Source organism: Phoxinus phoxinus, assembly GCF_949152265.1.
Source record: "Phoxinus phoxinus genome assembly, chromosome: 7".
NCBI classification, from domain to species: domain Eukaryota; kingdom Metazoa; phylum Chordata; class Actinopteri; order Cypriniformes; family Leuciscidae; genus Phoxinus; species Phoxinus phoxinus.
In genome coordinates this window covers 12680738-12961751 of record NC_136882.1, presented here as the reverse complement: position 1 = coordinate 12961751, position 281014 = coordinate 12680738, and the positions used below count along the sequence as shown (strand labels likewise).

At 39.7% G+C, this 281014-nt stretch overlaps 13 protein-coding genes across 45 annotated transcripts; 6 read left to right on the top strand and 7 right to left on the bottom strand.

Annotated features, from left to right (window-relative positions):
* Positions 1-13222: 13222 nt before the first annotated feature.
* LOC307002010 (uncharacterized protein) lies at positions 13223-16147 on the top strand. Its single transcript, XM_079619220.1, has 5 exons — positions 13223-13385; positions 13582-13884; positions 14007-14121; positions 14391-14442; positions 14555-16147. Exons 1-5 carry the CDS (start codon positions 13316-13318, stop codon positions 14645-14647), a joined length of 633 nt encoding a protein of 210 aa, XP_079475346.1. The 5' UTR covers positions 13223-13315; the 3' UTR covers positions 14648-16147.
* A 22952-nt stretch (positions 16148-39099) lies between these two features.
* Positions 39100-64883, top strand: LOC307001384 (nectin-3). Its single transcript, XM_079617816.1, has 9 exons — positions 39100-39417; positions 53239-53580; positions 54706-55008; positions 59061-59166; positions 60014-60156; positions 60585-60675; positions 61458-61500; positions 63367-63414; positions 63523-64883. The coding sequence occupies exons 1-8, from the start codon at positions 39369-39371 to the stop codon at positions 63373-63375; spliced, it is 1086 nt and encodes a 361-aa protein (XP_079473942.1). The 5' UTR covers positions 39100-39368; the 3' UTR covers positions 63376-63414; positions 63523-64883.
* A 34492-nt stretch (positions 64884-99375) lies between these two features.
* pdxka (pyridoxal (pyridoxine, vitamin B6) kinase a) lies at positions 99376-118893 on the bottom strand. Its single transcript, XM_079618157.1, has 11 exons — positions 118579-118893; positions 118321-118375; positions 107703-107807; positions 106973-107056; positions 105136-105170; positions 104879-104964; positions 104652-104697; positions 103788-103899; positions 102441-102577; positions 100284-100350; positions 99376-100126 (listed from the first exon to the last, which is right to left on the bottom strand). The coding sequence occupies exons 1-11, from the start codon at positions 118657-118659 to the stop codon at positions 100014-100016; spliced, it is 921 nt and encodes a 306-aa protein (XP_079474283.1). The 5' UTR covers positions 118660-118893; the 3' UTR covers positions 99376-100013.
* Positions 118894-119964: 1071 nt separating this feature from the next.
* On the top strand, positions 119965-125374 carry LOC307001841 (fibroblast growth factor 4B-like). Of its 8 annotated transcripts, none has more exons than XM_079618836.1 (5): positions 119965-120155; positions 121597-121700; positions 123748-123877; positions 124054-124157; positions 124350-125374. In XM_079618836.1, exons 2-5 carry the CDS (start codon positions 121680-121682, stop codon positions 124536-124538), a joined length of 444 nt encoding a protein of 147 aa, XP_079474962.1. In that variant the 5' UTR covers positions 119965-120155; positions 121597-121679; the 3' UTR covers positions 124539-125374. The 8 variants fall into 8 exon arrangements, with proteins under 8 accessions (XP_079474962.1, XP_079474960.1, XP_079474958.1 ...); XM_079618834.1 differs by having other exon boundaries at positions 123748-123882; XM_079618832.1 differs by having other exon boundaries at positions 120813-121700; positions 123748-123882.
* Positions 125375-127844: 2470 nt separating this feature from the next.
* LOC307001313 (uncharacterized protein) lies at positions 127845-132286 on the bottom strand. Of its 2 annotated transcripts, XR_013798203.1 has the most exons (3): positions 131848-132286; positions 128763-131237; positions 127845-127899 (listed from the first exon to the last, which is right to left on the bottom strand). XR_013798203.1 is itself a non-coding variant. In XM_079617631.1 (2 exons), the coding sequence occupies exons 1-2, from the start codon at positions 132058-132060 to the stop codon at positions 130176-130178; spliced, it is 1275 nt and encodes a 424-aa protein (XP_079473757.1). In that variant the 5' UTR covers positions 132061-132286; the 3' UTR covers positions 127845-130175. The 2 variants fall into 2 exon arrangements, 1 of the variants encoding a protein (XP_079473757.1); XM_079617631.1 differs by having other exon boundaries at positions 127845-131237.
* Positions 132287-143492: 11206 nt separating this feature from the next.
* Positions 143493-165657, top strand: tmprss3a (transmembrane serine protease 3a). Of its 2 annotated transcripts, XM_079619330.1 has the most exons (14): positions 143493-143620; positions 143742-143906; positions 145526-145775; positions 146174-146296; positions 150568-150681; positions 150768-150891; positions 151752-151880; positions 153759-153805; positions 155253-155418; positions 155502-155671; positions 155888-155983; positions 163209-163351; positions 164535-164687; positions 164906-165657. In XM_079619330.1, exons 2-14 carry the CDS (start codon positions 143802-143804, stop codon positions 164948-164950), a joined length of 1665 nt encoding a protein of 554 aa, XP_079475456.1. In that variant the 5' UTR covers positions 143493-143620; positions 143742-143801; the 3' UTR covers positions 164951-165657. The 2 variants fall into 2 exon arrangements, with proteins under 2 accessions (XP_079475456.1, XP_079475455.1); XM_079619329.1 differs by lacking the exons at positions 155253-155418; positions 155502-155671.
* On the bottom strand, positions 164902-182272 carry pknox1.1 (pbx/knotted 1 homeobox 1.1). Of its 3 annotated transcripts, none has more exons than XM_079619332.1 (11): positions 182093-182272; positions 179354-179465; positions 175528-175658; positions 173478-173649; positions 173211-173381; positions 172989-173103; positions 169314-169411; positions 169101-169229; positions 168932-169008; positions 167250-167410; positions 164902-166564 (listed from the first exon to the last, which is right to left on the bottom strand). In XM_079619332.1, the coding sequence occupies exons 2-11, from the start codon at positions 179405-179407 to the stop codon at positions 166374-166376; spliced, it is 1299 nt and encodes a 432-aa protein (XP_079475458.1). In that variant the 5' UTR covers positions 179408-179465; positions 182093-182272; the 3' UTR covers positions 164902-166373. The 3 variants fall into 3 exon arrangements, with proteins under 3 accessions (XP_079475458.1, XP_079475459.1, XP_079475457.1); XM_079619333.1 differs by having other exon boundaries at positions 169101-169217; positions 182093-182199; XM_079619331.1 differs by lacking the exon at positions 182093-182272 and adding an exon at positions 179554-180407.
* A 477-nt stretch (positions 182273-182749) lies between these two features.
* Positions 182750-194475, bottom strand: ndufv3 (NADH:ubiquinone oxidoreductase subunit V3). Of its 4 annotated transcripts, none has more exons than XM_079619327.1 (5): positions 194363-194475; positions 191573-191690; positions 187643-187747; positions 186692-187561; positions 182750-183054 (listed from the first exon to the last, which is right to left on the bottom strand). In XM_079619327.1, exons 1-5 carry the CDS (start codon positions 194405-194407, stop codon positions 182900-182902), a joined length of 1293 nt encoding a protein of 430 aa, XP_079475453.1. In that variant the 5' UTR covers positions 194408-194475; the 3' UTR covers positions 182750-182899. The 4 variants fall into 4 exon arrangements, with proteins under 4 accessions (XP_079475453.1, XP_079475454.1, XP_079475451.1 ...); XM_079619328.1 differs by having other exon boundaries at positions 191579-191690; XM_079619325.1 differs by having other exon boundaries at positions 186692-187747.
* Positions 194476-195868: 1393 nt separating this feature from the next.
* LOC307001377 (uncharacterized protein) lies at positions 195869-207185 on the bottom strand. 2 transcript variants are annotated; one of them, XM_079617787.1, is made up of 8 exons: positions 206802-207007; positions 206430-206490; positions 205672-205768; positions 201966-202678; positions 201662-201839; positions 196745-196808; positions 196516-196637; positions 195952-196275 (listed from the first exon to the last, which is right to left on the bottom strand). In XM_079617787.1, the coding sequence occupies exons 2-8, from the start codon at positions 206472-206474 to the stop codon at positions 196247-196249; spliced, it is 1248 nt and encodes a 415-aa protein (XP_079473913.1). In that variant the 5' UTR covers positions 206475-206490; positions 206802-207007; the 3' UTR covers positions 195952-196246. The 2 variants fall into 2 exon arrangements, with proteins under 2 accessions (XP_079473912.1, XP_079473913.1); XM_079617786.1 differs by having other exon boundaries at positions 195869-196275; positions 201662-202678; positions 206802-207185.
* wdr4 (WD repeat domain 4) lies at positions 206975-214071 on the top strand. Of its 2 annotated transcripts, none has more exons than XM_079617803.1 (11): positions 206975-207348; positions 209044-209112; positions 209200-209346; positions 210139-210295; positions 210972-211084; positions 211169-211229; positions 211339-211440; positions 212691-212755; positions 212900-213086; positions 213166-213238; positions 213525-214071. In XM_079617803.1, exons 1-11 carry the CDS (start codon positions 207266-207268, stop codon positions 213710-213712), a joined length of 1245 nt encoding a protein of 414 aa, XP_079473929.1. In that variant the 5' UTR covers positions 206975-207265; the 3' UTR covers positions 213713-214071. The 2 variants fall into 2 exon arrangements, with proteins under 2 accessions (XP_079473929.1, XP_079473930.1); XM_079617804.1 differs by lacking the exon at positions 206975-207348 and adding an exon at positions 209863-209968.
* pde9aa (phosphodiesterase 9aa) lies at positions 214064-235860 on the bottom strand. Of its 6 annotated transcripts, none has more exons than XM_079617781.1 (19): positions 235629-235860; positions 231237-231307; positions 231043-231120; positions 230347-230390; positions 227958-228012; positions 227736-227806; positions 223682-223766; positions 222177-222237; positions 220589-220663; positions 220323-220409; positions 219304-219408; positions 218811-218893; positions 217304-217460; positions 217090-217203; positions 216906-217010; positions 214817-214945; positions 214600-214695; positions 214460-214515; positions 214064-214181 (listed from the first exon to the last, which is right to left on the bottom strand). In XM_079617781.1, exons 1-18 carry the CDS (start codon positions 235689-235691, stop codon positions 214465-214467), a joined length of 1530 nt encoding a protein of 509 aa, XP_079473907.1. In that variant the 5' UTR covers positions 235692-235860; the 3' UTR covers positions 214064-214181; positions 214460-214464. The 6 variants fall into 6 exon arrangements, with proteins under 6 accessions (XP_079473907.1, XP_079473906.1, XP_079473908.1 ...); XM_079617780.1 differs by lacking the exon at positions 220589-220663 and adding an exon at positions 220758-220832 and having other exon boundaries at positions 235629-235775; XM_079617782.1 differs by lacking the exon at positions 220589-220663 and adding an exon at positions 220758-220832 and having other exon boundaries at positions 222177-222234; positions 235629-235775.
* A 3509-nt stretch (positions 235861-239369) lies between these two features.
* Positions 239370-259746, bottom strand: slc37a1 (solute carrier family 37 member 1). 2 transcript variants are annotated; one of them, XM_079617778.1, is made up of 20 exons: positions 259627-259746; positions 258907-259153; positions 257227-257308; positions 256029-256131; positions 255858-255936; positions 253082-253217; positions 252176-252252; positions 251802-251968; positions 251645-251697; positions 248094-248171; positions 247876-248004; positions 247702-247792; positions 246992-247054; positions 246587-246672; positions 246418-246466; positions 243866-243939; positions 243683-243761; positions 243485-243582; positions 241563-241627; positions 239370-241447 (listed from the first exon to the last, which is right to left on the bottom strand). In XM_079617778.1, the coding sequence occupies exons 2-20, from the start codon at positions 258960-258962 to the stop codon at positions 241432-241434; spliced, it is 1581 nt and encodes a 526-aa protein (XP_079473904.1). In that variant the 5' UTR covers positions 258963-259153; positions 259627-259746; the 3' UTR covers positions 239370-241431. The 2 variants fall into 2 exon arrangements, with proteins under 2 accessions (XP_079473904.1, XP_079473905.1); XM_079617779.1 differs by having other exon boundaries at positions 248094-248168.
* LOC307001383 (uncharacterized protein) lies at positions 259710-270612 on the top strand. Of its 11 annotated transcripts, none has more exons than XM_079617813.1 (11): positions 259771-260059; positions 260145-260230; positions 261204-261451; positions 262149-262251; positions 264525-264598; positions 264789-264986; positions 265083-265220; positions 266215-266304; positions 266417-266560; positions 268233-268316; positions 270411-270612. In XM_079617813.1, exons 3-11 carry the CDS (start codon positions 261212-261214, stop codon positions 270480-270482), a joined length of 1143 nt encoding a protein of 380 aa, XP_079473939.1. In that variant the 5' UTR covers positions 259771-260059; positions 260145-260230; positions 261204-261211; the 3' UTR covers positions 270483-270612. The 11 variants fall into 11 exon arrangements, with proteins under 11 accessions (XP_079473932.1, XP_079473939.1, XP_079473933.1 ...); XM_079617808.1 differs by lacking the exon at positions 270411-270612 and adding an exon at positions 261089-261130 and having other exon boundaries at positions 259966-260059; positions 268233-269120; XM_079617810.1 differs by lacking the exon at positions 270411-270612 and adding an exon at positions 261089-261130 and having other exon boundaries at positions 259981-260063; positions 268233-269120.
* Positions 270613-281014: the final 10402 nt, after the last annotated feature.

Here is a 281014-nt window from a genome sequence, read left to right as displayed (position 1 = left end):
CAAGCCGCGCTTTATCCTTGGAGGACCGATAAGTACTAAGATCTGAATATTGTTTGCATACATGCACCTGCACCGAGATTGAACATTAATTGTAAAGCGAACTAAGCACGAGTGTCGCGCTGCTTGGGAGAGCGTGTATTGCGTGATTCATTGAACTCCTGTCTTTCTCTTCTGAGTGTGGGTGAGGAAGTGCTGATTCCCCGTGCTAGTGACAGAGTACCCTGACCGCCTCGCTACTGGGTGTGACCTGATCCAGCTCGACATTGGAGCTGGCGATCGTGGGGTGAGTGTTGGCCTTAATTCACCGAGTGTGGTTATGCAGTGCCTGAAGTGGAGAGTTTACACGACGATTGCTTGAAGTGGGGTGATAGAGTGGATTGAAAGTTTCATTACCTTAATTCGCCGTACACTCACCGTTCCGAAAGCCTACCACTGTCTTAAATTAACAACCCGGAGCCCAGTGAGAATATTTATTGTTATAACTTGGAGAGTTGTGCATGTTGTGTTGAATCACCCTGTTGTACAGAGGACGGATTCCTCTGCTGAGACTTCCTGTAACGCCTGTGGAGGAAGAAGGGGACCTTAGCAGCATCTTTCATCGGTTCCACCGAAGCCTCCCTCTCAGCCGTAAGCCCCCACCAACGAATAAAGAGTACGTACCTGTCTTGATCACTCCTTTGTCCTATAGACAACTGATCCCTCTGCTGAGACTTCCTGTAACGCCTGTGGAGGAAAAAGGGAACGTTAGCAGCATTCTGTCATCGGTTCCACCGGAGCCTCCCTCTCAGCCGTAAGCCCCCACCAACGAACAAAGAGTACGCACCTGTCTTGATCATTCCCTTTGTCCTATAGACAACGGATCCTTCTGCTGAGACTCCCTGTGACTCCTGTGGAGGAAGAAAGGGGACATTAGCAGCATCTTTCATCGGTTCCACCGAAGCCTCCCTCTCAGTCGTAAGCCCCTCCTACCTGCTTGGAGTATACCTACCTTCCTGGTAGAAGGTCCCGCCCGGGCCAACAGCCCGTCTGCACAGTTCTACGTCCCTCCGGCCCCTCGACAGAATCCAGTTCTACTGGAACCTCGGGAAAGTATTACTTACCGGAATACGCACCCACCTAGGAGGACCGTTGATCGGCTCCTCATCTTGCGACACGGCCCGTGCGGCCCGAAGAGTACTCCACGCCTTCCTGGGTGTCCAGGGCCCGGTCCCGTCCTGGTGGGGGGAACACAGAAGAAACTCTTGAGACTTTCCTTTTAGACTGATTTTACTTAATAAAACTTGTTCCACTTTTATCCCTTTGTCGGTCTGGTTCCTTCTGGTACGCTCCTCGGGGTGGTCCTGGGTTTCAGGGGAGGGTGCAGCCTGGTTTGGCCCCCCCGACCTGTGACATACACATAGATAATGAAAAAGATGCTTTGGGATTGGCATTTAAAGACATTGTAAACTCAATTGGAGTTAGACAACACGTGTCAGGACCTACTCATTGCCGTAATCATACTCTAGATATAATATTATCACTTGGAATAGATGTTGATGCCGTTGAAATACTGCAGCAGAGCGATGACATCTCAATCCTTATCTAGTCTCATGTAAATTACATGTAGCCAAGGCTGCAAAGCCGACTCCTTGTTATAAATATGTTAGACCTATAACTTCTGCCACTAAAGATTGCTTTATCAATAATCTTCCTAATCAGTTTCATCATCTCAGCATCCCGGATAGCTTAGAAGAACTTGATATTGCAACAGAAACTTTTAACTCTCTCTTTTCCAGCACTTTAGACAGTTGCTCCGTTGCGCTTAAAGAAGATTAAAGAAAAGTCCAACGCTGTGGTACAACGAGCACACTCAGGCCCTTAAGAGAGCAGCCAGAAAAATGGAGCGCAACTGGAAGAAAATAAAACTAGGTATTTCGGATTTCATGGAAGGAGAGCTCGATTGCCTACAGAGAGGCTTTAAAAATGTCTCTGGTTACGTATGTAACCTTTGTTATGAGGTTGGTAGGATGAACCCAATCGCAGGCAGCAGATAACTCAAACAGGGGTTTATTAAAGACAAAAACAGAAAACAAAACCCACGAGGGGGCAACAAAGAGGCAATACAAACAAGGGAAATCTAACTAGATAACACGTGGAAAAACTAGACTATTAACAAACAGCAAATACAAGATCAAGACTAGTGATGTGACATTTGAACCGAGAAGTTGGAGCTTGTGTCGAGAAAAAATGGGCGTGCCAGATGAAGCCGCGATTCGAGGCTTGTGTTGTTAACGAGAAAATCACGTGACTCGTGACAAACGAGGCCTCGGTTTGTGTGGATACGTCATCGGTTCGTTCTGAGTGTCGCTTCCAGATAAAGGGGGTTCGAAACTCGCGCCACCTTGTGGGTGTTGGCAGGAGTAGAAGAAGCATGTGTAGTAGTGTCAGAGTAAGAGCGTTAGCTCTCATTGTCATTATTGTGTCATATATGTGCTAGGGCTGTATGTTATTGAATATATTATATCAGGTTAGAATAGTTATAGTAAATTGTTATTATTAATTATAGTAGCTATATTATAGGGAGTAGCTATATTAATAATATATTAATTAGATAAGATTATTTGGATTGGATTTTTGGATCTGGACTGGACTGCTTTTTGATTCGGATTGCCCTTTTTTATGTGTTTGCTTGTTGTTACTTTTCCTGGTAATGGAGCCAGCAAGGAAGAGGAAGTCCTCCCCTGTCTGGGCTCAACAGAAGCATCAGTATCCTCATTTATTCCCGCTGGCACTGGCATTTTTATGTTCCCCTGAATCCTCTGTTCCTTGTGAAAGGATATTTTCCAAGGCTGGAGAGGTTTTGTCCAAGAAGAGGAATTGTCTAACCCCAACACACTTGAAAAAAATCTGTTTCTCAATAAAAATCAATGGTAAGCCTACCTTCACCCACCCCAAACTGTAAACTCCTCTATATCCACAGTCCTAACACTGTACTAAAACTTTAACCATTCACGGCACAAAACCTCCCAGAAACAATTCTTAACTTTTCCCACCCCAGACTATTCTGTTGCAGTTTACTTTATTACACTCCCTCCAACATAAGCACTGCACTCGTTTCACTTTTGTTGTTCATACTGGCACTATCCAAACAATTTATGAATAATTAATGAATTGTGTGTGTGACAGTTGTTTTTGCACAAGTAAATTCAGTCAAAGAAAGATACATATTGTATTTTATACCCAGGCAATGGACAAATGTCTGCTCATGTACTTTTATTATTGCAAACGAAAGGTTACAGATATTACAGTGAGAAGAAAATACATAAATAAATGAAATGGGGGATCGGGATACGGACATCATAAGTCTGCTCAGGTCATTGGTTCAGAATTACTTAATTTGTCTGCTATATCATTACACAGTAGCTAGGTGTCACTAGTGAGCAATAATGAATGAAGCTTCAAGTAATGAACCTTTGGGTGAAGCAATGGGCTGCGAGGTCTCAGTGGTTCAGGAAGCCTCATTTTGCCATCACTAATCAAGACGTTCTTCTAAGACAAGGTACTCACAGGTAAACACTCACAAAATGTGACACATCAAACAATGAACCGGCACAGGACAGCAAACACATGGGGATTATATATGGAACACTAATGACGAAGACAGGTGTAACTGACTAGACAATAATCACAAGACGAGGATAACAAGGGGGCGGGGTTACGTAAAAAGACAACACAAGCACATGGCCCAAACAGGCCATGTGCTTGCACACAAAACATGGGTCTGTCATGATCCTGCCTCAAGACTAGAAAAAATCAAGGACATGAGGGCAGAATCATGACAACCTTAGTTCCCTGAGAGGGAACGAAACGAGGAAGACGCCAGAGATTGGGATAAATGGCTAGAACCCCTCTTGTTCGCTGTACGGGAGGTCCCCCAAGCCTCCACGGAGTTTTCCCCCTTTGAGTTTCTCTATGGACGTCAGCCCCGAGGGGTGTTGGACGTCCTTAGGGAGACTTGGGAGACCTTCAACTAGCAAAAACTAAATTCAGTATGTCCTGGACCTGAGAACAAAACTGCACACTTTGGGGCGGCTATCAATGGAGAATTTGTTACAGGCCCAGGACAAACAGAGTCGGCTGGACAACAGGGGGGCTAGACTTTGTTAATTTGCACCGGGAGATAAAGTGCTTGTATTACTCCCTACTTCTAGTTCGAAATTACTCGCAAAGTGGCAAGTAAGTGGCAAGTGGCACCTCAAATTTACCAACTCAACCTTCTTAAAAAATGGTCTGAGGTGGAATCAGTGATGCTGGGGATAATGGCGCCACCAGGGGGACTCCTGGCCACCCCACTGGCCAGTATAAATTTTAGTAGCATCAGTTATGCATTTCATCCCTAATGCACAGCCAAGGCAGGCAAGCCGCTCTAGACCTTCGATCGCACACAGTAACCCTCCCCTCCCCCGCCCCTCCGTACATGCCGCTGTTGCGCGCTCAGACAGCAACAGCTCGGTGCGTGCCCGTCGGTCAACAATTTCAAAAGAAGTTAAGAAAGAAGACGAAGACTACCGTTAAGCAAATAAGTCAAAATATTATTTAGTAAAAGAAGACGGGGAATTATGTGTCGTGACATGTGCTTTTTAAGTGCCAAATGGTTACAGTATACTGTTACATCAGCTTTTTGACGTGTCTTTGACACGTTTTGACAAGAGTTACCTAGCTAACGTCGTTAGCTGGTGCATGTAGGCTATATGTGTAACGGAGTTTAAATAATGCTGTTAAATTCATGCATTAATTGGGAAAACTCGACATTGGCTGTTGCGTCACTCGCATTTGTGTGCGTGATATTGCGGGCGAGCAACGTCACCACCAACAGAGTCTCACATCTCTCGCTGCTGGTAAGTCGCATCAATAACAGCTGCGTCATAAAAACAGAGTTTAGATTGTTTTCAAGTGCAAGGTTGGACTTTATAAACTACACACAAGTTTACTTCATGTGTCTGTTAGTTCCTAGTTCTGTCAGTCGAGTCATATGTGTTATTTGCAATGATGAAATGGAGTGTGTGTATGTATTAACCTGCTTGTGAACTCTGTTTATTTCATTTAAGAAATTCATACAACGTGATGCACTGTCCGTTAAAGGGTTAGTTCACCCAAAAATGAAAATAATGTCATTAATGACCCTCATGTCGTTCTAAGCCCGTAAGACCTCCGTTCATCTTCGGAACACAGTTTAAGATATTTTAGATTTAGTCCGAGAGCTTTCTGTCCGTCCATTGAAAATGTATATACAGTATACTGTCCATGTCCATAAAGGTAAAAAAAACATCATCAAAGTAGTCCATGTGACATCAGTGGGTTAGTTAGAAGTTTTTGAAGCATCGAAAATACTTTTTGGTCCAAAAATAACTCAAAATAAGACTTTATTCAGCATTGTATTCTCTCCTGGGTCTGTTGTCAATCTGCGTTCAGGACTCCGCAGTGACGCTGCTGACGTAAGACGCTGATGACGTGTTATCTGGTGCGCCCGAGCTTCGTTTACAGTTTGAGGGAGACGCACGCTATATTCAAGCTATTCTACATTGTTTGCGTGGATATAATTTTTTTAATGGTGCGTAAATGTGCATGTCGCGGATGAGACACTTTTACAGCGTGCGTTTCCCTCGGTCTATAAATGAAGCTCGGGCGCACCAGATAACACGTCATCAGCGTCTTATGCCATCAGCGTAACTGTGAACGATTGACAACAGACCCGGGAGGGAATACAATGCTGAATAAAGTCTTATTTTGTGTTATTTTTGGACCAAAAAGTATTTTCGATGCTTCAAAAACTTCTAACTAACCCACTGATGTCACATGGACTACTTTGATGATGTTTTTATTACCTTTATGGACATGGACAGTATACTGTATATACAGTTTCAATGGACGGACAGAAAGCTCTCGGACTAAATCTAAAATATCTTAAACTGTGTTCCGAAGATGAACGGAGGTCTTACGGGCTTAGAACGACATGAGCGTGAGTCATTAATGACATTATTTTCATTTTTGGGTGAACTAACCCTTTAAATATAACACAATAAACCAAAGTATATCAGTAGGAGTTTCCTTAAGTCTTTCTGATAGTTTTCTACAGGCCGGTTTACTACAACAGTAGAATAAAATTCTGAAATTATGGTTTATAGTTTTGTTGTGCCACCCCAAGATTTTAAGTGGCCCCATCTGGCCACCCCTATGAAAAATTTCTGGAGGCGCCACTGGCTGGCGATGGTGGTGAGCGGAGAGGAGGATCTCGGTTCAGAAGCGAGCCTAAAAACTCAATCTCTCGCCCTGGCCCCTGGTGGAGACCACCTCTCACCCTCCCAGCTCACTGATGTAAAAAAATTACAAGCAGAATTTGCTGATGTGTTTTCGCCCCTGCCTGGTCGGACTGACCTCATTCAGCACCACGTTGAGACAGAGCCGGGCGTGGTAGTACGCAGTATCGCTTGCCGGAGCACAAAAAAAAAGTGGTTCAGATCGAATTAGAGGCAATGCTAGACATGGGAGTAATAGAAGAGTCCAACAGTGACTGGGCAAGCCCGATAGTTTTAGTGCCTAAAACTGACGTTGAGAAGGGCTGGGCTCATGGCCAACCCGAAGAAGTGTGCAGTTGGGCGTGTGGAAGTTAGATATCTGGGCTTCCACTTGGGTCATAGACAGGTGCGTCCCCAAATTGACAAGACAGCAGCAGTTGCGACTTGTCCAAGACCCAAGACCAAAAAGGAGGTTAGACAGTTCCTGGGGCTGGCGGGATATTACAGGAGGTTTGTACCTAACTATTCGGACTTTGCCAACACGCTGACTGATCTAACTAAAAAGGAAATACCAGATACTGTTCAGTGGACGGAGCAGTGTCAGCAGGCTTTTACTCAGATAAAGGCTGCTCGGTGTGGTGGACCGATCTTGCATGCTCCTGACTTTTCTCTGCCTTTTATTCTGCAGACCGATGTGTCGAACAGAGGGTTGGGCGCGGTCCTATCCCAGGAACAAGAGGGTGAAGAGTGGCCGGTGCTGTACATCAGTCGTAAGCTCTCCAAGAGAGAGACGATGTACAGGACCATAGAGAAGGAGTGTTTGGCCATCAGATTGGCCTTTCTCACCCTCCGCTATTATCTCTTGGGACGGGAGTTCACCCACTGCTCGGACCACGCTCCCCTACAGTGGCTCCACCGCATGAAGGATACCAACGCGCGGATCACCCGTTGGTATCTAGCTTTACAGCCTTTTAAATTCTAGGTGATCCACAGGCCGGGTGCACAGATGGCTGTGGCCGACTTCCTCTCCAGGAGGAGGGGATGGGAGGCTGCAGGTCGGATGGCTCCCCTGCTTTACTGAGTCGGGCGGTGGGGGTATGTGGCGAGGGGGGGGGGGGGGGGGCGTGGTTTTGCGAGAGACCGGATATAAACCAGCGCGAACGAGAGAGAGAGAGAGAGAGAGAGAGAGAGAGAGAGAGAGAGAGAGAGAGAGAGAGAGAGAGAGAGAGTTGGACTGGGACCTCGTGTGCTGCTGCCGTCTGAGAAGAGATCGTCAAAAGAGACTTTGAAGTATTGTTTTGTTTATGCTGTGCTTGGGGACGGTGAACGCGCTGTTCGCACACCTTTTGATTGTTTTGATTTGTTTCTGGAAAAAAACGAGAGTCTCAGTCATGCCGACCTCTGTCTTCTTCCTTCCTTACATCCGCAATATTGAACCTCATCACAATGTTTAATAGGGAGCCAATGCAGTGTTGACAGAACCGGACTAATATGGTCATACTTCCTGGTTCTGGTAAAAACTTGAGCTGCTGCGTTTTGAACTAGCTGTAGTTTGTTTATTAAGCGTGTCGAGCAACCACCCAGTAACCACCCAGTAACCCATTACAATAATCTAGCCTTGAGGTCATGAACGCATGAACTAATTGTTCCGCATTTGTCATTGAGAGCATATGACATAATTTAGATATATTTTAAGATGAAAAAATGCTGTTTTACAGGTACTAGACACGTGAAAAGAAAGATTGGTATCAAAGAGCACACCCAGGTTCCTAACCGACGACGAAGACTTAACAGAGCAGCCATCAAGTGTTAGACAGTATTCTAGGTTATTACGTGAGGAAGCTTTTTGTCTAATAATTAGAATCTCTGTTTTTTCAGCATTAAGAAGTAGGAAATTACTAGTCATCCAGTTTTTTTTTTTCAGCTATGCATGCCGTTCATTTTGTGAATATAGTGCTTTAAACATCAGATTGCTTTAAAGCATGCAGCTTTACAGTATTAAACATGTCTGTTTTATCATGTCACTTTCAATTGGAATTACAACTTCAATTTCTGCTATAAGGAAACTCTCCAGTATGTTCATGTTTTTACCCGGGTTTGACTTTGATGGAATGAACAGAAGAAAATTAACCAGAGGACAGTTACATTTCCAAGAAGGCAGAGCACATCTACCTATTAATATGCATAGGACACCACTTAATAATTGCGAATAATAAAATGTTTAAATAAAATATTGTGTCCTGAATATTTGTAATATGCAGATAGCCCTTTGTAAAAACAATAAGGCAGTGCTATATTATGAATATAGTCACTCCACTGTGAGTCATGCCAAACAACTCCCTTCAGCCGTGACAATATTCACAAAATAGTTTATTTCTCGTGTTTGGTGCAAATCTAGATGCCCTCATGTCAGTTTATACATGAGGGCATATAAAAGCACTCTTCTCAGGATGTATGTGGGTACTGTCATGAACACCACACCCTGGGCAGTTTCTGCAAGGGTTTCTTATTACAGCGTACTTTAACCCACATCTTCTGCAGATTCTGATGACAATACAGATAGCATTTTTCAGATGTACAGTTCTAGTCTGTATTAATGTATAACAGTTAAATGCTATTTAATTTGCAGATAAAACTTCTGCTAACCAGAGAATGTAAAGTGTAGTTACTTTTATAGTACACTAGTACTAGTACTTCTATTACTAAACATAGTGCACTTTTTTTAGTGAGTACAACAACCCTCCTTGACACTTTATTTCTGAATTCTGAAAAATATTGTTGTAACAGTGTAATTTTTTTATTTTTTTTTACAATATAGGCCTACTTTAATATTATAAACCTTTATATTATTATATGCACATACCATTATATAATTTAACCTGTTATGATGTTTTTTTGTACTGTAAGTCTTCAAGGATGCAAAGGCACATGTCACTTCTGCCTTGTGGTTGAGGTGTAGTTTCCAGTAACTTCTTAGTATAGAACAAATATAGGCCAGTGCTGTCAATCTTGTTCCATACATTATTTGAATTTCTTTTTGTTCACAAGCAGTCCAGTGAATGAATTATTTTATGTTATTATTGATTATTTTATACATTTTGTGATCACACAAACATATAAACCAGTAGTTTAACAGCAACTTCAAAATTAGTTTAAACTCCATTAAATCCTTCAACCGAGTTTTGCATAGCCACCTGACCATTGACTAAAGGGCAAAATATCTACTCCACATTGCAGCTTATTCAGACCAAGATTGGCTCACTTAGACAGGAAGAGAGAGACAGAGTGTCTGACACATAAGACAATCAAACAGTCTAGTATAAATACAATCCATTGTTGAATAGCCTTTACACGAATAGGATCAGAATCTCAGAGCCAATCAGAATAGAGTTTAGATTGAGAAATTGTGTGTGACATGCATCAGATCAGTAAAATAACTGTGGGTGCTTTTGGTGTGTGGTTACTCGTGCCTCTAGTGTTTATGTTCATCTTTGTCTATTTGCACTTTCCACTTTTGCTGTGTCATTCCAATATTTTGGATCATGTGAAACAGTCATCCTTTCATCATAATCTCTCAGTGCTATTTAGGCCTAATAAAGACACTTCCTGTTTCTCTCTGCGGTTTTAGGTCAGAAGCTTTGTGATTTCAGGATGATAACTGGCATGACCTTTTCCATGCAGCAAATGTCACATTTTTTTTTTTTTTACACCCTCCTACTCTTCGAGATAATATTTACTTCATGAACATAGGTCTATAGTTTCAGTCTCAGACGACATGCCCACAGACCCCACAAGTCTGTTGACTGTCTGCCCCAAAAATGCCAAATACTGTCTGAAAGTTTAATGTTCCAGCCTGTTTGTCTGGCTTCTATACGATTTCCAGCTGTTTGGGTACACATGGAAACAAAGTTGTTTTCCAATGTCTTTTGAGGAAGAACTAATCACTGGTTTTGCTAAAGTTTGCCAGGTTTAGTGTCATCAAATCTTTGAAAGACATTCATAATTTTGTTAGAGGCACTTATCAACTAAACTAATTCTTGGCAATCTGTGTATTCTGCTTTACTCCTGTTTGTGAAATATATCCTTATTACTTTTGAAGGAAGAGGATCTCACAAAGTTTCTATTAATTTCCTGTTTTCTGTGCAACTGATTGTGAAACGACATAATATCACATTCTAATAATGTGATATTATGATAAATCCACCCCTAAATGGTACATCAAAACAAACTGTGATTGGTCGCTTTATATATCAGTCAGACGGACTCTTCAGGTGTAAGTGGGAGCAAACTGTATGCTGTTAGTCAAAAATATGGCTTCTTCACTCAGTTGTATTATTGAAAAATATCATATTTTTCAACCAAAATTACCAAACCAAATTATTTGAATGTATGTAGGCTACTTCAGTTAACATAACATAACATAACATAACATAGCATAACATAGCATAACATAACATAACATAACATAACATAACATAACATAACATGTTGACTTTAAAATGTAACTGTCCAGAAAATGGTATTCATAGTCATTTAAAGGAGAACTCCGGCGCAAAATGAACCTTTGGTCTAATTACACATTGTTACCTAGTCAACCGTTATCTGAGATTTGTTTTCATGATTATCGAATGTAAATAGTTTTATCTCTAAAAACAGTTTAGCCTATAACGCTAGTATAACGCTAGTATATAGGGCATTGAGTAATGACAAATAAAAACCGCTTGTTAATACCACTAACAAGGCTCAAAATAGCCCCACACTAACACAGCAGCATAATGAGGGTCCCTACCTTCAAACCGAAGCATTGAGAACTTTGACAGTGTCCAGACAGTTTAATAAGAAGATATTTTATACATACAGTCAACTTCGCGTATACAGGCAGAAGCCATCTTTGAAAAACAGTCTCTATCAGTCGATCTACGAACGCCGATCCAAGTGCGCTGAACTGTGTAGAATCTCATATGGTCCAGCGCATTTGGATCAGCTTTCGTAGATCGATGATCAGATGGCTTCTGCCTGTATACGCGAAGTTGACTGGGCTATTTTGAGCCTTGTTAGTGGTATTAACAAGCGATTTTTATTTGTCATTACTCAATGCCCTATATACTAGCGTTATACTAGCGTTATAGGCTAAACTGTTTTTAGAGATAAAACTATTTACATTTGATAATCATGAAAACAAATCTCAGATAATGGTTGACTAGGTAACAATGTGTAATTAGACCAAAGGTTCATTTTGCGCCGGAGATCTCCTTTAAGTGTTGTTGTTTTTATTAGCTTGTTGAAAATGTGTTAAATGATGACCTCACTGCAGCTTGTGTCAAATCACAATAGCAAGCAACATTAAATCCACCATCAGAAAAAGTTACACTTTATCTTCCCTAATAAAGTGTTTAATTAAGCAGGTCATTGATCAAATAAATGTACAGAAACCTAAAAGTTGAAATGACACTGTTTGATCGGGCCAGCAAATTCATCAACACATTTAAATGATTCATTACTCAACGTACTGAATAATCTTTTACTGCACTTATGATGATGATGATGATGGTGATGATGACGCATTGTGCTGTTTAAAAATACCATGTTGTAGTGGTTTTTGGTCTATTTGCTTCATACCTACTTCTTCTATGACGCTAACCAAGGCGGAAAAACGATACAACGGACTGTGCACATGTTCTTTCAACTGCTTTGACCAGTGGAATTTATTCACCACATCATTTACATACAAACCTGATCTTTCCATTCTCACACAAAAGATTATATAATAAAATATCACAGGTCATGCTATATTGTCAGGACAGTCACGGCTAAAGGGGTGTTCTTAAGCAAAAGTGCTTTATTGCTTTTTTTCACATTTATTTATTTTCATTGTAATGTTATAGCCTATTGCTAAGCAAATTCATCAAGTGACATATATATCCAATGGACAATATAGTTAATGATAAAATGTTGCTATGCAGAAAACATAACTATATGGGAGCCGCACAGTGATATGGCTGAAGAGGTGTTTTGCATCAACATCCAGAACTGGAAACGTCCATTTTATAATTAGTTTCAAACTGGTGATCTCTGTATTCTTATATCCCTTTTTCATTTTCAGTCTCATTGAAGAAGTCCAGTCAAAACGGTGAGCAAAGGTCATCATTAAGTAAGTGTTTCAACTGTGCTTAAAGCTTTTCAAACTAGAGTAAAGTTCTTGTGTGAAAGAAGCATAAAAATAGACAGCTGCACATGTTTTAGCATCAGTTCACAAATGTGTTCTGGTACAGAGGGTCCTAGAATACAGGAAGTGTGTGGGTTATGAGGCTTGTCTCTCAACTCATCAAAGAGGCTGTTGTAATGCACACTACTGAGTTTAGTGTCTGAATTTAAAGAAAATATTAGTCCTGCCTCTACATTAATTAATGAATTCAAAATAATTGAGCATATGAATTTTGGGTGCATTTACACCATGCAGGCCAGATATAAATGAAGGCTAATTTATGCCTTAATAGCAATGACAAATTATAATAAAAATAGTTTTTAGAAAGATGACATTACCTGCACGCACGCTGGTGTAACATGTTAAACTCCATCTAAAACATTTTAAACAGCATTAAAAACTTTTCTTTTTTTTTAAATGATACATGTTGCTTTCATGGTCTCATATTTGAGAAACATGGAATATATGTAATTTATTATTGTCATTGTATATTTTTTATAGATTTTAACATAAAATCTTATGTTGGTAAAAAAAAAAAGACCACATCTTAAGTCAACTCATGCAGTATTTTTCAAATATAATGTCAGAAATATACAATTCTGAATATTGTTTTGGATGATCCTTGTGTTGTCTCAAGAGTAGCTGTTATAATCTTAAGCATCTTAAGCTGTTTCACGTTCTGATCATCACGTTGCTCTCTTGAGCTCAGCGGTTCTCGGCGGTGTCCCACTCTCATGTAACCACTTCCCCTCGTTCCTGTCTGCAGACTCTCACAGTTGATCAGAAGTGCTTGAAATGTTGAAGGGAGAGTGAGAGCTTCATACCCTCTGCGATCATGGAGGTCTTTCAAACCAGAATCCTGCATCTAAATATATGGGTCATTATTTATTTACTGACTTATGCAGGTATGTTGTAACATTGTTGTTGTGATTGTTTGTTTGGTTTTGGTGTTGTGTGATGTCCTTGTGTGTGTTTGCGTTGATAAGGAATTGAGCAACGTGTGTCTTATGAGCTTTTGGATGCATGTGTTCACACTTGTTTTACCTTCTGATGCAGTAACTGTAAATCTGAATTAATTGTGATTTTCTGTAATTTCATCAGATTATTCAAATCAAGAGCAAAGGATTCGGCAGCACATCAACAAAACAGTGTTTGTGGGGGAAACAGTTACACTTCACTGCAACAAAACCCCATTTGATGACCATTTAACGTGGAAAATGAACAGCTCTGTTATTTTTAGTCACGACTCCTTCAGTAACATAAGTATGAGAAACTTCAGCTCAAACAGGATTCACATCAACCCAGCAGTTCCAAGAGAATTACAAATACATCAAATACAAGCGTCTGATGCAGGAAACTACACCTGTTCTCCAGCAGAAATAGGATGGACATTAACAATAACAGGTTATTCAATGATTTCATTTATTGTTTCTTCAAAAACAATTGCATTTATTTTGAATAAATATAAGTATGTTTGTAAGTATGGTCGACTGATATCATGTGTGTTTGACTCTTTTGTGTGTCAGAAAACAGACCAGCGTCACTCAAACAAATGCCGCTCTACATCATCATCATCATAATCTCATGTTCTGGAGTTATTATGGTCTTTCTGATAATCAGCATCAGCATCTGCATTCACAGGTGAGAGACATTAACACACTATAAACTGATGAGATCGTTTATTGGTTTTAGATTTCATGTATGATGAAGTGACAGTGACCTTTTCATAAATAGTCAATATTTGACACCAGTATGTATATATTTATTTCATTAATGCATCATCTCTGCTAATTTTAGAGATAGAAAAGACGATGAGTAAAGATATGCAAATCTCAATATTTGTTGTGGTAATATTAAACCTTTGTCAAATGTGAGAACAACACATGTGATACTGTAAGTTATGTTTACAGGAGATGGAAAAACAGCAAAGATTTAAGTCGCAGAGAAACAGGACAGGACTTTGTGAGTTTTTTCCCCCATCACTTAAATATTGAATAAGTTGTAAATGGTCCTTTTCATAAAAACTGAATTTTCTTATCTATTAGTAATGATTTAATTTCTCATTTCACTTTAGTCACAGGCACCAGCCAGAGGGAGGATACAGACTCAAACCAGTCAGTACTTTGAGAGATACAACTCGGTGTATGGACAAATATTTTATTCCTAGTCAGGAAATCTTATGCATCCACTGAGAAAAAAAAACTAATATAGATTTGCATTTGTTTATTTCAAATATCTCAGAGTTTTCTTTTTTTTTAACCCAAAATAGTTTGTTGTTGGGCAATTTTGACTACACACATGCAATTGAATGTATATTTAATTCATACTTGCGCCAGAGAGCACTCTCGTGCAGAAAGACAAGTGAGACTCATAAAGTCATAAAACTTATGATATAAAGGCATTCCGATATGGCTGTAGCAGAATACAACACAGATACACATGTTTTGACTGATGAAACAGGAAGACAATAAATGGTTTATCTGTGTTCTTCTAGACATCTCAGGTATTTTCATAAAAATAAAGTATATTTATAATGCAATGCTAAACAACATACTGTAGCCATACTGCATAGAATACTATAAAACATTATATAATTTCTCTGCCTCATTCTATGATATGAAGGCACTTCAGATCACAAAAGGATGTTTTAATCTCGAAGGAAGTTACACACCTCAGGCCGACGATATGAATTGAGTTTGGAATAAAAGCATGTCATTAAATGTTCGCTTTTGTAGGCCTTTCTATCTAGGCTGATTCAAACTTCTACAGTTCTGTAGTAATACAAATAAGTAAAACATGATGTCTGTTTTATGTTACAGTATATTGAAAAAAGTATATATTGAGGTTTCCGTAAATACCTGTTGTACGTAATGAAACAAAGACAGCTACTGTGGTTAAACCAAAATCATATATTAATTGCAATGCTCCCAAATAAATGAATTGTTAATGTAAATAATGTTATTTTGTGTACATTGAACTCATTTCTAAATGTGAATTATTTTATTGTAAAGCATATTTTGGATGATTGTAGCCTATATGCCTAATGTAAAACCATGATTATTTTTTTTTTATAAAATAAGCCATTCTGTCAGACAATGCATTGGTGAAATAAATCCAGTCTATGGGAGAAAGCATTACAACCAAAATGCAGTGGTGGAATGTAACGAAGTATTTGTACTTCGTTACTGTACTTAAGTAAATTTTTATGTAGCCTATACTTTACTTAAGTAAAAAAAATAATGCATACTTATACTTTTACTACATTATTAAAATGCGTGTCGTTACATCCTTCCGAATCTCTTGCATAAAATGTTTTTGGTCGACTGACGTTTTGGCGTTGCTGGCCAATGCACGTTGAAACAGATCGGAGATCTGATTGATCAAAGAACTCACGCGCTCAGCGCGCGTTTTGAAACAACACAACACATTGCTTGCATGTTTTAAGAGAAGCACTCACCCTTGTCAAATTTAGTTTGGTGCTTATTTTTTTCTCATTCTAATGTGTTATATTATTAGCCTAATGCTTTTGGATTTTCTGTAATCAATGGAGTATAAGCCTCAAATGCAGTTTTAGCTACATTTTCCCCATGCAGGCCAAGGTAAAGGACTAAAGCAACTGTTGTTGAGCAGAATAAACTGGTCATACAAATTTGATTCAAGTGTTCAGAATAACACTCACCTGTGTGCTTTTGAGTTTTTTTTTTTACTGCTCTTAATAGTATAGTAAAAATAAAATAAATTGTATGTCATAATTGGCTTAGTAATTAATATTTAATGAGTAATAAGTAAATAACCAGATTTTTACAGTGTGTCAGTATTGCAGAGAGCTTGCACAACAACCCTTTCCAGTACACAATAGATATTGTTTGTGATTATTACAATTGAACAGCCCAGACATTGAGACAACTGATTGTACTTTTACTTAAAAAAATACTTTAAAGTAAATTTAAAAGTATGTACTTATGACTTTTACTTAAGTAAGATGTTGATGTAGTAATTATACTTTTACTTAAGTATATATTTTGCAGGGTAATTGTACTTTTACTTAAGTACTAAACTTGAGTACTTCCTCCACCACTGCCAAAATGTTACTGATTATGAGCGTTAGGCTACATAAAAGACATGAAAAGACACGTTTCCCATGTGCCTGTGTGTTTCACATGTCTTTTGCACATGTGAAATTCATAATTTTTCTGTACAGTGCCCACTTGACTACATGATGACAGCCGCAGTATAATAAGATTTATGTTTGTAAATGTATTAAAGCACGATCACTAGCATTAAGGACTAAGTCACGCAAAAATCATGATGCACACACGCTGCCTATTTCACGTACGAAACCTGATTCACATGCGCGAAAAATATATAGGCTATAGGCCTATACATTTTTTTTTATAAATGTTTTGTCTTTTTGCGTTAAATATTAATGAGACTGATCTGACTCCAGCTAGAGAATACCCATAATGCACTGTGAGAGTAGCGCGCTGAATGGACTCCCGCGTCTCGCCAGGAGATGGCGCCGCAGCGCAATCAATCATCCATCCACTTTCCAAATTGCGCTGGTTCAGCGTAATATCATACAGGTATAAAATCCTTTTTAATTGATTTTTAAATCGTTTAATTACGGGTTATGTATGCTAGTTTTCATAGCAGAGTTCAGGATAAATATTTTCATTACTGGAGCTGCCAGTTTGCAACATTTCAATTAATCATTAAAACCTGTTAACGTTCAGCCAGAGCGAGGTCGCACTGAAGCGTTTTTTTTTTAATAGTTCAAGTTACTATCAGATTTAATGTTATTACCTTGACAAACTATACATCATTAAAAAGATACAAGTCTCACGTTTACAGTATTTGACCACTATTGTATTCTGAGAAACTTATAGTGACAGTTATGTCCGTGTCTAGGACAACTGAGCGCGTCTAGCACATCGGACGCGCGCTTTCTCAGTTTATGGCCAGCAATAAAAACGCTGAATGGCGCCGCCGGTGTGTGTACACTCATAGACAATAATGTGTTCGAATTTTATATACGAGGCGCTGCACGACGCGGCGCTTCTCGTCTGAACGTTACGTTTTGAGTGGATGAATGATGAGCGTGAGACGCCGAAATGCCAATAAGATTCTGAAATGGAAAGTTTACTTTTAAAAAGTTGCCAAATGGTTCAATTGACAAGACCAAAGTGATCTGTGTGTTTTGTCGTTGTGAACTGAGCTATCATCGCAGCACGTAGTCGCAGCAGTCTGAACTTGATGGCCAAGCACACACACAGCTGATGCGTTTCTATAACGTTACCTCGTCAGTATTTCTTTCACCCTTTTATTGATGGACAGTGTTACATTGTGTGAGAGATTATTTGCTCCAAGTGAGAATGTTAGTGTGGAATTGAACACAGTATATGCCAATGTTTTTTTCAATAAAAAAAAACATTTGCACAAAGCAAGCCGATCCACTTTTCCATGTTGATAAGAGCATTAAAATGAGAAAAAATAATGGGACAAAAAGAAATCAAGTGACATTTAGAATTGATAAAAATGTGCGATTAATCGCGAGTTAACTATGACATTAATGCGATTAATCGCGATTAAATATTTTAATCGTTTGACAGCCCTATTTTTTATGAATTTTTCTAAATAGGAATGCTTACTGAAATGTTTCTTTATTTAAGAAAGGCATTTGATACAGTTTCAAATGTGAAGTGAGAACTATGAAAGAAATTAGGGGTTGAAACAGCGTGAATAGCCAGTCGTTAGCCATTATAATGCAGACAAAAGAAAAGCATATTTATGGCCATAAGCAGGCTGGAGAGGTGTGAATGTGAGCAGGAGAGACTGACACTGAATGGGGCTCGTTTGCACCACAAAACAATAGATACAATAGACTGAATAGATGCTTATAGATGACAATAAACACAAGTTTGCATTTTAGAGTCTAATCAAAAAAAGTCACATGACAGGATCTTGAAAAACATTTAACTAAATACAGAGTTTTAGACTTATCACCTTCAAATTTTAAATATAACATGGTCAGACATGTGGCTTTAGCTGGAGTGCAATTCTAGATTGCTACAGTGCCAACTTCAATTTAATTTTCATGAAGATGTTTTATAAAAATACATTTCTAATAACTTACACAACTTTGAAGCTTTTTTTTTCATTATGACAATAATTTATTCTACATTTCCAATAAAGTGCCAGGTGTCAGCTTTCAAATGAGACCATACTTATGCTTTTAGTACAAAGGGTTCATGGACTGTATCTGTTTTAGTTTGGGTATGACATTTCTGGGGATTTTTCAAAAGTGGCGTTGCAGGTTAACAGGTATGCACAAACTACGCAAAAGCGACTGCCCTTCCCACACACTCAGTGTCCGAATTCACTCACTCGTTTTCATCAACTCCTTCAAATGGACTATATTAGTGGAGTAATGTAAAGAATAGGCCTAATGAATGAGCTTATACGGAAGTCACATATAGATTTAAATATATTAGTAATAAATACATTTCCATGTATTTAAATGTAGCCTATTAAATCTAAATAGAAGAAAATAGATATTTTACTTGTATGTAAATATGTTAAAAATATATTTAAATATTAGATTTTTGGCCATTTTTAATATTTTTCACATATATTAAGCATATATGCAGAAATATACATATATTTTTTATCGCAAATATTTAAATATAGGCCCTACTTATTTTTTTAATATGTAAATAATGTTTATCTATGTAAATACATTAATTTTCAATATGTGCATATCATAATTTCTAATATTTGTTAATATATTAGTTATCTGTAAATGTATTTTGAAACATTTTAAAATATTTAATGAATGCCCCATAGCATGCCTGTCTCCATATGTAAATATTTCCATATATATACAACACAAAAATAATGTGTAATATTTATTTATGTTAACAAAAAGTAAAAGTACAGAGCATATAAATTAACTGCACAATAACAAAATGCATATAAGTATAGCAAAAAATTAAATAATAAACACTAATTTAGACTTTTTAGAAATGTGAAAATAAGACAAAGCTTTAATATAAACTTGTTTAATATAGATTTGCAACAGGCCCATGTCTCTTTTCTTTTATCGAGGGTATGCACTCACGCTACTTTCCTGCTGGGACACGCCACCTCAGTTCGACTGAGTGGCAAAACATCCTTAAGCATTACTGCCTTTAATAAGGGAAATTACAAAAACGGGAGTAAAACAAGCAACACAAATTGTTAAATGCATTTGCACTTGACACTTATACAACTTACCAAAAAGACTGTAAAAATGACTTTATTAACATAATAGGTGTTTATGTGACAGGCTCAGATACAGGGTGCTTCTGTAAAGTTTCAGCTTTAAATGTGTATGAAGGAACAACTAGAAAGAGTGCATGATGGTCTTGAATGAGACATCAGAGGTATATTGCAGCCTAATGAATTTTAAAAAGTTTTTATGTAAAACACAATTTACTAAAATAGCTTACCGTGAAATGCTTCACAAACAAATCTATTTGTCTAAAACAAAAACTAAAGTTTGACACATTTAGTACAACATATTTAATGTAGCCTACATGCATTTAATTGCCAACATTGAAACAGCAATTGAAGTTAAAAAATATGTGACCTTACCCTAAGTGCAATGATTATATAACATAGGGATAGTATTTGGCAGTTTTGTATAATGTCCATGTTGGTGTCATCGGAAGTCAAGCGAGGCTGAATCCAATAAATCCATGGAACTGGCACAATATCTAATAAAATTGGTATGGGCATACCGAGATAAAAACAGGAAATCAAAAGAAGAAAGATTAGCATAGCTGCGAGCTACACAATTAATCATTAAAAGATCACAATCTTGATTGACACACCCACACGGTCTTATTTTTAAATGACACTGATTCAGTTAGGTCTATTACACCGGTACACATCACAAAATGTTGCTTGCTTAACTATTTGGTATAGGCCTAATCACAATCAGATTTTTTCTAGATCCCTTAGTATTTCTTATTTTTCCCCATTACTCAGAGAACAGACACAGTCTCTATAGAATAGGATACCACAGTATCATTTAAGTGAGAAGAACATAAGCCATCATAACAATAATTTATATCCATAATAAAAGTTAGGGTAAGATTTTTCCTCTTTGAAAGAAGTCTAATGTTCACCATGCAAGAAGACTGTATTTATTTGATCAAAAATAAAGTAAAAACAGTAATATTGTGAAATATTATTACACTTTGAAATACTTAGTTTCAATTAATGTAATTTATTCCTGTTTTGGTAAAGCTTCTGAATTTTCAGCATCATGGATCAAGGATCATGTGACACTGGAGACTGGAGTAATGGTGCTGAAAATTCAGCTTTGATCACAGGAATGAAGTACTTTTTAAAATATATTAAATAGAAAATATTTTAAAATTGCATTAATTGTACATTATTTTACTGTATTTTTAAATAAATGCAGCCGCCGTGGTGGCCATAAGAGACATCTTTCAAAAATATTTAAAATCTTACTGACACAAAACGGTTGTGAGGTTTTACTTATCTTTTGTCATATGGTTCGGAGATGTTCTTCGACAGGAGGTCGGCTCCAACTCTGCTGCACGGCCATCAGGATCAGCATCCAAGAATCTAGGAACATGAAAAGTCTGTCACAGAATATTTAGTATGCAATGTCAGGTTTATTAGAAATAAACAAACTAGAGCATAGGTGAAATCCAGAAAAGATAAAGAACAATATTCAGAATATATAACAAAAATCTTGAAATCACCGAATTTACATTATAGGCGTAGGCTACTTATTTCGTATTCCAAATACAATTTAATTTATATTTGGATGTCAAAACCTTCTTAAAATCCATACTAAATAAAACGCCGGTGTGGTGAAGTGCTGTGCTGAGTCCGAGCTGAGGAGATGAGTCCCAGCCATAGATATAATGAACACAGACCCCTATTGGCCGCTTTGGAACGTTGCTGCGATCCGTCAACGAGTCCGCCATTTTTGTCAGGGCAAGACCGCTCTGTAAACAAACACAAGAACTGCAGCTTTTCTGGACAATAAGCATAATAACGTTTAGATTTCTCAACCGATTTCAATGGTTTATGATCTGCTTTGAGTTCAAAAAAGGTTCCGTCTCCAATTATTAAGAATTTTGATAGTTAGTGCTTGAAAATTACTATTCATTGTAATTAGGAATTGTGAAAATTCACGTCAAGCATTTAGTTTTGTTTTTCTGTGTTAATAACTGTTGAGACATCCCTAATGTAATATAATTTAATGTAAATGATATATGCATAATGTATTTTATTGTGGAAATGACTTTTTCTGTCTTAAACACCATAATTAGCTTTTTCTCTTGTTCCTTTAGCTTTTTCTCTTGAATCACGTCATAGGATGGATGCCACAGGTCAATTTCAAATTAATGTGAAGATAATTTGCAGCTCAAAACCTTATTTATCTGAAGTATTAATCTTAAGGCTCTTTTCATTTATATAATTTATTTATAGGCCTAGTTTTCCTCCTAACCTTATTGCCGTTTAAAACACGTTTGTTTTATTATTCATACCTAACCAATAAATGTATTTATAGAAATATTATAATAGTGAAAAGTGTAATAAATTAAGATTAAAAAATGTGTTTTATTGGGGTCCAATTTTTTTTTTACTTTAGACTTTATTGTAATTGTACTTATAGGGGGGCACAACCTAACACTTTTTGACTTTCTCAGTTTGTGTAAATCTGCTTGGGTTTCAGAGTATGTTTTTTCCCCATATTAATTTCCCACATGTCTAGTACAATTATGTGGTTTTGTTTCATTAGTGTATACTTGAAATGTGACAACATGCCCCATAGGTGTTGTAACATGTAAAAGGCACATTGTGACCATATAACAGCTTAAAATATAATCCTAATAAAAAAATATATATACAAGACAAACTACAATATTTTGAAAATAAAATAGACTTAACTTTTTCATATAAAATAATGGCATTTTTTAATAATGAAAAATAAAGTAGGCCTAAGTTTTGAGTTGACAACAAACACATCACAAAACAGCAATTAAATAAAAAAATAGTGTGTGTGTGTGTGTGTGTGTGTGTGTGTGTGTGTGTGTGTGTGTGTGTGTGTGTGTGTGTGTGTGTGTGTGTGTGTGTGTGTGTGTTTACTGTCAGTACACCATAGAATGAACTAAATGCATTTATTTATATTCAAATGGATGGAAACCAGAAAGATTTTCATGGAAACCTGATAGGCTTAAAAAATTATTTATCCTGTGGCTTCCTCTAGTGGGAAACATTAATATCACAGCTTGAACCCCTAATTATAAGATAGTCCTTATGGATCCAGTACAACATCTTGAGTATATTGAGTATGATATAGAAGTAATGTAACAACTCAATAAAATAGTATATAACATAAATTGTAAAATAATATAGTTAGTCAAATAAAAATACTAAATAAAATAGGGAGTTGTGAATAGAACAATATTATAAAGTATAAGTTGTATAATAATAGTCAGAAGAGGTGCCGTCTCTTCCAATTAGGGAAATATATAAATGAGCCGATTAGATGACAAGCAATCAAAACAACTGCAGAGATGAGTAGGTTTAGCTCAATCTGTCAGTCCTCTAATCACTGCATTGCACTGAAGACTCACTTTACATTTACATTAGTTCATAATATAAACTATAATATAAGCTCAGACTAGCCTACCTCAGGATAGTATAATAATCATGTGATTTTTATATTATAGCTTATAAAGTCTCATTTTCATAACTAAATACTGTTATCGCTAGCCATTAATAGTTTGACTTTGGTGGCCAACTAGCAGTCAACATAATGTTATAATGAACAAATACGACCAAAAACAACTGTTCAGTCTTACTTGTGAAATGTAATTCCCCGAGATTTGGTTTAGATCGTGCAACGGTTTGTCAAACCTCAAAATAGTCAGGCACCTTTTCTTTAGTCTACTTATAAGAGTTACGGCAAGTTGCCCGGAGAAATATGGCGGCACTGTTGACGTACGATCCAACCCCATACTGTCTATGGATCCAACTATGTATTATACATCTATGGGTCTGGGTAGGGTTGCATCAGCCTGTCGTAAGTTCTTTCTTAAATTGGAACGTAAAGTCCACACTAGAGGCTTAACTACCAGAGACGGCTCTGGTAACTACTAGCCAGAAGTGCTGTGCTGAGTCCAGCGAAGTGATAAGTCCCAGACGGGTCTCAGACCATAGACAGTATATAAGAGGTCTCAGACAGTTTAGGACCCAAGCAATCCGATTGGTTCACGTTTTATGGGTAATCGCTTTAGTGCCTGCTACAAATCAGACAAAATCACTTTATTATACAAGTCGTAGCCTTATGTCTTTTAACTTAATATGTTTTATGTACTAGTATATAATCGAAGCTATACAGCTATATTGTAAAATTAAACATGTCTTCTTCTTTGTGTTTCTTAGTAGCATAGCTGTCCGAATTCACCCTATTTACTTTGTCAGCGGATATTACTAGTCTTGTGGTGAACAATTAATCTGTGCAAGTTAATACACAGAAAAAAATTGTTTGCCGTGGTTATCTTTAATCAAAGTCTGAAAAGTTACTTCCGGGTCTGGAATGGTTATTTTTCTGATGACATAGGCTTGACGGCTTGGGTTGGTTAAACGCTTAACCACTCCCCTCAAACCGTTACTCTGCTATGAGCAGAGATGGAGAGGAGGAGCGCTGAAGTAAAACCCTGCCCTCTGTTCAATATTCCCTTTCACTTGGAAATGCACAACACTTGAGAAAAGTCGTTTGCAACTTCCGGTTCACGCGGACTTTAACATAGTCTCTCCAGCGTGTCCTAGGTCTTCCCCGGGGTCTCCTCCCGGTGGGACGTGCCCGGAACACCTTCCCGGGAAGGCGTCCAGGAGGCATCCGAAACAGATGCCCAAGCCACCTCAGCTGACCCCTCTCGATGTGGAGGAGCAGCGGCTCTACTCTGAGCTCCTCCCGAGTGACCGAGCTCCTCACCCTATCTCTAAGGGATCGCCCAGCCACCCTGCGGAGAAAGCTAATTTTGGCCGCCTGTATCCGGGATCTTGTTCTTCCGGTCATGACCCAAAGCTCATGACCATAGGTGAGAGTAGGAACGTAGATTGACCGGTAAATCGAGAGTTTCGCCTTGCGACTCAGCTCTTTCTTCACCACGACAGACCGTTCCATCCTTCCATCACTCGTGAACAAGACCCCAAGATACTTAAACTCCTCCACTTGAGGCAGGAACTCTCCACCAACCTGAAGTGGGCAGGCTACCCTTTTCCGACTGAGGACCATGGCCTCGGATTTGGAGGTGCTGATTCAAATTCCAGCCGCTTCACACTCGGCTGCAAACCGTCCCAGTGCATGCTGAAGGTCCTGGTTTGAAGGGGCCAGCACGACAACATCATCCGCAAAGAGCAGAGACGAAATCGTGTGGTCCCCAAACCCGACACCCTCCGGCCCCTGGCTGCGCCTAGAAATTCTGTCCATAAAAATTATGAACAGAACTGGCGACAAAGGGCAGCCCTGCCGGAGTTCAACATGCACCTGGAACAAGTCTGACTTACTGCCGGCAATGCGAACCAAGCTCCTGCTGCTGTCGTATAGGGACCGGACAGCCCTTAGTAAAGGACCCCATACTCCCGGAGCACCCTCCACAGGACACCACGAGGGACACAGTCGAATGCCTTCTCCAAATCTACAAAGCACATGTGGATTAGTTGGGCAAACTCCCATGAACCTTCCAGCACCCTGTAGAGGGTATAAAGCTGGTCCAGTGTTCCACGACCGAGACGAAAACCGCACTGTTCCTCCTGAATCCGAGGTTCTACTATCGGCCGTATTCTCCTCTCCAGTACCTTGGCATAGACTTTCCCGGGGAGGCTGAGAAGTGTGATCCCCCTGTAGTTGGAACACACCCTCCGGTCTCCCTTCTTAAAAAGAGGGACCACCACCCCGGCCTGCCATCCCAGAGGTACTGTCCCCGACCACCACGCGATGCTGCAGAGACGTGTCAGCCAAGACAGCCCCGCAACATCCAGAGACTTGAGGTACTCAGGGCAGATCTCATCCACCCCCGGTGCCTTGCCACCGAGGAGTTTTTTGACTACCTCGGTGACTTCAGCTTGGGTGATGGATGAATCCACCTCTGGGCCCTCAGCCTCTGCTTCCTCAATAGAAGACGTGACGGCGGGATTGAGGAGATCCTCGAAGTATTCCTTCCACCGTCCGACGACATCCCCAGTTGAGGTCAACAGCTGCCCACCTCCACTGTAAACAGCGTTGGTGGGGCACTGCTTCCCTCTCCTGAGGCGCCGGACAGTTTGCCAGAATCTCTTCGAGGCCAGCCGATAGTCCTTCTCCATGGCCTCAGCAAACTCCTTCCAGGCCCGAGTTTTTGCCTCCAAAACCAGCCGGGCTGCACTCCGCTTGGCATGCCGGTACCTGCCAGCTGCCTCAGGAGTCCCACAAGCCAACCAGGCCCGATAGGACTCCTTCTTCAGCTTGACGGCATCCCTTACTACCGGTGTCCACCACCGGGTTCGGGGATTGCCGCCTCGACAGGCACCGGAGACCTTACGGCCACAGCTCCGAGAGGCTGCTTCGACAATGGAGGTGGAGAACATGGTCCACTCGGACTCAATATCTCCAGCCTCCCTCGGGATCCGGTCGAAGTTCCGCCGGAGGTGGGAGTTGAAGATCTCTCTGACAGGAGACTCGACCAAACGTTCCCAGCAGACCCTTACAGTACACTTGGGTCTGCCGAGTCTGTCCAGCTTCCTCCCCTGCCATCGGATCCAACTCACCACCAGGTGGTGATCAGTTGACAGCTCCGCCCCTCTCTTCACCCGAGGAGCTCAGATGAAACGACCACAAAGTCGTTCATCGACCTACGGCCTAGGGTGTCCTGGTGCCACATGCACTGATGGACACCCTTATGCTTGAACATGGTGTTCGTTATGGACAAACTGTAACTGTCACAGAAGTCCAACTCACCGCTGAACCCGAGCGGTGTTCTATACATTTAAAAAATCTTTAAAAAACAAATCCTAGTTTACAATGCCCTGAAACTGTGCAGGTGACACAGTGAGAAGGTATACTCTCCATCTGAGTTTAAATTGGGCTGTGTAAACTAGGATTTTTTTTAATGATTTTCTGAATGTAAAGCCAAAATTGTGTATTTATGAATTTTGGAGGGCACTTATTTTGTAATACAACATCAGAATGCCCTGAAACTGTGCAGGTGACACGGCGAGAAGGTGTACTCTCCATCTGAGTTGAAATTGGGCTGTGTACACTAGGATTTGTTTTTTAAAGATTTTTTGAATGTATAGACACAACAGCGTATTTATAAATTTTTGAGGGCACTTATTTTGTAATACAACATCAGAATGCCCTGAAACTGTGCAGGTGACACAGTGGGAAGGTGTACTCTCCATCTGAGGTGAAATTGGGCTGTGTAAACTAGGATTTTTTTTTTAATTATTTTCTGAATGTAAAGCCAAAACCGCGTATTTATGAATTTTGGAGAGCTCTTATTTTGTAATACAACATCAGAATGCCCTGAAACTGTGCAGGTGACACGGTGAGAAGGTGTACTCTCCATCTGAGGTGAAATTGGGCTGTGTAAACTAGGATTTTTCTTTTAATGATTTTCTGAATGTATAGACACAACAGCGTATTTATGAATTTTGGAGGGTTTAGGAGCCATACATTGGGTTTGATTAGTCTTTTGTGATATTTCTTCTTTCCTTCTATACTGTTGTGTATGTGCACGTGCGGTGTGACGTCATTGGTAACTATGGCACCGTGAGGGGGTGTGGTGAGTATATATTAGCGTGTATGTTCACCTGTGTGACATGGCGGGTTGTATGGATTATGGCTGCAGGGTGAGCATGGGGAGAAACTTTCTGTTGACCGTCACCAACGTCACCAACGTCACCATCACCAACGTTAATTAACGCACTGTCTGAGGTATCTTTGCACGGTTTATGAAATACATCAATCAACGTAAGTGTTTATGTTTTCTAAGCTTGTGAAAGAGAGCAATAAAGACATTCCATCATGTGCAATGATTTAGCGTGACGCGTCTTCAGTGTAAACCCTCATGTCTCAGCCTGCTGCGGCGTTTGTTTGGACTTTGAGATATTATACGCCGCAATAGAGGGCTCTTATTTTGTAATACAACATCAGAATGCCCTGAAACTGTGCAGGTGACACGGTGAGAAGGTGTACTCTCCATCTGAGGTGAAATTGGGCTGTGTAAACTAGGATTTTTTTTTAAATGATTTTCTGAATGTATAGACAGTATATAATTATTTTAAGATAGATAGATATATAGATATATAGATATATAGATAGATAGATAGATAGATAGATAGATAGATAGATAGATAGATAGATAGATAGTGTGATGTCCTTACATTAAACCCTCCACTAGATGGCACTCAAGCTCTTTAGGTAAAATATACATGTGAAGTAAGAGAGAGAAGAGGGAGAGTAAATGCTGAACATGTGCTCGCATGTTATCATGCTTGTGCAGAAGTTATTAAAGAGTTTCCTAAAAGAATTCGACTTGCTTGTGCTTCTTGTCATGAAGACATCACAAATTTGGCGACGAGGACGATTTTTTTCACAAGATTTCCTGAGGATGGCATCAGTAAGTGCTCCGTTTCCCAGTCCATTTTTGTCTTGTCCCGGTGAGCCCGCTATACCGCTTGTAACATGGCTGAGAATGTTTGAGAATTACATGCTCGTCATCAATGCTACTGGAGATTCCTGGCCAGAAGCCAGAAAACGGGCTTTACTTCTTCACTGCCTCGGAACTGAAGGTCAGAGACTATTTTATACATTGCCCGATACCGGTGACAATCTTGCAGCTGCTGTTAAAGCTTTGGGGGAGCATTTCATTCCAAAACGAAATGTGGTCGTGGAAAGACATGCCTTCAGGAAACGAGTGCAGAGGACAGATGAAACGGTACTGCAATATATTGCTGCATTGAGAGATTTGGCGACTACTTGCGAATTTAATGAGAATCTTGATGATATGCTGCGTGACCAGCTAGTAGAAAATATTGCTAACCCTCGCATTCGTGAAAGATTATTAATGGAATCTAAATTGACACTAGAGACTGCAATTACAATTTCCACGCAGCTAGAGGCCGCTGATGTACAGGCAAAATCTATGGTTACAAGCAGTTCTGCTCCAGTACAAGCCGTACATGCCACTCCTGCGACTGGACGACAGCATCCTAAGGCCAAATTCAAAGCACGTATCTCATCAAAAGCTCACTCTGCTTCTTCAGCTCGGACATGCTTCCGCTGTGGCTCCACTGGACATCTTGCAAACACACAGAACTGCCCTGCTGCATCTGCTAAATGTAAAAATTGTAATAAGACTGGACATTTCGCACGAGTCTGCCGTTCTGCTCCTACTCGCTCAGTGCATTCAGTTGAACTACCAGAGGTTTGTATTCTCTATCTACCTGGAACATCTGATCGTTTGATGTGTGATGTGACTATAAATGCTACGTCTGCTGTTACACCTGTGTCTCTTCAACTCAAAGTCGACTCTGGTTCATCAGTGTCCATTCTGCCAAAACAATTGTATGAGCAGCACTTTCGCACTGTGCCGTTACAAGCTCCATCTGCCCGTTTATTCACTTACTTGCAAGAGCCAATTTCAGTGCTTGGATGTTTACCTGCAACTGTGTCTAAATATGGCCTTACCTGTCCTGCACATTTCTTCATTGTTGACAATGGCACAGCTTTGTTAGGCATGGACCTGATTAAGGGACTCCAGCTTCGATTCGATGGAAACACTGTGCTGCCGCCGCAACAATCCGCTTCAGTTTGTGCCCTCTCCACTCCTCCATCACAGCGGACTGCATTGGGCTGTGTAAAAAATTTTACACACAAGGTTAACATTTCTGACTCTGTACCTCCTGTCAGACACAAATTGCGTCGCTTACCTTTTTCTGTCAGAGATGCTGTTTCCGCCGAACTGGAACGACTCTTGCATGCTGGTGTAATTGAAAGAATTGACTCCTCTCCATGGGTTTCACCAATTGTTGTGGTCCAAAAGAAAACGGGGGATCCGCATGTGTGTGGATCTGCGAGGGCCCAAAAAGGCAGTTATAGTAGACAGCTACCCATTGCCACACATGGAGGAGATGATGACATTACTGCAAGGTGCAACTGTGTTTTCAACTATAGACTTGGAAAGTGCATATCATCAGGTACCTCTTCATGACGACAGCCGGGACCTAACTGCATTCATTACACACGAGGGCCTCTTCAGGTTCCGCAGGGTACCTTATGGTTTGGCATCTGCTCCATCTGCATTCCAAAAGATGATGGTTGTCATTCTAAAAGGAGAATGTTGCAAACTATCTAGATGACATTATCGTGTGGGGACGCTCGGTACAGGAGCATGATAAAGCGCTAGAGAATGTGCTGCAACGTCTCAAAGATGCTGGGTTGGTGTTGAATGAGTCCAAATGTCAATTCAGAAAGCAGAGCTTGAAGTTCTTAGGAAACATGGTGACATTACAGGGTATTCAGCTGGATCAGGAACATCTATCTGCAATAATCAATGCACCTGCGCCATTGGATGCTGTTCAGTTACGTTCTCTGCTGGGTCTCCTCTCATGGTACAACAAATTTATTCCTAATTTCGCTTCCATAGTGATGCCTCTGCGTGCGTGTCTGAGAGATGAGAGTGGATTTCACCGGTCCGATGAAGCTCAACAAAGCTTAGCTGAAGTCAAAAAGCTACTTGTAAACAGTCCTGCTCTTTCACTATTTGACCCGGGGCTGCCAGTGGTCATTTCTACTGATGCGTCTGGTTACGGACTAGGTGCTGTCTTCGTACAAATAAGCACTGATGGTCAAGAACGTACTGTCGCTTTCGCATCCAGAACACTCACCCCAGCTGAACAAAAATACTCCACTGTCGAAAAGGAGGCTCTGGCGTGCGTTTGGGCAGTGGAGAAGTGGAGGACATACTTGTGGGGTCGCAGATTTACTCTGCGGACTGACCATCAAGCCTTGACGACGCTGCTGACCACAAAAGGGACTGATAGAGCTGGCATGCGCATAGCTCAGTGGGCTGCTCGGTTGCTCTGTTTTAATTACACTGTTGAGTATCGTGCTGGATCTCAAAATTACACTGCAGACTGTTTGTCCCGCTTGCTCCTGCCTCTGACTGCAGATGCTGAGTCAGATACAGAGCCCGAATTTGTTGCATTACTGTCCACTGGTCCGACTGCCATATCTCAGGATGAATTCGCTGCTTGTCCTGAACTCTCTGCACTTCGCACACAAATTGTCCGTGGCTGGCCTCCATCTCCTGCTGCTCTGGATCCTGTTCTACGCCCATGTTACAAACTGAGACATGAGTTCAGTGTGTAAGCTGATTTTGTTTTTAGAGGGTCTCGACTGGTGGTACCTGGAGAACTGCGTGAGTCATTGATCCGCATTGCACATGAGGGCCATCAGGGGATTGTCAGAACAAAGCAACGCCTGCGTGAAATGTATTGGTGGCCCAGAATGGACACACGTGTGGAAGAAAAGATTACTGCCTGTCAGTTATGTCTTTCTCTGGCAAAAACCTCTGCTGTGCCTCTCCAGCCTGTTCCTTTACCATCTGCACCTTGGGAAAAATTAGCAATAGACATTGTGGGCCCTTTTGAGACTGCTGTCTGGGACTGTCGATACGCTCTGACACTCACTGGCTACTATAGTAAATGGCCCGAGGTAGCCTTTACTGCATCTATTGCAACAAAACAGGTGACTGCTTTTCTTACCTCCGTCTTCAGTAGACATGGCAACCCGACCACTCTGGTGAGTGATAATGGGCCTCAGTTTACTTCACCAGAGTTCGCTGCTTTCCTGAAAGACAGAGACATTAAGCACATTCGCACATCAGTGTATCATCCGGCTGCAAATGGAGCTATTGAACGCTTCCACAGAGTTCTGAAAAGTACAATTCAATCTGCAATCCTACTATCAGCGCCATGGAAAGCAACAGTGACTGACTTCCTGCAGATCTATCGTGCTACACCTCATGCTGTGACAGGTGTTTCCCCCTTCGAATTGCTTCATGGGAGGAAAATGCGTACCCGCCTCAATGTCCTGAAACCCTCACCTTCTGGTCATGAACCTGAACAACTGCAGAAGCGTGTTTCAGCACGTCAGGATGTCATAAATCTCGCTTTGATAACAAGCATCGAGTGCGTCATTCTTCTTTCCGAAAAGGGGATAAAGTGCGCATAAAAAAGTCAGTACATGTGCCAAAAGGACACCCAAAATTCACTCCTCCAGTTGAGGTTAGAGAAAAAGTTGGCCCTTACACTTACCTCTTAGACGATGGGAAGAAGTGGCATGCATCGTGTCTCGCATCTGTGTCGACTAATGCAATGGATAATAGACTGACCACAAATGCAGAAAACGTACTCGGTTACTAACGTAACCTCGGTTCTCTCTAGGAGAGGGAACGAGTACTGCGTCGAAGAACGCTACGGGAAAGATATTTCTTTGTCGAGATTGAAGCCAAAAATTAATCCTTAATTTTGTAATATTGTAAAACGCTTTTCTGAAGCATACAACCTAGGCGGAGCAATACAGCTCACCCATTGGCTGCTCTGCCAGAAAAGCACAGCCTATGCGAGGCCAGGACGCTGACCAATGAGGACGCTTCGCGCCCTTCTGCGTCACCTCCCGCCCAAACAGGCGTGGCCTAGGCCTATAAATACGAGCATAGCTGTCTAACACGCCGATTTTCGTCAATGAAGCGACGCAGCGTGGACACGCACGGCATGAGACGCAGTACTCGTTCCCTCTCCTAGAGAGAACCGAGGTTACGTTAGTAACCGAGTACGTTCTCTTACGTAGAGTTCTCTCGTACTGCGTCGAAGAACGCTACGGGAACCCTATGCAAACCGCCGTGCGTGTTCTTGGATCGACACAGACACCTAAGGGCGCGCGCGCCCTGGTATACAAGCGCCTACCCCAAGAAGTATAGGGAGAGCGGCTAAAATAGCATCATCCCTTATAGTAGTGCCTCTTAAGGCATAATAGCATATATATGTAAATATAGATATATATGAAGGGTAATAGCATGCTCATGGGACACATTGTCAGTGAGTGATGCTTAAACATTGAAGTGACCTGGGCCGCAGCGCGGGGCAGGAACACTTATACATATTAGACATTGAAGTGACCTGGGCCGCAGCGCGGGGCAGGAGCACTTGTACATATTACCATTGGAGTGACCTGGGCCGCAGTGCGGGGCAGGAACACTTATACATAGTCTTCTAGACCGAGAGCAGTTTAGCCTGCAACGCAGGAACCTCTAGGTTATAGAACCTAATAAATGTAGACGGGGAGGCCCAGCCTGCCGCCATACAGATATCATGTAACGAGATTCCGCTATACCAAGCCCATGAAGAGGCCATGCCTCTCGTGGAATGTGCTCTGATGCCCAAAGGGCATTCCAAGCCTCTAGATGCGTAGGCTAGCGCAATGGCGTCCACTACCCATCGAGACAGACTCTGTTTCGTTGCGGCTCGTCCCTTGGAGCGCCCGCTGAACGAAACGAAGAGCTGCTCCGTCTGTCGAAAAACAGCGGAGCGGGACACGTAAGCTCTTAATGCCCTGACCGGGCATAGGGAGCTATTTCCGTCCTCTGAGGCCGGCAGGGCCGACAGGGAGATGACCTGAGCCCTGAACGGTGTGTTGAGGGACTTAGGCACGTACCCATGCTTCGGTTTCAATACGACTATAGAGTCGTTTGGCCCGAACTCCATACAAGAAGCTCTCACTGAGAGCGCTTGCAAGTCTCCCACACGCTTCACTGAAGCGAGAGCCAAAAGAAACACGGTCTTGAGAGACAGGTGTTTCATGTCAACTGAGTGAATAGGCTCGAAAGGGGCCCCTTTCATAGCGTTCAACACTGTAGAAAGGTCCCAAACGGGGACTGAAGGAGGCCTTGGAGGGTTTAACCTCCTGGCGCCTCTCAGGAAGCGGACCACCAGGTCGTTCCTGCCTAGTGAACGGCCAAGCGTTGGATTAACGAACGCTGATATGGCGGCCACATAGACTTTGAGCGTGGATGGGGTTCTTCCCTTATCCAATAGCTCTTGCAAGAAGGAGAGAATCTCCGGTTCTCCACACTGAAGTGGTGACAGACCTTGATCTGAACACCATCCAGAGAACACCGACCATTTGGAAGCGTAGAGCCGTCTAGTAGACGGAGCCCTAGCTTGTTCGATCGTGTCTAACACTCCTCTTGGGAGGTTAGCGGGTACCCGTTTATGGCCCATACGTGTAGGGACCAAAGCTCGGGGTGAGGATGCAGAATCGAGCCCTTGGCCTGTGAGAGGAGGTCTCTCCTCACTGGAATCGGCCACGGGGCAGTACTTTTCAGTCGCATCAAAGCTGGGAACCAGGTCTGATTCGTCCAGAATGGAGCAACTAGCAGTACTGAGCATCCGCTCTCCTTGATACGCTCCAGCACTTGAGGCAGGAGTGAGACAGGAGGAAAAGCATAGAGCGGGCGGCGGGGCCAGACTCTGGCCAGCGCGTTCGCGCTCTTCGAAAAGAATTCTGGGCAATGAGCGTTTTCCTGGTTTGCAAACAGGTCTATTTCCGCTCTGCCGAACGTTTTCCACAGCAGACGCACTGTCTGTGTGTGTAGGGACCACTCTCCCGTGGGAACATTGTTCCGTGAGAGTCTGTCCGGGCCTACGTTCAAGTGGCCTGGCACGTGCATTGCTCTTAACGAGCGCAGGTTGTGCTGGGCCCACACCAGTATGCGTTCCGCTAACCTGAATAGGTTCCGGGATCTCACGCCACCCTGGCGGTTTATGTAGGCTACTACCGACATGTTGTCCGAGCGGACCAGGACGTGGTGTCCTTTTATCCGGGGACAGAAGCGCCTCAGCGCAAAGTCCACTGCCATCATTTCCAGGCAGTTTATGTGGGGTAGTTCGGCTCGCTCTGACCACTGGCCAAAGAGCGGACTGCCGTCGAGCAGTGCTCCCCAGCCTGAGGTGGACGCGTCCGTGGACACCACCTTCAGGCTCGAGGAAGTCCCCAGGCTTACACCTGACCGGTACCAGTCTGACGCTCTCCATGGTGTCAGGGCTGAAATGCATTCCTGAGTGACCTTGAGGCGATAACGACCGTGTAGCCATGCTCGGCGCGGTACGCGCGCTCTCAACCAGAACTGTAGTGGGCGCATGCGCAGCAGGCCCAACTGCAGCACTGTTGAGGCTGAGGCCATGAGGCCCAGCATTTTCTGAAATCTCCTGAGTGGCACTATGTGGCCGCTGAGGAAGGATTTCGCCATTTGCAGGGTATTTCGCCTGCGCTGTGATGACAGCTGTGCTGTCATAGACAGTGAGTTCAGATCCAGTCCCAAAAAGGAGATCCTTTGACTGGGAAACAGTGAACTTTTCTCCCAATTGACTCTCAGACCTAAGCGCTCGAGGTGATCGAGTATTAGTGTCTTGTGGAGAGCGAGTTCTGACGGCGATTGAGCCAGAATCAGCCAATCGTCCAAATAGTTCAGAATTCGAACGCCCCGGAGTCTCAGGGGTGCCAGCGCCGCGTCCATGCACACTGTAAATGTACGAGGTGCTAGGGATAGGCCGAATGGCAGGACTGTGTACTGATATGCCCGGCCCTCGAAGGCGAATCTCAAAAATCGCCTGTGACGTGACGCAATTTGTATGTGAAAATACGCGTCTTTCAGATCTATTGCCATAAACCAGTCTCCTCGGTGAATTTGCGCGAGGATACTTCTGGTCGTGAGCATTCTGAACTTCCGCTTTGCAAGCGTTTTGTTCAGACGCCTTAGATCTAAAATGGGTCTGAGACCCCCGTCTTTCTTCGGTACCAGGAAATATCTGCTGTACAGACCCCCTTCGCTCTGAGCTTGAGATAAAGGCTCTATGGCCCCTTTGCTCAATAGCTTCGCTATTTCGGCTCGAAGTAGATGTGCTACTTCTGTTTTTACCGTGGTTTCGACTTTTCCCGTGAACGGGGAGGGCGTCGAAAAAACTGTAGCGAATAGCCTCTTTTTATAGTCTCTAGCACCCATTCTGAAACCCCGGGTAGTCCTTCCCATGCATCTGCACGTGTGACTAGGGGTTGAATGTAATCTGGGCTCTGGTCGCGAAATGGCGGCGACACGAGAGCAACCATGTGCTGTGACATGGACGCCGTGGCGTCTGAGGCGGGGGACATGTTTAACACAGTATGCGTCCCGCGCGCGCTCGACTCTCTGAGTTGAGAGAGAGCACGCGGGGCGAGCCTTACGGGGCTCGTTATGCTTGTGAATAAACGTGGGCGCTTGGTGGCGGGCACATTTATAACACCGGGGACACTGTGTTTGTGTACTGACTGACCGTTCGTTAGTTTCGTTTTTACAGAAACCGCGGAACGTGCAGTGTGTAGTGGTTGTGGGCACTGGACAGTGGGCACGCTCACTACACGTAAAGCACAATCGGTGTGAGCCGATTTTATGTGTGCAACCCCTGTGTTGAACGGGGCTGTGCTTGTGTGAATGAATGGGCACTGGGTGGGCATTGCAGTTACACACATTACACCATCGGCCTTGGCCGGAACACCAGAAATTAAACTCTTTTTTAGATTTATCTGGGTCGCCGTGAAAACGGCGTTTGTGTGCAGGCAAACGGGCTTTACGGCCGGTTTGTTGGCTGCTGAGTACACTGGTACAAACGCGGAACTTAGGGCTGTACAAGCGGGAATCTTTGGTGGAAGTCCGGCCGCAGCGGGACCCGAACACCGTCTTTTTCCTAGCAGGGCTAGGATGGCGCCGAGGCCTCGGGCTTGATTGAAATCTTGGGCCGAGGACCACGCGGTGGCGGGCGGCGTCCGGCGGAGCGAGACCGTGGTCTCTCTCGGGCCTGTTGCTGCTGGGCCGGTGCGGCGGGCGCGGGGCGCTGCTGAGTTCGGGCAGGCGGCTGTTTAGGGCGGCCTGTTGCGGAACTGGAGCGCTTTGGCAGGAAATGTCTCATGGCCTGCGAAGTTTTCTGTACCTCGGCGAATCGGTCCGCGAAGTCCTTCATGGAGGATCCGAAGAGGCCAGTCGGTGAAATGGGGGCGTCGAGAAACGCAGAGCGCTCGGATTCCGCCATTTCAGAGAGAGTAAGCCATAAATGTCTCTCGGAAACAGTAGCTGTGGCCATAATCCTGCCGATGGCGTGTGCGGCGGACTTTGTAGCGCGAAGAGCTAGGTCTGTGGCGCTACGCAAGTCCGGAACACTGATCGCGCCCGGGCCTTCCTCGTCTAGCTTGCAGAGGAGGTTGGCCTGGTGGATTTGGAGCACCGCCATGGTGTGCAGCGCCGATGCAGCTTGTCCGGCGGCGGAATACACGCGACCGTTCAGAGCTGACGACGTGCGGCAAGCTTTGGATGGTAGGACTCCCTTAGCCCGCCGTCCAGCAGAGGGTGGGCAAAGGTGAGTCGCTACCGCCTCCTCGACCGGAGGGAGAGCGTGGTAGCCTCTGTCTCGAGCACCGTCCACTACGGAGAATGCTGGCGAGGCAGAAGTACGTACTCTGGCTGAAAATGGCGCCTTCCACGATTTCGCTACCTCTTCGTGAAGCTCAGGAAGAAACGGTGCGTGTCTGGAGGGGGGCGCAGCGCGGTCTCCAGAGAGGAAGCGTCCATCTAGCCGGTTGAGTGCAGGTTGTTCGGGCGTCGACCAATCGAGGCCGAGGCTTGACACGGCCTGTGTGAGCAGACGCATCAGTTCTGCCTCGATGCTGATCTTCCCTCCTCTGCGCTCTCGAACAGCGGGGGAGGGGAGGTCCACGGAGCTCGCCCAACCCTCGCTCTCCGAAGCGAGAAGCGAACAGCAATCAACATCTCCCTCTGATACAGCTTGCTGGTCGTCTTCCATAACGGACAAAGCGGCGGGCTGCGGCTGTTGTCCGTCGGTGAGCGACTCAAGCGAAACGTTGAGAGGAGCTAGCGGCGGCAGCGGCGAGCTCCTCGTGGAGGGAGGTTCCGGGACCCGCTGAGCACGGCGCTTTTTACGGCGCGGCGCTACAGGGGGCGGTTGAGCAGCTTCGGCGAAAGATGCAAGGCGAGTCCGCAGAGTCGCGATTGGCATCATGTCGCAGTGATGGCAGCCGCCATCACCGAGAGCGATAGCTGCATGTTCCTCGCCCAAGCAGGAAACACATAATTCGTGGTGGTCCCCGTCGATGAGCGCGGCTCGGCAGGAGCCGCAGGAAAAGCGAGACATCTTTAGAAAGACGCTCGTGCTCTTTTTGTGAGGAAAAAGCGTGTGACGCGGTAGGCGAACACACACACAAAACACACACAAAACTGAAAGGATATATCCACGCCGGAGAAGCGCAGCAGGGAACGGCGGCTGAAGGCGGCGATGACCAGCGGCTTCAGGTAAGGGCTCGTCCTGCTGAGGTGCTTGTATCCAAACGGCTGTGGCGGCTCGAATCAATCCAGCGATGCGTGCAGCTTCGTTGAATTTAAGAAAATCGGCGTGTTAGACAGCTATGCTCGTATTTATAGGCCTAGGCCACGCCTGTTTGGGCGGGAGGTGACGCAGAAGGGCGCGAAGCGTCCTCATTGGTCAGCGTCCTGGCCTCGCATAGGCTGTGCTTTTCTGGCAGAGCAGCCAATGGGTGAGCTGTATTGCTCCGCCTAGGTTGTATGCTTCAGAAAAGCGTTTTACAATATTACAAAATTAAGGATTAATTTTTGGCTTCAATCTCGACAAAGAAATATCTTTCCCGTAGCGTTCTTCGACGCAGTACGAGAGAACTCTACGTAAGAGAACCTGATTCCCTCTCAAGTTCCACTGTCTGGAAATTCAGAGTCTTCTGATGCTTGTTCACGTGAGACACGTCAAAGACGTGAGCCAGGTTGGCTAAAGGACTATGTTTATTAGTCACAGAAACTGACATGGACTTTTGCACACATTGCACACGCATAAGTACTGAATAGCAGTTGAGCAGTTTGTTCATATTGTTTTTAAATGCTCCTTTGTATTCATGTAATGTGTTGCTTAGTGTATTCTTATACCTGTGAAATTGTTGATATATTAAGGATTTGATGTTCTTTATTTCGATTTCATGTCAATTGTTGCCTACAGAAATAATTCATTTAACTAAGAGGGGGAAATGTGATGTCCTTACATTAAACCCTCCACTAGATGGCACTCAAGCTCCTTAGGTAAAATATACATGTGAAGTAAGAGAGAGAAGAGGGAGAGTAAATGCTGAATGTTATCCTGCTTGTGCAGAAGTTATTAAAGAGTTTCCTGAGAGAATTCGACTTGCTTGTGCTTCTTGTCATGAAGACATAACAGATAGATTATGGATAGGCTAGATGATTATAGAGATAATTATAAATAGGCTAGATAGATAGATAATTATAGATAGATAGATACATAATTATAAATAGATAGACGATTATAGATAGATAATTATATACAGACAGACAGAAAGAAATAATAAATTAATGTGAAATAGCCTTCGCCGTTAGATCAATTGTTTTCAATCCAGATGACGGTCTTACCGTAATAGCTAGTGTATGCGCGAACAGCGGGTAGATTGCAGTGCACTTCGGGGTGGCCGCTGGCTTGACCGCAGTGAATAACTTGAACACATCATCCTATAAGGCTACGTCTTCGTCAATCTTCGATAGAAAACGAATTAAACAATGGATTTTAAAGGCAAACGCATCTGAAATAAAAGGATGGAAGATTTATAAGGAATGAAGGGTATTTGGAGTAGGCTATGTATGGGTCGATGGACTGTCTAAAAACAACGAAATGCCCCCTTTCTTTCCTGCGACATGATGCTTTATTTTATTGTATTTTCAATCATCAACGCAAGAACTTCAGGTGAGTAGGCTGCATAAATGGTTATCAATGTGCTGTTTTCTAGGTTATATGATGACAGAGAAGACATAGCCTACGTCAGCTGACACGCACAAATGAACCCTTTGTTGTGAAGCGTTGATCATTTGTTATTGGATAGAAGTGATTTGTGAATTATTTTTAGGATATTGATTATTTAATTATTTTTCAATTTGTTAAGCGAAGATTTGATTAGATGGATTAGATTTGTACTGTAATAAAGACCGTTTTCCATTATTCATCATAACCTGGTGGAAACATTTAATCTTAGCTTTAACATTTAATGTTAACCTTCAATTAAAAATATAGGCCTGTATTATTCATTTGCATTAAATGGTATTTGACTGGGATTGTGTTATGACTTACTTTCGTTTAGTTATTCAAAGAAATTACACACATTTATATGGTATATTTAATTGTCATAAATTATGATAAATTAGAGTATTCTCAGTTACACATTTAAAAACAAAACATAAATAAATTATATCAGATCAGGTAGAGGTAGGCCTACATTTTATTTGCCCAGTTTTCAATCAAAACAGCCAGTCACATGTTTTTTCTGTTGCTCTAGAAAGTGTAATCAACCTCAACAATAGAAGAAAAATAACAATATTTGTATTATTGTATTGGTGATTTGAAATGTTGCTGAATTGTAAGCTCAATCAACAATTTAGATTTTGGACTTCCATCCTCAATAGAAAGGAGCTGTGAGTATTGCATACATGCATACAGTTTATTCTTACACATTTTGTTCATCGTGATAATCTTCACAATTTTGAATTTTGAAGCATAAATTCAATCATCAGAAGTAAAAAGTTAATCATAGACTATAAACGAACTACACAAAGGTCACATAACTTCAACATTACCATTACTAAGCTTCTGACAACTTTTTCAGACTTTGTTTAAAAATGTTTTCCCTGAAAGTTTGTTTGCAAGAGTGTGATTATAAACACAACAAGGCTTTGAAAGCGGACTGAGTAGATGAGTTTTCCTGGTTGGCGTTGGAAAACTTTTTATGACGTTTAATGTACTGGACAACCTCTGTAGTTCCATTTAACCACTTGTTAGCAAGACAATTAAAACATAACTTTGTTAAAAAAAATATATATATATTATAGCATAAAACATAAACATTTCTTAAGCTTGTGTTCACTAGAGACCTTATTTCAGGTATTTAACCTAAAAACATTTTTAAAAAACAAAGAGCATAGAACAATTTCCGAACAACTGTTTTTTTAAAGGGGTGGTATAATGCCCTTTTTACAAGATGTAAATTAAATCTGATGTCCCCAGAGTGTGTATGTGAAGGTTTAGCTCAAAATATCCCACAGATATTTTTATAGTCAAGTCAAGTCAAGTCATCTTTATTTATATAGCGCTTTTTACAATACAGATTGTATCAAAGCAGCTTCACAGTGATAACATGAAAATAATACAAAAAAAACAATTTCATCATCATCCACCTTTAAGGCAGATCTATAATATTGTTGAATATTAAATGTCCCCAACTAAGCAAGCCAGAAGGTAAGGCAACAGCGGCAAGGAACCAAAACTCCATCAGGTGACAGAATGGAGAAAAAAACCTTGGGAGAACCCAGGCTCAGTCGGGGGCCAGTTCTCCTCTGGCCAATGAGTGAACAGTGTATGAAGTTCAGAATGAATCAGAGTATTTGTCCAGTTCCGGTTGGTTGAAGTCGGAGTGGAGAGGAGGAGAGACTGGTTGACACTTCAGGTCAGCGGCGTCGTCGTCGTGTCCTGGCGCTGGTCCTTCATCAGATCTGGATACGGCCTGGTTCCGGTGGACAGCAGTAAACCTCGGGATAGACAGAGAGACTAATATTAGCGTAGACGCCATCCTGCTTATGATGTACCAAGTACATCAGGATTTACGGGAAGTGTTCCCGGTCCCGGCTGTTCTAAACTATGCAGCCTAATTATATAAGTCTATAATGTGTTATGTGTATGCTAGGCCGAAGAGATGTGTTTTTAGTCTAGATTTGAACTGACAGAGTGTGTCTGCTTCCCGGACAATGGTAGGAAGACTGTTCCAAAGTTTTGGTGCTAAGTAGGAAAAGGATCTACCGCCAGCAGTCGATTTTGATATTCTAGGTATTATTAACTGGCCGGAATTTTGAGATCGCAGTAGACGTGAAGGACTATACTAAGTTAAGAGCTCGCTCAAGTACTGCGGAGCTAAACCATTTAGTGCTTTGTAAGTGATCAGCAATATTTTAAAATTTATACGATGTTTAATAGGCAGCCAATGCAGTGTTGACAGAACGGGGCTAATATGGTCATACTTCCTGGTTCTAGTAAGAACTCGAGCTGCTGCGTTTTGAACTAGCTGTAGTTTGTTTATTATAAAGCATGTTAAAGTTGTCACTTTTTGAGGGTGAGCAAAAACGCACCGTTTTTTGTGCCTGTCCCTTTAAATGCAAATGAGCTGCTGCACGTGTGTCCTTTTACCTCACACAGACATGCACTGAAAATTTCAAAAACTTTTAGCCTTTTATGTTCAAACCGGACAAAGATTGAGACTCAAAAATAAGTGACAATATGTAGACAACATTTCTGAAATGGTTAGTTGATGAATTTATGTAGCTTGATGTGTAGTTATCTTCTAGTCATTGATTAGCATATTCTGTCTTGGTAATCTATAAATCGTGTTCCGGGGGCGGGGTTTATGTAAATTTTAGGGTTGGTGATGTCACTAACCCGGAAGGAATGTCGTGTAGTCCCTACCAGCTGTTAAGCCGCGAAGTCGGAGCTGAAGAAGAAGCCAGCGTCTATCAATGAACAAGAGAAATTGAACATGGCTGAGTCAATCCCCAAGAGGAGGACGAGGATTAGGGCGAGGGAATACCATCGTGTTTATTCCAAGACACGGCTTCTTCTTCAGCTCCAACTTCGCGTGCAGCCGTGCACGAGCGCAAAACCTCACAACACCCACCCCCTGTCGGTGATTGGTTGGAACACTATTTATTTTGGTTTTGAATGGTTGGTGAAACCAAGTGTTTTTGTGTGCAGATCTCAGAGCCTAGGCTGCCTACAGAGACACGTTTTTTTGACGGCCTGCTTATGGGGCGGGCAGCTAGCGGATCGTTAGGAAAGATTAGATGAATGTGATCATTCATGTTTGGGCCTTTTTGGGGCCTGAAATCGCTGATACAACCTTTAAAAAGCTATTTCTTTAAAATAAAATATCTAATTTTGCTTTGAACTTTGAGCGTTGTAACTTTGCAGATGTTGTTTATGTTCAAACAGCAACATTACACACTAACTAAAGTTGGAAAGTGAAATCATAATCAACCACCCCTTTAACAAAGTTCAGGAGGAACACATTCAAATGATCTATCCAATCAGCACGAGAGGAGGCCTATATGTAGCCTGTCATGTTTTGTTTTGGTTTTATTTCATGTCTTAATTTGCAGTCTGTCACAGTCATGTTTTCTGTCATGTCATGTGATTCCCTGGCCCTCACATTATCCTGCCATGTGCTCCCCTTGTCAGGTTTCCTTTGTTCTCATTGGTTCTTAGTGTTCATTGCTTTCAGGTGTGTCTTGTTAGTCATTAGTCCTTGTGTGTATTTAAGCCAGGGGTAGGCAAGTTTGGTCCTACCCCGGATTTCCACCGGCTGCGGATCGGCTCCGCTGCGTGTCGGCTCCGTGCTCCGCTGTCCTTCAATACCCACCAGGTCCGGATTTGTTGCAGAACGGCTGCGGCCGAGGACCCACGAGATCTCGCTAATTCACGTGTGGTCGCGCGATATGTAGTTTCGATTAACAGAAACACCAAACCAGGAACAGTTTTCCGCCATGATCATCATATTTTCCGCCAAATATGATCCGCCATGATCACGGTGTATTTTATTTTGAAAATTAAACTGATGTTTTCTTTTCTTTTGGTTTGTTCTGTTTTTTTGCTCGACTTCCTGTCCTGCGCACTCTGCCCTGTAGTGCTGCGGAGCTCTCCGGCATCCGGCAAAAATAGAAGCTCTGCGTATCTGCTCCGGAGGGCTGCGGATCGCCGCAGTCGGAACGCAGCCGTTCCGCAGTCAGTGAAAATACACACATTGACTTTAAAGGACAAGTTCGTATTTTACACTTAAAGCCCTGTTTACAGATCGTATCTGATGAAATAGAACGGTTAAGATTAAAATTTGGACAGATGCTGCTGTCCCGAGAATTTGAGTTTTATTTCGCTTCCCCTCCCCCACCCCCACAATGGCAGTCTATGTGCACTGGAAGATTCCTTCCTAAAAACACATTAAACTTTCGTTTACAAAGACGTGAAACTCACCGAGTGGTCAGGGGTGTTCACTGATATGATCCCAAAAAAAATCGCTGAAAAAGATGCATTCCAACTGTTTTTATCGTAGTTTTTGTCTAACTCCATTGACTTGTATTGAATGTGCTGTGTGAGGTACGGTATTACTCTGCCGCTTCTTCTTCTGCTTCTGGGCTGGAGTGTCTATTATTCAAGCTCTCAACGGAAGAATCGCGGGTGTGACGCGTTTGGCAAAATAGGTCCACAAAAGCGAAATAAACCTAAAATTCTCACGACAGCAGCATGTGTCCAAATTTTAATCTTAACTGTTCTATTTCATCAGATACGATCTGTAAACAGGGCTTTAAGTGTAAAATACCGAACTTGTCCTTTAATGGAAACCTATTGACTCCGCCGCCGTTCTGGAGCGGATCCGCAGCCGTTCCGCAGTTGGTGGAAATTAGGGGCTAGAGAGCCGCTGTCCTGCAGAGTTTAGCTCCAACACTGAAAAAAACCTCACCTGGCTATAGCCTTAGTAATCCTGAAGACATTGATTAGCTTGTTCAGGTGTGTTTGATTAGGGTTGGAACCACTGATCTATATAATGACATACAATGTCATTCTATATAGATCAGTGGTTGGAACTAAATTTTGCAGGACAGCGGCTCAAAATGACCGAACTTGCCTACCCCTGATTTAAGCCCTCAGGTTTGCCATGTGTCTTTGTCAAGTATTGTGTTTCTTGTAACCACTGTTGGTAAGGTCATGTTTGGTAAGGTCACTAAAGGTACGGTCACTACAAGGTACCACGGTTGGTAAGGTCACGGTCACTATAAGGTACCACGGTTTAGGGATGGGCAAATGAAGCCTCATGAAGCACTGAGGCTTTCCCCTGAATGTTTCGGGAAAAGATTTGAAGCATCAAGAGTGTCGAAAACAGCGCCATCTTGTGGCAGGTCAAGTTTATACCAGCCATGTTTATGAGCAGTTGAGATAGCATTCTATACGCCTGTTGTTTGTCCTTAAAGCTTGTTAGTCAACATTATAGAGCTGAACAACACAAGGGCACTAGACCTCTGCCAAAAGTGTGTTTGCATGTTCAGCAATTAGTATATAAAGCTTACAAAATGTTTAACATTAACTAGCGATAAGACCCAGAATCTGCCCTACCTACATTTACAGTCAGGAGCCGCTACTGCATGTATGAGAAAATAAAGTGCACAAAGATCCACAAAGAGTGATGCAGAATAAATGATTAATGATGCATTTGATAATCGGCGAGAACAATAATACAAAACAACAAATCAGAAACGTTAAAATTAGACCAAGAACAGAGGAAAACCGAGGGCTTAAATGCACAGAGAATAATAATCAATGGAACAGGGAACCTAAACAAAACAATTAAATTAAACTTGACACGACTGACAATGGTCAAATATACACACAATTATGTCAAAATGCCCATTGTGTGGAGTATTCATGAAAACACAGTCACGCAGACTGTTTCTTATGGCAAGAGGATAGAGCCTCGGATTGCCTACAGTATACCAAAGAAGACAGTCGTGTACTTTTTACGTGAGAGGAGGGTACGTCGCCACCACAGATGTGACACTAGACCACAGAAGCGTGAGTCTAACATTGTTGATAAGTACATCCGTGTGCCGATTTATGTTTCTGCCAGTGGGTGCCCAGTGCCCACACTCCATTTTCCCTCATTAAGATCAAAGATGTTCATAAATGATTGTATATCAAGAGCAGGGGCACGTTTGTGTGCATTTTTGTTAGTGATTTGATTTCGCTGGAAAGAATAGAGAGTTTTCACAATGGTATTTAGTGATAGATTGACTCGCTTGTCTGAAGACTGTGCACTAGCCACAAGAGAACATTCCGCCACTGATAACCGCGGCAACACTCCGCATGATTTAAAAAGCAACACATCCAGCGCCAGATCGCTTATTATTTAACTCAAATTAGTGTCAACTGGATGTTGCATTATATCCGTCCAGCGAGATGTTTCAAAAGGAAATAAATTAGATTTTTAGATTTTCCTAATTTGATGTCGAGAAAGAGTTATATGCAGAATGTAAAGTCAAATAAGGACACTGAGGTGAAGTAGGTTGAAATCATAGTCTTGAGCTTAATATTTTATGAAATAATTGGCTATGACAAAATACTCAAATAAGTTGACGTATATACCTCATAGTAGGGATGGCGAAAACAAAAAAATTTCTTGACAGACCACCGAGCCTCATTAGCCGGTTGAAACCGGTTAACCGATTAGTTTAAAATATGCTACGCTATTTGAAATAATAGCAATTTCGCAACTCTGTCGCTCTGCCTCCCGCTCACACACACACACACCCCGGCGCCGCCCTCCCGCTCACACACTGCCCCGGCCGCGTTTGCGGGACTCATGTTTCGCGCTGTAGGGGATTTTAAAAAAAGTGACGTGAGTGGAAGGGCCGCGCCGGGGCAGTGTGTGTGTGTGAGCGGGAGGGCGGCGCCCTTCCACTCACGTCACTTTTTTAAAATCCCCTACAGCGCGAAACATGAGTCCCGCAAACGCGGCGCCGAGGAGCTTGTATGTAATCGGAGGACAAATGGCTCCTTAGTTTCGAAATGGTTTGGGTACAAGGTGATCGCGTTGAAAATAAAGGCGTTTGTCTAGCGTTAGTAGCTCATTTGAAACATTGCCGCGACTCATAAATGACAGCTCCAAAGAGGCTTGCGGGTGTCGTGTTTTCAGGTGATACATCATAGATGATGTGCTACTACTGTTCACACAAGTTGCAACTTACATTTGTCATTCTTTTTGGTGAAATGGTCCCACACACTACTTTTCTTTGCACGCTTCATCCTGTCGTCTGCCCTGGCTCTAACCTCGAGTGTGTTAGCCTGTAGCCTTTACTTTTCGCAAACCTTGTGAGCGCGCGAACCCAAATGCTGTGACCTCACGCCAAATGTTTTTATTGGTTTATTAAGTACAAACAGGCGAGTTATGAAAAATTGAGTGAGGGATTTGTTCACTTCACACAAAAAGATCTTGGAATGAGATGGCTAACTGTAGTAGCGTTTAGTCCACTGTCTATAATAGCCTAATTTAGAGATCACTTTTTTTTTTTACCGACTACCGAAAACTTTGATCGGTTAACGTTGATACGGTCAACCATCGGTCAAACGGTCATCGGTTAACATCCCTACCTCATTTTGTAACATGGTTTCTCTTTTTGTTGCATCCAAGCGAAAAAAGAAGGCCTTGCCGTCATCTTTGAAATGCCTCTAAAAAAAACACAAAAGTTATCAAACATAAAACAAACTTATTATGCACGATTGCCATTTGTTGGAAAATAACTAAAAAAGCAATAGTGATAAAACATCTAATGCAACCAAAGTTATTTTAAGGTAACTTGTTCAGATTACATGTAATTTTATACATTTCTGATATACGCCACTGTCACGTCACCGCAGGTATATACTCTCACTCGCCATGACGTCTATTGTCAGCTTAGCAGTCTCTGGCTGCGTTCGAAACCATCTGCTTCCCTACTATATAACAGGGAAAAAGCAGTTGGCAAGCGAATATGTACGAATCATTTGTATTCTTAAAAGAGTAGGCAAGAATTACCTGGGTGATGTACTAATTCTCGTGAGATTCGGATGTGCATTGTTGTGTTACAAATTTACTAAAGGTTTAATTTAGGTTCCAATATAAACGTATACATTTTAGTAGACAGAAGGAAGCATTTCCCTGTTTCAGGCAGGGAAGACTAGCATCATGTGCTAATAATTTGGTTATCCTCTGTTCAGGCAGGGAAGATTAGCGTAAAGTGCTAGTCATTTTTGTTATCCTTGGCTCTGCCAAGGAAAGTTAACAATAGTTAATCTGTGTTAACAAGTGTACCCTCTGTTGATCAGAGAAGTTTTAGTGTTTTTGATTGTGTGGTAACAAAGAAACTCACAAAATGTTTAGAAAAAATGCTAGACTGATCCCCACAACCAAAAAAAGGGTCCTTTGTGGTCAGATAGCGAATTCAAATCTTTGTTAGGAGTACAAATTAACCTAATAGTCACTGAGAAAGTTAGACAAGAACTAACGCAGAAATATGAGATACATCCAGACAAGACTTGGTCGGTAGATGAGTGTAAAAAGGTACTAGGAGCAAGTATTCGCAATAACAATGTGAATGGCATTATCTGTTGCCACAGAGAATTGGGTTTAGCACTAGCTACACAACAGTCTCAGCGTAACTCAGAGCTAGAGAAACAGATCAAAGAGCTCCGTGCTAGAGTATCCTCTTTGACTAACAAAATTGAACTGCAACAAAGCTGCAGCAAAAACTGATGTGGAAGTAAGTCAGCCTGATAACAATTATCCTGACTTACAAGCTTTCTTTGAAACAGATGTAGCCATCCAATCAGTAACTGATGAGACTGTAAATTCAGTAAGAGTATGTGGCGCTAGGAGAAGATCTCAGGGAATTGAGGGAACTGAAAGTGTTCCTCCCAACTCTTCTGTTGTCCAAATGCAAACTTTGCCAAAGCACTAGGACCTAAATTCAACAGTTTTGAGTCTGATGTTACTTCTGAACTACAACAAGCCAGTAAAGGTGATTTGAGAGAAGGTGTTTTGAAAATTCTAAAGAATATCATGGGACCATGAGAAAGAGTGTAGGAAGAAGTTGCAAGATAGTAAAATAAATACTATGCATAATTCTGCTCCTTCTCAGCCCACCTACAACCCTGAAGTAGTTCCGCCAGTGTCCACTGAAACTTTAGGATAGCTCGCTCAGGCTCTTCTACGAGCACAACAAGAACAGGAAAACAACTAATTGTTGGGGCTGTGAGTGGCTACCTTTCCCCTGTAATCCATCACAATGACAAAATATTTTTTGTGAAAGGTAGCATACAAGAGAAAGAGATTGACTTTTTGCTTGATACAGGTACAGAAATGACAGTAATTCCTACAAAATTGGCTAAAGGTTTAAACATCCCGTACAAGAAAACCAAACTTTGTTTAACTGGTGTAATAGGCGAAGATTCTGTTTTGTATGAAACCCCGCCCATAGAGGTACAATTTGGCCCGAAAACTCTGACTAGGTATGCCACAGTATTCCAGGTATGCTTTTTGGGTAGTTCATGATTTTGGTGTAATTTGGCAAAGCAGACAGTTTCTAACTTCTGCTGGATCCCCGATTAAGCATGCTGGATTAGTGAAAGATCTAATTTTTGCCATGAAACGTCCAAAGAAATTAGCGGTGGTCAAAGTGAAAGCACATCTCACAACTAATACTACGGAAGCTAAAGGTAATGCTCTTGCTGATGTAGCGGCTAAACAGACTTGTTTCTATGCAACTGTACAAGTGTCTTCAGGTAGTACAGCACAGAAGACAATTCTGCCTCCTGAATCAATCATTGATCTGTACAAAGACGTTCCTCTATATGAAGCATGGACATGGTTAGACAAAGGAGCCACTGTGGATTCATCCGGCTGCTGGACCAAAGGGGGGAAGTATGTCGCTCCCGAATCACTGTTGCCATATTTGGCTCAACAAATACACAATTTGGGTCACAGTGGTCCAGCAACGATGAATCAAAGGTTCTCAAATCAATGGTGGAATCCAAAATTCAGAAACGTAGCCACTGAAACAGTCAAGAGATGTGTTACATGTCAGAAAAATAATGATGTGCCAGTTCTACAGCAGCAACAGATACCCCAGCTCCACCAGGACCATTTTCTCACCTACAAAATTACATATCGTTGCCTCCTTGTAAGGGAAAAACTGATGTTTTGGTAGTAATAGACAAGTTCTCAAGATGGGAAGAACTTATACAACAGGGCGTGCTACAGCTGCACATACTGCTAAATGTCTTGTCACTGATTTCATTCCCAGATGGGGATTACCAGATTGCATTGACTCAGATCAAGGTACACACTTCACAGGACAGCAGGAATCCCATGGGTGGCACACCCCATCTCTCTCCACATCTACAACATTCAGCTTCTACCACAAACAAAGAAGATGGCTGCATTCCAGGACTCACTTGTGCACAAACATGGTGGTCAAGAACTCTTGGAGCATTAATCCCGTTTTATGGTGTAATGCAGGCTCTTGATCAAGTCAGAAGCGATTTCTGTACAGAAATTGGCTAATGATACGGCTTTGGCCCTGGGTAACATCACGGTCACTCTCGCTTCGCACAAGATAATGATCTTAAAGAACAGAGTGGCCTTGGATTACATTCTTGCAAAACAAGGGGGAGCCTGCACCATTATCGGTCCTGCACCAGGTTAATGGATCCAACAGAGAACTTGAAAAAAATCCAACAAGATATTCTTGATCTTTCAGCAAAATTACACCAGATGACTGAAGATAATTCTTCATGGTTCGGAAACTTGTTAGGCAACAAATGACAGTTCCAACCAGAAAAGACTATTACCCGTAAGAACTTCACGGACCCTAACTGCATGTTTTTTTTTTCTGTGTCAGCATGCAATTACAGAAAATCAACAAAGAGCATGTGCTATGTGCCTGTAACGATCACAGGTTACAAGAATTAACTTTTAAGTGTCTAAATTTGTATTTTGGGAGAGTTATTAGAACTCTCAAAGGGGGAACTGCGTGTTACAAATTTATTAAAGGTTTAATTTAGGTTCCAATATAAACTTAGAAATTTTAGTAGACAGAAGGTAGCATTTGAGGCATAAGAGATTCAAAGCAGATTAAGTCAAGCAATTCAGGTGTCTGACATTAGCTTTTGTCTATATGCACTTCCTGACCATTAAGCTCAAGATACAGCTGTGCCTTTGTCTCTATGATAATGTTAAGGTTTGAGCAATCTAGTCAGGCTGATTGGATTAGCATCAATGTTCTGAATAACTGTTATGCTGATGAGATTAGAGCCGCGGAAAGTTTGGTAACGAGCTAACGCCTACCTCATTTGCATGCTTTGTTCAGAGTCTTTTCCTCTATGTAATCCCTCCCCGCTTTGAAAAGTATAAACACTACAATGTACAATGCCTTAGTTGAGATTTCGATGACTACAGCGCTGTGAGTCTTGATGACTGCAGCTACCAAAAGGCATTCAGAATCTGGGTGCGGATATGCTTTCTCGAGACAACACTCCCCTAGGCGAGTGGTCTCTAAACCCTCAGAAAAGTCGACCTTTTTGCCTCAAGAAATAACATTCACTGTGCAGTATTCTTTTCGAAGAACCGGGATCCGCTGGCCCATTCTTGGCCTTCCTAGTGGCCCTTCTCTGTAAAACCAGACCATGGTTCCCAGAACTAGTTCAGATGGTGGACAAAGTCCCATGACCTGTCCCACTGAGGAAAGATCTCCTCACACAGGCGAACGGGACGATCTGACACCCCCTTATGGCTTATGGGCCCTACACGTGTGGCTCCTCAACGGGTACCCCGGGACCTCCATGAAAAGGTCCTGAACACAATTTCTGAGGCTAGAGCCCTGTCTACCAGTCACCTCTACGCCTTGAAGTGGTCAGTGTTCTCCGGCTGGTGCTCGGATAGACACTTTGAACTCCAGTCATGTGAGGTATCAGTGATACTCTCCTTCCTACAGGAGCTGCTGGACGCGGGTCGTTCCCCGTCTACGCTCAAAGTATATGTGGCAGCATAGCAGCTCATCATGCTCTGGTGGCTGGCCAATCACTGGGAAGGAACGACTTGGTCGTGCGGTTTCTGAAGGGAGCGAGGAGGATGAATCCTTCCAGACTTCCCTCTATACCGTCTTGGGACCTCTCCATGGTCCTTAGGGCCCTGAGGTGTCCGCCATTTGAACCGCTTAAGTCGGTTGACCTCAAACCACTTTCGCTAAAGACTGCTCTCCTGATGGCACTGGCATCTATCAAGAGAGTGGGAGATATGCAGGCGCTCTCTGTGAGCTCCTCCTGTTTGGAGTTTGGTATAGGTGACTCCAAAGTCACTCTGAAACCCAAGCACGGCTATGTGCTCAAGGTGCTCTCTACACCGTTTAGAGCACAAGTGATTACACTGTTGGCTCTTCCCCCTTCCGATGCTAATTTACTTTGCCTCGTTAGGGCTCTAAAGGTCTATTTGGAGCGCTCCGCTCCAAACTTATATATCCCTAAAAGGGAGAAACTGCTCTAATTTCCCACTATTCTCTGTTCTCGTGCATCAGGCAGTGTATCTATTGGATCTAAATAATTTGGAAGTCAAGCTGGTTAATGTTATGGAGAATATAACAATGTAATACGTTCGTAATGGCTTCTTGGTACCAATCACAATTCATATTGTACACTAAAATGTGCACGTTCTGTAGCATTGCTTAAAATGTACTTTGCTTCAACCAGAAGAATGAAATGGCATATAATAATAATAATAAATAACCACTTTCCCCTTAGTATTGTAAATCATGTATGAGCACATGTATGTTAAAGGGGTGATAAAATGCCATTTTCACAAGATGTAAAATTAATATCTGATGTCCCTAGAGTGTGTGTGTGAAGTTTTAGCACAAAATATCCCACAGATATTGTTATAAAGCATGTTAAAGTTGTCACTTTTACATGCTGCTGCTGCTCCTGACACAGAGGGCGGGGTTTCAAGAGCTCGTGTGTGTTAGCAGCTGCGATTACCTCACGCAGACACACTAAAATGACAGAAATTGTTCTGTCTTTAATGTTAAAAACGGAGTCAGACAAAGATGGAGAGACTCAAGAAGAAGTGACAAGATGTAGAATGCAACAGGACGTCTCTGAATGGTTAGTTGATGAATTTATATTGCTGATGTGGAGTTAACTATCTTCAATTAGGATATTCTGTCATGATAATCTATAAATCACTCCTATAGGAACTGTTGTGAGATGCACACAGAGAGACTTTCTATTGCATGTGAAAAGATGGATGCTAACATTTGAGCTGACTCACAAATAAAACAAACATTTGACTCTTATACAACAACTTTTCCTCTTCTCAACATGGACTGCGTGTTCCCGGGGGCGGGGTTTCTGTACATTTTAGGGTTGCTGATGTCACTAACCCTGGAGGAATGTAGTGTAGTCCCTACCAGCCGTTTGTTGTAGTCCTTTTCTTTAAACTTTGAGCGTTGTAACTTTGCAGATTTTGTTTATGCTCAAACAGCAACATTACACACTAACTAAAGTTAGAAAACTGAAATCATACTTTACCACCCCTTTAACATCATAAAAATATATATTTTAGGGTTTTATTACACCTTAAATTAATTTTATCTGCAGGACTGAACGAGTGTCTGTGGCTGTTAATGAGCTCACCCCAAAAAAATAATTATGTCATCATTTACTCACCCTCATGTCATTACAAACCTGTATGACTATTTATTTTGTAGAACATCATTTTTTTTTTTTTGACATTTGTTCAAAATATAAGTCAAGAGTAACCAAAACTTGTTCTGCAGATAAATAAAGGTTCTCTTGAGTCAGGCATTGCCAACGGCTCTGCTTCATGCTACTTGCCTGAACTGAACATCTGATTGTTTGCTAATTCATGTACTTTGTGCATTTTTTTTTCTGTTAAAGGTGTAAAGGTTATTGGTCATGATACAACAGGCATTTATGGAGAGACTGCCACTTTGTTGTGTCAGCTGACTGAGACTGATGATAGAATAACTCGTATTATATGGAAGAAAAAGACAAGAGAAAACCCTGAAGAGAAGCCCTTCTTTGCCATTCGGCCAGATGACACAACTGAACAACAAAATGGATTGGGGGACAGAGTACAATTCATTGGAAATAGTGCAGAGAAAAATGGATCAATTCAGCTGCTCAGAATGAGGCTTCTAGATGAAGGGATTTACACATGCGTCTTCAACTTATATCCTAGCGGGACATTTGAGACGGACATCAACGCCACAGTTTTTGGTATGATGGATTGTTAATATTTTTCTCTGATTTACAGCAATGACATGTATGCATATCTCTGTGTTTTGATTACCAAACAACTCAATTATTTAAAATATGTCATGCTTACATAACAGACTTATGGCCCTGATATACCTCAAGCAAAATCAAAGAACGAACTGATATGACGAAATTTCGAACAAAATCAGGTGAAACGGAGTTCATTTGGAGTTTGTTTTAGGAGTTAATGCCCCAGTATTCTTTAAGCGAAATCGAAGAACGAACTGATATGATGTCCTTACGAACAAAATCAGGCCGAAATAATGTTCGTTAGGAGTTTGTTTGGGGAGTTAAGTCCCTAATATACTTTATGCGAAATCGAATTAACTTAAGTGACTTTCCGAAAAAGTTCACTACGGCTGGTAAACTTGTAGGCCTACCATCATTTGCCCGTAGCAAATAAGTAATGGTGTGCGCTGCTCTGCCTTCTTTCACATGGAAAATCTTTTCCGCTTTATTTCTCCATTCAGTCCGTCGAGGTCAGATGTCCGCGAGTGAAAACATGAACACACTGCTTTATTGTAGAAAATGAAGTTGTTCTTCTGATGAAAAAAAAGACACTCATATACGTTTTTTCTCGTTTGAGACGGTAAAGCTGCTTGATTTTACGTAATCGATCGAATAAAGTGCATTAATATTAATTCATGTGATGTGACTATATTAGAGTGCCGAATTGCAGAGCTTGTGCAAACATATCCACATTGCTAAGATCAGATACTTTTCTTATGCTTTATTAAAATGCGTGCGGTTTTCTCAATTTTATCGTATTCATTTTTGCTATTGAGAGGAAAGCACACAGCACATATTTACATATTCATCTAAACGCTCTCAGCAGTGGTTGGCATGAGATGTTCAAAAACAGTATGGTCACATTACCCCTAAGCGAAGAACGGAAAATAACTTTGCTGTGAATATATCGGGGCCTTTCTTCTATGTGCTAGAAAAATTTGTTACATTTATATTTCACATGCTTTTAGTAGTTATGAGAAGACCAAGAGCAGACTAAGCTATTTTAGTCCGTTTTTATTAGTTTGTTTTTACAGTTGACTGATTGAATGATTATATTTTTCTCTATTTCAAATGTAGCCCGTCCGGAGGTTAATGTGAAAGGCGAAGCACCTGTTACTGGTCATTTAGAGGCTACTCTGTCATCATGCTTTGCCTCTAATGCTTGGCCTGCAGCAGCAGTGACGTGGAGATTAGGAGATCTGGAAAACTCTCTGAAGACAGAAACCAACCATACAATTCACCCCAATAGGACTATTACTGTTGTGTCCTACCTACTTGGTGTCCCATTCAAACATTTCAACAAAAAGAACGTCCAGTGCGTGGTGAAGCACAACACACTAAGAGAAGACCTCGTAATAAACTACACAATAAACATTCATTGTAAGTATTCATTCATTCGTTGTAGTATCAACCAACAGCTTGCATGACTGAATAGGGGATGCCGATAATCATAAAGACATGAGAGAACATATTTTTGCTTTCTTCATGGCACAGAAAATAAGAGTATACTAATGGATGTAATGAAGAAATGATGCATTAACATGAACTTACTGTATATTTCAGTAAATAAGTCTTTAGTGAGTTCAGAAAGGCATTTGTCAGACGGGTTCAGATTGGCAAACTCCTACGTTTGAGTCTTTTTGAACGATTCTATGAAAGAACTGTTGTGGCAAATTCTTTCAAACAAACATCATCACTGAGTAAGGGACACTCTGAGTCCAAATTAAAGTTTATAAAGTATTTATTTCCCTTGCAAGAGAGATCTTCGTCACCAATACACATAAGCGAGTCAGTGAGGAGAGATAAGGAGCAAGCAGTGCCTGTCTGTTTTATATCTTATTCCACCCAAGGCCTTGCTTCTTCCCCTCCCCTAAGGGAGAGATATCAGTTTGTCTTCCTTATTCTTCCACTGGCCCTGGAGAGGTAAATGCCCCCTTAACCCTTTAGGCTATAAAGTACAAATGCACTCAAGATGACCCCTTGACCAAACCTGCTTGTCCATACCTCCACTGACTCCCCAACACAGTAAATTACCACACAAAGGCCCCCTCTCACTGCAAGTGAGAAAACAGATGAGGCCATCCTTAGGAATCACTGAATACAGAGTAATACTGAAAATTTCCATTACATCTCCTCTCTGTTTATCATTCTCTGATAACTTGATTAATCAAACATTTGTAATAATAGTAATAATAATGGTAATAATAAATGCAAGTTCAAGTCATTACATCACATCATAAAAATCACCCTCCTTGAACCTGTGAAAAAAGTTTAGAATGAAGAAGCATAAGGCTGTTTTTTGTGGAGGAAAGCCCCATAATTTTGCAAGCAAGTAAACATATTTACTAATGCCGGGCTAAACCGCAGTCACACTAGTAAGGAAAAAGATTATAGCACAGTAGGAAAATAAACATATAAAATTCAAATCATAAAATTGTAATAGGAAAAATAGGAAAATCCCTCAGTTTCAAAACCCTGTCCATGTACGCCATCTCGTAACACGGATGGCTGCTGCTTTTGACCCTCTTTACATATCAATCGTTCCCAGAAAGAAAAAAAAGGAAAACATTTTAACTCAATTAACACGTTTCACTGTAACTTCCGCTACTGGTGTCATCATATTGTTGTTCATCAACATCATCATCGTTCGGATAGACTGTCATTTTCACCAATTGAACAGACATTCCCACTTTAACCAGTTTCTGCACTAAGATTTTTACCCCTTGTATAAAACACGGAATGCATAACAAAATCAGTAATATTATAACTAAAATTGGCAACACAGTTTGAATTAACCAAAATCCCCAGCCGTCCCCCAGATGCATAATCCAGGTGAGCCAGTTTTCATTCACTGGTTCAGGCTCCTGCACTGCCCTTCTCATGTGCTCAATCACATCTGTTATGTTGTCACTGTAGTCTGGAATATTGAAACAACAAGACACACCTAGCATTTTACAAACCCCTCCTCGTTCTGCTGTAATCAAATCTAAGGCTAAACGATTCTGGATAACTGCCTCTCTTAAATGTCTCATCTCATCATTTATCATGTTTATAGCATTTTCAGTAGCATTTGCTATTGCTAGTACAGACCATGCTAACCCATTTACCTTGTTTATCGTTACATACCCACACTGCTGCTGGTGAAGTCTCATACAGTTTACCAAATGGACATGTGAAACTAATTTCTTTGCCGTTGAGTGTCGCTGTGCAATTGTTCACTGTCCCGCCTTTCATGTTGATTCTGACCCTGCAGTCAGACCATCCTGTTGTGAAAAGTCTCTGTGCATCTGAACAAACGCACACATCACCTTTCTCGTGTGTTACTCTAAGTGGTGGGATTGCTATATCAGTGTTGTTATATCGTCGAATGTTGTCACAGCTGTCCTCAGGTTGTTTCGTCGGTGTCTCTCCTTTCTCCAGCTCAGCTGCTGCTAAAAGCACATCAGTCATTTGCTGTGGAATTAGACACTTTGTTACATTAGCTGTTGCTACAGTCAGTTGGACAGCCTTCCACGCGTGTGACATTTGCAAACAAAGCCAGCAGCTCGTCGTTATCTCAGAATCTTCTCTCTGCAACATAGCCAGAGCACAGGCTTTGTTACCTTGACACTTCATCATGGCTTTCTGCACTTCAGGATTTCCCTGACCCTTTCCCATGTCTCCGTTCTCCATCCATGCCAGCTCGTCCCTTGCTTCTCGTTCGACCTCAGGTGTTACAAAAGGTTTTAAAGTTGGGACTGCCTCATTTACAATAATGTCAATTTCTTCATACCAGTCCTTTCCCTCTAAGTCTAGTCCACAGTAGTACTTGCCTTGGTCTGACAGTCTTACTTGTGTTAGCTCAACCATCATCCCGTACCTGTTGTTGCTTAGTCTGTGTTTTGCAAATACCTGGAATCTTTTATCTTTGCCCCACTTGTAGTTGGCGGCGTATGCTTTCACGTCACCCCACTTGCATGGGTATTCGCAGAAATAGAAGCCTGCGTAGTCCTCGCTGCGTCCCTCACAGCCTGGACAGTTCGTTTGATAGGGGTTGCAACTGAAACTCACATTTGATCCTTCTTGAACTGTCACCGTGCTCCCCTCGAGACCCCTCGCTGGTTCCACCGCTTCGAATGCGTCTCTCCTAGCACGTTGTCGAGTTGTGTCGTTCCTCTCTGTTGTCTCGGTCCTGTTGGTTTAATCTCCTGTTGGTAACACTTTCAAACCTGCTGTGAAGTGCAGTATTAGCAAGCAAATTGTCACTGACAACACAGTCATTATGCATGTGGTCTTAAACAGGCCACACATTCCTGGCACTCTGAATGGATGCCACGGTCTCGTGCGCTCCATGTTCTCAGTTACTCCGATCAAAAGTTCAGCTGTATGATCAGAAAGTGTTAGAGAAATACAGTCCTTAAAGCACCAAAAGTCTTATCTGTTCTGTTGTCACCGGTTTTCAGCCGGATTTCGTTTGCAGTCTGGCGCTAAGAATTTTTTTTTTTTTTATCTTGTTTGTTTTTCAGTCTGTACCTTTTCACACCACACAATTGTTTTTCTCTGTCTTCAGGCTTTGTTGTGTCTTTTGCATGGCCTTGCTCTTGTGCAGATAATGGTACTTGCTGTTCAAACTGGATCTTGACGTTTATTGTCGTTGAACCTCCTCCTGCGATTGCTCCGCCTCCGCAATGGGCGGCACCTTCCTGCAATGGTTTGCGTGGACCCACGTGGCCCTCTCCGCGACCTTCACCGCCGTGTGCGTCACCAGAAGCACCTGGAAAGGTCCAAGCCACCTTTTCGCCTTCCAGCTCTTTCTCCTGTGATCACGAATCACCACGAAATCGCCAGGCCTGACCTCGTGTAAGAACGTCTCAGCAACTTTCCACTGGGTAGCTTTCACCTGCACAGAAATATTTGATAACAGACAAGACATTTCCTTGCAGTAATTCAACATGTCACTCTCACACACATCCGTTGATGGCACTCGTTGCTTACCCCCTTCTATGCCCATGAATGGTGGTCTGCCAAACAAAATTTCAAATGGGCTCAGGTTTGTTTTCACTCTTTTTCTCATTCTCATGTACATCAGTACAATTGGTAGGGCCTTAACCCAAGACAGACCCTACAGAACCAACTCATAAGAGTCATTTGTGAATCAGACTACACATGTTGTGATGGTTTTGTTTTGCGTGTGCTGTGCGGCCATGAGGAACATTACTTGTTCATTTAAGTTGAGAACTTATATTTTCACACATTTCTGACATGGCATGAAGGCATCACTATTTTCGAAACTTTGCACTTATTCCTACTCTGCAACCCACAGCTTAAAAATGATGGCTTAGATTGCCATGTTTCTACTTGTGAACGCTAAAGGTTTCAGTTTTACTTAAAGTAAATACTGTTTATGGATATATACTGTATAGTTATTTTTGCTACCTAATTTCTATTCCTAGATCCTCCAGAGTCAGTGCTTATAATTCCTGACAGTCCAACAAATGCTAAAGAATTCAAATGTACAGGGGACAGTAACCCAGAACCAACCATCTACACCTGGACTAGGTAATATAAAACTGCACTCAGTTCTATATTTTGACTGGAGAAGCCTTGATTCCTTTTATTCTCATTTGTATTGTATTTGAGCACTGAATTTTGCATTTCCTCTTTTATCTATTTCCTTTGACTTTACAGGGATATCAGACAGATAATTAGCAAGAAGGTAATACGTTATTGATACAAAGGCATGTTGACAAGTAGTCACTAAACAACTTTATCGTAGTGGCAGTTGTTCTCTAAGCTAACCATTTTTTTAACGCCTGCACAAAGCTGACAAGTAGCTTTTGCATATGGCTAAACTGCCAAGTTCACAGGTTCTAGAATTTGACTACTATATTGGAATTTCTTATAAAATGGCTTAGTGAGCAAGAAAAAACATTGGACGGGACAGGATTTAATCCATCAGTTGTTGATTGGATGGTGAAAAGTGAGCACTGCATACGGGAATGGAGGCAGATCTGAGTGTGATTGACTGCAACATGGATCTGTATATCAGACATCAAGTGAGTCATATCACAAGGAGAGCAAGTTATACAATTTTGATTAAAGATTACAAGGTAAAAAAAAAATTTATTCACGTGTGAATCATTTACAATAAAACCAATAACATGCATTAAGAAAATACATTTAGATTTCATGTCAACTTTGTTGTTTTTGAGCATCTACTAACCAGGTGCAAAGATCATAGGCTTGATGCATGAAGGTATTTGTAGGTTTCAGAGAGAGAGGAAGGTTGAGGAGCTCTAAAAGGTTGCTGGGGTGTTTGTGTGCAATTGCTAGTTTTCCAGATGTTATTCAACCTTGTTTTACCAGAACATTTTCAGTGATCTTTCATATCTCTCTATTTTAACAGAGTGAATAAAAGTACTCCATATTTTAAAGGCAACAAGCTTCCCTTCCCAAACCTGTCCCCTGACTTTAATGGCTTATACATCTGTACTGTTTCTAACCAGTATGGAAGCTCAGCGGGTTCGCTGTATGTGAATGTTCATACCGGTGAGTCTATTTTAGTTTTTTATAGGTTATGCTACACGTTGTTTTTTATTCTTGAAATTCTTATCCAATGAAAAGTTGTGTGCTGCACACGATGATAAACTGAATGGCTAAATTTCAATTAAGGGAGCAAACAGAACATTTATGCATTTGGCAGCAAAAATATAATTATGCATGCTACAATTTATCAGATACAAAAAGATTAAAAGTCTACATTATGTGAAAATTCGAAACTGCTATATTGTTTTAACTGTATATCCCTGTATCGTATTCATCTCAATTCTGGACATGGCAATCAGGATAAATCTAATCTGTGATAACCCATGTCTGTATAAATGGATATAGTCTTTGTCCGCCTTTTAAGAATAACAGTAACGTTGTAGAAGTTTGAACCTGACGTTGTTTCACTTATCTCCACCGTTCTTTACTAGAATCCAGCACCGTCTGTTGGGGTCTGTTTGGTTTTTACAACATCTTTGCTCTTCTCGGTGCTGTTGGATTTGTGATATACAAAAAAAAGCCGTGAGTTTAAACACCTCATTTGTCTCAGTGTGACGTAAGGATTTGGAGATTTTGTATTTACAATTTTTTGTTTGTTTTGGTTATATTTTAATATTGCCCAACAATAATAAATTATGTCCAAACAGCATGAATTAACACTTTTTCTAGTTATAAGCTATTTTTTAAACACTATCACAGCCAATCATATTATATTTAATTTTTAATGTGCAGTTACGAGAAGTAGAATTATAAACCACTGAGATTGGTCATAAGTCTGGTCATAAGCATGATGCTCCAGAAATAGAAACCAAGTGATCAACAATAAAACTGAAAGTTAAAATGCAGCAATGTTAAAATTATTGTGTTTATAAATATACATTTCAGTTTGTTTGTTTTTTCATGAAAATGTATTTAAAAAAACATTGCTTAAATCACAATTTTATGTTTGTGGAAAGACAGAATAATAGTGCATAATCGTGATCAGTCTGTGAAGGGTCCGTAATTTATAACCTCTATATGGTTTATAATGCACTTGTCTCCATAATCAATCAACTGATTGAGGTCATCAGCTCATTAGTTAAGACCTGAAATGGGTGTGTTATGTATATTGTTTATGTTATGTATATTTTGATTAGTCACCTGATTTGTACCATTTTTTTCCAATAAAAAAAAAATGGGTGTGTTAGGGATGTTCAAAATGTGCAGTGTTAGAGGCTCCAGGATCAGGTTATAAACATTACAACAGACTGTACCAACATTTGGTCGATCTAGTGCTGCCATGTTAAATTTATCTTCATTTTTAGGGAATGGCTTCCAGTATCAATGCGTTCCAATGATGAACCACAGGTGTGTTTTTTGTTGTTGTTGTTGTTGTTGTTGTTTCAAAATAGCCTACCACTGTAAAAAAAAAATTCATGATTTGTTATCACAACTTTTTATCTTTTGTCAAATCAACTTCGATAACTAATGTGTAAAGATAACATACTATTTTGAGTTTGTTTATTAAACCATTCTTCTTCATTATATTAACTCAAAATTTTAATTACAACGAACTCAAAATTTTAAGGCAACAAGGTAACTTGCTTTTTTAAGTTAAACCAACATTTTTTTTTTTCATTGCACATTTTATGTACTTTTTCTTATATTGATATAGTGTACTGTCTCTAAAGTTTGGGTTTGGTAAGCTGTATTTAGAAAAAGTCTCTTAAGGCCCCGTATACTTCAAGCGAAATCGGAGAATAAACTGATGCGACGTTATTTTGAACAAAATCAGGCCAAAACGAACTTCGTTTGGAGTTCGTTTTAGGCGTTCGAAACAGATTGGCAAAGTGAAACTTTCCAGAAAAGTTCACTACGGGTGGTAAACTTGGACTACCATTTGCTAATTTTCTTATGCTTTATTTAAAAAAATGTGTTGTGTGTTTATAACACATATTTACATATTCATCTAAACGCCTCTCTCAGCAGTGTGGACAGCGTCGGATGTTAAGATTATACCGCTGGTCCCATAATATTTTGAACTTTGTTTTACTCCTAAGCGAAGAACAAACAATAACTTCACCGTGAGTATATCGGAGTATTTATGCTCACCAATGCTACATTTATTTGATAAAAAAGTTCAATTGTAATATTACTATTTAAAATAATTGTTCGCTATTTGAATATATTTTAAAGGGGTGGTTGATTATGATTTCACTTTTTTAACTTTAGTTAGTGTGTGATGTTGCTGTTTGAGCATAAACAACATCTGTAAAGTTACAACGCTCAAAGTTCAAAGCAAAGGGAGATATTTGCTTTTAAAGAAATTGCTTTTTAAGGCCTACAACAAACATCTGGTAGGAACTACACGACATTCCTCCTAAAATTGACATAAACCTCACCCCCTGAACACGATTTATAGATTATCAAGACAGAATATGCTAATCAATGACTAGAAGATAAAGCTACATAAATTCATCAAATAACAAGTCAGAAATGTCCTGTTGCTTTCTACATGTTGTCACTTCTTTTTGAGTCTCTCCATCATTGTCTGAATCCGGTTTGAACATAAAAGGCTAAAAGGTTGTGAAATTTTCAGTGCATGTCTCTGTGAGGTAAAATGACACAAGCTCTTGAAGCTCCGCCCTCTGTGCCGGGAGAAGCCGCTCATTTGCATTTAAAGGGACAGACACAAAACGGTGCGTTTTTGCTCACCCTCAAAAATCTGTGGGGTATTTTGAGCTCAAACTTCACATACACACTCTGGGGACATCAGAGACTTATTTTACATCTTGTGAAAAGGGCATTATACCACCCTTTTAAAATGTAATTTATCCCTGTGATGCGGTCATTTATCCGCCTTTAGTGTCACATGATCCTTCTGAAATCATTCTAATATGCCAATCTGGTGCTTAAAAAGCATTCATTATTATCAATGTTGACAGTTGTGATGCTTAATATTTTTCTGGAAACTGTAATACATTTTCTTTCGGGATTCTGAACAGAAAGCTCAAAAGAACAGCATTTATTTGAAATAAAAAAAATGTAACATTATAAATGTCTTTACATTTACTTCTGATCAATTTAATGCATTACAAGATTATGCATTATATGCAGAATACAATTTTTAATTTCTTTAAAAAAAAAAAATTTTACCCAAACTTTTGAACTGTAGTGTAGTTTACATTTTATTTATGGTCATATGGGCTAAATTTGTCTAAACTTTTCCTATAGGACCTCTAATCATGACAGGAGGATGGCTGTGATGATGAGAATGAACAGGTTGGTGATCTTTTATCATTTGTCATATTTATAACAAATATGTTTGCCCATAGATGTAAATCAGTAACTGTGTTATGTTTGTTTGTATTTTGTTTTGTGATTTCACAGGAATGGAGTGCTTTCACATTAGAGACGGTGACAGATATGTGTGGGTCAGCTCTCCCACGAACCAGATGTTCTGAAACACTAGGGGCCCTATCTTGCACCCAGCGCAATTGACTTTGAACACCGACGCATGTATCATTCCTATTTTGCACCCGCGCACAGCGGACTTTTCCCTCCACAGACGCACGTCGGTAAATTAGGGAATGAACTTGCGCTCGCGGGGGCGGTTCAGCAAAAAGAGGAGGCGTGTTCCGGCGCAAAACTTCCCTGGTGCTATTTTCCAGTTTTAGAAAGCAATTGCGCCACTGACCAGGAAAAAAACAGTCTAAAGACAGTGGCGCGTTAGTGATATGGTATTTTAAGGGCGCGTGCTTGGCCATAATGTAGCGTGTTAACGCGCATCCACTTTGATTCTCTAATAATTATAAACAGACGCAGCAGTTTTCATTTTTGCAAATCATACATTATTACAAGGAAAAATATTAACACACGAGGGAAATCATTGTTGTGTCCGTGAAGATGTGAAAAAGATCTATCTAGATTTGTTTGTAAAAATCTAGATTAGGCTACACATTTACCCAAATTATACGCCTGTTTAACCGAAGCTAATTTGGGTGGGTTTCTCCCATCATCCCCAATGTCACTTCTCTGTGTTTTACGGCCCTGACGAGAACATCAGTCTCCTCGGCTGTGAACTGCTCCTGGCGTGCGCTGGCAAATCCGCTGTTATAATAGCAATCCGCCATGGTCCCCAGAGTGTGTGTGTGAAGTTTTAACACAAAATACCCCACAGATATTTTTATATAGCATGTTAAAGTTGTCACTTTTTGAGAGTTTGCAAAAACACACTGTTTTGTGCCTAGACCTTTAAATGCAAATGAGCTCCTGCAGAGGGCGGGGTTTCAAGAGCTCATGTGTGTCTGGTGTGCAGTGTTGCCAACTTAGCGCCTTTGTCGCTATATTTAGCGAGTATTCAGACCCCTCTAGCGACACAGTTTCAAAAAAGCAACTAGCGACAAATCTAACGACTTTTTCTGGTGTTATGTGTGACTTTTAAAAACTCTGACATGAAAGCACATATCGTTCATACTCTTCTCAACGAGCAGCGGGTGCTGCCTGTGGGTCTCACCCGCGTCCCAAAGCACTCACAGGCGGAGCTGCAGTCAGAGCTACATTTCTCCATAATGTAGTTTGACCATTTTAAGTTAATTTCTTTCTTGTGATTATTACTTAATACTCACTATCACAGAGCTTTAGTTCATCTGGTTCCCGAACTCTCTCAATTCAGATAATTTCCCACATAGGCCTATAAAAATATTTAGTCATTCACTAGGCCTATATCATAGCTATTCATATTGTCTGACAAAAAAATATATAGTAAATGAGAACAGCTTTATTTTACATTCGGCTATATTATATAATATATTATTATATAATATAATATAGCCGAATAAATACAGTATGTGAGCATTCATTTAGAGAGAAACACATTAGGCAAGCAGAACGCAAGTCACTGCGATGACGTCATGAATATGCTAATTGACGCATGACGTCATCTAGCGACATTTAGCGACTTTTAGGGAAGGCGTTAGCTACTTTCCTTTGAAAATAGTTGGCAACACTGCTGGTGTGTGATAGCGGCTGCTATTACCTCACGCAGACACACTAAAATGACAGACACTGTTCTGCCTTTAATGTTAAAACGGAGTCAGACAAAGATGGAGAGACTCCATCCTGAAGAAGTGACAAAGAATGCAACAGGACGTCTCTGAATGGTTAGTTGATGACTTTATGTTGCTGATGTGGAGTTAACTATCTAAAGTTAGAAAAGTGAAATCATACTCATACCACCCCCCTTTAAGGTATCAGATTAAGATGAAAGTGGTGTGCAGGAAAGTACCTTACTTTCAATATGAAGGTTTAGTGATATTATATTTCAAGCTGCAAAAGCCCATTTTGAAACCATGTACCATTTTTTTAAGCATTATGTACAGCTTTCCCTTCTCCTGATGTGTTCAGAGCTTGACTCTTATTGTGGTGTCTGCGGTTTTAGCAGCTGACTAATAGACATATGGCCTTCCCATTGGCCTTTACCAAACAAAAATAAAACATTCCCCAATTAACAATAATATTTACAACAAGATATACACTGTATCGTACCTACCATAATGCTTCAATGCTAACTACTCCAAACTAACTAAACTAAATGAAACTGAACGAAATTAAATAAAAGATCTCCCTCCGAATCGAACAGCACAAGTTTGGAGGCTGATGCTCCCTTTGTTTGCTGACACATGAAATGCGGCCGTTCACTCCATGGACCAGAGAACTCTAGGACTCAGGTAGAGTTAAACAGCAAAGAAGTGTTAGTGTGCACCCTTCTGTACATTCAAACTTTAATAACTGTTAACTTGTCCTGTGTTTGTTTCTTATACTAAGGGGATTTAAATAAAGTAACAAACCATGTTAAATTAAACTTCAAAATAACCTATTTAAATCATGGTAGAGTTAAATATGTGAGGTGAGCTACGCACCCGTCACAGTGAGCTGGAGTTAAATGTCTTTTTGGTCACTTTTAGACAGAAAATCTAAAGAAAATGATACAAATACAGAAAGATAATACAAATATAATTTCACTCAGCAAGCTTATCACTCGAAGCAAATATCCATCCCCTCTTAAATGTCCGTGCCAGCGAGCGCGTTGGGCCGTTAGTGAAAGTGGCCCATACAGGTGCTGGTCATATAATTAGAATATCGTCAAAAAGTTGATTTATTTCAAGAATTCAACTTGACAGGTGAAACTAATATACTATATAGACTGAGTGAGATATTTAGATATCAAGCCTTTATTTGTTATCATTTTTATGATTATGGCTTACAGCTTATGAAACCCACAAAATCAAAATCCCAGAAAATTAGAATATTACATGAAATCACACAGTAATTACTCAGTAATACCATGGTCATTGAACCAGGTTTTGGTTCTTTTGGCAGTGTGGGCAGGTGCAAATCCTGCTGGAAAATGAAGGAAGCATGAAGTCCTGGTAGTCAGCTGCATTGACTTTAAATGCAGAAGAGCTGAAGGCCACTATCAGAGCAACCTGAGCTCTCATAACACCTGAGCAGTGCCACAGACTGGCCGACTCCATTCCACGCCGCATTGCTGCAGTAATCCAGGCATAAGGAGCCCCAACTAAGTATTGAGTGCTGTACGTGCTCATACTTTTCATGTTCATACTTTTCAGTTGGCCAGCATTTTGCAAAATCCTTTTTGTATTGGTCTTAAGTAGGCCTACTATTCTAATTTTCTGAGATACTGAATTTGGGATTTTCATTAGTTGTCAGTTATAATCATGAAAATTAAAAGAAATAAACATTTGAAATAGTCTGTGTGTAATGAATGAATATAATATACAAGTTTCACTTTTTTTTAACGGAATTACTGAATTAAATCAACTTTTTCATGATATTCTAATTATATGACCAGCACCTGTATATAGCCTATCTAACGGCAGATGAAGTAAAACCGTAAATCTTCATTATGAGTCTTAATCAAAAATACAGTGCATGTTCACAACAACGTTTTAAATAAATTAAATAATTTGTTTTAATTCTGATATAAACATTTAGATGAAATATCCCATTCTCATTAATGGAGTTAAACACTTAAACTACATGAAATCATTACTGAGAAGTTACAAAATGTATATTCAATAAATAAATATATTTGTTGTGGATGCAATGCACTTTTCCTCTGGCATGTTGTATTTTAATGTTTTCACTACAGAGATAATTGCTTATCATGATAATAGCAGATTGTCTGAGAAGATAGTTTCGTGCAAATAATGAATAATATGAATAATAATATGCAAATGATATGCAGATGAGGATATGCATAGTAAAACTAGGCGTTGCAAGCTCCATATATGGTTATTTCGGAGAGGAGACGCATGTGCGCACAATCTTCCGCTGACTGGGATTTATAAAGTGAATTCTGCGCAGGTTCTGGTGTACGAACGGTTTTATAAGTCTGAATCATTTTTTGCGTACGCCATTTTTGGCTTTGGCCGCACGTACACTTTTAGTAAAGATCCTACGCACAGTTTTATAAATGAGACCCCAGGTCTGCTTGTTAGGCGGTGGAAGATTTGGCAGATGGCAAACTGCTGAAAGTTTGCTTGATCACACACCACGTCTAGACATATGTGCTGTTATTTAATACCGGTGAGTGAACCATCAGCACAAAAGGCAGGAAAGGAAATCCTATATCAACGGATGTCTGTTAAACCTGAAAGAGCAGGGGGATCGGGGTGTGGTTTAGGGTTGGGCTAACGGTTAACACAGGCAGATGTTGGCTTTGGCCTACAGCCCAAACTGTCTAACTGTAGTTCCAAGACATTAGGTGTGAATGAGAGGATGTAAAAATGCTATTCTGCACTGAATTACTTAATGATAATGTAAAAATATTTAATTCAATTTTCTCTATTTAAAAATGTTGACTCAACCATGTAACTAATTTATTTTGTATTTTTTAAGTATTTGCTTAAAGCTGCAGTCCTTAACTTTTGGCGCTCCAGCGGTTAATAAACATGCGTATTTGCTTAAAGCTGCAGTAACTTTTGGTGCTCCAGCGGTTAATAAACATGCGTCTTGTGGAAGAACATTGTAGCCACAGCTCCTTCTCTCGGTTTATATTTATGACGAGTCACGCAGGCACGGGGATACTCCGCAGCAGTATGACCCGAACCAGTCTAAAAGAGTCTGAATAGTCTGAAATAGCCCGAGTCAGTGGACAAATACTCTGATTCATTCTGAACTTCTGACCTGTAATGCTCCTGAATCATAATCATCCACTGTTCGCTCGTTGGCCAGAGGAGAACTGGCCCCCGACTGAGCCTGGGTTCTCTAAAATAGTCTGAATATAAACACTTATTATAGGTCGACCATAGTGATTCAGGCTAAGACAAAACATGGTTTGCAAAATGGATTCATGATGTACTCGCTCAATTTATAATTTGTGTCCCTGTTCAATATGGGCAACCTACTTTTTCCTGAGCATATTGGCCAAGACTTTCCGTCCCTGGAACGAGCTTCTCATCTATTACAATCCTGTATAATAGACAGTGGATAGCATCATAAAGCCTGTTTTTTTTTTTTTACAGATGATTACTTTTAAAGTATATATTTGGGATTTAAACCATTTTGTACAAATAGAAGAAAAAATTATCAGGTACAGTTTTTGTGCTGTTGCTTGGAACATAACATACGTGTATCAAGTGTCTGGGAGTATCAAGTGTCTAGTTGTAATCTTATCAACAAAACCTGCCTCGAAGCAGCTGAGTTGTGTAGCTTTAGTAAATATGGCGAACAGTGCTAAACTGATCCACCATGGACTGAAAAAGTTTGTCTAACTTAACTGGTAGCCAATTGCTTTGTGAGACAGGCCTCTTGTGTCAAGGTGATTTCATATGAAGAACAAAAATGCAAATGCTATTCAAAAACTAGGTGCTATAAAATGGTGCTATATACGCTTTTATTTGTTTATATTTACATTTCTGAGGAGGACATTAATATTTTGTTTGTAACAATGTATACATTTTGTATTAACTTCTACTGCTAAAAAACGCCTTAAATATATTTATAATGTGGAAAAGTCAGTACACCTCTACATTTATCACTACATCAAGTGCAGATTAGAGTCACCTGAACAGTATTTGCTCATTCATCCTGTAGCCTCACAACTCATCTCTGCAACTGGGACCTGGAAGCAATTTAAGAGTGAGATAGAGACACCACAATGAAAAACTATAGCACAATCACTGACATGGGGCTCTGGACAAAGCTTCTGCAACAATGTTATCTCTTCCCTTCACATGATGTATATCCAAGTTGTATGACTGGAGAAACAAAGACCACCTAACAAGTCTTTGATTTGGACAGTGCAGCGAGTTCAAAAATGTCAATGGATTGTGATCTGTAAAAATAACCACCGGACCTGAACCTACATACACCTCAAAGTGTTGCAGGGACCAAATCAAAGCCAATGCTTATTTTTCAATTACAGAATAATTCAATTGATGTTTATTAAATTTTTTTGAATAGAAACCCACAGGTCGGTCAATACCAAACTCATCTTGCTGTAACAGCACCCCACCTGCCTCTACATGACTGGCATCAACCTGAAGTTTAAATGCTTTGTCCATAGAAGGAGCTGCCAAAACAGGAGCATTGCACAGAATTGCCATCACATTTTCAAAAGCCGCTTGGCAGACAGGAGACCAGATATATTTGACCTTACCCTTCAAAAGATCTGTCAATGGTGCTACCACAGTTGAAACATTTCTACAGAGACCCCTGTAGTAACCCACCAAACCAAGAAATCTCATAAGATCTTTTTTTGTAGCTGGAGGTGGATAACACTCAACAGCCTGTACTTTTGCATGCAGGAGACGCACTGTACCCTGCCCAACCTGCCGCCCAAGGTATGTCACTGTCGCTCGAGCAAACTCACACTTCGCCAAATTTATTGTGAGGCGTGCCTCAGCCAGACGTTTAAACAGTGCTTTCACGCGTTGCACATGAGAAGACCAAGTATCAGAGTAAATAACCACATCATCCAAGTATACTGCACAGCCCTGCAAATTTCCAACCACTTTATTCATCAAACGTTGAAAAGTTGCAGGTGCATTTCCCAACCCAAAAGGCATGACTGAGTAAGAATACAGACCAGTTGGCGTGATGAAGGCTGCGATTTCTCGTGCCCTTTGAGACAAAGGGACCTGCCAATAACCTTTTAACAGGTCAAATTTACTGATGAATATTGCAGCACCAACCTGGTCGATACAGTCATCAATGCGTGGCAGAGGATAACAGTCTGTCTTAGTGACACTGTTAACTTTTCTAAAATCAGAACAAAACCGAAGGGTATTATCTGATTTCGGAACCAATAAACAAGGCGACGCCCAACTTGATGATGACGGTTCAGCAATACCATTTTCCAGCATATAATCAACTTCAGCATCCAAAAATTTCCGCTTCTCTGGACTTACTCGATAAAAACGCTGCTTGATCGGCTTTACATCTCCTACTATTTCAATGTCATGCTCCAAAACATTTGTACAAGATGGCACATCTCCAAACAGACTGGAATACTCATGTATAATCTCCACTAATTCTGTGCGCTGAAGCTCAGACAAGTGAGACAAGACACTGTTTAACTCTGAAAGTACCTTAGAGTTTTTAAGCCGACCAGTTAACAATGCAGAGTCATGATTTGGTAAATCATCCTCACAAACAGCTTCACTACCAGACAGAACCGTGTTACCAACACACACTGGATGAGCATTATCTGCCGGTGCACTCAATTCCTGAATTACCCGGGCATGATATGCTTTCAACAGATTGACATGACAAAGTTGGTGGTTTTTCCGACGTTCTGGAGTGGCAATCAGGTAGTTTAGCTCTGACAACTTCTTTACTACCGTGTAAGGGCCCAAAAACTTTGCTTGTAACGGTGAACCAATCATAGGTAATAAAGCCAAAACCTGATCGCCCTCACAAAAACTACGCCGCTCCGTTCTTCGGTCATAAAGACGTTTCATCTTGTCCTGTCCCGAATTCAGCTTTTTCCTGGCTAACTCTGTGGCAGAGTAAAGTCGCTGTCTAAAACCATTGACATAATCAATCAAATTTTGAGGTGGCTGAGACTCCTTCCACTCACTTTGCAGAGCAGCCAAGGGCCCCCGCACAGTATGACCAAACACCAACTCGTTCGGACTGAAACCTGTACTCTCTTGCACTACTTCCCTTGCTGCTAGCAACAACCATGGTAACCCGTCCTCCCAATCAGCATTCATCTGCACACAGTATGCCCTCATCATTGATTTTAAGGTCTGATGGAAACGTTCCAGGGCTCCTTGGCTTTGCGCATGGTACGCAGAAGACTGGTTGTGCTGCACATGCAACAGTTTCAATACCTGCGCAAACAAGTGAGAGGAAAAATTAGACCCTTATTCACTCTGAACATTTCTAGGTATGCCGAAGATGGATATGAACTGACCCAGAGCACGCACCACTGATTTTGCTGTTAGCGTGCGTAATGGATATGCTGCTGGGTATCTGGTGCTACTGCACATAACGGTTAACAAATACATCGCACCTGACCTCGAACGAGGGAGAGGGCCTACACAGTCAATAATCAGGTGCTCAAATGGCTGGCTTACAACCGGAATCGGATACAGGGGAGCAACTTTAATTTTTTGATTTGGCTTACCAGTTAACTGACAAGTGTGGCACGTCTTGATGTAGCTTGCAACACTCTTCTTCACCCGTGGCCAAAAAAAATGTCTGAGGACACGATCATACGTTTTACTAACCCCCATGTGCCCCGACTCATCATGAGCAACACGCAAAACCAAATCACGAAATTTGGAGGGCACGACAATCTGATACTCAGGATCCCCCAAAAAATCCTCACAATGTGGCACCCACTTCCGAACCAATACCTCATTTTGTACGAAGTAGCCCTGTGCCCGATCTTTCACCTCATCCACCCCCAGAACAGACTGAAACAGCTCCTTCAGCGTTACATCGGCTCTTTGCTCACGCGCCAACTCACTATGGGAGACAGACAAGGGAGTGTTAGACAAAGTCATTACAAACAACTCAGATGCCTCACTTCCTGCGTTTTCCACCTCTACAGAATCTACATCGTTAGTGGCCCGCTTCATGGCGCGCGTCACAGCGCAAGCCGTGAACACTTCAGGAAACTGCTTTTCATTCTCATCCGGGCCATTACTACCCATCGGTACTGGGACCACCACTGGATGTACTGGACTACTTCCCCAAACACGTGCTCCTGCCACATCATTTCCCAAAATCACGGTAACACCGTCTATAGGCAAAGCAGGACGCACTCCCATTTTAACTTCTCCCTCAAACAACTCTGAATAGAGAACAAGTTTATGTACAGGAACATGAAAAATAGACATACCCATGCCCAAAACAGGTACAAAAGATCCAGTATCCGTTTCCTCGGAAAACGGTAAAGCACACCCTAGAACAAATGAATCAAATGCTCCCGTGTCCCGTAAGATAGTCACTGGCACCCTCTCGTTATTTCCAACCAAAGACACATGTCCTTTTGAAATAAACGGCAAGTATGAGCTTAAGTCAGGCTTTGACACCCCAACTGATAACTCGACACTCGATTGGCCTGAAAGTACATTGGAAACCGGCGCCGCTAAAGCCACTGGCTTTACATGAGTAACATCTTGCCCATTCCGCGACTTAAACGCCATGCATTCTCTCTTCCAGTGACCGTATTTATGACAAAAATGACACTCAGAGTCACGGCCTCCATGATCAACTCTCTGCTCCCGAAGAAAACCTCCACCTAACCGCCTAGAGAAAAACATCCATCTTTCAATACTGACTGAATTATCATTATGTCCACATGTTGATAAAGGACATGTTTCATGGGGTGTACTTACATATTCACAGCAGTGATATATTTTATATGGGGCGCAAGCAAAAACATCTAACAACCAGCCTTAAATGCAGTCAGATGTGATTATTCACAGAGCACATGGAAGCAACTGCTTATCATTTTAATATAAAGAAACACAAGTAGAGAAACTCTCCCTCATACCAGCAAAAATAACGAATTCTTGACATCAAGGTCATACGGCAGCTACTGCACAGCATTAAAACGAACATATGGGCCTTATTCATGAAGCAAAGAGCTCAACAAATGTCTATAAATCATTCAAAACTACATTTTTATATAACCAGTAGTGCATTAAAATGTAGAAATGCTGCAGAATATTTTTCTTATGACTATTCAGTTGATGACGCAGTGTTTTACTTTTGTTTTAAAATGGTATGACTATTGTTTGTTCTTTTCCTTTAACAAATACTGTGTGCTTGACTTCTGGTTAAAGTATATTTTTGTTGTTTGAAGAGAAGTTTAGAGTCTTTTTTCTTTGTTCTGTCCATTTCTTCTAGGTACTATTGCCAAGTGTATTATGCTTTAATAGACGTAGGTTTACATTTAACCAACAGTCGTTTTGATGCTGTTAGACTTCAGATGTGTGTATAAACATAGACAATAACATATTGATTTGTTAACCAGGTTTGTTGTTAGTAAACTGTTTGTGATGTAAACATTTAAATAAAACCCATTTAAGGTTGTGTAGCCTGTGGTTTAATTATGGACATTTACTAGATAAAATAAAGAGAATGTTTTGGTGCACATGGTATCGTTTAGGTGGACGTTAAGACGACACAAGCAGCATTGTTTCAAAATCACCTTGCTCAGTTGCATTTCTCATTTATAAAAATAGAAAAACCCTGACTCATTTTGCCAACACAATTTTTCTGAAGTACTCCAGTACACTGGAAAAATAAGTACACTATGAATCCCTAGAGTAAAATGTCTTCTACTACACAATAATCATTCAAAAACCTTTCAAACTAAATTCCTAAATGCAAAGGATGAATAAAACTGTGAATTTTTTTATTATAATTAATATAATTTAGCACAATTTATTTTACTATTTACTGTATTTTGCTATTCTTACAGTTATTTACTATAGCTAATGAATCGGAAGTGATTCACAGAAAAAAAACGTACTTTTTGCTACAAAGGTGAATAGATTTAAATGTTGATTATGTGTATAGATACAATATAGTTTACATGTATTGCAAAATATGCACATATAGCCTAGTTTAAAAGTAAAAACTTTTTAAATAAAAAGTCATCAGTTCTAAAGTTTTACAAATAAACATCTAAATCTTTTTGAGAAAATAAACCCTTCAAATCTGCCAACCTGATGCAGGTATTACATCACTTTGTAAGCCAAAACGTGGAAGTGAGCATTAGCACTTCCAGTTCCATAGTCCCGAAGTCAATGGGTGTTTTGAATGGGGTTAAATTGGGTTAAATGGATGAAATAAGGTCTGTGGTGAACACAAGCTTTCACGTTTTATTCTACAACATAAAATACATCAATATTACCCCGCTCGTGATTTTTCGAAGTGGTTACGTGAAAAAGGCATGCCTCTAACAAGTTTCTAAATAGGAATACGGGCAGTCCAGGATTAAACATCATCACGCTGAAAAGGTAACGTTAAGCTCAGTCCACTTTTACAGCATCGTTATGTTTATAATTGTGCTCTTATAAACTATTCTAACTCAAACTTTCTGGGATAAAGTTTTTAGATAAAACTGAAAGAGTTGTTGGAAGCTTCGTGATGGTGATGTTGAATTTGTGGGATTGTGGTGTAACATTGTTCAAATATAGCCTACCTTTAGCTTTTTACTTCTGGCGACTGCATTTAGGCTTCAAAATTCATAAAAGTTTTGTTCATCTGTGATCATTTTCTTGATGGACTAAAGCTTGTTCCCTTTCGTTGTCACTTCGAGTTACGTCGAATGATGACGAAATGGGGTTCGCTTAGAAGCCTATCCTCTTCGAACAGTAATAAAACGTGCCAATGGCAAGCAAATGCCATGGGTCTGCTGAATTTGCATAGCGTAACTCCGCCCCACCTTGTGCGTATACGGTCGAGACTCAGTGATCTCGAAAGAGTGAGAGTCCCCTCATCCACACCCCGATCTACCCCCTCTAGTAACAATAGAGCTGGTACTCCGGCTGGTGGCCAGGGTGACCTGAGGGTGACGGTGTGGCAACAACAACCAACGATTCGTCCTCGGGCCACATCCCCCTCTCAAGTGACGCAACCCGCGAGCCGACCGGATGATGCGCTCCTGAGGAAGATGCTATGTCGGTCACAGCATCACAAGGTGGGCATGAGTCCTCGGGAGATGAAGGTTCGGCTGTGTTGCTGCCTCTGGGCGCGTCAGCATTGCCCAATCCTGATCCCGAGCTGACGGCCATGCTTTCCCGGGCGGCCGACCCCAATGCCCCAATTCACATCGGCGTCTGACCCCAATGCCTTTCTTCCCGGATGTGCATGAGGAGGTCTCGAGGTCCTGGAAGACACCCTTGTCTTCCCGTGATCGCTCGGCGACCTCCCCCGCCTTTCCTCCCCTCGATCAGGCGGCTGTTTACGGGTACACTGGGGTGGCTATGGTTGAACGCTCTGTTGCAATGCAACTGGGTCCTCAGAGTGCTTCTTCCCGTGGTGATCCTAAGCACCCCTCCAAGGCCTGTAGGTTTTCGTCTACTCTGGTGGCGAAGACCTATAGAGCTGCGGGGCAGGCAGCCGCCTCTTTGCATGCCATGGCCACTCTGCAGGTCTACCAGGCCCAGATGCTCAGGGACATGCACGAGGGGAGGACTGACCCAGGGCTCTTCAATGAGCTGCGTGCCGCCACTGACCTCGCTCTCCGGGCGACGAAAGTGACCGCACGCTCCCTGGGCCAGGTGGTGTCCACTAGTGTGGTCCAGGAGAGACACCTCTGGCTCAACCTGGCCGATATGAGGGACGCTGAGCGGACTCGACTGCTTGACGCCCCCATATCCCAGGCTGGCCTCTTCGGCGGAGCGGTTGAAGATTTCGCCCAACATTTTTCAACCGCCCAGAAGCAGACTGAGGCGATAAAACACATTCTGCCCCGACGACCCGCTGCTGCCTCCACCCAGCCGCCGCCACAGCCCTCTCCAGCCCCGCGCCCTGCTAAACGCCAGGCCAAGCGGCGCTCCTGAGACGGGCTGCTCAGAGATGGCGACCAGTTCTTTGCAGGAGATGGCAGCAGGACCACTCCTTCCCCTGGTGGAGGGCCGGGGGAGAATCTTTTGTTCTGCACTCCCCGCTGCTCACCCACGGGTGGGCAGCACCCTAATGTGGTTAAAGAAAGAACTGATATCCCCATCTCTGAGCCCCCAGAAGGGGATGACAGTGCGCGCCGCCCATGGGCCCCGCCGCTCTCATCCCCTTCTGTCGCCAGACCCCTGCCAGAGCACGCCCCCGTGGAACGCTGGTCCTTCCCTGGCCTACTCTGGCAGCCGCGGCAACGCCGCTCGGATTGCTTCATATGAGACCGCTTCAGCACTGGCTTCGCGATCGAGTCCCGAGGTGGGCATGGCACCAGGGCACGTTCCGAGTACCAGTTACTCCGACCTGCCATCAGACCTTCACCCCGTGGACGAACCTCAGCTTTCTACGGGCCGGAATGCCCTTAGAACGAGTTTCCAGGCATGTTGTTGTCTCAACGGATGCCTCCTCCACGGGCTGGGGCGCCATGTGCAATGGACATGCTGCCGCGGGCTCCTGGACAGGACCCCACCGCCTATGGCATGTCAATTGCCTCGAGTTGCTGGCAGTACGTCTCGCTCTGCACCGCTTCCATGCGCTGCTCAAGAACCAGCACGTACTAGTCCGATCAGACAATACCGCGACAGTAGCGTACATCAACCGACAAGGTGGTCTACGCTCCCGCCGTATGTCGCAACTCGCCCGCCACCTCCTCTTATGGAACCTGGTTCTCCGAACTTGTACTCCTCGCGACAGCACCTCCCTGGCCAATTCCTCTGAGGAAGGACCTCCTTTCTCAGGGACGGGGCACCCTTTGCCAACCTCGTCCCGATCTCTGGAACCTCCACGTGTGGCTCCTGGACGGGACGAGGCAGGTTTGAGTACCCTACCACTAGCGGTGGTGGCTACCATCACTTCCGCTAGAGCGTCGTCCACTAGACATGCCTACGCGTTGAAGTGGAACCTCTTCGTCTCTTGGTGCTCTTCTCACTCAGAAGACCCCAGATCATGCCAGATCAGTGTCGTGCTTTCCTTCCTGCAGGATGGGTTGGAGCGAAGGCTGTGTCCCTCCACCCTGAAAGTGTATGTTGCCGCTATCGCCGCACATCACGACGCAGTCGAAGGTAAGTCCGTGGGAAAGCACGACCTGGTCATCAGGTTCCTGAGAGGAGCGAGGAGACTACATCCTCCTCGCCCTCCTCTCGTTCCCTCTTGGGACATACTCCCTTTGAGCCTCTGCAATCAGTGGAGCTTAAGTTCCTGTCAATCAAGACAGCGCTCCTGGTTGCATTGGCCTCCATCAAGAGGGTAGGGGACCTGCACGCATTTTCTGTAGACGAAGCGTGCCTGGAATTCGGGCCGGCCTTTTCTCACGTGATCCTGAGACCCCAGCCTGGATATGTGCCCAATGTTCCCACCACTCCCTTCCCGGGACCAGGTGGTGAACCTGCAAGCGCTGCCCCTGGAGGAGGCAGACCCAGCCTTGGCATTGCTCTGTCCAGTACGCGCCCTCCGTGCTTACGTAGACAGAATGCATTGTTTCAGGACCTCAGACCAGCTCTTTGTCTGTTATGGTGGGAAGCTGAAGGGAAAGGCTCTCTCCAAGCAAAGGTTGTCTCACTGGATAGTGGACACCATTGCTTTGGCTTACCAGCAGCAAGGTCGACCGTGCCCCCTTGGTGTGACGGCTCACTCCACCCGGAGTGTGGCCTCCTCTTGGGCTCTAGCGCATGGCGCCTCGCTAACAGACATCTGCAGAGCTGCAGGCTGGGCGACACCCAACACATTCGCCAGATTCTACCATCTCCAAGTGGAGCCAGTATCCTCCAGAGTACTCGCTTCAACCAGCCGGTGCTAGGACCCGCTCCGGTGTCTTCGCTTGCTCGCCATTCCACTCCACGGACTGGATACATGCAATATTCTCCTCAGGTGAGCCTGATAAGCCCTGAGTTCCTCCAGCGCTGTTGACGTTAACGCCAGAGTTATGCCTCTGGCAGCTTTCGCGTTGGCTAGGTGCCGCCATGTGCATGGTTCCCCCTCTGGGCGACCCCCACTTGTGTATTTCCACTGTAAGCCTCTCTCGAGCATGTGTCTTTCCCTTGGCAAGCCAGTCTGTCACCCCTGGGGTTGAAATATTCCACCCTGCGGGCTGGACACCCCAGTGTTCTCCGTATGCACCCCCCTCCGGGTCATATGTGTATTCTTAAGTCCCCCCTTCGGGCGGGCACTGATTGCATATTTCCACTGAGATATGCTTCCCAGTGTACCTTGGTATTCCTGTGTTAAGTAGGAGTCCTTCGTCCGTGCTAGTCTCACGACAGGGAGCTCAGACTTACGCAGGGCACTGGAAGACAGCCGAGGTGGCGTGATTGGACTGGGAACCCCATTTCGTCGTCATTTGGCGTAACTCGAAGTGACAACGAAAGGGAACGTCTCGGTTACGGATGTAACCCTCGTTCCCTGAGTAGGGAACAGAGACGTTACGTCTTCCTGCCACTTCCGCTGTACCGTTGGAACAGCCTGAGTTCAGCTTGGCTCCTTCAGCGAAGAAACATATCTGCATGTTGCCGGCTCACTTCCTTTATACCCACAAGGTGGGGCGGAGTTACGCTATGCAAATTCAGCAGACCCATGGCATTTGCTTGCCATTGGCTCGTTTTATTACTGTTCGAAGAGGATAGGCTTCTAAGCGAACCCCATTTAGTCGTCATTCGACGTAACGTCTCCGTTCCCTACTCAGGGAACGAGGGTTACATCCATAACCGAGACGTTTTTTTGCCTATATGGGAAAATCCTATTGTTTTTTGTCGAGGGAACCAGCGTGATGCTAACTGCCGGTTGGCCTAAAAGTGACGTCATACTTGCAGTTTGTGTTGTGTTGATGTCCGTTTTTTCTGTCTAAAGGTCCTGAGTCCACACTAAGTCCAAAATTTTCGCATTTGTCTTTTCATATTTGTGATTCGGTGGCTCTGAATTGTCAAAACACCATACAAAATGCTTGCTACGGATGCAGAAAAACGCAGAAAATCGAACCCGATCCGAATCTATCTTTGACGGACGAAAGTTTCACGTGATTGACATAACGTAAGGTCGTATTTATTTTGTAACGTGTGAAATTTCGGACGCGAATTTCAGACTCAGTGTGCAAGGACCTTAACGCTTATAGCTCTGTGACTGGTGGTCCAGCTGGGAAATTACAGAGGGCCAAGCCATAGCAAGTCACTGAGAGACAAATTTCAAAAGACAGGAAAATTTACCAATCATTTCGTCCATCTAAATGGGTGGGGCTTGTTATAATCAAGTTTATGAGGCCTTCTGCCTGCTGTGGGGAACACCTTTGGGGGGAAAAAAGCTATATTTGATAAGGAAACCACAAGCTATATTAATGAGGAGGACATCATTTCTAATTTATTATCCACGTCATTTTCAAGATTAACTTTTGACGAAAACCTGCAGTTTAATTGGCAAAGGAAGACCAACACCAAAGTTTAATTTTGTGCAGAAAGCCAAAGCTTTTTAAAGCATATCAACCACATCAATTAAGCGATACCCCTGGATGACAGTATCAACCAAGCGTGCCGCACAAGTCCTGAAAAGTGAAGCCAAAGCGTCTCGATCGCCCCCAGGTGGTTGGTCCCAGTATAGGTCATAACCACGAAACTAAAGCTTTACTGCTGTAATTGTTTGCTATTTAGGTAAGTTATTTAAAATCGAATAGGTCACGTGACTGATTTTATTCTGGCCGTCGCTACCATTGTTATATATATGGTAAGCTTTAGTTGAGAGAATTAGTTGAGAATTTCTGGTCAGTCTGTAAACTTGCTAACTTAGCGACCATGCACATTTGCTGTAATTCTGCATAATATAGTGAAGTTTTTCCCAAATCATACGTTTAATAAGCTGCTGTGCCAGTCTAATGATTTCAACATGCGGAAGTGTCTGTCGCTAATGTGCTTTGGTCTGAGTGCAGTCATGATGCGTCGGCTTAGATTAAATTTAGTTGGTTTTGTGACCAGCTGTCACCATATTCCACTGAAATGACACACCGATTGTGTGATAATACAGTTTTGTAATGATGATTTGCATTTTATTACTTTTTGTTTAATTTTGGTGATAACTTTCATGCTCACTCTGATTGTGGCATTTCTTGTCGAAGGTAACATGCAGTATTTTAAGCTATTGTTTTACGGTGTGTGCTTTAACCTTAACACCTTTAACCTTATTATTTATTAGCCTCAGGTTAGGTAGAGTAAGTCAAATCTGACCTAAATCATAAGCATTCAAATGGTACTTACAATTTGTTCAGAAGACTTCTCTGTGGTCAGTTCTTGCAGGTTTATTAACAGCAATACTGGTAGACAATTGCTTGCAATTAGTATACTAGTAATTTATTCATGTTAATATTCAAGAAATAAAGGTTAAACCAAAAACTAATAGCAAAGTTACAATATAAAGCAAAGTCTAAATCAAAGGTGTTATCAGCTGGGTTTCTGGGGTCGAGAGAGATACCGCTCAATCAGTATCTATTTCATATAACACATCAATTTAATTGTTTTTCTTAACATACACATATGAGTAAAACATCTGTATACTCCTTTTATATGGTTAAGTATACATATCATAGTAATTGGTATTATTTTTTGTATATCATTTTCCAATACATATTTATGCAGCACTACTACTTGGGTTACATAAAGATGCTACTAAACAGACGTTAAACAAGACAGAGTAATGGCATAATCAACATCTTCATCAACATGCTAATTTTAGGCTGTTTACTTTTCCTGACGAGGGAGGGGGGTGAGAGGGCCAAAGTTCAACGGTCAAGTCACGGTTCGCTATACATACACACACATATATATATAACACACACACACACCCACACACATAGTTTAAGAGTGGAGAGAGACTGACTATTGCATCATGGGAGTTGATATTTATTCTAGTATGATTTGCTTGTTGCTATTCTCTGATTATTTCTCTGCAGAATCATGGGTAAAGAAGAGGAAACTATGAATTCTAGTGTTAAACATTATGATTTCCAAAATAATTTGGAATAATACAGGCCTATGGCTTTAACAAAAGCATTTACAATCGTGGCTAACGTCAGTCTACATCTATATAGGTTATCGTTAAAAGTCTGTTCCCCTATGGTATTTTAACTTCTGGGAATCGGATTGTTGCACACTATGGGCAAGATTTACAAAACAGGAAATTTACTAAATTAGCGTTAGCGCAATTCCGAAAAAGCACCGAAGGGAGTGGAAAGTTCTGCGCGAGATCTACTGACCCCGAGGCGCTAACAGCCGGATCATTTCCATAATTACCAACGCAATCTGACCTACCAGTTAGCGTCTGTTTAAGACGTGCTTTTTTGGGGGCTGTAAATGGCACAAACACCTGTAAATTGATGGGCGTAAACCTTACTAAATCACCTTGCGTGATTCATTTAAATACTCTCCTCCCATGAATTTTTTGCCTGAAAGGGAATTTCCTACAAATGCATATGCAATAAGATCAGCCGCAAAAATAACTGTGTCCATGCCTTTTCAGAGCTAAATTTTCACTGCGTGTCTTTAGTTAATCCTGACAGTAGTTTAACGCCAAAAGAGGGTTTGCACTGACGCAAGCTATTAGTAAATGTGGCCCCATTAGTCTAACCAAAATCCCCATTTCACTCGGCAGCCATCTTCTAAACACCTCTTGGGCAGCTATTTTTCAGTCATGCAATTGCAGCTCCTATCTCTCTTAATGGGGAAACATCAATTTATCTGAAGCTGTTCACCAAGCTTATGATTAAATTTCATATTTGAAATCACCAGTGAAATCTGACAACTATCTCATAAATTTAGTTTCTAACTGCTCAAATCATGACAAAAAAATAAGAATTGTTCAGGTTGGAGCAGCAGACGGTGCACATGCACCGTCTCATAACACTGACTGTTTCTATAGCAACTGAAGCTTCTAGTGGCAGCTGCAGTGGCAATAACTTTACAAATCAGCGATTGGCTCTTTTACTTAGAAGACGGCATGTATTCTGCCATATTGTGTGTCCGTTTCTCCCATTTCTAAGTAATAGGAGTGAACCGTCTTTCTATATCTGTCTTCGCCTATAGTTATTCGAGTCCACCATCTTTGTATAGCTAAAGTCTTTGTTCTAACTCTAGGCTCTTTATGGTTAGCAAGCAACATTATATGTAACATTATATGTGACCCTAGAACACAAAACCAGTCATAAGTCGCACAGGTATTTGTGGCAATAGCTAACAAAAGCTCAAAAAAGCAAAAGTCAAAATTGTACATTTTTCTTTTAGGCCTATGCCAAAAATCATTAGGATATTAAGTAAAGATCATGATCCATGAAGATATTTTGTAAATTTGCTACCTTAAATATATCAAAATGCAGCAAAATCGCCAACAGAAATGGACAACTTTAAAGGCGACTTTCTCAATATTTAGATTTTTTTGTACCCTCAGACTCCAGATTTTTTTTTATCAGCAGGGATGGTATGCCTACAAACTCATTTGTTAATTCAAATTGAGAACTTTTTTTTTCTTACACTTTGCATGACCCACTTATCTTTGCAAACCACAGTTTGAAATCGCTGGCATAGAAGACTAGTTTTTCTTCCTATGAATTCTTAAGGCCAATTCAAACTGCACAGACGGATGCCCCGACCAACGCAGACACTCACCACATAGCAGACATTCATTCACATAGCACACATTCATTCACACCCCGAAAAGCACCAACAGACGCCAACAGGATAACTCACTGATCCAGCAAAACCCAATGAAGTGTCTGTTGCTGTTGGTTACCATCTGTTGGTGACAAGCTTCAGTAAATAATGTTTATGAACAAAGGTAATATTTTTTTGCTTCCTTATTCTTCTTTCCTTGCCAATTTAAAAACTTTCAAGCCTCCAGATTCACAAGCGCTAAAGAATTCCAGCGTAAAGTGGTTCTCTTACGTAGAGTTCTCTCGTACTGCGTCGAAGAACGCTACGGGAAAGATATTTCTTTGTCGAGATTGAAGCCAAAAATTAATCCTTAATTTTGTAATATTGTAAAACGCTTTTCTGAAGCATACAACCTAGGCGGAGCAATACAGCTCACCCATTGGCTGCTCTGCCAGAAAAGCACAGCCTATGCGAGGCCAGGACGCTGACCAATGAGGACGCTTCGCGCCCTTCTGCGTCACCTCCCGCCCAAACAGGCGTGGCCTAGGCCTATAAATACGAGCATAGCTGTCTAACACGCCGATTTTCTTAAATTCAACGAAGCTGCACGCATCGCTGGATTGATTCGAGCCGCCACAGCCGTTTGGATACAAGCACCTCAGCAGGACGAGCCCTTACCTGAAGCCGCTGGTCTTCGCCGCCTTCAGCCGCCGTTCCCTGCTGCGCTTCTCCGGCGTGGATATATCCTTTCAGTTTTGTGTGTGTTTTGTGTGTGTGTTCGCCTACCGCGTCACACGCTTTTTCCTCACAAAAGAGCACGAGCGTCTTTATAAAGATGTCTCGCTTTTCCTGCGGCTCCTGCCGAGCCGCGCTCATCGACGGGGACCACCACGAGTTATGTGTTTCCTGCTTGGGCGAGGAACATGCAGCTATCGCTCTCGGTGATGGCGGCTGCCATCACTGCGACATGATGCCAATCGCGACTCTGCGGACTCGCCTTGCATCTTTCGCCGAAGCTGCTCAACCGCCCCCTGTAGCGCCGCGCCGTAAAAAGCGCCGTGCTCAGCGGATCCCGGAACCTCCCTCCACGAGGAGCTCGCCGCCGCCGCCGCTAGCTCCTCTCAACGTCTCGCTCGAGTCGCTCACCGACGGACAACAGCCGCAGCACGCCGCTTTGTCCGTTATGGATGACGACCAGCAAGCTGTATCAGAGGGAGATGATGATTGCTGTTCGCTTCTCGCTTCGGAGAGCGAGGGTTGGGCGAGCTCTGTGGACCTCCCCTCCCCCGCTGTTCGAGAGCGCAGAGGAGGGAAGATCAGCATCGAGGCGGAACTGATGCGTCTGCTCACACAGGCCGTGTCGAGCCTCGGCCTCGATTGGTCGACGCCCGAACAACCTGCACTCAACCGGCTGGATGGACGCTTCCTCTCTGGAGACCGCGCTGCGCCCCCCTCCAGACACGCACCGTTTCTTCCTGAGCTTCACGAAGAGGTAGCGAAATCATGGAAGGCGCCATTTTCAGCCAGAGTACGTACTTCTGCCTCGCCAGCATTCTCCGTAGTGGACGGTGCTCGAGACAGAGGCTACCACGCTCTCCCTCCGGTCGAGGAGGCGGTAGCGACTCACCTTTGCCCACCCTCTGCGGGACGGCGGGCTAAGGGAGTCCTACCATCCAAAGCTTGCCGCACGTCTTCAGCTCTGAACGGTCGCGTGTATTCCGCCGCCGGACAAGCTGCATCGGCGCTGCACACCATGGCGGTGCTTCAAATCCACCAGGCCAACCTCCTCTGCAAGCTAGACGAGGAAGGCCCGGGCGCGATCAGTGTTCCGGACTTGCGTAGCGCCACAGACCTAGCTCTTCGCGCTACAAAGTCCGCCGCACACGCCATCGGCAGGATTATGGCCACAGCTACTGTTTCTGAGAGACATTTATGGCTGACTCTCTCTGAAATGGCGGAATCCGAGCGCTCTGCGTTTCTCGACGCCCCCATTTCACCGGCTGGCCTCTTCGGATCCTCCGTGAAGGACTTCGCGGACCGATTCGCCGAGGTACAGAAAACTTCGCAGGCCATGAGACATTTCCTGCCAAAGCGCTCCAGTTCCGCAACAGGCCGCCCTAAACAGCCGCCTGCCCGAACTCAGCAGCGCCCCGCGCCCGCCGCGCCGGCCCAGCAGCAACAGGCCCGAGAGAGACCACGGTCTCGCTCCGCCGGACGCCGCCCGCCACCGCGTGGTCCTCGGCCCAAGATCTCAATCAAGCCCGAGGCCTCGGCGCCATCCTAGCCCTGCTAGGAAAAAGACGGTGTTCGGGTCCCGCTGCGGCCGGACTTCCACCAAAGATTCCCGCTTGTACAGCCCTAAGTTCCGTGTTTGTACCAGTGTACTCAGCAGCCAACAAACCGGCCGTAAAGCCCGTTTGCCTGCACACAAACGCCGTTTTCACGGCGACCCAGATAAATCTAAAAAAGAGTTTAATTTCTGGTGTTCCGGCCAAGGCCGATGGTGTAATGTGTGTAACTGCAATGCCCACCCAGTGCCCATTCATTCACACAAGCACAGCCCCATTCAACACAGGGTTTGCACACATAAAATCGGCTCACACCGATTGTGCTTTACGTGTAGTGAGCGTGCCCACTGTCCAGTGCCCACAACCACTACACACTGCACGTTCCGCGGTTTCTGTAAAAACGAAACTAACGAACGGTCAGTCAGTACACAAACACAGTGTCCCCGGTGTTATAAATGTGCCCGCCACCAAGCGCCCACGTTTATTCACAAACATAACGAGCCCCGTAGGGCTCGCCCCGCGTGCTCTCTCTCAACTCAGAGAGTCGAGCGCGCGCGGGACGCATACTGTGTTAAACATGTCCCCCGCCTCAGACGCCACGGCGTCCATGTCACAGCACATGGTTGCTCTCGTGTCGCCGCCATTTCGCGACCAGAGCCCAGATTACATTCAACCCCTAGTCACACGTGCAGATGCATGGGAAGGACTACCCGGGGTTTCAGAATGGGTGCTAGAGACTATAAAAAGAGGCTATTCGCTACAGTTTTATCGACGCCCTCCCCGTTTCACGGGAAAAGTCGAAACCACGGTAAAAACAGAAGTAGCACATCTACTTCGAGCCGAAATAGCGAAGCTATTGAGCAAAGGGGCCATAGAGCCTTTATCTCAAGCTCAGAGCGAAGGGGGCCTGTACAGCAGATATTTCCTGGTACCGAAGAAAGACGGGGGTCTCAGACCCATTTTAGATCTAAGGCGTCTGAACAAAACGCTTGCAAAGCGGAAGTTCAGAATGCTCACGACCAGAAGTATCCTCGCGCAAATTCGCCGAGGAGACTGGTTTATGGCAATAGATCTGAAAGACGCGTATTTTCACATACAAATTGCGTCACGTCACAGGCGATTTTTGAGATTCGCCTTCGAGGGCCGGGCATATCAGTACACAGTCCTGCCATTCGGCCTATCCTTAGCACCTCGTACATTTACAGTGTGCATGGACGCGGCGCTGGCACCCCTGAGACTCCGGGGCGTTCGAATTCTGAACTATTTGGACGATTGGCTAATTCTGGCTCAATCGCCGTCAGAACTCGCTCACCACAAGACACTAATACTCGATCACCTCGAGTGCTTAGGTCTGAGAGTCAATTGGGAGAAAAGTTCACTGTTTCCCAGTCAAAGGATCTCCTTTTTAGGACTGGATCTGAACTCACTGTCTATGACAGCACAGCTGTCATCACAGCGCAGGCGAAATACCCTGCAAATGGCGAAATCCTTCCTCAGCGGCCACATAGTGCCACTCAGGAGATTTCAGAAAATGCTGGGCCTCATGGCCTCAGCCTCAACAGTGCTGCAGTTGGGCCTGCTGCGCATGCGCCCACTACAGTTCTGGTTGAGAGCGCGCGTACCGCGCCGAGCATGGCTACACGGTCGCTATCGCCTCAAGGTCACTCAGGAATGCATTTCAGCCCTGACACCATGGAGAGCGTCAGACTGGTACCGGTCAGGTGTAAGCCTGGGGACTTCCTCGAGCCTGAAGGTGGTGTCCACGGACGCGTCCACCTCAGGCTGGGGAGCACTGCTCGACGGCAGTCCGCTCTTTGGCCAGTGGTCAGAGCGAGCCGAACTACCGCACATAAACTGCCTGGAAATGATGGCAGTGGACTTTGCGCTGAGGCGCTTCTGTCCCCGGATAAAAGGACACCACGTCCTGGCCCGCTCGGACAACATGTCGGTAGTAGCCTACATAAACCGCCAGGGTGGCGTGAGATCCCGGAACCTATTCAGGTTAGCGGAACGCATACTGGTGTGGGCCCAGCACAACCTGCGCTCGTTAAGAGCAATGCACGTGCCAGGCCACTTGAACGTAGGCCCGGACAGACTCTCACGGAACAACGTTCCCACGGGAGAGTGGTCCCTACACACACAGACTGCTGTGGAAAACGTTCGGCAGAGCGGAAATAGACCTGTTTGCAAACCAGGAAAACGCTCATTGCCCAGAATTCTTTTCGAAGAGCACGAACGCGCTGGCCAGAGTCTGGCCCCGCCGCCCGCTCTATGCTTTTCCTCCTGTCTCACTCCTGCCTCAAGTGCTGGAGCGTATCAGGGAGAGCGGATGCTCAGTACTGCTAGTTGCTCCATTCTGGACGAATCAGACCTGGTTCCCAGCTTTGATGCGACTGAAAAGTACTGCCCCGTGGCCGATACCAGTGAGGAGAGACCTCCTCTCACAGGCCAAGGGCTCGATTCTGCATCCTCACCCCGAGCTTTGGTCCCTACACGTATGGGCCATAAACGGGTACCCGCTAACCTCCCAAGAGGAGTGTTAGACACGATCGAACAAGCTAGGGCTCCGTCTACTAGACGGCTCTACGCTTCCAAATGGTCGGTGTTCTCTGGATGGTGTTCAGATCAAGGTCTGTCACCACTTCAGTGTGGAGAACCGGAGATTCTCTCCTTCTTGCAAGAGCTATTGGATAAGGGAAGAACCCCATCCACGCTCAAAGTCTATGTGGCTGCCATATCAGCGTTCGTTAATCCAACGCTTGGCCGTTCACTAGGCAGGAACGACCTGGTGGTCCGCTTCCTGAGAGGCGCCAGGAGGTTAAACCCTCCAAGGCCTCCTTCAGTCCCCGTTTGGGACCTTTCTACAGTGTTGAACGCTATGAAAGGGGCCCCTTTCGAGCCTATTCACTCAGTTGACATGAAACACCTGTCTCTCAAGACCGTGTTTCTTTTGGCTCTCGCTTCAGTGAAGCGTGTGGGAGACTTGCAAGCGCTCTCAGTGAGAGCTTCTTGTATGGAGTTCGGGCCAAACGACTCTATAGTCGTATTGAAACCGAAGCATGGGTACGTGCCTAAGTCCCTCAACACACCGTTCAGGGCTCAGGTCATCTCCCTGTCGGCCCTGCCGGCCTCAGAGGACGGAAATAGCTCCCTTTGCCCGGTCAGGGCATTAAGAGCTTACGTGTCCCGCTCCGCTGTTTTTCGACAGACGGAGCAGCTCTTCGTTTCGTTCAGCGGGCGCTCCAAGGGACGAGCCGCAACGAAACAGAGTCTGTCTCGATGGGTAGTGGACGCCATTGCGCTAGCCTACGCATCTAGAGGCTTGGAATGCCCTTTGGGCATCAAGGCACATTCCACGAGAGGCATGGCCTCCTCATGGGCTTGGTATAGCGGAATCTCGTTACAAGATATCTGTATGGCGGCAGGCTGGGCCTCCCCGTCTACATTTATTAGGTTCTATAACCTAGAGGTTCCTGCGTTGCAGGCTAAACTGCTCTCGGTCTAGAAGACTATGTATAAGTGTTCCTGCCCCGCACTGCGGCCCAGGTCACTTCAATGGTAATATGTACAAGTGCTCCTGCCCCGCGCTGCGGCCCAGGTCACTTCAATGTCTAATATGTATAAGTGCTCCTGCCCCGCGCTGCGGCCCAGGTCACTTCAATGTTTAAGCATCACTCACTGACAATGTGTCCCATGAGCATGCTATTACCCCTCATATATATCTATATTTACATATATATGCTATTATGCCTTAAGAGGCACTACTATAAGGGATGATGCTATTTTAGCCGCTCTCCTTATACTTCTTGGGGTAGGCGCTTGTATACCAGGGCGCGCGCGCCCTTAGGTGTCTGTGTCGATCCAAGAACACGCACGGCGGTTTGCATAGGGTTCCCGTAGCGTTCTTCGACGCAGTACGAGAGAACTCTACGTAAGAGAACGTACTCGGTTACTAACGTAACCTCGGTTCTCTCTAGGAGAGGGAACGAGTACTGCGTCTCATGCCGTGCGTGTCCACGCTGCGTCGCTTCATTGACGAAAATCGGCGTGTTAGACAGCTATGCTCGTATTTATAGGCCTAGGCCACGCCTGTTTGGGCGGGAGGTGACGCAGAAGGGCGCGAAGCGTCCTCATTGGTCAGCGTCCTGGCCTCGCATAGGCTGTGCTTTTCTGGCAGAGCAGCCAATGGGTGAGCTGTATTGCTCCGCCTAGGTTGTATGCTTCAGAAAAGCGTTTTACAATATTACAAAATTAAGGATTAATTTTTGGCTTCAATCTCGACAAAGAAATATCTTTCCCGTAGCGTTCTTCGACGCAGTACTCGTTCCCTCTCCTAGAGAGAACCGAGGTTACGTTAGTAACCGAGTACGTTAGTTACCCAGAACCAACCAACTATACATGGACTAGGTAATGAAAACATGATTTGTAAATGTTTCACAGTTCACAGGGAGATTTGCATAACTGCTTGAGATCAAGAGAAGAGTTACTGAGTGTTACCCCCAACAGATCTGTTATAACATCAACACTCAGTTTAAATAAGCTTTTGAATGGAAAAGCCCAAATTATTTCAGTCAAATTTAGTGGTTGTTTAGTGTTTTTGATTTGTATTGTATTCCAACGGTATGACTTTAAATGGAAAACTATTAGCAATAATGTAATATTTTATAACAAAAAGTCATGAAACAGATTGATCTTAGTGGTTGTTACCATTCTCTAAGCTAGTTGTTCAAATGTCTGCACATAGCTGACAAGATCTATCTGATGCAAATACAGCACTTTAGGGCTGTAAAGTCTCTTTTGCATATAGATTGTGGCTAAACTGCCACGCTCAGGTACCAGGGACTGACAAAACGTATATAGATGACTACCGATTGGGTGGTTTAGTGAAGTCCGTGGATCGACCCCGCCGGATCTCCTCGCTGGATTCTGGCGGAGCGTCGAGAAGAACTTTAGAGATAAAAAAAGTCAAAGTAGTAACAAGGTTTCCATAGGTGAACATGCGGAAGGATCATTACAGGTCTGCTGTTATATGTCCAGATTCAACAAGACATTTTCACCTGGCTATACCCAATGTTTAGATCTGTTGTTGTATTTATGCAAATTAGCGCATACGTAAATAGATTATGCACCATTTGCCCATGTTAACAAACAATTTCAGAAAACGTATAATATATTTTTTCTTGTTTGTCTTGATGCAAGTAAAAAAATATAAATAGCGTATGAATAGGCTATATTTGGGTCTTTTTCGAAACTTTCCCCTAATGGGATTCTTCTTGGTTTTTTTTTTTCTTACTCAGGAGGATACAAAATCAGTTGAGTGTGCTTCTGTTGCAATTTGTCCTAGGTTGACCCCCATTTTGGCTTAAAATGACTGGACTATTAGTTCATTATCATTGTGTATTTAAGTCCATCAGTTTGTTTTCATTCATTTGCGATTGCCTTTTGGATCTACCCGAGTTTGCTTTATTTGAATAAATAGTGTTGCTACTTGAACATTCATCGTCATCCTTGGAACTAAAACGTGGCAAAGACTCACGTTTTCAGCCATACTTTAGATTAGGGTCAAATTCTCACTATTGACTTTTGCCTTAAACTCCTAATGACTTTATATTAATAGTTAGTAAGGTAATTGTAACGTTTAGGTATTGGGTTAGATTAATGTATGTAAAATATGGTCATGCAGAAAAGAGTATTGATTAATGTGTACTTTATAAGTACTAATAATCAGCCAATATCTTAATATGCATGCTAATAAGCAAGGTAATAGTCAGAATTGGACCCTAAAAAGTGTTACCAATAATTCCATTTCTGTACTGTTAGACCGTCCTGAAAAACTTAAAACACTACTGTTTATTTAATTTGTGTCTTTGTTCTATTGTGTTTATTAGTGAGAAAATAATGAAATAGTACATTAGATGTCATATTGTGATAAAATATATCAAATTAGATACAAGATAAAAGAGATCCCTATACAGGAAATCAGATGACATAAAAATATGTTGGAAATTTGTGGGAAAGTACCTTAGTTTATGATACTGAGATGGGGCCATATTACATTTAAAGCCTGGGAAAGTCCCTAAACAATCCCTAAGAATCCCTAAAGGCATACTCTACCCACAAATGAAAATTATCTCATTTGCTCACCATGATGCCTCACTTGAATTGAATTTGAAATAATTACACATTTAAATGACCATAGCATTGTGAAAGACAAAGCATATATTATATATAGTTGATTATATTAACATGACAATTTCACCACCATAAAATGAAATGGCCTGATTCCAAACCAAATTTTGGAAACTAAGGCATGAAACATAACACAATAAAAGTCCTTAAACACAAAACACAGAGGAATGTGACAATTGTGTTATATGGCATTAATAAAAAAAAAAGCAGTTTCACAACATGCTTACATCAAACTTCACTATGTGTTGACAGTTACATCAGGTGAACACATGGCCAGAAGTGATGGTTAATAATTAAAAAAGTTAAAAATATTGGTATTTCTGTCAAACCTCATTAGAATTCAGAAGACAACGGTTTATCAACTGTCATACTCCGAATTAACGTTGCGGTTTTTGAACCATCAGCTTTTAGAACCAATCCACTTGCATGATATGGACTCACAGAGATGGATAATTGTTCTAAAAAATCTCTGTTTGTGTTCTACAGAAGTTAGTCATATACATCTGGGATCAGGGATGATACAAGTGTGAACAACTGATGAGAGAATTGTCATTTTTAGATGAACTCTCTGGGCACGATTTCCTAACCCAGTTCATGGAGACACACCAACAGTGCACATTTTGGATGTCTCCCTTATCTGGCCCATATATTTCTGGTCTTGAATTTTCTACTAAGAAGCTGTTGAGTTGAATCATGTGTGTTTGATTAGGCAGAATTGGAAAATGTGTAGTGTTGGTATGCCTCTTTTAGTGACCCTCCTACCTAAGGGTAAGTTAACACGACATCAAGATACCAAAAACTGAACGTTTTTTTCTTTGCGTTTACCGCATATAGACGACAGTGGTGTCAAAACAATCCCGGTTTACACGTATCCGTGAAAACGACTAAAAACTCTGTAAAGATACACTACGTGGCTATAGACTGAACACGTAATACGCACATGATGGCACCGTTATCACTAATTCTCGATCTTGTAGTTTACACAGAGAAAATAATGGTATTGTTTTCAAAAACTTGCAGTTTCACTGTTTTTATTCACTTGAAGGAATACTGAATGTTTGTTGTGCAAGTGAGATGAGAACAGCGTGCTCAGATAGAACTACAATAACTGTAGTCTCTGCACTCTCCCAACATGGGGACAGGAGAGCTGTCAGTCAATAAATGGGAAAACAAAGTAACTTGCTTTTGAAAAAGTAACACATATTTTGTTGTAAATTTAAAAGTATTGTGTTACTTAACTAGTTACTTGAAAAAACGATTTGAGTATGTAACTTACAAAAAATGCATTACCCCATACTTGTACTGAGTGGTTGGCTATGGAGGTTGCAGCATATCTGGGGACTTTTCTGCAACTGATCATGAATCAGCTCTTTAAATGCTGACAGTGTGCTTGACTAAGCTGAAAGGATGCAGGTGCAAACAGTCGATTGCAATCAGTCATTCAGAACCGCCTTGCATCATCAGCACAAGTAGGCTAAGAGCGAGAAATATATCCTAGGAATAGGAAGAGGAGCTTAACCGGTAAATGCCTGAATTATTAGATAGGCATTTCGCCGTTATAGATAGATTTCAACTAATTACATTTGGAATGTGCATTTTACAGTATAATGATGTGTACTTTCTAAACACAAATGCCTTGTGTGTGTAAAAAAACAAAACAAAAAACATCCTATATCAAATGCAGATTAGATAATGTAAAAATTAACAAACTTGTCATATTTGCTCATAAGCATTATAGCATGTGGTATCATCATGCCAAGAGCTGCCTGAGGACCTCAGATGAAAGAATGTAAAAGTATGATTCTGGGAAGGAATATTAAAGTCTTTCCATCCCCTTTCCACTGTACACAAGACAATCGTGCTGCAACAACTAATAGCTAACATCGACAATAATCGATAATGAAAATAATTGACAACAATTTTGATCATCAATTAATCACGTCTGCGCGCTGTGCATGTAAACCATCCATCAGTCAAAACCCATATGGAAAGTAGTGGAAGACAGAGTGAGCAGCTCCGGGAAAGGTGCATGACCCAAGTTGTCCGAAACATGAATATACTTTAGGCCATATTTGTCAGTGTGACGGTTTCAGTGAGTAACTCATTATTTCTGAGTTGCAGGTGATTGGCTGAAGGGAGTGGTTGTACACCTGAATGCAATCATGACGCTCTATAAAAGACTGGGACAGAGGTGAGAGCGTGGGGGGCTGAGCTTGTGCAGAGATTGGGCTGTATTCATTAGCGCTGTACTTTGGGTCTCCTGTCAAGAGGCTATCGGAGAACTCATGAGATGTGAGGGATAGGGGAGATTACCGCCGCCTTTGATCCATCTCCTTTGGAGTTGGTTGTTGGTTCTGGAGGTTTCATGGACTGAGAATGGTTGGACTGTTGTTTTTCATAAGTGCTACACCTTTGCACACATCTGCTGACACACTGATTACCATTTATACTGATCTATAATGTTGTTCTGTCTTCTACTGATAAATTCATTTATTAATTGGCTATGGTGTGTGTGGTGACTCCCTTATTTTGTTGCGATTCAGAAGAGATCGTAACAGTCAGGTTTCAGAGAAGGGAGGACCCAGGCGCAGAATGAACGGGGAGTGATTTAATTGACAGAGACAAAACACAGGCAGGAATTAGTGAAACAAGGACAAGACGTGGACTAAAAAAGGGGCGTGGTAACAGGAAACAAGGAGGTGGGAGAGGAGGAGCACATAGCAAACACAAACAAAGACAGAGCCATGTGCTCAAACACAAGAAAACATGACACAGAGACAAAACAGACAAGGCTGAACCCTGACAATATTAGGCGCTTCAAGTGTTTACCGCGGCTTGCCCTGTCGTGCTTTGACGGATTTAAGGATTTGAGACGTATTTTGCTCAGCATATAACTTAAATGTGATGGTTATATCTTTATCTGAGATGACAACAAGCGAGTTTCCATTAAACTTCACAGACTTCAATGACATGCACTTCAAACTGACGGAGCGCAGTATAACAGCACTAACGCTTCTTGTTAGAAATTAAGTGTAGGCTACTGTAGGTTTAAAATTCTACAAGTAATCATATTTTTTATGAGAGCAACGGTAAAGGGACTATTGTTGGAATAATCTAAAAAGGGGTGTATAATCCTGTCCAATATTTAAACTGCCCTGTCAATCATCTTGTCACAGTTAAAATCCTCCACATTCAATTCTGTTTCAGAGAAATGTAGTAGCACGTTGATCTGCCAGTCGTGGGTCTTTCATCCGGAGACTCCTCCACAATTTGCATAATGACGCATTTGAAAGTTGAAGGATCTGCACTTCGGATTCTAAGCGGAAATAGTAGAGCATCCGGGTATCTTGAATGCTTATTTCAACAAACTACGATTTGGGAAACACTAAGGCCCAATTCGTCTACTTATACTACGCCCTTAAAGTATGTACTATTTTTGTGAAGAAAAAGTACATACTTTTGAGTGTGTAGCAAAAGAGTAGGCAAGCTTTGGGACATACTACTACATCCTCATCTTTAACGGACAGATCTGTCGCGTGCATCCTGTTACCGTAAACTGCCCTGTCAATCATCTTGTCACAGTTAAAATCCTCCATTCAATCTAATTTGATTTCCTACCGTTTCGGAGAGAAATGTAGTAGCACGTTCATCTTCCAGTCATGGGTCTGTCATGCGGAGACTTTCCTCGTGTTTGCAATTTGAGTGTAATAATGCATTTAAAAGTTAATGGCTAAACGTGTCTTTACAAAAGTTCACAATGCTGCTGCAGATGCAATATAATGTAGACAACATTGAATAAATACATTTTTGTCAGGGTAGATACTGATAATTAATCACTCAAACCCCTTTATCTAAACCTCTCTACATAACCGCTGGACTTGCGCGTCCTCCATGTCTGTAGTTTTTTAACACTTTTCACTCGTGTTTGTAGTTCTAACCGAATCCTCGTCCAATGCGCGATGGGTTGTGGGCAATAATATCCGGTTAAAGTGTGCATCGATTCTGACCGGAAATAGTAGACCATCCGGGTATCTTTGGAACACTCATTTCAACATACTACGATTTGGGACGTACTAATTCTACTTTCAAATACTATTTAGGACGGATAGTATTGGGACGCACCCTAATTCTATTTTCAAGGACGGATAGTATGCAAATTGGGATGCAGCACTGGACTATTATTGGGAGAAACGAGGGTCTGTGGCTCTAACCATAGACACTCACAGTATATGGGCACCAGGGGGGCAGTGTTCCGAAAGACATTGAAGCCGACCTGGGCGCCGCCATTGGCTAGCGGACCCCCACCTGCTGTTAGCATTCCATTGATTCCCATTCATTTTGGCGTCACTTTGACAACGAATAACTTTACATCTGAGGCGTTTAAAGACACCGTTTGTCCATTGTTTATTTCTAAAGAAACACGAAAATGTATAAAAGGCTCCATTACCTTGTATCTTACGTTATGGCCCCGTAGAAGCAGTTTTTGTAAAAATAGGCTAACGATTGCGTCATACCCGCGCGACTCTGTCGCACAAGTCGAAAAATTACCGTATGGACAGGCAGAGAAGCTCGCAAGCAATCGGGAGGACGTGGAGGCATAAAGTCAAGGGAGAAGCCCATAGAGAGTGATAAAGTTGCTCCCGTTGCTAGCTCATGGACAGCTAATACCCACGCTCTCCGTCTCTGCGAGATTCGTAAGGGAATGATTCAGATTTCTCTCGGCACAGCTACTAGAAGACCTACAGGTTGCTCACGTCACATCTACGTCGTCAAGTTCAGTTTGAGCCTGCGCAGTTCGCCTTGCGATCAGGAAGTGAGTGCTTCTAATTGACTTCATTTCTCTCCGTTGAAACCTATGGGGTCGCTGTGTCCAGTTTATATACTGTCTATGATGGGCACAGCGACCCCATAGATTTCAATGGAGAAAAGTGAAGCCCATTTGAAGCACTCACTTCCTGATCGCCAGGCGAACTGCGCAGGCTCAAACTGAGCTTGAACACGTGAGCAACGTGTCTGACAGCTGTCAGTCTTCTAGTAGCTGTGCCGAGAGAAATCTGAATAATTCCCTTCCGAATCTCACAGAGACGGAGAGCGTGAGTATTAGCTTTCCTGGAGCTAGCAGCAGGAGCAACTTTATGACTCTCTATGGGCTTCTGCCTTGACTTTATCGGACCTCCACGTCCCCCCGATTGCTTGCGAGCTTCTCCGCCGCTCTACACGGTCATTGCTCTACAGTGCGACAGAGAGTCGCGTGTTTATGACACAATCGTTAGCCTATTTTTACAAAAACGGCTTCTACGGGGCCATAACGTAAGATACAAAGTAATGGAGCCTTTTATACACTGTCGTGTTTCTTTAGAAATAAATAATGGACAAATGGAGTCTTAGGACGCCTCAGATGTAAAGTTATTCGCTGTCAAAGTGACGCCAAAATGAATGGGAGTCAATGGAATGCTAACAGCAGGTGAAGTTCTGCGGCGAGAGAGACGTTCATCACAACTGAGAATCATACAGTAATGGTGGGAGTATTGTGGTTTTGGATGTTGGGGTTTTGCTCATTCAGAGCCCAGCACAATCACATTACTAATCCACATAACAAGCAGTGCTTGAGGAGAACATAAAGCAATCTGTACAAATCCACAATGGAATGGCTCAGAAGAAAGACAAGGAGTTTAGAAAAAAATTTAATCTAGTGTGGAAATGAATGGGTTCATTTATGCAGGAAATCCCTCTATCACACAGTTGAAGGAATTCTGCGAATTCTGAGTGGGAAACATTTGTCAAATTGTTAGTGTTGTCACCTTCATCATTCAATACTGTCCAAATTCATATATCAATATGTCAACAATATGTTGACAAAGGACACATTTCATGGGGCGTGACTGTAAGTTTTTATGGGGCGCCAGCAAAGCTAACAACCAGCTTTAAATGCTGTCAGATGTGATTATTCACAGAGCACATGGAAGCAACTGCTTATCAACAGCCATAAGATAAATATAGAAACACAAGCAGAAAAAACTCCCTCATACCAGCGAAAGAATGTGTCCTTGTAACTTTAAGGTCATACGGCATCTACTGGGCCTCGTTCCTGAAGCAAGAGTACCTACAATTAATTTCTTAATAAATCATTCAAAAATACATTGTTATATAAATGATTGCATAAAACTGAATGTAGCTTTAATGTGTATTTTGATAAAAGCATTAACCGAATGCTTAAATGCATTGTATCTGTTGCTGAAGATTTATGTTATGACTCAGTTGACCAGGCAGTTTGTTAAATGTTATAAAATGGTATGACTACCTGTTCTGTTTGTTCTTTTCTTTTACCAAATACTCTGTTTGACTTCTCGTTGAAGTATATTTGTGTTGCTTGAAGAGAAGCTTTGAGTCCTTTTCCTTTGTTCTGTCCATTTTTTCTAGGTACTGTTGAAGTGCTTCAAAGCCAAGCGTATTACAATTCTAAGTTTACATTTTAGGCTATATCTGAAACTGAAGGTTGTTTGAATGCCGTTAGACATCAGCTGTGTGTATCTGTCATGTTAAACCTCTTAGCCTGTATGACAACAATGTAAGCTCGATTCAGCAACCCGGTTTGTTGTTAGTAAACTGTTTGTAATGGAAACATTTAAATAGCTGTTTGTAGCCTGGGGTTTAGTTATAGACATTTGCTCACTTTTATCTTTCTCATTGTTTGTTTGAAGTTGACCTTGGTTACTTTATGTTCTAGACTAAGGTGTACGGAGCCGATTTTTTTTTTTTTTTTTTAAGGGAATGCAAAATATTTGCGAGAGAACACAAAAGCATTAACTTATTATTTTCCCACCCATCTCTTTTTTTTCACCACCATGTCTCTTTGGGGGCTCAGAAGAAAAAATACACCAAGAATTTTTTTTTTTTTTTAATTTAGTTTATATCAACTTTCGTATTAATTTTCGTATCTTTTGTCTCTGGGTTCATGGCTGCAGCATGGTTGCGAGGGTGGGGGTTTAGAAGACTTTTTTAAGACCGCTTTCCTGTTCCCTAGGAAACAGTGTCGGCAGGAGAGGTTATCTAGGGGAAGGTTGTTTCAGGTGTGTTTGGCTTGAAGTGGCGCTGCGTAGGCAGATCGGTTGACATCAAAGTACCATGGCAGCGATTGGTAAGTATACGGAGCGGTCTGCACTTACGGTTCTTTGGTGTCATACACAATATATTGATCCAGGAACATGTTTTGTCTTGCATGTGTTATTAGCAAAATCAGTCTTTACCAATAACGCATGTAAGACAAAACATGTTCCTGGATCAATATATTTTGTTGATTCTGGAACAAAATTCCTGTCCTAAACTCTAAACCTAACCTTACCCATCACTTTTCCCTAAATTCAGATGGAAATGATAGGTGAACAACACTGATATAGAAGCACCTAACCTTGGTTTTAAGCCTAACCTTGACATAAACTGTAAACAAATCTGATTGGTTGATTGGAACGTTGTTCCAGGATCAACAAAGAGGTTGATTCAGGAACATGTCGAACTTGGTGAAAAAAAACATTCAACAACATGGATCGGTCTGCACAGCGCCGCTTCAAGTCGAACACACCTATTGCATGTATATTTTGAATGTTGTATGTGAGAATGTATTGTTTATTTTCTTCTAGAATTTTTGATAATATTTATGTTAAAGGTCATTGTGAATTTTATTGTCAATTGTTAGGTTAATTTATGTACCTTTATTTGAAATCCATTTCCCTTAGGAGTGTTAATTAATTGGTTTGACCCCTGGCATAGAAATGGTTTATTCTGTCTGAAATTAGTTTGAAGTTAGTTCTGGAAAGGGACAGAGCTGATGTTTCTGTTTTATGTAAATCTAAAACAAAATTATGTAAATCAAAAGATTGTTATATATAAATCATTTATACACTATAAATTCCTATAGTAAAATGTCACCTACTGCACCACAATCACTGAAATACATTTAAAATGAATACAAAGGATGCATAAACATTTTAAAGATTTTATTACATTATGGTCAAAATGATAATTGTCATAGCAATTATTACTGATCATTACAAAGATACAGTTTTAGTTAATTATCTACTACAGCAGCATTTCAAGGCACTTTCTTAGTTAATAGACAATTCCATTTTTATATATATATTTTAAGAGATATTTTTTCTTAAACTTGGCCTGACTGGGCTTGTACAATCATTCTGATGAAATAATAAGACTAAAGGATCAAATTATGTTTAGGTATAACATAGACTGAATCAAATCAAAAGTTAGACATAACACTGATATGTTAAATACATTTTGTTAACAATGCTTAATTCAGACGGACACATGCATAATCAAATTAAAGTAAAATACTAATAATGGATGGATAGTCACACATTATGGCTGGAATGAGAACATAACATACGGTCACATGATAGTTTTTGGACGCACTATCTGCATTAATGCACAATGAAGTACCAGAAGTCACAGTTTCAATTTTAAGAGCATTACTGTTGTTATAAAATAATCTATAACACTATAGCATAAAACTATGAGCCGTCCAGCATCCACAGTGTGACTGTAAAGTCTGTCTTTTAAACATATGACATTCATATTGTCTAGTACAGAATGTAAGAGTAAAGCACTACATTACAACAGCATTCAAAACTATGGCAGGATCCTCAATGTCTGCTTTGCTCTGGATCATCCGCAACTCAAGCTGAGCAGGACTGGGCTTTCGATCAGGACCGGCCACCTCTGAGACACGGACCAGGGTAAGGGATGAGTTACATGAACATCATAGAGTACGAGTATCAAACTAATAGTATGCCCAAAAGTTCACCTATATCAAATTGTGTCACTCACACATTCTCAGAAGACCTTTTCATTATCTGGTCTGTACATACAGTCTTACCTTTTGCGTAAGTAATAGTCCTCCTAATGACATGGTGCATGACGGAAATGGTCTTTTCACAGGCAGTCTGTCAAAAATACATCAAATTGTTATACTTCAACAAAACCTTTTTTGTTTTTAAGTAGCACTTATTTAGGACATTAGAGTGGCCCTGAAGAATTTGCACACTTACAGTAGGCCATGTATTTTTAAGGGTTGCTTAATTCACCAATGGCAAAATGGACTTAAAAATAAAACTTAGCTGCCTATGTGGAAAGGCTTTTTTTCTTTTTTTTCCGTCTTTCCTGACTAGGAAAAAAACGATAAAATGGGTTGTTGTCTTCCCTTTTGCCAAATAGGTTGGAAAACTTGCACTGGGCATGTTGCCATCCAAAGGCACTCCCAGTCTGCTCCTATTGGATAGGCTTGACCAGAGTCAAATACTGCCTTTCTTGAGTAGTTAATACTTTTTTTTGCAAACTTTTAGTCAGAATGAAAGCTTGTATTGTTCCCAGGAGCAAGAATTCAAAGTGGAAACACTTAGTGGAAGCTAGTTTCCAGTGAAGGATAAAGAGTGTTGTAGGCAGTGGTTAACGGAATGACAACAAAATGGTCACTTCCTGATAATCTGGTGCTAAATATCACTAAGAAAAGTAGGAGAGGCCCCTGTATATAATCATTTTCGTATATACCGGTAATAAATTACTGCGTCTCAGAGCGCACAGACGAAACGCAATAAACGTGTTATCTTGCTGCTTTCGGAGGCGGACGTTGCTGTTTGGGAACAGTCGTCTAAGGCCATGTCCACACGGACACGGGTATTTTTATAACCAGAGTTTTTCCTCCTGCGTTTTGAAAAAAAATCCTGTCCACACATGCTCGGTTTAAAAAAAATCTACGTCTACATGAAAACGCAAAAACACGCTATCAAGCGCTGTCAAGAGCATGCCACACCAACAGGCGGTGATATAACCCTAACCGTAAAGGCACGTTGGCCAATCAGAAGCCTGACAAAAAGTTATTACCGGTTCCGGTAGGCTAACAACATTATGTTGTTCATTGTGACTCCTCTGTTCCGCAATATAGCAATATAGTAGAATAACTGAGCATGTGTCTGTATACATGTTATTAGCCCTATTAGCACAGTTACTATCATCAATATTTGGGCTACGTCCGCCATTGCACAGAATCGTCAACAAAGCAGTCAGCGGCGCACAATCTGACGTCAAACACAGCGGATAACGGCGCACACTCTGACGTCGCAAGGCAAAAACTCCGGTTTTACTGTCTACACGACAACACTGCAACCGGCGTTTCTGAAAATCCTCACCCTGGCAGGGGTTTTCAAAAATGTTCGGTTTCAGTGACCTGATACTGCGTTTCCGTGTGGACGAACGGCCTAACCGCGTATAAAAAGTCCCGGTTATAAAAATACCCGTGTCCGTGTGGACATGGCCTAAGACAGTTCTGGGAGGTAATGGGCTTTATGCACAGCTGCACTACTTCCTGAACTTTAGGCAGCTCCTTTGTTTCCTGTCTGCCATTATTGGACAAACTGATTAATCCAGGTGTGTCTGATTATTGTTGTTGGTCAGGCACACCTGGATTAATCAGTTTGTCCAATAATGGCAGACAGGAAACAAAGGAGCTGGCTAAAGTTCAGGAAGTAGCGCAGCTGTGCATAAAGCCCATTATACTGAACCACTTTGACGACAGACTTTGTTCAGGCGTTTCAGAAGAACCAAAACAGCATTTCAGATGCTGTGCAAAAAGATCGGTTCGCTGGTCACATGTTTTTTTTTTTTTTATGCGCATTGAGGAATTTATTGGGTAAATGTGTTTCCATTGTAGTTTATGTGCATGTTTTCTTATCGGATAGAAAAAATTATCAGACTTAAACGAGCGCATACGTTTTTTTATGCGCATCTTGCCGTTTCCATTCAGCAGTTTTTGATGTGATATCCCAAAATGCGCATAAAAATAGGTGGATGGAAACATAGCTATTGTTCATTTACATATACACTACTGACATTCTAACAATACAAAGCAGGTTGAAAATTGTCAAACTTACAATTTAAGGGACCAAATGTAACCACTGTATATAATTTGCTGAAGCAAACTGCTTTGCTCTTACTCTTGAGAACACAACTATAATTAGTGGGCCATCATCTTGTTTACCTTCAGATCATTTGGATGGTGGTGTGTCCATGCCAGAAGCATCGCAGCAAACAGGTCTCCTGTTCCCACAAACACAGCATCTACCCTGGGGATGTCCATACGGATCTGTTGGGTCACCATGGTACCGTCTGCTCTCACTGAGAAACAACATATATCATATAACATATGGTATTGAGTATATCATTAAATTCACAACTGGGATGAAACCCTTTGACCTAAACCACTAGTTAAGAATGATGCAGTTAAAATAACTCTTGAATGAACACGTACTAAACGTGCTGATGTTAAACAAACATTAATTTCAGTTGCCCTATTTTGCATTTCCTAAAGAGTGCAACAGTGTCAGCCCACTTTTTCAGCAACATTGGTTCCAGAAGTATTTTTCTCAATCATTTTTCCCTTATGGATTTTTAAAAAGTCTTCAATAATGCATCATAAGCCATAAAAAAAACCAACCAGCTAAAAGTTGAATCGCAACATTACAAACTTAGAATTATAGCAAAACATTTAGTGAAAAATTCAAAATAAGACAAGACAAATGCACAAGACTGTACTTAATGGAAATAACTACATGAATCCCATGAAGCAATGCGAATGACAATCAAATGAAAATTGATGGAGAAAGCTATTGATTTAAATATGTTGATTAAACATATATAAAGATTGTATTTTATGTATATTTCATAACACACATACATACAGAAATAGTATGAGAGCATAAGGAGACTGACTATTACATCATTTCACAGTGCTTCATGTAGTGGGCGAACGCTAAAAGGCTTTTGGTGCGATTTTCTTGTCGCAATTCTCTGATTGGTGGAAACTTACCAGAAATTCTGCTGATTATTAAAAGAATACATGAAAAAGGGCAAGGCTGATGGCTTCAACAAAATCATATACCATCATTTAACAACCTCATTGCTCACAATAAGTTTGGCTGTAAAGGTTTAGAAGATATAGTTAAAAATGAGTTCCCCTATAAATATGAAATGGGACTTCCAGAACCTGACTGTGTATGGTTTCCGAGCAACATAGCACCATTAAAATAGCAAGTAACTTTATTATAGTATTATAGTGTGATCACAGATGTGGGTTTATCTTCCTCTTACAACAGCTTTAAAAATGGCTCATGCAACCATGCAACTATCAGTTGTATAAATAGAGACAAGCTGTCAGGCGTGACCGTTATACATGCAAAACGAGGTAACTGAATTTTGAAACTTACTCTACCAAGACAATGGGTGATGACGAAAAGTATGAGGCAAGCATTGCAAGAGCATTAAGAGTTTCACTGCACTGGGTTTAAGTCCAACTAGGTTTTGTGGTGGGACGATATGACGAAATCACCTCTTTTCTGGCTCCCCAGGGCGACCAGATACTGATCCCCCAGAGGAGAGGGCAGGTCAGAGCTGGTGATGACCACTGTGTCTGGACCCATCGAATGCAGCAAGTTCATCACCTGAAATACAAGACAGTTCCATTTCCCATTATTCGCATTAACTCTTTTTTGCTCAAGGGATTTTTTTCTTCGCAATTTGCCGTTTCCATCACTCTTTTCTGATGCGAGACTTCAAAATGCATAAAAACTGGGTGATGGAAACAAAGCTACAGTATAGCAACAAGACATAAACAATATGCATGTTAACATGTATTAACGTGTTTTTGTAATAAATAAACCAAAAAAAAAAAACACTAAAATGACAAGAATTTCTTTAATTTGCGGGCACATAATTTTTGCAGGCGAAATCCAGTCGTTTCAATAGGAATCTGTGCGTTCTGGAGTTTAGTGTGTTTGCTCATTTTCAAATTGGTCACGTGAATTTGCCCTGCTGCTTGTTTTGAAAGTGACTTCTATGTGAGCTATACATCTAAGAGTTATACAACGTTAAGCTATTGACAGCAAAAAAATAAAAAAGTTAAAATAAATTTTATAAAAAAATGTAATTAAAAAAGTTTTTAAATACTCCAAAAATTGGCCACAGTTCACTTTTATTGTAATCATGACCTTTCTTTTTGCTTATTTTTTTGTTTGATTGATTTTTATGGTAACCAAACATAGTCATAAATGCTGGAATTTGAATTTGAATGACAGCAATATCTTCACAGTTTATTACAGCGACTGTAACAGCTTTCTAAGAAAGTCACTAGGCCAATCAGATTAGATTAGCAGAACTAACCGCTTCATAAAGAGAACAGCTGATAGAAACTCACTTCAACTGCATCTTTTTCTGAATTTATGCTTCTACCAGTGAGGAGTCTGTGAGGAAAAAAACACCCATGAATAAAGGACGAATATGAAACAAACTGCAACTGGGGGCTATTTGCGTTTCACAATGGTCACAGGAGATCCATTTATTACAGCATCTAGGACGGAGTACACACTAGGGCCATTGATTTCTACACACATACACAATAAATCAGCATAACTGAACACCTACTCTGCTTCAAACTGATTGGGAGTGATTATGTCAGCGGCTGGCACGACTTTGTCCCTGTAGATGGGCACCAGATTCTCAGGAACATACTTGAAATAAAACAGAAAGTTATTTAGAAACTTCAACCACATCTGATCACAAAGAAGCAGATGTTCTGCTAAATAAGGGGTTCCATTTTTGACAATGCAAATATTGTAGGGATTTATATATATATATATATATATATATATATATATATATATATATATATATATGCTTACCATAGCCCCATTATCACCCAGAACCGGATCACACACTTGGTAGGCAAGGAAGAAGAAAAAAACAGCAATGAACATAATACACATTGTAACACATGTCAGTGAGCCCTTACAGGCTTCCTGTGATATTCAAAACAATGATATTCTAATTCTATCCCGTTTGACTCATTACAGTAAAATAAAAAAAGCAGTCTTACAGAGTGAGCTATATTAATTTTAGATACAGCTGCTGTACGAACTTGCTACTGCCAAAAGATACACAGACAAACTGATGTGAGCATGTAAGATATGCTGCTGCTGCTGCATGAATATACGTAAATCCATTAGCAGATCTAGGCAGGTGGAGCTGGGGGAGTTGAAGGATTTCAGAGGAACTCTGATGCAGGACCAGTTCCACAGATGAGAATCCGTTTTCCAAGGCTGCATGATGTATCCATTTTAAAATCATATAGCATAGTGCTATTGTGAATTCACAAAGGCTGCGATTCAATTAAACAAATATATGCGCTGTGGGTTTAATAGCCTATATATAAGCTTTAATTATTTACATGTGTGCAGGTTACGTGTGTCTCAGAGCGGCTCTGTCACACTGCTCCACACAAACTCATTCAGTCTCTATAGCATATGAAGTCTTACGCACTTTGCATTTCATAGCGTCTCGTGTTGCATATCTCTGCGTATGCTGTGAGTTTGGGTTGCTTCTAACGTTCATCGGGAATGCAATTTGCGCCATTTCATCAGATTTGTAAGGAAAACAAATCATTTATAAACCTATGGCAATTCACAGGAGAATACATCAATATCTTTCTAAATATACTAATTGTTTTTCATCACGATTAAAAAAAAAAAGTTTAAACCCTTGCTCTAAGTTTGCATGTTTTGATGTCCACATATTCTTGTTCAAGAAATTACAATGCCTGTAGGATTTCTATTGTAAAGAAGTGGCCAATATTAAATAAGGATTTGATCATGCTGTAAAGTGTAACAACAACAATCTGGCTGTTGTTGCCCAATGCAGGCATTTGTTGTAATACATAAAGGACATAGATTGGTTGTTAATATATATATTACACTATTATTATAGTATTTTAGCAGTGTTGTTCAATAGAACCATATGATTACTTGCTTTTGATACTTCATTTGAACCAATCATTTTGGTGAGCGATTTGTGATGGTGTCTTCACATTAGATTTTTTAAAACGCAAAGCGCAGAGTTTGAGATTGGGGAAATCGAAAACGACCGCGGATATGGAGACAAGGGATGTAATCTTGCAATTAAGTTGCAGCATTACCGACAGACTCGAAATGAACAAAGAGCTGTGTTTGACAGAACTAATCCTAACTTTGACAGTTGGCTGCAAATATTTTCCTGTTTCTCTTTACTGTCAAATAATAGTTTAGAGGCCCCGATTGTGCCGTGGATGCGTAGATTTACATCACATAATATACAAAAGTCATTGACATCCATGTTCACTCCGGTATTTCTCTCGATGGTTTCGTTTTCACATTATTTATAATGTGTTTACAGTGGCAGTTCGATGCTGCTGAGCTGGCGCATAACACACGTCATAACCAAACGTTATGTGATTGGCTTACGGGTAACCAATGATTTTATACTTCAGACGAGCGCCCCCCCGCGATAAAGAAAACACTTTTCAATGATGCCATGCCAGACTCTGTCTATGAAGCAAAGCGAAGTAGCAGAGTTTGGTATTACCAGGCTATATTTTTATTACCACAAAAAAAAAAATCAGATTACTCGATTAATCATCAAAATAATCGTCCGATTACTCGATTACCAAAATAATCGTTAGCGACCTGACAGCCCTAATATACACACCATACACCAGGCTTGGGTTTTCCCTCTTCAGCTCCTGTACAATGTTGACCACCGTTTCCAAAAAGGAATCATCCCTAGAGTACCCTGAAAGAAAAAAAACATGGATGAAACCAACTGACCAAAAGTGATTCATTTAATTTAAATTATGAAATGTAATGTCCCCCCCCCCCCCCCCCCCCCCCATTAATACATGTGATTTATTACATTAATAAATATAAATGTCCCCCACCCCCAAAAAAAGTAAAAAAAATCATATCCATTTGCACATTATTTCTGAGGCATGACTTCATTTAGATGTCGTTTAAAAACAGGATATTGGCTCAAGGGCACATGATGACTAGACAAGACAAATACAGACTGGAAACAGTTTGTCTGGCAAGTCTTTATCTGCAGTGGCATGCACATTGTAGTATAGGGGTCCATTTGTGGCACTCAGTCATTTGAGAAATCAATAGATCGTAATTATTAATAATTGATTTGATGCAACAAAAAATATAAATGAAGTAAAACTGCAGCAAACCCATTTTTATGCAATTAAAATGCACTTCTGCTGCATCCCTAGACATAATCATGAATGTAATTACAGTTATAAACCAAAGTTATGTACTTTTAATGAGTTTGGACATACATAATCCTATTTAAACCAGTGTGGGCTTGACCTGTGTCTTTGAATAATGTGCATCAGTTATTAAATTCCAGCAGACACAATAACAGGAGGAAAGACCTGTACCTGTAAGCACATAGTCGTAATGGTTCACGTTGTTGAGCTTGATCCCCTCGTACAGGACATGCAATTCGTCCGCAGTCATCACTTGCCCTTTCCAGTGCTCATATCCTGGCAAGAGAAATACTTTTTTTAAAGGCATAATTCAAGTAGCATAGCCTGTGTCATATATAACTGAAATTCATGCTTTTGTAATAAGGTATGAGATGCTGTGCCATATTATATTTTATAAACATTAATGACAGACAACAGCAGGAATATTAGGCCGCTGTCACTTTAAGACTGCATGCACGGACCGATATCGTACAACTGCGATCCGTTGTACCCCTAATAATTAATGAACACATTTATCATCATGATTGCTATCTTACCAGAGATGAAGAAAAACCCTACTAGTAAACGTGTCCATGTCCCCAAAAATATTCCCTCCACGTTTTCTGGTGCGCAACGTTTATTTTTACCATGCATGTGCACCAGTTATGTGAACCCCTGAATATAAGGTTCACGTTCTGTCTGGATTACCATAATTATGAGATTGTAAATTATAAAATGATAGATTCATATACTTGTAGAACTCGTAATTACAACTTGTAAACACTGCATTTTTCGAGAGCTCCGAACTTACTCAGACCACCTGACCGCTGCAACGTCACGTGGAAATAGGGCTGGGCGATAAAACGATAACGCTAATTATTGCGATCTAATTTTCCTCGATAAGACGATAACAAGAGTTCAATAAATGTTCGATATAATGTTTATGCTAAGGTTTATGCTTCAAAGGCAAAACGAAACAGCGCTAGGCTACTCATTTAAACCGTGCCATACGGACCATTTATCCGCTCGTCAAGCGGCAGAGCAGCGCGAGCTCACTAGAGCAGATCCGTTTACTCACCGATTGGTCTCGGTCACGCGAACTCTAAACAGTGCTGTGAGATCCAGTTAGAAGCGCTACAAATGTCTCTGTGACATTTAAACTAGTTTAACCCTCTGGTGCACTTCGGTCATTTTTGACTGAATTATAATTTTTTTTCTTCATTGGAATGGTACGAAACTTGCTATGTGAACAGCAAAAAAAAAAAAAAAAAATCATGGACATGATTCGAACAGGTTAAATGGTCCTGAAAAAAATTGTCACACTTACCGCATTGGAAATGAATGGGAGACGGATTTCATTAAGTGAAAACTTTTGATACTGTGGCCAAACAAAGTCTTACAGAAAGCACATTTTTTTCGATATCAGGCTCAAATTCTGAACACAACTTGTTTGGATTTATGCCTTTGATTTCTTACAGTTTTAGAGTAAAACATGTTTTGGAAAATATATATTTCGTATAAAAATTGAAAATAGCAGTTTTCATTACAATAAATGTAAAATTCTGTAGCTTCTTTTAAGTTCACTTTTAAAAACTTTTTTCACTTCAGCAATACTCTGCCAAGAGTCTTCTTTGAAAAGAGATCAAACTTAAGTCTTAAAGCATTCAAGATTTACGACAGTTTAAGTTGGACATTTAATTTTCAGGTCTATGCTCAATAAGTGAATGGATTATAAATACAGCGTAAATATTTACATTTACATTTAGTCATTTAGCAGACGCTTTTATCCAAAGCGACTTACAACTGAGGACTACAGCAAGCGAGTCATCGTGAAGAGGCAAAAAATAACGCAAGAAGTGCTCAAAATACAAAGTTCTGGCATTGCTCAGAGTAGCATAAGCCAAAACAAGGGAGGGTAAAGGAGAGGGTTTTTTTTTTTTTTTTTTTTTTTTTATGTCAAGTGCTCACGGAAGAGATGAGTTTTCAGTTGTCTTTTGAACAAATATAATTCAGTACCATAAAAATAACCTAAAAATACAAAATATGAAATAAAAAACATTATCGAACTAAAATATAGTACATTCATTTAATTGAAAAAAAGACTTTTTTTTACGAGGAGCACCAGAGTGAAACAACGCTGACAAACAGGAGAAACACTGTTCTGATACAGTCAGAAGGCTTTTCAATCGCAATCATTTACCAAATATTTAATTTTCCAAGTTTGATGGTCCACATTTAGCCTTTACCTTCAAATAAATGCTGATAAAGCCATGAGATTAGCCTATGTTTGACCCTGCCAAAATTCAGACATGTTTGATTTAAAACAGCTTTTAGGCACCACTAAAAGGTTTAAATTATATGCTTTGATCACACGCTGAAAGCACAGCAACATAAACCTTCAATCATTAACTGTATAGCGGTCAAATATTAAACTCTATAATTAACTACTTGTAGCGTAGACAGGTGACAGGTGTTCAAAAGATGTCTAATGAGCCCAACGGCTCCTCACAGGCGCACACCTGCTGCCCCTTAAACAAACATTCATTGACAGAATGATTTAACCTTGAATTAAATGAGCTGAAGTAGTATTTCCATTGTCAGTTAAAACAGGATGTTGGCAGAGGGCACATGATGGAACAATAAATAAAAGACATGCATTGTCTCATCTGACAATGTCTGTATTATCTGCTGTGGCATAAACATTGTAATATAGGGAGGGGTTCATTTGTACCACTCGGTCATTTGAAAATTCAATAAATCAATTGGTAACTAAAACAAGTAAGCAATAAATTATGGTCATGTGGATAAATAAAGTGTTAAGTCATTTATTTGACAAAGAAAAATTCCATAATTATTTAAAAATGCAGCAAATTATTAAAGCAACTTCATATTAAACATTACTACACTACCCATAGTTTCTACATTAAGAATTAGATTGAACAATATATTTAAAACATTTTTATCAAATTAATTTATCTATTTAGCATTATGTTTAAACATTTAATGACAGATTATTTCATTCATTTATCCATTTCTCAATTGATTTCTAACTGGAATGACTGACTTCAAGCGATCGTTGTTCACTGCACTCAAATTAATTGGTGAAGATGTCATGATGGAATAGTTTCGGACATCTGTGTAGTGGAGAGCAGGGCATCTAACGTGAAGCAAGTTGTAACACACTTGATTTAAATACTTCCACACATGCTAGCATTGCAATATCAACACTATATAGAGAGAAAAAATGCACCAAAATTAAAAAAACTTTAGAAAATATCACTGAACATCTATCTATAAGTTACAGAAACGTCTGTCTGTGTGTGTGTCTGTTATTCGCATATCTCTCTAACCATCAGTCCGATGGATTTCAAACTTGACCGGTGTCTTACTACGGGCACGAGTAAGTGCAGTGCCAAGTTTGACGTTGTTTGGATAAGAAATGCAAAAGATATCGGTAAAAGAAGCACACATTGGCTTTTGCTGCTCTAGCAGCTGGCCACTCCCCTCTCACACTACACACTGAGTGTCCACGCCCCCTCACACTGCACACTGAGTGGCCACGCCCCCTCACACTGCACACTGAGTGGCCACGCCCCCTCACACTGCACACTGAGTGGCCACTCCCCCTCTCACACTGAGTGGCCACTCCCCCTCTCACACTGCACACTGAGTGGCCACTCCCCCTCTCACACTGCACACTGAGTGGCCACTCCCCCTCTCACACTGCACACTGAGTGGCCACTCCCCCTCTCACACTGCACACTGAGTGGCCACGCCCCCTCACACTGCACACTGAGTGGCCACTTCCCCTCTCACACTGCACACTAAGTGGCCACGCCCCCTCACACTGCACACTGAGTGGCCACTCCCCCTCTCACACTGCACACTGAGTGGCCACTCCCCCTCTCACACTGCACACTGAGTGGCCACCCCCTCTCACACTGCACACTGAGTGGCCATGCCCCCTCACACTGCACACTGAGTGGCCACGCCCCCTCACACACTGCACACTGAGTGGCCACTCCCCCTCTCACACTGCACACTGAGTGGCCACGCCCCCTCTCACACTGCACACTGAGTGGCCACTCCCCCTCTCACACTGCACACTGAGTGGCCACTCCCCCTCGCACACTGCACACTGAGTGGCCACGCCCCCTCTCACACTGAGTGGCCACGCCCCCTCTCACGCTGCACACTGAGAGGCCACTCCCCCTCTCACACTGCACACTGAGAGGCCACTCCCCCTCTCACACTGAACACTGAGTGGCCACGCCCCCTCACACACTGCACACTGAGTGGCCACGCCCCCTCTCACACTGCACACTGAGTGGCCACTCCCCCTCTCACACTGAGTGGCCACTCCCCCTCTCACACTAAGTGGCCACGCCCCCTCTCACACTGAGTGGCCATGCCCCCTCTCACACTGAGTGGCCACGCCCCCTCTCACACTGCACACTGAGTGGCCACGCCCCCTCTCACACTGCACACTGAGTGGCCACGCCCCCTCACACACTGCACACTGAGTGGCCACGCCCCCTCACACTGCACACTGAGTGGCCACACCCCCCTCACACTGCACACTGAGTGGCCACTCCCCCTCTCACACTGCACACTGAGTGGCCACTCCCCCTCTCACACTGCACACTGAGTGGCCACGCCCCCTCTCACACTGAGTGGCCACGCCCCCTCTCACGCTGCACACTGAGAGGCCACTCCCCCTCTCACACTGCACACTGAGAGGCCACTCCCCCTCTCACACTGAACACTGAGTGGCCACGCCCCCTCACACACTGCACACTGAGTGGCCACGCCCCCTCTCACACTGCACACTGAGTGGCCACTCCCCCTCTCACACTGAGTGGCCACTCCCCCTCTCACACTAAGTGGCCACGCCCCCTCTCACACTGAGTGGCCATGCCCCCTCTCACACTGAGTGGCCACGCCCCCTCTCACACTGCACACTGAGTGGCCACGCCCCCTCTCACACTGCACACTGAGTGGCCACGCCCCCTCACACACTGCACACTGAGTGGCCACGCCCCCTCACACTGCACACTGAGTGGCCACACCCCCCTCACACTGCACACTGAGTGGCCACTCCCCCTCTCACACTGAGTGGCCACGCCCCCTCTCACACTGCACACTGAGTGGCCACTCCCCCTCTCACACTGCACACTGAGTGGCCACACCCCCTCTCACACTGCACACTGACTGCCCACTCCCCCTCTCACACTGCACACTGACTGCCCACTCCCCCTCTCACACTGCACACTGACTGCCCACTCCCCCTCTCACACTGCACACTGAGTGGCCACTCCCCCTCTCACACTGCACACTGAGTGGCCAAGCCCCCTCTCACACTGCACACTGAGTGGCCACGCCCCCTCTCACACTGAACACTGAGTGGCCACGCCCCCTCACACACTGCACACTGAGTGGCCACGCCCCCTCACACACTGCACACTGAGTGGCCACGCCCCCTCACACTGCACACTGAGTGGCCACACCCCCCTCACACTGCACACTGAGTGGCCACTCCCCCTCTCACACTGAGTGGCCACGCCCCCTCTCACACTGCACACTGACTGCCCACTCCCCCTCTCACACTGCACACTGACTGCCCACTCCCCCTCTCACACTGCACACTGACTGCCCACTCCCCCTCTCACACTGCACACTGAGTGGCCACTCCCCCTCTCACACTGCACACTGACTGCCCACTCCCCCTCTCACACTGCACACTGACTGCCCACTCCCCCTCTCACACTGCACACTGAGTGGACACTCCCCCTCTCACACTGCACACTGACTGCCCACTCCCCCTCTCACACTGCACACTGAGTGGCCAAGCCCCCTCTCACACTGCACACTGAGTGGCCACTCCCCCTCTCACACTGCACACTGAGTGGCCACTCCCCCTCTCACACTGCACACTGAGTGGCCACGCCCCCCCTCTCACACTGCACACTGAGTGAGCACAGCGCAGGACCAGAGACAGAGAGGGTAAAAGAAAGCATCGGAGCGTAAATAGCGTTTTATCGAAGAAAGCAGCGGAGCTTAAAGGAGAACTCCGGTCAATTTTAACATTGAGCTTAATTTTTAGTAAATTTGGAGTGCTGTCAATACAGAGAACAACGACAAAAATCGGTGTTGCCTACACCGTGTTATCCTCTTTTTAAAATTTACACCCTATTGACTTGAATGGGGCAAGTTTTAAACTTAACCAGTTCTTAGTCTTATCATCCTTGATGTGTCATACAAGTTCCCAGCCATGTTGAGTGATTCCTTCAGAGTGAACACGAGTGAATCTGACTGCAGTAGATGTGAAAGATATTAATAAAAATGATGTTATATCAGCCAGCGCAAATACCTGTATTTAGTTCCTGTTTTCGGTCGAAGTCCAAAGTAGTCGATTGTCGAGTTCACGCGCATAGGTTTAGTTACTATGATCACGCGCGTGAACTCGACAATCGACTACTTTGGACTTCGACCGAAAACAGGAACTAAATACAGGTATGTGCGCTGGCTGATATAACATCATTTTTATGAATATCTTTCACATCTACTGCAGTCAGATTCACTCGTGTTCACTCTGAAGGAATCATCTAACATGGCTGGGCACTTGTATGACACATCAAGGATGATAAGAGAAATAAAAGCAGGTTTAAAACTTGCCCCATTCAAGTCAACAGGGTGCACATTTTTTAAATAGGATAACACAGTGTAGGCAACACCGATTTTTGTCGTTGTTCTCTGTATTGACAGCACTCCAAATTTACTAAAAATTGAGCTCAATGTTAAAATTGACCGGAGTTCTCCTTTAAGTAGCGTTTCCTCTGAGGTCTCTGTGTAGCCTGCTCCCTGAATCGTTGCACTTATCCATTTGTGGATGTTAACTGAATCTGTAAGTCAGCTACACTGTTTATTTCTGAATATTATATTTTATTCTGGTGCGCTTAACGTTATCGCTACTGTGCTATTCAACAACTAAACATATCCTATTCAATCACAGTCATCATTTGTAGCCTATTCACAAACTGTTTGCTCTAGCGTAGCGTTTTCTCTGAGTTCACTGTGTAGCCTGCTCCCTGAATCATGTAGTAAACATTTCCATATTTATTGTATGTCATTATGTCAGTATCTTTAAAAATGTCACTGAACTTTTGTTGTGTAATTGTAACAATGAGCACTCAAACACACCAAACCAACAATTACCAAAAACACACACAAAAAAGTTTATTTAACCATAGCAAAAGTAAAAAATATATATATATATTTATGTGAATTTTTCATCTCTGTCTTTTGCGTTTATTTAAAATGAGACAAATCTGATATTATTTTAATCTTATATATGTTATGTAACATATGAGTTAGTTCTTTAATGCTTCGCAAACTAGCAGAAGACCGGGTTTAAATCCCAGTTGCGCAAATTGCGCACGTTGTAACACTGTGTCTAATACCCCTATTAGAACTATGCTATTCTGTGATGTTAGCGATATAATTCACAATAACAACTTTTATGAATTCTATTGAGAGACCGTAAAAAGAGGTGAATAAAGAGAGTCAATGTTCAGAAATGATTGATTATTGTTATGTTTTGAACTATGCTGTGTTTTCCGGTGTGTTCGTTGTCAAACTCAAAAATGTGTTTATTTTGAATTATTAAAGATGCCATTATTTTATATGAAAAAGATAATAATTGTATTTTATTGACAAAATATTTTTTTATATTTAAATAGTTTGAAATATTTAAATATTTTTTTATTAGATCAGATAAAATTTTAAGCTGTCATATGGTCATGTAACAATGTGCCCTATGGGGCATGTTGTCACATTTCACTACCATTCTTTCGGGGTATATCAAGAAAAAAGTATACACTCTATTGATGAAACAAAACCACATAATTGTAGTAGACATGAGAGAAATTAATGCATGGAAAAAGAAACACTCTGAACCCTAAGTAGGTTTACATAAACTGAGAAAGTCAAAAAGCGTTTCAGGGCAATCTTCTTCAGCCTAATGATTTTATCATGTGATTCTGAATGCTTTACAATTAAACTTTCTTTTACTTCTCTTAAACTTAAAGAATGACCCATTCAGTGACTGCTTTCAATACTGCAGTGTTCAAACTGAGTAATATCCCACGTTACAATCAATTAACAAGGGGATTATTTTTTTTGCCTCATTCTCACCACGTTTAACTCGAAGACAAATGAAAATACAAAATTCCAGATATCCCTGTGTAAACAGAAGGCTTATTCAAAGAGGAGAACACAAAATGCACTGTGTGAGAAATTAGGTGTGAACTGTGAGGAGTATGGGAATAGCAATGAAAAGAAGCCATGGGACCGTAACACTGAACTGTGGGAGGATCGCTGTAGTTCCTGCTCACAAAAGAGAATGAAGCAGGGACTGGGTGGTGAACAGCATGAGCACAAGAGCATGAGAAAACAGCCCTTTTAAACCCATGGCTCTTAGCAACACAAAACTTTTGAAAAAAAGTCAGCTGAATAAATGATCCAAAAGCTCACTATAACAACAGTCACATGCTCCTCTCTCTCTCTCTCTCTCTCCCTCCCTCCCTCCCTCCCTCCCTCCCTCTCCCTCCCTCTCTCTCTCTCCCTCCCTCTCTCTCTCTCCCTCCCTCCCTCTCTCACACGCTTCTCCTCTGTGGTCTCTAGATCCGTCCCCCACTAACCACTTCTCTTAAAGCAACGGACACTCTTTTTTCTATACACCAGCCTTGATAATACACTCCCCTCCTGGCAGCTAAAGTAATTGAACAAGAATTGTCTTGTTATACTTGAAAATTAGGGAAAAAGTTTCCACTTTCCAAAACATTCACCATCTCTGCTCCCCCCTCTGCTGGAATGAGCTGCCAACTCCACCTAACCTTAACTTAACCACACCACAACCCTTACAAGGTTTTTTTCACCCAAAAATGAAAATTCTGTCATTATGTTCTGTCCCTCGTGTCGTTCCAAACCTGTAAGACTTTCGTTCATCTTCAGAAAACAAATGAAGATCTTTTGAATGAAATCTGAGAGCTTTCTGTCCCTCCATTGACAGTCTACGCAACTTCCACTTTCAAGCCCCAGAAAGGTAGTAAAGACATCATTAAAGTGATCCATGTGACTCTAGCGACACAAATTATTTATTTGCGGAAATTTTTTTTAACACTTTATTTACAAATTATTAGTCTCCAGTGTTGTGTTGACATAAGAGCAGGTGTTGTTACGTGAACATGCGTTGGAGATTAATAAAGTGGAAAATTATATTTTTTGTTGAGCAAACAAAGCACTCGAGTCACTTTATAAAATTGAGGATTACTTGGATTACTTTCATGATGTCTGTAGTACTACCTTTCAAGGGTTTGAAAGTGGTAGTTGCGTAGCTATTAATGGACGGACAGAAAGCTCTTTGATTTTATCAAAAAGATCATCTGACTTCATTTGTGTTCCGGAAATAAATGAAAGTCTTACGGGTTTGGAACGTCATGAGGGTGAGTAATAAATTACATATTTAGGTGAACTATCCCTTTAAATTGTAAATGTAAAAAACGTTCTTGAATGAGTATATTGAATGAATCAGTTGAATGAATTATTCATACCCTGCGTCTCAATGTCCATACATCCATCCTATGTCAGTATGTGAGATTAAAATAAGTGTGTCCCAAAGCATAAGTTGAAAAGAGTATGTCAGAAGTCCCCGGATGGTCTACTATTTCCGCTGGATTTTCGTAGTGTGGGTCTGTGCTCACTATAAAGGCTAATATTGCCCACAACTCAATGCGCTTTGGAGGAGGAACTACAAACATGAGTAAAAAGTGTTAAAAAACTTCAAAACATGGCGGATATGCACGACCGGCGGTGAGACTGATGTAACAATATAATCTGCAATAAAAGCAGATGAAAAATCCCCACCACTAATACACAAACTGACAGTACATTGTTTGTATGGTTTATTTAGTTTTATATTTAGTTTTTTCAAATACTGGTTGTGTGGTACCTTTAAATCAAGATTAAAAAAACCACCACCTGTTTCGGATTTCTGAATACAGACAACATAACTGGAAAAAAGTTGGGGGAAATATCATACTGAGCTTGCAGCTCTGCTTCACTTAAAGGAAAATAATACTGTCACATGCTGTGAAACAGAAAATCTGAGCTTTAAACAGTGACATGATGAAAACATGTCCACACCGAGAAGGTTAAACAGTACCAAGATATAATTGATTACATTTTCTTAAGCTTTCTTTTAAACATTAACATATTAAATTGTGCTTTAGCACACCTTTCATATATGATTTAACAATCCTTTCATATATATATATATATATATATATATATATATATATATAGATAGATAGATAGATAGATAGATAGAGTATGTAAAAATCATAACTATATACTAGGCCTATATAAAGTATAGGCCTATACTACTTTCCAAATGTTAAACCCTATCTGCAACAAAGCTTTTCAGAAAGCTGGCCAAGAGGAGTTAGTAATGCTTCATCAAATCAATTCTGAGCAACTAATTTGAACTTCAGTCTTGATTGCGTAATGATTTGATGGGAACAATGCAACAATGATTGGGTTGTTGACATGACATTTTGTGGCATTTCAGCAGAGTCCTGCATTGTGACAATCTATTATTAACCATAAACTATTTTTACACATGTTTTTAATCATCATTTGTCATTAGCATATAATTTGAGCTAAAACTTAAACTGAAAAGTGCATTTCAGAATGTCTTAATTAGCATTTGGTTTGTCCTTCTTTTGCTTTAATGGTAGCAGCAGTTATTTACCTGTGTGATTGGAGAACTGCACAGAGTTTATAGTGTCCACTTCAAAGCCCAGCACCTATTAATGCAGTGACACAGGTTACAACATGTTTAACATACTGACATGCATTGTAGTGGGAAACTAAAGCTGTTTTTATTGTTGTATGGGCTGTGGATGCAAATGAGCTTGCAAATTAGTTGCATAACAACTACGTTAAAACGGTTAAAACAGTAAATATCGCTGCAGGCATCTAATGCACTGCAAAAGCTACTGCCTCTTACCTGCAAAGGAAACGATGCAGATTTGTTTCCCACATATCCTCTGACAACATGACTTTGAACTGACAGAACTCTGCAGTCCATGCTTTATGCTTATGACGTTAGCTTAAAACAAAACACAACTCGCTTTTAATATTCTCTTTAAATGGTCACTAATAGCCTTAAAGAGGAGAGAGCGAGCAACCGTAGTAGATACAACAAAAACACACTTCAGTAATGACAAACATTCAACAGCTTTCACTGCGCAGTGCATACATGAATAGGGCTTTCCGCTTTTTCTTTCAGGCGTCTGCCGAGGACACCTAGAGCCCTCGGAGTGTTGACAAGAATTGACCAATCGCGTCAAAGTAAGTTTGTCAGAGAAAATAAAAAATCGATTGTCAGCGACTCGACTCAGCGTTCCAAGATCATCAAAGCATCTCTGGTTATTGTTAATGCAGAATTAAAGCACTGCTTTTAAAAAGGTTTAATAAAGTTACTTAGTGCTTTTTGCTTTGCAACGACGATGTATGATCACTCTTTTTATAGACCAAATAAACGTCAGAGCGTTTGTTTAAAACATAAATTAAAGCCGTTGTTTTTAAGTCAGTGACAGGGTGGTTGACCAGAATTATGAATTTTCACTTTTTCAGTGTGAGTTTGAAATAGGTTGGTCACACTCCACACGAAGAGAATATTTACATACAGTTCAAATAAATTCAAAACAAACACGCTTTGTATCAAACCCTTTTGTAAATTTGTATCCATTCTAAAATAAGCCATATTTGAAAATAAAAACACACAATTCCTCAAGATAAGCTTGACTTTTAATTAACAATTATTTTGTAACAATTACAAAGTGCTATTAAAGTCACAGACTAGAGCAGTTCGGTCATGAATAGTCAATTTGTAGGTCAAATTTAAGTGTTTGTTCACTGAGTTCTTTCTGGAATTCCCTGTGGTTTTTTAATTATACACATTTTATAAAAGTTTGCATGAAAGGAAAATTCACCGACCTATATTTTCTAAATGCAAATCTTATTGTGAATCCATGTTTATGTTTTATTTAAAAAAAAAATACATTTTTGACAGTGTAATTTTAATCAAAATGTCATAACTGGATCTTCCAGTGAAAAGGACAGATAGCCTATCTCTTTGATGACTTAATATCATCAAATGGCAAAATATTTTCCATAAACACTTTTTGTTATACTGGTTGAAACACTCCATCCTCCTGACAGCAATCAATACCACAATAATAGTGGTCTATAATTTTTAAATTCGTCCCGAATGCATTGATGCCTTTCCGAATAAACCGCACACAGGTGCTTTCGCAGACCTCACACATTTTAGCTCGTCCCGTAAGGCTATGCAGAGTTATTAGACAGTCGCTGAGCGCCTCAAACAAACATCAGCCGCCTTTTACAGCTCCTCCTGAACCAAAACAACGAGCTTCTGCTGTGTTCACGCCATGTCGTAATTGTAACTACAAGATTGCAACCCTTGGCGTTTACGTCCTCAGACTCGGATTTATGCGTTTCTCTGGCAGCAACACTATCAACGCCGAAATGAATCTGCAGCAGTCAGATAGGCTAGTACAGGTCAGAGGTTTTTAAGTTTTTTAAGTTTATTATTCTTATAATGTTATGGGATTTGAGACAGGAGGCAATGCTCTGGGTGTGCACATTCGCGTGTTTTGAAGGAGGCGTGGCTTTGGAGACGCTCTGAAGGGAGGCGGGGGATCTGATGCTTTCACAACTAGCTTGCTATTGCTAGCCTCTCCGAAAGTGACAACCTTTAATCCACTCAGATATATGTCACAATACAGAAGAAAATATGTTGCCACATCTGTTTGAGGTATGACTATGGAATTTATGTTGTGAAAATCTCTGGCAGTGATGTTAACCAATAACCACAGAACATATAATCCATAAATCCAAAAGTGCAATTATGAAAACCTATTATAACTTTCAGAAGGAAACCTCTATGATTATTTTTCCTTCCTGATTTTAGGACTACAAACTGCTCTATCTTCAGATCAGTCTTTTATGTTGATCTGTCTGTGTTTATAACTTATATCCCTTTGTAACTTTGTAGGAGTACAACATTAACCACTAAAGTTTCTAAACTACACAATCCCGCAGCGTCCGCTTTCCATGACAATAGCAAATGGTCAGAGCTAATATTGACACATATTATAGCTCTGATATGAGGCATATCATTTTCTTCCCAGTGATTTAGACATTTTGTGCTTTCAGAGAACATAGAGCAAAATACGTCAGAACCTGCTGTCTGAGGCCTCCGATTCATAAACAAAGAAACTGACTTATCATCACCCACTTTAATCTCGTCTATGAAACATCATCACACATTAATCTCACAATCCAGTGGACAAAGACATTCCGTATTCCCACACAAGAAGCAGTGTTAAATCAATGTAATCTGTTGCTGTTTCCTTTGTATTAAATCACACTTTTTTTTCTATTATGGTATATCAGTCCATCCATACATTTGCATTATTAGTCCTGGACCCGCATGTTAATAAATTTAAAGTCATCAATAACTTAAATGGAACCAATCTGAGGCTTTATGCCTGCGACATCCTACAACATCACAATGCATGAATAGATATCACTCTAGTGATAATGCAGAAGATTTCCTCATGTAGTCATGTACACATACGCAAAAGTGTATCTGCGTGGGTATCAGGGCAGACGATATATGTTTAAAGGATGGAGATAGGACGAGTGGAGGCACACTGACCCTGTAGTGAAGTATGTTTACACTGAGTGGAGGACACAATGTTCATCTAGCTTCACATCGGAAGAGACTCTATATATCAGCAGTCAGTCACAACACTGGTGATTTCAGGAAGGAAACTGGGCCTCAGAGACGCTATCACAGGTGCCACTGCAGGCTGACAGCATGTCTGAGCGCTTCACCTGGAGGCCATATGTGTATTTGTGGACCTGATGCCCTTGTGATGGATTTCCACTGCATGCTTTTATGCTTTATATCAGTTATATTGTCATTTTGTGTAAGCTGCAACTGCACAGATGACGAAACCCATTTGTCAGGTGATCAGGCGGGCCGCTTGAGACACATGTGGCTGCTCTCAATGAGGGATGCAAAGAGGAGAGAGAAAGGTAAGATCACACAAAACACATCTTTAGTATTCACGGAATGTTAATCCTAAAACATTAAAGATATAAAACAACATATCAGTCATTTTCTTTGTAAATTTGTGAAGGTAAGGCACCACAGGTGAATAAAGTAATATATTAACTAATAGACATCACCATACTTTCCCAGTTACAAGGTTTCTGAAATGTTAAGATTGCATTATCTAATTAATTATGCACTGATTTGCATTTTGGAAACAAATCGCAATGTTTTTAGGAGAAAAGGTTTAATAAAGCAACTGATATGAACAAACCCCTCTGGAGAAAAAAACATTTGAATTTAGATATGAATAAAACTGTAAAGTTTAATGTAAGTAAGTGCTACGGAAGTGGACCTTTTGAGAAAACGGCCTGTAAAGATATGTATTGTGGAAATCTAGAGACGCGAATAGATAAACGGTCTCTATTTTTTCTGATCTTTCTACTTGTCTGAAAGAAGAACCTTTTTTTGGTATATTTGTCCTGTTTTTAAGCAGCTGATCTTGTTATATATAGACATTCATGTAATGAAGTCTAGTATACAGCTGTCCTTCGTTCAACTGTCAGAACACATATGTCATCTGTGCAGCACATGTGTTGAAGGTTATTATCACAGAAAGTATCCTAAAGATGGCCTACTCTTAGTCTGCTATTTGTAATAAAAAATGCATGAAGTACTGGGATGCCTGGCCTGTACACTTACACATTATTTATGACACAAAATAAAGTGTCATGTGGCATGCAGTAATATCTACCGCAGTGGTTCTCAAACTTTTTGACCTCAAGGCCCCTCATTTTCCACAACAATATTCGAATGCCGCATGACTTTTCCAGTTGTTTTACTGGACAAGAATTAACGCTAAAGGAATAGTTCACTTAAAAATTAAATTTCTGTGATCATTTAAATGCTTTATTGGTGATATGGTCAAAACGTGTTTTGTGTAGCTGGTACTACATCATGTATTTTACTCCATAATCAACATAATTTATAATCAACCACGCAAAATATGGAATACTATCCTACTAACTGAATACTGTGTAGTACGCACTGCATTTTTAAGTAGGTAACACAAAATTGACAGTAAACAATATGCTACATTGTTGCACAAATATGAAAATGCAGAAAGTCGTCCAGGTATTCAGCGCATAGAAACTCTTCATGATGTGCAGAGGATGCATAACATATACAGTCACTGGACACTTTCAACTACTCATTAATGTATCATTAAATATCTAATCAGCCAATCACATTGCAGCAACTCAATTTAGGCTTGTAGACATGATCAAGACGATCTGCTGAAGTTCAAACTGAGCATCTGAATGTCAGAAATGTGAGATGGTGTTGGTGCCAGACAGGCTGGTCTGAGTATTTCAGGAACTGCTGATCTACTGGGATTTTTTAATGCACGACCATCTGTGAATGGTCCGAAAAAGAAAACAAATATTCAGTGAGCGGCAGTTCTGTGAGTGAAAATGTCTTGTTGATTCCAGAGGTCAGAGAATGGCCAGACCGGTTCCAGCTGAAAGAAAAGGCATACTGATTCTCTATAAGAGAAATGACGTGTTATCAAAAGGGCAGCAGTGACAAATTCAGTCTGCAGCGTTCATGCACTGGATCTTCAGTATACAGTATGCATCAGATCCTGTCTAGCTGACAGTAATCAAAGACACAAGGACAGATCTCTGGCACATACTGATTATATTTCGCTGATAGCAAAAATGCGAACTGTGTGTGTGTGTTGGCACTTGGCAGGGGAGTTATTTGTACAAAATGATCTGGATGTAATCATTACAGCTCTTTTTTTACGGTAATTATACTTTGATCCTCAATGTATGACATATTCAAAATAATATTATATACAAATAAACAAAAAGAAAATAAAGTATCACAAAATACACCCCTTCAGCAGCCTGATTGTCTTTTTCTTTTTTTCTTTTTCTTTTTTTCTTTTGCAAAAATGACATGTAAATGTGCTTCTCTGAGTTTCAGCTGATTTGAGATGTTAATAGTTTTGCTCTTTGAATATCCCAGCAGCCGTGGACGAGTCTAATCCAGCTCGAGGTCTCGTCACACACCAGCTCCTGTATTGCCGTGTTGGGATTGGTTTCCACCTACAGATCCTGGCGAACGGCAGTGTGTGGGGCGTTCATGAGCCTTCTGAGTACAGTATGATTTATATGCCTATGACCCTCATAACCCTCAGAGGAAATATAATATATTTGCACATACAATTGACTGAATATTTTTCATTCTACACAGATTTATCTTCTTTATATTGCCCCCATTTCTTTCGTTTCTATTTAACACGTTTTTCTTCATTCTCTGTTTGTCTTCTAGGCTTGCTGAGAGTGTTTGCTATGAGGCCGGGGGTTGTGGGTATCCGTGGTGTGAAGAGTGAACTGTATTTGTGTATGAATCCGGAAGGAATTGCGCTTGGAATGGTGAGAAAATACATCATGGCAACTTGATGGCAAAGCAGCAAATGTCTCATAATCATATTTAACTCTTATGTCTACATGAGATAATAGTATGCTATTTGAAAAGTATAATCACGATACCTTTCAAGTGGATCCTGAAATAATGACGCGTTTGCAAAGGTATACATTAAAGTTTAAATCTCTTCTTTGTTGTAGAAGAAGTTCTCAAGTGAATGCCTGTTTAAAGAGCGCATGGAAGAAAATCACTACAACACGTACTCCTCTCTGAGGCACACAGGGGTTTTCCTGGCTCTGTCCCAGCAAGGGAAGCTGAGGAGAGGCAACAGGGTAGGCCGCCACCAGGCCTGCACACACTTCCTACCTCGCAAACCCTCATCTCGCTAAACTCTTATCTGACACAGCATATCTACTTGCCAGCTACTACATGCAGCAGCAAACACTTAAACCTACGATGAAGCAGTCACTGGGTGCTGTAAGCTCATTTTGACAAACATATATTGTCCCTTCTACTGGACAGACGAAGAAAGTATTTGTGAGAAATCAGCTGTGACAGCACCTAAATAGACTTTGTAAACAGCAGTGCATGCGGTTGAAGTATTCAGGGCTGGACTAATTCTGTGACCAGACTTGTGTGTGTTTAGTTTTTTTTGCAGTGTTAAAACCACATTGTCAACAGTAATTTTTTTTAAATGTCGCCCCAAGCATAGAACTCGTCTGGTGAAAGGTAAAAGCACTATTTTAACATACCGCAAAAAAAAAAAAAATCCCACAGATTGACCAAAACTTTCCTTCACTGCTTTTAAAAATTTAACATGTTTAAATTGTAAATGACCTTGTGAACGTGACATCTTTATTATGAAAATGTGATTTTGAATATAATGAATGTGTAAATATTTATTTATTTGTCTATCTAATGTGTAAATGACATGATAGTGTTATTTTATTATTATTTATATACTACTATTATTATTTATTAATATTTTGAATTAGCTTTTATATATTTTTTTATTTAGCTCTTGTTTATAACAAGAACACCACAGATACAGACAGGGTGTTCTGTGAATCATTCTTTCCTGCATACATTTGATTTATGATTGTAATGATGTGTACTTTACTGCTGTGCATGCAAAGGCCTCATTATATCATTGTATGAATATAAACCTGATGTGCCTGACAGTTCTGAACTCCAAATTAAAGAGATGCACACATGTGCATGTTGAATGCTGGAATTTGCTAAAAAAAAAAAAAGTCTTCAAAGGCTGAATTGACTCCTTACTAAATAAGACATGACAGGTAAATAGATTGAAAAACAGGAGAAACATTGGAGAAAAACAGGTTCTCCAATGACAAAAGCTCCAAAAACACACCTAATGCTGATGTATACATTCCCCTGGGTAATGCATGATTTATTAAAAGGGTGGTAAAATGCCATTTTCACAAGATGTAAAATAAATCTCTGATGTCCCCAGAGTGTGTGTGAAGTTTTAGCACAAAATACCCCACAGATATTTTTATAAAGCATGTTAAAGTTGTCACTTTTTGAGGGTTTGCAAAAACGCACTGTTTTGTGCCTGGCCATTTAAATGCAAATTAGCTGCTGCTCCCGAGACAGAGGGCGGGGTTTCAAGAGCTCGTGGGTGAAGCTGCGATTACCTCACGCAGACACACTAAAATGACAGAAATGGTTCTGTCTTTAATTTTAAATCGGAGTCAGACAAAGATGGAGAGACTCAAGAAGAAGTGACAACACGTAGAATGCAACAGGATGTCTCTGAATGGTTAGTTAATTAATGTATGTTGCTGATGTGGAGTTAACTATCTTCAATTAGGATATTCTGTCATGGTAATCTATAAATCGCTCATATAGGAACTGTTGTTGTGAGATGCACACAGAGTGACTTTCTATTGCATGTGAAAAGATGGATGCTAAAGTTTGAGCTGATCTCAACATGGACTGCATGTTCCCGGGGCGGGGTTTATGTACATTTTAGGGTTGCTTGCTGATGTCACTAACCCCGGAGGAATAGAGAGCCTAAGTCCCGCCCCTTCCGGTGGTCCACCATGGGACCTTAATTCGGAAAAATATTGTATGGTAGTCAATGGCGAGAGACAACTTATCTTTTTATTCCGTCTGAACTGTGCCCTGATTTACACATATGATGTTTGTCCATTTAAAAGATAATTATGAAAGTAAAAAAAGTCGCAGTTTGTCATACAACTGTTGAGTTATAAGACTGTGAAAATACGTAATTACAGGGACTACAAACCCAAAAGGCGCACACATGTGACGTCATACCTTTTCTCTCAGTGAATGAAGCTAACGTCTGTCATATTTTCTATAGTTTTATGTTATACGGTAATCGTAACGTTACGCTGTCATGCCTGTGTGTTTTGTACCAGACTGCACACATACGAGCAACGGATCTTGCTCGTTGTTTCGCTTCCCGGGTGATGAAAGGACCAGGAGTCATTGGATTAAACGCATCAGGTGAGATATATTATCTGCGTGAATTATAGCTGAGTTACCTAGCTAGTAGCAAGCAATGAACGTTAGCTAGGATTGCCGCGTTAATTTAGTCATGTCATTTTAATTACTCACAATAACAGTGAGAGCAGGCATGAAGTTAGGAAGAGTTTGGTAAGTATTTAACGTTAGTGAACGCTTGTTACTGCCACACCAGTGTGATCATTCTGAAATATACGATATTGTGTTAAGTTGTACGGAAGCGTATTGCATTCAATTGAGGAAAAAAATCGAATTAACGAGTTAATTATCTCAGAATTACAAGATAATTTTTCATGGAAAGAGTTTTTGCTGTTCTTAATTAACGAGTTAATGATGAGATCCCTCAAATGATCTCGTAATTCTGAAATAATTAACTCACTTAAAATTCACTGAAAAGTTACTTCACTTAAAACAGAGTATAGTTTGAAAGCTATACGCTTCCGTAAAGTTGTGTGAACATTGAATATTAAAAAGATCAGGCAGTTCAGGGAGAATCGAAAGGCAGGAAGCCAGCCATGCATGTAATTCTTCTGGACAACGATTTTCATTGTGATGGTGAGTCAGTCTCCTTTTTTGGCAAGGTAGTTTGATAATTAGTGAGAGAGTAAATTAACAAGTCTGATAGGGAGGAATTATTTATAGTGTTGAACTTACCTTTGTCTTTTTTTTTTCAAATTATTTAGCCTAATTTGTAAATCTGCTGACACACAAACAGCAACCCACAGACACTTGTAATGTCGCACATTCACACAGTCATCTGAAACCATCTTTACACATTTACAAAAAGTGTAAGAGTGGCATCTTGTTTTGAAATCGTGTGAATAATGGTTCTTTATTCTTCTTTTCCCAGGTCCATCGGCACACCCTGTTCTGCATGTCCTGCTTGACCATCGATGCTCTTATTTGTATGTAATTACAAATAAAGAAAAATTAAAGTGAAGTTGTAATTATTCTGAGTCTACAACCAATATGTGTTAAGATAAGAATCACTTTATTCGCCAAATGCATTAGCAGATATACAGGATATACTAACATTCAATAAAGTTTAAAGTGTATTACTTAGCATTCAATATGTGGCTACAACAGTAAGAGGGGCTAAAACGGAGTTAACACTGTGCCACCCTGAGAATGCTAAGGCAAGTACCCAAATAGACACACAGGTTCCAAAAGCACTACACAGAAGATGTGAATTCCATGCAATCAAAGGTTTATTGAAGAATTAGGGGGGAAGGGAAGTTCCTGTAAGAGAAAATTTAAAAGGATTATCGGGTTAAGCATTGTGATGTGAACAATGAACATTCATACAGAACAATGAACTTGGGGATACAGAGAAAAGGAAAAATATATATTTTACAATTACAATATGAAATTTGTCATATAATACAGGATGTTTTATAGTGGTGACAATAGTAACTGTAAATCATAAGCAAATACTTTGCTGTTATGTTTGAATTTAAGGTATCTTGCTTTGTGAATATGGTATTTGCTCATCATACAAAAAAATGAATATAGCATCTAGTTGTCAACGAAACTGAACTGCGCACGCACACTGGAAGAAGAAGATGAGGGTAAGCGATCTTTGCCGGTGTTTTAAAAATAATTGTATAACTGTATGAATTTCGTTCTTCTGCTGAACAGAAAGGAAGATATTTAGAAGAATGTCAGTAACCAGACAGTTTCTGGTAAAATAATATATATACACTATGGAAAAAATATATACTATGGAAGCTGACATTCTTCTAAATATCTTCCTTTCCGTTCACCAGAAGAAAGAAATTCACACAGGTTTGAAACAACATGAGGGTGAGTATATGATGACAGAATTTTAAAGTGTAGTAACCCTTTAAGGAACAGACTTTAAATGCAAACCTGTGGTAAACGCTGATGGCGTTTACATGCGCATTAAGAATTGATTCTATAGTGTCTATAAACAGGCTAGCTGGAGGTGTGCTCCAGGGTATTCATTATATAATTTTCTCATTGCAGACGAGCAGACAGGGAGCCAGATGCTAATAGTAGAATTTGCAGCTGCCATTTCCCTCATGGGAAAGACAAAGGGCCAAGTTTGTTTAAATGGACAAAGTGTAGCACAGTCAGCTTACCCTCAACAAGCAAGTCCATCGACCACAGCTATGCCAAAGTGCTTGAGCCTGCAGACACCGAACCCGGACCCTCGAGTGAGCAGTCTGGACCCAGTTGTGAAGATGAGGCAGGATATAACAGCTTGCAGTCTGAGCCTGTTGAGGTAAAAAGGTCAGGCAGATACTCTGTAGCATGGCTGACAGATGAGGTCATAAGGATGGAAACAGGGCTTCCAGATATGGCCATGTTTAAAAGAGTGGCAGGGTTGGTGAAGCGCTTTGAGGGCTCCATTGTGTATTTTGCAGGATGGAAAGTGGAGGGCATCCTGCTGGAAGACCAGGTTTTCATGGCCTTGATGAAAGTCCGCCAGGACTATCCACACCTGCACCTTGCACAGCTGTTTCAGTGCAGTACTGCAACAGTCAGTAATGTGGTGAACACCATGATACATCTGCTCCACAAGGTGCTGTTTCAGGCGATGATGTCCACTGTGCCAAGTCGCCAAAAAAATCAAGGGAGCATGCCTGCTTCATTCCAGTCCTCCGCTTTTAACTGCCGCATGATTGTGGACTGCACCGACATCCATATAGCTGCCCCCAGTCAGATGGACCAAGCTAAACTGACATACTCCACATACAGGGGGATGCACTCATTCAAAGTACTGATCTCTGTTGCCCCGAATGGTGTCATTAATTTTTGCAGCCAACTCTTTCCAGGCTCTGCGTCTGACAAGTTCATTGTGCAGCAGTCTGGCATTCTGGCTCACCTAGTTGCTGGTGATCTAATACTGGCAGATAAGGGGTTCCTGATCTCTGACATTGTGCCTGCAGGTGTCATAGTGAACATACCACCCTTTCTCAATAAGGGAAGGTTCACAGAGAGTGAAGTGAAGGCAACGAAGGAGATTGCAAAGAACCGCATCCATGTTGAGAGGGCGAATGCCAGGCTGAAGGAGTTCAGGATTCTGGACCTGATCCCTTCGCACCTCCGGAACTCTGCCAATGTGCTGGTGCAACTCTGTTGTGCCTTGGTAAATTTGCAAAATCCACTAATTAAGGAAATTACCAGCACCCTTGTTGTTGATTAGCTAATCTGTTCTTGTTCTAATTCCAATCATCACTAAAATGTACAATAACTAAAAAATCATCTGTGCAATGACTACTTTGTATTTAATTTCTTTCATAATTGTTGTAATTCATAAATGTTGTGTTCATAATGTTCTGTTTAAAAATGAGTAAGGTTTATTAAAATCCTAATACGGTTAAGGCAAAGATTTAAAATTTGTAATGGATCATTAGCTTCCCTGTTTTTTTAACAGGTACTGACAGGAAACGCGACAGGAACGCTGATCCAGTGTCTCCCAAAGAACTTGGAACTTGTAAAAAAAGAACTGATTCTATAAAAAAAAATCAACTATTTACACATTTACATATTTACATGTCCTCCTCTCTACTGGCCAACACTGGGAGCATGTATTGGGTGTAGAAGTTCTCCAGGAGGAGGAGATTTCCACACCAGGCAGGGTCTTTGAGGATGGACAGGATGATTGCTTCCTTTGTGGTCCATACCACAAAGTAACATAACTCACGGGCAGTGATGTAGAGCTGTCCTTGGACCTGGTGCCAGTATGGGTGATCCTCTTTCAAGACGTATGATCCACCCTCCATACGTAGACAGAAAGATGATGACTGGACTGCCTCTGTAATGGTCATGTTCCTCTGGCTGTGTGGACACTTAACTTCCAACAGGGCAGATGGCTCCACAAGTCCATCGGGTGATGCTCCTAGGATACCTGACTCACTCACAAAGAGACCAGACTCGAGCACCTCCAGCTGACAGGCCTGCTCAAAAGCTCTCACCCCTTCAGCCTCGTTCACGACACCCCAGTTGACAGCCATTACTCCATCCAGGTTGTTCCCCCCAAGCACCCTTTTCATGAGGGATGGGCATGGAGTCGATGAGCGCCGTGACAACAGCACAGCACCAAAATTGCTGGCTGTCAGTCTACCCTGCCTGTGCAACTGCCACTGGGGATTTAGCCGCTGTCCCACGGTGGCTGTCTGGATGGCAGCTTGCTGATCCTTTGTGAGTCGCATTGAAGCAAGAATTGCCTCAAGCCCGCGACCCCCATGCTCCTTCACCAGCTCCGGCACAGTGAGATTGACCTGATGTTGAGGCCGTGTCTCTGGCTCAGGTGACAACATCCATGCCATGCCACACTGTGTGCCCCTCAACGCAGTCCTGAACCAGTCCACATCCTCAGAGGTGATGTCTCTGGCCAGGGGGTTGTATGTTGCCTCACGCTGTGGGTAAAGCTCAGACACCGGCTGGATGACTTTGGAAGACTGAGGCTTCTTCCACTGGCACTCCACATCAGTTGAACTGATCTCCCACATGGCGAAAATGACCAATGCTGCAGCATGGCTACATTTAAACTCTCCCCGTGCACAATCACAGGCAGAGCTAATAATAGTACCATCATCTCCCATGCAGACCTGTAAAAATAAAATAGCATACCATTTCTTAGAATTCTGTAATACATTTAGGCTAATTAGCAGCAAAACATGAATGGGCAGGATATATGTACCAAGTGTTAATATAGCAAAAAATATATTTACAAGGCAGATGTTAACAAAATCTTAATATGTCGATATATGCCTTCTCATTAAATTATTTGGTAATACTTTATAATAACTGCACGCTATCAGTCATTAATTAAGCATTAGTAAAGAATTAATTCATTAATAAAGCTTATTAATGAATATTAATGCTTTATAAAGGATGAATTAACTGTTCACTAATGGTTAACTAATGATTAATAGCGTGCAGTTATTATAAAATGTAACCAAATATTAACATTAACCAATTTCAGGAGAGGATATATTCCAAAACTTTCTGAAAATACAGTATGGGATAGGAATTAACTGCACAATTACTAGAATGATTAGGCATGATGATTTGCACATCATTGTGTAATGACAACTTTGTCATTAATGTTTATATTGAAATTATGCTGATCTCCCTAAACTCGTAGTTTGAGCATTAGTATATCACTTAGCGTTAGCATTACAGCTGACATTAACGTTACATCTGTTTAACACTCACCGAAACCTTGTACCGCCGGTCCCGCATACTGGCTCTTACAAGACCGACCAAGTCTCCTTTTGCATAGCTGCAGCTCTCAACATGACCCGACTTGTAATGATTTTCACCCCTTTTAATACTTTTTTCCTCGTTCTGGAAGAACGAGATGAAACGCGCCAAGGGGACAGCCATGTTGGTGACGTATATAGTGCGAGACGAGAGAATGTAGTTCATTGAGCGATTTTCACATACAACTAAATGTTACTCTTCTGTTGTATGACAAACTGCGACTTTTTTTACTTTCATAATTATCTTTTAAATTGACAAACATCATATGTGTAATTCAGGGCACAGTTCAGACGGAATAAAAAGATAAGTTGTCTCTCGCCATTGACTACCATGTATATTTTTTCCGAAGTAAGGTCCCATGAGCCGGAAGTGGAGGGGCGGGACTTAGGCTCTCTATAGAGTTCCGAAGTTATGACGTCACTTTGTAGGCCAACCCGGAATTTAGCGGCGCATGGGTTCCCTCAATCAAAAAGCTATGCAATTTCCCCATTTTCCGACTTTTGGAAAATCGCCAAAAATAAGATCTGTGTTCAACAAAGAGTTGTGACCCTTACACGTTTTGTCTATCAAGATAATCTTTACAAGTTAATCCAAAATGTATAAATTTTGAAGCCTAAATAAAGCCGTCGGATATAAAATGCTTATGATATCTGCACTGTGTATGAACCCTATGGTATGAACACTTATCCACTTTTCATGAGATATTGCCCATTTGGTTTTTCCAAAAATGTTAAACTCATTTTGTTTATGCGTTCCTCTCTGAGATTTTTTTTATCTTTTGTTAATGTTTTATTTATTTGTTTATTATTTTGTCAGTTTATATAAACCTTAATATTATTTTATTTGTGATTAAGATTATTATGCCTGATCATTGTGCCCCAAATAAACATTAATAAAGATTATCTTTTACTGTATTATGTTTGATTGTATGTTTGCATACTATTTGCTAATTCGCCAGAAAAAAAACGCGTGTGGTTGCATCTCGGGACAAAACAAAACACCATTGTCGAACAGTCTCTCCACAGAAATAAAGAACGAGAGGCTGAAACGCGGGTTAGTAGTGAGAGATTTCCTGTTTGTCATGATGACGTCTAAAGTCCCCGCCAAAGGATGTAGTCCCTTTTAGCAACTTGTTAGCAACCACCGTTTTTAAGTCACAATACAGTTTAAAAAATCACAAGCAGGTTATAACTGGTGTGTTTTATGTCATAGATCAAAACGTGAAAATATTTAGAGGCTTTGTTAACCACAGACCTTATTTCAGGCGATTTAGCAAAAACCCATTAAAAAAACCCATAGACTATAGGGCGAGGGAACCGGAATGGCTAAAATGCTAACTCACTTCCGCGTTTTGGCCTACAAAGTGACGTCGTAACTTCGGCACTCTATGTCGTGTTGTCCCTACCAGCTGTTTGTTGTTTCTGTAAAAGCAAATGTCTTACTTTGCTTTGAGCGTTGTAACTTTGCAGATGTTGTTTATGCTCAAACAGCAACATTACACACTAACTAAAGTTAGAAAAGTGAAATCATACTTTAGCACCACTTTGACACATCAATTCAAGTATTTTTTTTCAAGGTGCACTGAGTAATTTTAGCAGCATCTAGTGGTGAGGTTACGAATTGCAACCAACAGAATTTACGGTGGCCGACAAGAAAATATTGCGTCGTCTGAGACAGCAGAGAGTAGGCAGATAAGCAATAAGGTTTCTTTAAAAAGATAAATTAAGAAATTAGGTTTACTTTATTATCCCGTAAAACGATATGTTATTGCGAATATTATTGTTACTTGTTCATCATCGTGTCAGTGTTTTATTCGCTGACTTTAGCTAGCTTCTTTGTCAAGTCAAGTCACCTTGATTTATATAGCACTTTTAACAATATAGATTGTTTCAAAGCAGCTTTACAATGATAATAGCAAATTAAAGTAACAGAGATTGTTTTGGCTTTATAGCAGCTCTAGAATAAAGTTATTGTCCCGCTAAAAATAGTTTTGATTGATTCACTTTCATCGCAACAATCATTAGTTATTAACTTAGGGGCCGCCAACACGACACCGTTCTAACAAAGCCTTTGAACGAAGAACAACATAGTGACGAAACATGTTTGTCCGTTTAGGGCTACTGTAGAAACATGGTGGCGCAATTTCAATGTAAGGGGACCCGCGGTGTATGTAGATAGAAATGGCTCATTGTAAGGTTATAAAAACATAATGGTTCATTAAGTAAGGTCGTTATACACCACTGGAAACATAGTTATGGATATTGCATTTCTGTCAACAGATCCTCCTAAATATTACACAATTGTGGGGAAATCTAGAATATGTATAGGTTATAATTGTGAGTTAAAAGCTAGACCCCCCCCCCCAAATAATAGTTTTTGTCATTTCAGTTATTTTATTAATAATGGTTATTTAATTATTCAGTACATGCATGTATATTTGTAGTATACAGCTATGTGATGGGTGTCCAGTGTGTGGCAGTAAGCCAGAAGGAAAACCCCAGAGAAAACCTAGACGAGAAAACAAGTTAGTTCACGCGAGGTTTGGAACGAGACGATGAGAATTGTGTTAGTGTTGTATAGCCTAGCTACTGGGTATCACGGAGCTGTTGTGAAGAACGATGACTGAATAAAAGAACCCAAGCAAACTATCGATTACACGCTTGTTATTTAATTCAAGTGTGCTACAAAATACTGGCGACGAGGAATGGGATCGGCGGTGCCGTTTTGAGTGAGTTATCTACGAAGACGCTGAGCATGGACATTGAGCAACGGCAAGATCAGCTGAGCGCCGCGTTGCTCCGGCTTCGGCTCGATCAGCTGCACGAGGTGTGTGTGTATGCGAAACTGTCAGTGGAGGGACAAGCCAAACGGCACTCGCTGATCAGATTAATAAGTGAATCAGTAGAGAGTGTTATAGAGACGGAAGATGGTGATGTAGCCCGCCGACATGTGGACGATTTGTTAGAGTTTTCTAGCACGATGACGCAAAGCAGTGATCGCGCGGTACAAGATGGTGGTGGTGACGCAGACAGAAATTCGGCGGAGCTCGCGCATTTAAAGAGACAGTACACAGAATTGCAGCATCAGTTTGAGTTGTCAACAAATGTGCTGAAAAACGAAATCCAACGCCTGAGTTTGAAAGTTCCTGATGTGTCAAGTCCCCCTGTGTTTTCCCAACATCATCATGCAGTTCCTGAAGTCACCATCCGGCGTGATTTTAAGATTAATGGCCAAATTGGAGAACGGGGTCAAAAAGATAAGCTGTCATACAATAACTTGATGCACCAAATTGATGCTGGAATGAACAAGGGACACAGAGAGTCTGAGATAATTGATGCTGTGATAAGAGCAGTCAGTCCAGGTATGAGCCTGCGTGATATGCTGGAGATCAAGACAGAGTTAACCCTTTCTCAGCTGCGCACAATTCTGAAAGGCCATTATAAGGAAGAAAGCTCAACAGACCTGTATCATCGACTGATAAATATCACTCAAGAGGGCCGCGAGTCACCACAAAACTTCCTATTCCGTGCCATTGAGCTGAAAGAAAGACTTTTAGCTGCTGCTCGAGAACCGGATGGAGAAGAATCGTACAGCCCTGATCTCATACAGAGAAGATTCCTGCGCGCACTAGGAACAGGGTTATCGAACGATCACATTAAGTATCAGCTTAAAACCTGCCTTGATGAACCTACAATCACAGATGAGGTTCTCATCACAGCTATGAACGAAGCTGCGAGTCTTGAGTGGGAACGACAGCAAAAGTTCAAGAAAAATGCCAACATCAAAGAAACTAAAGTCACTGAGGTTCCAGTAGAACTACGTCAAAGTCAAGAGAGAATGAGTCATGCTGTTGGGGGTAAAGAACAGTCCACACACACACAAGTAAAAGCTTTGAAAACCCCACAGGTCATGGACAAGAAAGACTCTGAGCTCTATGAGGTCGTCAAACAGCTGAGAGAGGAGATCGGAGAAATGAGGAAAGTGATGAGTACTTACCGTCCCACGCAGCCTCGAGAAAGAAAGCGAGGTTGCCGTGGGTGTCAAGAAGATGGCAGAGGTGACCAATGCGATCATTGTTTTAAATGTGGGCAGAGTGGACATCTTTCCAGAGGGTGCAGGGGACCACCTGGAGGAAAAACAGAAAGAGGACACTCAGCTAGCAGTATGATGGTAACAACTCACACAACATCATCACTGTGGCCAGAACATCAACGGGAAATCCTGTGTGACAGTATTAAACAGCTGGAAGCTCAGGAAGCAGCAAAGCGGAAGGAGAGCTCCCTGCAGCATATCAGATCCATAACTGCTAATCAGCTGTCCACCAAACATAATGCACAGTTATTGAATTTGATCGGAGAAAAATGTATGGTGAGCTGCTTCTTTGATGGTGTAGCGACGCAAGCGCTATGGGATACTGGCTCACAAGTCTGTCTCATGAATGAAAAGTGGAGAAAAGAACATCTCCCACACACAACACTACGCGGCCTCGAAGAGATCCTAGGTCCTGGAAGCCTCACCGGTCGAGCAGTGAATCAAACAGTGATTCCATTCGAAAGCTGGGTCGAAGTGACATTCAAGCTGGGAACAGACAAAGCCACACCGTTGGAATTGGAGGTACCGGTATTGGTATGTAGTGATAATGAGGTGGCAGAGGAGCCCATCATTGGATACAATGTCATTGAGTACCTGCTGAACAGTGGTGTAGAGCGACCTACCAGTGTAAAGACCAAAGCCATGAGTACTGCACTGTCCTGTGATTGCAAGAAAGCAGAGGTTGTGCTTAACTTAGTGAGAAGCCAAGATGAAGCGTTCAGCGATGGAGTTGCGAAAGTAGGAAGGTCAGTAACAAAAATTCCAGCCAAACAGGCTAGAGCTGTCAAATGTTGCATTAAGACGGGCCCTTTGCTATCTGATCAAGATGCTCTCTTTGTGCCTGATGAGTGTGCGAAGTGGCCAGATGGATTGAGGGTGGAGGAAAACATCGTCTGCCTCCAGAGAGGGACCTGTTCACGTATCTGTATTCCTGTGATCAATGATACTACTCATGACATCGACTTACCTCCACGGGCGGTTCTGGGCCATATACAGCGAGTAAAAGCCATCTACCCTGCTGAGATGAGACCAGTGACAGCTCAGAAAAAGATTGCCTGCGCGACTGTTGCACACACCACCCAAAACCTGTTCCACAAAGATGGTGAACGAGTCAGCCAATCTACAGAAAACGCAGATACTACGTTAGCGGTTCAAAGAGAAAACCTATGGGACCCTCTGTATGCGTTGATCATCTAAAACCCGAACAGCAGCAGAAAGTGAAGCAGCTTCTAAGGGAGGAGAGTGGTGCTTTTGCTCGAGATGACAGCGATGTTGGATGTATTCCATCTCTCCAGTTAAAAATTCGCCTCAATGATACCACATTCGTGAAGCACACATACATGTCTGTCCCAAAACCACTGCGCAGAGAGGTTAAAGAATACCTGGAGGATCTGTTGAATAGGGGGTGGATTACTAAATCCAAGTCACCATATTCTTCACCGGTAGTCTGCGTGCGTAAGAAAGATGGAACTCTCCGCCTCTGCTGTGACTATCGGGAGTTAAACAAGAAATCCATTCCAGATAGACACCCAATTCCCCGCATACAGGACATGCTCGACAGCTTGGCAGGCAACACCTGGTTTTCAGTCCTTGATCAAGGCAAAGCCTATCACCAGGGGTTTGTAGAGGAATCCAGCCGACCTCTCACTGCGTTCATAACGCCGTGGGGATTATATGAATGGGTGAGGGTCCCTTTCGGATTGTCAAATGCACCTGCCGAATTCCAAAGGAGCATGGAGGAGTGCCTGAGAGAATTGCGTGATGAGGTATGTCAACCATATTTAGATGATAACTTAGTTCATTCAAAAACATTTGAGGATCATCTTCAGGACATTAGAAAAGTGCTGCAGTGTTATCAGAATCATGGTGTCAAGCTAACGCCTCGAAAATGTGAAGTGTTCCGAAATCAGGTACGATTCCTAGGGAGGCTGGTGACGAAAGATGGGTACACGATGGACCCGGCTGATATCGCTCCTGTCCAAGCACTGAAGGAAAGGACCCCTAAGACAGTTGGTGAGGTGAGAAAGTTGTTAGGATTTCTCTCCTACTACCGGTCATACATCGAAAACTTTTCCCGCAAGGCTGCACCTCTTTATATGCTGCTCGCCGAAAAGAAGACGCCAACGTGGAAAGTACAGATGAAGCGGAAAGGAAAGGGGAAAAATGGCCAAGGACAGCTTGCGTCGTCACATCCAGTCACGTGGACAGATGAACATCAAAAAGCCCTCTGTGAGTTAGTTGACTATTTATCTAATCCACCGGTGCTGGGATATCCAGATCTGGATGAACCCTTTGTACTCCATTGTGACGCTTCACAGGAAGGCCTCGGTGCGGTGCTTTATCAAAGGCAAAGAGGCAAGTTAGTGGTAATAGCGTACGGATCAAGAACCCTAACCCCTCCTGAGAAAAACTACCATCTTCACTCAGGAAAGTTGGAGTTTTTGGCCATGAAGTGGGCTATATGTGAGCGGTTCAGGGACTATGTCTATCATGCACCATCATTTATTGTGTACACGGACAATAACCCTCTCACGTATGTGATGTCAACGGCCAAGTTAAATGCCACAACGTACAGATGGGTAGCAGAACTTGCTGACTTTCGATTCACCATCAAATACCGTCCAGGAAAGTCAAATGGGGACGCGGATGGCTTGTCGCGTATGCCGCTGCATATGGAACAGTACATGAAAACCTGTTCAGAAGAAGTGCAACCTGAAGTCATGGTTAGCATAACTCAGTCAGCGGTGGTACAGAGTCAGGAGAGAGGGCCGTGGTTGTGTCCACTTACGATTGAAACAGCATTATCGGGAGAACAGGAGGAGGAGCTGTTTACTTCAGTTGCAGAGATCCCCAAGAATGTACTGAGAAAAGCCCAAGAGGAAGACCCTGAAATCAGAGAAGCTTTAGCATACCTCAAATTGAAACCGCGGCCTATGAACAGAAGTCAGGGTAAAGAGGTGCGGGGACTGATAAGGGAACGAGCAAAATTATACTTGGATGAACATGGTCTCTTGTTTCGAAAAACAGCAACCCGCCATCAGTTGGTACTGCCCAGGAGATACCATGAGCTCGTTTATAAGGAGTTGCATCAAGACATGGGCCACCTGGGAGCAGAACGGGTGCTGAATTTAATCAGAGATCGGTTTTATTGGCCCCACATGCAAAAGGAAGTGGAACACTATGTCACACGTGTTTGTAGTTGCTTGAGAAGCAAGCGTCCAAACAAAGTGACCCGAGCTCCTCTGATAAACATCACCACCACTTACCCATTTGAGCTGGTCTCTATTGATTTTCTACATCTAGAGAAGTGTAAGGGAGGTTATGAATACATTTTAGTTGTGATGGACCACTTTACGCGCTTCGCACAGGCGTATGCATGCAGAAACAAGAGTGCCAAGGCGGCGGCTGAGAAGGTGTTCGGGGACTTTGTTTTGAAGTTTGGGTTCCCGACAAAACTGCATCACGACCAAGGCAGGGAGTTTGATAACAAGCTGTTTTCAAAGCTGCAAGAGTACAGTGGCGTGCAAGGCTCCCACACGACACCGTATCACCCGCAGGGGAACGGTCAAGTTGAGCGGTTTAATCGAACTTTGCTAGCCATGCTGAGGACCTTACCGGAAACCGCCAAAGCCGACTGGAAGACGTCACTTGCAAAAGTTGTGAATGCATACAACTGTACGAAAAGTGAGGCGACGGGGTTTGCTCCCTATTATCTCCTGTTCGGCCGTACTCCCAGACTGCCCATTGATATCATGTTCGGTGTACCAGCAAAGGACCAAAGCTCCTCTTACCATGACTATGCTGAGGACTGGAGGAAGAGAATGACAGAAGCTTACAAGTTAGCCTCAAGAGTGTCACACAAGGAGAAGGAAAGAGGTAAAGCTTTGTATGATAAGAAAGTACACGGAGCTGAACTGATCCCTGGGAACAGAGTACTTGTGCGAAACTTCAAGGAAAAAGGTGGACCTGGGAAGCTTCGATCATTTTGGGAAGAACAAGTTTATGTCGTCACCAAGAGGAAGTACCAGGATAGTCCCGTATATGAAGTTCAACCTGAACATGGGAAAGGGAAAACAAGAATACTACACAGGAACCTATTGTTACCGTGTGACTACTTACCGGTAGAGAGAGAATACTTACCTGGAAGACCTGAAAAAGACAACAAGAAAAGAGGCAAGACTGAAAAAACAGCGACACCGCAAAATCAAACATTCTGTGACAGTTCAGATGGTGAGGATGATTGGGAATGCCTGGTTGGAGTGCCAGTCGACAAGGAAAGTCGGAGCATCAGAAATCGTCCACAGTCAAAACCTCCAGAACCTCATTCAGAAGACACGGTGATGCTGAACGATGTAGAACCAGAGGTAGAAAATGAGCAAGTAGCAGGACGGGGAGAAGATGATGTGTCATCATCCAGAGGAGAGGCTGAAGAAACTGATGATCCCGAAGAGAGTGACGGGGAGATTCCCTCACAACCTGCCTGCAAAAGAGTATATCCTTTGAGAAACAGAAAACAAAAAAAAATGTTTACTTACCATACTCTAGGTCAGCCTAGTATCGTAGATGGGTAAACTGCTGAATTAAATTACAGTAATGAGTTCTAGTTAAAATGTTAAGAAGTTAAATTAAGACTAAGTTCATATTTTTTTTTTAGTTTTAAAGATAAATTAGTAACCATAACATTCCAGAAGAAAACACAACGTAAATTTTTTCTATGGTGCAAGGTTAGATTCCTTCAGTGAACGTACAGATTCCTGTTGATAAACAGTGATGGTGGTAGAAGATCATGGTGCACAATGATGTCTGCTACAAACACACTGCATGGAAAAGGAGATACATGTTGTGTGACAGTATAGCACGAGTACTAAAACTGTTGTATCACTGACTCCTACCAAAGAAATGATCTAATGGTGGATAACCAGTAATGTATTCTGAGAATGTCGGGACTACATTCTGTTTTGTAGGGGAGAATGTGGGGAAATCTAGAATATGTATAGGTTATAATTGTGAGTTAAAAGCTAGACCCCCCCCCCAAATAATAGTTTTTGTCATTTCAGTTATTTTATTAATAATGGTTATTTAATTATTCAGTACATGCATGTATATTTGTAGTATACAGCTATGTGATGGGTGTCCAGTGTGTGGCAGTAAGCCAGAAGGAAAACCCCAGAGAAAACCTAGACGAGAAAACAAGTTAGTTCACGCGAGGTTTGGAACGAGACGATGAGAATTGTGTTAGTGTTGTATAGCCTAGCTACTGGGTATCACGGAGCTGTTGTGAAGAACGATGACTGAATAAAAGAACCCAAGCAAACTATCGATTACACGCTTGTTATTTAATTCAAGTGTGCTACACAATGCACCTTTAAGTTGCTTACTATCTATCTATCTATCTATCTATCTATCTATCTATCTATCTATCTATCTATCTATCTATCTATCTATCTATCTATCTTGTCCTCTTCTTCTTGACCTCACAGCAGCTTTTGACACTGTCGACCACAACATCCTTTCTTGACCGCCTCCACAGTGATATAGGACTATCAAATTCTGCCTTGGACTGGTTCGCATCCTACCTTTCTGGAAGGACCGAGTACGTCAGTTTGGGTGGAGCTAAATCTCACCCACATGCTGTCATATGTGGTGTTCCCCAAGGGTCGTAACTTGGTCCAACTCTCTTCATTCTTTACATGCTCCCCCTTGGCCGCATCATTAGCCAGCATGGTATCTCCTTCCATTGCTACGCTGATGACACACCTGTTTCCCTCAAAATAAACCCCCCACCTCCCGGCTGCTCTGCCTTCATCTTCTTCCACACCACTCCTACTGACCTCCTGCCTGGAGGAGATTAAGGCCTAGATGAGTCAGAACTTCCGGCAATTCTTGTCTGCACTCCTCAGCAGGTCCAGTCATCCCTGATAACCTCTATCACCTTTTTCGGAAAATACATCCCTCTCTCATCAACAGTAACCAACCTCGGTGTAAAACTTGACCCTCACCTCACATTTGACAACCATATCAAACATCTGTGCAAATCATCCTTTTTTCACCTCAGGAATATTGCCAAACTCTGTCCCACACTCACTCTTTCCGACGCCACAAAACTTGTCCATGCCTTTGTCTGCTCCAGGCTGGACTATTACAACGCACTTCTCTATGGGATCTGCAGAAACTCCAACACATACAGAACAGTGGTGCTAGAATCCTAATGAGAGTTCGTAAATATGAACTCATAACCCCCATCCTTCAAGCACTTCACTGGCTCCCCATCTCCGCCAGGATTCAATACAAAATCACTCTCCTCAACCACCAGTGCATCCATGGAAATGCTCCACCCTACCTCAAGGAACTTCTCACCCAGCAAACATCAACCAGAAACCTCCGCTCGCAAAATGGCAATCTTCTCCGTCCTCCCAGAACCAAGCTCCGGACCATGGGAGACTGTGCTTTCTCCTCTGTTGCCCTGCGACTGTGGAACTCATTGCCAGACCACCTGAGGGTTCCACAGTCAGTTGACCACTTTAAAAAAGACTTAAAGACTTTTCTATTTAAAGATAGCTACAATTAATGCGAAATTGAACTGTTTTTATATTTAATGTTTTCTTATTCTTGTCCCTGTTTTTACTTATGAAATATGTTTGCTGTAGTACTTTGGGATTTGTTCGCAAATGAAAAGTGCATTATAAATACAATTTATTATTAATTTATTATTATCTATCTATCTTTCTGTCTGTCTATCTGTCTGTCATCCATCCATCCATCCATCGATCCATCCATCCATCTATCCATCTATCTATCTATCTATTTTATATATTGCATCCATCCATCCATCCATCCATCCACATAGCCTGGGTATCTTAGTAATCACCTATTGTTGCCCTAACAACCAGCCAGAACTTCCTGGGAACACCTTAGCAACCACTCAAAGCCCTTTTGCCATCCCATATAAAACGCCTTCATCCCTTCTCTCTTCAAATCACTCTTCAAACTACCAAAACATTTAAAGGGCACAAGGTTTATATTGCATTCAGTCTACATATCTTAGTAATAACTGTTCAATTAGTAAAACTATATAAGGCCTTTAAACTGTTAAAAAAAAAAAAAAAAAAGTGCTCAGCATTGTGCTCAGATTTGTAGAGTGTTATGCAAATGCAGTAAGTTAGATTTAACCGACAATAAAAAATGCTGCAAATAAACTCATAACTAGTTTGTTCACTCCCAGTCCCAACCTACGCTTTTCCTGGTCCTCGTCTTGGCCAACTGGCCCTAAAGTCTCAATATCATGTATTTTCATTTCATCAGAATGAATCATTATCTTTTCCATATCTCCATTCCTGTCCTCCATTTTTAAAGCCCCTCCATCATCCACCTCTGCATTTGATCAGGTTCACAGGCCTCTCTGTAAGCCGAGCTGCATTGAGGGAGACGCGGGGTCATCCGATCCCCTCTCACAGCGACACTACCTCTCAGCACTCCCCGATCAGATGTCCCGCTCTACCTCGAAGAGTCTGTGTCAGTCTGTAACTGAGAGAGGTAAGAAGACAAGAAGAGAACTAAAACTAAAAATGAGCGGATCAACGGAAAGATGACGTTTCAAGCTAATCAGACAACATGGACTTTATAACTCTATTGGGTAAATTGGACGTGTTGAACTTTTGTGTTTTGAGTGTTCTGTCCAATATCACAGTGTGCTATATATCAATGTGATATTTACTCCATCAATCTTCTGCTTCTTCTGTTATGTCTTTCTCCAGTCAAATCTAAAACCAACTGCATATGTGTGAGAGCTGTTAATATGAGTGTATGAAGTAGTCATGGCTAATCCAGAGGAATTGGAGTCTACAGCAGGTGTAGATGTTGGTGCTGATGGAGATGGAGAATATATTCCCTGTATAGAGAGCACACAAACAGGTGTCCAGGTAAGACCACATAGCAACTCATTTATGTTTACATGAGGCTGTGATCATTTTATTGGCTATATACAATGGGAAAAAATGCCACAGGATTTACTTTGGAACAATTTTTACTTTGAAATTGCAAGTCAATTTCACAAATGATAAGAGAAACAGCAACCAATGCATTAAATGTGATATTTTTAAGTAAAAAGACCGTCTACTTACACTCTAATGAGTTAGTTGACATGTAGTTGCAAAGTTAGTAGAATGTAGACCATCAAAGTAAAGTGTTACCAAAATAAATATAAAAATGACAAAGGCACATAACAAAATTATCAAATCTTATTGTCAATGAAAACAATGAAAACATTTATCTATTTGATATTCAATTATTAATAATAAAAAAACTAGTTTCTGACCCAAATCAATGTCTTTTTCGTGTTTCTTGGTGAAAGGGTTTTTTTTTCGTGTGTGCATCACTACCCCAAGAATGCATAAAGGGGGTTGACCCAACACAGTATTTTATAACACATTTTTGTCAATAATACTATTTATTTATTTTCTTTAACTTTATGGATTATTGTTGATTATTGTCATTTTGTTCTGAACCAAAAATTTGCCTCCGACACCAACCCCGTGTTTGAATATGCATGTCTCCCTACTATAGCTGAAAAGCAGTATGTGAGATGTCAGAATTCACAGTATTTATAAAACAGAAAGCAAAAAAAAAAGTACCTGGATGACTAGTACAGGTACTACTTCTGCCAAGATTCTGAAGTTTACATTTAATGGACACTTTATCCCATGAGGCCACGGAAGAGTCGAAGACTCGTGAGAGGCAGGGAAACAACACAACTCACTCTAACTCACATTGTGCTAACATGGCAATGAATGCAGTACATTCATATTGCATTCATACTACCGGTACACACATTCATGTTTGATAATACTTTATTCATACTACACATGCATACTTTTTTACCAGCCATGAAGGTCTGAAATGTAGTACCTACCCAGACAGTATGTGATTTCAGATGCAGATGAGTAGAAAAGGGCTACAGGGAATGACAGCCGAAGGCCCAAACAAAGGAAGAGGTGCAAACTCTGCACAAAATGTGTCATTCTTAGAAAGGTGCAAATCTTATATGAAATGTTCTGTCTCTGTCCGCCAAGAATATTTTCACATGGTCTGGAGAAATACGTGGGAAGTGAAGGTTCAGACTAATATACTTTACAGTAGATTTAGTTTAGAGTTTGTTTAGAATACATTTCATATTTTGTAATGCATATGAGGAAAGTGGACACACAGACATCTTTGATATATTAAAACATTTCTTTATCTGTTTTTTTGGAAGAAACCATTAATTCCAATACGGGTCATTTTGACCCCATTTATGCATTCATAGAGGTTTTTTGGTTCATGCATTCTAGGGTTAAACTAAAATTAGAATGAAAATACAAAAGTAAGCTAATTTAAAAGATTAATAAATACTATGACAAATAATAACAAAATAAATCTGGTTTGTTGTAGAATAAATAAAATAGGATTTAAGTAAAATCTGTAAAAAAAATGATACTTAAGGAATGAAGCACTCAGAAAAATGGATGATGGATCACTTTTGAGTCTTCATGCTTCCACACAGGGAGCAGCTGATCAGATGTATCCCGAGAAAATAGAGGTGGTCTCTGTAACCGAGGAAGACATTCCTGCTATGGATCCCCCGGCCCTGCTGAAGGTCAGTCCCCTGGACAGTTCAAGTGCCAGTCCTCCACCAGATGACAGCACTGTCAAACCCACTTTTGAAGTCACTTCCAAAGACCCTCTAACAGAAACCCCCTCAGCCCAGCCCAGCCTTTCAATGCCAGTTACCAAAGTCCAGCCCTTTGTTACAGGTACCGATGTACATCATCCATTATGGTCAAATCATCAAAATATAGACTACATTCATCCTAACATTGATTTATACTATTTATTACTATTTACTTACAATTACATTCATAACCTCTGAATTTTACATTATCGTCCAAAAATGATCCAAACTCTTCCAAAACAATTTCAGTCATCCTATACATAAACCCTGTTGCAGTCAGTCATTTGCACTAGATAGTAAAACACACAAAGGAACACTTTTCCTGTAGATCAACTTATAACACATGATGCCAACATTAAGATTGTGGGTTCAACCCCCAGAGAAAAGTACATACCCATAAAATATATTATTGCTTTGGATAAAGTGTCTTCTGAATGCATAAATATGAATCTCTTTTATGTTAATGATCATCTCATGCAGCTGTTAACAATCTAGCTGAGGAGAAAACCCTCCGTGGCAGCCTGTTTGCACGCAGGATGGAGATACTGATCGGGGCTTGTGTCCTGCTCACCCTCATTATTGTGCTTGGAATTGGACTGGGCGGTGAGTCTTCATTGTCTTCAGGGTGAACTCAACACATCCAGTGGAGTATATCAACAAAGTACAAATACTTTGTTACTGTAATGTATAGGCAATTTTTTTGGAGAGGCTAGTAATAGCGAGCAAGCTTTGAAAGCATAATATCCCACCCAGAGCGTCTCCAAAGCCACGCCTCCTTCAAAACAAATGAATGTGTACAGCAAGGAACAAAGAAAAGCATCACGAGAGACGGCGTTAAACTACCTCATGTCTCAAAGCACATAACATTGATGAGGTATGAAAATATATACGTTGACTGGCAGGTTATAGGTAGGACCGAATGCAATGATTGGACAAATTTCCACAGACAATATACATATAAATAAATTTAGACCACTTAACTTAGTGATTGCTCTCCTGATGTAAAGAGACTTTCTACCAGTATAACAACAAAAAAAAACTGGAACAAATCACCTACCCTGCCTTTAAGTACAGATTTTGTACATTTCTACTTTACTCGAGTTTGAAAATGTATACATTTCTCCAGATGTTTTTATTACATTTGCAACTGTAAAGCACCAAAAAAGAACAGCAAGAAATCTATCAGCAATATCCAGTTTGTTATTCGGTTAAATTGAATCTGTCAAGCTGGTTTACAAAGAGGTCTGAATGGTTCTTTCACGAATCATGAATCTGAAATCTTAGAAGCACAACAAACACCAAAAGGCCATTCACACATTTTTTTTTTTTTGCATTTAAATATGCGAAAATATGCTGGGTAGTGCAACAAAAAAAATGTCTAGAAAAACCTAGAAAGTCAGTGTTAGGGACTCACCAAGTCACACCACACTGGTGAACAGGATTTCACCAAAAGCAACATCTTTGTTGATCCTGGAACAACATTTATATTAACCAATCAGATTTTTAAGGGGCAAGTTTACAGTTTATGTCATATAAATGTATAAAATGTATAATATTTTGATCCAGGAACATGCAAAATCATGGTGATCGAGTGACACCGGAAGTAGGGCACCGCCTGCAATGTGGTTGAGGGGAAAACAGGGTGTGCCCTAGATTGTAGCCAACAAATTTTATTACTCTTTCCAAAAACAGACTCACCCACAGTCTTTACACATAACATTATACACATCACACATTGCAAAAGTACCAAAAAGTATTACCACAGTCTTTTGGACATAAATCAGAATTGTAAAACATCATGGTACATGAATTCTGGTATCAGGCTACCATGGTCTATGGTCCCGACACTGCACTATGGTACTGCCACAGTACTCTTTTGTGAGCACTCTTACATATCCTAATACCGATTCCAGAAACCCAACACTCAAATCAAGACACCTTTATTTAAATAGCCCTTTATACAATACAGATTGATTCAAAGCAGGTTTACGGTGATAACCTATGATGGTCGAGAGAGCTCAACACGCTGCAACTTAAGAAAACACATGGAAATAGAAAAAACACCAGCAAATTAAGAAAATATCTTCACCTGTTTGGCAACACGTGTTGCAAATACTTACAATGCAACCAAATACAAAAACATGCAGCAAATACTCTCAACACAACCAAATACTCTCAACGCACTGCAAATACTCACAACACAACCAGATTCAGAAACTTGCTGCAAATATTCACAACACAACCAAATTCAGAAACACGCTGCAAATACTCACAACACAACCAAATTCAGAAACACGCTGTAAATACTCACAACTCACTTATGATCAGGATGGTCAAGTAATACCACTAACATGTAGACATCGAACAATAAGCGGTTCCAGCCATGTTTGTCACTTGAAACATTTCTGTTGTGGTTTGTGCTATTTGCAGCACGTTTCTGTATTTGGTTGCGTTGTGAGTATTTGCAGCACATTTCTGTATTTGGTTGCATTGTGATTGTTTGCAGCACGTTTCTGTATTTGGTTGCATTGTGATTGTTTGCAGCACGTTTCTGTATTTGGTTGCATTGTGATTGTTTGCAGCACGTTTCTGTATTTGGTTGCAATGTGAGTATTTGCAGCACGTTTCTGTATTTGGTTGCGTTGTGAGTATTTACAGTGTTTCTGTATTTGGTTGCATTGTGATTGTTTGCAGCACGTTTCTGTATTTGGTTGCGTTGTGAGTATTTGCAGCACATTTCTGTATTTGGTTGCATTGTGATTGTTTGCAGCACGTTTCCGTATTTGGTTGAGTTGTGAGAATTTGCAGTATTTTTGTATTTGGTTGCATTGTGAGTATTTGCAGCGTGTTTCCGTATTTGGTTGCATTGTGAGTATTTCCAGCGCATTTCTGTATTTGGTTGCATTGTGAGTATTTGCAGCGCGTTTCTGTATATGGTTGAGTTGTGAGTATTTGTAGTGTTTTTGTATTTGGTTGCGTTGTGAGTATTTGCAGTGCGTTTCTGTATTTGGTTGTGTTGTGAGTATTAGAAGCGTGTTTCTGTATTTGGTTACATTGTGAGAATTTGCAGTGAGTTTCTGTATTTGGTTGTTTTGTGAGTATTTGCAGCACGTTTCTTTATTTGGTTGAGTTGTGAGTATTTGCAGCGTGTTTCCGTATTTGGTTGCATTGTGAGTATTTCCAGCGCATTTCTGTATTTGGTTGCATTGTGAGTATTTGCAGCGCGTTTCTGTATATGGTTGAGTTGTGAGTATGTGAGTATTTGCAGTGTTTTGTATTTGGTTGAGTTGTGAGTATTTGCAGTGTTTTGTATTTGGTTGAGTTGTGAGTATTTGCAGCACGTTACTGTATTTTATTTAGTTGTGAGTATTTGCAGCGCGTTTCTGTATTTGTTTGAGTTGTGAGTGAGTATTTGCAGTGTTTTGTATTTGCAGTGTTTTTGTATTTGGCTGACTTGTGAGTATTTGCAGCATGTTACTGTATTTTATTTAGTTGTGAGTGTTTGCAGCGCGTTTCTGTATTTGGTTGAGTTGTGAGTATTTGCAGCGCTTTTCTGTATATGGTTGAGTTGTGAGTATTTGCAGTGTTTCCGTATTTGGTTGAGTTGTGAGTATTTGCAGTGTTTTGTATTTGGTTGAGTTGTGAGTATTTTCAGTGCGTTTCTGTATTTGGTTGTGTTGTGAGTATTTGCAGTGTTTTTTTATTTGGCTGAGTTGTGAGTATTTGCAGCACGTTACTGTATTTGATTTAGTTGTGAGTATTTGCAGTGTTTTTGTATTTGGTTGTGTTGTGAGTATTTGCAGCGCTTTTCTGTATTTGGTTGCGTTGTGAGTATTTGCAGCGCTTTTCTGTATTTGGTTGTTGTAACGCAGTTCAGATATTACGGGAAGAAGGAGGCGGGAACAGGTGAACATTTAAAGACTTTAATAATAAAATAAACAAATACAAAATGAAAGTAAAGACAGCAGCCCCTCACGGACGACTGCTGTCACATTTAACAAAACACAAATAAAATAGTCCAGGCCTGGCCTCTCTCGATCTCCACTGTCGTCGCTCCTCCTTTTATGCTTCCGCTCCTCCGTGAGAGATACAAGATCGCTGCGTCACTCAGGTGTCGCTCATTAGTAACCACACCACCGGCCTCGTGCCGCTCTCTCACGGCCCTCGACCTCGTCCTGCTCGCCACAGTTGTGTTGTGAGTATTTGAATCGTGTTTCTGTATTCTTGATTGCATTGTGAGTTTGCAGCACATGTGTTGTCAAACCGATGAAGATGTTTTCTTAAACTGCTGGTGTTTTTTCTATTTGCATGTTTTCTTCAGTTGCAGCGCATTTCTGTATTTGGTGGCGTTGTGAGTTACAGTGCGTTGAGCTCTCTCAGCCACCGTAGATTACAGGAAAATAATTCAATGATGCAAACAGAGTTTCTTTCGCCTGTACAGCAGCTCTAAAAGAAACAAGTGTCATTTCTTTTGACACTGTGTCATTTCTCTGAACACACCCTTAGCTAAAAGGAACCAACACAACTGCAATGAATAATTAACAGATTAGACTGGATTAGATTGCACAACCCAGGATCTAAAAACGTTCATAAGATGTCTCCAACTCAGGTTGTGCAATCTAATACAGACCGGAGCCTTGCATTATGTTATCAGCTTACTATATAGCCTTTAAGTGGTGTTGTTTGGCCGTTATTAAATTGTCAATTCATTTATGAGTCACTGAGCAATAAAATGATGAAGAGTTTACTTGGAGTGCATAGTGTCACTGTTGTGTTTCAATTAACAATAAATGCTTATAATTACCAATTATCCCACAATTAGTGGGCTAGGCTCATTCTAATTATGAGTAATCCTCATATTTCCACTGCTTTAGTTGGCATGAGCTGTGCCGGGAAGTTTCGATGTGGTTCTTCTGGGTGCATTAGCATGTTGGCACAGTGCGATGGACATGTTGACTGTGAACACGGAGAAGATGAGCTCAGCTGCGGTGAGCAACAGCATACTCGTATTAATATTCAGTACTGTTGTTAAAATGTTGCTGTTCATGTGTCATGTGTCTATCTGTCTGTGCAGTGCGCCTGAGTGGGAAGAGCTCTGTACTGCAGGTGCTCACTAATGGAGTCTGGAGAACTGTTTGTGCCGAGAACTGGGACTCTAACCTTTCCCTCTCTGCTTGCAAACAGCTCGGCTATTCGAGGTATTGAAACACTCTCCTTTACACACCCTCTACATCTATGTCCAATCCTGCTCCAGGAGGGCCACTGTCCTGCAGAGTTTAGCTCTCTGACCCAAATTAAACACACCAGAAACAACTATTCAAGGGCTTTAGGTTTAATAGAAGCTTCCAGGCAGGTGTGTTAGGGCAAGTTGGAGTTGAACTCTGCAGGACGTTGGGCCTCTATCAACAAGTTTAGAATTACATACCCAACATATGAAAACAGCATAATTGTCCTAATCTTTAGGTGTGGACTCAAGACTTCACCTCTTTTAGGAATTTTCACATAAATCATGAGAATCAAACAAAAATCTTGTGCTGACTTGTTATGCAGCCCTATAATACCACCTATAAGCCCTTTCTGACTGTAGCTCTTTCTAGCTTTTAAGATACATCCACCAAACTCGGCACAGACCATCTATCTACAAACTTTTGTACTTTTTTTAAACTCAAGACTTTTTCACTTTTTTTAAAGAGTAGCCTACCTTTTATTGCTTGCTTTAGTGTCACAATGTTGCTGTTTGAGCATCAAAAATGTCTGGAAAGTTACAAAGCACAAAGTCACTCCATAGGGAGTTATTCTCTATATCAGTGCGCACTGTTTCTGAACTCCCTGAAACGCCTTGATTTCCGAAACATGCTTGAAGCGGTTGACCAAGGATTCTTTTAAACTTTAGGACTGTGAAGTTCATCCATTGAACATTTTCTAAGAACAACACAAACATCTGATAAAGGGCTTGGGACACATGGATGTTTGATGCTAGCACTACATTGTACATTACCAATATGCTAATTCCACAACATGTTTTTTAAGCTGCTTTATTTGTCCCCCTCTCTGTTAGATTTGTGGAGTCGAAAGCTCTTCTTCTGTCCTCTATTGAGCAGGACTTACAAAGTAACCTGGTGTCATTAAGTTTGAACCACACAAGTTCCCAGCAAGCTATCAAGATTCACAACATAACTCATTTCAGGTAAACACAGTCTCTTCATAATTACTGTGTTCCCAAGGCAGCACCACACTGACAAATGTCCTGAATTTTGTTATAGGTCGTTGTGCAAATAACTTTGAAGCAACTTCCAACAGCCTTCAGTTTCAACCAATCGACTTCTTCTTCTTCTTCTTTCGTTTTACAGCAGTTGGCATCCAGCTTACTGGTGCATTACCAAGTGGATCAGAGTGTGGATAGGTTACAATCTACTTTCCTTACCCTCTTTCCCACTAATACACTCAAATTTACCCATTCACTCATACCCACACACACATATCACCCAAAAAAAACGTAACCTACTTAATTTTCTAAAATACCTCTGTTCTTCTATACTCTACTTATACCCCATTACAATACCTCCCTCACATTCTACTAATTATACTTTTAATCCTATAACCCCTGATTCTCTTAAAAACGTCATCGGTACTCTGATCGGTGCCCTAACTTTTGTGTTGTGCTCAGTAACCTTTTAACGTGAACTCCTGCACACCTATCTCCTCCAGTCTTTCCCTCATCACCTCTCTCTGTTTCATATTTTCTACAAATCATGATTACATGCTCTACTGATTCCTCTTCTTCACATCCCTCACACAATCCTGTCTGATTATTTCCTATCATCTTAAGGGTTTTATCGAGTACAATGTCCCAACCTTAACCTCGTCAACACTATTTCTTCTCTCCGACTCCCACTTCCCACCCTATCTCCTTTGACATTCCTTTGAATTTGATAACTGTCTCCCTTTCTCCTCTCTTTCCCACCTGTCTTGACACCTTTGATATATTTTCTCCCATATAATGCTTTTAACCTCTGCTTTGCTCAATTTTATTTGCATTTCTAAGCTATCTTTCAATAATGCCCTCTTTGCTATGTTATCTGCCATCTCATTTCCCCTAATCCCTACATGCGCTGGCCAACCCGGCTTCAACACGCCTGTCTGCAATTTAGTGTACTAGATCTGAATTAGCTTAATTCGATCTTAATTCAGGTGTTTGATTAGGGTTGGAGCTGAACTTTTGAGGAAGATAGAGCTCCGGGAACAGGAGTGAACACCCTTCAGTTTGGTCACATTAGTGAAAATGATTATGATGACAAAGTAAAATAATATGAAAACAAATACCAGTTTGCAACATCAAATCAGCTTTCAGCTCGGATTTAACATTTAATTTACTTAGAACTAAAAACTGTAATCTGAAACTTAAAATCGAACGTTGTTCCTAACCACTGTTATTTTCCTCGGGATGTGCTGTTCTGGTTCTTTATAAGGTGGTGTTATTTATATACCATATACCATATGAATTTGGTTCATGTGAATATACTGTAATGTTCACCGATATCCCAAGCTTGATTGATTCAGAGCCATGTCCTTGAGAAAAACCTCTTCCTTTCTTTTCTCTGAGACTGGAGTGGAGTCCCTTTTGTTCACAGCAGCTGCCCACAAAGCTGTGGTTTTGTATTTACTTTGTTCTGAAGTCAACAGCTCTTTGTGCCCTCTTTAGACTCTTTCACAGCTGCTATGCTCTTCATTGTTGTTCCTTTTTTAAAGTCATACATACAGTAGTAGATCAGTATGATCCCACTAAATCTCAAGTCAAATATAATGATTATTCTGTAGGTTTACTCAACATGTATGTACTGTCTCACTTTTGTCATCCTTTACTCACCTCCAATAATACAAACTAATCTGTGTTAGCTTTTTTGTCAACAATGGCTTTTTCAATAAATCGAAAGCAAATGGTGACCAAGCCTAAACTCCAAACTAGGCCTATCTTCTTCTTTTTTTAAGGAAAGAAAAGGTTTTTGGTGGATTAACCAATGGCATACCATTTCTTAACTATCCACATCCTTTTTTTTCTCCCCAGTAAAACCCAGTGCAGTCTTGGGAAAGTAACAACACTTAAATGCATAGGTAAGGAAAATATATTTCTCACATTGTGGTCAGAAAATTTTGGCAAAATTGTTAATAGTTTAGCGATGTATGAAGCACAGCTCACACAGAAGTCATTTTCAAACTAAGCAGGTTTCTTGAATGTAAACTTATTGCAAAATCTGCGCAGGGAAATCTTTTGCCCTCACACGAAATTTATGAATATCGTGGATTCCTATTGAAATGACTGGATTTTGACCATGGAAATTTGCAGAGCAATGGCCACATCTTAATACATTACTCAAATACATATTATTGTATGCTCTTCATTTCCTACTGAGAAGATAGTTGTAATATCAATATTCCAGATTGTTCATAATCCTGTTTAAAATGATAACGCTTAAAGTGATAGTTCACCCTAACATTTTAATTCTGTCATCATTTACCCTCAAGTTTCAAACCTGTTTGAATTTCTTTCTTCTGCTGAACGCAAAAGAAGATATGAATGTTGGCAAACAAACAGTTGATGGGCCCAATTGACTTCCATTGTATGGAAAACATACTATACTGGAAGTCAATGGGGCCCATCAACTGTTTAGTTACCAACATTCATCAAAATATCTTCTTTTTTGTTCAACAGAAGAAAGAAATTCAAACAGGTTTGAAACTTGAGGGTGAGTAAATGATGACAATTTCCATTTTTGGGTGAACTATCCCTTTAATTTTTTTTTTTTTTGTAAATGGTTTGTTAGTTATGTTAAAGGCACACTTAATATTGTATGTATTTATATTTTGCTCATTTTATATGTTTGACACGTTATGAAAAGCACATTTGACAAATATCATTCAAATGGAGTTCACTTACATGAGATGAAGACTCTAGACATATTCAGTATTTTTTTTTAAAGCCTCATGTTGTCACCACATCACCAGAGATGTCTAGCCTACTCATAATAATAATAACATATGCTTTGTAAAGAGAACAGAATAATAGGTAAACAAAACAAACAGCTTAGGTGTGAAGTGGCAGCAGTTAGTACTTCACACATCCAGGCCTATAGGTGTCAGTGTAGAGTGCAAGCCAATGGTATTAATGAAACAAGTAAGAGCCAGTTAAACACAAGCATCTTTCTCTCTGCTATTTATCTCTTTTTTGATACAATCATAAAAGCTGTAAGATTATGATTAATTTAATGCCCAAAGAACAAAGTAAAAGATACACCACTTCAGTATGAAGTGGCAAAACCGTTTTTTTTAAAAGTAAGAAGTATAAAAAAAAACTTCATACATCCAGACCAGTAGGTGACAGTGTTGAGTCCAAAGCCACTGGTACTTTTGAAACAAATGAGAGTTAGTTAAACATAAGCAAAACCAAGCAAATAGCATCTTTTTGTGTCTTTCATTCTAAGAGATGGCCACGTTCTAAGCTATAACGTACACTTATATCATAAACATCAATGTTACAACATTTCCTTCTATTTCTTCATAGCTTGTGGTTCCAGACCTAGGTTGAATAATCGTATAGTTGGCGGCAACCTGTCAGTTGAGGGCCAGTTCCCCTGGCAGGTGAGCCTACACTTTCAGCACGTGCACCTGTGTGGAGGCTCCATCATATCATCTCGCTGGATACTGACGGCTGCACATTGTGTGTACGAGTGAGTTTATCATGTTCTCACGAATCAGTATTATCATATTCCTCTAGCCACATGGAAATGATCCTAGTCTGATTTCCATGCAGGTTTGGCTACCCTATGCATTGGACCATCTATGTGGGATTGATAGAACTGCCGATGAATGCAGTGCAGTCTCTCGCCATAGAGAAGATCATTTATCACAGTCGCTACAGACCCAAGGGCTTGGACTATGATATTGCTCTGATGAAACTGGCGCAGCCCCTCATCTTTAATGGTACCTTCTGCAAAAGAAGCTCATTTAAACTGGAAAGTCATTCTTTTGATGAACCACGTGGGGTGACGTTTCTTTGAGCTTGCTTTTGTAACAGCTGGCAGTTATGCAAACGGTCACTTAATCTTATCTTAATGACCAACAACCTCCTATGCTCATGTTTTGCATTCATTGTGACAAATGGCTTGTTTGTTAGATGGGTGTCACCTTTTTTCTTAGGTTTTGTGGAGCCTATCTGTCTGCCGAACTTTGGGGAGGAGTTTGAGGATGGTAAAATGTGTTGGATCTCAGGATGGGGCGCCACGGTTGATGATGGTAAGTGTGTGAAGCTAATGTTGTTATATCTGACTGAGGCAGCTCAAACAAGGCCCAATACTGCGTTCAAGTCCTCCTGGGAAGTTCGTATTTACAAGCTGGGAAGTTATAATGATAACAAGATGGTAATGAACATTTTCAGCAAAAATACAGCAAGATTTTACTTCTGCCAAATGACGAACAAAGAATGCACATCAGGTGTGTTTTCCCTTTTTTATTGTGAAGATGCTGTACAAAGCCGTTTCCAAGCATGGGGGAAAGCCCAGTTTGAGGTAGCGGAAGTGGGGACTGTCACGTGAACCTGTCATGTTCTGTTATTGGATATACGTGAGTGCCGACGTAAGGACGGCGCACATTCTCTGCAGTCATAAAGAATAATAAACGGCTAGTAAAACTCGAGCTATCGTCTCCTCATATATTTGAAGATAAATATACTTCACATGGTGTCAGAAGTGAACCGACATATCACGCTGACTAAAGGAAGTTGTTTGACTGGAGAAAGCCGCCCAGAATGGCAAAGTTTTCGGCGCCAGAGCAACTTAACTTCGCTAAACCGGAGGATTGGCCCGACTGGAAACAACGCTTCTCCAGGTACCGAATTGCAACGAAGCTTAACAAAGAGCCAGCCGATGTTCAGGTCAGCGCACTGATTTATTCTATGGGCCCCGAGGCAGAGCAAGTGTACAGTTCATTTGTTTTGCCGGATGACGAGGAGGAAGAAGAGAATTTTGATCAGGTGCTAAAGCTGTTTGACGAGCACTTCGTGCCGAAAAGAAATGTGATTTTCGAGAGAGCACGTTTTCACTCGCGGACGCAAGAAGGGGGTGAGTCCGTCGAACAGTACATAAGACACTTGTATGAACTCGCAGCCCACTGTGACTTTCATGAGAAGGAGGAGGAAATAAGAGATAGACTTGTCATAGGAATTAAAGACAAAGATCTTTCATTGAAGCTGCAAATGACGAGCGACCTCACTCTGAAAAAAGCAGTCGACATGGCCAGGCACAGTGAGCTAGTGAAGCAACAAAACAGCGAGGCTGGTGCATCAGGGCATGTTGATGAAGTGAAATCTAAAGTTTATAAAAGTAAGTGGAAAAAAACACAGTATGAGGCAGCAGGAGGACGAAAAGAAAGTGAAAGGAAAAACTGTGGGAGATGTGGGCGCCAGCATGCAAAAGACAAATGCCCAGCTAAAGACAGAGAATGTAATAAATGCCACAAAATTGGTCACTTTGCGAACAAATGCAAAACAAGGATGATACAAGAAGTGACTGAAGATGTTGATAGCTTATTCTTAGGCTCAATTAATGAGACTACAACCAAGAATGAGGCTACAGTGGATGAAGTCATCACAGATACAGAGCCACCATGGCGCACAACTCTGAGGATATGCCAAACACTAGTCAGCTTCAAGATCGATTCTGGGGCTGACACGACGATAATAAATGAGGCAACATACAACAGCCTCCGTGTCAAGCCGAAACTTAATCCAGTTACCTCTAAACTGGAAAGTCCAGGAGGAAAAGTAGTCCATGTGGGGCAATTCATAGCTAAAACACAAGAAACAAAAGGGAGAAAAACAACAGACTTTTACTTTAGAGTAATAGTGGCAAAGTCTACTTGCGATAATTTACTGAGTAGATCTGTCGGTGTTCGCCTGGGTCTAATACAACACATTGGAGAAGTCAGTGTGTTTGGGGAATTAGGACTACTTAAAGGAAACCCCATAAAAATAGTCCTAAAAGAAAACGCTAAGCCATACAGCCATTCCGATACTACCTAAAGTAGAGGAGGAGCTTAAGCGAATGGAGAAAAATGGCATAATAGAGAGCGTGACGGAGCCTACAGAGTGGGTAGCGCCTATGGTGCCTGTAATAAAGCCAAACGGAAAAGTGAGAATCTGTGTAGGTCTCACTAAACTGAATGAGAACGTGAAAAGGGAAAAGTTCATCTTGCCGACCACAGACAGCATCTTGCACAAACTGGCAGGAAGCAAAGTGTACACAACTCTGGATGCTGCCAGTGGATTTTGGCAGATGGCCCTAGATGAAGAAAGTTCAAAATTAACGACTTTTATAACACCAAATGGCCGCTACCGTTTTAAACGGCTCCCATTCGGGATTACTTCGGCTCCAGAAATATTCCAGAGGAGGATGCAAGAGCTATTGCATGATCACGAGGGCACAGTAGTTTACATGGACGACATACTCGTGTTCGGAGCCACTCTGGAAGAGCACGACAGCCGACTGAGAAAGGTGATGGAGACAATCCGTGCATCTGGCTTAAAACTTAACCGCCAAAAGTGTAAGTTCAGGCAGGCCTCTCTTCACTTTCTGGGCCAGGTCATCAGTCAAGAGGGCGTGGCTCCAAGCCCAGAAAGAGTGTCAGCCATCACTGCACTGGAGACACCTACAAATGTGAGTGAGTTAAAAAGAGTGCTCGGTATGGTGAATTATGTTGGTAGATACATACCTAATTTGTCACAAATCCTCCATCCCCTTAACGAGCTGTTAAAGAATGCGGTAGCATGGGTGTGGGACTCGCAGCAAGAGGCAGCCTTCCAGAAAGTAAAAACACTGATATCCTCTGCACCTGTTCTTCAGTACTTTGATCCAAATTTGCCCACTGTAGTAGGAGCAGACGCATCCAGTTACGGATTAGGAGGAGTACTGCTGCAGAATCATGGAGGTACACTCAAACCAGTAGCCTACTGTTCTCGTACACTAAATGAAGCGGAAAAGAAGTACGCACAAATAGAAAAGGAGTGTCTTGCTAGTGTATGGGCTTCAGAAAAGTTCTATCTATATCTGAGTGGTCTGGAAAGCTACAAATTACTTACCGACCATAAACCACTAGTGACACTCATAAACCACAGAGACCTAGACAAAACTCCACTGAGGTGCCAGCGACTTCTGATCCGCTTAATGAAGTTCAACCCTGTCGCTGAGTACATCCCAGGTAAAAACCTGATAGTACCTGATGTGTTGTCAAGGCACCCAGAGTCAAAAATGGACGACACAAAACTGAGCGAGGACATCCAGGCATACGTGGACGCCATCGAAGAACTTGAAAGGCCTAATACAGTGCTGGAGCGCATAAAGACAGAGACAGAGAAGGATGAAACCCTGCAAAAAGTCAGACAGTACATTAAGTATGGCTGGCCACGATACAGAAAGGACGTCGTCAGACCTGCTTTAGACTACTTTAGGGAGAGAAGAAGTCTTAGTGAGCATAATGGGCTGGTAAAAAATGGAAACCAAATTGTGATCCCACAAACAATGAGAACAGAGATGCTGGAGAGAATCCACCATGGGCATCAAGGCCTAAACAAATCCAGAGAGAGATACAACGATGCCATCTGGTGGCCAAAGATAAGCCATGCAGTAAAAGATAAAGTTTCCTCATGCCCACACTGCAACGAGCACAAACCAAGCCAAAGCCGTGAACCACTCATCACAACACCTTTGCCGGAACTCCCTTGGCAAAAACTAGCTGCAGATCTATGCGAGTTTAAAGGAAAGAACTTCCTGGTTGTTGTTGACTATTATTCAAGATGGCTTGAAGTATTGAGTCTCACCCAGACCACAAGCGAAGTGGTTATAAGTAAGCTGATGAGTATATTTACACGGTTCGGGATACCTGAAGAGCTGATAACGGATAACGGCCCGCAGTTCACCTCGCGGCAGTTCCAGGTCTTCACATCCAAGTATGACATTCAGCACACTACATCAAGCCCATATTATCCCCAAGCTAACGGGATGGCAGAGCGAGCTGTCAGGACCGCTAAAGGCATCCTTAGGCAACAAGACCCCCAGCTAGCTCTCCTGATCTACAGAGACACCGCTACGGAGCCGACAAAAGAAAGCCCGGCCAGACTCCTTATGGGGAGGAGACTGCGAACCACAGTCCCCAAGCTACGCCATCAGTTGAGACCATCATGGCCAAATCTGTCTACAGTCAGGCAGACAGATGCCAAAGCTAAGCAGGCATACGAATACACCTACAACAGGAGATACTCCGCAAAGCCGCTTCCCGCCATAGGGGTCGGAGACAGAGTGCGACTGAAAACAGACTCCGAAAAGATATGGAGAGGGACCGGAGTGATACAGGCTTCATGTTCCACTCCCCGGTCATTTGTGGTGAAAACACCACAAGGAGACACCACCAGACGAAACCGGAGGCATCTACAGATTGTCAACCATGAAAGGGATGACTCTCTAACGCAGACCCCAAAAGTCACCACCCCGCCGGATAACATGGCATCCGACACCAGTCCAACTCAAACTAACTCTGAGACTAGTCGCATACCGTTGTCACCCAGAGTTTTGAGAACGCGTTCTGGACGTGTTGTGAAACCTGCAATCAAGTTGACTTATTAGTCAGAAGAAATTAGTTAACTATGTTCAAAAAAAAAAAAAAAAAAAGGACAGACCAGTTATTTTGAAGAGAGAGAGAGAAAGGTCTGAGCAGAAAGTTTGTTTACATTGCTTGTTCAGTTGTATTTTCGTTAATATCTACTTAAACAGCAAGTTTAAAATAACAATATTGATAAGTAGAATTAGAGATATTATGTTTATTTTATATCTGGGTTTCTTAAAAGAAGAATATGTAAAATATTGTGTTTTCATACTAAAAAGGTAATATCTGAGAATGTTTCTAAGAAACAGATGTTTTGTTTGGTGCTGTATTAATCCCCAGACTAAAAGGGGGAGATGTCACGTGAACCTGTCATGTTCTGTTATTGGATATACGTGAGTGCCGACGTAAGGACGGCGCACATTCTCTGCAGTCATAAAGAATAATAAACGGCTAGTAAAACTCGAGCTATCGTCTCCTCATATATTTGAAGATAAATATACTTCACAGGGACCCCCTCTGGTCTGTCGTGATCGTGTTCCTCAAGATTGCACTGGTTGCACCGCCCTAAGGACGGCCCTTGTGCTGTAAAAAAAAAAAAAAAATAATATAAACAAATCATTATATATTTTATACTGTGTAAATATATGTATGGACGTAAAACGTTTAAACTAAGACATAAACAGAACAAGTTTCACAAACATGTACTAAAACTAGCACCAACTTCTTTCGAAGTTTCTCATGCTCAAGTAGTAGTTGGGGTTGGGGTGTAGCCATAGACTGTGAAAAAAAAATGGACGTAGTGTCCGTGACGTCACCCGTTGGTTTCTGAAGAGCATTTTTGACTGTCTATGATTTTTGAAGCCCAAAGTGGACGGAGCCGGCCGTCGACATCTTGGAAGCGCTACACTTCCGGATAACCAAAAATGGGCAAAGAGGCGGGATTAGCTGAGGTGACTTGACGGCTAACAGACAGCAGACAAACGGCTAGTATTGACAGAAGCGGCAATCCACCTGTCACTCAAGTGGCTACGCCTTTAATTATGCAGAACTTTAAGGCTTAATATACTTATACTGATCCCGGCAATGTTACTAGGTCCCCAACCTGGCATTGATCCCAGTATTAATCCCGGGACGTGTTTGCGTTCACACAGAAGGCACTCTGGCAATTTCGCGGAAATTTCCCGGGATCAACACGCTGTGTGAAAGGGGCTTAACAGTATCTGGTGCCAAGTCAGTATCTGGTGTGGTGTGTAGATCTCCAGTCAGCTCCTCTTGGGATCTCATAGAATGCACCAGATTGAAAACCACTTTGAGGATGCGGGGCCCCCTCCGTTTTGTCCGCTAATGCTTTACGGGTTGGGTCGCAAGGCCCTATACGGTTGGACATGCAACAGTTCTAAGTATTGCACTATTATAATAAACACAGCAAAAAGAAAAGAAAAAAGAAACATCCCTTTTTCACGATATGATAATGATTTTCACACATTTCAACAAGTTCACTGTCAGAACAGAAGCTGCATCAATTGCTGCTTGTTTTCTGCCATGTTTTTCTTACTCCGTGTTTCCATTATTTGCGCAAAACTTTTTTTCTTCTTCTAAATACCGATACAAAACTATTGCGAAATGACGGCACTTCCATTAACCAATGTTATGAGACTAAAACGTAATTTTTTCCTCTCGCGATAAGTCATTTAAAAAAACATGGCAACTGACGTTGGTAGGTTTATATATCACAGCCACAGCCACCGCACTAGACATTATTATTATTATTATTAACGGAAGGAGACGTTATCCAAGCATTAATGGCAAGGAAAGACCCTTATACTGTGAGCGGCACATATGAGGTGTTTCTCACTCATCATTTCTGCTCCGAGGTTTTGATTGTGGCATTTCTTTGAGGTTTAGAATCCTGTATTCCTGTAATTCTTTTGTCTTTTATGAATTTAATAAACAACTCGTCTCGTATTCGGTCCAAACACACCGCTTCCTTCTAAGTCAGGTGACTGTAAATGCGCAAAAACTGTTTAACTGCGTTTAACTTCTAAACACAATCTTTCCGATATGACTTGAATGCACATTAATACCATTAATAAAAAGGGCTGTCAGGTATCGTCATCTCAATGGCAGCTGCGCATGTAACCTCGTAAATACTGATTAATACTGATAATGATTTGAATCTTTCTGCATTTATATGTTGAAAAAATATTTGGTCAGAATACTTACAGATACCTTTGTACGTATTTTAATGGAGAAATATGCTTTTTGTTTCCAAATATGTTGTAACTGCAGCAGTATCTGTCAGCAGGGGCTGTCTGGCCCAAGATAACCAGCCAAACATTGTGATCTTGGTCAATTGTAAAACTCTTGTGGTGCCTCTGCTTGAAGACTGAAATATGCTGTGCTAGCTGCCAAAATAAACGTCGATCAACTGTCACAAAATGGAAAGCACAGCATTGTGGGATATCTTAGGTGAAGGATAGATCAATGCTGCCTTCAAAAAATCGATCAGATGAAGGTATCTCAGGAGACGGGAAGTAAAGCTAATATTGGATTCAGACGTGCCTTGATGCCTTTCGACCTAGGAATGCTTCCTTTCGAAGGCAGCATTTTTAAAGGACAAGTTCAGTATTTTACACTTAAAGCCCTGTTTTCAGATCGTTTCTGATGAAATAGAAAGGTTAAGATTAAGATTCTGCTACCACAGAAACCGGCAATTCTCGGGCCAGCAGCATGTGTCCAAATTTCAATCTCAACCATTCTATTTCATCAGAAACGATCTGAAAACAGGGCTTTAAGTGTAAAATACCGAACTTGTCCTTTAAGCTTTTGGACACATGCAGCCATTGATTTGAGTTCTTTGTTTTAGGGGACGGGAGTGAGTCACTGCTTTCAGCAAGAGTCCCACTCATCTCTAACAAGGTCTGCAGTCAGCCGGAGGTTTACCAAGGCTATATATCCGCAGGCATGATCTGTGCAGGATACCTGGAGGGGGGGACAGACTCCTGCCAGGTAAATCATCTCACCATAGAGTGATAGATATTTCAGTCCATGAACTGAGTGCGAAATTCGCATCCGAAATTTTCGCATGTGAAAAAATAAATACGACCTCGCGTTATGTCAATCACACCTGCACACTGCCTCCGAAACTTTCGTTCGTCATAAAAAAAATCTAAACGGGTTAGATTTTCTGCGATTTTCACATCCGAAATTTCGCATTTCGGACTAAAGCCCCGTTCACACCGCCAGCGATTTTGTTGCTGTGTGTCGCTAGTCTCTGTACTGTGAAGTCGCTTGTGTTCCACTAGCGGGATACATTGCCTCTTTTCCTAACACATCTTTTAGTAATCATCATAACTTGGGTATCATTCGAAAGGTTAAACACTCAAAATACATCGTATGAAAAGCGTTTTAAATTGAACATTGCGTTACCAGGAAACTGTAAGCGTACTTTAGCCTAAACCCTTTTAATAGTCTCCTCACCCTAGTGGGCGGAGTCATGTTTCATAATACAAAAATCATATGAGCCATTTTATAATCAAACCTTTTTCTAATCTTGACAAAACACATATCGTTGGAAAGGTCTGACACTCAAGGTTCCATATTTGGCAACTGTTTTGTGATAGAAGTGATATTGTGACAGAAAGGTATTTATTTCTTACAGGAGAATGCATTTTTTTCAATGGATTGGGTTAAATACAGTATATTTGCTTTACAGTAAACTTTTTTTTTTAAATGCTTTCACTTCAGCAACAATATGCTGAGTCTTCTTTAAAAAGAGACCAACCCTAGTGACAGATAAGGGTTAAAGCATAACAAAAGTGATTTAAAATGTACTTAAAGTAAAACCTTAATTTTTTTTAAGGTGCACTTTTTAAAAGCCTAATTAAATGGTTTAAGAAACATGGTCATGAAAGTTTTTTCACGCTTTAAGTATTGGATTTTTATTTCATTATATTATATTATGAATTCTAAAATAATACAGCCATATTCCGGCTTTCTTGTTTCTAAAATCCAGAATATGGTAGTTGGGTTAACACCTTTACATGAATAACTTGAATATCCATAAAAGAAACTGATGAGATCCGTTCCATCTAACATTGGAATATTACTGTGCAAGTAAACATGAGACACTAAAGTTTAAAGTAAAATATCAGAAAAAATAAATAAATGTGTTTGTCCATGCTGGTAATAGGGTGACAGTGGTGGTCCACTGGCTTGTGAGGATTCCTCTATCTGGAAATTGGTGGGGGCCACAAGCTGGGGACAAGGCTGTGCCGAAAGCAACAAACCTGGAGTTTACACACGCATCACACAGTCCCTCAGCTGGATACATCTGCAGATGGAGGTCAGGATTGTGATCTTGTGTATCTGTGAACTTCTGAGACCAGGAGTTTGTGATTTCTGTCTGTACAGTGAGAGGAAAACAACTTGAAATAGCTATTTTTGTTGAGAAGGGTCATGTGTAGGGCATGTTATCACGTGCTATCATGAGTAATTCTGATAGATCAGTGCCCTCTTGTGGTGTTTAAAAAATATATATATATATTTTTTTTTTTTCTACAGAGAGAAGAAATGCTGAATCCCTCTACTATCAGCTCGGATTATTGACAGCCGCACTGAATCCAGAGACATCACAGAAACACAGGACTCTGACACATGCACCACTGTATGTCATAAGGAGGCACACTGAAAGAAATTTTATATTACATGCACTCAAATCTGGAAAAGTTTTATTTGGTGTAAGTAGTCTTATACAGTACTTGCTATTGTTTTAAGAAATACCTGTCAAACAATGCTGTTTTGTGTCACGAGTAATTACTAACACAAGTGTTTCCAGAGACAGAGCGTGACAATGTGCTTATGTCTAATGCAATAAATAGGGAGAAAAAGGGACAGAGGCCCCATCCATGCAAAAAGTATTTTCATATTTGCAAACCTTCGTAAAACTTTAATGTTATACTATTGTAGTGTTTACAGAAATTAAATAATTGTTCAAAAACAGCACACAATTAACAACATTTAATGTAAAATGGTGACAAAATATTCAGACTTGACCTTTATTTGACGTTAATATGGACATTTTATGCCATCTTCATTTCCAAAGCATATTTCATAAAACTGACTGATATGGGAAGCTTTGTACATGTTTAGATCAAACTATGTTCGCCTTTAGAGCAAAAAACAACGAGTCCCTCTGAAACGAAGGAACATCTTCAGCATAAGGACAAAGATTACTGGAAGAGACTTTGATTTCACTGATATTACTCAATTTAGTCAATGTATCAGGCTTTCTGTGCTTATCAGCGTAATAGTTTTACAAAAGAATATGTAAGGCATTTTGTAAGCGAGTGTTAAAACCAATTTACATATTTAAAAATGGTTTATAATCCAACGCATTTGTTGTTTTTTTCTAAAAAAATGCAAGTCATCCCCTGAAAACAGGGCATACGAGTATAGTTTCTGTACATAAATATTCCCTATAAAACACAAACTAAAAAAAGAAAAGAAAAAAAAACAACACCTTTTTTTATTTTACAACATTCATATATAAAAATAATCTCTTTTCTCCGCCACGGAGCCTCTCTACAAGCGTGAACATACTGAAGAAAACATGAACATGCAGAGTGTGAATAAAACCAGCACAACGACAAACTCTTAAATTCTTGGCATTCAAATGAGTTAGAGTTAATATTGAAAACAAATTCATTACCAAACATTCACTAAAGAAGCTTAAAATCTTTCCCCTGTTCCATTTATGCAATTTTCTAGAAGTGTATCTGTATAAAAGTGCACACACCTGCACATGAAACGCAACTCGTCGCACACCGCACCTCTCAGTAACGCTGTGCTCTCTGTAAACGGTTTGTGTAACATATAGGCCAACATACAGTACTCTTAATTATTCTGTAGTGCACAAGTATCAGCTTTGCTGAAAATCTACGAGGGGACTGGATCTCTTGCGACAAGCGGCATGTGCAAGTGTTCCGATGTAAATGTAAGCATGCAGTGTGTGACCTGCAATCCGCGTGGCTTAGTCGCTAACGTCTAAACCCAGCCCGGTCATGTTGGCAGATGACAAATCTGTGTCGTCTTCATTGCAGCTTTCTTCCGATTCATCCTCGCTGTGATTTCCCATCAGGACTTGCTGCATGGCAAGAGTCGCTCCGTCTGATGAAAGTGCCTGGAAGCCGTCTACGTTCATCCCCACTGTGACCACACTACCTGCACACAAAGACAATACACACCCCACTGTCAAAATTCAGTAGGAATCTGTAATATGCAACCAAGAAAATGGAGATTATAGGTTTAAAGGCTAAAGCTGATTGTGTTTTCGCCTCGCGTCGGCTTCGTCTCTGCAAAAAAAATTGCGCTTGAACACACCAAAAGTAGTAAAGGCGACTGTCAGCATGTGTGTTCTGCGCATGCGTCTAACGGTCTATATCAGCAGGTATCAATGATCTATATTCCGGAAACCGAAACTAGGACAGCAGATGTACAAACCACAAAGTGGCGCTTGCTTACCATTTTGCATACCAATCATGTTGACCACTTTCTTCCTTCTAGGCGGCTCATGTTGTTATGAACATTCCAGCATTGGAAAGCTCGGGTAAGATAACGTAAAATTAGAACCGCCTTCTGTGCCGTCTTGTCTTCTTTGCTTGCTTTTATTCTCGTGCTTTATTTCTTTGCTCTTTCTTTAAGCCGAACAGCCAATCACTTCCCTTTCTCACCGCCAACGCACGCCGATTCAACATGCTAAAAAAAAAAACATGGCCAAAACCCCCCTGATGGGGTCAGAAGACACCACAAAAACTTGGCCAGCCGACGCTCAACCACACTGGCCAATGGCCGACCGTTGGCCATGAGATCATGAGTGCTATAAGAAGACATTATCTTGAGGAAGTACCGTCTGGCATTGTGAGCTGCTGCTGGGTTCCAGACGAGGCGATGGTGTCGGACCAGAAGCGGTGTAGTGGGCGGCTCTGAGCTTTCTTCTTGGTTTTAGCGGACTCTGTCGAGTTGGCATCCAGCATCGGCTGCAAGATCCGTCTTCGAGCATTAATAAACCTGCAGGACAGACCCAGTCAATATTCAGTATCACTGTGTTAATGTCAGTTAATGAGTGAACAAAACATGGAGAAAGATGATATTTGCGATACTGATGATATCAGTGTCAAAGCCTGCCATAAGACACAAAGGCTTTCAAATGGTACACAACTTAATTATGCTGCCTTTTTTGGCCAAAAAGCAGTATCACATATAATCTTAGTGGAGAAGGCAATCCCAGAATGCATTTTGACAAGGGCAGTGAAAAAAAATAACGTGCCCTACAAGTGGAGTCAGAAATATTGGAAAATATTTCAAAGCACATGAATGACTGAGCAAAGTCATATTTTCAGGTGGGAAACTCAGAATTCTGGATGGTACATGATTTGCAGAGTTGTAAGTTTGGAAGCGTCATGTGACTTTTCAATTTGAAACATTGCGGAAGCACTGATTTATAATACAGATACAATTATATTAAATATCTATAATATATATATAGAGATCAGTGAGTGGAAAGCAAATCTGTAGTGAATAATAATGAATGATTGTGCAAGTGATTTTTATTTAATTTCAAGCTTATTAAAGGTGTGATGAACGGAACAGCTCATAAACAACAAGGGAATCACTTGACTTTCAAGGTTTACTCACTGTAACTCAAACAAACATTTAGGTTTGATATGTGTAAGTGATAGAAATGAATACATTTTGAACTGAAATTATATTTACTTTAGTATCCTGTTCACAATATAAATTATTCCACTTTGCTTAAGCTACTTCCTTGTTATGTTTAGGACTTTAAATGCGTTACATGTCATGATACCAGTTAGGAGTTTCCCAGGTGCACATGAAGGCAGCATCGACTTAAGATGGCAGATAAGGCAAGGGGGAAAAATAAAGAAAAAAAATATGGATATCGAATATAAGGAAATACATAGACACAGTATTTGATTAAGACTAGCAACATGGGCGTCAGTTTGGTTTGAAATGTGCTGGGGACAGAGACGCATTCGGAAGTGCCTTTTCAGAAGTGCTGGGTACAATGACGCATTAATTTTTTTTTCCTCTTGAAATGAAAATGACTCATGACGAAAATCTGCCCACCGAAATCGACGCCTATGACTAGCAACTTTAAAATAGTGCTGTCACATCATTTAGATAATCAAGTAATAGGCAGACTATTTTGATGATTAATTAAGAAAACGAATTGTATGCAGGTAAAATAAAACGGATTAAAGTGAACAATAATGTGAAAAAGGCCAACAAAGTATATTTTTTAAAAAGTATACAAATTCATATATGTATATAATAATGCAGCAATAATAATGACTGGATAAAAAAAGTTTGTGGCAAGCAGGGTGGGGCAGAGAGTCATGGGAACAAAATTGATTTCTTAAATATTTTATTAAAAAGACTTTTTAAAAAGAAATACTGGTATAATACACACCGTATTTGAATGATTATGTGAATAACTTGTTATCCTGCAACTGTTGTTGTTACTGTAGATAAATCAACCAGCTTTGTGTGATTGCTAAATTAACTTACCAATTGTTGACTTGGAGTAAAGTCAGGTTTGTTTGAGTTGCAATTTGCTTTTTCTCTTCTTCAGTGGGATAGGGGTGCTAGATAAAGAAGTTGAACAGTGGAGTGTTTAAGAATTTATAGAAGGTAAAGCAAAACGGGTTGCCCTTAAAACATGTGTTTGCCTACTAACCGCAATGTGCTGGAAGAGCCAGGAGCGCATGACGTTGGTCGCTTGCTTGGGGAGAACGCCACGCTTGTTTTTCGGCGAGCTGTCGTCTCCTCCGAAGAAACTCAAGTCCTGATTGAACTGAAGTTGGAACTACATTAAGTACAAGCAGTAAATGATCAGTGAATCTGCCTATGATCGATGTTTAAATGAGATCAGCTGGAGTGTAAAGCAAACCTGTGAGTTCTGGATATGTATTGTTCCAGGTGAGATGGCTTGTGTCACCACTTGTCCCTGTGGTGTGACCATAGTCACTGGCTGATATATTGTATTACCTGCACAAAAAGGAGAGTTTATTTCAAATTAGAGGAATCATTATTTCAAACAAATGGCCACGTATGCCAATCAGATTCAAAATGTTCACATGTAAAGGGTTACCCCAAAATGTTTTTACTAAATCATCTAAATATATGAAAATGCCACAAGACGACTTTATAAAACAATCACATTTTTCAACTCTAAAAAGCCACCTTTCCACTCTAATATTCACGTATGTTTGTTGCATTTTTAGCTTGGCACAGCAGTCAATTTCACATCCAAAATCTACCAAAACACTTCACTTATGTCTCAAATCAAGCACTAACAAATGTTTTCACCCAACACACACACTTTGTCACTTGAACAATGACTAAAAACACTTATAAAATCTAAAATGACAGCTTTCTACTGTTTAGAACCGGCTGCTGTACATGTCACATGATCCATGTTTGCCTTACAGTACAAAATTATTCCTATGTTTTCCTCTTTTGTATAGATGGTAATGAAATTGAAAGACTAACACCTGTGTACATCTAATTGTTTTGATAGCATTTAATTTTTTAGATTTGGAATATATTTCAATGTGGTATTATTACTGTAGAAATGTAGCAAATATCGGTCTTATTCATGTTTGTATTATGTTAGGATTATGAACTCAAGTTGAACAGTTTTGAAAAGAGTATGTAAACATGTGCAAATTGGCCTGTAAGGTACACTGAGTTTGACGGATTGTGTTTGAGGGAGAAAGAATTCATGCAAATTGAAAGTAGTAGTCATTGAATGCATTTTGTGCCAAAGCAATGATAAATACTCCACAGTTTAGCCCACATAATCTATGTTTCTATTCACCCATTTTTATGTGCATTTTGGGATATCGCCAAGATGCTTAAAAATTCTCAAAATGCTCGTTTGAGTCAGATACATGTTTTATCCGATAAGAAAACATGCGCATAAACTACAATGGTAACACATTTAGCCAATACATTTCTCAATGCGCATAAAAAAATAATAATGTGACGGCATATCCAGACTAACCAGTGGACTGATCCTTTTGCACAGAATCTGAAATGCTGTTTTGGTCATTCTGAAACGCCAGAGTAAAGTCTGTCGTCGTTATTGGCTTCTCCTACTTTTCTTAGTGATATTTAGCGTCAGTTTATCAAGAAGTGATGATTTTGTTCTCTTCGACTCACTGGATGGAAACAGTGCTTTTTCACAAATGTTTTATGCGATATTCCCTTATTGAGAAGGTACTATATGGCTACATGCAAGCAGATGGACTCAGAATATAAATTTAAAGCGCAAAGTTTCACGCTAAGCGTTTTATATGTCCAGCAATTCTGAATTATTGAGGGAAACCCTAGTCACTGTTGCTAACTGTTTCTCTGGTCTTCGTCAAAAACACACGCTTGCACTCCCTGCTGGTGAGGTCGACTAACAGCAGATGGAGATTATGCTCGGTAATCTTTTCCTGCAGTTCCTGGATGTCAATGTTAAATTTACTGTCGAATTTGAACCATTGAATTTGTGGAAGCGAATTTATAAAGCGAAATAAAATGGACTGAAAATTGCCTGTTGAATATTAAAGGTTGTATTTTTAAACCGTTTGAATATTTTGGAAGTGAAATATGAATATTTTTATTAATGAAAATGTGTTTGAAATGTTTTGAATTGAAATATCCACAGCTTAAATATACAACCATGTTGAATTTTAGCCCATAAAAATGCAAGCCCTAAAAATACAATGCATTAAAATGCAAGCATGGTTAATGCAATGCATATTTTTTTCAAGTAGTGCAATTCAACAGGCTTTTTTATTTAAAAAACATTTGGCATTATTTGACTTCCATACGATCTATCCACAAAACTTCAAATATTTGAACGCAACCAAAGGTCAATTTGGATCTGCAAATGCACCATCTGACCACGCAGCTCCCGTCCTGTTCTTTATAGGAAAACTAATAACTTCTGGAATGTCTCTTGTCTGGTGGTTTCCAATGGTTCCTCTGATTGGAATGTCTGCGACAATGAAAAAGCAGCTTTCCTGCAGTCTGGCTATCATCAGACCAAGCTCAATCTTATTAGATTGAACATTGGTCTGGGGAGTCTGCTCTGTATTTCTACTGCACAAGAGGCGTGATCAACGGGCATACCGGTAGTTCAAGTTAGGGCTGGGCGTTATGGCTGAAAACTGTATCACGTGTTTCATATCGGTCGATATCGATAATTATTGATATTTTTTATGACCTATTTGAAATAAGGACCAGAAGAAAACTATATTACATTAAAAAATATATATATATTTTAAACTTAACCTTCCTCTGATTATAATGCCCAGGCCTCAGTTATAAAGGCAGAAATGTCAACACAACCATGACTGTGCTCCAAAGGGTGAGCATGGCTAAGGTGGAAAAACAAGTTTGTGGTAGCCTATTACCAGTAGGGGACGATGGTATTGCATAATTTGCAGACGACGCAGCACCGCATTGCGCACAGCCACCCCATTATTTAGACTCAAAACTCACGCACATAAAATCTATGCGTGTGCACAGGATACGAGGGCAAAAAACCCCCAAAAAAACATTATCCGGCGTAGAATGCCATCCATATACCTTCGTGTCAATTCTCAATTGATTTTGATTAATATGCGCGAGGTAGGGAGAGCAAGACAGTTTGAAGACGGTGAGAGTGCGTGCGCGCGGCCGGAAGAGGGGCTCTCTTGTTCTTTCAGTAACACGAGACCTGTCACAAGCGCAGTTGTCAGTCATCATTCACCGATCAAATAAGGCTTTCTTTGGCTGGATAAAAATTCGCTTTGGCAGCCGCCAAAAAACGCAATATGTGGCGACCGGTGTTGATTCTGAGTCCGCCACAAATTAGTCTATGTGTGGGAAACACTGAAGTGTGCGTCCGGTGTGCGATACCTCGAGTTGTCCTAGACGCGGCTCGGCGCTGCGCTTCTCGTCCGGTGTGCGATACCTCGAGTTGTCCTAGACGCGGCTCGGCGCTGCGCTTCTCGTCCGGTGTGCGATACCTCGAGTTGTCCTAGACGCGGCTCGGCGCTGCGCTTCTCGTCCGGTGTGCGACCCCCTGTCACTCCCTATGGTCACTCCCTATGTTGCTAGGTTACCAGAGAGTGAGTGCCTTGTTCATGCAACCAAACTTGCTTCGCAACCTCTGGTTTCTTCCGACGAAGAAGAAAAAAAATGTATCGAACGTTATATCGAACGCATTTTTTATTGATATCGATTACGTGTCTATCGCGATACATATCGTTATGGTTTTATCGCCCAGTCCTAGTTCAAATGACTCTGTACGCAATTGGATAGTCCTTCAACCAATCAGTGACACGAAAACTCCAGGCAGGAAACGCGTCAACAAACATGTTGGTATGTAGCATTGATCAGCGGTTTTCAGAAGCAGCAATGGCATCGAGCGATTTCTGCAGGTTGTGCAAAAAAAAAAAAAACATGAACGTGAGAGTATTTACACACACACGAGCGATTTGTTTGCTAAACTAAAGAACCCATTGAGCATCGTCAAGATATTAAACAGAATTGGATTGACAAAATCAGAGAGAGATTAACTGTGTACCTGGGACGACTTGTGATGGATTGACTGCAGTCACTGTAACATTGCCTTGTTGAAGACCTGGCGAGGGCACCACAAGGCCTTGGGGGCTGAGGGCACTAGAGAAAGAGTTGACCAGCTGCAAAAGAATAAATTAATAAAACAACAGCAACAATACAAATCTCCTCAATGTACTTGCTTTGAGCGTTGAGGGTGAGTCTACAATAAGAGTGCAAAGGCCTTTACCTGGTCATGGACTGGAGAGTACGGGCTGCCCGGTTCTCCACTCAGTAGTGTCTCGCTGTTCATCTTGCTCTTAAGGCAGGAAATGTAACGGCTGCAGAAGTCCTTGCACAGGTCACTAACTTTCTCTAGCTCTAACAGATGAATCCTCAGCACCTGGATGGCTTTGACCATCTGACAGCAAGGAAACACTTGTCAGTTTGAAGTCATGATCAAAGCTATAAAGTATATACAGTAATATGAGCTATTTTGACGCCATCCGTCTCTTACCAAGTTGTCGAGGTCAGGGTCTTCACTAAAGAAGGCTTTGCCCTCTTTCTCTTGACTGCGGACAAAGTTCTCAATGTCAACATCAAAACTTGCAGATGTCACACAGTCAGAGCCCTGGGTCGACTGCTCACACTTCTCAAACAGCAGAGCCAAGAGAGGGAAAAGAGGATGTCTGCGGTTGAGAAGAATCACGTGTAAGAGACGACACTGTTCAAGGTGGTACTCACAGATCCAGTACACATCTGAGTGTAAAATACACTACCGGTCAAAAGTTTGGGGTCAGCAAGATGTTTTATGTGTTTGAAAGAAGTCTCTTATGCTCACCAAGGCTGCATTTATTTGATCTCAAGTCAAATAAAAACTGTAATACAGTAAAACAAATACAGTAAAAACTGTAATATTGTGGAATATTATTACAATTTAAAATAGCTCATTTATTCCTGTGTACGCTGAATTTTCAGGATCATTACTCCAGTGTCACATGATCCACCAGGAATCGTTCTAATATGATGATTTATTGAGGAAACATTATTATTATCCATTATTATTATGTTGAAAACAGTTGTGCTGCTTAAAGGTAGGGTAGGTCAGAATTGTCTAAAAAAAACTTTTATTCAAATTTGTTTAAACTGTCTTTATATACCAATGCATAATTAAAATGTAAGTACTCTGATAAAAAGAGTATAAAAATCGAGTGACTCTAGACCGTTTAATCTTCATTAAACACAGCTCATTAATTCCATTCACTCCCACCTAAAAACGGGTGCGCGACTGCGCGCACGTGGGCAGAGCCAGTAATAACGGCGGTAGTCATGGCGACGTCGAGTGACAGTCGCGCAAGCCAATCCTGTGATTCGTCCCGAATGGAAATAATGAGCTGTGTTTAATGAAGATTAAACGGTCTAGAGTCACTCGATTTTTATACTCTTTTTATCAGAGTACTTACATTTTATTTATGCATTGATATATATAGAAAGTTTAATCAAATTTGGTAAAAAGTTTTTATATAAATCCTACCTACCCTACCTTTAAAGGGGGGGTACAATGGTGTTTCATGTATTCAGAGTTGTTTACAGTGTTAAAGAGATGGATTCTCATGCTAATAATGGCCAAAGTTTGAAAAGTTATTTTGAACGAATAACAGAGAATTTCTGTGCTGAAAATCATACTTCCGGGTTGCAACACGTTTCGGCTGGTTTTTTTCTATCGTAGATCTAATGACGTAGACCAGAGTGGAACTCCTTATATGAGCATTGCTCTCGGAAAAGCGCGTTCACGCACACGTCGACCAGAGGAGAGAAAGACCCTCTGTCTATGGAAAGACCCAAGCGCATATCGACGCGCTACTACCGGAAATCATCATCAGCAGCGCTAAATAGGAATGGTTGATGTCAAGAATGTCTCCAAAAAAGTGTGTTTTGGGATGTGAGGGTAAGTTTACCTTGTTCAGCTTCCCAAAGAACCCAGTGTTACTGGAACAGTGGATGCAGTTTGTATTTACGGGACAGCAAGGGAGTGTGGCAAGTGCGGTTTTGTGTTCTGGTCATTTTAGTGACGAATGTTTTATTAACAAGGTCGTCGCTGGATTTGCAAACCGGTAGCAATTAAAACCTGGCACGGTCCCAGTGATAAAACACCCCATTCATGTAAGTACAACGGTATCACGCGCTCCTGCTTGACTCTATAGCTCCGCCCACGCCCAGAATCAAGGACCTCGGCTTTTTCCGGATAGAATCGGAAAGCTGTATTTTTATTTTATAAATATGATGAAACTAAAGACTTTTTGGAGATATGAAGGACGCACTATTACTCTATAGGTACTCAAGATTAACATGAGATTGACTGAAACTAAGTATTTTACCCCCCCTTTAAGAAATTTTTGTGGAAAGCGCGATACATTTGATTACCAGAAAGTTCAAAATAACTATGTGCTCGCTGATTAGTATTAATTTCTTTAAAAAATATATATTTATAAGGGTAGTGTACATTTATAGAATATACAAGATTTGACTTGAGAGTTTGCGTACAAAAATGTGGACAATTATGTCACCTATATATGCAGGCTTTGTCGACATCCATTTGTGTTTGTGGCTCAGAGGACACAGGACTGCTGGAGCTTCCGGTGCTTCCATTGGCAAAGCCCTTTTCAAGATCACTCTCCGACTGCTCCATTACATCCATCTAATGCAGGGGGAAACACAACATAATGATTTCATTTCATTTACTAGGTCTAACTATTAGCTTGACAGTTGTATTTTAGCATTTTTAGCTCAGTGACTTTATAATGTACTGAAAATGACACAGACACATGGCCGCAGGAAGTAGGGGTGCTGAGGGTGCTGCAGCACCCCCTGACGACAGCTGTTTCACTACATTGGCATTTAAGATGACATGACTTTAAATAACTTTCAACATGTTTTTTATGAACACCTTCTACCTTTATAAAATTACTCTAAAGATTATTTCGTTTTGATATGTTGTCGAATATGGTTTTATAACTAAAAGAAATGTATATATCAAAAGGCAAAAGCCGATCCCGCATGGAGTAACGTGACACTGGTTGATGACCAGCATCTCAGAACTCATTTGACACTCATTTAATGCATGTTCTTGTTCACTCAGATGTCGGTGAAAAAATTAAGTAGATGTCTTGATTAAAGCATTCTTTGGCATTAGGAGAACGCATTTTTCCATCCCACTCTGCTACTTTTCCATTGTTTTTCAGTGTGAACGCACTAGTCGTGTTTAACTGTTGCGCTACATATTTAGAAGACGCTTTTATCCAAAAAAGGAACAAAGCAATTTGTCAAATGTCATTCATAATAAGGATTAGACAATAGTAATACAGGGCTAAGATTATCACAAATAAACAAGATTTTGACGCATATCCAAGGGTTTGTGGAGCGGAGTGTGAAGCGCGCACTGCATGGCACGGAGGCGCGGGCGCGAACACTCCTATCAACAGTGAAACAACTTAAAATACTCTATCATTTCTGGTCATACAGAAAATAATAATACATTATTCGTAACTACTTTTATTTCTGTAAATAAAAGAAAACGTACAATAACAAGAAAACGTTGTGCTTTTGTAAAATAAAATAAAACAATCAGGTGCGCTTTCATGATCTCCGTGAACTGGAGCGCGAGAACTGAAACAAAATACAGCATATGCCTATGTAGGCTAAAGCTTGAAATGTCCACTTTAAAACGAACAAATTCGAATCGAAAGCTAATACATTTTGTTCTGATTAAGTAATCCGTATGAAAGGTGCATTTCTCTCTAAAAGCGCACCCGCTTAACAGCAGAGATGGAGATATGTTTTTAGCCGACACTGATTTAGAAAACAATAGTTTATTAATAAACAATTAAAATGCCTCGTTATTTTTTCAGACACATTTATTATCACTAGCCTATACATCGCCTTTCTGTAGGCTGAGGTAAGCCCCCTCTTCTAATTCAGCACTGCGGGAAAAATATAATTTCCAGGTTCTAATTTTGTCTTAGAAAAATAGTAAAAAAAATAAAATAATCGATATTAATTTGTGAATATTTTAAATGTTTAATAAGTCATAAACAAAAATTTGTGTATATTTATTTTTTTGCGCAGCATTTGGTGTAGCCTAGAGTTCAAATTAAAATTGTGTTTTGCGTTTTAAAAATACAACAACCGTTTTCGTTTTGCACAAGTGCCCTGGATATAAGCCTCCCTCTCTATCTCTCTTAAATATTTTTGTTCTCTCTGTTTTGTCATTTAGTAAACAGAATTTATAGTTTACCCACCTCTTTTTTTTACCACTACACCTCTGGTTGCGCTCGCGTCTCGCGCATGACACAGCGTTCTCAAAACGCAGCACTGTAGTTAAAATAAGTTAAACTAAAACGCGCCTTGCGTTTTTCCCTCTTCCACTGCCCGCGTTTGGCATCTTGCATTTTCGCTTTGAAATATTATGCATTCTGTGTGAACCGGCACTAACTCCTGAGCATGTAGGCTATCATAAGGTAAGATGCAGATTTTTGTGTTGTGTTTTTAAAATGTATCATGAGTTCTGAGCGTTCTCACATAACTCTGTCCTCATTCCTTTGTATGGTCATCTTTTTGTTTGGGCTTTTTAATATTATGATTTTGTTTAAAATACTCTACCATCTCCACCCCGCAATATCAAGCCCCGCCCCATTAAGCCCCGCCCCCAGCACCCACCCCCTAGATAAAATATGTTCCCGCGGCTATGCATAGACAGCAATTCAATATTTAAATAAAATGTATATTAAATGTTGTCAGCTTCAGGAGGTCAAATAAAGTATTATAATAGTTCTTTAGTTTCTATTATTAGTTTTATATTAGGCTTAATTCTTGTACAGTTTATAACCCTGGTTTATGAGATTTTGTTACTTTTTTTGCAAAAACAAAATCAAATTAAATGTTGATTGTCAACCTCAGGAGGTCAAAGTAAACATTTACATTTCTATTCATTTGATTAGGTTTGCCATTTTTGTACAGTTTAAAACCCTACTTTGATTTATTTTATTGAAAAAATTATAAAAATCAACTACATATTAAAATGTAAAAAAAATCTATATAAAATATTTTTTATTGAACTTGATCAATTTAGTCAACACTATATTATAATGCTTGGTGTCGTCACATACCCAAGTCGGTATCTTTGACAACACGATTCCAAGGTTTATTTTAAGGAAGCTGGTAAACACTGAGATATTACAATTGATGTAAGATGTCTATTTATGTAGATGTAAATTTTGCAATTTACTAGGTTTAGATAAAACAAGTCGATAATCAGTTAAATGTGTCAGTTTATACACAAAGAAAACTTTAAGATTTTAAAAAGTATAAGCATAAAACAGGGTTTGTACAAGGTGCTAAAAAAGCTTGAATTTGACTTTTTGAAATTCAAGTCCTGGAACACAGCCATATTTATGAAAAGGTACTTGAAAAGCACTTGAATTAGACAATATATTTGAAATTTGTGTTCGATTTTATCAATGAAACAATATTTTCACATAAAATGAACGCTGCAGCCCTTCTGATATAGATATAGAGCCATTTCGCATGGCTATGAGTGTGATATTGCTCATAAATATCCAAGTATATGATACAGCTTTAATTTTTCAGGTCAATCGTATATTCATGGGAGAAAAAAATCAGTTTGAATAAGGAAAGCGATATCTTTGTCATTTTATCCTTTCAATGGTTAAAGTCACCACAGTCATAGCATCTGCTACATTTATTTGTACCATTTTGTTTTATTGGTTTATTTTTGTTGATCTATTTACCTTTTTAGAAATTGAAAGATGATAAAGATATTGTTTGATAAGTGCTGATTGAAGTCCTTGAAAACCAAAAAAAGTAGTGCTTGAAAAAAAGTAGTGCTTCAAGTGACATCCTTGAAAGTCCTTGAATTTCATTTCACAGTATCTGTACGAACCCTGATAAAATATTTATTTACTTGAAATGTTCAATTTAATTAAAAAACTTTTTGTGCTGTTTTCTTTAATAAAGAGAGAAAACCTGCACTTAACCTTTTCACTCGCATTTTGTTTTCGTAGTTAGACAGATATACTGAAGTATCATAATAGGATTGACAATATGATTATCGCAGAATTGCTACATCGTGATATTATCGGTATCATGAGCCATGTATCGTATCGTATGGTACCGTGATTCCCACCCCTACTAAATTATGTAAAAAGAAAATGGGCTGCAATTATTTCTGTTATGCTGTAGAAAGTGTAAATACTGTCAAAATTAAAATGAGCAAATATTTAATGGTAAAAAAAAAAAGACAGCAAAGTGTATGATACTTATGGAAAGCGCCAAACAGTAAAATATTAGTTTGACAGTTGAATTTATCATGTCTACCTGCTGGTCTCCCTCTTGATATTTGTCTATGGACACAGACTGGGCAGCCATCATATTCAGAGTGGGCACTGCCAACACTGGGGCATTATACGGGCAGGCAGCAGGAAAGGACCTGGAAGTAACCACATGCAATATATATATATTTTTTAAATGTTCTAGACACAAACAACATTACAGTAGTTAATGAATGCATGACCCACTTTTTATTCGATGGAATCAATCAATACTGGTTTATTTAAATGTATGGTCGAGTTTTTTCTTTCTTTCTTATTATATGCAGCTCGTTAAAAGGGGAATGTATAATAAAAACTTGCAAATGGAAGCCTTAATGTGTTGATATTGAAATGCAATGTTTTGTACTGTAGAGCAAGGGTTTTTTAAGGGGGCCACCAGGGAGTGCTAGGGAGTCTGTGGAAAATTGGTGTACCGGTAATTTAAAAAAAATAAAATAATAATAATAATCAGTGTTGGGGTAAAGAAATAGCCTGGCTCCGCCCTCCTACGTACTCCCGCTCAATATTCTTTTAATCATTTTCCTTCAGAACTACGTCTGGGATTGTGGTGCATTCTTGGGTTTTCTCCGGTAAATTCTTTACCAGTCCAATCAGGGAACAGAGGGAGTGGCTGAGAACGATGGGGTTGTGCGCTAGTTTGAGTCGTCATACGTCACAATCAAACGTTAGCGATTGGTTATGGCAGATCCAGAGTAGCTCTGGGCAGATCCAATAGTTTTAAACTTCAACAGAGTACCCGCCTACAAGGAAGTTAACGCTTGTCAATGGAGAGAGGCCAGACTCTCTGTACAAATGAAATGTACAAGTCTGGTAGGACCAGTCTAGTAAAGAAAAGCATTACTTTTAAATTTACTCCAAAATATCTGAGTTTATTTTTCAAAGAACTGACACCTCTCCTGTCCCCACGTTGAGAGAAAACATGAGTAAGGCCCCGATACACTTCAAACGAAATCGAAGAACAATCTGGTGAGACGTAATTTTGAACAAAATCAGGCCAAACCCAAGTTTGTGTTGTGTTTGTTTCAGAAAAAAAAAAAAAAAGGCAAGGCAAACTTAAGTGGGTACATAAGTGGCTCTGAGGCTCCGCCTTCTTTGACGTGGAAATATTTTCTTCTGTTCAGCCCCTCGAGGTCGGACGTCCGTGAGTAAAAAGATGGACACACTGGGGAGCAGCTTTATAGTAGAGAATGAAGCCGCAATTCTAATTGAAAGAGGTACTGACACTGTTTTAGGTTTAATACTGTAAAAGCTATATAGTATACAGCTTTAATACTTTAAAGCTGCTTGCTTTAAAGACAATCTATTGTATAAAGTGGTGCATAAATAAACATGACGTGGCTTTACCAGAGTGCCAGATTTCACTAAACTGCCTTTTTCTCACAGTTACTTTTTTAGGGTGTAATGTGATATTGTAATGCATTACTTAAAAAAAAAAAAAACATCCTGTAAAATAATACTATAATACAAATTTATCAAAAATAAATACAAAAATAATAAAATACATTTAAATAAATAATGCATCTAACCGTACAGTACTATAGTGAGAAAAAATAATGTAATATTAGGAACAAATATTTTCCATATATATATATTACATTTTTCACAACATAAATGGGGTATTTATATATGAAAATATATACATCTGCTACATTTTAGGATGGGGGGTCCCTCACATGAGAATGGGTATTTATTATTAGAACGCCATTTCCACGCTACAACAACACATTCACACCCACTGGCACATCTGTTCTGGTGGGCACCAATACTTTAATATTTCAGGTCTCGAGACATTCAGCTGGCGTGTTTTCAATGAATCCCTTTACAAATATACATACATGCTATTCATTGCCAAGCACAATGTTGTGCAAAACTATGCTCAATTCATATATTGACAAGGACATGTAAATCAATCTTAACCAGAATACATACAGGATTTCGTGTACAAATAAACATGTCCAAGTTAAACAAGTCAAGCTAAAGCGTTATTGGTGTAAGGAGACGGAGACGTGAAGCACTAAACTGTACGTTAGTCAGTCGGCGGCGGTCAGTTTAGCTAACGTTACTGACTCTTGACCAAACTTTGGAGAACAAGAAAACACTCGTCAGTCTAGCATAAACGTTCACATTATTTGGGCTCATATTATAAACCGTAAAGTTAGCAGCTGTCGCTAAAGTAGAAAACGCCTTGTAAGAAACGAACAGAGCGGTTAGCTCATGCATTAGCGCGCTAGCAAACACTGAGAGCGAGTCGCTATAGCAGCGCACACAGGGCGCGCGTGCCGCCCGCGAGCGCCAAACCGCAACACCTCATCCTAATGCCTCGCACTTCTTGCACATGAGCGCTGTCCTCGACGTGAACGCAATTTAATGCCCATTAAAGTGCTATTTTAATTGTTGTTAGTCTAAAATCCATCCATAACGATATGAATCTAGGCCGGAGACGGCTGTCTCGCGATCATCTGGCCTGATTGAGAGCTGCTAAACACGGGCCTTCCCTCAGCGCTCGCCCTTCGCTAGAAAGAAACCTCCTGTCCATTAAAAAGCCGACATTTTTTTTTTTTACTTCCAGAGATTTACAGGACAAGATTGTCTCGACTGTCCCATGCAACTCCCATGAGCCCCTAACAGCGTATGCTCTCTTTCACTCAGCCCCGGGCATTTTTGTGTTGCTCGGATTGTTTGATTGATAGGGAACGGAAAAAGACGAGTTTGAGTGACAGCTTACCTGGGTGCCAATCTTCGTCACACTGACAAGCGGCTGCAGCAATCGGGATCCGCATTTGTCGCGCTACGTCATGACGCAAGGGCACGCAGGGCCTTCAGCTCATGAATATTCACGCTAAGGGCGGAGCTGTGACGTGAGGAGAGGCGAAGTCTCGCCCTCAGCGAATATTTTAAACACTCCCCGTTATGGGAGAACCAGGATCGGGACAATTTGTTCTAAAATCAGTACCATTATTGTGCAGTTTAGTTTTTTGTTTATTTTTGTTTTCTGCAAGTTAGGCTATTAGACAGACAGACAGAACCCTAGATTTGAATGAAAGTTAGATGGATAGATACACAAATAGACAGACAGATCTAGATAGATGGATAGAAGTCAGCATTTCTTTGTCTTTTTAAATAACTTTTTGTATTCATTAGTTCGTTGTAAAGGGCCTTGTGACAAAATAGTTGAGAAAACTAATAGTAAAGGAATTCCATCACGATCATGATGGAAATACAGCATTTGAACCATTTGCGAATTTCAAGTATTGCAATAAACAGTGTAATAAAGTGAAAGCAGGCATAGTCTCATTAGAATATAAGTGTAAAGTGAGCTAAACACGATTCAAATACTGTAGAAGAGAAGACAACTGCAACAACAAAAACCAAACCACTCTGATGAAGTTAGATTATCGGTTTTAATCCCATAATTATATAATTCTAGCGTAAAGCTTTGAGATTTCTCAGCAAATCATCTGAAGCACAAAGGAAGATGTGGAAGAAACAGGGTTGTGGATGTGGACAGTGATACAGGCCATGCGATGGAGACTCAGTGCCGGGTTGCGGACGGCTGCGGCAGACGGTGTTTGGCCATCTCTACGTCCAGATCAGCAAAGGTGTACGCGTCGTACTGGTGGTGTTGCAGGTTCTTGTACGTGGTGTTGTCAAAGGGCTCTGGCTCCGGAGCTTTCTCTGGCGCTTGTTCTGAGGAAATTAATAATGTAAGAGATTAAAATGTAAGACATGTGGGGAAAAAAAACAAAGTGCATTGACAACAATGGAAAGACAAGAAGTTGTTTCAGAAAGAAAAGCCCATTTAACCAAGCCCAAGTAAAACCATGATTTTAGTTGAACATTTGTTTTAAATTAGAAGATAATCTCGAATGAAAATATTCATAACAAGGTTGAACCAAAGTAAAAATAAACCTGCATGCTAAATAAAGATTTTAACTAAATGATCATAAAAGGAAATGCATCTAAAAGAACCAAGGAAGAGCCTTCCTGTTAATCCCTTAGTCACTCTTCAAACGCATTTCTGAGAGGAATCGTCACACCTTTCATGGCGTTACAGTGATCACTTCCAATCCCCAGGTGGTCCTTTACACTAAAAGGTGTGAGGAGCCTCTAGCCTTTCAGACGTCTGACGGTTTCCCTCACAATAGCCTTAATTACTTTGTAATTTTCCATTTCACACTACAGCTAAATCAAACTTGAACAACAGGAACAGTAAACCAGATGCTTATAAAGAGAGGATCTTTCCACATTACTCCGTTATTGTGCTCAGTTCTGCCATAAACATCAATATACAAACACAGTTATAACATCCAATCTAAAGCGTAACTGCACAAACTCATAAATGAAACATCCCACATTCATGGCTCTCAACATTTGCACTTATTTGTAATTTATGGAGCACCGCATATGACATGCGGACAACAAATATATATAGTGGCCATGAATTAAGAATAAATTATAGTTTTAGCAAATCGTGGCCATGTTGAACTAATCCGTTCCCTCGATTTCATTTAAATCAAGGGAACAAATGATTACAATGTGGCCAGAATGTGTTCCCCCGCATGTCAACTTCAGTCTTCACGTGCTAAAATGCATCAATCTTTAGCATAACATGATCACATAAACAATATTCAATTCACAAAACAAGAAAATGTGTACATTAAGAACAAAATATACATCAGATCTGGGAGTGGAGAGGCTGTCATACATGCGGGGAGAGGAAGCGTGGAAGAAACAGGAGAGTGAAAATAGCGCTTTACATTGCTCATACAATGTCTATAAAACAATAGAGGAGCACAAAAAAAGAAAAAAGTTAATCTTACACTTATGGAGGGGTAAACAATTAAGAAAAGTCTAAAATTGTGTAAAGTTGGCTTTACCTTACATGTCCACTGGTGGTTCAACAGCACTGAAAACACTACAGCTTGTACAGTACATATATATACAGCAGTGTGGTCATCAATATGCTCTATGAATGTGAACTTTATTTCTGAATGCCAAAAGTATACATGTGATTTCAATTTAATAAACATTCATTATCCCAGCCACAGTCCTTTCACAATGAAAGTGTGAAAACTGTATTTCAAGTACAAATGTAACAATCTGAATTAAATACTGAATCTACCAGAAGCAGACGCTTAGCTCTAATACCCAACCCACGACCCGTGAGCCTCAGTGTCCATAGAGAACGCATTAAAATCTCCCATACAGCTCCTGTCAATCCGTGCCAGTGGACACAATAAGTAAATAAGGTGTTGATGATCATGTGGATTATTAGGTACTTTTTAAAATTAATTAAATAAAAAAAACGATTTGTTAATTGAGCAGACGAGGTGCCTAGCAAATTTTTACTGGGACAAATTACAGCAAGAGTCAGTGAGCCACAATCATTCTACCCCTCCTCCAGTGTCCTTAAAGAGCGTTCACACACACAGCACTTTATCACTGTTACTGTTGGTTCAAGCAGGTGTTCCTACAGCTACTGAAGAGTCATATCTTTAGAAAAACTGATCACATAGATAATGTATCTTAACATCAACAGGATGAACGATTGTAAAGACAGACAGACATATGAATAGACAGACAGACATATGGATAGACAGACAGACATATACACAGACAGACAGACAGATAGATATATGGATAGACAGACAGACATATACACAGACAGACAGACAGATAGATATATGGATAGACAGACAGACATATACACAGACAGACAGACAGATAGATATATGGATAGACAGACAGAAATACAGAGACATGTGAATAGACAGACAGATATATGGATAGACAGACAGACAGACACACACACAGACAGACAGACAGACAGACAGATAGGACATATGAATAGATAGACAGACAGACAAACAGAGACATATGGATAGACAGATAGACATATGAATAGACAGACAGACATATGGATAGACAGATACATATGGATAGACAGACAGACAGACACACACACAGACAGACAGACAGATAGATATATATATATATATATGGATAGACAGACAGAAAAACAGAGACATATGGATAGATAGACAGACAGACAGACAGATAGACATATGGACAGACAGAAAAACAGAGACATATGGACGGACAGACAGACAGACATATGGATAGACAGACAGACAGAGACATATGGATAGATAGACAGACAGACAGACAGAGACATGGACGGACAGACAGACAGAAAAACAGAGACATATGGACGGACAGACAGACAGACATATGGATAGACAGACAGAAAAACAGAGACATATGGATAGATAGACAGACAGACAGAGACATATGGATAGATAGACAGACAGACAGAGACATGGACGGACAGACAGACAGAAAAACAGAGACATATGGACGGACAGACAGACAGACATATGGATAGACAGATAGACAGACAGAGACATATGGATAGATAGACAGACAGACAGAGACATGGACGGACAGACAGACAGAAAAACAGAGACATATGGACGGACAGACAGACAGACATATGGATAGACAGACAGAAAAACAGAGACATATGGATAGATAGACAGACAGAGACATATGGATAGACAGACAGAAAAACAGAGACATATGGATGGACAGACAGACAGACAGATGGATAGATAGACATACAGACAGACAGACAAACAGACAGATAGATAGATAGACATATGGATGGATAGATAGATAGATAGATAGATAGATAGATAGATAGATAGATAGATAGATAGATAGATAGATAGATAGATAGATAGATAGATAGATAGACATATGACAGACAGACACATATGGATAGACAGACAGATAGACAGATATATATAGATAGACAGACAGATATTTACTGCTGTATGTGTGAACGGCTCAGAGTTAGACTTGTTGATGAAAGCAGAAATGCACAGCCTCATTAAAGACTATAGTACACATGGTAATTTTGGAAAACATGTTCAGTTAATTACACTCTAGATCTGCAGGACTATTTTGAAATTAGTTAAATGGCTAATTACACTTTCACAATGCAGACAGAGGAATAGTGAGTAGTGGATTATAAATGGAAGCCACTTCAAACCTCAACCTAGGGAACATTGTTTAGGTAGAAATAATAAATGCAAAAGAAAGAAGTAATGCAATGTCATGCAAATGTTAACAAAATAACTAATTGAAAAAGCAAATGCACAATGAAGATCAAAAGTTGCGAAGACATTTGAGCAAAAGCCTTAGTAATTGCAGTCCCACTACAGCCAAGTAAAGATATTAGTGTTGAAAAAAGGTAAGAGAAATGTGTTTCTGAGATGTGACGGATCCAGAGAAAGAAACTGAGTAAGGATGTGTGGTGTACCCTGAGGTGTTTCCACAACGTCCGTCTCAGCCAGAGCCTCGACAGCATCAGCGGTCACAGGTGCAGGGTCCACCAGCTCCTCTGAAGGGGTTCCTTCCGCGTTCAGCGTTCCTGCCTCAGCTTTGGGTGAAGGAACATCTCCAGGGGCCTCGGAAGATACTTCAGGACCAGCGTCAACAGCGGTGTCAGCTACGACTTCAGGCCTGGCTTCTGTAGTGACTTCTGGGAGAACTTCTGCAGAAACTTTGACAGCCTCTTCAACTTTGATTTCTGGTTCCTCTTCAACTTTAATTTCTGGTTCCTCTTCAACTTTAATTTCGGGTTCCTTTTCAACAGCAATCTCCTCCGTAGGAGCCGTTTTAATTTCTGTTGCAGAGTCCAATATATTGTCAGAAGTGGCAACTGTAATGGATTCACTGGAAACTTCAGGAACGGCTTCAGACGTGGAGGATAATACAGGGGCGGGATCAATAAGGGTCTCCACTGATCCAACTGGCTTAGCACTTGGTGCAGGAACCTCGTCTGGTGTTGCTTTAGTCACAGTTCCAGCACTTTCTTGAGCTTCTCCAAATGCAGTTTCAGGGTTTGCTTCTTTAACGGGAACACCCACTTCTTCAGATGTCAGACCAGGAGCCGCCTTCTCTTCTGCTGCTTTCTCTCCAGACTGCACCGGTGTTTCCGTCTTTGGTTTCTCTTCATCAGAATCAGAGTCTGAATCAGAATCACTGGAGGATGAGGAAGAGGTATCGTCTTGATCTTTCTGTACTTCTGCCTTAACATCTGAGATCTGTCTTCCTCCAATTTCTGTAGTGGCTCCATCAGTATGTGGGACTTCCGTGATCTTTGCCTCATCTACAGCAATGTCAGCCGCTGCCGGTTCAGCAACAGGACTGTCAGTCGTCGTCTCATTTGCAGCGGCTGTGGAAACCGCCTCAGCAGTTTCAGACTTACCTAAAGCTACGTCTTTGAGAAGAAATCCTGCGGCAGACAGCTTAGAAGGGAAGGCAACAGCGGGCTTGTAGGCTAGAAGAGAGGCCCGCTCATCGGCCTCTATGGCTGAGGAAACGGTAAATGGGATAAAATATATAAGATTGTTTTTGTAGTTTATTACATTTGAGAAAACCCTTCAGTTCAACGCAACTATTAAACCCAGCAAACACCATAAGAAAACCTTACACACCCAATCAAAGTGCCTTTTTAAGGAAAGTCAGAACACTCAGCAGACATCTTGGTAACGCCTCCCAGGGTAACTATTTTCTATCTGGGCAATAGGCGTGCAAGTACAGCTCTATTTGAATGAGGAAAGACCAAAGTCTGTTCGGTAAGTTTAAATAAAATAGTTCAAATCACCAATAAAGTTGTACCAAAATGCAAACTGAGGCTATTTAGCAGAAACCAGGATAACATTTTAATTTTTCAGGGTGGTTCATTTAATGAGCATTCACATACAGTACTAGAGCAATAATTTATATTAAAGACCACGTGAAATCAAAATTGAAGTTGTGTGCCTTTAAGTCCATGTCTGTAATTTTTGAGGCCATCTAACTCTACAGTACCTTTCAAAGTTTGGGGTCGTAAGACTATTATTATATATTTTTTTAAATAAATGAGTACTTTTATACAGTAATGATTTATTAAATTGATTGAAGGGGATAGACAAGACATTTATAAATGTTACAAAATATTTCTATTAAGAGTGCTCCGATCAATTGGTCACCGATTGTAAAGGACGATCAGGTGACGCTAAAATTGCTTCACTACATTCACCAGCCAGAGCTGTGTGCGATTCTTTCCTCAACAGCGGTGCGCTTTCATTCCTCCCTAAAAGCCCAAACTTACCGTACAAATCCGCTAAATCAGTAATTGTCATAAAATGCAGTCTACTGTTACTAAACAGCAGGATGTGCTTGCTGATAAAGAGTTATTGAAATTGCACCAAGCAGTGAAAGATGTTCTCCAAATGCCTTTCTGTGCACGTCCTCGGAGTCAGGCAAAGTGAACTTTGGGCTTCGGGTTCACGCATAAACAGTCAAATACACACAGAAAAATATGTTAAAACGCCCAGCTTGGTGATTATTTGCTTAAACACAGTTGTTTATGACTTAAGTGAAAATAAACAGTCGGGAGCTAAATTGCATGCGTTTCAGAGGATTATCTCTTAAAGTGACAGCAGCCTAACAAACCTGCTGTCATTAATGTTATCAAACAACAAAAGACAAGAGGAAAATTACTCGCTGCTCTTTAGTAATTTAGTAGGATTAATCTATATAATTTATTCAGTGAAGACTATGCAGTGTGGTTTTACATTTAATTACTTTCTGTTGATATTTAGCTCTGAGCTGTTCCTAATCACCTCTAAAAGACGGAATGGAACAAGTTGCACATTACTTGCCAATAAATATGGAATTGTCGATCCATGATACTTTCTCATCTCTTAATTTTAATACTTAATGTACATTAAGAATTGCAAAATAAAAAAATAATACCACATGATAAATAGAAAGCCTTTCTATTTATTTCTGTGATCGGCCCCAAAAATCCTGATCGTAGCACCCTTCATTTCAAATAAATGCTGTTTTTTTTTTTTTTTTTTACTTTTTATTCAAAGAATAAAATGTATTTCTACAAAAAAATTAAGCAGCACTACTGTTTTGAACATTGAACAATCAGCATATTAGAATGATTTCTGAAAGATCACGTGACACTGAAGACTGGATTAATGATGCTGAAAATTCAGCTTTGATCACAGGAATAAATTACATTTTAAATATATATTAAAGGGATGGTAAAATGCCATTTTCACAAGATTTAAAATACATCTCTGATGTCCTCAGAGTGTGTGTGTGAAGTTTTAGCACAAAATACCCCACAGATAATTTGATATTGCATTTAAAAGTTGTGAGGGTTTGCAAAACTGCACCGTTTTGTGCCTGGCCCTTTAAGTGTGTGTGTGTGTGTGTGTGTGTGTGTGTGTGTAAGCAGCTGCGATTACCTCACGCAGACACACTAAAATGACAGAAACTGTTCTGCCTTTAAATGTTAAAACAGATTCAGACAAATATGGAGAGACTCAAAAAGAAGTGACAACATGTAGAAGCAACAGGACGTCTCTGAATGGTTAGTTGATTAATTTATGTTGCTGATGTGGAGTTAACTATCTTCAATTAGGATATTCTGTTATGGTAATCTATAAATCGCTCGTATAGGAACTGTTGTGAGATGCACACAGAGAGACTTTCTATTGCATGTGAAAAGATAGACGCTAAACTTTGAGCTGACTCACAAATGTACTCGACTACAACAACTCTTCCTCTTCTCAACATGGACTGCGTGTTCCCGGGGGCGGGTTTATGTACATTTTAGGCTTGCTGATGTCACTAACCCCGGAGGAATGTCGTGTAGTCCCTACCAGCCGTTTGTTGTAGTCCTTTTCTTTAAAAGCAAATATCTTACTTTGCTTTGAACTTTGAGCGTTGTAACTTTGCAGATGTTGTTTATGATCAAACAGCAACATTACACACTAACTAAAGTTAGAAATGTGAAATCATACTTTACCACCCCTTTAAAAAAAGTTATTTAATATAATTGCAATAATCTTTCACAATATTTTCACACTGTATTTTTTATTAAATAAATGTAGTCTTGGTGAGCCTCTTGTCAAAAACATTAAATCGTACTGACCCCAAACATTTGAATGGTAGGACTGTAAATAGTGCACTACTAAAAGATGACAAATCTTTTACCAAATATACACATCTGAAATCTACAAATAATTCTGTTCATCATCTTCATCATTTTGCATGCCTGATACGATGCTCCCTTGAATGAGAATGTTCCCTTCCCTAAATTATAAGTACCCGCTGTCACTGACTAGCAGCAAATCATGGTTTATGATGTAAGAAACAACAAAAAAACAACACAGGACAAGCCCTTCAATATTTCCTGCCCCAAACAATGTCAGTAAAACCATTATTTTGCCATGTAAAAGAATTGAAATAATGTCACCTTCGATATATAAAAAAAATTGAGGAATCCCTTGACCAATGATAACCATTTAGACATCTTTAGCAGATAGTGTAAACTTTTAACACATTTAGGCTTGTGTAACTGCATGGGCTTCCGATTGTATCCCATGCAGTTCAGCCAAAAGGAAATGGTTCTTTTGATTTTCTTCCACAGCAATGAACATGAAAACTACATGCAGATGCTGTTCAATGCGCTTAAAGGTGCTGCAAGGTTTTTTTAATTACCATGCATAAATGTCTCTGTTATATCACTGTAATATTAGTTGTTCTGATAAATGTGTTAGGCTCTGTAAACACAGCAAAGTGCTCTTGATCTCTTAATTACAAGAATTACAAATAAATTCAATCCTGTTATATCTGTTACATAGGATCCACTGAACAGACATTTAGAAGTTTATTTTAAACTGCAAAGTATTAAAAATCTAACTATGTAAATAAAGCTCTTTAAAAACATTACTTGTATTTTTACAACACTGATGTAGTGTGTCCCATCGGGTAATTAAAAGTTCAAAGCACACTTGTAGTCTCCATGACCACTTGAATACGTGTAATACAGGAAATACAGGAAATACGTAGTGCAAGTAGACAAGTGGTAAGGTGTAGACTGCAAGTGTAAGACTGCAAGAGTGAGTATTAGGACAGGCTCTAATTATAGAAGAAGAGACAAAATAGCTAATCACTTACAGCAACTCTAAGCACAAATAATGATGAACACATAATCATGCTGTAGACACATCGTAAGTGAGATTGGATTAGCCTATAATATAGTACTGTATGTGTGGATGAAACAACAGGAAATTCAAGATTCAAACTTAAGATGGTGATAGATTTATGGAAAGTATAAGCATGCCCTTACTCTTACTTGAAGCCTTTGCCTTTGCCTTTTTTGGTGTTTTGGGTGGGACATCGCCTTTAGTGCACAGTGCTGCAACAAATGGGGCCCTAGGTGTGCTCCAGCCCTCATGCAGGAGACACTGTATGGACACAGAGAGACGCGTGTTATTCTGAAACAGTAGACAATTAATGCAACTCCGTAGTAGTCAAATTAAATGCTGATGGACAGCTAATTGTCATATCAGTGAAATGTTAAATTAAGTAATATAACTAACACACACACAAACACACACACGGGTGGTTGACATGACATGGCCTTTTTTTGGTCCAATGTGTCAAAGTTAAAGGGCACCTATTATGACATTTAAAATGTTCCTAATGTTGTTTAGGGAGTCCCCAACAACAGTTTTACATGCATGCAATGACAAAAAACACTTTTGTTTTCGTATAATATGCATTTATTTTTACCTGATTTGCTCACCGACTCCCAAATGAATCGTTCAACGACTCGTTTTTCAAACCCCTCCTTTGCGCGACGCTAATCTGCGTTGATTGGTCAGATGACCCAGCAGTGTTTATAGAGATAATACTTATTTTTAAAACGGAGTACAATGATGCTTTTATCAATTAAATTGTATTATAATAATGATTATAGTCCACTGCTTTATAGTTTGTAGTAAAAAACGAAAAATAAGATAAATAATTTAATGTTATGTTAGCGAGCATAGCCCAGAGTTCATATTGTAAAAGCACAATCAGTCTTTGTTTGCGTTAGCCCGATGCATAAACATAACGTTTTTACAAACAAAAAAAATGCAGTTACGTTACTACGAGGTATTATTCTATTCTTTAGACAACTCCGAAAACAACGACAAACACTTCACATATCTCAATACAATTGTCATTGAAGACCTAGAAGCTAAACGGTGCTTACACAACAAACAAAATAATTATTAAGCATGCTACATAAAATATAAAAGCAACAATTATTAATAACACTTACAGGTTGTGATACGGAGGAGGAAGCTGATGCAAATACACTTGGAACTGAACCTTCCTTCAATATCAGCGAATCCAAGTTTGATTGCATTTAAAAAAGCAATCGTCTTCAAAATGACGCGAACAAAGCACAAGGCTCGGACTATACTTCTGTGGTATAGTGAATTGTTGCCACTTAGTCTTCAAATGCTCCTCCTTGGGCAGATGAAAAAAGTTGTCTTTTGAGCCGCACTTCAGAACACAGCGTCTCGTCGCCATGATGTTTCCCTGCTGGCCTTGGAGCGCAATAAGTGGGCGTATCGTATTCAAATAACTTGACAAGTTGACGTCAACTAGTCAAAGAAAAAGCTTCGGTCTTCTAACGATTCATAAAAATGACTCCGAGTCGACTCTCATTTTTGAAAGACAATAACTTTATATACGGTGCACTTTCATATTTCAAACTTTGCAGGATGTTTTTGTTCACTTAGATCTATGTTACACACTACATGAAATGTAAATTTCAAAATTCCATAATAGGTGCCCTTTAAGTAAATTATAGAAAAATATGTCAAAAACTGTGGTGATATTGTTCAGAAAGTGCTGTTTTATATAAACATACAGTAAATTATGTAATTTACATAATTACATAATTATACACTTATAATTTATAATGTACACTTATAATGTGCACACTTATAATGTGCACTTTCTACATTAATCCCATGAATGCTCTATTCATGGGATTAATCTTGGGTACAAACATCCAGAGTGAATTCTCTTCCACTATCAAGAAGAGAGAAACTTAGGGAATTATGGAGGAATGCACAGTTTAAAATACAGGATAAAGAAGAAAAATATACAAGGGATAATGAACTTAACCCCTGATTCTTTGCTACTTTGAGTAGAACTGTTTTAAACAATTTTGTGATTTTGCTGTAACTGAAACAATGATTCACTTGTCAAACTAGGTTTGGTTGTTTGTTAAATGCAACTAACACAGATTTTTGCATACAGATTGTTGTGTGGTGTGATTCATCATATGGCGTGACACCAAGTAATTTGGTGTGACATTCAGAATTTTGAAAAAAAAAATACGCTTTTTGGTTATTACTTATTAATCATACAATCATCAATGTGACAGATGGGGAATAGTGCCAGCAAAGGTTACAAGCATTTTGGTACTTTTATCACAAGGTATTGAAAAATTACAAGCAAACGTCTTTCTATGAGTGTTGATAAAGTAAAATAATGCAAAATGTAACATATTTGCACATAAGAAATTATATACTTTTGTATAGCAATGATAAAGAATCAGGATACATTGACTTACATTATCCCATTATACCTCTTTTTGATATAATACACAATAAGCCACATCATATGACAATTGTAAACTAGTGAATAAATGTCAATTTCAGGACAAAATCTACAAGACCACATATATATTTGGAAATATAAGAGTTGGTAGAATATAACCCAATGAGCCATGACTTACATTTGAGATTTATTTTAAAAACTTTTTTTTCAGCCAAATGTCAACCACCCATATATATATATACCCATATATATATATATATATATATATATATATATATATATATATATATATATATATATACACACACACACTGGTATATTAACGTTACTTAATTTAACATTTCACTGATATGACTATACTGAGAGGTCATGACGGATATAACGTTAGCAGCTAAGTCCCTTTTTATCGTGTCTTTCATCATCATCTCATTCGAAAAGTGCGTAATCATTTGCACATTTACAAAGTATCTCTAGATCATCTCCGTAAATATCAGAAAGATTAGTATATTATTACCTTGACAGATCCAAGTCGACCTAACCTGAGCAGGGAAGTCGCCATCTTTGTTCTCCTGTTATTATTGTCCGTGTGGAAAATGAAATTCACGACTGAATCGTCATCGATAATTTCATCGAAACAAGACATACTTTTTATTTTTAAAGCGTGATAATAAAAGTATCTCATACTTTCTCTCATATAAAAATAATATTTAGCCAACGTCTGTCATTAAATGGGTCATTCCTGGTGCCAAAATAATGGACCAAACAAAAAGGGTGGACAAGTGGTAGCCAAAAATTGGATGGGAGATCTCACATACAACCAGTTACGTTACAATATTACTTTAGGAAACAATTATGTAAAACATCACCAAAGTGGACATTGTTGTGACCTAAAAATCAGCCACTGCGCCATGTCTGTGCAACAAGAAGTTAAAGGGATAGTTCAATTTAAAATGGAAATTTTGTCATACTCACCCTCAAGTTGTTTCAAACCTGTATGAATTTCTTTCTTCTGCTTAACACAAAGGAAGATATTTTGAAAAATGTCAGTAACAAAACAGTTACCAGGTCCCATTGACTTCCATGGTATTTTTTCCCCCCCTATACTGGAAGTCAATTGTTTTTTATAAATTGTAATAAATAAATAAAAATCCTACTAACCTTTTCATATATTTTCCTTAACAGATATTTGATGTGTTAAGGTCTAGAGGATTATATCATCAAATTGGAAAGATAAATTTGTCAAAACAGTAAGTTAAAATAATTGAGGATATCACTCACTTGCCCAAGTTGTTTTCCAAGTGATGACTGATTTATGATATGATGTCATTTATCTTTTCCAACTTTCATTTGAAGGGAAAGGAGTTAAAAATAACAGATTGGACAATAAATTGAGGGACATGCTAAAATCCATTAATATAATTGTTAAAATAAATGTAAAATATAAAAAAATCTATACATTACAGAGAATCATTACTGATATACCCAACAATGTAAAAACTAGTAAGTGGTATATAAGTGTAAATGGAATGCGCAAGCCTAGGGACAGTGCTGTAAAATTTGTCAATTATTATTTTTTGATAAACTTCAATATGCTTATTATATGCAATATGCAACTTCCAAATGATGTTATTTATGACTAAGACAGCTTTCACATGGATATTGTTCTACATTTTAAGGCAGTAAGATAATGATCTTTACAGGGGACACAAAGGCACCGAAACCCAGGAATAACCCAAATAGGTGCAGAATACCATCTTAATTAAAACGAACAAACTTTATTCTTCACAAATTTAAAAAAGTTCAAAATTGATTTAGATTTTAAGTAAGTCAAAATTGTCACGTTTTATAGTACCGCCATTGCATTCCTCCTTAAAATACACTGTTTTGGATCTTATAAATAACATTGAGTAATAACTCATATCTATAATTTTTTAAAGATCAATTTGTATGGCATTTTCTCCACTTACCATTTTCCAGTAAATGTAACATAACTATGTGACATACATCTCTAATGAAATAACCCACATTTCATACCTCTTCACACAATTTTACATTATTAACCATTTCTAAAAAACAACAACAACAAAAAACAGACCAGACAGAACAAGTGTTGGCTCAGTTTATTCAGCGCTTTCCCCGGATACTTAAACTCACTGACAAACATTACGGAAATCGACTAGCATTTATTTCACAGCTGAGAAATGTTCTCTTCCACATGTGCGTTATAGTACATGAAATATTTAGTTTTCCATTAGACATAATAATTTTTGAAAAATAGCTATTTAGTCTCACAACATTAAAAATCTCACAAAATGTTCACTTTTACAGATGAAAGACAAGTTATTTAAAGACCTCTTTCACAAAATTGGACTGAGGCACAGGAGAGGAAAACAGATCTTTACTTGGACACTTCGTCAAATTTAGGCTCTGTAAACACAAAAAGAGAACAAGTTGATAAATGCACTGAAAAAAAAAAGCAAAATTAACATTTTTTTTACTTTAGGACAAATGCAGTAACAATAAAAAAAACTAAACTAAATGTCAGACCTAAAACAAATGCCACAACTACACACTGTCATGAAATAGCATTGTGTGAACAAATCTAAAGGAGTGTTGAAACTGACATCATTGCTTAAGCAAATAGCTTTAAATGTTAGGTTAACACACCAGTAAATTTGAATTCTGGGAAGGAATTCAGATCACCACCACCGTACAACCGCTGCAGTTTGGCTATTTCATCAGCAAGAGCCTTCTGATACTCTGGACCGGCGTCAACTAGACCAGCGCCACTGAGAAAACATGAAAATAATTATGCACTTAATTATAATGCAAGATTGAACACAATATAAGAGCAGCAAAATCGAACGAGAGAGTATGATAGTAAAACACCATGTACCCGCTTTTTGTGGAGTATGCACGAATTGAATCTAGGAAAAGTTTCTGAATGGGATCCAATCCAGCTGACAATCACAGGAAACACATCAATTAATAAATGCTTATAGCATCTATAAATTACAGACAAGCATATAGATGCCAGAATCCTTGAGATCTTGTACATTAAGGAATAAATCAGTCTTCTTTAACCCTCATGCATGAGAAGAGTGCCTGGTGTGAAGGCTAGATCTAGAGAACTAAGGAGAACTGAGTAAAGGAGCAGGTCAGGCGGTGAGTAATTAGGACAGAGGTTGCATCTACTGAAATGAAACGGAAGCATTTCATCTCATAAGTGATGAGCCATTGTGTAATAAACAAATGCTCATCAAACATACTGATTATTAATTCAAGCAGTTGTCGTACATTCTTAATTTTGCATCTGGTAATAAACTGTCGCTTCCATTCCACAAACAGTGCAAACTCAAATCTCACTCAATGCACCATACACCACATTGGGAAAGTGGGTAAGGAACAGTGGACATTTCATATTTAACTTTGACATTTAAACCACAGTACACAGGATAAGATAAGAGGATAATAAACCGATTACTGATATCATGCGACCCCCTGGGAAGAAAAGTGAGACAGTGACAAAGAAAGTGCGTTTGGGTGAGGAGAGGGCAACGGGGAAGAAAGATAAGGTCAAAGTACATTTACATGTTACCATACTCGTACTGTTAAAAAAAAAACAAAGTAGTCAAAAGCATAGAAGTGCATCACATGTGGTGACATCAGTGCCGCTGTGGTAACTTTAACATTAACAAGAAAGAAAACCACATATGTTTTGACAAAGTGACATTTTCCATTAACACTAAGAAAGCATGACAAATGTAGCTTAATCTTTACAGATGGGGGGGAGGGAGAGATGGTGTACAGACTAAAAAAAACGCTAATATTTATTTGTAAATAATAGGGCTGTCAATTAAATCATCAATCAACCTTTTAATTTAATTACATGATATGCTGATTAATGAACAATTTAATGACATCACTGTGTAAGACTAAGTACTGAATAAAGTGGCTTTAGAAGTCAATATATTGTTTCATTTCTAAATCATTAAACTTAAACCTATATTCAGCAGCAATCTATTTGGTTTGTTTGCCCGTTGTAGACTTTTTTTTAATTGTTGGTCTATATAAATGTGCTAAACAGATGTGTCTTGTGCCGTGGCTCACTGTTTTTTAGCACCTTGCGCCATGAGCGTCTCAAGTTCCCTTTTGAAGGGGGACTTGCACTGCTTCGATGACGCTATGGGGAACGACCCTCCACGTGAACCGGTGTCCAATCACGGCAATACGCGGTGGCGGGTCAGGCTGGGGCGGCTTTACACATGATGTCTGTGCTACAAGCATACCGAGCCAACCTGCTGAAGGATTTGGACCAGGGTCAGGGTCTCTCCCCTGATGCAGTGGACGAGCTGTGCCGCACCACAGATCTGGCTCTTCGGGCCACCAAATAAACCGCTACCTCAATTAAAGGTCTTTTGCTGGCCACAGAGAGACATCTGTGGCTGAACCCTACTGACATCGGGGAGAAAGAAAAGGGTTTTCTCCTCGATGCGCCAGTTTCGCCATCTGAATTTTTCAGCGCCTCTGTTGAGACAGTGGTGGAAAAGTTAAGCGAGGTGGAAACGCGCTCGGCTGCATTTAAATCATGCATTTCGCTGCGATCCAAATCCACGCCCAGACAGACACGGGGTCCTAGCCTATCCCCACTATAGCTTTGAACTTCAGACAAATGATATTCAGGTGTGTGCTTCAATATCTGGCTTAGGCATGTGTACTAGGAATTTTTGGAGACGATCTGATAGAAGCCCTTCAGTTTATCTTCTGTAAGGTTTAGTTTCCCTGTTCCTCTTACTACTGAATTAGTAGCTAGAACCATCCAGCTAGGCCTTAAGTTGGTTTCTCTCTAGGATCCTTGAATTAAATTTCAAGTCTCAAGGTTAAATGACATTGGCCTCCTGAGACCTCCATTTCCCCTGGGCTTAGCAGAGTCTTATCACACAATAAATAGACCTCGACCCAGAGAAAATAAATCTCAAGGTTATGCTGGTAGTACTCCCCTTGTTAGGGTCATGATTAGAGTGTTTTTGCTACCCACAGCTTTAATTTATTCACCTTGCACCACTGGGGCTCAGGTAGAGACACAATGGTACTCCCTCCCATTTGGGCTGGTTTGAGTTCACTCCCTTAGAGCCTAAGCACTGCCATTGGCTGACGCTCTTGACAATTGAAGCTGTAGGCCTTTCTATAGGCCTCCTCGATATTCAGGTAGCGTAAGATTGTACTCCCCTTGTTTAAAGGGTTGATAGCACTTTTCCTGAGTACACTGCCTGTTGGCAATGCAAACTAGGAAAACCCGGCCCACAGAATTTCTGTGAGAACACCTAAGATCTCTGAGGCTAGTTCTGCAAACAAGTATCGCCATCATGTAGTTAGGCCCTCACAGGCTTCCTTGAAGGCGGCTCAACCAACGAATGGGATGTTTAGTAATAACTGATCATCACGTTGCAGGCTCCCTTAGAGGCTCCCTGATTCGAGCCCAGAGCCTGGTCAATGTATATACATACCAAAGCAACACTAAGTCTGGTCAGAAGGTCGAAGGACTCTCACAAGGCCTCCCTGTTAGATCAGCACTAGAGTTGGAGGCCCTCCCCTTATTAGGGTTCCTTGTTTAGAGTGCCCAGCCTCCACAATGCTTCAAATCACTGTGTAGATCCAGGATGGAGTAGAGTTACTCCCCTCATTTGCAATGGTTATAAAAGTGCTATGCTGAGTTCTACTCTCCAGGATGCCTGTCTCTGTGATTTTGTTTGTGTGTGACTACTGCCACTATATGCAGTTCTCCCTATTGGATGCCTCCACAGGTAGAGGCAGATAATGTGAGAGGCTCTGTTTAGGAAACAGACAGGTTGTTGGCAAGACTAGGTCAGTAAATTAGACCAGATCAGCATCACTGGTGGCATATGGGGTTTACTTTAGTCCCCCTCAGAAAGTGACTGGACGGGACTCCTTTCGGACCCCCTGACCATATTCCCTTAAAGGAACTCCTTCCATGGAAGCTGTTGGTTCCAGCTTTTGAGTGGCCTTGGTAGGCCTTCGTTGTTTCTGAGGTCTCTTTGAGGCATATAGCTTGGGCAGTGGCCATAGGGAATAATGTCACACACAGCCTGTATGTGACCTGAAGGGGGAGTGTTTTTTGGCATTTCAGTGAAACGGCCATTTCTGACGAAACTGCCATTTCAGTCATAATTGGCATGCACTCCCCTCAGTATGGTGGGTTTGAATATCGTTCCCCATAGCATCATCGATGCAGAGCGAGTTCCCTTTCAAAAGGGAACGTCTCAGGCTACGATTGTAACCTATGTTCCCTGAGAACAGGGAACGAGACACTGCTTCTTTTTGCCATGCCCCTGGGATGCCTGCTGAACAGTCCCTTCAGACGGTAAGTGGATAACATGTTCTCTAGGCACCTCTGTTATACTTCCGGGTTGCACTAGTAGTGACGTCATAGGCTGTCACCAGTCAATAACGATTGCCGTGATTGGATAAGCTTTGAGATACCGGTTCACGTGGAGGGGGTTCCCCATTGCGTCATAGACGCAGTATCTCCTTCCCTATTCTCAGGGAACATAGGTTACAGTCGTAACCTGAGAAGTTCTTCAACTTGTTTAAATTCATTATTCCACAAGTTTTTAAGAATTAAATGTAATAAAATTTATGTTAAATTGATGGCCAAAAAATCTATTAGAACTTCAACCTGATTAAATGTGATGTCACATATTTTTAACAAATAACTGTACAAAATTTGTTAAATTGACAGCCCTAGTAAATACGGTTACATTTGAGGAGCACTGGGTCAAAAACACAAGGACTTAAAATGCAAGGACTAAATGAAGACAAAATATGTCAACGAGAGAAGCAATGGAAGACAGGAGCAGGATACAAGAGGTCAAAACATTTAACAATGAATAAGTGAATAAACAGAAATGAAAGAAAAGAAAGAGACCAAAACAGAGTGTAGAAGAGTTGCAAAAAATAAAGAAGAACATGCACTGCATAACACGGAGAGTCAAAGCGTTAAAAACAAACATATATAATGAATACATGCGTAAAGACGGATGGCGGATGGGACTATGACGGACTATGTTCATGGACTGAAAACCAGGGCATAGACTTAAAATACACCATCAAAAGTCTTCAAGACAAATGGTGTGCTGTCTCTGCCCCAGCTTAGAAAATGAATATAGCCCTGAATGAGTAACTTGAGTCAAGGTTTCTGCTGTGATGTTGCTGCCATTAGGGGTGTAACGGTTTCTAAAGATACAGATTGTATCAGGGTTATGGTGTTACAGTTTTACAGTTCAGTACAGTAAATAAGAATTTAAAAATTTCCTAATGACTGTGACACTTGAAGTACTACACCATGTACCACATCCCAAAGGTTAATTATCCAGTACTTGATCTAATTATTTAAATCAATGGCGTATCCTATAGGATTTTGTTTATGTAAGGTAAATCACACAATTCACATATATTGTTTATATTCTCAGAGGCGTTCTTAGGTGTGAGTAATGTATACAAAAATATGCTAAATGTATACTGAACTGTAGGTGTTTTATGAACCGTTTCACCCCTAAAAGTTTTTTGCATGTATGCTATGCACTAACACATATGCAATGACACACTGTAATGTATTTGTAACTGTAATAAAAAGGTAAAAAACTGTATTGTGATTACATCTTTACCATTAACATTACAAATGTGTATGTGTAAAGCCCGTAACCAAAATTGAGAAAAAAGAAAAGAAAACTGCTGTCAAAAAATAGCTGTATCCCAATATATGAAAGGGGGTTATAGGGGATATGGTGTGTACCCTCAGGCGTCTCCACAACTTCTGCTGGAACTTCAGCAGCATCTGTGATCACAGGGGCGGAATCTACCAGCTCTTCAGCAGGAGCTGCCTCTGCAACCGGCTCAATAGGGGCAGCTTCTGCAACAACTTCACTGGCAGCTTTAACAACTTCAGCTATTGCTTCTTGGGCAGGGGCTTCTTCTGTAGATGCGCCTTCAGAAGCTAGTGCAGCAGGAGCTTCAACTACAGGGGCAGCGTCTTCAACTACAGGGGCAGCGGCGTCAACTACAGGGGCAGCGTCTTCAACTACAGGGGCAGCGGCGTCAACTTCAGGGGCAGCGGCGTCAACTACCGGGGCAGCGGCTTCAACTACCGGGGCAGCGGCTTCAACTACCGGGGCAGCGGCTTCAACTACCGGGGCAGCGGCGTCAACCACCGGGGCAGCGGCGTCAACTACAGGGGCAGCGGCTTCAACTTCAGGGGCAGCGGCTTCAACTACAGGGGCAGCGGCTTCAACTACAGGGGCAGCGGCTTCAACTACAGGGGCAGCGGCTTCAACTACAGGTACAACCGTTTCAGCTGCAGGAGCAGCGGCTTCAACTACAGGAGCTTCAGCTGCAGGGGCAGCGGCTTCAACAACAGGAGCTTCAGCTGCAGGGGCAGCGGCTTCAACAACAGGAGCTACAGGTGCAGCGGCTTCAGCTACAGGAGAAGCGGCTTCAACTACAGGAGCTTCAGCTGCAGGGGCAGCGGCTTCAACTACAGGAGCTTCAGCTGCAGGAGCAGCGGCTTCAACAACAGGAGCTTCAGCTGCAGGGGCAGCGGCTTCAACAACAGGAGCTGCAGGGGCAGCGGCTTCAGCTGCAGCAGGAGCTGCAGTGGCAGTTACAACTGGTTCAGGTGCAGCGGCAGCAGCAGATGCAGTTTTTGTAGAGGCAGCAGCAACTGAAGCCGCAACTTCCTTCTGGGGGAATTCCACAAATGATTTGTGCTGGACAAGTTTTTCTATATCGAAGTACGTTTTTGGTGCTGCTTTTTCTAGGATGGAGGGGGAAGGAGGGCAAACATAAAAATGTAATAATTTGATTCATCACATGCATTATCAGGCTGAATGGAGACCGCTAAATTCATTCAGCAAAATAACTCACCCAGTTTCTTCAACAATTAAGGCAGATGAGCATCCACTGAGATGGTGGAGCTTTGAACACCTTATAACCCGACTCATGTAATAAGTCAAATCTGAACTACGGCTAATAAAAAGGGCACTTTCATAGAAAAATAATTCAGAAAAATTCACATTCAGTAAAGCCTGTAAATAAATATTTAGTAACCCTTTCAGGGTGCTTTCACACTAGCACTTTTGGTGCGCACCAGAGTTCGATTGACATCAGAGTTCGGTTGTGAATGTTGTTTTCCAAACTGCGCACCCACAAACCATACCAGACAGAGTACACATAAAAAAGGTGAATACATTCATTCCATGTGAACTTTGGTACGGTTTGCTGCTGATATGAACACAATCGTACTAAATCGCAGAAGTGAGCCGCTATTGATGACATATGATTCGATAAAACTGTGTTTGTGAGCATTTCACTGTATATCTAATTTCTCCTCACCTTCACCAGAAGTGGACTACCACATTCTCTAGAACATTTGCAGTACATTAGCAGCAGACAGATGCTGTGCTGTTAAGTGCTGATACTTTGAGAATAAAACCAAAGGTTCAAAAAGCAACATATAAAAGTGAGGCGAGCAACGCTATGCATTTTGGCCCCTACTCCAGCATCGTCGTTACCAAACAGCAGGGGTAAACAGCTGAGGCTTTGATGATGCCAATGCACCGCGGTTCGGACCCAAATAATATAATGTGAACACAATCCATCGGGGTAAGGGTTTAGACCAGGCAATCGAACCAAGTGTGAAAGCACCCTTAATAAAACGTGTGAATATCTTATAATATTCATTTCAATGGAAAAGTTCACATTACTCACAAGTTAAAATGCAGTAGATTAAATAATTATTCCATATTTACAGAAGCTAAAAGGCTATATTCATAATGTTCTCATGTTACCATTGTTTAAAGTATCACCAATAAACCAGAACCAGATGACACAACTGTTAATAATACAATATTTGGGAATTTGTGGTCAAAGTCAAACATGATCAAATTGTAGTATCAGCACATAATAATCATTATTATTAAATATTGATAAAGCAATATTAATAAATAAGTATATTTACAAAACAATATACTAATTATACAGTACATTTTAAAAAGAGGTGATAAAATAGTTGTGCAATGTTCATTACAAAACGTGTTTTGCTCAGCTTTTCAACAAGAAGTCACTTGTTGGATTTTTGGCTTCACCAGATTCTCTTGAAGGAACAGAGGGAGTGGCTTTATCAATGGTTTCATGCAGTGCATTCTTTACCTCCAAATGTCAAGGTGACATATATAGGAAGATAGGACGTCCACATATAGCACTAAGCATGTGTATATCTGACACATGGCAAGCCCTTTCTCAAGCCTTTTGCCACTTCTAATGTCAGAGGAACATAGAGTACAGTAACATTTATGGATCATAGGTCATAAGGTTATCTTCAAGAACTCCATGTGACCAGTTTTACTTGTTTAAAAATGCCCACAGAGAAAACAAAGCAAGAGAAAGACCAGAAGTTTCCTTTAAATTATAAACAACAACCCAGCCATCAACATTTGTGTTTCTTGAGTGTAAAATATTTGCAAGTTTATTAACAATATAGATGTGGGACTGTTGGTTTTCAGGTATTATTTAATATATAATACTTATTTCTTACTTAAAATTGCATTAAAGTTGAATGGCACACAACTCACACATTCAACAAACTGAATGAAGTTGCATAAAACATTCTTCAGCAGACCTATTTGTCACAGCCTATAAAATTAATTTCCATTTCAAAACCAGTCAAATTCATTTATTTTCTGGTGTCGGTTCAAGCCTCTATACATCCAATAATGTATGCACTAAACATATGTGCTGCTTGCACAAAAAATATGATGCTAGTACCACATTTTGATCTGTGATTGATATTATTTAAAATATTCTGGACCATAGTAGTCAAACGTTTGCAAAAATCATAAATGTTGATGTTTGCTGATCCTGTGAACTGTACAAAAAATTACGGTACTTCTGTTTCTGAAATATTGTCATTAGCTGATTTGCCCTTATCCTCCTTGGATACACTTCAAATTGGATATAACAGCAACAGTTTATAAAACAATACATTTACAAACACATGATATTAGCTTATATTTTGAAAGTCTGTATCTTTTAATTAGTCTTTTAATTTATTATTTGGTATTAGGGTTAAATAACACATTTCCAAAATTACAGTATTGTATTCTGGACAAACATATTAATATTATAAAAGCTTGTTACTACACTGTCTAACTATCCGATACGGATAGGCCAGTCGCTCAATTCTGCAGCCACACATTTTTGTATAATGACCACTAAACTGTCTGTTCTTTACAGTCTTTTCTTCTGAAAAAATGTGATGCATTTCATTTACGATAATCATAACCGCAATTGGACCTGATGAATGATCACCCTGTTAGGGTTTATCCTGCGGCGGGTGACTGTGAATTTTAAACTGATAATAGACTGTGAATTATGCAGAAGAGAAAATGCGAGTGCCAGAAATTTTATCAAGTCAGATTGTTTAAATTAGAAAAAGTGCACAAGAAAACGACAATAATATTATGTCAATGTCAAAGAGTTTGAACACTTTTGGCCATGACTTTAATACACATATGTTTTTATGTACTTGCATGGTATTACTCTTACATGACACAGTTAGAGAGAGGAACAAAACACACTCCAGCAAGTTCAAAAACAACAGCTGAGGTCAGAGGACACGTCCCCTGAACCATTTGAACCTCAAATTCTCCCATGTATGGCATCAAGGTCTAAAATACAGAGCGCCCCTCCCCCAAATGAATGACACATGATATATACAAAACCAATGTGACAAATATAAGAAAGATTTACCTTTGTTGTACTTTTTGGACTTGCCGTCCCCAGATTTTGAGCTGAAAGCTACAGCAGGAGCTCTTCCGAGGGAACTCAAGCCCTCCGCCTGCAGACACTAACAACAAGAGACACACAAACACAACATAGATTTCAAAACACACAGATAATACCTATGAATAATCACAACCACCATTATGTAGTTATATTTATACAACTGTATTTTTTTTTCACAAATCTACAAATATTTGTTGTGGTGTCAAAACACATGTGCCAGCAAAAAGTACATAGTGTTCTCATGGGAAGTCTGTGAAGTTGACCAACACTCTTCAGTTTTTCCAGTGGACATTTAAACAAGTAAATGTTGGCAATTTTAGGTACATTTTCTAAAAACGAAAATATAGGAAAAGAACCTTCAAATAAAATAATCATAAATTATTTGAAACCCCTACATTTCACACTGTTACACTTACAGCTGCAGGGTTCCGGTGCATGATATCTGATTTTCACCGTGTAAATGCACTTTTTACTACCAGGAATATGTTCATGCAAATATCGTCGTGCATGTAAATACAGGACAATAGAATGTATTCATGCGTCGAGTGAGTGGATTAAATGCTTCAGTGAGCTGCAGCCTGCATTAGCTTTGTGTTCATAAACGGACAGGACATATTTCTCACAATTTCACATGTTTACAAAAATACGAGTTATAATATGTGCAAATGCACTATAACATGCTTGCATATTTCTTAATAAGTGTCGAAAAAACGGCATTTTACCCTGAGAGATCCGAGTCGTCCTACCCTAAGCAAAGAGGCTGCCATCTTTACTGCAGAAAGCCTATGAAGAAAAACAGCTGCATGATCAATGCTGACACCGTGTAATTGTAAATATTTAATATCGTCAATTTAAAGTTCGTGCATCTGCTGTTTAGCACAATTAAACTGTTCATTTTGAAATTGGTACTAGAAATCAGAATTGTTATAGCAGACAGCACAGATACAGAAAATGCAATAGCTCACATTCACATTGATAAATGTTTGCTATGCACATCATAAACAATATACAAAGATATTCATGAGAATGACATAGAAGATTATGGTTTGTGTGTTTTGTGCAGGTCAGTGTCACTGGATCCTATATAAAGTTACCTGACTGTGACAGATCTTCAAATCAAAGCTCCAGGTTAAGAAATCTCCACAAACGACTGCAACTCTGCAACTCAACTCAAAAAATATCCCAGTAAAGTCAAAAGAGTTAAGTACAACAAGTATGCTGGATGTACTGCTAAAGCACACTAAAGTACCGCCCTTGCATAACGAACACACCCCCTCTTAAACATCACCAATTACACTGTAATCATTTCCAGTGCAAAAGAGGTGCTGTTTTTCAAATGTAACGATGTAAAAATTTAAACCAAATTGAATACTAATAACTATTTTTTTTTAATAACACAGAAGTTCTATGTTATCTTTTTTTTTTTTAAGTATTATTCGTAGTGAAAGTGTATTATTCGGTACACTCTTAATGGCGGTTTCGTCATGCCACATTCCTGCTCGTTTATGTTAATGACGTATTAAACGCGCGACTGTCATATCGCACGTGAGCAACAATCATGGCTGTAGTGTGTTCAAAGGCAGACTGGTTTGTTTCAAGCTGTTCTACTACTTTAGTTGCCATACACCTTAAACAGTCTAGGTGAGTAGCTGTATTTTAGACTGTCAGCTGTATAACGTTTCATAATTCCAGCTCTTTATTTTAGATATGGTGAAAACTGGAGTGTCAGACTTTCTGCACTGTGTAGAACAACTATCACTAAACGATTCAATTACATGATCAACATAATTTGCATTGACTGTTACCTGAGATTTTGCATATATCCGTACCGTGCTGCCAAGTTTTCCCAAGATGTCTCTTATTTGATTTTGCATCATCATATTGCACTATTTTCATGGTTTATAATCATATTTCTATGTGTGTGTGTATATATATATATATATATATATATATATGTAACATACTGTTATCTTAATATTTAATTCAAATCATTCTATTTCATGCCTAGAGTTATTGTTCTGCATTCATTTGCTCAATACACTTTGACTTGAAATGTATGCTTCAATATGTAATGTTGTAGTCCAAACTATTTAGAAGATATAGGACACCTGTCACAACACAACTAGAAATAATGATATCTTGTTGCATTTTTGAAGTCCATACATATCAGACTAGATCGGGGTAAACAGATGGAGAGCTGGGTGGAACATTACCAGGAACTCTATGGAAGAGAGAACACCATCACCACCTCAGCAGTTGAGAACACCAACCTCCTGCCGGCCGGTCATGGATGAACTAGATGCTCCCCCTTCTATGGAGGAACTTTTTAAGGCCATCGACTCTCTAGCCTGCAACAAAGCACCAGGCAGCGATGGTATTCCTCCAGAGGTCATCAAGGTTGGGAAGAAGACCATTCACTATTTGCATTTGCTCCTGTTAAAGTGCTGGGAAGGACATGCGTGACACCACCATCATCACTCTCTATAAAACAAAGGAGGTCGTAGTGACTGTAACAACTACCATGGAATATCCCTTCTCAGCATAGTTGGGTAAGCCTTTGCCTGGGTAGTACTAAACAGGTTACAGTCACTAGCAGAAGGTGTATATCCTGAAGCTCAGTGTGGTTTCAACCAAGCATGTTTGCATTACTCTCCCAGAAACGCCTGCACTGGCTAGTGCTAATGCCATGTCAGTCGCATGCAGGATGGTCGCATACCCAAAGATCTACTCTACAGCGAGCTTGCTACGGGCTCCAGACCTGCAGGAAGGCCTGTTCTTTGCTACAAAGACGTTTTGTAAACGAGACTTGAAGGCAGGCAACGCCAATCCAGCAGTTTGGGAAGCAGAAGCTGCAGATGGAGGCAAGCTGTCAAAGCAGGCATCAAGGTGTCTGAGAAGAAAAGAGTACGAGTGGGGAAAGCGCGGATGGCAGAGGGTTGCATCAGCAGATATAGCAGCAACAGATCCAGACCCAGGCACAAACTACACCTGCAGCAACTGCAACAGAGCCTGTCGCACTGTACGGTCACAGCAGGAGCTGCAAACCAACCACAGAGACTCCTTGATGCATTTTCTATTGTCTCCAGAGACAGACGGATGCCCAAAAAAAAACCATATCAGAAAATAAATAATCAATCAAGTGATCATAGTCATTATGATACCAGCATGATTATGTGCTATTAAATGTGTTAAATATAAAAAATTATTTAAGAGGTCTTCATCATTTATATTTTATCATCTCTCTATATTGTTTATTTGCTCCTTGTACTTGTTTTAGTTTTTTGTACTCGTGCAAGAAAAAGTAATGTTAGTTTTCTTTTGACATTTTTCTGATAGAGAGCCGTTCGTGTTTGACTGTGCCAAAGCCGAGAAAAAACCAAAGGAAGCTGATGGTGATAATAAAAGGTAGTATCATTTCTGATATGCGAGTTTGTTATTGTACTTCATAATCTGATGATGCAAAAATATCCTAAAATGTATTATATATTGCAGTGCTGGAGATGGACCAGAGGAGAAGGACAGTGACAGGATTCTTGCGTTTGCCGCCTCAGCCTCTGGGAAGCATGTAGCGCTCACAGATGACCACAAGCGTCTTGTTCTCTTCTGCACTGAGCCATCGTGGCAGTGCATTAGTACACGGTAACACACACACACTCATTCCTGAGGTTTGTAAAGAAAGTTTACCTAAAAAGTACTCCCCATCACTCATATCATTCCAAACCTGTATGATTGAAGAATTTCCTGGACACACATGGACTGTCCAATATCTCTTTAATCAAGGGGAAATTATAGTAAAAAAACAACAACTGGAACTGATTTGGGACAACATGAGGTTGAGTAAATGACAGAGTTTTTCTTTTTGGGTAAACGGTTCTTTTAAAGTGCCCCCATTTTGCTTTTTCAGATATTACCTTTCACGTAGTGTGTAATATAGCTGTTTGTTAATATAAAATATCTGCAAAGTGCAGATAAATAAAGTTATCGTCTCCTAAAAAAAGGAGCCAACTCTAAACTGCCTGAAACAAGTCAACGGTAATTCCTGTCTGTCTTAGTGCACAAACACTATGTAGGTTTGTAACACATTAGCATGATGCCAGCCTATGGTCTTCATTGGCTGCCGAGAACATCGTCTATTTTGACCCTCAAATGCTGTAGTTGTAGACCATGGTGGACCATCTGACCAATCAGAGCAGAGAAGGCTCTCAGAAAGAAGGGGGTTGGAGACTTTATTGAACCATTTCAGAAAGTGTGAGGAAAAGAGGTGATGCAATGTATATTATGCGAAAATGTTTTGTTGTTTTTTACCTTTGATGCATAACCTATTGAAGTAGCCTTCCGAAACTAAATTAGGAACTAGGAGCATAATAGGGGCATATTAATGTCATTTGTCTGTAAGGCTCCATCTAATTCTGTGGTGGTTTTTTTTTGTAGGTGGGTTGTGCGGCGATGCACGTCTCTTGTATTTACTCAGGCTGAGGATGAAGTCTTTGTGGCTGATAAGTCTGGGGATGTATATTCATTCTCTGTTCTGGAGGCGCAGAAACCAGGAGAGCTGAAGCTGGGACATCTCTCCATGTTACTGGATGTGGTATGTTGTACACAAACAGTAGGTTTAAGGACAGTTCAATGGACTTTATGCACAGCTGCACTACTTCCTGAACTTTAGCCAGCTCCTTTGTTTTCTGTCTGCCATTATTGGACAAACTGATTAATCCAGGTGTGTCTGATTATTGTTGTTGGTCAGGCACACCTGGATTAATCAGTTTGTCCAATAATGGCAGACAGGAAACAAAGGAGTTGGCTAAAGTTCAGGAAGTAGTGCAGCTGTGCATAAAGTCCATTAGAGAAGGGAATATATTGAATATTTATTTAATGAAGTGCCAGTTTTTCATTGTGGAACTTAATGCAGCACCTGAACGAAAATGTCAAATTCACTTTTATTTTCACATCATTTGTGATGTTATTTATCTAATTAACTAATATGGTTAACAGCTTTAAAAAAAAAAAAATTGTGTTTATATATCTTTATTTTTTTTTTCATTTACCTCTAGAAAAAAAAGTATTAAATGGCTGAAATATTTCTTTAATAAAGTGCCTGTTTTTGTTTAGGGGAGTTATTTCAGAATCCAAACCAAAAATATTAAAATTCCCTTTTATTTTCACTTAATTACATTATTTAGCTAATTAACCAAGTGATTCTCCGCTTTAAAAAAGAAAGAAAAAAAGTGAGTTTAATATTTCTCCTTTTGCATTTTCCTCTGCAGACTCTCTCTCCAGATGATAAATACATCATAACGGCAGACCGAGATGAGAAGATCAGAGTGAGCTTTCGGCGGTCACCCTACAACATTCAGGCTTTCTGTCTAGGGCACAGAGAGTAAGTGTGGACCGTGGGATGCAAGTGATGTTACGCCTCTCATGTTGTTCGCACTTGTTCAAACATGTTTTATTTCTCATGCAGATTTGTCAGTGCATTGCTTGTGCCTGCAGGGCATCCTGACTGGCTTCTCTCTGGTTCAGGAGTAAGTGTTTTCCAGTTGAACTTTCAACTGTAATATTTTGTTGGGATAGTGATTGTAAGGGTGATATACGTGTCTTGATACTGGAGGACTGACATGGTTGTGTTCACAGGATGGCACAGTGAAGGTTTGGCATTATGAGACTGGCCGGCGGTTACACAGCGTTGACCTGAGGCAACCTGGCCTAGACTCTGCAAACTCAGACACAGAAAAGGTGCAGTCTTTGTTTTCAATCAGCCATTCGTACAGATATCACACCCAAGCTACGCACAATGTGTACTACAATCCCATGGAAATAATCACATTATATATTGACTTGGATATACAGTTTTCAATGGGAGGTATGTCGAAGCCAAGCCATCTAGAACTTTAGTTGGTTTTTAATTGTTAAAAATCTTAATTTACATAATTTTACAAAGCTGGCCTTTATTTATTTTTAATATACAAAATTCACAATATTGTAATGGCAATATTAGAAACCAAGGTGGTGAATTCTCCAAGGTAAAAGAAAAAATAAGGGCTGTCAAAAGATTAATCGTGATTAATCACATCCAAAATAAAAGTTTGTGTTTACATAATATATGTGTGTATACTGTGTAGAATTATTATGTATAAATACACACACATATATATTTGAAGGAATAATTGCATTTATATACTGTATATACATTTATATAATTTATATTATATATAAATATTTTATATATAAATATAACCAATTTTTCTTAAATATATACATGATTGTGTGTGTTTTTATATGTATAAATAATTATAAAAAATATTTTAATTAGTCATTTAATTAATATATTGCATCATATTCATTTATATTTGAAAATATGTAAATCAAATTATCATATTTTAAATACATAGTATTGTTACGTAATAATATTTGTTAATGATATGATTGAATGTTTTTATTAATTACATTTACATTTTTATTGCCATCCCTAAAAGCCTTTGAATTCAAATGAAACCTTGATTAATGAAATATTGATGTATTAAAACAATCTAACTGAATTCAAATGCTAAAAATGTAATGGGGAAAAAAGTAAACTGCAATGGTATTTCTTTTTAAAATGTTCCCCTTAACAGCTTTTTGTTTTTATTAAAGAACATGCAGTTCTTGAAAGTTTTGGAATCACAAAATGAACTGTGGTCGATTCATTGAATGTTTATGTTAATACAAGTTTGAAAACCTTCGTCAAAAAAAGTTTGAGTACCTTCGTCATAAATACTGGAAGAAATATTTTCGAACTAGATTATAATATAGGGGGCATTTGATTTTGCCGGCAATTTGAGTTCAACAGGTTTAGTGTCACTAGTATAAAGTGTTTATTTTCATTCAAGTCCAGGTGTGTTTATTTTGTAATTGTTTGTCACTGTCACTGATCTCTTTTAAAGAGAGCTAATGTCACTGTGACTATTTTATATATATATATATATATAATCTCTTTGTGTCTTCAGAGGTTTGCGGTCAGCAGGATCCTCAGCTCACCAGATGGGCGACACATAGCTGTCCAGTGTGAGAGGTGCGTTTCGTTTAATCAGATTTCTGCAGCGATCATCCTTCTAACTGGATTCTGGGAGTCTCAGTGACAACAATAGTATTCATTTGTAAAAATAGAAACGCACAAGTCAGAGGTTAAATGGTTTTATCATATCCCTTTGTGTAGATTGCCCTCAGTTCATCTCTTCATGGTGGATTCTGGGACGGAGGGCAACCTGAACCCTGCCGAGACTCTCGCTCTTCCTCTTGCCCCCTGGGACGTGACCTTTGATTCACAAAGCCAACTGTGGGTCTTACTGGAGAGTGAAGACTTGAATGTGCTGCTGTATCGATACTCGGAGCCGCACTGGAAGGTCCACACATGCTCTTCTGTGACTGTCTCCATGTACTGAAGTGAACTCTTCTCTTACTAACTGCTGTGCTTGTTTATAGCTGTGTGACTCAGAGACGCCTGAATTGAGGAGGGTCACTGAAGCTTTACAGACTCAGTGGAATGTCTTTCAAGGTAGGAATCAGTATAAAATGTCTTGTATGTACTTCGTAAAATCAGTAAAGATTTGACTGCAAAAATAAACCTGTATTATGACCTAAAGGTGGACATTTTTACAAAAAAAAAGGCCTAAAAAGTATAAACTCTCAATCAGATGGCATGTAGTAGATTGTTACAACAGGGTTTTCAGCGAAGTTTTGATCATGTTTATAATTTAGAGGCCTTCGAGATTCATTAGTCAAATAAGATACAGTAGGCTTCATAGGGTTAATGTATATTTCCCCTCGTCCTCTCTTCACAGGTTCTGTGGGACTGGAGAGTCAGTTTAAGCACCTGTATAAGGTGAACTTCGACAACATGGCGTCATATTTGCAAAAGAAGCAGGAAAGGCTGGAACAGGAGACTAAGAAGAGAGCGACAGCAAACGGCTCCAAACCCAATAAAATAAGTAAAACCGAGAGCGACGCTGTGCCTCAAAACACCAGCTGAGAGAACGCCTTTTTTCATTTCTGCTTTGTGTGATATAAACAGTTAATTCACAATGACTTTTTTTTTTTATTATTCAGTTTAAACTACCTGGTCTCTGTCTGAAGGGTAAGTTGCTGTTATGCTTTGGCCACTAGAGCGCACTATACTTTCAGTCACACGGGTCCTGGTACCATTTCATCGGAGGACAGCAATGAACATAATACTGTTATAACACAATTCTGTTAAAAATGAGATTGGTGGCTTCGGTTTCTTTTTAAAGTTAGACTTTTATTTTTTGAGTAAAAGTGACTAAAAATCTGTACATCCTGTATAATGTTTATACTTTTTACAAAACCAAATAAAAACACAAATATTTCATAGCTGAGCTGTACACGATTCAATTCCCTGAAAGATGCTTTGGATTTTCTGAGCAGATGGCCAAGATTTCACTCATTTCCCACATTTTACTGCCTCGTCTTGAGGAAGATTCCTGTGGAAACAAACAAAGACAAGGTTGGTTTTGCTGTAAATATAACCTTAGCACCGGTAGCACCTTAATTTACAGCCCTGTTCCGTATGTACATACTTATTATAGCAATTGCAATAACTGGGTAATGACTAGATTCTAACCCTGAACCTAACTTTAACCCATGTAGTTACCTTATATTACCAGTACTTTCTTGGGTAAGTACACGTACTGTAAAATAAAGTGTAACCACATCTATAATGATACATTTAAGTAGCATATAGTACATTTTTGACATTGACCTTCCTCATTTCTTTTTTCCTCCCATTGTTAAATTTTCACTTTTCTTTTTCTGCACCTATTAGGGAAAAAAAACCGGATGAAAATATGTAAATAGCTAATGCCAGTTTAAAACACACACAATCATGTTCACTCTGCTGACCTCATTCATGGCATCATCGATCTGTTTCAGCTCCTCGTATCTGTCCCGGGACTCTCGTAAGGGCTGTACCATTACCTCCTCAATCTGAGGAAACAACTGGAACACATAGAGGACAAACAATATCACAACTAAGTATCAGGATGTTTGATTTATACCAGTTTGATTACAGCCTGCAGGTTTCACAAAGTACTTTCGGGTCCTAACCAAACCAATTCACCTTCATCACTGTCTCGAACATGGGGATCAGGACAAACTTGATGAAGCCGATCTGAGCAGTGGGCTTGGTCACTTTTTCTCTGTCCATGAAAGGAGCGACGGGTAAACCCTCGGCCTTCTCTCGGTCACTCTGTTTGAGAGAGAACAACACAATTCTGATGAAGAAACAAATGGTCTCTAGATGGATAATTCAGAAAAAAAAATCGTGTTTAACAGTGGAATTCCTGCTGAAAAACTACATTACCCATAATGCTGTGATTACATTTTTACACCAGACAGTCGAAAAAGCAACGCTCCAAGATAGCTCTTTAGTTCCACCCACTCCCACGAAGCACTGCGAATTGTTATTGAGTTGATTTTCAAAATACTGAAATTGTATAAAGTGCCTTTACATGCACGTTCTCAACCCGATTATGCTTAATAATCCGCGATCATCTAAACTCGTTAACCCGTTTTCTTTTACCGGAGCGAGGTCATAAACGGCTTAAGCATAAACCGATCGTCACAGCGCGATTTTTGCCCCATTTCACCCAGCATGTAAACGCATGAACCTGCTTTCTGTCAGCTTACTGAAGTGTGCATGTGTTATATGTGAAGGAAACATGTCCTTACTGTGGATTTAAGCACATCCAGACAGAGCTAGCATTTTGCAGTAAGGCAGGAGGAAATATATCACAAACTCTTTCTTGACCCAAATGTTTTTATAATTTAAGGCTGTCTCTCGTCTTGTGATGCTTTGCAGACTCTGTGGCTTAGAGACGCTCTGAAGGGAGGGTGGGATCTCATGCTTTCAAATCTATCTATTGCTAGCCTCTCTGCAAATTGTCTACACTACAAAGTCTTGTACCTTTGTCTTTTTGTCCAATAAAAAAAAAAAAATTTTTTGCTTCAAATCAAAGTTTGTAGTGTTATGATTCTCCTCGTAGCTGATTGCCTTGGTTCATTTCTTATAACGGTTTATTAAAGACTATTTAAAATTTCTATAGGAAAAATGAATTAAAAAATATTTCTGGATTGAGCGCTGATGAAAAAGGGGGTGGATTTGTTTTATTCTATTCCATTACTCCAGTCTTCAGTGTCACATGATTCTTCATTCATTCTAAAATGTCGATTTGCTGCTCAAGAAATATTTTTCATTACCAATGAAACCATTTGTTTTTGTTGCTTAATATTTTTTGTGAAATCGTGATTTTTCGGGACTCTAATGAATATAAAGTTCAAAAGAATTTATAAAGCATTTATATGAAAAACAAATCTTTAGGCCGGGTGTCTATCAAAGCGTTTTTTTTTTTTTTCCTAAGGCCGCTGTATTTACAAAAATTATTTAAATGTAACGAGTTGCTGAGCGTCTATTTCATGCTGGGTGCTTAGCATTTTTTTCCGGATGCCAAAAGTTTAAAAATGTTCATCTTTGTGTAAAACACAACCCTCATCACTGTCACTTTTTAACCAGCCGTCCAATCACAGTGGAGGATAGGCGGGACTAATACCACACCGACCAACCGTCAAGTTCTGCTTGTACAACATCAACAGACGACAAGCACAACAACAGAACAAAATAATTTAAAACGAGCCAGAGCAAATACTTTACATATCGACAGTTTTATATTCAGAAACAAACTGCGAATTGGACACACGCCTACTGTCTTTCAAACAATTGAATACATCCTTGCTGACTAAAAGTATTTATTTCTTGCAATAACAACAAAATCAAGTAATAACAAAGGTCACACTTTATACTAGGTGTATTTTACTACTATTACATAAAAAATGGATTGATAATGTATTCATTGTGTTAATCTTGTATTGCAAAACACTTTTGCTGCTATTCAGTTGGGTTACGGGTAAAGTTAGGGACCGGTTTGGTGGTATGGGTTAATTTAAGGGTGGGTTAACAGTGTAATTAAAGATTACAGAAATGAATTACAGCTGTAATTAAATGCAGGTATTTTAAAAATATAAGTAAAATGTAAAAACATGTAAGTACACAATAAGTGCTTTGTATCAAAGGACACACAACATACTGATTTAAAGTAAATGTTTTATTATTATTGATTTATTGAAGCTTATTGTAATGCTGGCTTCTCTACCTGCATGAAGTACTCCTCCAGCAAACAGTCCACCCATGGCTCAGCCACTTCCATCGGCCGGACCTCATTCGAGATATCACAGCACTTGATCAGCAGCATCTTTAGCTGTCACAGAGAGATGAATAAACTCATCACAGCACTTTTAGTAGGGGAATGTTGATGCTCTAAATAAAAGAAAGCTCACACATGTAACATGCTCCTCATTAGTGTAGTCAAAGTTATCCACTTTCTGTTTGAAAGAGTCCAGAATCTCTCCATGTCGGGCCATGTCCGTGGCCAGTATCAGGGTGATGGTTCCCTGTCAGAGACGAAATAACACACAGAGTCATTATACATTGCTCAAAGACTAATGTGTTAACGTGTGTGTGTGTGTGTGTGCTGAAAGCCCTGAGGCACACCTGACGAATCTGTTTGAAGGCTTCAGGATCAAAGTTGGCAAAGATGTTGCAGTCTGGCTGGGAGAATATTTGGAAGGCCACGGCGCAGTGATGGTTCTCCAGAGGAGAGATGTCATTGTACCTCACGGCCAGCTCTGTGCGCGCGTTAATCTGATACCTGGAAAAGAGAGAGGACGGTGTGTACTGTACTGAGTCCAAAAACACTCGACAGATGCCAAATGCGAACACAAATTATGCTTGCATTTGGTGTCCAAATGGCAGCTCATATGTGGGAAATGTGGAACACAATGACTGGACACAAATGTGGACACAATGACTTATATCTTAAAGGGACAGTTCACCCTAAAATAAACATGTTGCATATTCCATCACTCAGTCCGAAATCACGTACTGTCTGAGTAGGTACTATATTTGAATTTTATTTTACTTTGTGACCGTTAAAAAAGTACGCTCTGTATAGTATTAATATGGGTAGTGAATGAAATCCATGTTGTTACTGTCACGTGGCCTACAGCATCAGCTCGCTTCACTGCCATTTATAAATGCTATCCTGTGGCCTCATGGGATATTAAAGTGTCCATCGAATGCACATTTCAGAATCTCAGCGGAAGTAGTAGGTCATCTGAGGACTTAAGTTTACTATGCATTCAGACATACTCTTTTGGCGTACTATTTTTCTGGACTCTTTCAAACAGAAAGTGGATCATTTTAACTTAACTAATGAGGAGCATGTTACTTGTGTGAGCTTTCTTAACCCATTTTACAGTATGTTGCGTTTTTATGAATAGTAATAGTAGTTTAATTAATCATTTAATTGATAATACAGTTTCATGAACGTGCACGTCGAGCACAGTTATACCCCAGAGCGCTTCAAATATATGACACGTGTCGCATGGGACCATTCGACACCAAAAAGATTGATGCTGGTCGCTATCCCAGAGTCTGGTCGTCTGAAAAAGCGCAAAATTATGTGTTTTAGGTACACAAATATATACAAAACCGTTCAACGGTTTGGAGCTGGTACGATTTTTTTTATGTTTTTAAAATAAGTCTCTTATGCTCATCAAGGCTGCATTTATTTGATAAAAAATATGGTAAAACAGTAATATTGTGAAATATTATTAAATGACAAAACATCAACTATAATATAGTGGAATATTACCAATCTATACACTACCATTCGATTTTTTCCCCAAAATATGCTGACATGCTGCTCAAGAAACATTTCGTATTATTATCAATGTTGAGAACAGCTGTGCTGCTTAATATTTTTGTGGAAACAACCGATATGGTTTGTTTGTGATACATTTTATTATTTCAGGATTCTTTGATGAATGGAAAGTTGAAAAGAACAGAATTCATTTGAAATAGAACTCTTTTGTGACATAATAAACGTCTTTACTGTCACTTTTGATCAATTTTTAACAAGTATTAATTTTCATGGCTGGTCAACATGTTTTATGACGGGTAATAAACGACAATGCTTATAAATGATTGAGGCTCTTACGTGTTGTTGTACCCAGGGTGATCCAGGTCGTGACACACAGCTGCTGTCACCAAAATAAGAATATCTACTTGTGTGAACTTGTCCTGAAAAACACAGAACAACAAGACCGGCGGTGATCGTGAGGCCGGGTCTGCACGTGTATCCCAGCTCTCCTACACTGCTGAACTAAAGCAAGTAATTGCCCTCTAATAGCTCAGCCTGTAATTGCTCGGATAATTAATCCAATACACATCCATGGCAACAGCAGCACAGAGAGAAGAGTGAAAGCATCTTCACAGCAGCAGAATTGCTTTAACACCCCCATGCATCACTCATTTATCACTTGGCTATCTTTCAGTCTCTTTCATCCACCTCCCACTTCTCTTTAATCTACCTCTGCTGCTCGAACTTTCCTGAGCTAGAGAAACACAGGTGGCTGCGGAGCATAAAAGATGTCTTCCTAAATAAACAATTACTACAAAAATATATATTATAAGACATAATGTAATTATACCTGTAGGTTGCAGAGGTAGATCATGCTGTACATCATCTGAGCGACGCAGAAGCAGTGGCGGAAATTATGAAAAGGATTGTTCCTGTAATTGTCATGGATGCAAAGCTGAAAATGGAAAGAGAGAAACTTTATTTTATTTTATTATTTTCATTATTACACATTGTCCAAAAATGTAATCTTCTGCAAAGCTGCTTTGAAACAATGTGTATTGTTGAAAGCGCTATATAAATAAATCTGACTTGAATTGTATTGTACATATAATTGTAACATTTAATTATAATAAAATCACATTAAGTTAGTTTTTTCTTTTTGACTTGGCTAGTAAGCAACCATCCAAAACTACCGACAACTCACATTTTTTTCAGTAAAAGTCAAATAAAATAGTACTCTAAATAAAAATATACGATAGATTTTATTTTATTAAACATTATCCGAAGAAGATATAATTATAATTGTCTCTTAAACATGTTTTTTAAAGCTGCTTTGAAAAAATGCATATATAAATACATTTGACTTAAAATGACTTAATTATATTACAGAAATATATGTTGTGGCTGGAGGCCTGTAAACATGTATGCTCTGTTTTAGTTTCATTGTGTTTTGGTTCTGTTTCTGTTTCTACGCACCTGTTTCTGTTCAGTTGATTACTCTCCCTTCTATTTAAACTCTCAGTTTTCTTTGTTTCATTGTCCGGTATTGTTTATGTTAAGCGTGGTTATTTCCTGAGCTTCTTCCCTGTGACTCTCCTACATGTTCCTAGTGGAATGTACTATTAAAAACTCATTTTGTTATCCTTTGTGATTGCGCGCTTACTATAGCCTACACAGCGCCTGACAAAGTTGATCGGCAAAAAAAAAAAAAAAAAAACGCCAGATTTTCTTTTTTATATTATATATATATAAAAAAATTTTTACTTGGGTCAACAAACACATTTTCTTGGGAAAAAGTAAAATAAAATAGTTCTCCAAATAAAATAAAAATAAAAAAATCAAGTATAGGCTAGAGTATAGTTTTCTTACCAGCCATCTTTTCAGCGTGATGGGGTTAATATTAAAGTCCTTTACCAGCCCGAGGTCATGGTACATATGCTCCAGACAACTCAGCATCTTAAAGCACAAAACACTGATGATAGCATTTTCAGCAGTGCAAAAAATGTGGCTGTCACAGGTTTGGCATGCCAGTCATTTTCCCCATGGCGTCATTCATGCATCATGTGCATTGTCATTGGTACATCAACTTCTGAAGAATGTTTCTATTCTGCATCTTTCTTTTGGCCGATCCTCACCTCGTTAGGTTCCCATTGCCACACATCGAAGACTGGCTGCCTCAAAGCTTCCACTGTCCCCTGTGAGAGGTGGTACTACACAAGCCCCACAAACACAAGCAAACAGACGCAGAAGAGAGGAAACCAGGGGAGAGAAAAGAGGAGAAAGAGTGGCATGTTAGGCTCTTACCTCGTTGGACTCCCACAGCCAGACGTCGAAGGTGGGTTTTCTGAGGGCATCTATGGTTTGCTGGGAGAGCATGTACTGCAGGCGACAGAGCTCCCAGTTAACCCCCGATAACCAACGCCTGGCTGTGGCCATTGCGGACATTACATTTACATCATACTCGTTTACCTCAAAATAAGACTTCTTTATGTAAATGTAAATTCTGCCATTATTTACTCACTGTCATGTCATTTCAAACCTGTATGCTCTTTTTAAAAAAAAAAAAATTATGAAATCTCCACACAGCTCTTTACCATATCCTACGGAGTGCATATACATTTAAAAAAAGTATATAGTGGCCATGAATTAACAATTCGGTCCCACAATTTACTAATACATCAGCACGTTCAATTCGTTCACTCATTTTACTAAATCGGCGCACAATATAATAATTTGTTTCCTCGTTTTTTCTAAATAGTACGCATGATCAAATTCGTTCCCTCTTTTTTTACTAAATACACACAATATATCATTCCCTCGTTTTAATAAATTGTACGCACAATATAATTCCTTCTCTTGTTTTGCTTATGATATAGTAATTTGTTCCCTCATTTTACTAAGTTGTGCTTATGATATAATAATTCGTTCCCTCGTTTTACTAAATCGTGCGCATGAAATAATAATTAATTCCCTAAGTTTACTAAATCATGGCAACATTACAATAATTTGTTTCCTTGTTTTAGTTAAATCAGAACGAGGGAACGAATTGGTACAACATGGCCCCAATTAACAAAATCAAGAGCACAAATTATTGTCACAAATCATTCGTGGCCAAAGTATATTTTTTCCTGCATGTCATGTGTAGGGCTCTGTAATATTCAAAAAATAATGACATTAAAACATTTTATGTAAATGCTGATAAGATTGGTTGAGATCTCAATCATGACTACTTTTACAGTTCTTTTATAGTTTATTTTTTGTTTATCGAGCCTACCAGACATAGTCACTGTGAAAAAAGATGTGGAAATTGTTGTACAATTTTAAAACATATTTCTTTTAATATTTAAAAAAAAAAAAAAATACACTACTGTTCAAAAATTTGGGTTCAGTAAAATGTATTTGCTTTCTGAAAGAAATTAATATACTTTTATTCAGCAAGGGTGCATTCAATTAATCGACAGTAAAGACAAGCATAACCGACCCCAAACAGTAGAATATGTATATATATATATATTTTTATATGTATATATATACGCATTTTTATTTTATTTCTTTTTTGTTTTAATTTTTTTTTCTTTTTTTGGTCAGCTATCTCTTTAAACCATTCTTACCTTAAATGGTGCTGTGTATGCTGACTTATATCAAATTATTTAAGCACAATAAGTATACAAAATAATGAAGGAAACCGTTACAAACACTTGCTCACATCTGCCATTGACATACCTTTGGGTATGAAGGCACATCTCTGCGAGGAGTTAACTTCTTGTTGTCATCTAGGAAACTGCTGTGAAGTTAAAAAAGTAGACGGGGGCTCAGTTGCTTTAGACCCTAAGATGCTGTGTTTTTTCAACAACCAACAGATGTCAACATCTCTCAAAGAGAGTATCTTGAGAACATACAGGTATCTCTGATTCATCTAGAGTCTGATCCTTCACTAATAAGAGAGCATGTGAGAGCCATGTCAGCTCATTAAGACTCAGAAGGGAATAGACCTGACCTCATCTGTTAGTAACAAGAGCTGACTAAGACAACTGGGCTGCCTCTTAATTCTCCTCTCATTAAAGTTAGCAGTACGGACGGTGCTATGAATAGCCTGCTATATTCTATAGACTATTTTCTTAAAGAGGTCCTATTATGCCCTTTTACAAAGTCTTGATTTTGTTTTTGGGTATACTAGAATATGTTTGATTGTTCAAAAACAATGCTGATTTCCATCAAGCCCTTCCTTCCGAAATACGAAATGTGCTGTGATTGGTTAGCTGGCCCAGTGTGTTGTGATTGGCAGCGCTTAGCGCGTGTTCGGGAAATGTCACGACCCTCCATAACTGTGAGTTCTTTCTTGTCTAGTGTAATTATCAAGGTTATTTATTTAAACCAATTCAGACCCTGACAATGTTAATGAACAAGAGGATCGCTCAGAACGGATTTCATGCACAGACTTTGCAAGCACGGATTTCACAGGATGTTTCAGAGTGGTGTGTTTTTTGTAATTTTCTTATACATTATAGATAAGATGTTCTTTACCATTTAAGCGTGATATTTGTCGGACAACTAGGTAATACAAACAGTAATCGATCACAAAACCATGATTACTTTCCCTAAGGAGCGGTGAACCGTCTTACAAAAGCAAGAGCTCACAATAGCAACAGAAAACAAGCAGTTCTCCATGACATAGTGACAACACTGTCTATGACAATGACAATGCAGCTCAACCAGCACCTTTTTTGCAAATTCCGGACACGGATTCTTTAAATGAGGAACATTATGACTTCATAAGATCCTGGAAAAATCAGGTTGTAGTCCAAACGAGCCGTTCGTTGTAGTTCTCGGAAAAGGGATTCTATTAAATAAAATATCTCCCTTATGAGCGGACTTTGGGCGTTGTAAACTTGCAGATCTTTTTAACGCTCAAACTGCAACATTACATACTTTCTAAAGTTGAAAAAGTGGAAAAGCGTAATAGGACCCCTTTAATGCGTGTTCCTGGTCTTATTGTGCACCATTCATGCGGGAAATTATTTCATGTTTGGCTGACATCACCAAGTAACTCCAACTTTTCACCTCCACCCTTCCAACCACCTGATTTCATGTAACGTCACAATCAAATCAATTCCTGAAGTATAAAGTCCAGTCTCAACCTACATTTTTTCTTATGAAATATATTGTTTTACTTCCCGTTGTGGTAATGATGTTCCAATATCTCCAGAACAAGCAGTAAGGTCACTGACCTGTTGTTCCTGGAGGCCATCTCCTCCCGCAGCTTCTTGATGTCACTGCGGCATTTCTCGATCTCCACCACCTTCATCCCCTCCACTGAAGAGGCAGAGCAAATGACGGAAACAGAATAGGATCGTGACACATGAATGGTGGATTTACATATTTAAAGTGAGCCAAACAGACAGAAAATATGGAAACGCGCTAGAGAACATGGTCATGGTTTTCCTACACAAACACAGACTGTTGAGCCATAAAAAGGACATCTGACACCTGTCAATGTCTGGCACGCTTCCCTCCATTGTCCGAAATAATACTGCTGGTCTAAAGTACGAGCAAATCCCCTTTGACATCTAGACCATCTTTTAATTTACTCCTCACAACCTTGGTTTGAGAATGAGCATATGTCACACAGCATTTCCACGTTGGCATCTGTCTAATTTGGTTGCTTCTACCAAACAACAGATGAATTTGCAGCAAAAGTACTGTATAGTTTAATTAGATGCAAGACCTCTGGACTCACATTGTATAATTTAATTAGTGTAATCATTCACATCATATAATATCTGTACTTCATGCAACTATTATGTTCTTTATAGACAGCGCACAGTAATAAATCACCTTAAATTACATAAGGCTGGTGAAGCGTTCAAACTGATGAAGAGGTCAGGGTCCATCGCCTTGGTGACTCATTACATCATGGCTGTATTTGGATTTCTATGGACACACCGCTGCGCTGCAATGGAATGAATCCTAGTCTCCGGTGATGTTACATCGAGCATTACTACTTACTGAAGCAGTAGGTCTTCTGAGTAAGGGCTAGGAAATGTGAATATTTTAGCTTGTTATGTTGAAGTGGATGTCGTGTATTGTTAAATGTATTGTGATTATATGGCTAGGCCAAAGACCAATTTTCAGCCAAGGCTGGACAATAAGTACAACTAACTAACTAAACTAAAAAAACTTAAACTAAAACAACTAGTGTGCAAAGACTGTCACGGTCAAAGATTGCCATTAAACTCACCCTATCCCTTTAGTTCTGAATTATTGTACAACAGATTCCACAAGAGTGTTGAGGGATGACGTGTTTTTATAGGCCAAAACCCAGAAAAAATGTTAGCATTTTAACACTTCCGGTTCCATTGTCTTGAAGTCAATGGGGTTTTTTTAATGAGTTTTTGGTTAAATGCCTGAAATAAGGTCTGTGGAGAACACAAGCTCAAGATATTTTCACGTTTTATTCTACGACATAAAATACATAATTGATCCCCTCTTGGGATTTTTTAAAGATTTTACTTACCTTAAAAATACAGTTACTAACAAGTGGTTAAATGGCAATACAAGGTTGTTGAGGACATTAAACGTCAACAGCCGAACAAGTAAACTCATCTTGTCATCTACGCTTTCAGTTTGTTGTGTTTATAATCGCGTTCTTGCAAACTATTATAACTCGAACTTTCAGGGAAAATGTTTTTAAACAAAGACTGAAAGAGTCGGAGGCTTAGTAACGGTGACGCTGAAGTCATGCGACCACGGTGTGGTTGTTTAAAGCCTACATTTAGCTTTTGGCTTCTGCCGATTGCATTTATGCTTCAAAATTCATAAAAGTTGTGTTCTAGCAACACCGATGTCATGGGTTCAATTCTCAAGGAAATCAAGAACTGATATAATGTATACTTTGAATGCAATGCAAGTCACTTTGGATAAAAGCATCTGTCAAATGTAAATGTAACATTTTTCAGTGTTGACGTAATATCTTCTATCCCAGCATAACTTACAGAGACAGAATTTGAGGAAATGTTAACACTGCATTGTTGAAACATCGCCATTTGATGTATTATTCCATTCAGCCCAACACAGCAACATTGGCTTAACCAATGGTGTGAGTTTGTAGCCATTTTACTAACCAATGGTAGTGTTTTAAAACAATCAGCATTGTTGCAATTTACTTTAGTGATGCTAGTAGCACACTAGCTCCTTCACTTTTAAAAATCTGATAGCGAAGAAAGGAAAATTAGGCGAAAATAGCTCCACTTCTTTACTTCCTGTACAGAATTGCATGGAGATATGCAAATGTTTAAACAAATATGAACTCATAGCAGGCAGTGTGTTTGCTTATGTGCTACTGGACATTACTGCCGCTTGTACTTAGGAGATAATAACATTAAAAAGTATGTATTAAATTGATAAAAAATCACAGTGAAGACATTTGTAATGTTACAAAAGATTTCTATTCCAAATAAATGCTGTGCTTTTAAATTTTCTATTTATCAGAGAATTCTGTAAAAAAATATCACAGTTTCCACAAAAATATTAAGCTGCACAACTGTTTTCAACACTGATAATAATAAGAAATGTTTCTTGAGCATCAAATCATCATATTAGAATGATTTCTGAAGGATCATGTGACACTGAAGATAATGTGATAATGTGATGTGATAATGATTATGAAAATTCAGCTTTGCATCGAATACATTTTAAAATATATTCAAATAGAAAACAGTTATTTCAAATTGTAATAATATTACACAATATTGCTGTTTTTACTGTATTTTTGATCAAATGAATGCAGCCTTGGTGAGCAGAAGAGACTTAGTTCAAAAACATTAAAAAAATCTTACCGACCCTAAACTTTTGAATGGTAGTATATATTAATATGGATGCCATCATAAAACAATTCTGTTCATGAAAATAAGCATCCTTGCATCTTAGTGTGCTTATAGGAACAGAAGGAGCAAAGAAAAAGTAATCTGAATATCAAACTGTGACCTGTATGTTAATTCACAGGCTCTGTTGATAGTCTAATGCACGTGACACTTCAGCTGGGAACAGAGCCCTCTAAAATATACAGTGTGAAAGGCTAATGAATAACTTTCCTTAACAAATACAGTCGAAAAGACTAGACGTGCCTTATACATGTGAATGGTATGCGAGTGAACAATTAAATCTACACCAAATAATTTAAAGTAATAAATATTATCCACAGAATCTTATCAAAGTGGCTGAATAGAACTAAGCACATGAGTGGGCTGGAGACCTAAGAGAAATGGGTAAATAAACTATGAGCTGGAGAGAACCCATAATATCCATACAGCGCTATCACAATTATTAGCCTTCATCAAGGCACTTAACCCCAGGTCACTCACTTTGGATGAAACGAGTTTGCCAAATGACGCAACAAAGTAAGTGTAGTGTAGTGTAATGAACACTTCAGATGAGCTAGAGGTACAAAACACATCAACAGGAAGTCCAAGAGGTGGATCACATGTCCAGGTCTCATTTCAATAACAACAACAAAAGATTCTATCAATAAATTAATAAATAAATAATTAATAAATCATATTTAGCTAAATATAAGCCTATTTTGAATTACGACATTATTTTCATGACAATTAGGCACATTGCTAAAAGCAAAAACAAACAAACAAACCAAAAACATTGACAACATTAAAACATTAAACGTAAAAATAAAAAAAAATGTACCACACTATTTTTTACTGTAAGGGTTTTTGACAATGTCAAATGGCATGATATATGTATTAGGGATGTGCGAGACTATTCGACTACTCGATTCAATTATGCTGCTAGTCAACTTCGAAACAACTTCGTTTACATTTTATTTTACACTTTTAATGTTTAAGTCTACGTTTAAAATAAATATCTCTAAAATGGGTGTCGTTGCTCAAATGAAGGCGGGTTGGGTGGTTAGACTAGTCGACCAGTCGGTTGCAAAAATTGAGTTTATGAAAATTAGTCATTGAACACATCCCTAATATGTATGTGTATGTAAATAAATAGCTATCATTGGATATTTGAGTTATATATTAGTTGTGGTATGGAATACCTCTTATATAAATCAAACACAAAACATATCTACTTCCTCAAATCTGCATTGGGTACAGCAGAACGTTATCTATAAGTCACTATACTGTATTTGAAAGCGCTACAAAATGACTGTGAGCAGATTTGATCGTGTCTTGTTTGTCAAGTTCAGCCCTTCCATTCTAGCCTTCTGTCCATTAGCAAAACACTGGACAAGCTATTGGGTGAAAACAGTTTAAAACTCACACTCCACTCTCTTCTCCAGCATGGCTAGGCGATTTGTCACCTCAGTCTTCAGTTCGTTGATTTTAAACGCCCTTGGGGAGAGCAGCGAGGCAGACCGGTGCAGATGGAGAGAAATATACAAAGATCATTCATCCTTGAAATACCAAAACGATTCAAAATTCAATCAAAGGAAGGTCATTGTGAATTCAACATGAAATACAGACACAGAGATGGTGACAATACCTGGAGAACTGCTCTGCCACTTGGGTTAGAACATTCTGGAAAAGCTCCTCTTTATCTGAGAGATGAGAAAACAATTTCTATTCATAATCATGGCCAAACACTGATGTATAATGTGTTTCACAGTTTTCTATATCATTATTACATGGCTTGGTTGAATTCTAATGTAGAATGCGGTCTGTTATTTCTTGATAACACACCGCTGCTAAGGATAACACACCGTTGCCATGAAAAACAGAGCGTTGCCATGGACACGGTGTTCTTTAGCGGAAGCAATACAATCATTTTTAAATCAATAAACTCCTTTTTAAATCAATATTTTGTGTAAAATTATTGATTTATTTAGTAGGTAGCCATGTAATAAGCGGGATAATGTAGAGCGAGGTGTTATATTCGCTATAACAACCGCCTCGCTCAACATTATCCCTTACGTGTTTCCTCATGTCAGCCTTAAAGGGTTAGTTCACCCAAAAATGAAAATTCTGTCAGTAATTGACCCTTCGCAGGAAGCTTGATTGACAGGTGATCTGACCAATCATACTTCCGACAAAGCAGTCAGGAGGGTTAGTAGATTAACGTTGGAGGATTTGAACTTGAAAAGCGGAGAGTACTGACGCCTTTCCGCGGTTAAAACAACATTCCTTCTTATGTTCATGCGTGTTTATTTGATGCTATAAATGAACTAGAAGGAAGAGATGATCGGTTCACGAGCAGATTTAACTGATGCTCTACAGCGATCTGTCAGACACATTAAAGAGCCACAAAACGGTATTCATTGTTTACATTTCTTTAAAAAAATTACCAAATTTGAAAGGTAAGACTTTGTTTAATATGTTTAATATCAAAAGTAACCAAAAAGTAACCTGGTCCGTTCTGTCTGTCAGTGTGTTGTCGGTGTCCTCTCTGCTCTGCGATGTATTTTTCACTGCGTGAGAACATGTGGCGTGAGAGCGGCGTAGCTTGTCGGACATAGCGACAGTAACTAAGGGGGGCGGGTCTTTGCGAACGGTCAATTACTCACCCTCATGTTGTTCCAACCCCGTAAGACTTTCGTTCATCTTCGGAACAAAAAATTAAGATATTTTTTATTAAATCTGAGAGCTGGATCACTCCTCCATAGGCATTATTGTGATTGAAACGTGCCGGCCCAGAAAGTTAGTAAAGACAATGTTTAAAATAGTCCAAGTGAGCACAGTGGCTCAACCTTAATTTTATCAAGCGACGAGAATACTTTTGGTATATCAACTATTGATTTTCTTCAGTGTGGGCCTCTGAGTGAGTTCACGTAGTGTAACAGCGCAGCGCTTCTGGGTTGTACGTCAGAATGTAGGCTCACTATTGGCCGACGGTGGTCATGTGTGATGCGTGTGATGCTGGCCAATAGTGAGCCTTCATTCTAGTGAGACAGCTCTCAGATTTAATCAAAAATTCCTTAATTTGTGTTCGGAAGATGAACGAAAGTCTTACGGGGTTGGAACAACATGAGGGTGAGCAATTACTGACAGAATTTTCATTTTTGTGTGAACTAACCCTTTAATAAAATAAGCAATACATGTACAATGAATGAAGTATCCTGCAACAAACAGTTAAACATCCAAATAGTCCAAATATATATCAGATATTCCTGGCATTCTCTCTTACACTTGTATCAGAGAAACTGTGACTTCTTACACAAGGCTTGACACTAACAATTATATAGAGTGAGAAAGAATTGATAAACATACACACTTTTAAATGTTTCCGTGTGTGTTTTCCTCATCAATAATATAAGAGTGTGTTCTGATACTGTAGATTTTTACAAAATAGTCGCAAAATATGCATGTAGAAAATGTGCATACTATGCACAGAATGCATATACTGCAGAAACAGTATCCCGGTACTGTTATTTCAAAACTACCCACAGTATTTGTGCATAACTGATGGGATATTGAAAAACAAAGCCGAGAAACTACATGATGTTGACAATAAATCTACTGAGAAATAGCCTTGGAATGCAGACGAATCAGAGAATCTGTCCAAAAAAAGGAACTTGTGTATCTGAGTTTGCTTAAAAATCAATAAAAAGTTATAATCACTTCTCTGCTCATGATAACACGGATAGATTGAAAAGACTGCAGTCCACCCCCGCTGCAGGAGTGTTCCCACAATGATAAATGGAGTCGCTCTTGTGCTAACACGCAGCTTTCCACACACTCCATTTATGGAGATTTGAGAACATATGAGTGATCACTCTAGAGCTTTTTCACTCTTCATAATAAAACAAACCCCATTTTCCCATTTCGACCGGAATGTAAACACTATCGGTGAAAGCGCAGTGTTGAACCTGTGATTTATACATACATAAACATTTAGGGTATGTGAAATGACAAAATGCAGAACATCTGACACTTACCTGCAAGTTGTCCGCCAGTTATGGGCACCACTTTGTACGGCGACCTTCAAAAACACCGGGACACAAACGCAGTTACAGACCAGTTGGCGCCACACTAAAACACGTCTCCTCTGCCGAAATGACAGTTAAGTTACTCCTCAGAGAGATGCTGTTTTCTGTAGCATTACTAACCAAGATGTCTACTCTTCTGACAGTCGATTGTGATTGTTGAATGGACACACTTAGACTCTCGGAGAGTGACTTCCCCTTTATCTTTTTCTGGCCGCCATCCATTGTTTGTCTAGCATGTAGGGCAGATCTCCATATAACCAACAGATAAGGCACAGACAGAAGGCTACTTTACTGGGCGTCTCACCTCTGAATGTTTGAACTGCGTCTTTGTGTTTTATGTGTGTCCATTTTTTCCCTGAGTGTGTCTGCAAATTGGTGTAAGATTGGATCACTGATTTTATATTATAAAAACTCTAAAATTTAGTATTTGCTGTTTACAAAAACAGGGACCGCAAGCTAAGATCACTTTTTAGAACTAACATGAAGAAAGAAAGTAGTAAAATGACACATGGTGGATCATTTGCTATCAAATCGGTCTGAAGAGATTCTGACTTAATGTTGTTTAGGCCTAGACATTTGTGTGTCATTTTTATAGTTAAAAAGCAGTGAATTTTAGTTTATAAATGGGACGGATTGCTAAGTTACCTCTCTGAGTTGTTTGGCATTGTGGGGTCGATGGAGACCATTGCTCCTGTTGAGTCCAGAAGGGAAATGGTTGTGTTCCTGTCAGAAGCAGACACATTCACTAAATATGGGAGCACTTCAAAAGTGGAAACACTTTAACTGCACACACACACACACACACACACACACACACACACACACGCATCGTACTGTACCTGGAGAGCCCTGTGGCAGTGCAGAATAACTCCTTTATATCACATGGGCTGCAGAAACGGCTGAAAACCACCTGAGAAACACAAAGGCATGTTCAGTGTCTCTAAAACAAACCTATCTGCTTTGGGCCACTTTTGACTACTTGAAAAATAAAACTTCAAGCTATGTTAAAGATGAAAAGATCTGATCATGGGGTTTGAAACACAAGTCATATTGAAAATATCATCGATTGATCTGTACTGAAACTGCAATTTGATCGAATGAGAACAAAATTTGGCTGAATTGAGCTGGATCATGACACTAACTTCGACACTTAAAAATCAGCACTGCTATTGGACTGAAATGAATCAACACTGAACTGTCTTTATATTTGATGTATTTTAGATCATCAACAGTTATTTTTCTGTTTATTAATGTGAAGCTGCTTTGAAACTTCCTCTGTGTAAAGCACTATATAAATAAGTTTATCTCCAAAAAGTGACAAATGTCATTATCATCGTACATCTTTGTGTGTGACAGAAAAATGTGGAGCCTTGGACTTGCCAACAACTTACATGTCAAATAAATGACATGGAATTTAAAAATGAATTTATTTCTGAAATAAAATGATCAAACACTAAACAGTTCGGAAGCATCAGACCGTGATGTCAAAATCATAAAATTAATTACGGTACATTTCTTATTTTCAAATAGTCTCTGCTGCCTTGGCAGAAATTTCATTATCATTCCATTTAAACCAAATATAATGTATTCTGCGAATTTTCAAAAATGCATGGCATGATGGTAATGATTAAGGACAGTATTAAGGACAGCAGTTCGTTGTTTTAAAATATTACAAATGGTAGACATAAATGCAAAATTAATTGAAAATATAATTTTTACACGCTTAAGAAGAAGTTCAACGAACAATTTAACCGATTTAGTGAAACTTTAAATTCTGTGTGGGCAGCAAGTTCAAAAATAGCAGAAATCTTTCAAAATAAGGAAAAAGTCATTACAGAGATAATAATAATAATAATAGTTTAACGTCTTTAAAAAAAAAAAAAAACTACAATGATTGCTTTAAAAAAAAAAAAAAAACTTTTTCTTTAAAATCACCCTACATGGCAGAATCAATGTGATTATGATTACCTTCTTGGTTTCTATTCATGACGCTGACCATTACAGCTGATAGTTTATTGACTGTTCGAGACTCTGGACAAAGCCAACGCCAAGTGCATATAAACACCATTTGCATGCAGTGTGAGTCCTGACTCCTGACCCTGAGTCGTCTGAACCACAACACATGCAGCAGACAAGACGGCAAGAACAGGTGACACACACACAAAAAGACAATGAGGGGGGTGCAGCTGACAGACTGAATGAAAGAAGAGGAAAAAAGAGAGAGAACTATAATAAGACTTAGACCTCGAAAGACAGATGAGAATGAGCAGAAGAGTGGGAGAGAGAGAGAGAAAGGGGGAAATGTTCCCTATAATACAATCGCAGGTTCTGAGTTCAAAGATATGAGAAATACTTATTAGTGTCTAAAAAAGAGCTTCTAATGGAGCACTTCGTCAAAGATGAAGCGTAAACCCCACAACTAACAACCTTGGAGAATAGAGACGATAAAATGTAGTACCACCAATCACAGAGCAGAAATAAATCTGCCATATTAGCTTAATTTTAGCAGAAGTTTCTAGCATTTTCGAGGGACTGCGTGAGATTTTAGAAAAAGGCCTGAAGACATACAGTTGCATTAGACATGATATTTTGCCACTCCTCCGTAATATACACTGTGTGTGTGTGTGTGTGTGTGTGTGTGTGTGTGTGTGTGTGTGTGTGTGTGTGTGTGTGTGTGTGTGTGTGTGTGTGTGTGCAGAAGGTGTGAGTGGATAGTGGAGTGGATACACACAGATCTGCTCATTAAAATGTCCTTTTGTTTTTCATTGTGTTCTAGGCTTTTATATGCTGATTATTTTGTTTTTGCCCCATTGCCAAAGCTGAACAATGGCAAGCAGATGCGCAGTTGCAATAGAACAAAACTAATGTATGCAAAGCACACTAATTTGTTGCAATTAATTATTTGGTCGCATCATTTTTTCAAACTTCTCTGTACTTCTTTTTTCATTATAATGCAGGGGTGTCCAATTCTGCTCCAGGAGGGCCACTGTCCTGCAGAGTTTACCTCAAACCTTAAATAGATCATACTAGGCATACTAGAAACTTCTAGGCAGGTGTGTTGAGGCAAGTTAGTGGTCTTAGGTAAAAAAGCCAATTCAGGTTGTTCAGCTAGATTGGTGCATTGACATTGCATGACTTAATAAAACATGTGTTTAAATGTTGGAAAATATAAAGGCACCAATATGTCATCCTTTAATACCTGCAAAATTGTCTGGCAACCACAGTAATGTTTTCCCCATTAATTTAACAGGATCATTTATAGTGCAATTACACACCGTATATAGGTTATGACACTTAAAGTGTGACCAACAAACAGCAGTCAGATGATAACAACTGACTGTCACTTGGATACCTAAATTACCTGATTATATATCAGCCATGTCTTATCTATTTAATTAGAAACATTTTGTTGTAGAAACAACAAGGAAATCAGACCAGGTGTTCACTTACAACCTCTTGACAGAATTGAGACAGACTCCAGAAAACATGATACTTGAGGAGTTTATAACGCGACGAAGCATCACATACAGTGTACTGTGTAAAAACTAATCAAATGTTTTATGAAGGCAAGCAGGAGACATTAAAACAAAAGAAAGGGTGTAACAGTGGAAGAGGAAATGTACGCAGATCAGTGAAAATGATGAGAAATTATTAATATAAACTATATTGCTGCGTCCCAATTCACATATCTATCCTAAATAGCATTCAAGATTAGATTTAGTGTGTCCCAAATCGTATGTTGAAATAAGTATTCAAAAGATACCCGGATGGTCTACTTTTTCCCAGTAAAAAGTGTAAAAAACTACAAATAAAACTGTTAGGCTAAGTAAATGTTTAGATAAAGGGCTTTGAGTGATTAATGATCAGTATCTAACCTGACGAAAAGATATTTATCCATTGTTATCCGCATTATATTTCATCTGAAACAGCATTGTGAACTTTTGTGAAGATACGTTTGGTCATTAACTTCTAAAAGCATCGTTATGCAAACTGCGGAGGAGAGTCTCCACATGAAAGAACCAGATCAACGTGCTACTACATTTCTCTCCGAAACGGTAGGAGATTAAATGAATTCAATGTGGAGGATTTTAACTGTGACAAGATGATTGACAGCTGTCCGTAAAAGACGCAATTATGATGATGTAGTACGTCCCAAAGCTTGCCTACTATTCTGGTACACACTCAAAAGTATGTAGCCTACCTTTTCTTCACAAAAACAGTACATACTTTTAAAGCATATTACAAGTAGGCGCAAAATTGAGAGTAAATGCAAAAACATTAAACCTATTGTAACATCAATAACTCCAAGAATCAGTCTGCACATTTCTGGGTTTTCCATTTTGAAAAGGTGAGTTTTCAAGTAAACTTCTTTAAGATTGTAAACACTATTTCTTTAAGCGCTAAATTGTACATTGTAATGGGAAAATTTTAACATTTTAACATGCACCAAGGCTACAATTTTCTATATATCCTAATAATTTAACAGACATGTAGGCTATTCATTACTTCAATAATCTCATTGTTTCTGCTTTAAATTAATACATTACTAACTGTGTGATTTGTATGTACATATCTAAAAATACATAACTTGGACACAGTCACCACTGATAACAGATCACTCTAAATTGTAATGACATGCATTTTCTGTAAAGCTGCTTTGAAACAATGTGTGTTGTGAAAAGCACTATACAAATAAATGTGAATTTAATTTCATTTAAATGTGCAAGGATGTACTTTAAAATAACAGCATTGACAGATTCACAGTTCATTTAGCTTTCTCATCAAGGCCATGACACAAAACGTTGTTCATTAAAAAGAGAATTTAACATTCTTCTGTAGATTTTAATATTTTGAATTTAGTTTTCTCTAGTTCTCACATATAAATTTCAATAATCAGTTATTAAATTCAATATAAAATCATGGTAACAGGGTTCAATATTATATATATATATATATATATATATATATATATTATGTGTGTGTGTGTGTGTGGTAGGCCTAGAATAACTGCACAGAATTAGTGTATAATAGTTTAGTGTAATAGTTTATCAAAAGAGAATGGAAAAATCAGTTTTAGAGCAATCATTGTGTTTGAATATCATTCAGTTAGCAAAAAAGAAAAAAGAAAAGAAAAGAGCCATAGCCTAATAAACATTCGTTAATCTGTGCAGTCTTTTCCCCAACACAATGCCATGCATGTGGAGAGAGTTGCGCGTCACTCGAGCGTTTACCTTCTGACTCCGTCCATCCACGTCCAGGTATATCACCCGATACGCCGAAGACGCGCTGCCCATCTCGCTCCACTCGCGCTCCGGACGCGGCCCTGGACTACCGGCTACTGCAGTGCCTCCGTGACCGACCTACGGTAAAGTTATGACTGTTTCTATGGAATGGAAGAGGTTTAATAACGCAGAGACCTTGTTGCTCATTGCCACTGATCTCTCAACTCATCGCCCCCCCTTCACTCCCACTAGTGCACGCGCAAAAAGAGACGAAACGCACGCGCTCTCCTTATGATCTCCATAGTAACCGAGCCCTACAAGAACGCGCGAGGATGCATTGTGTGAAACCAAAAGGGTCATGAGCATGCAGCCGTAGCCTATGCCTATTATGACTGAAATATTAAACTCGCATTTTTTTATTCCATAAGAATGTCACAATAGCCTATTAGTAGTTCGTTTTCTAATATGAAGTAAACATAAATGTGAAAGTAATTTAAACTTTTCTTTGCAGATTTTGTCACGAAAAACTGCTAATTTGGATCCGATCTGATAATGTCCTGCACCCATTTGTTCATCGGTGCCTCGAACCATATATTCATCCGCGCAGATGAGCAGAACTGAAGCAACCAAAACAATGTTCTTTCGTTCTTTTTCAACAGATAGAGTAGCCTTCCAAAAGTTGCATAGCCTATGCTGTGGTCGATTTATTTAAAACATAACATGTTTTATAATATATTAATCAGATTGTTTTTCTGTGTAGCTAGTAGCTACTCATAATAGCTTTCCAACCTGTGAGTCATCCCTTTATTGTACTTTTGTGCTTTAGAAATTTATTTTCTAAATTAACCTTCAATGACATCTTCCAGGAAGTTAGCCTACATCATATAGTTGTAAAGAATAACAGCACAAAATGAATTCTTAAAGACCCCTGTGGTGAAAATCTATTTTTAATGTTGTTTATGTCTATGTGGTATTTTTACAAGACAAACCATGTAGTCAAAAGTAACCACCATTGCTGAGTATTTTCTCCTTAAAACTCCAGTGAACCAAACTGTCTCAAAAACGTATTTTGAAATCGATGTTTCTGACGTCACAAACTACCCTTGAGTTAGTGGAGGCGGGGCTAATTAGCATATTCATAGAACCGCGCATACTAAATGAGGCAAGGGTGTAAAGTTACATTCAAACTATTTAAGGCATGACGATTTTTTTTTAAGGAAAAAAACGTTTAAATACGTAATTTTGGTGATCAAAGATGATAAAATGATTGACTACAGAAAGGCCTTTAACTTTATTTTTTTTATTACGTTTAAAAGGCATAACGGGAATAACCCTAACATAATGTGAGAACTGCTGGTACACGTGACGGCAGAATAAAGAATTCATGAAGGTGAGTCTGGGTTGTGGGCGATGAGGAGGCAAAATGAACAGACGGGGTTCAGCGCTGGAGTCATTCAGGGGAAGCGTGTGATTCCCTGTGGCAAATCAAATGAATCATCTGTTAAACTGTAATGACCCGAGCTCTGAAACACACTCATTATACTCAATTATATTCATGTATGAATTCACCCACCATGGAATACTTATCCTTCCAAACATAGACTGTATTTGTATCGGTTTAGTTGTCATTGACTGACTGCCACCTGTCTGTGTATGTGTGCACTGATGACGTGTCACCTGCACATGGACACTCAAAGCACTCGATGACTCACACTGACATCTTAAGATGAAACCGGTGTCTGTGTGGCTGTATAATATCTTATTATCTACAGCTCGACTGGCCATTTATTAATTTATTCAGTAAAAAGTAGCTTCCACTCTTCTAGTTTTCAACAAGATTTTGGAGTTTTGGGTTTCTGTGGGAATTTTTGCCCATTCATCCAGAGCATTTGTGAGGTCAGCCACTGATGTTGGAAGAGAAGGCCTGGCTCACAATCTCCGTTCCCGTTAAACCCAAAGATGTTGGATGGGGTTGAGGTCAGGTCTCTGTGATGACCAATCAAGTTCTTCCACACAAATCTCATCCAACCATGTCTTTAGACCGTGGTTTGTGCACTATTCCCCAAACTGGAATAGAAAAGGGCCTTCCCCTAACTCTACCCACAAAGTTGGAAGCATAACATTGTCCAATAAGTCTTGATGTGCTGAAGCATTATGATTTCCCTTCACTGGAAGTAAGGGGAATAGCCTGAAAAACTGTCGCATACCACTATCCCCCCTCCACCAAGTTTTACAGTAGGCACAATGCAGTCAGACAGGTCATGTTCAACTGGTTTCTGCCAAACCCAGACTCGTCCATCAGACTTCAAAACAGAGAAGTGTGATTCTTCACTCCACAGAACACGTTTCCACTGCTCCAGAGTCCAGTGCTTTAACCAGTCTATCCGACTGCTTGGCATTGTACTTGGTGATGTGCATGCTTCTGCCCGGCCATGGAAACCCACTCCGTGAAGCTCCCGCCGCAGTTTTTGTGCTGATATTAATGCCAGTGTTTGCAACTCTTCAGCGATGGAATCAGCAAAGCGTAGGCGATTTTTACACACCATGCTACTCAGCACTCGGTGAACCGCTCTGTGACTTTACGTGGTCTTCTGTTTCATGGCTGTAGAGTTGTTCTTAAACGCTTCCACTGTCCAATAATACCACTTAGAGTAGACCGCGTAATATCTAGCAGGGATGACATTTCTGAAATAATTGATTTACTGTAAAGGTGGCATCCTATCAGAGTATCACACTTGAATTGATTGAGCTCTTCAGAACGATTAATTTTTTCACAAATGTTTGTAAATGCAAGCCGTGTTTGAAATCGCCCCCTATACCTTCATTCACTATTCCCTACATTACTCCGCTAATATAGTACCGAGTACGCCGGAAGGGCTGCCACTTTTGCATAGTTTTTGCTTGCGGTTTAACTCGTTTTGAACTTGAACTCAGTCATGGAAACTAGCATATAAATCGTAAAGCTACACTGTAATTTTTTAAGTTGATTCTTAGGAAAAAACACTTTGTTCTTTCAAAATTAAATGTGCTCTGTATAATTACTTCTACCAAATAAGCAAGTATTCTCATAAGCGTAGAATCTGCCATTTATAATACATACGAGTGAGTCGATTGAATGGCGGAAGCCATGTTGCGCCTCCATCTTACATTTACATTTATTCATTTAGCAGACGCTTTTATCCAAAGCGACTTACAAATGAGAAACAATAGAAGCAATTAAACTAGCAGTAGGCCAACAGTATGTAAGTGCTATGACCCTTCACAGTACGATCCAACGCAATTTTCTTTTCTTTTTTTTTTAGATAGAATAGAGGAGAAAGTGTTAGTATTACTGGATTAAGTGCTGCCAAAAAAAGATACGTCTTCAGCGTGCGCACTGTTGACGTTGACAGTAGCGCGGATTGATAGAAATGGAAAGAAAATAGTGCCGATTAAAACTGAGGTATGAATTTTGTCTGGAGTGTTTTTTGTGATGTAATTTAATCAAGCTTTGAAACGCAAATCATTTTTTCAGTTTTGAGGCCCTGGAAACGAACCAGGACTACTTTCTTGAAAAACTTCCAGCGGCCAGAACTCTGACCAGGGAGGTGACCACAGAGTGGGTCAATGTGTATGCACTATAGTGCTGGTAATGATTGCATACAAATTCATGTCTTAAATGGGCGAACTAACCCTTTAAGAGGTTTGTCCCAATCATTTGTCCATATAGTGTGTGGGATTTTTTTGCACTGTCACAAAAAAAAAGAAAGATTTCATGCCTTGTGTCTGCTTTATTCAAAATGTCCTATGTGTACACACAGCAACATAATACAGATAATTCCCAAATCTCTATTTGTTCCACAGGATTCTGTAAAGTAGCTGACAATAACTTAAAAATGAACACTCCAAAACACATATCCCTATACAAAAAAAAAGCAAATAGAAAAAAAGGCACAATGTATTTGATCTCATTACACCAAGGTACTACCCATAAATTATACAGATACATTCAATCACCTAGAGTATGTTGTCCTATAAGGGCAAATGCACACGTGCTAAACGCATGATTACGTAAGAGGTCCAGCTTTACAGCAAACATCTACATGTGCCTCTAGCTCTGCAGAACGACACAATCCCACAGTAAACCTGAACATTCAAATAGACACTTTAAATATTTATAGCTGCAGAGGCAGGTGCGGGTCCTAAATGCGCACATACAATTACAGTCAAGGAGACTCTTTTGGTTCGCACTGGTTTCTATCGTACAGACTGATCTTGATGTGGACATTCTGAGCCTGGCAACAGAAGCGCTTTTAAAAATCGAACACTTTATCCTACAGAGAAAACAAATCAAAATGTTGATATATATTGTATTATTCATATAGAACAGCTTGAATTTTGTTTGTATACGAATGTATAGTAACCAGTGGTCAGAGAAAAACTAATTCCTAATCTTCTTTCATATCTTCTTTCATAATAACTCAAAACATAGTGATTATTCATTAAGTCACAGGCCAGCAGTGAAAGTGTCTAATACAGGGGTGTCCAAATTCGGTCCTCGAGGACCACTGTCCTGCAGAGTTCAGCTCCGACCCCAACTAAACACACCTGAACCAGTCAAGTTCTTACTTGGGTTACTAAAAACTTCCAGTCAGGTGTGTTTGAGGCAAGTTAGAGCTAAACTCTGCAGGACAGAAGCAGGATTGGACACCCCTGCTCTAATACCAAAAAAATTAATAAATATATATAAAATAAAATAAAAATGTGTCATACGGCTGACCAACCAAGTGGATCTCCAATATACAAACACAGGATAAGAACCTTTGACGTCACCACAGTAAGACACAGAAAACTACAGAACCTCTTAAGGGACATGGCGATGAAACGTGTTTTTAAATGGGAAGAAAAATGACATGTTAATGCTTTTGCATTCTCTCGCAAATGTTTTGCATTCCCCGAGAAACTTTGCGTTCGTCAGCAAAACTTTTGCTAGGGAACACACAAGCATTTTTTCCCACATTTCCTCCCATCCCACATTTTTTCCCACCACCATGTCATTTCAGTGGATTCGTAGAACAGTTCAAATATATATATATAAAAAAAATCTCAATGACTGACAAGATTGGGCTTTGGTTCATAGAAAGGCAGATGAGAATAATAATATATTATAGATTTATCATACATATATATATACATACATCAACTGATAACCAGCTTGTTATCAGCTGTAACGGCCTAGTTTATTAAACACGAGTAGAACAAATTTCGGTGTAAATATTTCTTAAACCATTCTTACATAAATTGCTGTGTTCAACTCACGCAAGAATGGATTTATGAACTGTTTACAGGGACATTTGTCCTGCGTGTTTAATGAAGGCACTGTGTGCCCGGCAGGGTCTAGAAGTAGAAATTTTACTGCATTTATTTTAAAAAATCCCCTTGTTAGCAACAAAGGGAGGCTACTTTTGGTTGTGCAACTGTGCATTATTTAACTGGAGGGATATTTAGGCTTGATCTCACATTGAGTCATGTTCATTTGTTTGGGCACAAAAGCAATTAGAGCTGCAAGGTCCAGACTGCATGTCCATGATGATCTCGAGGGAAAATATTCTGTAAGATATTTCCTTAAAGTTGCTATGCCGTCACCCTAAATCGATGAGTTTTGTTTATCTGAAAAAGGGTATAAAACGTCTCTTTGTATAGTCCACGGACTGAGGTTTCAGTCAAGTTTTGGTCCAGGGTAGGAAGTGGTCAGATAACAAGTGGTGAGAGGTGAACATTTGTATCCAGTGCTGCCCTTCACTGTTTCTCTCGCTCAGATAGTGCAAAGTACTCAATGTTCCTTCATTCTAAAATACACAAAGGGGAAAACGAGACTGTTATAATCAAAGATAGGAAGTCCTTTGACTGTTTTGATCATTGATTTGCCACTGTAATAAAGTACAAGCTCAAAACAGCACTCACTCGACAGCGACTCCTGGCCGGCTCCTATGAGAGCGAAGCTCCTTCATCACAAGTCTCAGCAAAAGCTGAAGAACATACAAACACAATTAGGGTTGTCAAAAGTGCAAGACGGTACCAAGTTGATATGAAAATACACCGATAGTATAGTTAGGTAGCAAGTACTGGGCCAATCAGGTACCCGCTAAAAGGCGCTGCTTTAAAACGCTCGTATCTGTATTTGTGTAAGAGCGTCAAAGGTTTCTATTTACTACGGTATGCGTTTTTGCAGTGTTGAGCATTGTAGCCAATTACAGACATGTTTGTTGTGCAAGTGAATGCAATGGCCAATCAGAGGCGTTTAAGTGAGTACGAATCTTCTCAATACGCCAGAGTTTGTTCAGCGTGAGCTCACAAATCATTTAGTAATTTAGCTGATTTTCATGTTATTACTAACTTTTGTTTGTTTAACTAAACAATATTTGAAGGCTACATACTAATATTTTAATGTATTATTTACTTAGAATCATTAATAGCATTAAAAACTCATTTAATTTAACTATTTGCAAATGAAATTGAAATATATTGAATTAAAAAAATTGTTTTAAAATAAAACTAATTTTATCTAGTGAAAACGTTTGGGTTCTTATTATTTCTGGCTAGTAAAGATTTATGGCTTTGATTTTCTCTGTTTTGGAAAAAATATTTTTCATATATTTTTTTAAGTTCACTTTTTAAAAAATGTTTCACTTCAGCAATACTAATATGCCAAGTGCCTTCATTAAAAAGAGACTGGACTTAAACTGTCATAAATCATGAATGCTTTAAAGAAAAGACTTCAAAGAGTAGGACATTTAATTTTCAGGTCTATACTCAAAGTAAATAAATGGATTATAACAACTGCATAAATATAAGTTAGTGCGATAAAATCCCCTAAGAATACAAAATATTAAATAAAAACCATTATCAAACTAAAATATGGTTAATTCATTTAATTGAAAAAAAAAAAAAGTAACATTTTGACTGCCACGTGAAGAGCACCAGAGGGTTAAATGTACAAGGTGTTATCGGACTGTATGTCAAGTATTGAATGAGTGAAATGAACTGCCAAGTGTCCAAGGCAAAACTTTACAGGGATAAATGAAGTTTATATTCAACTAGGTTCATGGTGCCATACAACAACGCATCTGCCAATCAAATAACCGGGGGAAATAACCATAGGGAAGTGGTTTTCAAACTTTTTTTTAAGATAAGACCTTTTTCCTTTTTAAATTGACAACCATTTACATGCAATCAAGTCAAGCTATAAAAAAATACTGTAAAAAAAAAAAAAAGACCTGTGCACTAGGGGGCCTCAGCAAATCATAAAATTATTAGAATTTAGTTAGACCTTAAATCTTAATTAAACAGCTAAAAATAAAGATGCACAAAATTAAACTGACATTATATTTTTGAGTTTGTTTATTTATTTGATTGACAATAGGAGCACCAGATGTACATATCAGCTTAGATAGGAGGGCCTTTGAATATTGTCTAGGACAAAGAGGAGCCTTGGATTTAAAAAAAACCCTAGTGGGTCTCGGCTCCTCTGGCTGAGAACCACTGTCTCGAAGTCTTCTGAATCAATATAATAACTTTGTGTGAGAAACCGACCAAAATACAAGTCATTTGAACATGCAGGATGGAGAAAAATATTTGGGAACAGAAGTGAGAAAACTTGTGTAAAACAACTTAAATTTTGCTCACATTGTGTGGCTCCTTGAAATGTACATGTGGCATACAAACTACTTTTAAGCTGTTTTTCAATTATTTTAAGAGCTTGACAGACATGGACTCTATAAACAGTAGTTTCATAAAGGTTCATCAAAATGTTGCTTAAAAAAACAAAACAATGAAAGAGCTTTAAAAAAATCAGGCAAATTAAGTACGCTTTTATTTAGACTCACCAATAGTGCAAAAAAGTCTGCGGTCATGAGCATGTAGAAGACCCGATCCCAGCCTTTTGCCGACAACAGCCCTGCCAGCAACGGACCCACAGCAGCGCCTGCAGAAGACGAAAGGCACAAGAGTGACCTCTCTCTTCTCTACATGGGACAGCTTCACCATAAAACATGAATATGAACTGAGTGTTATTAGGGTCTTACCGACAGATCCAGTGCCGTCTATAATAGCTGTAACTGTAGAGAGAGCCCTGGCATTGCCCTTCAGACTCTTGTGTGTGCCCTATAGAATTAAATCAAATAATCCATCAGAGAGAAACAGCCTCTGACACATGAATAAGCAAAATATTATGCAAGTGCATTTCCTAACTACACACACACACTCACCAAGTCGGCAGAGACGGCTGTTGTGATGAGAGAGTACGGCCCGTTGACTAAACCACCACACACCAGCAGCATACCTGCCATATCAAATAACACACACATCAGAGCACTAAACCATGCAATGACACACCAGAATATAACTATGCTTTCAGAAAAGTAACAGGGTTGACGGTTTTAAGACTTCGGTACATAAGTGTTCTGCTCAAGGTCATGAAACAAGCTGCTTGTTGGAAAGAGACTTTAATGCTGATTTTCAAAAAAAAAAAAAAAAATCACTTCAATTATCAATCTATTTTTTTAAATGTTATTATAAACAAAGAAATAATACAAATAGGAGTAAAAAAAATTTTGTTGTTATTGCTGGCATGATTTAGCATGCTAAATTTTGCTAGCATGATCCTAACATGCTTTAGCACATTCCTTGAATGATCCTGGCATGTCTTCACGTGTTGCTAGCATGTTTTAACATTTTGCTAGCATGATCCTAACATGCTTTAGCACATTTATAGTATGATCATCGCATGTCTTAAAGTGTTGCTAGCATGTCTTAAAGTGTTGCTAGCATGTTTTAAAGCATTACTAGCATGATCCTATCATTTTAAAACACATGGCTAGCATGTTTGAGCACATATTCCTAGGATAGTTGTTAAGCTTTTAGACCGCTTAAATATGAGTTATTGTATGAAAGTTTTGACACCCTCAATGAAAGTCTATGAGAATTTGGGAATGTTCAGGGGCCGTATTCACAAAGAATTTTATCTTAACACTAGGAGTACTCCTAAATCGCACTAAAAGATTTTAGCTAGGAGTGTTTTCTTAAAAGTTATTCACAACGCCTTTCAGACCTACTCTTAGTAAGGAAAAATGACAACTCCTAAACTAAGAGTGAGTATTCGTTGCTATGGATGACGTCAATTCTCATGCACGAGCTTCCTCACAATGATCACGGTGATTGGTTGTTAGATGACAGGGCCATCATGCAAACCAACACAGACGCACCAAATCATGGAATTACGACATCTAAATATGTCTGTGTCCTACACAAAATAATAATAGTAATGTCATCGAAATGCATATATAATGACATGTTTGTGCAGGCCCCAGTGAAGTGTAATTCTAAAAAGGCAGAGAGAGAGAGAGAAAAGTTGTGAATTCAATTAAATTAAATCAAGGTAGCCTAATACCCTAATGAAAACCGCCACTTGCCTAATAATGAAAAACGACACTTGCATTAACACTTGCTTGGTTAATTGACATCCTATTAGCCTAAATAGACTAGTTAAAGCAAGGAAATGTTGCTCCTATTGAAGTAATGTAATAGTTGAATGACGGTAGATTATGAACTCGCCAAAACGGAAAAGAAAGCCCAACTGGACGCAGGATCAGTCACTGCTGCTGGCCGTAATAAAAGGGAAATTCGGCACTGGGATACGGATACAACATCGAGAATTGTGAAGTTTGCATCGAACACAATCTGGGTATTGAGTGGGTTTTCTTTCTATTCACAAACATGCCCTCATCCTGACGTGGTGCATTATTTTAATATGTGTCCCGTCTATAGCACCGACCACTCCGGGCACACCGGCAATATCCATAAAGCTGGCTTTGTTTCTTTGGAGTTGGCGAATGTCCAAAGGAAAACTTTGTCGAAAAAGAACTGTCGATTAATAATATGGGGTCTACAGAGTGTATTACACAATTGCATTTTCCCCGTTGCCAGGTAACGAAGTGTTATCAAACATTTTAATTCGGCACTGATTGGGTTGTTGCGATTAGTTGGCACTGTTATTGCATCCCTCACAAGATCCACAACAATCAGTATTCCCTCACGGTTAAGGCGGTATCTTTGTAATAACTCCGTGTCATTGAGTGTCTCCAACACACTGACGCGCGGCGATTTTAAGACCCGTTGTGAATAGGTCTTAGTGAGTTAGGAGTCCTCTCGACTTCTTTTATGCTGTCCCAGACTTAGGTGCTACTTTTAGGGCTAAAATGCTTCGTGAATTACTCTTAGTGAAAAAAATTAGGAGTCCTAAAGTTAGGAGTGACACGCCCATTATTTTTAGGAGTTGCTCCTAAATTCGCCTGTTAGGAGCTACTTTTAGGCTTAAAATTCTTTGTGAATACGGCCCCAGAAGTCCAATACGGGAATTCTCAAAGTTGGGTCGGTTAGTGGGAACGTTTTGGTGGTTGTAGGTAGCTTTAAAGCTCTTAGGAGGAGATACCGTTAAAAAATTTGTATCAGAAGAAGCAGCTTAAATAGAGTAATATTATATCATAATATTACCGTTTTTATTGTGTTTTTGAATCAAATAAGAGACCTCTTTTAAAAACTTAAAAAAACAAAACAAAAAAAACATTTGAATGATAGTGTCAGTGTGTCTATATATACAAATTTATCGAAATGTTCAATATTTACTACTTCATATGATACAATAACACATAACAAAGCTGGTATCCGCTATCATCTGTTAATCTCATTAATTATCTCATTTGAATCAAAGCAACAGGTCAAAACCCGCTCTTATGTAACTTTGAAGGATTTAATGTCTTACCAATAGTGGGACCCAAGCCAAACTGACTGATCATAGAGAAGCCGTAGAGCTATAATTAAAAAAAACAACACACACACGCAAACCACTGTCAATGGTGAGAGAAATGTGATGCAACAAAGGGCCTTTAAATGCACAAGCTCCGCTGTATTTGATCAACAGAATGACTTACTGTGGGCGCTGCCAGCAGAAGCATCACAGCACAAGTGGTGGCCCTCTTTTCCATCTTATCAGAGATCACTCCAGCCAAGATCCCTCCTACACACACACACACACACAAACATTTATATACAGAACGTGTTTTTGCATTCCCCTGCGCTGCTTCATTTGCATGGTTAGCAGTGGGCAGAACTGTTTGCCATCATTCAAATAAAATAAATACAAAGCTGGATGTGTCCAGAACAAGTTAAGATGAGGAAGACCTTGTTTTGTCTGTTAAGACACATCACAATTTGTTTGTACAATTTGCACAAACACAAATGCTCACAGATGTGTTTAATGTGTATATCAGCTACGAATGCCCACTCCAATTACTAAAACATACAACATACAAAAAAAAGACAAAAACTCTACATACCAACAATGCCACCCACATCAAATAGAGTTGAAAGGTCTCCGGCTTTCTTGGCATCTAGGTGAGCTGAAAAACAGGAAGTACATTGCAGTCGTGTGTGCCATATAATGTGCTGCAGGGATGATGTATTTTAGCACTGACAATTCTATCATCCAGTTGTCAATGGGTTATTTGAATGGGTTTTTGGTAAAATGCCTGAAATAAGGTCTGCAATGAACACAAGGTCTTTTACGGTTATTAACAAGTGGCTAAATGGAACCACAGAGGTTTTGGGGAACATTAAACATCATCACACCGAACAGCTAAACATCTATTGACTAGTCCACTTTCACAGCCTCGTTGTGTATATAATCGCTCTTGCTGACCATTCTAACTCGAACTTTCAGGGAAAATGTGTTTTTAAATAGCCTACGTTTAGCTTTTTACATCTGCGGTTGTATTTGGGAATCAAAATTCATAAAACTTGTGAAGATTATCATGTTGAACAAAACTTTTGTTGGTCACAGGTCTTATAATCTGCAATTTTGTCGAGGGTGATGCTAACTTGCGGATTGACCTACAAAAATACGTCATCACTACAGCAGTCTATTAACCACCATCCCAAAATGTGCAAACACACACACACACACAACACAGAAACCTCTACATCAAGAGAACCACAGAAGACTGAAATGACTGAGAAACGCTGATGTGACGTCATCAGTGAGAGATACCTGCTTTAGTGATGTAGAGGGGCAGCCAGAAGAGGAACGTATAACTGACCAACTTGGCAAACAGCAGACAAAGAGAGAACTCCACCACTCCCTGCAAACACACAGCGGGAGAGACGTCAGTGACGCTGTGACACACGCTGGATGGTGATGGACAGGCGGACGGGCAGCACTCACAGGAATGCGTAAAGCTCCCATGAAGCTGATGGGTGACGGTTCTGCCTCACTCTTCACCACCACCACCTGCTGCACGGGAACACACACGCCAATGCTCTCCTGGCCCAGCAGAAGCTCTGTGTCCCAGCTCTATAAAGCAGGAGGATCGGACAGTGAAAAAGAGATGCTTCTAAAGGAGTGACACAGAAGAATACACAGAGACCGTGAGGTGGACTAACCTGTGCTTTAGCTCCTGGCTTGCACTGCAAGTAAAGGTCTTTGTGTCCATTAACACCATTCCAGCTTTTATGAAGCTTCTGAGAAAAAATTATAAGAGACATTTACAAAGAGAACAAATAAAGACAACAAAGGGAATACTTAAGACTAGGTGTATTCTAATATATTCATTATTTTGTTAATATAATAACACAAGACACATGGGTTGTGACATGTAATTTTGCCATCCATAATACCAAAAAACAAAATAAATAAATAAATCTATCTATCTATCTATCTATCTATCTATCTATCTATCTATCTATCTATCTATCTATCTATCTATCTATCTATCTATCTATCTATCTATCTATCTATCTATCTATCTTGAGACATTTCTCAGAATATCTTCCATTTTCCACAGAAGAAAGAAAGTCATACAGGTTTGAAACGACATGAGGGAGAGTAAATGAGGACAGAATTTTTTAATTTGGGGGTGAACTATCCCTTTAATGGAGTTTTTATTAATATGAAAATTTTATAAAAAAAAATTAATGAAATGATACTCTAAATAAGAAACTACAACTGCAAGTAGATGGAAGTAAGGTCTTAATGTGAGCAAGTTATTCATTCATTTGATTCGTTCAAACGGCTGATGCATTCATGGAATGAAGTAAATGGCTCTCTTTATCAATAGACAATTTTGTGTCTAAAAATATAACACAATATTGACTTTTTTTGCTATTCGGGACCAAAACAGCATTTGAATCGTGTGATACCCTTTACTTGTGTGATTTTTGCTTAACTATAAAGTTAGAATTCTGTTAGAGTATAGAAGAATACATAAAAGTTAGAATATTAACCGTATATATAGACTTTATAATATATATATATATAAAAAAAATAAAAAAGTAAAATATATATATGAAAATAATTAAAAAATTGAATATGTAAAGGTAAATCACGAATATATAGATATAAATCTGAATATATGCAGTTATAGGTCTGAAAATATGAATGTAATCCCAAATATATAGTAATAAGTCTAAAGGTATTCAAAAAAAGTCAAAGTCAGAATTCTGCTAGAGTATAGAAGAATACATAAAAGTTAGAATATTAGAATATATAAAAGTAAATAAATATATATGAAAATAATTAAAATGTAAATATACAGACACAACTTTGAATATGTAAAGGTAAATCATGAATATATAGATGTAAATCTGAATATATGCAGTTATAGGTCTGAAAATATTAATGTAATCCCAAATATATAGTAATAAGTCTAAAGGTAGTCATACATTTTATTAGGCATTTTGATAGACAAGCTCCTAATATATAGAAGAAAATTTATATTTCTACTTTTACATGTATTTGTCACACGCTGAAGAAAAGTTGATTAAAAGTGGAGAAGAACTTATGATTACAGATGAAGTTACAGAATGAGAAAAAAAACATTTACTTTCCTTACACAAATATAAAAAAGGCTAAATATTTGCATATATTTCCAATCGGTGCATCTGCTGTTAGTATTATTGACCCAATTCCCTCTTGCAGGGTTTTCTATTGTTTTTGTACACTCGAGAGGGCAAGACAAAATACTCTAGTGTAATACCTCCTAAATTGTAATTAATTAATCGCTATGAATATTTAAGAATCCTTTAGAAACAAACCGAGAGTAATCAGGGTAAACAATGACACACAATCCAGAATGATGCGGCTGCGAGCTGGGAAGTGTTTGAAGTTGCTCTTGAATTTGATGAATTCCTCCTCCACAGTCAAAATGAGACGTCAATCTACATTTCCTCTGCCTGTCACCCCTTCCTCCATCCCTAATGTCTCTGTTACTCCTGATTAGCCACTCCTCTTGAATCTAAATCAATCTGATGAAGCGTTTCAGAAATGTGAACTCTCTACCGAGAGTCGCAGGTGTGCGCATCACAGGGCCGTTGTCATAGCGACTGCTTTCGGGCATGAATGAGTCATGTTATCTAACCAACCTTGCCGACTGCTGGGAAAATACATTAACTTATGTTAAGGCATTGACTGTTTGACTCTCTGTGTGTGTATTTATATATACAAAATAATTATACACAGTACACATACATATATTATTTAAACACAAACTTGTATTTTGGATCCGATTAATTGCCCATCCCTAGTACGCACGGTCTAGATTGTCTGTCTACTTTTTCTTTTTTTATAAATTACCAATATGTGCATGAAAAATTGGGTACGCACACATTTCTATGCCCATTTTGGGCTTCTGCAATTTTCCACACACATATCAGGAATTGTAAAAAAAAATTTAACTTGGCGTAAATATGTGAGCCATGTGTGATTTATAAACTCGGTTTTCATTTTGATATACACATTCAGATGAAATATGCCACTCTCATTAATGGATCTAAACGCAGGTGCTGTTGGTGTCGTGTGCAGACAGTTTCCTAATGATAACACCTCTTGCTCTTTCCAATATTATGAAAAATACCGTTGTATTTGTAGGAAACCGTAATCAAATTTTTTATTTTTATGTTTTGTCAGAGACGTTAGACAATTATTTACACTGCATAAATAAGGCAGATCTGTTTCCATTAAAAATATATAAACATCCTAAAATACATGTTTACCTTATAGGCAAAATTGTATAATTTTGATTTGTTTAAAACAATTAAAAATACTATAAGAATGAGTATAACTCTTCTCTGAAAAATTTCTCTGAAGATTATTTTATACAATTTTAATTTCGTTATTCTAAAACAAGACAAGGATAGTGAATAATTTTTAAAGGTGCATTGTGTACTATTTAGGAGGATCTGTTGACAGAAATGCAATATTATATACATAACTATGTTTCCAGTGGTGTAATAAAGACCCGTTATGTTTTTATTACCTTAGAATGAGCCATTTCTGTCTACATACACCGCGGGTCTCCTTACATTGAAATGCGGCGACATGTTTCTACAGTGGCCTTAAACGGACAAGCGAGTTTCGTTACTATGTTATTCTTCGTGCAAGGAAACAAGTCAGCGAATAAAACACTGACACAATGATGAACAAGTAACAATAATATTCGCAATAACATATCGTTTTACTGAATAATAAAGTAAGCATCATTTCTTAATTTATCTTTGTAAAGAAACCTCATTGCTGTGAACTTGCTACTCTCTCTGCTGTCTCAGACGAAGACATCTTTTCCTGTCGGCCACCGTAACTTCTGTTGGTTGCAATTCATAACCTCACCACTAGATGCCGCTAAAAATCACACACTGCACCTTTAAATATTTTTTTATAAAGGGAATTTTGCACAGGTTCTGGTGTACGCATGGTTTATAAATCTGAAAACTTATGGCATTTGCGCATTCGCACAATTTTAGGATGAAATCTAAGTAAAGTTTTATATACGAGGCCCCATATATTGATAAAACAATAACAGATTAAAATTGAATGGACAATTTAATGCATCATTGTTGAATGAAAGTATTTATTAAAAAACTAAATAATCATTTAAATCGCACTGACCACAAACTTCACAGCAATGTGACAGGAAATGAAACTAAATAAATGGACTCACCTGATTGCTTGGAGCTGAGCTCTGGGCACTGGCGGTCTTCAGATCATTAGGGTCTGGAGATACAGAAAGCGTTCGCATCAAAAACCCATCTCCAATAGTGCTTTGTGACAAATTTGCACCTAAACACAAATACGTCAGAGAGATCATATTCACTTACGCTCTATTAGAAAGAAGAAGCAGACGACCCCCATGACAGCGATGATAACTCCAGGGACGATGAAGGACATTCCCCAGTTAGAGGACACATAATATCCAGCAATCAAAGAACCCAGAATGTTCCCCACCGATGTGTGCGAGTTCCACAGACCCATGATGAGGCCTCTCCTGAAACCACAACAAAACAAAACACATTATTGAATTCATTTTGTGGTAATAAGAGATCTGTTACAATTTTTGGAGTGTCTAAAGAGCAGCAAAGAGGATAAGCATTCCCTCATCTTGAGGGTCTGAGATGAACGAAAACACTGCGTGCTCATGTTCAGACAGATTTATCGAGTGTATAATGTTAGTGGAAAATGTAATGCCTCACACCTGCCCTTGCCAAACCAGTTGCCAATGCAAGTCACGACACTTGGCCAACCAGTGGTCTGAACCAATCCATTGGCCACCTACAGACAAACAAAACAAAAAAAGAGGAGAAAATGCTGAATGAAAACTTATTTACATACACTACATACACTTGCTGTTTACATACACTACCATTCAAAGTCTGAGGTCAGATTTTTTTTTTTTCCCAAAGAAATGAACACCTTTATTCAGCAAGGTAATTAATTTATAGATAATTTGATTAAAAGTGACAGTAACACATTTATTATGTTACAAAATATTTATTTATATTTCAAACAAATGCTGTTTGTTTAAACTTTTTCTATAGTACTGAGAACAGCCGCGCTCAACTCCCAAACCGTTTTTGGGTGCGAGTATTAAAAAAGTTGTCAAATAAAGATGAAAAACCGCACTCTATAGTTATATCTCATAATTATTTATACCATGACACACACTGAAGATGGCTTAGGCTGAAACGGGTCTGTGTGGACATGGTATAAATAAATATATGAGATATAACTAGAGAGTGCGGTTTTTCATCTTTGTTTAAACTTTCTATTCATTAAAGAATCCTGAAAAAAATGTATCAGGGTTCTACAAATATATTAAATATTTGTTTTCAAGATTGATAATAATCAAAAATGTTTCTTAAGCAGCAAATCAGAATATTAGAATGATTTCTGAAGGATCATGTGACACTGAAGACTGGAGTAATGATGCAGAAATTTCAGCTTTGCATTACAGGAATAAATTATATTTTAAAATATATTCAAATATAAAATAGTTATTTTACATTGTAATAATATTTCACAATAATGCTGTTTTTACTGTATTATTGATCAAATAAATGCAGTCTTGGTGAGCATGAGAGACTTCACGTATGACACCAACCTGAACAAATACATAGAAGCCAAGGCTGTGGATGTCATAGATGTATCCCAGTCCAAACAGACAGGTGAAAAGACCACTGGTCAACATGCCCACAGTCAGGTACAGACGAATGGGCAAACGCTCTCCAATGATTCCACTGAAAAGATTGTATTAAAGGTCACTGCAGACAGAATGTTAGCAGCAAACAATAAACATATCACTGTTGTCAGATGAGTTCAACTGCTCAAGAGAAGACCGAAGACCAATGACATTAGAATAATTCAGAGCGTAAGGTCGGGTGTCTTAAATAATAGCATCTTCAGATTTAAACTTGAGAAGCCAAAACACTCACTCTGGTGAGTCGGTTTAAACTGCTTCAGTAAATCCATTCAAAACTTTGATTAAATAATGCATATTTATGTATTCAAATATTTTAGTAAACATATACATGGATACATATTGCTGTTTGTTACTATTTCGTTATATTACATCAAATAGAATTATTCCTTTAAAGTGCAGTAAGCGATTCAAGAAACGCTGTTGAAAGTGGATCGGACCGAGCATCAACACACTTGTAGCCAATCAGCAGTAGGGGGCGTGTCCACTCAAGATGGGGGAGGAGAGAGAGAGAGTGAGCCAATCAGCAGTAGGGGGCGTGTCCACTCAAGATGGGGGAGGAGAGAGAGAGCCATTCAGCAGTAGGGGGTGTGTCCACTCATGATGGGGGAGGAGAGAGTGAGCCATTCAGCAGTAGGGGGCGTGTCCACTCAAGATGGGGGAGGAGAGAGTGAGCCATTCAGCAGTAGGGGGCGTGTCCACTCATGATGGGGGAGGAGAGAGAGTGAGCCATTCAGCAGTAGGGGGCGTGTCCACTCATGATGGGGGAGGAGAGAGAGAGAGTGAGCCAATCAGCAGTAGGGGGCGTGTCCACTCAAGATGGGGGAGGAGAGAGTGAGCCATTCAGCAGTAGGGGGCGTGTCCACTCATGATGGGGGAGGAGAGAGAGTGAGCCATTCAGCAGTAGGGGGCGTGTCCACTCGTGATGGGGGAGGAGAGAGAGTGAGCCATTCAGTAGTAAGGGGCGTGTCCACTCATGATGGGGGAGGAGAGAGAGTGAGCCATTCAGCAGTAGGGGGCGTGTCCACTCATGATGGGGGAGGAGAGAGAGTGAGCCATTCAGTAGTAGGGGGCGTGTCCACTCATGATGGGGGAGGAGAGAGAGTGAGCCATTCAGCAGTAGGGGGCGTGTCCACTCATGATGGGGGAGGAGAGAGAGTGAGCCATTCAGTAGTAGGGGGCGTGTCCACTCATGATGGGGGAGGAGAGAGAGTGAGCCATTCAGCAGTAGGGGGCGTGTCCACTCATGATGGGGGAGGAGAGAGAGTGAGCCATTCAGTAGTAGGGGGCGTGTCCACTCATGATGGGGGAGGAGAGAGAGTGAGCCATTCAGCAGTAGGGGGCGTGTCCACTCATGATGGGGGAGGAGAGAGAGAGCCATTCAGCAGTAGGGGGCGTGTCCACTCATGATGGGGGAGGAGAGAGAGAGCCATTCAGCAGTAGGGGGCGTGTCCACTCATGATGGGGGAGGAGAGAGAGAGCCATTCAGCAGTAGGGGGCGTGTCCACTCATGATGGGGGAGGAGAGAGAGAGCCATTCAGCAGTAGGGGGCGTGTCCACTCATGATAGGGGAGGAGAGAGAGTGAGCCAATCAGCAGTAGGGAGCGTGTCCACTCATGATGGGGGAGGAGAGAGAGAGTGAGCAAGAGGGAGATTTGAAGAAAGACTGTAGAAAGAGAGACATTACAAAAGAGAAAAAAAAGGAATATCACTGGGAAAAGAAGAGTTGTGATCAGCCCAGAGCTTTAGGATCAGAGTTTAATATTAGAAAAGCTTTCCAGCGCTGTAGAGATCTAAGCATGAAGGCCTGAAAACAGATGCAGAGGTTGCATTGTTTCAGCTCCATACGCGAGTAACATTGGTTTTGGACAGTTTGAGTGTCATTAGAGAATACTCTTGAGTACTGCATGTTCATTTTTAGTCCTACCTTGTTGTTCATTCGCCATCTTTGCTTTATTTTGCCTCGCTTCAGCTATGATGAAAAGACATTCACTTTTGCATTGCGTGTACGTGCATTTTGGGGGCGGAGCAATGAAGGGAAGATTGTGTTTGTTTGGGTTGATTGTAAATATCAACAGTGTTTCTCAGAAATCACTTCCTGCACCATTAAGTTCACTGACAATTAAAATATAATTCTTCCTTAAGTTTTGAATATTGTGTAAAGGGATAGTTCATCCAAAAATGAAAATTCTGTCATTGCTTACTCACTCTCATGCCGTTCCAAACCGCATACGACTTTCGTTCATCTTGGAATGGAAACACAAATATCTTTTTAATGAAACCTGAGATTTCTGTTCCTCCATTGAAGGTCCATTCCACCAAAACTTTAATGCTTCAAAAAGTTCATAAAGAAGTCGCACGTTAAAGCATGCATGAGCTTCCGTTTACCATAATTGATGTCCTAAATCCTAAATTAATTTAGTGCGCCTAAATTAAATCTTGAAATAAACCTCTCAATTCATATGGATTACTTTAACAATGTCTAAATTAACTTGGTTAATGAATTTGGTAGGATTGGACTTTCAATGGAGATTTCAGGTTTCATTAAAAAAAACTTTATTTGTTATCCGAAGATAAACAAAAGTCTTATGGGTTTGGGGGAAGAAGAAAAAAACACACACTTTTAAGTAATTTTAAAGCAAATACATAAATATTAGAGTGTTTTTGTATATGTTCTTACCTGAGATACATGCCTATGGCATAAGCACACAGGAAAGAATAATCCATTGCTCCGAGCAACTGCTTATAGTTGCTTCTGTCTATAGAGATTGAAACACAGAAATGCCAAACATGTAATGCACTGACTGAAAGTGATAGATACAGATATTGCTTGAATCTAGTCTAATGTTACCGAATGGTTTCCAGCTGCAGTCTAGGTCTGTGTGAAGTCTAGGCTGCCGGCCGCTCTCTGTAGGAACCTCCATGATGTGAGAGCAGTTCTTATGCAGCTCACTCTACACAGACACATACACAACACAACATGAACTCATCGCTGGCAGTGCATGCAGTTGACACAGGACATGACTGGATATTAAGGCTGACTACAGAAAGTCCAACATGGTTAGATGGCTGAGTGCCACACACTTCTGGATTATACTCAGATAAATGAGTTAATATGTGACAGAAAACGAGTTCCAGTAAGCACAAGGACTGCCGATAATAGCTAGTACAAATTTATTTGATCATGCCCCCTCTGAGCAATATAATGTTGTCTGTACGGTTTATGCAGAGATGAAAAAAACAACAACTGAATTCTGGTTCTTATTTCAGTTCTGTTCTATCTATATATACACACGCACAAAAAAACACACAAACCCCCCCCCCCAAAAAAAAAAAAATATATATAATGTTAATAAAAGATACAAAAAAAAAAATCTGTGTAGCGCTTTTTATAATACACAATGTTTCAAAGCAGCTTAACAGAAAATTATGATTTTCTTGTTTATATCTTGTTGCCAGTGTTATTTTAGTATTTATTTTGTGAATTATTACATTTGTTTTATTCATATTTCAAATTAGCTTTTATACGAATAATTTAAATTTTCATGTTAATTTTAGTAATTTTGTTATGTGCTTGTGTCTTAATATTTTTTATTATATTACTATTTATGTCATTTGTTTTTATTCTTCAAAAAAATTGTGCTTTAATTTTAGTTATTTCCAGTTAATAATTGTATTGCTTGATCTTAAAATTATTCCAGGTTTTTGCCAAGGCAACATTTCAAATTTTCGTTAAGTTGAACTAATATTTATATTTTTGTATTTCAGATTTATTTCAATTAACAGAAATATTTTAATAGTTTTAGCTCACGATAATAACCCTGCTTCATGCCTTAGTCACATTTTGTAATATGTGCGATAATAATTTGCATTTCGCAACAATACAAGCAATCAAACAGTTAAGATCCGCTATAAAGTGTGTGTATATGTGTATGTATATATATATATATATATATACTGTATATAGTAGAGGTGTCAGTGATTGTGCATGTTTCCTCCAGCATGTGTTCTTTTACAGGGTTTGTTGAATGTGACGGGGGTCGTGTTACCTTGACAATGCTGATGGGCTTCCTGGATAGATGGAAACTTGTGTAGAGCAGGAAAGTGAGAGCAAATGTGAAGGCCCTGTACCTGTGTATAGAAAACATGGCAACGGTCAATAAGGACAAGGAAATAAGGACATTTTACAGTGAAATTTCATGAGATTTGAGATAGACTGCATCCCAAAACAAACACGCATACAAATACTGAGCGCATGCGGCTGGCATGAAATTGTGTTTCTTCTTCTGCTGAACACAATAGAAGACATTTTGAAGAATGTTGGTAATTCAACTGTTTGACTAGCAACATTTTTCTAAATATCTTCTATTGTGTTCAGCAGAAGAAGAAAAAACTCATACAGGTTTGGAACAACTTGAGGGTGAACTATCCCTTTAATACACTTTTTTTTTATTTTATTTTTTTTATGTACTGATAACCACCATGATAAAAATGATAAAAATATATAAACATCCGTGATGTGTCATGCAGGGAGTTTTGGAAATGTCCTTCTACTTTGTTTTACAGTGCAGTGCACAGGAATGTAAACACATCTAGTCTAGCCTGTGTGTCCCTATTATAGAACTCGCTAAACCCGATTTTTCACAATCAATCCTGAAATGGAGTAGATGACGCAGACATGCAATGGAATGCAGATAAGACGTGATCAAATACAGAGAGGCGTGTATATATGTACAGACACGTTATTCAGCGACCATGATCAACAGAAAGACTGATGTCTGTAACGAGTTTATTACAGAATGCCGTATTGAAGCTTGTATTTAATTTAATACAGGAGACATTAGATGTTTATTCTACTCTATTGTATTCTCCAGGCTCCAGCACATATCAGCTAATGTCTGCTTAGCAGGCCCAGAGAAAATGGCAGATTCTTCTCACATTTTTGTGGAAAAATTGGTGGAATTGTGCAGAATGGATAAAACATGTTGAACTTAAATACTTTTACTGACAGATGAAATCAGTCAAATTAAAACAAATATTTAAAGTCAATATGAAATCAAATTGAACTATTCTTATATATTAGAAATGATTTATCCGTGCACGTAATTTTATTTTATTTATGTGCCCTTGTAATCCAATTAAAATAACAGCGACATCTCTTCTCTTCTCGAATGATGTGAGGGGCGAGACAACCTGTCACTCACATAATATCGACCAATTGCAAACCACAACCATACAATCAAATTCCGATGAAGAAAATCAAATTGTTTCTTGTTCGAGAAGCCGTTTTACTTGTACATAATGTCACTCACAATAGGGAAGAAAAGACTATCTCAACTTAGCTTTCAAGTGTAAAACAAACAAACATGCAAATACTGGAACTGTAGATTTATAATGACAGACATTATGGGGTGGTTTCCTGGACAGGGTTTAAGTCTAGTCCCAGACTAAAATACATGTTTGAGCTGTCTTAACTTAAAACAGCTTGCACTGACATATCTTAAAATATATAATTTGCATTGTTTTGTCTCAAGATGCACACCAGAATTTTTTTTTGTAAGGTATGTTTGTAAAAACTACTGAAAAGTCCTAATATAACTAAGGTCTAGTCCGGGCTTAATGTAAACCTTGAACAGGAAACCGACCCTATTATCTCTGTGGGAAAACTGGGCTTGGGGATCATCAATCCCAAATACACATGCAAATATTGATAAAAGAGATAAACTCACCACTGGTCTCTATTGAAGGAGGCCAGGAAGCGGACGCCAGGTGGGACTGGTGCCATGCTTGTGTATATTTGTGTGTGTATGAGTGTAATACAGCCGATTAGAAAATCTCATAAAGATGTTAGGCAGGATGCCTGTAGACATATGGTCACAAGATCCATCTCTGAGCAAAGGGACCTTGTGATGTGCTCAGAAAGACACAAGAACCCATTATGAAGATTGAAGAGTCGCGTCCGTAGTCTCAAATATCCTATAAAAAAAAGAAGAAAGAATGAAAGACTGAAAGAGAAGTGAACAAACTATCGTTAAACAATTACATAATCACTCTACTGCTCATTTACAGCACATTATCAGGCCTCTCATCTTGAGGAAATGTCAACGCGTTTGTTTGACCTGTCAAAGCTCATAAATGACGTGACTCGTAACGTGGTTGCTACTGTACAACCAGAACCGGCGTCTATGATCAGAGACCGACAGCAAAACCTCTGATACTGGGCTAAACTACAACTAAACCAGGTCATAAACACTCAAAAACATTCAAATAAGAGTATGTAGTCTAACTTATACACATATAATTTAGTGTGATGATCTATCGCATCCTCTATACGTCGTTGGAAGAACACGTTTATTTATAGGATGTGATCGATAGCATGCCGAGATACCGTTTGTCAAAGATATAAAAGCACACACTTAATTTAAAACAGCCCTGCCTGGAGGTCTTACCGCATCCACCGACTCTCTCCGTTCAGCGTTGTCTTTAGCGACCGTCTCTTTCCCTACTTCCTCATTCAGTCCGGTGGGGCGTTGATGACGACGATGACGACAACAAGAGCAGCGTGAAACACGAAACACCGCGAGACTTCCGTTGACCAACTCAACTAAAATATTTCAAAATAAAAGACTCTATGCATGCAGTACAAGTCAAACATTTAAATTCAATTAGTTACTTTTTAAAATTAGACAATTTTTTTTTCTTTGAATGAGCCATTACAAACTATAATGAGCCAATGTTTCTAAATATACATACACAATTATAGGCTTATAAATTATTATTGGCTTGTTGAGTGCTGATTTCACATTGCTGTAAGGAGGATGATGCTGCTCCCTCTGCTGTCCTGATATCTTCTTCTCTCAGTTATTCAAGAGTCATGCAGCTGTAGGTGAATATATTTGCTCTGAGTAAAAGCATTAAAGTGCGCAGTGACATTGCATAACAATGTTCAATCATTTACTCACTACAGCGAGTCGAAATTTGCCCACTCAGCAAACCCGGTTACCTGTCATCATCATCGGGTTACAAAGTCTAAGTCTTGACGGTGGAGAAAAGGTACGTCCAGAAAAAAACGTGTACGCAGTGTGGATACTTTTGTATTAGCTTCAGCAATGTTATTGTCGACCTCGTCGTTTTTTCTGGCACAGTGCAGAATTCGCTTCCTCTATTATTATTACTAGTGATGCTTAGTATTTCTAGTCTTTCCTAAACGTTTACCACAGTTACCTTCAAAATGCACAGCCACTGTTGTTGCTGCTATTGATAGTGCATTAGCCACCACTGTCGTCAAGTTCAAACAGTTTCAAAGTACGTGGAATTAAATAAAAATAAATGTATTTATTATGGTTTTACAGGGGGAACATTACGGTATGTAGGCAGAAATTCTCAGAATTTCTTTTGTTTTTAAAGAAAGGTCCTTCTTTTGCTTCAAATTCAAACAAAATTTTCTGGAAGTAAATTTCTATTTATTTATTTTTAACAAACAAGCAGTAAACGGAGAAGTTTATTCAGAAAATATTTGTCAACACGAGGATCGAATATGAGTTCGAATCATATTCCCCGATCATATTTTGGACTTTTGCTATTTTTGCAACGACCAACATGCCTCATGAACGCTGGTGAAAAAAAAGTTGAAGTACTAAAATTACTGAAATAAAATAAATTAAAGCTAAGTAGAAATGTTAATAAAAAAATAAAAAAAAATAATAATAATAATAATGACAAAAGCACATTATAGGTCTACTATAATAAACAAGAAGTACTGTATAGGCGTACTAAAATCCCACTGAAAACCTTGCTTTGCGTGATTTTGCCATTTTGTAGCAATTATGCACACAAAATATAGACACCTAAATGTGACATTTTTGCAGTTAAATTGAGTTAATTTTATATAATTTTTTGGTCTTAATGCAGGATTTTTGCCTCTAATGCTTAAAGTCATTAACAACTATTCAGGTAAGTTAGACCAAATCTTTTTAGAAATGCTCAGGGAATTCATATGTGACCATTTTCAAATGTTGTGATTCAGGTGCTGTGATGGTGGAGGACAGGCCGATCATGAAGGGACGGGTAACGGTGTACTCAGTGCCAGGCTGTCCACACTGCACACAGGCCAAAGCTACTCTGCGAACACTCGGTGTGCCTGTGTGTGAGGTGGATGTGGACAAGCATGGAGAAATAAGGGCGCGAGTGAAGGAGCTCACCGGTCACAGTGCCGTACCCCAGATATTCTTCAATAATCTTTATGTTGGAAACAACGAGGACCTCCAGAATCTGGTGAGATAACAAACTAACTGGTGTGGGATTTCTAGTGATGGGAAGTTCGGATCATTTCACTGACTCGGATCTTTCAGTCTCGATCAGCAAAATGAACTAATCTTTTTTTTCCCAAGTCATTTCATTAATTTCAATATAATAAAAATGTTACATGTTAATTGCCAAATTCCCCAACACATAAACTTACGCAAACATTGATCACATTTAGAATAAGAAATTTTTATGGAAAAAAACCCCCATAATGACAGAAATGTATTTATTTAATTTTGTAAGAAATTTGAGATCAGAAACACATCACGTAACTGAGACTAAAAATAAAAAAACGAACTACGCGTTTGTTTGTTTGTAAGGAAGGTTGGGAGTTATTTATTAATTTCTGTTTCCAATACGACTGTCACGTCACGTGAAAAAAGAACGAATGACTCTCAGACCCGAAGTCTCGGGAGGTGAACTAGTTATTTCTGTGTCCTGTACAGAACCTAGGCTATGGTATATTACGCATGCACGGTCAACACAAGATGAACGAATCACTCTCTGAGACAACTGGTTGTTTCCGAGTCATATTTAATGTCATATCCGAGTCGTTCATGATCAACTCATCACTAGTGTTTTCACTATTGACTAACCTCTGGCTTGATATTTGCTTCTCGGAAATAAGTCTGAACCTCACAAAAATATGCCTTTTTGTGTCTGTTAGAATCCTGAGCGGCTGAAACGTCTTGTCCTGTCGGTCAGAGAGGAACCCGTGCCGCTGGACGCTCCACCCGTGCCTGTGGAAAATAGCACTGAGACTGATGGAGGTTAGTACTGACAAGGGCTTTCACACTGAGCTTAACCCCGGGTTATCGTCGTTCTTAACCCCACTTTAACCCTGCACTGCGGTGCCAAAAGTGTGCAGTGTGAAATGTTAAAAAGATGGCAGCATCATATTGTTATTTTTACACATAGGTATGCAGGACTGTGAGTAAAATCTGTTGACTTAATCAATCCTTGTTGCAACTTGCATTATATGCCAATGGTGACAGTTCAAAAATGGAAACAGCCCCCCCAAAGTTTGCATGCTTGTAGCTCAAGTAGGATTGAAGATATCTTAATATCCTTTTAGATTTTGGTTCTCAACAAACTTTTCTTTTTATATATCTTCTATTTGTAAAGCTCTATATGATTAAATGCCAGAGATAATGGGGATCGCAATGTGGCTTCATGAGTCAATTGTTCACTTTGCATACAGCTTATAGTTTTTTGTTTTAAAGAGGAATTTCTGAAAAACAAATAATGTTAAACTAGAACTTTATGTCATTTCCTTCTATCAAAACAATTGCATAGAACATGCATGTCTGAGTTCCAAAAGTATAAAGTTTGTATGCCTGTAGCTCAAGAAGTATTAAAGATATCATTATATTCTTTTTAGATTCTGGTTACTAACAAACTTTTCTTTTGGTATGTTCATTTTTAAGGCCCTGCATGGGTAATTCCAATAGATATTGTGATCTCAATGCGGCTCCATGTGCAAATTGTGGATCTTGAAACTAAATGTGTGACTGGGCAAGGTTTTTTTTTTCCATATCACCGGAGCTGTTTCTACAGGAACATCTTCACCTGGAGTGAGAAGGGTGCCCTTAGGGTTTCACAAGAACTAAAACAATGAAGGAATTTATTTGGGTTTAACATTAATTGTCATCACGCCACAAACATGTTAGTTGTTACTAGGACAACATCTGTGTGGGACTAGTTGTGACTCTCTGTGGAACCTGTAAAACCTTGCTACCCTGTCAGTGATGACTAAACGGGCGGCACTGTAGGTGTGTACAGTAGTAAACAGAAACTGGTAGAGTGACTGGCTTCCAAGGTGATCTTAAAGGATTTCAAGTAAGCTTTAGAAATAGCTCAGCTATGTTGTTATTTCTTACTAAAACTCATTTTCAGTAATTGAAATAAAATAAGATATACGTACAGACAATAATAAATATTGCTCTCTTGATGCTCTTCTCAGTCACACTCTCAGTGTGCTTCTATTTTTAGTTTTTGTGATTAGGCCTTGATTATTTAAATTGAATAATCAAGGTTACGGTTACAGGTGCGCGATGAATTAATCATGACAAGTGTCATTTAGCGTTCCATTAAAGTCTATGCCGTGCACGTGGCATCAAAATGTGCTGCTAAACGTGGAACATATTTTTTTGCAGATGCTGAGCATTTTAACATGCCTGTTGCAGAAACGCTATGTAAATCTGATTTAATACCGTTCAAAAGTTTGGAGTCTGTACGATTATTTCAAGTTTTTAAAAGAAGTCTCTTATGCTCATTAAGGCTGTATGTATTTGGTCAGCAATACAGTAGAAACAGGATTATTATTAGAATTTTAAAAAAGTTTGAATATATTTTAAAGGGTTCAGCATCATTACTCCAGTCCTCAACGTCACATGATCCTTCAGAATTCATTCTAATTATTATAATCAATGTTGAAAAAAAAGTATGCTGCTTAGTATTTTTGTGGACACCATGATGCAATTTTTTTTTCAGGGTTCTTTGATCAATAGAAAGCTCAGAAGAACAGCATTCATTATTAATTAATTATTTATTTATTTTACATTATAAATGTATTTTCTGTCACTTTTGTTCAGTTTAATGCATCCTTGCTGAATAAAAGTTTGAATTACTTTTTCAAAAAACTGACCCCAACCTTTTTTAGATATACCGTAATTATAATGTCATAATTGTGTAGCCCTATTTATAAAATGTTTAAAGAAATCTACAATTTATTATATTACATAATTTGATTGTTCAGCATTCACGGACAACAATGACTTCTTCGTAATACTTGCATACTGAATTTCAATTGGTCCTCTGTCTTAAATTTATTTGCATAAATTAAACCGGCTCTGATGCTGCATTTCATTTAGACCGAAACCTAAACTTGCTTACAACTTTAACACTGTTCTTTTGCTGCCTTACAAGCTTTGGAAATTCTTTCAGGAAACTCAAATCTTGTTTTAAAAGAAAAAGTATATCTATGGCCTTTTGTGTTTGGTTGTTTCATTCAGTCTTTTTTTGTGACACTTGCCCTGTGCAGCGTGGGAGCTCTCGGAGGCACTGAGGAACCTGATCCTGAAGCTCTACTCTGATCACCTCTCTGAAGATGGCAAGGTAACACACCGTTTCCCCATCTCATCACATCATATCAAATGGCTGTGACCATGCTCAATGGATTCGCCACAGACATGAACACTACATGCACTCAGACATTAGAATGACCTAAGGAGCGTTCCACCGCATTATGTTTTAAATACGTAAAGTATGTGTCATTGTGACCATGTGGGTCTCCACTCTTGACCAGACAGTTGATTACAAGGCCATGTCCCGGAGCCTGTACTTCGAGCGCTACTGTGATCTAGCTGTCCAGCTTCAGCGCGTGGAGCTGCTGTCCATGAGTCGAGAAGAGAAACTGGCCTTCTTCATCAACATCTACAACGCCCTCGTCATCCACGGGAACCTGCGTCTGGGCTTCCCCAAAAACATATGGCAAAGGTACCGGGTAAGAGACGAGGAGAAAAAATTTATTGTAAAGTGTGAGGGGTGGGGGATGATGAAATTATTTCAGTGGTTGGACATTTGTTGTCTTGTTTTCCAGTTCTTCAACTATGTGAGCTACCTCATTGGTGGTGAGGTGTTCACGCTGCAGGATATTGAAAATGGGGTGCTTCGAGGAAATCGAAAAGGGGTGGCACAAATCATGAAGCCCTTTTCCAGGAACGACCCTCGACTGCAGGTATCCCAGGAAGAGGATGAGCGGTTTGTTCTGTATAAGCTCATTCCTCATTATAATATGATTGTTAATATTATTAATGTTGCTGTGTTTCTCGTTGGAAAGTTGCTTGCTGTGCTGTGTGTCAGGGGTCAAAAGTCAATTCTGATTTTGTGTTTACCTATGCAGGTTTCTAGGTGTATTTGGAAATATTTTGTTTTGCTTTATTAATCCGAAATTATGGCTTAATTAAACAGAAATTACCACAGATATAAGGCCTGTCAAAAATAATAACAGTTCAAAAAGATTAAAAACAATTAACTGTAATTTATTTGTAATTAATGGCTTAACCCAGTGATTCGCAACTTTTTTGACTTTCTGTCTAAGATAATATGTACCTCTGATACTTATATGGTATATGTCATAAATATAAATAAATTTAAGAATATTATTTCAGTTTAATGTTTTTATTTATTTATATTTTATTATTATTTTAAATATATATATTTTTTGCATTTTGATTAAGATTGTTTGGAACCCGAGACAAATATTTGATGTATATGATACCAGTATATCCAGACAGTTCAAATGTTTGTAGTCAGTAAGATTTTAAATTATTTATGAAGAAATTAATACTTTTATTCAAAAGTGACAGTAAAGACATTTATAATGGTGCAAAATATTACTATTTCAAACAAATGCTGTTCTTTTAAACTTTCTATTCATCAAATAATCCCCAAAAATGTTTCACAACTGTTTTAACATTGATAATAATTACCTATTTTAAGTTGTAATAATATTTAACAATATTGCTGTTTTCACTGTATGTTTGATCAAATAAATGCAGCCTTGGTGAGCATAAGAGACTTTCAAAAACATAAAAAAAATCTTACTGACCTCAGAACAGTGGTGTTCTGAAACCGTGGGGGTTCTTGAGACAAGAAATGCTGGGAAACACTGGAGTAAAGGATATCTGAGAATGCTATTAACAGCAGTAATGTGTGTCTTCATCCACTAGGTGGCGCTTCCTGACGTTGAGCCTCTCATTCATTTCGCACTGAACTGTGGCGCAAAGAGCTGCCCTCCAATAAAGACATACACACCACAGGTTAATACCCGAAGGACTCTCATTTACACCACGCTCTATACATGTCTATACATTCTTTCTGACAGTGTAAAAAGCATATTGTGTTTAAATTTCCATGCATGTCTCACATCAGGACATTGATGGTCAGTTGCGTACCGCAGCGGAAGCGTTCTTGGAGAATGACGACAGCTGCGTGATTGACAGCGTGGGGCGAGAGGTGAAACTCAGCCACATCTTTAAGTGGTACAAGGAAGACTTTGGAGGCACTGATGAGAAGGTATAACTAAAATATATCTTAACTCTCAATTCATGGACATGGAAGACGATGTTAAAGGAGAACAATTTTAACATTGAGCTAATTTTTTTGTAGATTTGGAGTGCTGTCAATACAGAGAACAACGACAAAAATCGGTGTTGCCTACACCGTGTTATCCTCTTTTCAAAATTTGCACCCTGTTGACTTCAATGGGGCAAGTTTTAAACCTGCTTTTAGCATTCTTAATGTGTCATTACAAGTGCCCAGCCATGTGAGTGATTCTTTTGAGTTGACACGGTGAATCTGACTGCAGTAGATGTGAAAGATATGAATAAAAATTATGTTATTTCAGCCAGCGCAATACCTGTATTTACTTCCTGTTTTCGGTCGAAGTCCAAAGTAGTCGATTGTCGAGTTCACGCGCGTGATCATAAGTAACTAAACCTATGCGCGTGAACTCGACAATCGACTACTTTGGACTTCGACCGAAAACAGGAAGTAAATACAGGTATTGCGCTGGCTGAAATAACATAATTTTTATTCATATCTTTCACATCTACTGCAGTCAGATTCACTCGTGTTCACTCTGAAGGAATCACTCAACATGGCTGGGCACTTGTATGACACATCAAGGATGTTAAGACTAAGAACTGGTTAAGTTTAAAACTTGCCCCATTGAAGTCAACAGGATGTACATTTTAAAAAGAGGATAACACGGTGTAGGCAACACTGATTTTTGTCGTTGTTCTCTGTATTGACAGCACTCCAAATCTACAAAAAAATTAGCTCAATGTTAAAATTGACCGGAGTTCTCCTTTAAGTGATAATTCACACCAAAATAAATATTTTACTCGCATAATGTTACATCTTTCTTTCTGTATAACGCTAAAGGAGATATTTCGCAGAATTTCCAAGCTGCTCTTTTCCATACAGTGCAAGTGGTTGGGGAGCTTGTTTTGGGTCTGTCTTTAAAGAGGACATATTATGCCCTTTTACAAAAATGTTGATTTTGTTTTTGGGGTCTACTAGAATATGTTTTCATGCTTGAATGTTCAAAAAACACATTATTTTTCCACATATTATTCATTGTTGCAGCTCCTCTGTTCCCAGTCTGTCAGTTACGCTCTGTTTAGTTCCTGTATATATGAAGCCTCTCCTTCCAGCGCAGTGTGCTCTGATTGGTTGGCTGGATCAGTGTGTTGTGATGAATGACTGGTCAACCACTTCAAGCGCGTTTGGGAAATGTCGTGCCCCTTTCCATAAGCGCAAGTTTCAACACGCGTCTAATGCAACTCAACCAGGCCTCACTTTGAGCCTTAAGTGGGAATAATTTTTTACATTTACATTTTTATGCATTTGGCAGATGCTTTTATCCAAACCGACTTGCATTGCATTTCAAGGAAGGTACACATTTTACATTCTTATCAGTTCTTATCCTGATTTAAATCAGGGATACTGCAACGTTTAAATTTTCAGAAGAAGACTCAAGACTACAATCGAGTCATTTCAGGGAGTTCAGAAACAGCGCTTACTAATATAGAGAATAACTCCCTTTAGAGCTTTATAGACCTTTGTTTGCTTTGAAGAGCATGACCTTCTTCATGCTCAAACAGCAACATTACTCACTAAAGAAAGTTGAACATGTAAAAAAAGGTCCTCTTTAAAGATCCGCTTGTAATGTTTTGTTTTTCAGCTGCTGAACTGGGTGTCTGATCATATGGGAGCGTCCGAGAAGAAGAGGAATCTACAGTCTCTGCTGTCGGAAGGAAAGGTCAAAGTGAGCTATCTGCCCTACGACTGGTCTATAAACAGCACAAACTGAACTAAACCACTTTCTCACGCACATGATGACTCTATCACTGTGTTTCTGTCGAACACATGCAGCGGAGATGACACATGTACCCTGGAAATGATAACTATGCATTTAGATTCCCTTTACCTTGTTCCTTCACCTCCCACAGGGCAATGTTACTGTAGCCGAATATTTCTAACTACATTTTTTACCTATAATCTTCTAAATTGTACTGCGGCATTTTGCACTTGATTATTATGCAGTTACATTTTTTATATATTCACCTGCAAGGGTGTCTTTTTAAACTAATTTAATTTAATTTATTTACATTATTGCATCTAAGTACATTTATTTTTTACATATTTAATTTAGAGTTTCTAGCAAGACTGAAAAGTAAGAAATGAACTCATGAATCATAATGAAACATAAAATAACTTTGCACGGACTGAGCAATGGTGCATATCGCTTATATATATTTTTTTTACTAAATGACCTCAAGGAACAATATTTAATCATTTTTATATAGGTGCAACAATACACAGTGAGAAACAGCAATATTTACCTACATACATTTCTATGAAAAACATTTAAATATAGGAAAGATTTGCACGGATACTTCTATAGGAATGTTTTCAGTCGATGGCGCATATTAGGAGATGCTATTAAAATATCTGTCTAAATTCACAGATATATAAACTATACCTGTCTATTCACAATTTCACCCAGAAAATAACATTTTTGTCTTTATTTACTCACCCCTATTTGTCAAACCCTATATTCTTTTATTTTCTTCTATGAAACAAAAGGGAAAGTGAATGGCAATTTAATTTATATTTCACCAAAAAAAACAAAAAACAAAACACATCATACAAGTGTTCAATATGCCTTGTAAGCTATATTCCAAGTCTTCAAAAAGCCATATGATATTTCTATGAGGATTAGATAAAAACTGTATTTACTGGTATTTTTAATTAAATGCACGTCGAGTGCTGTCCACTGTTTCAGTGCTCGCTGTTTTATATCTGAACGTGTTGTTTCTTGAAAGATCTGAAGGGAAATGCGTACGACTCGGAAGATTTTGAGGCATGGATTAGATTGTGTATCTCTTAATGCTGTTGTTTACTTTGGACTCTGTCTGAATGATGGATGTATTCAGCGGAGAACCGAGCTACACACACATCAGTTTAGCAGAATGAGACCTGCCAGTAGCATTGAGTACTTTTTGAAATGCATGATGTGTTATTTTGCTAAATGATTGAAAGGGCATCAGGGCTGATGGAAACTCATAACTGGTTTCTCATAAACAGGGCCTGTTTCGTATGATGCGATTCAGTGCCTGATCTGATCAAGGCGTTAACAAAAATCCCCATAACATTTTAATAGAAAATGAGATTCAGACTGAAACTTTCTGAAAATCGATTCCCCATCTGTCTTGCTTAAGGTAGTGAAAATCCTCATGAACTTGGAAGCCTTTTTTCAATCCGCGAGCAACATGACAACACGGAGAAATCCTGTTTTATTAGATGTTGATTTACTGTGATGCACTAGGCATGTCATTCATCCTTTAATGCATGTGATACTATAGAATAGTATTGTGAGGGCTGATACTATCAGAAGCACGAGTAAAATGAGGTTTGGTGCCTCTTGTTTCAGCCTGTGCCTTTTTTTTACCTTTGCATGAGACTAATATTCTCATATTACACCACTTGACCGCACATCCCATTGCTTCAGGAAATCGGTTCATTTGAAACTTTCATCTGCAAGCAGAGAGAGATTGGTGAATCATAGCTAGAGAAAAAAAAAAACACAGTCCCAGTTACCTCACCCTTATCTCGTTCACTGTAAGGACGGATATCAATGCGATGCAATTACCCTGAACAAAATGTCAAGATGAGACTCATTCGTATGCATGGAAATTATTTGAATCTATTGAGCAATACTGCAATACTGTCTTTTATAAATGAATCACGATAAAATAAAGTATATTCAATAAACGTGTGCCCTTTATTTTTGTTGAAATGAAATATTATTATAAATTTACAACAAAATATGTTACTCTTTCTGTTTTCCCATTTATAGACCGACAACTCTCCGTTCCTCATGTCGAGATACATCGGGAGTAAGTGCAGAGGTGTTGTGTGTGTGCTGTGAACATGATGGCTACTGTAGTTCTAGACTAAATGTGAACATGGATTTACTCAAAAACAGATTCAGTTTCAGATTCAGTATTCCTCAAAATGAATAAAGAGAGAGAAATGCAATATTTAAACATGTTAACACTAATCTACTTTGTGTTTTTAATCTCACTTTATTAACCAATGTCTTTGCGGATGATCTTTGATGATCTAATTACTAATAAGCAAAAAAGACTTTAGATAAACATCACATTTGTTTAATTTGTTTAATTGCTAAAATGAGAGTTTTAAAATGTATTCTCCTGTTCTCCTATTCCTCTCTAATCCAGGAGAAGGCATATTCATTAAAATTTAGGTGTGAAAGGGCCTTTATATTTGCCAAAAAACTTAACTTATTTATTTGTTATTAAAAAACAAACAAACAAGCCCAGCCCAGGTTAGAAAAAGCAACACAAAAGTAACGTGTAACATTTCTTTCCATTTAAAAGTAGCCTAACTCACAAAATGAGTTACTTTTAGAGATTAACCCAATATTGTAATATATTGCTTTTAAAGCTACATTGTGTAGGATTTTCTCCCATCTAGCGGTGAAATTGTATATGACTATCTACTGAATATGACTTTCTAGCTCCTCCCATTCCGAGGGCGTTTTACCTCTTACGGTGGCCGTATTATTTAAAATCTGCCAGCAGTCGTGAGTAATCTCCCCCTCGCATTCGTCACGGTGCCACTGAGTGTAAAAACACGAAAGGCGAAGCTTGAATTTCCAGGTATGTCCCTCTTTGGCTAATGTACTATTTTCAAGATGGAGGCGCAACATGGCTTCCGCCATTCGAGCAGCTTACCCGTATGTATTATAAATGGCAGATTCTATGCTTACGAGAATACTTGATTTGTTGGTAGAAGTAATTATACATTAATGAGCAAATATAATTTTGAAAGAACGTTTTTTTTAGCTAAGAATCAACCTAAAAAAAATCACAGTGTAGCTTTAAAGGGGTGGTATAATGCCCTTTTCACAAGATGTAAAATAAGTCTCTGATGTCCCCAGAGTGTGTGTGTGAAGTTTTAGCTCAAAATACTTCACAGATATTTTTATATAGCATGTTAAAATTGTCACTTTTTGAGGACGAGCAAAAAAACGCACCGTTTTTGTGTCTGTCCCTTTAAATGCAAATGAGCTTCGACTCCCAGCACTGGGGGCGGAGCTTCAACAGTGTTCTTTTACTCGCACACTGAAAATGTCAATGTTTATGTTCAAACCGGAGTCAGACAATTATGGAGAGACTCAAGAAGTGACAACGTGTAAAATGCAACAGGACGTTTCTGAATGGTTAGTTGATGAATTTATGTAGTTTATGTGTAGTATCTTCTAGTCATTGATTAGCATATTCTGTCATGATAATCCATAAATCGTGTTCCCGGGGGCGGGGTTTATGTAAATTCTAGGGTTGGAGATGTCACTAACCCGGCAGGAATGTCGTGTAGTCCCTACCAGCCGATTGTAGTCCTTAAAAAACTATTTATTTTAAAGCAAACATCTCCCTTTGCTGTGAACTTTGAGCATTGTAACTTTGCAGATGTTGTTTATACTCAAACAGCAACTACACACTAACTAAAGTTAGAAAAGTGAAATCGTAATCAATCACCCCTTTAAATGATATTGTTCAGTTCTTATTTGTTTAATTACACTGCAATAAGGACACATTCAAATAAAATGTGACGTTTGAGTGAAATCATATAGAAATGTTAAAAATCACAGCTGCTATTATGCAGATCATCACACTCGAAATGAAAGATCATTGCACAATGCATAGTGGGAAACTGTATTATGTGTTGTGTGTATTCTGCGGAGCCCTTAAAGGGACATAGTGGTGGAAAAAAAATATGATAAAAATATATAATAAACTGTGTTCACTTGCAAAGAGCACAAAAGGTTTGCGAGCGCGAAAGCCCCCCTTGTCCTCCCATCTCATATTTTTCCATAGTTTAATTTAGACAAATATAGGCCATCTCAAATACTATACACTCTAAAAAATGCTGGGTTGTTTTAACCCAATTTTGGCTCAAATATGGACAAACCCAAACGCTGGATTAAAAATGCAATTTAAAAATTTAACCCAATGGGTGGGTTTGTCCATATTTGACCCAAAATTGGGTTAAAACAACCCAGCATTTTTTAGAGTGTAGTGCATAAAAATAAAATGAGTAGTATGCTTCTGACATTCGAGCAGCTCACTCGTATGTACTATAAATGGCAGATTTACGCTTACGAGAATATGATTATTTGGTAGAAGTAATTATACATTAATGAGCACATATCATTCTGAAAGAACAAAGTGTTATTGCTAAGAATCAACTTAAAAAATTACAGCTTTAAGTCACTTTCCCCACACTCTAAAAAATGCTGGGTTGTTTTAACCCAATTTTGGATCAAATATGGACAAACCCAAACGTTGGATCAAAAATGCAATTAAAAAAGTGAACCCAATGGCTGGGTTTGTCCGTATTTGACCCAAAATTGGGTTAAAACAACCCAGCATTTTTTAGAGTGCACTCTGATGGCAGATTTGTTGTTGTAAATAATAATTAGATTTTACTATATAACAATGCGTACAGCAAAAATAGGCAGAACAATCTTTAAACAAAGGAGAAATGTTGAAAAAAGGCTGCGTGTCCAATAAAGCTGTACAGCATTTTGCTGCAATTTCATCCGTCACTTTGTAGAAGCATCCATTGACAGATTGCCAACATGGACCGGTTGTGACACGGATTGTGCCAGACACAATATTATGCATTCAATTATTGACTTCTGAGAAAATGAAACCATCAAAATGTGAGAAAAACAAATACCATGCAAAACAAACACTATGCAAAATAACTTTTTGCATATTGTTTTTCCTATGCAGTTCATGGTCATATTAACAAATTTAGTTTGCTTACTTTGTACAGTAAACTATTTTGGGTCACCACTTGATTTCCAAATCTACAGTCTGGGTTGTGAAGAAAACCCAGTTGAAAGTCACTGATAGTCCTGTTGCAGTGTGTGTAATATTCAGAGGGAGGCAGTGTTGCTTTATGCTCAACATTTAGACCAAGTAAACCATGGAATGGAAAAAATAATGAATTCTTAGTACTTTTTTTTTTCAGCACTTAAACGGCATGAACTCCTTACGAGTGTGTTAATCCTGTTGGTCCTGTTCTCCAACATGATTTGAGATGGTCCAGAGAACATCTCAAACTTCAATGGAAGCAAGAACTTCTGTCCATCTGTATAAGTAGTCACATGATCAGATATTATTTGATTAGTGACTTTTAGGGCACTTTTTAATGTGTTTTATCCTATTACTAAATCTCAGTTTCATGTTTAAAATCCCAGATTCTCAATATAGTCTCCGACTTTTTGGACACCACTATAAATTCTGGTTATTAGCCATGAGTGTCACGCATACGCAGTAGTTCAGACGGTCTGCCTGAAATGAAAATATCACTGTTACAGTCTTTTTGCAACGCTGTTGCCTTCAGCATCATTTGGGTTCATGACCGTGAGACTAGCGAGAAGCTAATTCTTCAGCCCACCGACCGCATTCTCACGATACGTGTCCAATCGCACAACTTATTAACCGCAGTTGATGAGCTCGCCTTGCCACGTTGCACACAGACGCCATAAACAAACCCAGAAGATTCGAATGCCTGTTGTTGTCAAATACTGAGCAAAAGCCTCAGTGGTGTTATACAAGATCTTGAAGATAAATGAAGCCTGTTAAGAACTGCAGGACTCAAGTAACGGATGGTAAACCAGTGTTTTGAAAGTCATTTCAGTGACGTTCAACTAAACTATATTGTACCATTCAAAATGTCATTCATCCAGTCTAACGCTGGGAACATGGATGGACTTGAGGCACAACAAGACGTGTATACAACTATTTTGGGTCTTATAGAAAAATATATGCTTTTATCTGCATTCAACAGAAGTTCCCCTGGTGATTTTATTTTAATAGGCTCAACTGTTTTAGGTTTAAGAACAGGATTTGAGGATTGGATTACAGTTACACCTTCTCAGGGTAGAGTACAGCTCTGAAAGTGTAAAATGCCATTGTTGTCTCTATTTTTCTTAGTGGCTTAGATTAGCTAAGTTCTTCTCTAACTTAGATTGGTTAAATGCAGAGGACAAATTCCAAGTATAGGTTATCCTTCACATTTCACTTTCACTTTCTGCATTTTTTGCATTCAAATCCATTTTCTCTCTCAATTCAATTCAATTCAGAAAGCTTTATTGGCATGACAAAAATACATTTTGTATTGCCAAAGCATCAAGACAACATAGAAAATGATTTAGAACATTAAGTACAGAAAATAATAATTAAATAAATGTTAAAAATAAATAAATCGTAGAGCACTATGAACATTTCAGAATTCGGTGAAAATTTAGAAGTGTGTGTGTGTGTGTGTGTGTGTGTGTGTGTGTGTGTGTGTGTGTGTGTGTGTGTGTGTGTGTGTGTGTGTGTGTGTGTGTGTGAGCGCATCACTGATTAGTCGTCAACTCTCTCTTTTTGTGACAAGCATCAATGTATCTTGCCGCTAGTATGATACAATCTCTTTTTTCACCTAATAGATGGTGAAATTGTGTTTTTTTGTTTAATTTGATGAAGTTAGGGTAAAGTATTTCAAATTTATAGTCGCTTATAGTCTTTCTGCAGTCTTGCAGCCTGAACCATAGGCAGACCACACATGCATACTCTATATTTTTTAATTCTGTTTAGTAATTTTATTGTGTTTGTCATTTCAACGGTTATTTTTTTTCATTGTCTAGCATTGTTACGGGTGGTAGCAAGAAGGCAGACGTACAGTAGATGAGGAATAAAGTTCCAATATGAAGTATAATGAGACTAATATAAATAACACACAGACAGGCCGGGCAACACACACTAAAGGTAACGTAGACCGAACAGAGAATGAATGTGAGGGAGCAAACACAAATGAGGATAATTAATAGAACACAGCTGACACTGATGAACTAATAATGACTGTAACCAAGGAGACCGATGAGTGGCGGGAATCCGAACAGACATGTGACAACTGAAAACAAACTGAAAGTCTATGAAAACAAATTTAAACTGAACAGAATGGTGACAATTATAGTTTTAATATTGTAGTACATCAAGTTAATCTAACTGCAAATGAGATGTTGCCTTGGCAACTGAAATACCTGCACATGGCAGGCGGGAAAACATATTGTGGCCACTAATTTGGAATATTTTCCCCACAACTTAATCAATTTGTTTCTTCGTTTTAGTAAATGGCGGACACTTTGAACTAATTCATTTTGACGAGTGATGACTCAAACAAAACAGGGAATCAGTTTAATGAATGAACAAATTCATACAAAATCTCCACCTTATAAATAGTTATTTTTTTTCTTTTAGATCAGGTTGAATATTGCAATATTTTCTCCAATTCTCCAATCATATCAAGTTACACAATTACAAACCCTGTAGCTCTCTCTGATATAATTTCTAAGCCCTGAAAGTAATGTTTTATTGGAGGTTTTTTTTTTTTCTGAGAAAAAAAAAAAACTTGACGTGTTAAAAAATTTAAATCCAGTGTTCCAGCAGCCACACACACACACACACACACACACACACACACACACACACATATGAAATATAAATGGCCCTAATGAGGCCATTGCTACCTTACACTTTCCTCTCCTGTGAATAATTAAAATAGCCACTGTGTTTCTACGTAAAAACCACACAGATAAGGGCTCATTATTCAGGGAGGAAAATATGAAAATGAAGAGTATTCCTGGTAACGTGTCAAATATAATCGGTATATAGGTAGCCAACAAAACCATATCCAAATGTCTGAATGTCCCTGTGGGCAGTATTATTATCAGGAGTTATCAGGACGTGAAACTGCCTGAGCACATTAAGGGCTTTGAATAACAATGGCCCATAGGGGAAGGCGGCACAAAAAAAGCCATTTCTCCAACAGAACCAAGTGGAGCAAACGTTAATAGTGGCCTATGCAATGTGGGAAAAGAGATGTGACTGAGATGGAGCTTGTTAATCCCCAATCCCAAAGTCGTATGTGCAAATCTGACACTTCCTACACCTCAAAAAGCACATGGTTCATTGAGAAGTGGTGGTGGTGGCAGCATCATGCTGCGGGGATGCTTTTGATCATGGGGACTGGCCATCTTGTTAAAATACAAGGGAAGTGAATGGTGCAAAATACAGAGAAATGCTGGTAGAGAAACTCTGCTGAAAACCGAAGCTTATGAAGGAGTAGAAGTTATTTTGGCAAGACTGGTTCTGAACACAAAATGAGCACTAGAGTAGCACGAGATCAAATAGATGTTCTGCAATGTCAGTTTTATTGATGAACTGGAGCACGATCTATCTGTCTGTCTGTCTTTTGCAGTGTGCAATGTGTTAAATCATGCTAGAACATGTAATCAATGTGTTAAAGGGTTAGTTCACCCAGAAATTAACATTCTGTCAGTATTACTCAGTAATTACATGTTCACTCAGGCCCACGGAGAATATAATGAATAGTGGAATAAAATCGTTAGTTTTGTTTGTTTTTTTTGCGCACAAAAAGTATTCCCGTCGCTTGATAAACATATGGTTGAGCCACTATAGTCACTTAGACAATTTTAACGATGTCTTTAATAACTTTATGGGCCGGCACGTTTCAATCCCTTAAGAAGCCTATGGAGGAGTGATCCAGCTCTCAGATTTCATCAAAAATATCTTAATTTGTGTTCCGAAGATGAACGAAAGTCTTACGGGGTTTGAACAACATGAGGGTGAGCAATTACAGACTGACTTGGGTGAACTATCCCTTTAAATCATAATAGACACATGCTAGCAATGTGAAAGGAACATATGTTAAATCATGCTAGCAATGTCTCATGCAAGAGACATGCCTGCAACGTACTACAGTAAATCATGTCAGCAATGTGTTAAAATGCTTTAGCAACTTAAAACATGTTACCAATGAATATGCTAGCAACTTCATAAAACTTGTTTCCAGTGTGCTAGAACATCTTAACATTTTATTGACTTCTTTGAGTAAAATCTTCAAAACTTTTTAAGTTATTTCAAACTTTCAGGCTTTGTAGCCAACATCAGAGTTTGTCATCAATCTAGTTTTATAGTTTTCATTTTTGTTTATTTCCAGTTAATAATTTTAGTGGTTCAACTTAAACTTATTTCAGTTTATTACCAAAGCAGCATTTTACCTTTTCGTTTAGTGTACGTGTTTTAATATTTAGGCTATTTTATTTTATTTCAGATTTAATCAGCATTTTCAATAGCTGTAGTTTAACGATTATAACCCTGCTCTGTATTCATCAAAATACCCTTTTTGATAAAGTAGCTCGATGCACTTTTTTTTTTACTTCATTATCATTAGATAACATTAATACACCAACAAAACTGAGTGGTGTTTAACAGGCACAAACACAATTAGGATGTAAATAAGGGTGTCGAATGTGATTTGTGGACTTGTGGGAATACTTTTGAGTGATGACTCAAAACTAAACAGTGAATCAGTTTTAATGAACCTGCCGGTTGAAATGAACTGTCTAAACAAAGCGATTCTCTAAAACGATTCTGACTTGCAGTGAATTGCTGTCCTTCAGTGTGACATAAAAACAGCAATTTAGAGTCTGAATATGATCTATAAGCCATATGCTTACATTGAATTTTATTATTTTTATTACATTGTGAGATGAAATGTCTTTTAAAAATAAAGATTTCATGAAGATACAGAGGTAAAAAGGGACGACAGGATGTTATGGCATCAGTTTTAATTGAATACAAGAAAAATATGAGTATAAAAACATGTATAAAATCATTTAACATTTCATGCTACAACATTTGTCGAAAATCTGGTTAAACTTCCTGTCATTTGTTTAAAGTTTTGAGTCAACAATTTTCAGAATGAAAGGTAATAAATTTTTAAGGTGACAGTCTCGTGTTACACATACTTACTATAGTAATAACAGTAAATGATGCGTAATTACAAGTAACTAACCCAGTATATGTAGTTAATTCATATTACTCAGTACTAACTGTGTAATTACACTGTAACAACGTCACCCTAAAATAGTGCAACCGGTTACAATTTGTGCTTTTTTTATCATTATAAATTGTTATGATTTAGGATCTGGTGTGTCACATTATATAATAATCAGTACAATCAATATATGTTGTATATTGTGCAAAACATTTATTAGCATGAACAACAGATATGTACACTATATGTATCAGTACAAATATTTAGTAGCCTACTTCATGGGCCCTTATCAGATCTTCAGATTCTATGAGATTATATATGAATTACTTTAGTGAAAGTTACCAAGTTCTCTGTTCCCATCTTTGGTCTCACTATAACTTCAGTAAACACACAAGTCTTATCAGATCAAACATACAGTAAAATTCTTAACAAAGAAATAAACAAATGCACATAAACATATTTGCCTAACAAATTTACCTCAGATGCCCAAATGCATAAAGTATCTAATAATCAGAGGTGGGTAGAGTATCCAAAAACTGTACTCAAGTAAAAGTACAAGTATTTCTAGAAATATTTACTCAAAGTAAAAGTAAAAGTAACAATCTTAATAGTTACTTGAGTAAGAGTAAAAAAGTATCCAATGAGAAAACTACTCAAGTAGTTAGTTACTAGTTACTTCGGATCATAGGCCGATATATATGATATATATATAAAACATGATATGATTTAGATATTTTTTATTTAAATGACTATTATTATCATAATTAGTATCCAATGAGAAAAGTATCAATGAGAAAACTACTCAAGTAGCTATAGTTAGTTACTTCGGATCATAGGCCTATATATGATATATATATATATAAAACATGATATTATTTAGATATTTTTTATTTAAATGACTATTATTATCATAATTAGATAGGCTATCTTTGCCACAAAAACAGAAGAGACAAGCATTATTTCTGCCATCTGTAGCCCGAAAATCATTGCCTGTCCTTTGGTTTGTATAATAGTAACTTATACAACTACAGTTGGATTATTAGACAATGTCGAAATATAGTGAATCTGCAGAGTTTTGCATTTAAAGGCATGTAAAGGGAAACATTGACACAGAGAAGAAAGAGTTCAAACTCTTCACATGTGCTCGCGCTGACCGCTACTGAACATCTGAACACAAACGACGATCAAACGCACATCGACGGATCTTCTTCTGTCTGTTCTCCAAAATGTAGCTAATCAAATGTATATTTCTGCATGCATGTTTAAACTGGTCAACAGTGTCTAAGGCAGGCAAAGGCATTCGTTTTCAAGTTGAGTTCGCACGCCACTGCGCAATACACACACATTACCGCGGGATGGCGGGTGTTCATTTCATATGTGGACAATGGTAGCTTATTTATTGTATAAAGTAATGTATAGGCCTATGTCCAAAAAAACGGGTAATGTCATACTTTGAAGTAGTGCTATCATATTGTAATAATCTGTTTGGTTGTAAAATGTATTACCTGAATGAAATTAAATCGAATATCGTCCTGTGGAACGATATTCGTTCCACAGGATATATCGTCCTCAGCATACGAAGATGTTCAACTAATAGAGATCTTCATCGCTGGCAAAAATTATGCATTTGCAGATTTGCTTTCACTTGACTGTACTGTAGGTCCACAGCCACTTCATCCAGCTTTCTTAATGTTCTTAAATATTCCTGTTACGACTCCGAGTCGAGTGTGAATTGAAAGCGCTTCAGACGATTCAGTGCGTGTAGGAAACTGAACAGATCATACAAACTGAATCGCGAACCGATTTAGACAGATCTGCCCACTTGTTTGATGAAGTCTTTGAACAGAATCGACTCAAAAGAGTGATTCATTTGTGAATTGAGCATCGCTCATGCCCAGAAAAAAAGATACAGCGCGCTTGGAATAAACTACGCATTTAACTACTGCATTAAAATAAAGTAACGAGAGGAACGTCGCTCAACGTAACGAAGTAAAAGTACCGTTTTTTTATTAGAAATGTACTCGAGTAAAAGTAAAAAGTACCCACATTTAAATCTACTCTTAAAAGTACAATTTTCCCCAAAAAATACTCAAGTAAATGTAACGAAGTAAATGTACTTCGTTACTACCCACCTCTGCTAATAATAAACAATTCCATTGTTTGTGTAATGTACAGTACCAGTGAAAAGTCTGGACACAAGTCATCTAAACATCAACATTATATGAAATAATGCACTGTCAAAACAAAAAAAATATAAGTTGCTGCCTTAAATTTTGAAGTACTGTACAATCAACTTGAATTTTTAAGTAATTTCAACTTAAATTACATTAAACTGACTTTAAAAATGAGTTGAACTCATAAAAAAAGTTGAAAATGTCTTAACTTATTTTGTTAAAAAGCATAATTTTGGTATCACTTTACAATAAGGGTCCATGTGTTAAAAATAGTGTATTATTAGTTAACAACTGACAATTGTTAACAATACTTAAAGCATTTATTAACCATGTTAATTTCAACATT

What these genes read in the sequence shown, in the direction of transcription:
- LOC307002010 (XM_079619220.1), top strand. Translation starts at nt 13,316, where the DNA reads ATGGAGGTCTTTCAAACCAGAATCCTGCATCTAAATATATGGGTCATT. An exon ending in ATGGACATTAACAATAACAG is followed by an intron (nt 13,885 to 14,006) that starts GTTATTCAATGA and finishes TTTGTGTGTCAG; the next exon opens with AAAACAGACCAGCGTCACTC. An exon ending in ATCAGCATCTGCATTCACAG is followed by an intron (nt 14,122 to 14,390) that starts GTGAGAGACATT and finishes TTATGTTTACAG; the next exon opens with GAGATGGAAAAACAGCAAAG.
- LOC307001384 (XM_079617816.1), top strand. Translation starts at nt 39,369, where the DNA reads ATGATGCTTTATTTTATTGTATTTTCAATCATCAACGCAAGAACTTCA. An exon ending in CTACACAATAAACATTCATT is followed by an intron (nt 55,009 to 59,060) that starts GTAAGTATTCAT and finishes TTCTATTCCTAG; the next exon opens with ATCCTCCAGAGTCAGTGCTT. An exon ending in ACCATCTACACCTGGACTAG is followed by an intron (nt 59,167 to 60,013) that starts GTAATATAAAAC and finishes CTATTTTAACAG; the next exon opens with AGTGAATAAAAGTACTCCAT.
- pdxka (XM_079618157.1), bottom strand. Translation starts at nt 118,659, where the DNA reads ATGGACTGCAGAGTTCTGTCAGTTCAAAGTCATGTTGTCAGAGGATAT. An exon ending in TGGGTGATAATGGGGCTATG is followed by an intron (nt 104,965 to 105,135) that starts GTAAGCATATAT and finishes TTTTATTTCAAG; the next exon opens with TATGTTCCTGAGAATCTGGT. An exon ending in CAGAAAAAGATGCAGTTGAA is followed by an intron (nt 103,900 to 104,651) that starts GTGAGTTTCTAT and finishes CTTGTATTTCAG; the next exon opens with GTGATGAACTTGCTGCATTC.
- LOC307001841 (XM_079618832.1), top strand. Translation starts at nt 121,331, where the DNA reads ATGTTTACACTGAGTGGAGGACACAATGTTCATCTAGCTTCACATCGG. An exon ending in TGCAAAGAGGAGAGAGAAAG is followed by an intron (nt 121,701 to 123,747) that starts GTAAGATCACAC and finishes TGAATATCCCAG; the next exon opens with CAGCCGTGGACGAGTCTAAT. An exon ending in TCATGAGCCTTCTGAGTACA is followed by an intron (nt 123,883 to 124,053) that starts GTATGATTTATA and finishes TTTGTCTTCTAG; the next exon opens with GCTTGCTGAGAGTGTTTGCT.
- LOC307001313 (XM_079617631.1), bottom strand. Translation starts at nt 132,060, where the DNA reads ATGAACTACATTCTCTCGTCTCGCACTATATACGTCACCAACATGGCT. An exon ending in ACCGGCGGTACAAGGTTTCG is followed by an intron (nt 131,238 to 131,847) that starts GTGAGTGTTAAA and finishes TTATTTTTACAG; the next exon opens with GTCTGCATGGGAGATGATGG.
- tmprss3a (XM_079619330.1), top strand. Translation starts at nt 143,802, where the DNA reads ATGGCTAATCCAGAGGAATTGGAGTCTACAGCAGGTGTAGATGTTGGT. An exon ending in AGAAGATGAGCTCAGCTGCG is followed by an intron (nt 150,682 to 150,767) that starts GTGAGCAACAGC and finishes CTGTCTGTGCAG; the next exon opens with TGCGCCTGAGTGGGAAGAGC. An exon ending in GGGGGACAGACTCCTGCCAG is followed by an intron (nt 163,352 to 164,534) that starts GTAAATCATCTC and finishes TGCTGGTAATAG; the next exon opens with GGTGACAGTGGTGGTCCACT.
- pknox1.1 (XM_079619332.1), bottom strand. Translation starts at nt 179,407, where the DNA reads ATGATGGCTGCCCAGTCTGTGTCCATAGACAAATATCAAGAGGGAGAC. An exon ending in ACTCTCCAGTCCATGACCAG is followed by an intron (nt 173,104 to 173,210) that starts GTAAAGGCCTTT and finishes ATTCTTTTGCAG; the next exon opens with CTGGTCAACTCTTTCTCTAG. An exon ending in TCCATCACAAGTCGTCCCAG is followed by an intron (nt 169,412 to 172,988) that starts GTACACAGTTAA and finishes CTTTTTGTGCAG; the next exon opens with GTAATACAATATATCAGCCA.
- ndufv3 (XM_079619325.1), bottom strand. Translation starts at nt 194,407, where the DNA reads ATGGCGACTTCCCTGCTCAGGTTAGGTCGACTTGGATCTGTCAAG. An exon ending in GTCGACTTGGATCTGTCAAG is followed by an intron (nt 191,691 to 194,362) that starts GTAATAATATAC and finishes GTGTCCATACAG; the next exon opens with TGTCTCCTGCATGAGGGCTG. An exon ending in GGCAAAGGCTTCAAGTAAGA is followed by an intron (nt 187,748 to 191,572) that starts GTAAGGGCATGC and finishes CCGTTTCCTCAG; the next exon opens with CCATAGAGGCCGATGAGCGG.
- LOC307001377 (XM_079617786.1), bottom strand. Translation starts at nt 206,474, where the DNA reads ATGGCAGCCTCTTTGCTTAGGGTAGGACGACTCGGATCTCTCAGG. An exon ending in GACGACTCGGATCTCTCAGG is followed by an intron (nt 205,769 to 206,429) that starts GTAAAATGCCGT and finishes TCTTGTTGTTAG; the next exon opens with TGTCTGCAGGCGGAGGGCTT. An exon ending in CCCAGAATTCAAATTTACTG is followed by an intron (nt 196,276 to 196,515) that starts GTGTGTTAACCT and finishes TTGTGTTTACAG; the next exon opens with AGCCTAAATTTGACGAAGTG.
- wdr4 (XM_079617803.1), top strand. Translation starts at nt 207,266, where the DNA reads ATGGCTGTAGTGTGTTCAAAGGCAGACTGGTTTGTTTCAAGCTGTTCT. An exon ending in TGGCAGTGCATTAGTACACG is followed by an intron (nt 209,347 to 210,138) that starts GTAACACACACA and finishes TTTTTTTTGTAG; the next exon opens with GTGGGTTGTGCGGCGATGCA. An exon ending in ATAGCTGTCCAGTGTGAGAG is followed by an intron (nt 212,756 to 212,899) that starts GTGCGTTTCGTT and finishes CCCTTTGTGTAG; the next exon opens with ATTGCCCTCAGTTCATCTCT.
- pde9aa (XM_079617781.1), bottom strand. Translation starts at nt 235,691, where the DNA reads ATGGGCAGCGCGTCTTCGGCGTATCGGGTGATATACCTGGACGTGGAT. An exon ending in ACTGCCACAGGGCTCTCCAG is followed by an intron (nt 231,121 to 231,236) that starts GTACAGTACGAT and finishes TGCTTCTGACAG; the next exon opens with GAACACAACCATTTCCCTTC. An exon ending in ATGAGGAGCATGTTACATGT is followed by an intron (nt 217,011 to 217,089) that starts GTGAGCTTTCTT and finishes TCTCTGTGACAG; the next exon opens with CTAAAGATGCTGCTGATCAA.
- slc37a1 (XM_079617778.1), bottom strand. Translation starts at nt 258,962, where the DNA reads ATGGCACCAGTCCCACCTGGCGTCCGCTTCCTGGCCTCCTTCAATAGA. An exon ending in GCCATAGGCATGTATCTCAG is followed by an intron (nt 253,218 to 255,857) that starts GTAAGAACATAT and finishes CAATCTTTTCAG; the next exon opens with TGGAATCATTGGAGAGCGTT. An exon ending in AACTGGTTTGGCAAGGGCAG is followed by an intron (nt 251,969 to 252,175) that starts GTGTGAGGCATT and finishes TTGTGGTTTCAG; the next exon opens with GAGAGGCCTCATCATGGGTC.
- LOC307001383 (XM_079617805.1), top strand. Translation starts at nt 261,103, where the DNA reads ATGCTTAAAGTCATTAACAACTATTCAG. An exon ending in ACGAGGACCTCCAGAATCTG is followed by an intron (nt 261,452 to 262,148) that starts GTGAGATAACAA and finishes TGTGTCTGTTAG; the next exon opens with AATCCTGAGCGGCTGAAACG. An exon ending in TTGGAGGCACTGATGAGAAG is followed by an intron (nt 266,561 to 268,232) that starts GTATAACTAAAA and finishes TTTGTTTTTCAG; the next exon opens with CTGCTGAACTGGGTGTCTGA.